Here is a 211,814-nt window from a genome sequence, read left to right as displayed (position 1 = left end):
TTTCTCCTCGATCCCGTCTTTTCATTAAAATGGAACTGGAATCAGGATTTACTACGATATATTGTGAGAAATACGTAGAATACAGCAAAGTTTTAAGTAGAAAATTTCTACAGTTTTTATTCGGTTTAACTGTAAAGAACAATATTTTTTCACGGTATATAGCTCACATTTTATTTATAAATAAATTACAGAAAGAAAGATTTCACACTGGAAATGCAATATTCGGGACAATCTGTTAAAATCTGAAGAGTATAAATTTTACTTATTTGTAAGAAGTAATTGTCTATTTTTTTATTTTTCTTGAAATGTTGCATTATGATATATGTATAGACCATAATAAAATAGAACAATTTTTGTATGTAAAGTTTTGCTCTTTGTATACCTACACAAATATCTAAGAAATGAAGAACCTAATAACTACAGGGGTAGATTTTGTGTATAATTTACACAAAACTTACACACAAACTTACACACTACACTTACACACAAATTCATTTAACGAATTAAAATTTTTGTTAGCGTGACTCAAATGTCGAATAATTTCTTATTTACGAACGCGTAACAACATAAATAACACAATAAATGTGCAAGAGCACGAGCTTCATTAATCAGTTTAACACCGAACTCAAATCTAAACCATCTTATTAATGGTTGATTTTATTATTTGCAGGAAAATGTTATGTAAATCATACTTCAGACCTCAATTGAAGTTCTATTGTATTTACATAATTAGTCCACCGAATGACATTAATACCGAATAAAAGAGACAGTACATAATATGACTATTTGTTTTACGTCGATGCTGAACTCCTGCAAACTGACCACATTCGGTGCCAATATATAATAAATTTTTTCGTTTTAGTATTGAATTTTCGCTATGAATGAATTTGCTTCTCTCGTGTTACAAAATTTTAGTATAAACTAAAAAAATTTTAATAACCAATTCGAGTACGCTCTATCGAATGGTGGTAGTTGCAATTTCCGGTGCTAACCGAAAATAGAATTTTCAGACCGGAAGTCGGTTTTTTTTAATGGGACCTGGTATTTTTTATTACATATTCAGATTGTAGGCAAAAGAATATAAAAGTTTTGTCTCAGACGTTTTTCTCGAAAATGCCTCCATTGGACAGAAAACGAACTGCAATTTATGAATTTACATTTTTTAAATTAAAGATGTAATATTTAATAATGAATTCGCACGAGTTACAGGACAAGCAGTAAAGAACAATATCTTCTCTTAAATAAATTAATAAACAACTTAACAGAAATAAACTATAAAAATAAACAAAAGAGTGACAAGGATTAATTTTGGAAATAAACAGAAAATAATTAGGTATGTCAATATTGGTTCACGTAACTTGGAAAAACGAGTGTAAATGGAAAAGTGTTTAACGTTGGTGTTCAAATGGGCCACCATGCTGCGTAGTACAGAGGTTTATTCTGTTTTGGAAGGAATCGACAGCACGAAGAGTTTCATCAGCATTTAACAATCGAATTGCTTCTTTTATTCTTTCTATCATATTCTCTCTTGTCGTTGGACGTTCTCGATACACCAGGTCTTTTATTCCTCCCCACAAATACTAATCAAGCACGGTGAGGTCAGGTGACTGAGGAGGATATGTAACTGGACCATATTTGCCTATCCACTTATTGCGAAACATTGGATTCAATTTTGTACGAGCAGCTTTCGATGTATGTGTGGGACATGTGTCTTGCTGGAACCACATGTCCACGCGCAATTGCAGTGGTATATTTTCTAGTAAATCTGGAAGATCTGTTTCTAATAAAGCACAGTATTTAGCACTGTTGAGATTCCCCTCAAGAAAAAGAGGACCTACAATCTGACCTTCCAAACATGTTGTTGTTGTTTATTAATTTATTTAAGAGAAGATATTGTCCTCCACTGTTTGTCCTGTAACTTTAACAATTACATCTTTAATTTAAAAAATGTGAATTCATACATTTTAGTTTCTTTCCTGTCCAATGGAGGCATTTTCGAGAAAAACGTCTGAGACAAAACTTTTATATACTTTTGCGTGTAATCTGAATATGTAATAAAAAATACAAGGTCCCTTTTAAAAAAAACCGATTTCCGGTGTGAAAATCCTATTTTCAGTTAGCACCGGAAATTGCAACTACCACCATTCCATAAAGCGTACTCGAATTAGTTATTAAAAGTTTTTTTAGTTTTCAATAAAAATCACTCCCTTTATTTTAATAGGGGTGGACTGGTGGTCTAGGACACCCTCTACACAAGATCAATGCTTACTATTAGTATCAGTGACTGACATACTGTTAATACAGTTTTGCATGTAAAACTTAGTGTTATTTTTCAGCCTCACCAGCTTAGAAAAAGGAACTTAGCTTTAGAAGAATATTTTCATTCACACTTTTACTCTCTGATTCACTCCTCTTGTAAAACGACACATTTATTCTATTTTTCTATATTCTACTTCCATATCTATATTTCTGTTTTATAAATTTTATTCTATCTATTATATACGTATTTTATTCTATGTAATTCTAAAAGAATTTTTTCTGTTATTGCTATAGTCCATTTTTTATCCATTGCATTTCTTTCCACTTTTCTTTACCATTTCATAATTCTTTCGTTTATTCTCCTCTCTAGTGCCTTTTTTATCCCATATTCCAGTGTTTCAATCTCTGTGCAATTCTGTCCTAGGTATGTTAGGGTTCCCTGCTCTAGCTCAGATAATCTACATCTCCTCTGTTCATCCTTTCTCCAATACTTGTTATTCTCTTCCATGTTACCACATCTAACTCTAGTTACTAACTTTTGACTCTTATTCCCCCCTTTACATAAATATGTTGGCATTCCTGTACACCTAATTGACTTTTAATATTCATTGCACGTACTTTGAATCTCTAATATTATTATATTGCACTTGTTGTCGAATTTCCTTATCTCTTTCTTCTAGTGCTACATATGCTTACTTTCCTGTTTTCTCGTTTGAATTATATTGTACCATCTTGGCTGTACGCATTTCTCTTTACATAGTCTAACCTCTCTAACCATTCTAGTGCCCTCTACTAACTTCCTTTTTTTTCATGCAAACATTTGACCCATTTCCTTTCTTGCTTTCATACATCTCTCTTCAAATTTATCGCGGTACAGCAATAAAGTAAAAATTATACATTCCACGATAAAAAGGTATAATATTTAAGTCAGTGTTGAATTTGGCAAAACATATGGAGACTCCTTAGGATTTCATTCGACTTCAATTTGTTAAAGATGGTCTTCAGCTATCGTATTTTTCAAAACATTTCTTTTTTCCTTCACGTGCTGTGGAATAATGCAGCCAAAAATCCTTCCTGTTAAAAGACTTTCACGACTTCAACATAGGAAAAATAAACTTGTTTTCCTCCCATAGAGCTGAACCAATCAGAACTATTTTTTCCAGATCACCTTTAACGTTTTTAATCTCCAATGACTGGAAAATTCAGGTCTAAGAATTTTTGTAGATTTTCACTCAGCGATAGATATTTTCGAACATTCGAACGAGTAATTATGCTTTTCCACAATCTAATCTTAGAAAAAATCCACAGTATCATGTTCAACATCAAATGAGAAAAGGTGAAATTTATGGTTTGAGGAATAATTGGTTTAAAAAAAAGCAAGTATTTCATTTATTAATATAAAAATGATAAGCAGGTACGAGGAAAAAAACAATGCAAAGCAAATAAATGAAAAAATAATGTTCGTATTTTATCAAAATAATGCAACTGTGTGTCGACAACATTGTAAAAAATTATTTTTATACAAGTAATATTAGCCTTACAATGAACAATCCATCTTTTGTAAAACGCATGGGCTACTTTGGACTCCTTTTTAATTCTTTAAAGCAGTGCTGTTCAGTCTAGGGGCCCCTCATGGGTCTGCTACCCTCTCCAACGACTTCTTCGTTGAGGTACTTCGTTCACTGGGAGAACGCAGTTGTCGGTTGACGAGTTTTCGTACCCTTTGCGCAGTTCACGCCTACGCTCATTAGTTATTGGCTCTGTCACTCCCGAGCACATCCCTACCCATGAACCCCTTGTTGGGCCTTTGGAGGTCCTACCATTTCTAAAGAAAGTCACTTCTTCAAGTGTTAGCGCATAAACGGTGTGAAAGAAATTTTGAGCAAGCAAACGAGATTCTTTTAGATTTTAATTTTCTCCGAAAGTATTAATGCGGCTCTGTTAGCAAATAAAAATCTTCTTGAATATCGTCTCTGTCGACCGAAAACGTACTGGTACTAGTCAGAATTCTTACTGCGTTGCAGTACCATAAACGACCCTAGATTTCCCGTGTCATAAACTACCTGGTCGCATCGAACATTTTGTAGGAAATCCAGGAAACAGTTCTACCGTTGCTGTTTCTTTATAATCAAATAAGCTGTGGATTCTTATACATTGATATCTCAATAAATATTGTTTCTTAATAGATAGAAACATTTGTTTCATTTGGACACTAGGTATACAGAGTAGAAAGAAGCAAGGCGTGTCCTTTTAGGCTCTTGAATCCTTCACCAATCTCAGTGGAAAAGTCAGTCGGGGCAATGGAAGCCATCTGCGTGAAACGACTGCGTTCTCTCAGTGAACGCAGTATATGTATGTTGTCATGAAGATGTGCAACGCTGAAAAGGCGGCCATGGCAGACTATGAAGTATCTCCACTCCGTTCTTCTCCATCACGATGTGAACGAAAGTGGAGGAACCAATGAAGACACGTATGGCTTGACTTGGACAGCTCTGCTTTAGACGGATGATGCTCAAAGTTTCAGAGTTGTGGGTGAAGCAGTTTGCGTAGTTTGAACAGTACCTGTAACGCCAGCCTGACAAACTTCCTTAAGGTTGTAGGCCGCACGAACCCTACTCCTCTCCCACCATGAGCATCTTTCCTGTAGAGGGGGGTTGGCGGATCGCACAGAAGATGAAAACGAGTTCATTGGCGATAATCCACTTTAATGGATGACTAAACGTAGCGTTGAGTCACAAGTTTCACCATCCAAGATGAAACAAATGATGCATAACGTTGAGCACAACATATCGAAATGGTGTCGTGACAAAAGGTTGGACAATGTTCGGGCATACGTCACAGAATATTTGTGTATTAAATTCTGGTAATATTATGTTCCTTAAATGCATGCAAAGCACTATGCATGTGAATCCAGAGACGGTTCTGCCACTTCGATCCTGAACAGATTAGTGACTACATTATCTTTTCCAGATATATGCTGAATGTCTGTACTGAGTTGACTAACAAAATTTAAATATCTAAATTATCTGGATGAATATTTTTTCGGTTTTTGTTGAAAGGCATTTACATAGTACCTAAGTGGCCTTTCTTCAACCACTGTTTTCTCTGAGTAGGCCAATAAAGTGGCCTGCGCCAAACTCTGCTTACTCTAATCAACTTTACAGGTGCGCAGCCCTTGGTATTGTCTGGGAGCAGGTCATTGAGTGGTGCTTGAACCTGTTCATGCACAGAAGCCTATAGAAATTTAACATACCTAAGAACAGTTCTTTCGTTTTTCCATGCTTTCGTACATTTATTTTCTAAGAATTTTCTGTGTGCGCTATTATGTCACTTTTTTTAAAAAAGACTTCCATGCTAACTTTGAACTTTCACACCGTTCAATTTTTCAATATTTCCGCAATCTTTCATAGTTTCCTCTATTTATGACGTTTGTTTTTAATTCACTTTTACCTGGATAAAAAAATTTTCCACTTTTCCTTTTCCCACCCTTCCGATTTCATTTTCTGAACTATTGTTAGCAGAGAACGACCAGTCTGTTCAGTGGACGCATAACCCGTTGTAATTTCTTTATTAAATGCGTGACAAGCACGACCAACAAAACAGTACTTTATTAATGCAACAGAATGAAATTAACCCTCATAATAAAAACTGGTAATAAATTCTTTAAGTGAAAATACTTTCGTTATAACGTTCTCGCCTGGGCTTTTTTCTGTGGACTAACGCACTCTTCAGAAGTAACGAGAACGCCCAATTCATGCATGCTCATACGTATCGACATCTCGCTGTCGATAATGCAGGATGTGTTTGTCTTCAACACAACGCACCATTGCAAGTATTGTTTTATCATTTAACATAATATTTCTGTTCGTTTTTTCCAAGAACTTTTACCTGTGAGACAGAACCCCAATGGGGTTGACATTTATGTAACCAGTAATTTAATTGATATAAATTTGGTGAAACAGTAAAGCATCGTTACGCTAGCGTTTCCTCATGAGCCAAGTTCATATTACATTAAAAAAATACAATTATGCAGTGCGTGCTAGAGTCCTACTTTATTCACTCAATACCCTGTTTAAGTCACGAACTGCCGCGCCCAAATTTTCACTTACCCGATGATACCCCACATGAAGCAGTCGAGCATTTGGCTAACTCCTATCCATGACTACCTGCGCTTCACCCAATGTTTTGACACACACACAGAAGATAAACAATAAAACCTACGCAATCAGATAACAATCAAAACAGATACTCAATTATGATTCAGAGTCAACTAAAGAATCAAACCTACGCAACTTATCATTTTTTGCGTATACTACAGTTATCAAGTATAGAGAAACAAAACTTAAGATTCAATAAATAAATACAAATTATAAAATTTTAGGAAGCAGGATTATTTCACAAAATGATTTTATTCACTATATGAATATACGGTAAAAAAGAAAACCAGAAAAAATGGAATCATTTAAGCAAATATAACAAACTATAAGCTACAGATACAAAAATATTTTACAAATTAATTTTATTTAACTGTGAAGATATTTACAGGTTTGTTTATTATCTTTTGACACATAGCAGTTTCAAAGTTTTCTATTATTTCTCAAAGAATTATCTCAATGTCTATGGCTGATATGATTCCAGTCATAGTTCAGTGATATAAGACCAGTGCAGTGGTTATAGTGTGAACAAAAGTGTTCAAAAAATCTTAATTATAATGTTTTTAAAGTGCTGAAGGAGAAAAAGTGTCTAAAAAGCTTGAAATTCACACTTTAATAGGCTGACATTTTTTAATTTTCAAAATTTTTAGTTCATTTTGGTTTTTACCAGAACCACATGTATACTAATGAAGATTCCTGTTTACTCGTTTGTTTCAAATTAATAAAACCGCTGAAATCATGCCAGCCAATAAAATACGGGAATATTGTACAAAAACACGTAGCTCGTACAATTATAATAATTTTTGCTTGAAAATAATAAATTTATGTACTTTAAATATTAGTAAATACGGTACATAGAAGTTCACAATTTCTTTCAAAGAATTTTCAAAAAAGTTTTAAAAATGAGTGTCTAGACCAGAATGCTAACTTAAGGGATAATGTTTATGTCAGAAGACAAGCAAAAATATAGCAGAATAAACTAATTGTAAACTTAAAGATGTGCACACTTCTATAGTATAGATGGAAGTGAAAAATAAACGATGAGGTAGTGATCAGCTGCTTGTCTCGCTTCAATGACATACCTGAACTGGCCTTGCTGTATCTGAAATAGTATGTAGGGTAAAGTGTATATAGTTCAAAATTCAAAGTTAACCGCGGCATTGTACTTGCATTGTTTGCTTTAGAATAGTGTCAACTGTGATATATTGCAGTAAGTCATGATCAAATTCGAGCATTGGCCATCCTTTACTTACAGTCAGGTGATAGTTAAGTGCCGTGTACGCGTTCGACGGATATTTGTTGCCAGGATCTTTTGCTGATCGTTTGATCGAGCCTTCTGACGATATTAGCCACACTTTGGACAAATTTTTCGCATTGCTAGACTTTTTGTGGTAAGTAAGAGGAAATCTGTTATCCTTCTTATAATTTCCATAAAAGTGTTAGATCTTGCATGCAAATAATTTTTCGCAAGATAGTACAATTCAGGAGAAAAGTTTTATTTGAAATTTAATAAAAAAGAATTTAACATGAATGCATAATAGGAAGGGTTGATAACGAATATATTACTATGTTATACAAATATAAATTCCAATGTAAATAAATTCACTGTGAAATCCATTATTTATATCATTTGTAATTAAAATCAGCTTTCCAAACAAATAATAAGTTGTAGTCAGAAAATTTTAATAGCAGGAAGAATAATTTAAGTCGTTATGCAATTTGTATGTTACCATAGTATAACAAATTCATTTTTTAATACTAAGACATAGTCAACTTATTGTTATTTTTTAATACTAATTTTACATAGAAAAATAGAGGAATATTTACTATTTTTGTTCAAAAATAACCTTTTCGCTATAATCTAATATTTTATTAATAACTGCACTAAATTTCTCTTATAACTATGTTAGTAAAGTCCTCTTTCAATCATTAATTTACAGCTATTATATTACATGTACTAAATCATTCTTTGCACTACTAATGGCATGCGGTATGAATGATTAATTTTAATGCAGTTACACACACACGTACATACACGAACATTTAATTCTTTCTACACCCGTCTTTTTTATTTTTTGAACTGTTGATGATTATTACGACGTGTTTATGGTAATTTGAAGGTATATTTATTTATTGCAATAAGAGGTTTCATGAAATTGTTCGTCTATGAATATGTGCTAAAATTTAAAACATTAGTTTATTGTTAATATTAAACCCCATTCCATTACGTCTAGTTCATATTAATTGAATAAATAAGTTTTTTACTTTTTCATGTATATTTAACCTGTTAACTGGGTATGACGAAATATTTCGTCATACACGAACTACTACTGCAATGGGCATGACGACATTTTTCGTCATAATATAACTATGAAAACAAAAGTCCCCATTATGAAACGAGTTGAACAAAAGTTTATTCTCCGGTTAACAGGTTACATATGTCTCAAAGCGTCCTATTATCTTCAATAAAACGTAAAAGATCATGGGCTACAAATTGTACGTTTAGAGTCCTGCTAGCAATAACAGCAAAAAGATAGGTCCAAATAAAGCAGTCGAATTGTTTTCTGTACCCAAAACCATATTGCAAAGATTTGCAAACAATAATATATCATAATGACTGTGTCTTCCACTGAAGCAAACTAGGGTTCCATATTACCCACATAAAAGTTCTTGAGTGTAAAAGGACACTTTATCAAATAAAGTTAAAATTTCCTAAGTAAAAGTTAAGATTCTTATATATGAGAGACTGATGTATGGGAATTAAATTAAAGCCAAATTTAAATCATTTAATACATTAGTTTGTGGAAAATCGTTAAAAAACAACCTGAGGTTCCATATTACCACCTTCTCCTCTAATAATAAATTTCAAGTCTTCGGGTAGATTTATCTGAAAGTATTCTACGAGAAGTTATCATTCTACACACAGTCTAGAAAAGAATAATCTTATTGTCATTACATTCATGAATTTCGACACAAACGAAGAATTTTAATGCATTCTTGTTATATACATATGTAGGTACGCCTGTAAAGATATTTTGTTGCGATTCGGAAGGATTTATGTTTAGAGGTATTTGCATGTGCACACCTACTCTACTCAATCATTTTGAACACTCCACCACACACGTTGATGTCTTCGACAACATTCGACATTTAGATAACATTACAAATTTGATGATTATCATTATCCTGCTGTTCTTCTTTCAAGCAGAGTTCAACAAGTTTTACGGTCCATTTATGAAATTCACTAACGATTTGACAGACTCTCTCACAGTTTAATTCCTACCACAAGCTTTATGCTGATAATGGTGTCAGTTGATTGACAAAGTTTCAAGTGCATTTTACTAATTTTTAAAGGCTTATAACTGACAAGTTATAACTCAACCACAATTTCGTGGTTCTTAAATAACATTTATTGCCTTTTTCCAACATTTGGAAAGAATTTACTTTCATTATCGAAAACCTTTTCCTTAATAAACAAATTGTCAATATTTTTCGTTAAAATATTTACATATGGTAGAAGAAAAAATTAACATAAATTTTGATAATACTTTTTTTTATTTCTAAGAAGGACCTTTTTTCTTAACCAATAAAAGCATGTTTCATTTAGGAGACAATAGAACTTGACGATGTAATATTCAACTTTTAGAGAAGAATAGGTACATATTTGATGTAATTAATTGTTAAACTTTATGTTTTTGATTTCAGCATCCTTTCTGTGACTACGCAAATTTTAAGATGGACGTTGACATAAAACTTCCAAAAAGTGGCAATCAACCATGGGGCATGCGTCTATCTGGTGGGGTTGATTTTTGCTTTCCTTTGACCGTGGTCAGGGTAACGTATCTATCTTTCTATATATCATACGTATACAATTTCTATTTCTAAACATGTGAGACATTTCTGGATATAGTGTATAAATAAAAAAGTAGGCGTTTCGATGCATAGGTGTATTTGAATATTTTTCACTGTCTTTGTATCTAAAATCTACCCCACAAAAAGTCTCACATGTTTGGGAACACTCAATAAATGTATATACACATATCTATATTACCTCAATAGAAAAATAAAATATATAAAAATAGACACACTCAAAACCAAACCAGACTAAACGTTTAATATTCTATAAATCCGTATGAAAAATTGCCAAAACTCCTGAAATTCGACATACTAATTTTGTTTTGAAAACTGAAATTTTAAAAAAATGTTTACACAAATCTTTATTAACATTATTAGACAAAACACAAATAAGAATAATTATTATACCTGCACGGAAATATTTCATCCAGATTCATGTTTCAGGAACACTAACATTCGAAATTTTTTTGAAACTAATTTCCTTTTTTTTATTAAACATAGTGTCGAATCAAGATACTAATAAATGTTTCAGAGTGATAAGATGTATTGTTTGATAATTTCTTTAAATATAGACACTTTTATCTTACTTATATTTCAAGAATTTCGAATATGAAAAATGTGCAAAGTTTTGAATTCTCAAGAATCAGAAGTTTCTTAAATTTTGATGTATTGAAAAATCTATCCCTCCTTAGAACATACTTTGTTATTCGCATATATTTATATATATTTATTATTCGCAGTTATTCTACAGTCGTTGCAAAGTGTTGAATATATCTGTATAATTTGAATGCATATGAACATTGTTACGTAACATTGCAAGCATGACTTGGATTCGCTTTAAAAGTAATTTTTACTTTCGTCTTATGATATAAAAACTAGTAACTCAAGATGTGAAAATTAATTAAATAAACAATTAATTAAAATCATGTCTTCTTTTTAAGGTTGCTCTTGGAGGTTTGGCCGATCAAGCTGGTATAAAAGCAGGTGATCTCGTCACCAAAATAAACGGAGAGACAATACAACACTTACGACACGCCGAAGTTCACGATCGACTTGCCAAGGCTGAGAACGAAGTTTTATTGACTGTCGTACGAAATCTGAAAATCGAACGAACCACTCCGCAATCAGAAGAATAAAACATTTTACGATTTGTTCTTTTTATTTTATTCTTGAACGAATGTACTTTAACGACATATTGGCCGAACTTTTTTGTATAAACAATAATATATCATAAAATAAATTCCTTCATTATTACATCCACGAATATTAATGGAAATAAAAGAGCAAAGTGAAATTGTTAGGACAAAGAAACTTTTAAAAATTTTAAAGATATTTACCAATCTACCTTATATTATTTTTTATGTGTTAAATCAACTTATAGTCTAATACAACAGTTTTTATTAACTTAATAACCTAGTATTTCACTTTTTAATAAACATACACTTATTTAGGAATAAGTGTTACGAGTGTTACGTATAAACAGTATACTTAAGTCTCGTGCTCTGTTTCGGTTAATTTAACCTATAATTTTAATTTTTAATGCTTACGCAATAAAAATGCTGTTTAAACAAAGTTCGTTAACTTTAAACGATAGTATGTATTTAAAATGTGCTTTGAAATTCTAAATATATAAGAGAAGAATCTTTAGAATGTATAAAGACAAAAAATGTTCCACTATTATGTAAAAAGTATTAATGTACGAGTACACTCAATTCTATTCAGGAAACTATAAAGGTATGTAAATAATAACTTCCCCAGTAGACACAAGGCATCCTAATAACGTTTTAAAGACATTCGTCCTAACATTGAAGACGTTCAGACGACATCGACAATATTCTGCAAACGTTGTAGACAGATCATGTGTACGTCTGTTGTTACAAAATATGACATTTCTATGACATCTTCAGAACGTCATACGGATGTCTTAAGAACGACTTAAAGATGTTTGTTCCAGACATTTCATACGTCTTATAAATACCGGTGACGTCCCAGTAACATCACAACATGTAAATACGGATCTGACAATAAATTTTGTTTCTGGTTAATTAATTCATCTCCGTAAACGAGATCTGCCCCTCGAAGATCTGAAACTGTAATAGATTTGCTTGAATTCGATGGATCTTAAGTCAATTTTTTTAAGAATGAAGCCTCAATGAAAACATTTCTTTCTAACGGGTTGTCTCTTCATGTAGAATCACAAGACTTCCCTCTCGTAACACTCGATCGAGAAGCTTTGTCTATAAAGGTATTGTTGGCAAGAATGTATGACCAACTTGAATATGGCGGCATGTGGAGAGTTTTTCATGTTATAGGTTGTAAGAATGTTTTTTTTTTTTTTTTCCTTTGAGATTACTGTGACTATGGCGTACGGCCATGCGCTGAGATATTATACTTATATTATTACTGCATTATATTTTAATTTATAATAATAATATACGAGTGCTAAATGTATTAGAAATGTGTCTTAATCACCAATCCACGCAACAGGTATAAACAATATATTTATGTAATATATATTTTAAGGGGTGTTAATGACATAATAGGATCATAGGACATTTCGTGCTACTGGTACGTTTAGAACAGGAATTTTCCGAAATTTTTACTGCTTTCGGCTATTAAGTCAGCCGAGGTGTGTCACGACAATGCTTTGTCATTGTGGAATTTCCTAGTATGGCATATTCTGGCCTCTGACGTCCAAAATTCTAAATTATAATTATTGTATTATACTATATGCTCTCTCCTTGTAATCGTCGTCGACTTTCGACGACGCGAATGTGTGTGAGATTTGTGAGGATGTATGTGAGTGTGTGTGTGTTTTTTCTGAAGCCTCGAGAAGGTGAGCGCAACACCTTAGCCGTAGCAACTATCGTTACATTTCGATGTTTGAAATTGTGGGTTCTCGTGCGCTTGAATGAGTGTGGTCTGAGTGTGTAATCAATACCTTGTATTACGAATCTAACATCTTGTTGTCCACGATGCTTGTTAGAACTAATTGCAAATTATTCATAGGGCTCCAATGTACCCATATCTTGCATGAATTGGGACGGTTGCGAGTGATTGCGGGAAAAGCTTGTAATGTAACGGCGTTTCGAAAATTTAAAATGAGAACCTTTCGCGCTTGGGCTTGGAATTCGCATAAAAACTGTACACAGCGCGTGACACGACGCGACACGACGCGACGCGCGAGCGCCGATACCACGTGACGAAAACGCCGAGCGTTTCCCGCAAGAGTGTGAAAAACTTTTACGAATTGTTACAGCGAGTTTAATAATTGACCGTCGTTAATTGTAAGGAGCAATGGAGAATGTTGTACGTGCATAGCATTGCGCAAAATATTGAGCAATTGGTAAATTGTGGAAGAAACCGGAAGAAAAGCACGTGTGATATGTTGAAATGCGAGTTGACGAATCGCGCGACGGCTCCAGTACGCTGCCTCACCTGATTCGTTAGGACCTCTCATGCATAGGGCAGAAGATCAATGTATTCGTGATCCACGAAGGATCCTGCCTATCTTGTTTTCCGTGATCGATCACTCTTCGTCGACAAGTCGTGAGGTGCGTGACGGGAGACCGTGGGTTAATTTATTCTCTTTCTTTCTTTCTTTGTTCTGTTACTAATTTTCATTAATTTCACAATAGTTTTCGAGCGTAGATTCACTCAAAAGTGTGGTATGCCGGGAGTGAATAGACTCATAGCCGCATGTAAAATTCTGTAACCAGTTCGCGTAAATTCATAGTTCAATTTGAAATTTAAACCTCTAAACATTCCGCGTGTGCTCTCTTTTCTCTTTCTCAGTACTATCAGCATTTTACAGTTTATAGCATTCTACAAACCATGGAACGACCAGGCATATCTCGAGAATTTTGATTTGATTTCTGGAGAAAGATTGAGTGTGTTGATTTCTTCAATTGCGTGAGTCTTTTGAGTATTATCTGATTTTTATTTATAATTTGATTGTTCTGAATTTGATTTTCATATTGTTTTGTATTATTATATATTAGTTTCTTTTAACTTATTGTACATGAAGGGCAAATTATTTTACCAAACACGATTATTTAACATTCCCAATAGATTCGGAGAAAGATGTAGAAATGTTGAATGATATTTTAAAAAACGAAGACGATTTTAAACATACTATAAGTAAAATATTGATGCAGTAAATAAACAAAATTACATTTAACTTGGACTTACGTAACTGACCTTTCATTTTCATTCACTTAGCAAAATATTGGTAAGTCCCCTTACTATATGTATACAGTTACTATATATGTTACTATATACAGTATTTATAAGAGGTTTAGACTATGTTTGCCTTCCTCGGGATCGTGGGAATGTTCGGGAACCGGGAATTGGTCAGGCTGTTGTCACTTAACCCTTTACGTATATGTGTACCAATAGTTTAATTTATTATATCTCGTTTCGTAGATAAGATGAGATGTTATTGCAAGTATGATTTACAATAATTGATTTACCTTATAACTATGATGGTAGTGAGTAACGAAGACCTAATGGCTCGGTTTTAGGAGACATACAAAGGTTTTCACTCGCGGATTTACGTCGCGTGACACTGACTACGGACGGGCGAAATATTCCTTACTTGAATTTGGGTAAAGGATTCGGCTTGAGACAAAGGTTACGGTAGGTTTTAAAGGAGTTGATTGGAATTTTGTTCGAATGGTTCGAATGGTAATTTTATAATTTTAGGTTAATGAATTTTCCCATTTTGGCAGAAGCAATAATTCCAACTTCGTAAAATGGGTGTTAATTTCTCTGATCTCCAATGAATCAGCGTTAAAATATAGTTGGCTAGGCAAGAAAGGCAAAAAAGAATTTTATACGTCAAATGTGGCCAACCTTTTATAATATGTAAGTATGAATCTGATGTTTGTTACTGTTATTAGGATTGCCAATGGAGTATTAAACTGAAATTTTTATTGAAGGTGATACAACAAAGGCGTGCCTGGCAAGGAATAAAAAAGAGACAGAGGTTTCTTCCTTAAATTCTTCCGCTACTTTTTGACCTGAAGGAGATACTTCCACCTCCACCAAAAAAGGCTGACCGAGGAGGGCCCTCCCCTCATTGTTGTCAATTAACAAATCAATTTTGAATATTTCGACGAAGCTACAGCCCGAGAAGTCATGCTGGAGGAATGCGAGGGCAGAAAGAAAGAGATTTTAGGAAAAATCGTTATTTTCAAACATGCTTTCCGCCGCAGAAGCTTTCAATCTGTTTCTCTTCTTCGCTGCAGAGTGCCGAGGAAACGCGAAAGCCACGGAACGGTTGTACCGCGAGAGGTACCCGCACCGACCGCCTCGAAGTGCAGATTTTTTCCTCTGTATGGCGAATCGGTTTTACCATACCGGCAGCGCTTTGCCTCCAGCAAACCGAGAACATACTAGAAGGACGCGATCGCGCCATACGGAGGAAATCGTGGAGGCCATTGAAGAAGATGCCATTGTCAGTATACGTGATCTCAGCCGACCATTTTGGTAAGTATAATTAAGAAATTAATAATTATAATAAATAAATAAAGAAATAACTTTTAGTGGTGCTAATTGAAGGTGACTTTTTACTTTGTTTTAGTATGAGCAAATCGACGTACGCCGGGTATTAAAAGATCATAAGTTGCACCTGTAGAAATACGCACGGGTGCATAATTTACGCCCCACAGACTTCGTCTGACGGATGGATTATTCGATGTGGCTGTTGGGGGAAATTCGTCGGGATCCGTCGATCCACACAGGCATATTGTGGACAGACGAAGCACTCTTCACCAAAGAAGGGAGCTTCAATGCCTACAATACCCACGTGTGGAGCGACGTGAATCCACACGCGACTCGCGTATGCGACACACAGGTCCGGTGGTCCGCTAATGTATGGGCCGGGATTTGTGGTGATAGAATCATCGGGCCTTATCTTTTTCTTGATAGGCTAGACGAGGGCGCGTATTTGGCGTTCCTACAACACGTTCTTATACTATAAAAATCAATCGGCCCTTTTCAGGGCCACATGAATTTAAAGTGATAATATGATTAGGTATATTTCGTGTGAACTAGCATTACTGCCAATGTATTTTTTCGATTTGTTGGGCAAAATCTGTTGTGGCAGCTAGGATGTGTTGGATATCCGTGTTTTATGCGCGCTCAATAATTAATTCATCCCTTCATTAGCAGATGCAATAACAAGGTAATGTTATAATTCTCTCGAAGTATGCCTAAAGAAAGTAGGTTTGGGTCTGCGTTACACGGGTTCCTTTACATACATTCCTTTGACATATTTTAATTAGTTTAATATAAATTTGTACTTTATTGTTTGAAGAAAAAATAAGAAATTGTATGTAAAGAATTACGTGAACACACAGGAATTGAATAAAAATAATACTTTTATTATATCTTTTGTTTATTTTTAGATGCAAAACAGTGTGAGAAATATAATCTCTGCACCGACACCAGCACTAGTGCCGACGCCGACTTCGACGCTGACGCCACGCTGGCACCGACGCAGACGCCAACGCTGACACCTGACTCGATGCAGGCTTTAGAGGAGACCTGGCAAAAACAGGTACATAGATCATAGGCGATCTTATGCTAAACCGTTAAGTAATTTATCTATTTATTTTTTGTTCAAAAACGAAGTAAACCTTGTGAATAACATGTATCTATTTTTCATCTTACAGTTCCGGGATTTAAAAAAAAAATATCGACAGGCCAGGTATGGGAGAAGCCACGGTCGTCGGGGTCGCGGCGGCAACCGTGGTCCTGGCCGGAGTGGAAGAGGGGGAACGGCGGAAAAAATTTAATTATAAATTATTACAATTAAAAAATAAATATATTAAATTAATGTATTTTCAGCAATGTTTCCTTTTATTTTGTATATACCCAGACCTAACCCAGACCTAAGAACATAAATATTATAAACAATTTATATTCTTTATTTTTGATTTATTATTGCATGTAGAATCGCTCCTTCTCGATTGTATCACCTTGTACATAAACTTGTTTTAATTTAATTTTTCGTGCAAAATACACAGAGAATGTCATCGTTTGATCTTTAAACTCATCCCTCAAAATTTCATAAAAATTTTTGGAGATCTCACTGAAGAATCTCCTTCCGAGTCGAAACGTGGAAATATCTATATCAAAAAGACTGCGCGTGCTTCGTTGCGCTTGCCGGTGACTTGGACCTAAGCGTTTCTAGCTTCTTTCCGAATCTTTCCAAAGCCGTCCGAAGCGGTCCGAACCGCCGAACTCACTTTCTGTTCCAACCTTACAATGTCATTCGGAATGACTTTTCATGGGACTTCTTGTGGGACATGAACGAACATGCAGCTCGTATAGTTGCATGTGTAGTGGTGCGTCAAATTCTCGAAACTCGCGTGCCAACTCAGGGCATCACGGGCCTCCTGATTAGGCGCTGCCTGGTGTGTTCAAGCGGAACTAAACTTGTCAGTTTTTTCCTCTGTTTTATCTCTAACCTAGCAAAAAGCACTGCCAAATCGCGCCGACGGTATACGTCCTTATATTGAAAGGTTTTGAGCTGGAAAAGGGCTCATTCGATAGAGGAAGATTCAATCTAGCCCGCGCTGGTCATTATTTCGCTTAGAACAATGTCTAAATTAGCTAAAAATGCTTACATTTTATGGCTGTGAATTTGTCGATGTTTGCTTTACTTTGAACATTCATATTATTACTGAACATCAGCAGAATCTGATTAAATGATGACTAGAGCAGGCTAGATTGAACCTTGCTCTATCGAATCAGCCCTTTCCCAGCTCAAAATCTTTCAATATAAGGACGTAAAGCGTCAAAGCGTAAACCTCTGTTTTTGCCAAATTTAATTAATGTCACCGCCGTGACATATCCGATCCTAGGCCCTTAAGACTCCGGAGAGGGGAGACGAGGTATTTCCATATATCTCTCGCTCCAAGGGAAGCACCGACACCTCACAGATTGCCGGCACCAACGAAATTAGGTCGGATCGCAGCGGTTTGACGATCATATTAGTTAGCAAATCATGGCCAACGATAAAGCCATCACTGCAATGTTCAACCACTGCCTGCGTATTGGGGAACAGGCCCTTATCGCCTCAACCCAAGAGCAACGTGACGGACACGCTCTGCTACCCCAAGCCTGTGACCAGTCTCAGCCTCCTCAGTGGGAATACTGGGTCCTCTAAGTGAGCGGCGGTAATTCTTATCAACCAAAAATTTACTGTATATACTGACCGTTAATATTGCACAGGTATGACGGAATATATGTAAATGACGTCATAATTCCAATCGTCGTGAAAGATATCTACGATTCAACGATGATACAATACACAAATAGATAAAATAATCTTGAGAACATTAGTAAAGGAAGCACAAATGGAGAGAGATAGAAAGAACAGGAATATGGAAGTACATGGAAATTCAGAAAAATATATTAACGAAGTAATACAGAAAATTTAAGGAAAAAATAACGAAATAGTGTACGAAATTTAATTATAAAGTAATTAAAACAAACAAATACAAACCTATGGTAGTAAGAAATCACTATACCACCTGACCTATCATTACTGTTTATATAGCTCAGTTTGCTAATTTTATTTGCGAGAATCATGAACGCCGCGCAGCCCTCTGTTGACGACGAATGGTAACATAGCAACTCTTGAGCGGGGCGAGGCGTCCAGGACGCCAGGACTATACATACAACACACTAGACTGCTAGTTTCTGTGTTAGTCATCCCAATTTTTATGTATTTACAAATTTGGTATATAGACTAAACGCATGCGCGAGGAGAAGGTACAAGAAAAGAACTAAAATTTAAAATTTTTTAAAAAGTACGTATTTATGCTGAGTCAATTTTGTATAACCTGGTAAAATATTGAATCTAAATAATACTTATTATAAACAATAAGATGTTTTATAGTAAAAGAAATAAGCTGCTTTTAAGTCAGAGAAAAGGTCCTGTTGCGAAGTTTGGTGAATAATATTACTATTTTCCTTCCGCTTTTTTAAAATATCGTTATGATTTATGATATATTGAGTAGAAAAATATAGGACTCAATTGTAAAAAAGTTTTAACTTTTCTTGTGCAAAGGTTATGTGTATAACATATATTTTAAGGATACATAGCTTTCCATATGAAGTTTTTAAGAATAAACTTCTTTCAACATATCAAAGATGCTCGAAATTATGAAACATTAAGAGGCTCGAAATTTCACCAACTTTGAAGATTTATATATCACTATAGTTTAAAATTTTAAGTGGTATTTGTTACTCTGCTATGTATACAACAAATGTGCAACAGTTGCAGACAGCTACTGCAAAAATTTCATTTTGGCCCGCTTTTCCGCGATCTCTACCACTGTGCATGGCGGCGAATAACCGTCATTGTTGTCATAGACGAGTAGCTGTTAGCCACATAATATAATGACTGTGTCTCCTTCTTATTGTAACATGTGGCAATGAAAACTGTAGAAAGTATCAATATATATATAATATTAATATTATAATAGTAGTATTGTATTAATGAATTATTCTAATTTTTTCTTCTGCAAGTAGATTCCATAAACACATTGTAATATTTAATATTGTGTAGTTTAATTATATTAAATCTATATTACAGTTTAATATTATAGACTACATTTTACTTTATTGTTAAAATACTGGCTGATCTATAAAAGAATGAATGTTTTTAAATTGTTAGAGTTTCTATACTATAGTTGACTTATAAAATGGGATTTTTTACCTCAATAGCTTTTAATCTATATAGTGTAGCTTCATCATTTCTACATTTTACTGAAGTTACAGTGGATAAACAATAGTATTATGTACATGTGTGCTATATTATTTTTATTAACACGAATTATAGCTATAATTACTCAACAAAAAATTGTTTTATATTGATATAAATATGTATAATAATGGTTTACTAGTACAAAAAGAAAATATCAAATATATTTTGAAAATACTTTTATATTATTTTCTATTCTAAATTAATTTATTTTCTATACTCAATGTTATCTTAAAATATATTAAATTTTTCTGGTAGATCATTGTATGAGATATGTAGATTATAAAAAATTAATACATTAAATAATTTTTAAAGTAGTCATACAATGAAACCAATTATATTTTTATAAATATAAGGTAAAAAGAGAGTGGTAAAAATAAAGGACACAACAAGCTATGCATATATCACATAATTTAGTCTCGCTTTAATATATTAGATATTGTTCAGTATAATATATAACTTTCGTACTATATGTTAATTATAACGATAAACAACATACACGCTAAACATTTCTGTTTTGACGTATCAATAATTTACACGGGAACTGATTTTCTTTACTTACACACACCCAACAGCACACAAACACGCACATACATATAGACATATGTACATAGACTTTTTATCACACGTCTTACATTTCCTTTTCTATAAAAAAAACGTCAATAAAATTGACAATAGACGCTCAGTAACTACAAAAGAAAACATTTCAGGGATAAAAAAGGAACATATGAGATACGGACTATCGTAAGTAACAATCACGCGTAAACGAATGTCTTCTTAGTGTCTTCATCTTCGCAAAGGTATGTCTCTACTTTTTAATTATTCGAAAATTGATTTATAGTTCAGCAACAATTGTTATAAATTACTTAACGAAAACGCATTCGTTTAAAAACATCAAACAGTGCTTCATGAATATTGATGATTTTGAGTACTTCTGTAGAAATATTTAAATGATATAAACTACTTCATATACATGTATCACAAATACGATTACAATATTTCATTAAAATTCTGGCGGGCTCCGTTTCTACGCGTTAAATAACCAATGTATACATTGAAACTATTAATTGTAACTGTATTACAATCTTATATGTACAAAATTAATCGAACGTGACATTTTATGACATTAAAAAAATCTGAATTATATGTTTATAAAAAAATTTTAAATAACCATTAATATTATTGTATCACATAAAAATAACATGTACTGTTATTCAAAACTGTACAAGAAATAAAATCTTTCTTTAACTTTTTTTCTGGTAAGACTACACTGTGCGAAGAGGAAAATAATCAATTTAAGCTTAACCGACGTTATCAAATTTTTAAAATAACAGAAAGCAAGGTAAACGCAGGTATACTAATACAAATGTCCATTTATTTCCATTGTGTGTAACTAGTAATTAGCATGCACAATAGAAAATTTAAATCATTGCCATATTTCGTAATAAAGATCACAAATTATTTTTATGTATAAATATACACTTTGGTTTACGAATACATTATCTAATTACACGTACGACTTGATTCTAAATAGAACAAATCCTTATAAAGGAGAGAAGTTTTGTGCACATATTATTCCTGGACACGGCGAGAAAATTTTTCCGTACATGGTACCATTCAGGATTCACTCATTTTATTAACTGAAGACCTAAACTTAATGTTTAGTACTCTTTTTATAGTAGGAGAATATATATAATAAATGCATTTAGATATTTATTATTTATTTTAATTATTGTAAGCTCTAAGTAAATTATTCTTGAAACAATCACTGCCTGTAGTTATTGAGATTAAAACAATTGAAACAGAACCAGTAACAGATTATTATATTATATTGATTACCTCATTCGTAAATATATTAGTACATTTCTTAATATGATCAGATTTATCTTCATGTCTTTATTGAAGACTGTCAATGCATCTCAAAATAGAATTAATGTACAAACATTATAAATAGGTCTTCAATTTACAATAAGGACCAGATGCATAAACATTGGACCTTTAGCGGTTCCTCACCAGTTTTTCCACACTCCAGTATCTTTCTTCTTCGTCCTCTCTCAATACCAAATTTTTGCCACAGTAAGTATACGTACAATACAATCAGGTACAAGAGTAGCATCTCTGGTTTGATCTGGTTTATTTCCAAAGAGAGGACGAAGTTTTGCAATCTTCTTAAGTTAACCACCTTCAGCCTCCTTGGGTTTCTTATTTCAATGCCGAATCTAAGGTTTGCAGGATAATCTCACTAGAAACATTACATTTTTTCAAGACGTTCGAGTAGTTAAACAATAATTCATTCATATTAAATTTGAATTTCGAATTCTAAGAAAAAAGCTCATAAATAAGTGATTTCTTGAAATTTCTAGTATTAAAAAAAAAATGAAGGAATCTTTCTTCTTACAATTGCAATTGTGAATTATTTATATCGTCCATATTCCGTAGTAATTAATATAAATGAATAAATTAACTCACAATGTATCGAGACGAAGGTGCAGAATTTTCCAAATTTCTTAGAGCAGCAATCAACCTTGCTCTTTTCTCTATCCGGAAATTCCGCTTTCCACATTCCGTGCTATTCTCTCCATTCCAAAAACAGATAGAAGCTACCTGTCTATATATACTTTACGCATCAAAAGAATGACTATTGGTCCGACTGTTCGTTGGTTTCTTCATTATCGGACATCGACGACGTCCTATCGTGATTTGTGCAATTGTCTGTCTTGCATTTGGATTCTGCGATCATAAGCCAATGTTGTTTATTCTTTCTGACGCCATCAACCAATGGTTCCAATTTATCCGACAATAAAGCAAATGCCTATCAAAAGAAACGTCATCAAATTTATTTCATGCCTAAGATTATTTCATATTTTTATTTTTTTCTGTCTCTATCCTTTTACCAATTACCCTGCATACTATTCTATTTCTCAAGCATGATCTCTTTGCAAAACTTTTAAATCACATTAACCGTATAGTATGCAATGATAAAATAATTGAATAAATTGTAAGAAATTGTTTTAATAATCACATATTGACGTCTTAAAGACTTACCTCGTAAATAGGAAGGCAAATCGAATCGATGAAGCCAACTTGCATCATCGGTAATTGATCTTCCTTTTCTCTGTTCATAATATCCTGCAAAACCATCAAAGAAATGGTATCATATTTGGGTTTCATAACTCTACATTGGCATAGTTATAATTTTATATGAAAGAGTAAATGGAAAATATAGATAAACCATGTATGATCTATAAACCTTATAGATCTTTTACTTTTCTAGAAACCTAAACTTTTGCTGGATACGAGTATGTCGAAATAGTTTTAAGAGTTTAATGAAATAAATTTTTCTGAAAATATTATCACGTTCAAGAGGCTGTAACCTACTGATAGTTCATCGTGTTATGTTATTATTTACTATTGTGATCCACCGATAGGCAGGGATGCCATAGAGATTCTGCCATAGGGATTCTGTCCCATCTACAACACTACGAACTTTGGGAGATGTGAGTCGTATCATCATGTAGGAGATTCGCTTTGTCCTCTCAACTGCGAATTCTCTGACAACCTTGCTTATCGCACGTTGGTGGGTTACGCCAGTAAATAAGAGAATCATTCGATGACCCATGAGTAGGCTATGGCATCTTGAACATGTTAACCTCTTCACTTATTTAAAGGTGTCCGACTCGTGTACTTTTTATAATATCTTCGCTGCCGATTACGCGGTAACGCGTAAGGAGGATGTTTTGCTAGTAACCAATCACGCACTTTCGCGTTAGAGGTCTATGTTTGCTTACTGGAAGCCCTGTAATTGGCAGTTTGGAGATAGTCGCCCGTTTCAGATCGGCAGTGAAAGTGATTACATTAAGAAAGAAAATTGTAGATTAAGAGGTTAATACGTTGTCCCTAATTTATAATATTAAACAACCACTATTTGTAATACTTACAATAGGTGTAATATTAAGTGTCCGTCTTTCGATATCTCCTTGCTCAAAGAACTCGCTGCTGACTAATTCTGCTACTCTCTTTTCCACCTCCCAAGGTTTTGTTATAGCCGCTAAATCACAGACGGTCATTAACATTCCTCTTAAAAGTTCTCGATGCTCGCTATAAGCCCAATTATAACCACCGCCTCGCGCTAAAGTAAGAAACGCTCCTCTTTTTCTGAAGTAAACCGCTAAGTCTGTAGAAAGGATCGCCTCTTCGAGAACTTTTACAACGCGGGAATATTCTTCAGGCGATAAATTCGATAAGATCTGATTTCCGTGACTGCTCAAAATCATAAGACACTGATCAAAGTGATGATGTTCCATCGTTGATGTTGAATACAACTGGGCAAGTGGTGAAGATGCTCTGCAAGTCATAAAATCATGTATTTCTACCGAGTATGAATACAATCTCTATAAGCTATTGTATTTGCGAAAAATTAATAAATATATACAGTGTGTTATTTTTGACGAAGTTCTCTAGTTTTCAATTTTGAAATAATGGCTGAATCTCTCTTTAGAATAGTTGCATATTTGAGTCAAAATGTGGGACAAATAATCACACTTATACCTTCAGATGTGTAATCCAAAAATTACAAAATTTTAATAAGAAGCACAATCTATTATCGAGAAAAGACATTTAGAAGATTCAGTTGCATAATGCTTTTCTACTTACTTAATTTGGAAGGAATTATTTGTACCTCGATGATCTAAATCATGACATAAGCAAGCAATTATCAAAGCAAGGCACTCGATTTCTCCAAAAATTTTCCACCATTGTGTGGCCTAAAAGTTAGTGAACTTTTAATTATGCATAATTTACAGTGTAATTTGTTAATCATTAAATATACTTACGGTTAAAATTGCGAACATCATTTGAGCGACATTAAATGCGTGACGCCAATTGTGGTACGTGACGTTCCTATAATTCTTTTTCACGCTGAGAAGCCACCGGCAAAGGACGTCATAATCAATATGGAAACGTTCAACAAAATCAAGATCCAAAAACATTCGAAGACATGCTGTTAATGTTTCATTATCTTCCATGTGAATGTCATCGAACTTAAAATCATGTAAGTGAAAATATGCTGCTGAAGGCACTCTTAGACTCTGAAATCGAAATTTAAAAAAAATGAAAACATTAATCTCCTAAAGGAATAGAATTAAGTTTGTTTTATGTGTACACTAAAAAGATGAACAAGGTGAAGAGACAGTTAGTTGATTTGATTCTGGTCATATATAATTACAAAAGCATATTAATAAAAATGTTAGGATTAATTTTAGATATTTTTTTATATAAGATTCATGAGATTAGTAATACATTTATAATCGTATGGATAGAATCAAATGAGGAGACTGTACCGAATCTTCTCATCTCCAACTACTATGTAAACACGATGTTGATAGCGAATTTATTAAAGACTACAATTTTAAATTTTACTTTTATAAAATATTACGTTATGCTATTCAAGATAAAGTTCCTAAATATACTACACAATAGTAATGCAACAGTATACCGATTTTAAAGATAGAAACCAACCCTTAATCTTTGCGCATCCTCTAAGGATGCAGATGCGTGGTAACTCAACACTTCTAACGTGACGCTTTGCTTAGCCATTGCTATCACAGCTTTCTCGTACCTAATTGGAAGCAAGAAACGCAGAAATTAGTATACTTTTATCAATAAATGTACTAAGAAATTATAAAATCACTTACATGTGTGTATTATGAATACCCATACCGCAAAAAATAGCAAATGCTTCGACAAAATTCTCGTCGTTCTTTGTGAACGCGAGGTCATCGAACTTGTTGATCAATTGAATGACGCCAATGATCTGACCCGACGAGTTCTTGATGGGCATGCAAAGAATGGTACGGTGTTTGAAACCGGTACCATCATCTACTGAAGGGTCAAACCTTGAATCCTCATAGGCGTTTGGTATATTTACCGTCTAAGGAAATTTAGTATAGTATTATTAAGTGGTAGTCTAAAGAAGGCGTTATGTCGTTCTATAAATTGAAAGATGAGAAATCCAAAAGAAATCACTGTTGCTCACCTCACCAGTTGTAGCAACGTAACCGGTAATGCCAACATTTATAGGAAATCTACTCTCAAACGGACTGCATGAACAAAACGGAATACATGTAAGGTTTCTGACGAAAGTAAATTATAGTTGGTAATTAAATAAAATAAAATGAGAACATAATTACAAACTTTATTCACCTAGTGCGAGAATCTGAATCCTCGCCGGCGAGGTCATTCGCCTCGAAGTCGAAGACTCGCGAGAAACTGCCCTTTGATGCCTTGTGCACGAGTAGAACCTACGCAAAATATTTCATATTGCATTATTGTCACCTGCAACAGGTGCGCCAAGTTTTTTCGATCTACGTGTAAGTTTTTTACGTTTTCGTGCAAGTTCCATATAAGTTTTAATTAAAGAAAACGTGTATGTACCTGTACACGCTGGCATTGAATTAAGGATTGTGTATGTGTCAAAATTCTCAACACCATGTGCTCTATTGTGCTCTGTTCTTCAAAAATCATCCTGGCCAAATCCAGTAGAACCTGTTAAAATAAGTACATGGTTATATTTATACCTACGATTGTAACTTGATTAAAGCTAGTGAAGTTGACTAGGCACAATATAAATAAAAATCGAAAATAAATTTTTCACTATTTAAATCTTTAAAAATTAGATGTGTATAGTCTCACTAAAAATGTATGAATTCGATTCCAATTTTTATAAAATTTGCTAACGTAAAATCAAAGTCTGAAAAAATATGCCATCTCTAGTGATTAGAGATTCCTTCTGAATTCCGATTTCCGACTCAACAGCCCTGAACTTGATTAAATGCTTATTATTAGATCGTAGATACTTGTGTAACTAAAATATATTCGCAAGAAATATACATATTTATCGAAAATTTCAATTGAAGAAAATCATTGTTCAAATTGCTCTAGAATGTCCTCTGGTTCTTTTATAAATGTGCTATTTAAAATTTTTGCAATTTTTAGTACTGAATCACAACTACCATTTTTTGGTATGACGCGATTAAATTCCTCTTCAATTTTTTTTCTAAAAATACCAGCTTGTTTTCCTTGTTTTCAGCAATTTCATTAATTATTTCTTTCGCAATCTGCACCTGCACCTTTGTTTTCTTTTTTTGTTTTTTATGCCAACGAATCAAATTTTGATTTAAATTTTCCTTCCCTAAAATTCCTTTTTAAATATATAACATATTCATTCGTCCATCGTTAATTTAAAATATGCAGAATACGTGCAATATAAAAAATATGGTTCTGCATAAATATTCGCAATCTACTAACTATATTTTTTAGCATTATTTTTCTAGAACGTATTTTGAGGACATTGCAATTTGAAGTCATGTAAAAGCTGCTACAATAGTGTAATTTCTGAAACGTTGTTTACATACTGACCTGATTTCTTTTCACCTCCAACTGACTTTTTTCATAAAGTTGCGCATTTCTGAGACCAATCCCACAGAACTGCAAATATCCGGCAAAAACTTTCTCATCCTGTGCCGTGAATTGACCTTCGCCACCAAGTTTGTTGATCACTTGTGCAACGCCGATGACATCCCCGTTGCAATCCTTTATTGGCATGCACAGAAGAGCTCTAGTTCTGTACCCCGTTAATGCATCGATTTCACGATTGAACCTTGCATCCTGTAAACGAAACATTTTTTCGAATACTTCTTCAACAGTCAGCGTCGACATTTGTCATAATATAAGAGGCTTATGAAGTGGAGAACAAATATTTAAAAAAATGAATAAATTGAAGTTTGAAAATATTACACGAAAATTACATGTACTGTCAATTAATAGAAATATATTCTAAATATATGTATTTATTATAACTTTGTAAATCGGTAAATTTGATAAATACGTATGACAAGCTTGTAGAAAGTAAAAGACAGGTACTGTTTCGACTCATTCGTAGCATAAGCGAAGAAAAAGGACATATCGATTACAAGAGATACGAGAAAGTGATGAGATTATAACGAGAAATTGTTTTCTCTTTGATTTTTATACTTATTTAATAAGTTTATTAGTGTTCCGTAAGTATTATCAGATTTGTTAAATACTTTAATATAGTTTCGAATGAAGATCAATTATATAACTAAAATTTACTCCATAAATTATCTGGAATTTACAATGAATTTCCAATATTGTTAGCTAAATTTGATGGGATCTACAATTCCCACTGAGAATACCAGCACTCCCGATAGGAAACACTTATTCTAATTTATAGACGAGAAAATACGGATGTGCATATTTGAAACACTATCGAGTAAACCTCATTTCCTCTTCATATTATGTATGCTTATTTTAATTTTATAGACTGTTTTTTGGGTAACAAATTAGAATATTCAAGACACGAATATTCGTAAAGCCAAGAAGCCGTAAGAATAGATGCTATAAAAAATACATATTTTAATTTTATGTTTATTATACTTTTGATTTTTATTCGAATTTCTACCATAGATTCAAGGAAGTGAGCGATTTAACTCTGATTTTTACTTGAATTACGGTTATAATATAGGCTGGGCCAAAAGTTTTTGTTAAACTAATGAATTCTATACTTTAGAGGAATGGAAAACTTTTATTCTCACGAGGATATCGCGGAGGTAGTCGCGAGAGAAACAAAAGAATTTAATTGCATATCGCTTGGGCATAACAAACTGCTCCATTCTTAAACTGCTGCCAACCAAAATATAACATCTTTTGCTACATTCACATGCGTACGACCAAGTCAAACGATGCTGGTCGCATTAACACTCTCTATCTCTTTCGCTCTCTCTTATTCAATGACTCCTGTGTAAGAAAGAGATACAGGAGTCAGTATGGTCAGATTCGTTTGAGCTTGTACACGTATGTATCTACATGGTCTTGCATTCACATGGATTACTATAGTAGCGAATATCAGTCTTTTTGGTATTTTCCCAATACTTTTTCTTTAAGCACACTCACGTGGTCTGTTGCTCACATAGATCCACTCAGTTATTATAGAATACATATATAATTGCAATAAGCTTCACCCTCGCGAAAAAGAAGCAGAGAAAAAGGTTCCCCTCAAATAATCTAGACTAGCAATAAGTTCAAGTGATACGTAAGAAAAATGCAGGAAAGGTCATTATTTCCTTATTATGACATATGTAGTTGTTCGACGATAGGTGTCAGAAGTTTTAAAGGATGATTTTACAAACTAAACTAAGACGAAAATGAAGAGCGATAAAATTGTACCTTAGGTTTCGTTTCCAAGTTATTAACTGTTAAAGATACATTTAGTATGTGCGTGAAGTGTGTTTGATTTGACTTATTCTACTGACATCGCTACGTCTGACCTGGCTAGTGGTTAATGCACGCTGCAGTAGAATAAGTCTCGAGTCAGACAGGCTTCACGCGAATCATGGTTTAGGCGTTGTCCTAACAATGTAATAACTCTAAAATGAACTCTCAAACACAATTAAGTCATTCTTGATTTCTGTTCTGTTTTAGCATACAGAATTACCCTTTAAAATTGTTGACATGTCTTGTCGAATACCCTGTATATTTGTAACCAGACTGCAGATTTTTATGCAATTTGATATTTTCATAAATACAATTGAAGAGACAGAACTAAAATAAAAATTTATTTCATGTTTCAAATACTATAATTTGCACTCTAGTTTTCATATATTACTATATTTTTTAATATTATATACGTTCTATAGCTTTTCATATATTTCAAATTTGCGTAAATGTATTAAACCCCGCTGTTTAATTGTAACTTATAATCGTAGTAAATGATGAACGAAACGTTCAGTAAGTTCACATAAGTATGATACTATTGATGCTACCACTATATATATTTGTTGCTTAATTGCAGCCAGTGATATCTATTCTGTACGTGCTACGAATCAGTTATCGAACATATCTGAATACAAATTTTCTTCATTATTTTCATATTTGTAGCCTACAGTATCACATTTTCGTTAATGTATCAGCACATAGATAGTAAATCATTATAAAAAAATTGAAATAGATATTTTTAAATGTTCGATAAAATAGTATTAGTTTGAAAATGAAGTTAATTAAGGAAACTGTTATTATTTTCTTTAGTCATATCTTTTGGTAGCTTTTAACATTCCTTTTCGAAGAAGAAGTATAACTTTAGAAACTTAAGAGGAAGGTCTATATTATACAACACTACAAACGCAGTATGAAAAAAAATTGACAAGCGCGCGCGAAGTCAATAAATATTCATCAATTTCATTTAATGTTAACAGTAAATCAAGAAACAGAATTTGGAAATCGAGTGATAGTAAAAGATGGAATATATGTTGAGGATATAAGAGTAAATTTTCTATTAACCCACAAAGAAATAGTGACTAGATTGCAGATGTTTATGCAAATTCCTGTTTTCATAATCTCAACTAGAAAAGTGGAGCCTAATTAAAAATTTATTACATCCTCCAGATATTATAATCTAGTAGAGTAGTATAAAATATTTTATACAGTTTTACATAGTATAAGAATACTGTTACGTTTTCATATATTGAAATTTCCCATGCCTAAAGATCCGCAGTCTAGTAATAATAAAATAGGATTTTATTTTCGGAGTTTACGTGAAACATTAAAATTGACAGGAAATCCTTGCCTTGTAAGCATCTGGTATGTTCACAGGCTCTCCGCTTTCAGCAACGTATCCAACGATTCCCGTGCCCCAGGGAATTTTTATCTCATCCTTTTTCTCCATCTCAAGCAATGTCGATCTCGAACACACGTCGAACAGCTTCGACACGAGACATCTGCTTCTCGAATATCCCATTTCGCGTTGTTCAGTGTTCCCGTTGCCTGTTTTCCCTGGGCTCGCGTTGTCAGTGGAATTGTTCAATGGTGTGTCGTGATTTTGCGAGGACGGCATGCAACCGCCACCTCTCTCTCCTTGAACGAGAAAAAGAGAACCACGATCGGCGTGTAAAAGGGTGCTCACATTCTGCAAGATCTTGTGACACAAGGACCTCACATCCAGCTCGTTACAGATATCCTTGACCTGCGATGCAATCAACGATCAAGTGTTACTTCAAATCATTTTCATTCAGTCCTGGAATAAACGTCATAACTAGTGCAGAATAGAAACAATATTCTTTTAATTACAGGTTGTGAAAGTATATACACAGTTTTTAGGGTGCTCTCTATGGAAGCCTTACTTAACGAAAAATATTATATCGACAAGTATGCAAACATGGTTGCAATCTGAAAGATTTCAGTTGTGGGTACTGGTAACAATTAAAAGTGAGCCAATAACAAAACATGGACATGTAACTTTTAAGATAATTGTTTATGGAAAACAAAAGAAAGAAAAGAACTGAAAAAATGAAAATTCTTAGGATTTCTTAATTGATTACCCTACTATGGCTCTAACATTCGTTGAAGTTATGTAACCTCACAATTTCAACTTCAAACTTTTATATAAAATAGACTCTTTGTTGTGGCGTGACTTTATATTTACATAATATAAGCAATAATAGTGCAAATTTGTAAAATAGAATCGGGAAAAAAATTTAAACATTTTTTTCATCAATTAAACCAGATACCAAAAGACGCATGGTCATGCCATAGCAAATACAATTTAATTTATAAAACAGTTTGAAGTTGAAATTGTGAAGTTACGTAACTTCAACAAATATTAATACTTCTTTATAAAATTTTCAATATATATTTTATTGATTTATTAATTATATTAATTATTTATTAATTAATTATATTTATTGAGATGCATATTAATAAATAAAATCGTATCTGTAATTTTTCTGGAATTAATTTCTAAAGTTTTCATAGTAGGGTAACTCAACTTCTGAGTTAATAGCGCATGTTTTGCAATACTTTTAACTAAAATACCATTTCATTTACTGTCTGTTTTCATGTTCTTCTTCAAATATTTCTGAATTAGGTAAAAATAATACAAATATTACAAAGATAAAAATAATACAAATATTTCTGAATTAGGTAAAAATAATACAAATATTAAATACTCTCACATCTTAAATGGCACATGAAAGTTGCCATGTTGACAATGCTTTAAGGGATGTTCTACCAAGAATAAATGTAACTGAGATAATCAAGAAACGAATATATCGTACCAATTCAAAAATAAGATCTTTCTCGTCCAAATGCCTCAGTTCATGCCTGGATCGTCTCTGTGGTCTACCCGAATTCCCTGAACCGACTTGCTGACTTCCTGGCTGACCTGGATCGCCGGGTGAAACACTTAGGAAGGTTGGCGTTCCATCGATAGTGTTAACGATCGGTTTCAATAAACCACCACGTTCAAACTCATGGGCCGAAATTTTACGAACAGGCGTCGTGGCACCAGATCCCCCGGAACCACCTCGACCAGAAGCTGATGTACCACCCGCGTGAATTGGGCTCGACAACTCCACGCAACTACTCGACGAAGATGTTGGTGTTGCATGCGAGACGAGCCACATATCTACGGTTTGCCTCGTCACTTTCCTGTCGATGAACAATCATTTGTTTAAAATTTTCTTATTATTGTAGTCATTAACGCATTTTCATGGATCTTCCAAATAAGCATGATGATGAAAGGATGAAAGGAGAGTTTAAAGAGCGTCTTTAAGATCGAAGGTTTATAGAGATGCGGCTTATCTATGAATTAGAAGTGGGATTAATAATACGCGGTTAGGAAATGAATTTCACAAACTCTGATTTCTCTTTCATTACGATTTTATTAAAAAGGGGTAATAATATTAACAATTAATTTAACTTGAAGCTTAAATGTTAATGTTAATAGAATGTTATTGTTAAATTTGAATACCGAAGATATTTAAGCACTGCATACTGCAGTGAAAATGTCTCGAATTGTGGAAGTTGGTAGTTATAATAAAAGAATTTTGGAGGCAGAGTCATCCAGAGTATTCATTTAACGGGTAAAAGGATTTTTCTAGTTTCTGATAATTAAACAATCATTAGATTGTAAAACCACCACTGTAAAATAGATAAATCTAATTTGTAGAAAGATATGTATATATAAAAATTAGACTTATGTAAAATAAAAATTGAAAAACAGTATACGAAATGCCTAGAAAATTCGAATTCGAGACCTTCAGGTCACCAGTTAACCGCCCTCCACATTTCATTTACTTGACTTCCCTAATAACGCTTTTGACTAAACCATTTCCCTGGAAAAACCTGAATTGTTTCACCTTAAAGAAAGTGCGCTTAGGGTTTTCCTGTCTAAATAGGAAGATATATCAATATACCAAGGACTCTGGTTGGTTATTATTCTAAAAAGGAACGGCTAATCAGAGATTCTATAGAAAAGCTATTGTTTTCTAGTATAGCAAGTTTTCTAGTATTACTTGGATCGAGAGCATAGGTGCCAGGGAATTCCTCGTTAAAAGAGGACAGTGAATCTGCCCCACATTCCACATCCCTCAAATTACCCTATGGTAGCCGAGTGAGGACCTACTACAGCTTATTTCGAGGATATGAAACGTGCGAATGGTTCATTTTCCCCTCTCGGTGAGGAATTCCCTGGTAACCCTGATCGAGAATCGAAAAAACTTAAAGCACACCACTGCAAACAACTGAATCCCCTCAAAAACCTATTATGATTAAATGTTGCATGTAATAAATTGTTTTTCCCACACTATCCTGAATCAACGAACAGTCAAACACACCCAAATAGAATGTCGAACCTCATAAGCGATTCGGGGAAGTTCGTTTCACAAAACTGAAAGGTGCATTACAGTTTACATGTATACCTATTATATGCTGGTTGTAAAATGGACCAGAGCAACAGATGTGACTCGAGGGCAATATTGTTTTGTACGTAACAGAATAATTTGAAATTCAAAAGGATATGCAATAAGGTCAGATGTATATTGGATTGCAATTATGCAACATCTGAAAAACTAACATGTGTAGAATAATAGTATACTTATTGCAGTTCGTAGCAATACTGTCATGTTTTGTTTGTGTGAAAATGTACAGATTTACTGAATAAATAATAGATACACCCAGCTCAGTCGAATCTGACTACATCAATACTCTCTATTTCTTTTTTACGCGGGAGCCATTGAATGAGAGAGAGAGAGAGAGAGAGAGATGTCGTTTTAGTTAGCCGTGAACATGTCCAAATAACTTGTACAGATAATAAGCAAATTCGACTGAAAAACTTATCTGCGTAACACGATTGCAATGGTGAAACTCTACCTTACTTTAAATATATTTTTCACTAATAATTATTATTGGTGATAGTAACCTTAGAAAGTAATCGTTGACAAAGTCAGGATGTTCGTCCAGCCAAGCTTCCATTCGGGCATATTCCGGGTCGTAGATAGCCGAAGTTGAGGAGTAATAGCCGCCAGTGGATTTTCCATCTGGCATCTGTTGCAATGCGCCCTGCCCTGCCGTAACGTTCTGCACTCCTTGCACCCCCTGTACACAAGGAGTTACCGTCTCCGCCGTCATCCTCGGCTCCTCGATACTCCGCAAGTGCAGGCCTACTTGACAAACAAATATTTCGTCGTTATACATTGCTTCATATTTCTACGTTTGTTGTATCTTAAATGTAAATTATAAACTGTGGTACGACAGTGTAATCACTAGGCTGTGGATTTATATGCATTTGTGGAAATTTTGAATGTGTAAAAAATTACGAAATTATGGAAAAATAAAAATATCAAAAATAAAGAATCAATAGTATTTGAAATACAAAATTATCTTTTCTTTAGATTCCATTTTTTAAGTTATGTTTTATAAAAATATGAAATTGCATAAAAATTAGTAGTAGATGAAGCTACTCATTAATTAAAAAACATCGCATGTTGTAGTTAACAGGCATTGTACCTGTTTCAGTTAGTTACTCTATTTTCTTTAATTTGTAAGCTTTACATTTGAAAATGAATTATTGTATAAGGTCTGTAAAAATATGTTTAATATTATAATATTACATAGATAAATAGTATGTTAATGGAAACTGTATCATTTAATAGTGTTAGGTCTTATGGAACCGAAAAATAACACGTATGAGAATGAATAGCGTAAAAATATGTGCATAAGTATGCTGGGCGTATTCTTATTAAATCCCTTTATCCAATTCAATTACATTCTCATACATGAATAATGCGCATAAATTTCGGACGTAAAATCTGCAAGTACAAATTATTCTTTATTTCACGCAGTTTACAACAAAACCTTGTAAATAAATGGCAAAAGAAAACACAATTATATTGACACAACCTGTGCAGTCAAATTTCGAAGCACGCATTATAAATACTTTCTACCGATTTGTAAGCACACTTGTCTATGACTCACCCGTAATAAATCAAAAGTATAGATACGTGAGTGAATTTTTAACTGCGCACGAGTTGTGACTGTCAAGAGCCATTTAAACTTGAAAAGTAAAACAATTTCATATTATGACCAATTATTAATTAACTAGATACCAGATTATTTATAGTAAGGTAGTAGGCCTAGATGAGTGTGTTAATATTAAAAATAAATGTTCAAAGTGTTTCTTTAAAGAACCTAAGTTAATAAAGATTATGTTTAGAACAAAAATTGATTTTATAGAACTGTTTGTATTCGACAAATTCTAATAGATTATAACTGAGTCCCTCTCTTAGGGCTACTGATCCTATTAATTATATTATTTCAAGTTTAAATAAAAAGAGCCAATGTGTGAAAAGGAAATTGTTAAGCTTGGAGTACGCTCCTGATAACCAATTTTATTATAATCGATAGAGTATTATTAAATCATTATTCAAATCTTAATCAATATTCTACTGTATTGCACTCTTATTGTCGTTACATCGAATAGCTGTAACTCTGAATAAGCGAGCCTGCGTATAATTGAGATCTGGTTAATCCAGGTCCTACTGTACTATGGTCCAGTAGAGGTAAAGAGAATACATTGTTGTTAATCGCATATACTATAGCATGTATGCATAAGCATCTAGACATTTAAAAATACTACAATATAGTGCTCATATACATGTAACCCATTTGGTGTGGGTGAAATAGAATAGCGGAAGAAATGTAACTATAATTTCCGGCAGTAATAGGTTGATTGCAAGGATTAAAAAAGCTCCACTACGGGTGGAAAGTTATAGGAACACATAAAATCTTTTACTACCACCAGAACCTGTTTTAATAAGGCGGGAAACGCGGATGGAAGCAATATTTTTTCATATAATGCACTTGGAAGAGGTTAAAGAACTTATTGAATCTTTCACCGAGGTGTTTGGGAATCAGGTATGCTTAACTTCCAAATCGGTTGATAAAATAATGCAACTTGTTTCGCGTTCGGCATCGCTTTTATTAGAGAAAATAACAGCAGCTTATTTACAGTACTATTAAGAAGATTTAATGAAGCATGTAAAAATCTTTACATACAGTAGTGGATATTTTATACTTTGCCGCGCAATACCAAATATATTGCACTTGCTTATTTTTAACAAAATGATCTTTAAATTATGCAATTCAATTTTACATGTATTACCAATTCAAAATCTTGCCTCGTATCACTGATGAGTGACCAGATTCTTTCAATCCAACCCGATTAAGGGAATAAGGAATTAACGTTCAACATTTCCATTTAGAGAACAGACATGAGTCTACCTTTTCAATTTATTTACGTTCTGTTATAAGCGAAAGAACACGCGAATATTCGAATAACTGGGAATCTTCTATGAGCATCGAACTGGCGTTTCACAGCGTACTAGTGACGATTGAAACTTCTTTTGAAAACTCCTAGGAAAATTCGCGGAAGAGCTTTACGCCAATGGCAATGCAGGCGAACGACAGGATCTTCGTGAACAGGAATTACCAATGGTAATGTACTACTCTAGTTCAACTCTGATAACATTATATGTATTAACTAGATAGACCTTTTATGGATTCCTTACGCTGAGTCCTTTGTCAAACATGATCGTGTAGTTTCGGATGTATTACATTGCTACACCTCTTCCTTAGACTACGTATAATTCATTAAACGTTAGCAGTGAACAAATTTGCAAACGTTTCTATCATTACGAAACAAATGGTTTTAATAAAAAGGGTGAAACATACTCGTAAACGTGGTAGAGATGAAAGCTTTCAGTTACAAATCATAGCCAGTCAATATTATTCAAGTATTCCATCAACAAAGTGGATAGATTTGGTGGGCCTCCCGTTTTCGTAGCGTCCATTTGCCCCGAATAATTTTATTATTTTGCGCAACATAATTCTAATAAAAATTGTCGCCAAGTTATACAAAAACCTCCCACTTTTTTTTAGAAAATGGTTAATGTTAACTCGAAGGTATATATCTATTTTGTGTCGATTTGAAAGTCCTCTTCAAAGGACTATGCTTTTATTTCGAACGCCCTATACACAGAGATATGTGAGACATTTTTAGAGATTAAGGTCTAGACTGCGATAAAAGTGACAGAACTCAAAAAAGTACGTTTACCATAATATATTTTGTATTAAACTTCTTTATGGTCGTAATTTGTAAACTTCGTTTCTTAAGTTGTGTCTCTGTTATCGCAAGTAAGCGATATGTGTGTCTGCAGACACACAGTTTTTTCAGTTAAGTACACACTATTCTATATTACGTGTAACGCTGTTCTAATATTTCCTTGTATGGTGTGCTACCTCTTTAACACGTTGGCTGCCATGTGACCCGCCCGTAGGTCACACTGTGCTTGCCCCACTGTGCCTCGTGACACGTTGGTGGATCACGGTGAGCCCTATTTTATATTTTAATTTGTATCTTAGCATACGAGGAAAGAAATGCGAAAACCGGTGTGACAGCGAACATGTTAATGTTTTGCTAGGCCCAGAGATATTCCAGCCTTTTAAATGAGTGGAGCATGGTCATGAATCTTAAAGGAAGTATCACACTGTACGCAATGCTAAATAGTGTATGAATAATAAACTAAGTATTTTTGGACAATGTGCATGTACATAGATATATTTGAATCCCAAAATTAGAGTGTATTAAGTCCACCTGTTTTCTGTTTGACTTACTATACTTTGGCTCTGGGGTTCAGATATATTTTTTATTATCTTTGTATCTAGAACTCTACAAAAATGCTTCACATGATTGGAAGCATTCTTTATACTTCGGTTATACGTACTCTAATAAGATAAATAATATGCGCTGTGTATAAATGAATCAGTAATTTGAAGAACCGTATAAGTCTAATCTTAGCTATTTCCAGATAACCTCAAAACTATATTAATTTGAATCCTATAACCAAAGTGTATTTCATGTTTTTCAGATGAAAGAAGATGCACTTAATACACTTTGGTTTTGGCTCTGGATATGTAAAATACATAGAATTACTTATATGTTGGAGTCAAATATCACAAAATGTGGGGTTTGAACTCGTAGATATACAGAGTGTATCGACTATACGCCTCAATATTTTAAAGGGTGGTAAGGTACCTCAATCGGGTCACAAAATGTCCTGTGTCATATATAATGCAAACAATTGTTACCAAAAATTTGATTCAAGTATCGATAACAATCTTAGGCCAGCCCTACACAGGTGTTTTATACGTCGCGTGTTGCACACTGCGTTTTCTCTGCTGAAATAGCAATTACATGTTATAACGCCTCTGATTATATGAAAAAGGCAAAGAAGACGTGACGTGCAACGCACGAAGTAAAACAAAACTGTCTTTTATCAACAATTCTACTACGCATATTCAGTTATTGTTACGCTTAAAAAGTAACCAATGTTGTTTGACTACCGTTTGTTTCGCAGTAACGATTGCCATCATTGTGAATCGAATTCATTCCTTTCAGTCACATGGCATAAACACGTCGAGGAATTGAAGTCTCGCTAAAGTCGATGATAATTTCTATTGTTTCTCCGAATTCGATCATAATCATTAATATTATTTCCTTCGTGGCGGTCAACCGGAAACGCTTATGAAAGTAAGATTTGAGTTACAGGAATCACAATCAGACATATCATACGTATGGTTATTGTGTTTGATTATTACAGTACAATTAAGCGTTTATAAGCGATTCTTCGCTATTCAAGGCACGTTTATATTCGAAATTCTGCCGTATAAAGTTTCGAAGCCATAATTTATATACCTACATCACTGCGATTAAATGAAAAGGTATGAAAATATCTGAGAGTCAATTGACCCAAGTCCTTTTTTGTTATTTTTCTAAAAAGCAGAAAAACAAATGCGATCACCTATTTGGTAATATAGTATTTCAAGTGATTTTTATTTCTACTATTACATTTCCTCGTAACTTAAATAAATCCTTACTATTCCAATAAAATTGAGAGCAAACAATAAGATGCTGTATAAAGCGTAATTTTGGAGAAAGGGGACTTGGGTTAGTCTGACTCTGTTAGAATTTTATAGTACAAAAGCTATCTAACTTATTAATATAAAACTAAATATTAATTATATCTACATGTAGTATAGATACTTGCTCAAATTACATCTATAGAGTTGCAGTGAAACGAAAGTTTACAGACTGAACACTAATAACTGCATGGATACCTTCGTCACCAAGGCTGAAACAATCCATTAGAATAGATTTTCCTGCTACTACTTAATACGGTAAATAAATCAATGTGAATCTAACTAATGTATCTATCTACATTCATAAAATGACTACCAATTATATTAAGTCTTACTTTTGCTTACAACTGCGCTAAAAGAAACTGTGAACGGAAGCTAAAATAATGCAAATCACTTCAATTACATTGATAAAGTTGCAGTTTTAAAACATAAAGAAAACAAATGGAAAATTTACATCTGCATTTTCCTTGTTCGATAAAGAGTGTGAAAGTTTATTACTGTGACGATATTTCTCTTTCAATATATTCAGAACCCGAAGCTTGACATTGCAAAGAACCATGGAGCGTGTAAACTCATCCGTGATAAATCTGATCGTCGTACGCTGTATTAACATGGGATATTTTTTCAGCGGGAGTAAACCAGCAACATAGGAATTTTACCCGACAAGTAAAGTCCGTCAGTGTTTTTCCACAGTTCCCACTGCTTCCGGCTGACCATGCAACGAACAACGATATTAACAGTTAACAAAAATTAACCCTCAACTGCTGACATAGAGTCTGGTAAACTCCACGTACTGTAATTTTTATTATTGCTTTCATTTACATATAAAATACCTTGTAATGAAAATTGCGAATAAGTTTCATATCTCATTTCTACATTACAATTAGCATCATATTAATTTTATAAATATTTAGTGTTAATAGATTTTAATCAGTCTTTGTAAAACTTCAAATTGAGCGTCTGTAGTTGCGGGTCAAAATCGATAATTTAATTAAACTGTAAGCAAACGTACATATCGGATATTCTGACAATAATTAAATGGACGATCAATTATCCAAACACTATCGCTTCAATACTGGGAAACAAATATATACTAATTTCTGCATGCAAACTTGATTTGTATATACTGTGTGCTTCTCAATAATCTCATCATCTGAAAGTACACGGAACGAAACTATTTAGACTGTAATTGTAAGAATGTTGAGAAAAAAGTTTTTACCAGATGTTACAACGATTAGAAGGGAAGATAAAACAAACTAGAGAAAAGATCTGCCTCCACATAATGCAAGGGCAGGACGTGTAACATTGTTACTGATTTTTCGGAAACAAAGGTGAGACCTGGGCTAAAAGTCCAGGATCTGCCCAATTAACGATTGTGACAGGAAGGCACTCGGCCCTGATCCCTTTCAAGGCTTCACTTGACAGAACTTTACCGATTTTTAATTAAATTATGGGATCCTCGAAGTGGCGAATTATGCATGGTTCTTTTCTTTAAAATACTGAAATTCTAGCACAGAAAAGATAATATTAGTCTGGTCTACAAATCAGATGAAATTTAGTGGTCTAAGTACGAATTGATGGTATGTAGGCCATTGATGGTTCAGGAGTTTCATTGTTTCCTGCCATAGAGTGACAAAACAGATACCTTCTTCTGTTGCAATACATCTGATTTAATGATGATAAACTCATGTTAAAGTGGAAAATAATTTGACAAACTTGCATCCATAAAAACTGTTTTCTTAGGCATTTTAAAAAAGAATATTCAAAATTGTTTAATTAGCGAAGTCAGTAGTGAAGTATAGAGTAATCACCATTTGTCGAGGTGCTGACCAGGACGAATTAAGGTTCATTTATGCAACCGACGAGCCGAGGAGAAGTCGAGCAAATATTATACATACTAGTGAAAAATCACAAATACACAATTACAAATGATAGAACACTATCAATATGTGTTTCTTCGGTGTAATCGTTCGGCTCAGCTCCTGCTCAGCTCGTCTTTTGCATAAATGGACCTTCAACCGTTGTTTTTGAAAGGAATCATCGGATTGAGTCCGAATGACATCACTTGACTAGGTGTCCGCAAGGAATTTTATTCTGAACTGAGTTCCAAAGGGATAGACCATGCACAATTCACCCCTGGAGAGCCACCTCCATTCATTAGTGACAATTAGTGTTACAGAGGGGCACGTGGCAATTCCTATTAAGGTAACTGCGAGAGCTATCCACCCCCGAGCAGCTACCATCATCAAGCGTTCAAGCAAGGACGAGTTAGCCTTCATCCTATATCAAAGTCATTGGGATGAATGTGGAAAATTTGATTTGACCCTCATGGATGTAAAGATTTTTGCTCTGGACTGGACAACACCAAATCCACCCTAACGTGACGAAGCTCCGAGTTTTTAATGATAATTATAATAGGATTAATATTTAAATTCATTTGTGAACTATTTCAATTAAGTTTTATATGAAATTTTATTAGTGTTATATAACGACTCATTTAACATCTCCTGCTATCTCGACGTAACTTGCTTATTAATTGGAGAAAACCAACGTCACGTTCACATCATAACGAAATATATTTGGAATATGCGACCTCGAAAAATTTGACAATACGAATTATTGTGTCTAGGACATAACACAATGTACGAAACTTACCCTAACCTTATTCTACATCGTCCTCAAAATCAGCTGAATTTAACTTCGATTTCTGCTGTTCTTTTTCTTTTGCTTCATGCAACAAAACAGTATTTTCATTACAAATTCATCTCCATTTTTACTATTTTTATATTATTTCTTGGAAGTATTCTCAATTTTCTAGTCTCCAACAAAATGAAAACGCATCTCTTTTTCTAAAATATTTTTATTGATTATAAAATAGAAAAATTTTATTTTGCAAACACAGATATTGTGCGCATATTTGTCATTTTCAGTTGCAGATTATGAGCTTTAGTGTCTTTGGCCATTCCCGAGTAAAGCCAAACATAACAAGAAAAGATTCCATTTTTCAGTCACAGACAATCGGTGTTGCATGTGTATTTGGCATTCTCAGTTACTGAGTATGAGCAATAGTGTCTTCAGTCATTCACAAATGGAACTAAAAGCAACATCTAGACCAAGTAACGTCGCGACGTTTGGATATCTCCTTTATTTGTTACATTTTCTCTTTGAACAATAAAAACTACTTGTATCAATGGACTTGTATTAATAGAAACTATTTGTACCATGCTAAACTACATCTAAAGTAGATTAAGGCTGCTAATAACCTAGACAGATGAAACAACTTCAAATATATAGTAAAAGAGGGGATGGAGGAGCAAGGACCAGGATTGTCCCTGGTCGATTACAATTAATTTATAAGGATAGATTTTCTCCATCAAATTTGAAGTACATGAAAAAAATTTACTGCAGCACTGTCCTAAATGATCATAGGGGGAATTCTCCTAACCCTAAAGGATATCTAATACCGGAAATTAGCTATGTCTAAAATTATTAAAAATGTAATGTGACAAAGCGATTAAACTACAAAAGTAAAGAGGAGATTCCCTTCTCTCACTTTTGTGGTTTGCAGCATGATCGCATTCCATTTTTTAAAGATTTCGCTAATGTCTGGATTTAGATTGTTCAGTTGAAAATTGTCGTTGACTAATTAAATTGTTACTAATAAGTAAATTATGTGCACAGCAATTCATTTATTAGTACCTACTTTTGAAACATGTAATCCTTCGTATTAACCATCTTAAAGATAATGCTCAAGTGCCATAAATATGTATGTCCATCTTTCAATCGCATCAATCAGTCTTACTGTAATTTTACAATAAATTAAAGTAAAAATAAACGAGACAAAGGCTTATAATGAAAATCATGTTAAGGAGGCAACTTATTTCACCGCCGAATCGCGAAAATGAGTCGTAATTTCGTCATCAGCTGGTGCGTATCAAATAAATGGAAACCAGAAGAATACCGGTAATTATTTCGATTTTAGTACTATCTACTTTGATGTCGATATAAGTAGATTTGTCGATATAATACTGATACCAAAAAAATACCGATTTTCAGATTTTGCATATACATACTGTCACACGTAAAAAATCTAATATCTACATTTACCATCTGGATTCATTTTAAACAATAAAATTTGTTAGTAAATTATACGTATATTTTGTAATGAAGTAATTGTGCAAATAGAAATTTACTTTTCACTTTTTCAGAACATTGTATTTTTGATTTGCGACAATTATCTGGCAAAACAAGATCACTAATATAATGGCAACTACAAAGAATCATTATTGAGGAAATAAAATACATAACTTGCTATAAATTCAAGTGACTTGCTATGAAAAATATATTGCGATCAATAAGAACTTTCACGTAGAGCTCCAGAGTATCTCATGATCGACGACTGTGTTTTATGGTGGCTTTCTCTTTTAGTGATCGAACCAATGACAGCTTTAACGAATTTACGCACATCCGTAATTCCATAGACACACCGAGTAATTATGCCTGTATCCATTATTAGGTGAAAACTTTTGAATAAAATATTTTCATTTTAATTTGAAACCTTTATTATCTTTTTTTTCATTTACTGAAGTTACTTGCGTACAATTTATATGACTTCTTGAACTTGAGTAGTGCTTAATTAACGATGATACTCTGAGTAATTTATTTTTCTTTTAAAATAAAAAACGTTGCATGATCATGGAATCATAATTCAATAGTTCAAAAGATATGTATTAATAAAAATTGCTATCTTTGACCGGTTTGTCGTATCTTAATTCTTTAGATAAATTTTTATTTTATATAGATACTATTAATCAGATTGATAGGCATAATTACTGCTTTTGTTTTGTTAAGACGTCAGCAGTCAAGGCTTACGATAAGCACGAATGGAACTCGCTAATATTCGTTAATGGCAGTTATTTAGTTAAACACCCTAGATTAGGTACCCTAGAAATTGCTTTATTGTCCAGTCTGGTGAACACGTGTGCTTTTAGACCCCTGAGCCCAGTATTAATTGTGTCCCGTGAAAGGTTCCTTAAAAAGCATTGCCCCTAATGTTTTTAAGGGGATTTGTTACGGGGAACATATAGTACTCAATACCGATCAGAGACGCTATGAAACCTGCTACTCGGTGGCATCGTAGGATAGAAAGGGAATGTTTCGATTGGGGAGGAAATTGCCCCACCAATCAGTGGTTGCTAGGAACCAACTAGTGATTGCTAGGGGCAATTCCCACCCCAATCGAAAAGTTCCCCTTCTATCTTGTGACATCCATGAGCAGCAGGTTTCATAGCATCCCTGATACTGATATTCGTATTGCAAACCTAAAGACCAAGTACTGCCCTCAGTCGAGCGACCCTCTCAGTCGCGGTCAGCTAGTTGCGAGACCCTCGCGGTCTGTCACCCTCTTGGACCTTCCCGTATAGGCATCACCTCATGGGCTTTCGCTGTCACCAGAGTTGCTGAAGGAATTCCCTTTTTACGCTGGTAGAACTTCTACCGCTTCTTTGGTTCCAGTGATCCACATAATCTGTTCTGTCTTCTCACATTCCTCCCAAATAAGGAAAAGGAAATTTTTCTGATAACCCTGGCGGCCTGGCAGTCACCCACACGGGCTTCTGAAGTAGCACCACCCCTAAATATTGTAGTAGTGAAACACAGGCCTACACTGCCCAAAAAGATCTTGCACGAAGGAACATCGCAAATTCGAAAGGCTTGTCTCTGTTCTTTGAAAACGTTTTTGTATAAGACGAGACACCTGAAACGTCGATGGTTAGATGATGACAGGTACCTTTAATAGATAGTCAGAGGTGGTGTTGATAGGTCGTACAGATAGATCAGTATCTGGGAGTTCGAGAGTTAAATGGTCATACTTGAGATATGAATTTAGAACCATATGACAAATAAATATTCCTTCTAGTAATATGCTCGCAAATGCTTCGTTCGAATGATATTGATTTCCAAAGTTACAAGAATACAGAATGAATAATATCGAAATAATATAGGGTTATCCCATTTGTTGTTGAAGAAAAATATTATTACATATTTTGTTCAAAATGACTGACTCCAGCCCCGAGACAATCATTGCAGCTATCGATGAGAGAACAAATAGCCATGTACCATGTTGGCATATTCATTGCCAGAATACGTACGAAGCACGATTATAAATAGTTTACTCTTCTACAGCATTCAGTGTACTAATAATTGGTTAATATAAATCAAAAAAGTTTTATATGCAATGTAAACACTTCGATCTTCAAAACAGAAATATTTCGCTATTAGTTATTCCTAAGTCTTTAAAAGTCTATATATATTGAATGAGACGTTTCCGAGCATACTTCTAAAAGAAAAAGTTATTTGTTTCATAATCTTAAATTCATATCCCAAGTCTAACTATTTAATCCTGGAACACCCTCTGTAACACGTAACCAATTTTTGTGTAATACTTGTTTTCAAGTTAATAAACTCATTGTGGAACTATATTCTTTTCATTGAAAAGTGGTCCTCCGTAGAATATTTATTTAGTAATTGTATTTTCCAATTTGAAATCTAATTTCATTGAATTTGAGGTAAAATCATATTTATTCGTATTTTCTCAGGATAAGTTACGAAATGTCCATTCACGCTAGATTTATGAGATTTTCAAGAACTAATAAACATAAAAAATATAAATCGTAAAAAGAATTCATATTCATTAAACGTTTACATCTGAAACATATACCTACAATTCATCGATTAAGATTACATAATTCTTTCGAACATCTATCGTTACATGACTCCAACGTACCCAGTCAAAAAATGTGTGTTTCTGACGTCAGAGACAGTGGCATTCTTCTCGTCATATACTTTATTCTAAACAGTGGTCAAACCCACCCATTGAAGAAATGTATAATATATTAAAGAGAAGTTTAGATACAGTAGTAATACTACTACTACGTTCAAAATTAGATTTTCAGTATATTCGTAGTTCCTTCACCATACCTATCCATATTCACCCAATATGCATAGTCGAATAGTTACCCTTAGAGTCATTTTAATGTGCAACTTTTTTCGGATACAGCGTTCACTAATTCCTTTACATGTCTTTGTCATCTAAGTTACAAATACATAGAACCTATCACATTAACATAATTTTTTAACTCATTTCTTTTCAATGCTGTAAAGTCCAGGAAAATACTTTGTCTAATTACGAGTATATCTAATAAATCTAGGAAAAAGTCCCCGCATAGTAATTTTTCCTTATGTTGGGTAGAAATGGGTTAGCCCATTCCAATTACGTAAAATAACTTTAAATTTCTAAATTTCTTTGAAGTGGAAAACTAAGCAGCGATAATAAAAGACTTAATACCTTTCCCTCAAACCTACATTTTGGAGGTTACGGAATCATTCGTCATTTTTATCGTTCGAGACACAATTAATGTACCAATAACTTTTTTAAAAGATCCGTTAAAGTGTTTTCTTTAAATGTTTTAGAGCACGCATGCAACTTCCTTCGAGTTTTGTCTTTTTAACACTGTTTCCCCTATGTGTGTATGTTTACACACATTTTTTGTGCCACTGTTCCTTTTCACGTGTACACATAGTATATGCATATGTATGCATATGAATACGAACGGGCATCGCATATCAGAAAAAACCGTATAACGTCATCGTTAATACAGTCGTATTGACAATAGAGAGTCAGTGTCGTTTTCTAAGCAAATACAAAAAGCAACATCTTATATGTTGAAACAATCGATCAAAGTATACTTTAAAATTGATGTTGAATAAGTTAATCATTTTAAGTCAGAAATAAGGTAATTAATAATTATTTTCTAAAAATTAATAGTTAAGGCTTTGGTAATTATTCGGTCTTTTTCCGTCTATCTAACATTATTATGGACAATAACAATAATAAAACAATAATAAAATTTATATTGATACGTTAATAACATAATATAAAAAATGTAGGATTGATATGTCACACTGACAACAATCGTTACGATCACGATCTTTTTTTATTAATCATAAACAAATATTATAGAAGAGTAAAAATTAATTATGTTTGCGTTGTATAAAGTTTTAAGCAAAATTAATACTAGAATTACCAAAGTTAACGCATGTCTACTTTTATCGAAGTGCCAAGATTGCAGATTGTTTGGAAAAGTAAATGGCAATAACAAAATATATTTGTCAAAAAATAAACTTATTGTGTAGGCAAGTAACCATCTACAAATCCTAAAATAAGATTTCTATAGCTGAATGAGAAAAGCTTACGAGAGAATGTGGTTCATTCAAACTATTGTGTCATACTACAGTAGAAAATGTTATTAAGATTTTCTGGTTTCCGGGGTTGGACAATTCACTACTTTCTGAGAGAATGTTATAAAGAACAATTATTTACATTTTTTGGGCCAAAATAAACTACAAAGCTCCACAGCAAATGTGATTTTTCAAGAAAATCATTGATAATTGTTTCTTATCTATCTACGGAAATCTATTTTAGTATATGACAAAATGAAATCCTTTAAAAGGTGAGGCCTAGGGTTAATCCCCCCCATTCAGGTATATATATTAGAATATACGAAAAAGGAAAAGTGAATATATGCAGAAAATTGGCTAGATCTAACATATAATTCATACGTTGAATTAAACGTATATTATGGTTTGCTACTGCTTGGCTACATAGAATATCTTAAATGCTTATGGTATGCTATAAAAGGACGTAACATTTTCCTAACTATGACGAGGCAGCTGGTTTATATAAAGACGTGTAGAGTAATTCCTCGATTTTTATGATTTAGCAATTGAGAAACTAAAAATCGGAATAAAATAAGTTCGAACTCATTAGAGGCCATAAAAAAATGGGTGAAAGTATTACTTATATCATATGTATAACCCACACGTACAGGTCACAGTCGATGAGCAACAGGTGGCACTTAGAGGTAAATGTCCATTCCGACAGTATACGCCGTCAAAATTAGCAAAAAATGGACTGAACTTTTAAATGCTATGTAATACTAGTTCTAATTATGGATACAATACGTAGTCATATAAGAGAAAATGACCCAGAAGTATTCTGGCAAGTAACGTCTCTACAAGTTGGTGTCGACTTAGCTTCTGATTTGAAAGATTATACATGTGCAGAGTCACGTGTGATAACTTCCTTACAACTTATAAATAGGATTAAGAATTATTCCAACAAGAAGTCAGAATGATTTATATCATCAGAAAACATAACTGGATTGTTAATTTCAAAAGATTAACTAATTCTTCAAAAGTTGCATTTTCAGAAGCTATCACACTTACTTCATTTTTTACATTTCCGCAATTTTTGATTTTTTCTTTAGTAATTATTTATGCCTTTACTGTATTTATGTATTTGTTATATAAAAGTGTATGCAAATGAAAAACATACATAGAAAATGTAAAATGGAAATCAATATATAACAAACTCTGTTTTATGACTGAGTTTTAATTAATAGCTTAATAAGCTGTCTATAATAGCAGAAAAGAGATACAAAAAATATTATTTATAGAAGTTAGATGGCATAAGACAGGCATTAACACATTGTTGGCCGGGGAATTTATATAAAAATTACTGCCTGCAGTTGGCTATTTTTCATACAACTTAATATCTCTATATGTTAATCTCCAATCTTTAACCTATAATAACTTTCCTCGTGATTGTAATTATATATTTAGTCCTAAAAACGTCTAAATACATCCCTGGTTTACAATGTTCAAGTAACAAAAGTTATGTTGACACGTGTTCAGTAAACGATGTGCTAAATGCTTTAATAGAACAAAAATGATCAGTTGGTACAATTAGAAAGTGTGTAATGTCCCTATCCAATAACGAAGTCTCTAGAGGCCTGCCTACTTTATCGACAGTGACGGAGCTACTTATGTTAAGTGAGGTTACGAAATACTTCGTTACCGACAGTGAACGTTCTCCGAGGGTTAACCAAATCGTACTGTGTTACGTCATTGACATATCTCATCAGTGGTCACGTTTCGGAGTAGATGCGTCGATAAGGACGTACGTACTAGATCCAAAGGCGTGTAACTAATGCCTAACGATCTTTCGAACCAAACATTACCTGAAGTGCATGTCTACTGAGGCAACACTAAGCGATTTGTAGCATGCCACATGGCGGCCTATGCCATATATAATTTCGCGTATGCAAATTACAATGCGAATTGTTTCATTAAAAAAACTTCTACTTTTTACATTAAATCGTATATATATATATATATATATATATATTTTCGAGTAACTGAAGAATTGTTTCGAAAAACTCTCCTAAACAGAGCCATAACACGATGTCTGTCGCATGGTACATGTTCCTTAAATGTTGCCTCAATAGAATTGCGTCTTTATGTACATAAGTATAGTCAATGGCGAAATACGGCGATTCTAGTAAAACAATAGGTTACTGATCCTTCACACTTCTACTAATTAGCGTTGCTCTTTTTGCCACCTTTGGGGCTCCAAATGAACAGGAAGCAGGGGAAACATGTTGTTTCGTTCCTGAGTTTCCAATTGATCTCTGCAATGCTGATTGCCAGAAGTGTGAAGGACAAATACCCTCAGGGTTGCCGGAGGAATTCTCTTTTTCCCATTTGGAAGGAGTGGGAAAAGGTAGCACGGTGGGGCAAAAGGAGCGGAAGAGTACTCGCCAACCCATCATATTACCTTCTCCTACTCTTCCCATATAGAAAAAAGGGAATTCCTTCGACAACCCTGAACAACCTACTGTTTTACTGAAACCGCTATATCTCGGCGTCGACTATACGTGACTGTTGAATTCTTCTGGTTAATGCGTTCGCAGTTTTGTAGTCCTAAAGGTAGCGAATACTTCAGTGCTCACGCTGCTTCATATATCTCATATTTATGGACAAAAATCCTTTATTCTATGGGTAATAGAAAAACAGTCAGAGGTTTTGCCTGTGAATAGAGAATAACTGTTATGCCAATGATAGCTTTTTAGTCTGGCGTGTAGAAGGCCTCACTGTCAGACAGTTAGCAGTAAATGCGTGCGAAGAACCTCACTCCGTTAATACTTTAGCAATAGTACTGTTCTGTCCGCGTAGTTCTCTTGCTCGAGGGCTGTTCGCGTGACTCCTCGCACATCGACTTAACTTGCGCGAGGTGGTTAGGAAATAATTGAATCGGCGGGTTGAAGAACAGTACAAGGCTAAAAACCACATTTTGAGGTATTTAGTCTTAACGTGGACTTCTGTGCATTTTACGTATCTGGACTCCAAAGCCAGAATGTTTAATTAGGTCTGCACTATGTAACTTAATATACTTAAACTCTGGGGTCCAGATTCAGTTTTGAGATTATTTGGAAGTGAATAATGTTGGACTTGTAGTGTCCTTCAACTCAGCGATTCAATTTTATATAAACTTTAACAATAATAACTGTATTTAAATATTTAATTATACCAGAAATATTTGTGTGGCTGATTCTTTTTACGTTTCAATGTGTACGTACTGAATTTATGGACCTTCAACTGTTAATTCCAATGCACTGGGAAGTTCAGGTCTCCCAGGAATGGAAAAAGTACCATCTCAACTTCATTGAACCCTTTTTTGGGTGAAACTTGTACAGTTCCCGGCTCATCTTGATTCGGGTTAGGGGATACATCTGGCGAGCAGCTATTTGAACCCAAGAAATCTTGTATCTGAAGGCCCACGGTAATAATATCCGCGGTTTTTTAATTCATACCTTCACGACACATCGAGTAAAGTAACAAAATAGAAACTACGAGTACTAAATGAATGTATTGATAACATTTGTAATACAAACATTTTGCTAGAAACGAACTATAAAGAGTATGCAATAGAAACGCTAAATAAAATGAGAAACCCAGATAGCACATAACAAATGTATAAACGCATCCTTTTCATAGTTCTTACAGTTAGTGGTAATGTGGGAAATAATTATTCGTGGCGAAGAACACTTTTCGTTCAATTTGATGAAAAGGTGTAATACTCGTCTTAACTTCGCGTGCAACATCATGAGCGTTACACAGCTGTGCTCCTATGACTCTCACGATATCTTTAACTGTAACGCCAGCGGTTAACGTCACAACTGATAGACCTCGTGTGATCTTCGATGCTATTCATGAGACGAAGACGCCAAACATTTTGCAAAACACTAAGGTGTAAAGTACATATAGGCAACCCCCAGCCCTTCGTTGCTTTTGATTCGGCCCTAATCTATTTCAGTGAAGTATGTCTGATCCATGAGGCTAGAAAACATGAAGTAGCAACTTGTTTTAACTGATTTAATATTAGGTTGTTTTATTTAATAATTTGGTCTGGCCTTTGACTTGGAGACAGAATGATAATTTGGACTTCAAACTAGAAAAGATTACCCATACTTGGTATAAAGCCGTGGCAACCCATTTTTTATAACAACAATCGGCTATTTCAGGATCAATAATTTTTTTAATAATGGAAGTACTTTTATACATTCGAACATATTTAAATAAACATTTTAAAAAAACCGAAGTCAAATATTCAAAATTGGTGAAAGTTATTAAATTGCATAATTACCTTATACTATAAGTTAATAAATTATATTTTCATATTCGCTTTCAATTAAATTCCGATTAACATTTGATCTTCAACAAAATTCAAATGTTAATCTAATAACTTAAAAAAAAGTGCTTTAGCTGCCTTAGTCAATCAAAAACTAGATCTGTTTTCGATAAATATAGACTATTTATACAGGGTATCTGCCCATAAATACCCGAGCAAATATCTTGTAAATGATTGAAATTACAAAAAAGTTCAATTAGAGAAATTTACGTAACCTTAAATCAGTTACTAGATCTATGGAAATTATTTTTTTTTTTATTCGTGACTTTTCCGAGTTATAAAGGTTAACTTAGATTTTTCAAATGAATATGTATAATTTTTTTGCATACGCAGTTAGTAGAGGTCATTTGCAATCAAAATAATGCCTTGTTAAAAGTTACTACTATGCATGTTTTTAAAGATAATCAGAATTTTAAATAATAGAGTAATAGTTGGTATTGTATCCTCGAATTAAGTTTGAAACGTTAAAGAATACCTAGTTATACACATTTTATTATTGCATACATTGTTCGAAATTTTGACCAATGTGGTCAATGCAGCATTCAATACGTTTTATAATATTTCTCATTGGTTCCTATAACATTTCACTTGTAATGCCTTCAACAGCTCTAGTAATCTTATGTCGTAAATCTTCTTCATTTTCGGGTGCAGTTGTATACAGATTGTCTTTAATGTGAACAATAAGATATTGTTTGATTACTTTCTTAAGCTCATTAACGTTTCAAACTTAATTCGAGAATACAGTACCAATTACTTCACTATTTAAGATGTCGATTATCTTCTAAACCTAAACGATGCATAGGAGCAATTTTTAACAAGACACCATTTTGGTTGCAGATGACCTCTACTATGTATGCAAAAAAAAAATTATATATATATCCATTTGGAAAATTTAAGTTGACCTTCATACCTTAGAAAGATTAAGAGTAAAAAAAATTATTTTCATACATCTTGTAGCTGACTTAAAGCCATTTGTTTTATTGAGTTTTTTTGTAACTTCAACTATCTACGAAATATTTGTTTGCACATTTATGGATGGACACTCTGTATACATATAATTGTCACGAATGAACACGAGTAAAACGTCTTATATCATTTCGACGTGAAAAAGTACGTTTTTTTATAAGTTATGTCAGTAAGTATCTACAATCTTGTCTAAATTCAAATCGCTGGCTAAATTATACTTTAACTATATCTAAGGTATAATCAGTAGTTAAATTGTACCTATAGTTTAATTGTACCCGCGGACAAGGTCACAAATTCCTAACAAAGTGGAAGCACTTGAGTTTAACATGGATAAGCTTCTTTGATACCAATTCTGTTCTTTATGAATTCAGTCGCTGTCGTCCGGAACTCGTCTGCTTTGGAATGGTCTAAAACTTGGAAGTCGAACTGCTTCTTCGAGTTTGCTATTTCTCGTATTTCAAACTCAAAAGAAACATCCACTTCCTTTTATCCTTTGGAAAAGTGGTGGCTGCAACCGAAATCAGATCGGTGCAGTTTAGAAGTTTCACTAAGGGCCAATGCACACAAGCGATATTTTGATACACGATCGTATGTTTTTCTTTGTTTTTTTAATTACAAACAACGAATGCAGACATATGAAAATATCGCTCCTGTGCATCAGGCCTAAAAGTACATATATCAGTTGCCTCTAGCTAGTCAACGCATATTTCTTAACGTTCAGATTGAATCTGTTTAAGGCTGCACATACACACACGTTCTTTTACATCTCAAAATTCGAGAATATGCATGGGAACTTATCTAATTCTTATCTAATATTATCTACTTGCTGCCTAATGTGCATAAATTAAACTATAAACATGTGCGCTTCAATAGACAATACGGAATACGAATATTAACTTTAGCATTATTTTGCATGCAAAATGAAAATGTATGTACAATTGTTGTCACGTACATATGACTATAATTAATTTAACATATAACGCTCATGAGCATCTAATCAAATAAACACAAGATAAAGGTTTCCTGGAAAGCTTTCTCCTTTAAAGAAATAGAAGTAAATTTCAGAAAGGAGTTACTAGTTGCCATCAAAATCGTTTTTAGACAGTACAGAGATAACTAGGATAGGTGAATAACCGAATAAGACATTTTTACCATATTCGAAATTAAGAAAAATAGCATTATTCTATCGACAGAAGTTCCACTAAGAAACTGTATAATAGAGATCGAACATATTCGATTATTACCAGTGTCAATGCGTGAGCAATATCGGTCACTGTCTAGTAGACAAGATGCAAAACGTACAAAATTGTGTCAAATGTTTTAGCACACGACCTACTCGTACTGAATATCTAATGGATGAGCAATATCTGCTGAGCGTGTAACAACAACGTGGCTCTTCATTATCTCTAGAATGTATTACACAGATACCTTCTTAACAAACGCCTAACGCAGAAGCAATATTTCAGCCGAAGCATATTTTCGTATTTATTTCATATTCCATATTTATTCTGTAATAAACATAGTACATTTCGAATTGAGTACTGAGATTTGAGAAGCTAGTTCAGCTTATTCTGTGCTGTTGTCATCTTTCTATTCAACAGGAATCTCATTCCTTGATCTTCCTCATCCAATTGTTTTACTAGATTTGCTATCGTTTGTTTTTTATTTACTATCGAAAGATTTTCATACACAGTTTAGTTGAGGATTTCCCTTTTTTGAAGTCATATTGGACATTTTAGAGTAGAGATTTGGCAACAACGCACGTAGCATGCCGTGTCGAGACATTTTTGATCTGGCTTTGTCTAGGCGATGGTTAAGTTAGGACGCGAATTCAATCTTCTTTTATTCGAATTTTATTACTTTAATAATTCGTTATTGCACTTTTGAATGCTATATTCTTCGCTCATGTGAAGGAGGATAGAATTTCTTCTTAATTCTTTGCACTCACTGTGTCTGTTTCCTTTTTACCCATATCTGTGTAAAATTCATTAATCGGAGAAGAAAGAAGAGAATTTTTCCCTTTTTTATTTATGTAATGAAGTCGACTAGGCTGTACGTGTGTTTGCACAAGACAGTACGCTATATTAATCCATTGGGTTTTTATGACAAGTCTGACTCGTCTTATGTACATGGTATTGCGAACTAAGCAAAAACCCAAGGTGTTGAGGAAAACGTCATGCTGTCCATGGTACATCTGACACTTGTGACAGTTTAGAGACAACTAACCATCAGTCGCCAATCTCGAAAAAGGAACCACTGCCTCTTACAGAAACATGTTCTATATTACGTACCCATTTACTTCAAGAGGAAATTACATAATACATAATTATAAAAAGAAAAGTAACCTCAATCGCAAGCTATTTATCTTTCGAGATTTTTCACACTACATGCAGTCATTTTACGAGATTATTCAAGGTATTGAACCCTCTCGGGCTTTCATCACTGGAACATAAATCAAAGCTAAACCAAAATCAAATTCAAGTCTAATCCGAAACTAAGCAGAGCTGAAGCTTAAACTCTAAAAAAAATAGAATATGTGGTATTAAAAGTCCTTTTTTGCATATCCCAAGAATTAGAGCTGAGCAACGATTGTACGTGAGGTAAAATTATTTAGCTTCATATTAAGTTTCACATTATATAGGTATGTATTGTATGAAACGAGTGATGTCTAGACATAAAAACGAGAATATATGAAACAAAGCCGCTGTAACAGATCGCTAATCGTTGTTCATAGCGGGGATGTGCATTAGTTGCAATTAATGGTACATGCTGTTTGCCAAGTTCTATGGGACATACATGTTTTGTACACAGCCGCAGTAGTGATGATGTGCTACAAGCGCACGAACATGTTCACTTTAATGAAGAGGAATAGGGTGACTGCGACTTCGACAATAGCTGTTAACGATACGACTATATCAATAAACAATATTCAATGATATACGAGGACTAAACATTGTACCTGTATCTTGTTCTTTAAAAGTACTGCTTTCGACCTCTGTACTCGATTTTCATGAAAAATATAATAATGCGATACTCATTAACTAGACTACAAATGTTTAATCTGTTTTAATTTAATCTAATTTGTGAAAATATAAAAACATCTAAAGTACACATTATAATGTTATTTTTTGAAAGTGAAAAGAATTTGTGTTTAAGTTCCATTTCTTTAGTCACATTCATGAGATTGTGAATTTATTAAATTTTATTAACTGTAAAACTTAAAACCAGAAAGAATGAAAAATTACTAAAGTATCGACTACAAAGTTACAAGCTACTTATTTCTCTTTGAATAAACACTGTTATCATGCATTCTTTTTCGTTCCCAGATAATGCCTGCGGAAATTAGTCTACGCGATAGCTCTGCTTCTGGGTGGAACACTTTTATTCTTGCAAATGTTCCGTGGACTCCTGCCAGAATTGCGAGATTCCTAGATCAGTTGCATGAAGCTTAAGCGTCAGTCGTTACTATTACTGATTACAAAACCATTAAGTCATAGGGCCACTAGAATTGAGCGGCAAAGGATAGCGCGGTAGCAGCAAAAGCATACGACCAAGCGGCCTTCATTCGCCGTGACTCGGCTTGGTGGCGCCAAGCTGACCTATCTGTTCTATCGGCGCGGTTGCCTGGCCTGATTGCCAGACTTCCTCGAGAGCAACGTTACTCGTTTATTTTGTACGTTCTTTAATAATGTAATTATTGAATAGAGATCAACTTAACCTAGCGAGAAATTTCGACGAAAACTCATAATTTGGCTTAGGACGCTTTGCACGACAACGTCTTCTTCTTTGGCCGATTGGTCCTCTTCTTCAACTGCGATCACGGAATAAAGTAGTTACATTATGTGAACTTAAGGGAAGTAAATTATGTTGAGTGAAAAAGAAATATTTGACAGTTTATAGGAAAATGTTGAAACAATACTATCGAACATACAATTTCTTTCTTTTACCTTTATACTTTATTAGCTTTTAAAATCATATTCTGTCCTCTAACCTCAAATGGGAATTGCCAGAATATAGAATTAATTTAGTTACTCTTAGAAAAGATTACAAACATCTGTACGAATTTAGAAATATTTCAAAATCTTTAATAATTTTCTGAACATTTATGTTAATGCAAAAATTACGAATGCCAAGATAAATATAAAAATAACAAAACAAGAAATTTAATTATAAATATTACAGAAATATTTTATAATTCACATGAAATGTTAAAATTTTGGAACCCTTAAGTAAACCCAAATGTTTTTCTAAGAAAGTTATTCTTTATAATTGCTAGTGACTGAAACTACAAAAACATGAAATGGTAATGGTTTGTGAATACTTTTTGAAACTATATTTCACATATAAAACGATATAAACTTCCTGCTCACTGAATATTAGTTTAGCTATTAGTTTCTAATTATCTATGTTTCTTTTAAAATAAATAATACTTTTAAGGTGCCTAACAAAGTTTATTAACAAACCTGGATACTTTGTATTCTATAAAGCACGTAATATCGAATAGCATGCACGCAAGCATTGGTATCTAATGCTGTCAGCTAAAACTGCCCGATTTCTGTGGACGCTAAAATAACAGCATTCGCTAGCAAAAATCCTATTAATAGGCATGTAATCATCCAAATGATCATGTTGGCCGAATAGGAGCTGACGCTCCCTTACAAAGTTCAGATTTTTTGAGAGAAATGGAATATCTGTGAAGAATAATGAATTTTTTCGCCTTTTTTCCCTTTTAAAATCCTCGAAACTTGAGCTTTGCTACCCTCTCCGACTATAGGACTGTTCATAGACAGGCAACTCTTTACGACCACCTATCGATAGATACTTCAAAGGGATAATATACAATTAAAATATTAAAGTCAAAAGATTTCAACTGTATTTGTGGGATGCATCATTTATCATATAAATGAGACCAAACGTGTCATTGTTTGGACAGTTTTAACGTCTGATTAGGATATACATTGTAGACTTTCAGTATTTCTTTTACTACTTGGTAATGCATTTTCTTTATACAAAAAAATACAATCACATAGTAACATATAATGTTACATTCGTAAATTGCATTATGCGTGCTGCTATACATGTAAATTAAATTTTTAAAATAAGGTTTCCAAAATTAATTCACCTTCATCCAATGCTTATATCACTGGGAGGATTTCAGAAAATGTATTAGTATTTTGTTTTTTACTAATTTAATAGTAGAGACAGCGTTAAATTGTATCTATATCTTTGGAAAAGCATCCTGTACGATTTAAAATGGCTAGAAAACACAAAATACATAGTACTTCAAACTAGAGCGACAATATTCGAAGCAAAAGAATAGTATTATTTATGTCTTTATGGGACGCTATTGTTTATAATGTATAACCTAACAAAATGAGTTTTAAAAAATCTGGTAACTAATCTAATTTAAACTTAAACAAAAAAGAAAGCAAAAAAGAGTTAGCAATCAATGGATATATACAATCCATTAAAATTCATATCCTACACTACACAGTTTATTTCACATAATAATTTTCAGGATTATGGTACACCCAGAAAGTTGGAGAGCAAAGTTCAAAAGTGAATTGATTACCACAAGGCTAATCATAATAAAAAGATAAACGGAAACCGACTCATTATCGCCAGTAAGCCTCACTAATCCTTGATAAATGTTTCTAAGAAATTCACATAGCTTTTACGAGAACGGTGATAGTTTTTTGCCGACAAAGAACGATATCTTGTTTTTCAGGACATGTTCGAGGGAACAATTGTGTTATCGATTTATTCAAGTGCGACAATAACGGAAGAGCGATACGGATCAAAGATCAGATTGCTGTATCGTTTCAAACACTCGTTATCTGATTAGTTAATCAAATGCACCGGTTTCTGAAAGCACTGCGTTTCATAACGATGTATGACACAACATAGTTTAGCTGCAAAAATGATTGGTTAGCAGCGATTAGCGTTAAGGTCAGACGATACTATCAATCACATTTTCCTTATCATATCGCCAAGGATTTTTCAAAAATATCTGCTTCTGCTGCTTCGCTGTACTTGAATTTTTCAAAAATTTCATTTTTTGTCTATTTACTTCCTGCCATTCTGTGATGCCATTGATAAAATTATTGCTGGGATTTGTATTTTCCTGTGTTGATGCAACTACCCTACGTTGGGCTAGGTATGAAGAAGTTTAAAATTTTAAGTAATTTATGATTCTTATTTCGTCTTTTTTATAATTGCAGAAGGCGTAGTAACAGATATGTGTAAGCATAAGTAAATGTTAACAAATAATTTAATGGTATTAGTCTACTGTCTAACATTAATTACTTGTTGTCTAACTCAGATTTCCTTTATAAAATTAATTTACTGCCTCCAATCGTTTTTGAAGTATAAAAATAGTACATAGCAGTATAAATTCGCTAAATATATCCCACTTTATAAAACTGTCATTAGACTTAACCTTATAAAGAGTAAATGTTATAACTTGTATATATATTTAGGCTATTATTACAAATATGGACCATTTCGGTGGTCTAAAGGTTAATATCCATGTACACTATATGTGCATAAACAAAGGGAAAGGAAGAATAATTGCATAATAGTTAAATTAATTAACTGTATTTAAATATATATTATACAAGCACTAAAATTTGTATGTAGGAATGGCGAAAAAGAGACAAGTTATATCTGAACTTAATTAACTGTAGTACTGCAGCTGTAGTATTGTTCACCTGAGAGTTTCCTATCTTGCTCTCCAGAATATTTCCAAATTATATATCAATTAATGCATAGTTCTGCATGACAATTTCTCTCTACGAGGATTCTCAAATTGTTGAATTTGATTTTCAGAAGCAATTCCTGATCGTTACATTCTTAGGCAAATACATAATCTAGAATTTAAAAAACATTAAATTTCATTAATCATTCACTCATCATAATAGCCCAAAGTAAAAACTACTCATTGTTCAGTTTTGTCTCATTAACTTTAGAAGAATATTTGATATTCTGTTCTCTATTCAAATGCTTACCAATCAGCTAGGTACCTTATGCTAAGATTATTAAAGGACAAAGCTAACATGTTACTCCAAAATTTACTGTGACACATCAAATTTAAGTATGCGCCTCACCCTATCCCTTCACCTAACTCATCCAGACACATATTTTGCTAATATAACACTCATTTATCGAGTAATCTTTTCGTCGTCAAGTCTCTTCAAACAATCTTCACATTCTACTCCTATGTCAGGAATTTACTCAAGAAATATTCCACGTTCTTTCTCAAATCATTAAACAATAAAAGGTGATGGCAAAACGAGTAGCTAATGAGCTTTGCTTTCTTTGTCACAAGGCTCTTACTTGGAGTGATTCTGCATTAGGGATTCAATTTCGCGGGACAAACGGCTCGGTCAATGGTTATTAGACTAAACTGTGATCCAAGTTGTGGTTTATTTTGCTGACAGTGACAATGCACGGTTCGACTGACACTGGTAGTCGAATATCGAAGAATAGTAAGGCAATAATAAGAGCATGCAACCGACCGGCCTTCACTCGGCTTGCCTCGGCCTGGTGGCGCCAAGCTGACCTATCTGTTCTACCAACACAACTCACCTCCTATCGGCTTGCCTTGCTCGACTGGCTGCTTCGCAGGAAAGTGCGGACGTGCTCGCGCAACCATGTTTTTCTTCATGTATCGCGTACGTTTCTCTCTTGTACGGTCTCTCACGTGTGCATGCCTTTCTTGCGAGCCATTCGAGTACGATGCGCCACGTAATCGCGCCAACCTCGCTATCACCGACTTCTTTTTCTCATTTCTGCGCACAGCATCCATCAATTACCTCGTACACACGCACTCTTTCGTTGATCGAACGCATTCTTTCGCGGATTTTTACCTCCCAGTCTCCTAGCTTATCCAGGAGATCGTAAAGGTTAGTTTGTTGGCGCTGGTCAGGAAATCTTTGCGGATATTCCTTTCTGATATTTAGCTTCGAAGGTCCATTTAACCCAGTGAAAGTGTCGCTACTACTAGTAATCTCAGTACTTGTTACACCATGTCTAGGTTTTCAGAATTGATCAGTTTAACGCTGTCTAACTATATGAAGTAGTTCCTATATGGATCTTGCTATAAGAGGCTAGACTTAATTGCTGTAGCTGCATCTCGACTTTGTACAGGAATTCCTGCGCATTGTTCTTGTTTCTTTCCCACAAGTTTCGTGGCTAATAAGAACAGTATAAGACAATAATTGCAAAGAATTCTAAAGAATTCTAAGGAAGTATATACATGTATAATTATGAGAAATCGTTTAAAGGTACAGAGGGCACTTTCCCTCAATGAAGGAAGAATCCATGTTTACGTTCATAAACGCAGAAGTTCATGTGTACCTATTATTCAAAGCTCAGAAGATGGTCCCTTGGACCAATTAGATCTGCATTACTTCCAAGGATTATCTCCTGAGCTCTAAACAGTACCTAATCCATAATATTCTATTAAATTGGCAACTGATAGCCTTTTTTTATGCTTTATATTTACTTTTCTTGAGTATGAACAATTTTCACAGCAGTATTCCTATAATAAGTACTCTAACTGTGTATATTTTTCATATTCATTAGTTGTGACAAATAATGCTTTCAGTTTTGAAACGAAACTAATAAGACCCAAAGACTTAAAAGAATGTGATGGTTAAATGTGGCCGTTCTTAAAGAAAAATATAGATATCGAATAAATAATTCATTCCTTTTTTAAATATGTGTACCCTAGTAGAAATTAACATCTATATTTTTTCCATGAAACTTTAGAAAGTATTTCCTCCTAAATTCGAATAGAAAATAGATAAAGAATTAATTTCTCTGTATAAAGAAACAAAAGACGGTGATGTATTTAACACTTTCGAAATCATAGGTCCAAAATCATGCGAATAAGTTAATTAAGAATGTCGTTTATTTCTATATTGATATTAAGCTATTTTGTAAATGATTAAACATTTTATTAAGAACCGTATCACCGTAGGCGTTATGCTAAAGAATTTATGCGTTTTTAGATCAGTACTGCAAGAAATTACCATGTATAATACATCTTTCAATTCGTCTCAAAAAATATAAGGTTCCATTAAAAAAAGTTGGTTTTAAAATCTTCCCCACTACTCTATCTACTAAAAAGTCATTTACACCATATAATGTCCCCCTTTATACAAAACAATGTTTGTAACAACAAGGTACTGCACTATTTCCAGTTAAAAGAAACACCCTGTATATGTATATTATATTCAAGCACACATTGAAAGGAGTAAAAAAATGTAAAATCTATGTAAATTCGATGTACATTCTATATAAAACCAACTTTTGTTATTTACCTACTGGCGTTTTATATCACAAGTAAATTCTCTTCGCAACACATTAAATATAAACAGAAGAATTCATTTAGAAGTAGGTACATTAGTTTCAGATTGTATACCGATGCAAGATTACTATTAATATCAAAATATCAATAAAGATTACTTGGTAGACTCAATATCAATGACCTCTTCCATCACCCGAGTTGAATGTGTTGAATTGCTCTTTTTGGGTATGCAAAGACTTCAGTCTACTTGTCACTGATAAGTAAAATGCTGAAATTATGGCATGGAATAGAAAATGCATGTCATATAGTTCAAGACCTGAGAGAAAATAATGTACACTAAAAATGTATCAAATATATCAAATATATATTAAATGTGAAGATACACTTTTGTAGTCCTTGCTACAAGGATTTATTCTAAAACGTGCATTGCTTAGACACTGTTTATTCCTCTCTGTAATTAGGTGCTGTAGGTCTTCAAATTTTCGAACCCTTTTTTAACACCCTGTATGGCCATATCACGTACTAAATTTGTTACTATTTCGTCATAGAAAAGTAAATACCAACTGAATCTACCTTATCACTAAAACTACCAGACCGACATAGTTACTCCTTATAAGTATTTTCTTCTGTAAGTACATAACAATTTTTGTCCACTTTTGAATAAAAGTACATAAGCATATGTGCCTGTTGAGTATATTAAATAAGACAACGTCTGTATGGTTCTAATTACTCTTTTTATAATATTGCCTTTTCGTGACTACACGACTTTATCATACAGATCACAGCATTCTGATCTCGTCTTGTTCCCTTGCCTCCATTGAACTTCACGCTCGATAACATTAAAAACAATAACATCTAGTTCTTATATATGGTGTCCTGATTGAATAACATCAAGCGCCGACATGCCCATAATTATGAAAGTGGTCTAAGTCATATATTTCTTGTTTCGAGATATTTAATGAATTGCATTTGCATGAATTAAAATATATTTTTACATTATGTGACCTTTTTATTTAGAATCTTAATAGTCTTGATTGATAGAAATTTATTATGAATATGAAATTTTGTGTGAATTTCGTACGAAAATGTTGTTTTTAAAGTTTAAATTGACTTAGACCATTTTCAAAATGAACTGAATGTTTTATAAATGACTTAAAGCAATAAAGAACTATGAGTTTTATTTGAAACAATAACTTTAATGAAATAATTCATGCACATTTATTAATTATTTTTAAAAAGTAATCCACTTTTATCATTTCGAGTTTTTAAGATTCTTAAAATGTTCCTGAAAAACTGGAGAAATGTATGGTAGTAAACACATAATATCTTTATGTTTTTCTTCCGTCACTAGTCTAGTGGTGGTGTATAATGGAAGTAATTTGATATTTCCGTATATTTTTGGTCTTCCTCTTTTAGGTGAAAGATCCAAAACGTGGAACTTAGAATCATCTAAAGAAGGTTTATAGAACATTTTATAAGGTTTATTTTTCAAGAATCTCATCCATTGAAGCTCCTGCAAACCGACACTTCTAACTTATTATTTCTTGACAGAAAATACTTGTAGCTGCATTTTCTCATATGTAGGTCTTTCAAAAGTTCTGGGACGCCTTTGTTTTATTAATCGTTGACGAACTGTAGTACACAGATATAGATTCTGGGTTTCAAAATCCTTTAGTTTCCAGAAATTATCAAAATTAGATTTTCTTTCATTATATTCTACGCGATTTAAACATTTTTTAAATGACCACGCGCCATTTTCAAGTTATGTTTATATAATTTCTTTAAATTTTTGACTTAGACCACTTTCATAATTAACACTAAATGAATTCCATATAATGTTGAAATTACAACCACTATCTAATGATTCTTTTTTGACGATATCGTAAAAATTACCTTGAATAAATTTAGTTTAAAATAATGTGGTGTGAAATAACTGATAAACTCATTTTTTTTTCAATTTTGACTCGGACCACTTTCATAATTATGGGCACATATAATTGATAGTTGTTCGTACGAATTATATATTTTACCAAATTTCTATAATTTCAACACTTTAATAAAAACAGATACATGTTACCCTCGGTAGTTTTAGTGTTATTGTTACGAAATTCATAAATGACAACATGGAATTACATTATATATTACGTTTAGTATGATACATCGTTTACTGGCTGGCATCCCTTTGAACCAGTTCCCTAGCACCCGGAAGAGGCTGCCACCGAACATCGCTAATCCCGACGTTTATCTTGTAACTGCGATCACGCCAAGGTCGAAGGGACTCGAAAGGACAGAAAAGCAGACCGAGCGAACGAAGAAGGATTTATCGTTACTCGTATGTACTCGCGTCGATCTCTATTCGTGTCCGTTGGGGGGCCCCTCACCCCAGCATTGAATTTATACCAACAGGCCACCGAAACCTGCTTTTCGACCGGTCGCCCTCATCGTCTTCCCCTCTCCGAATCCCAGTAGCACCGGTCCTCTACTTCGCCCGCAAAGGCCACGGTACTTCGTCGTCGTGTCAAGTTCAATGCTACTGTTTTTCGTATCTTACTCTCTTGTCTGTTTCTTTAACTCTTTGCCTCCTTCTTTCATCCGGTATTACGTCTCGATTAAGCTCAGCCACGTTCTTCCTTGCGCCACTTTACTTCTTCCTATGTTGTTGAATAGGTCTTCGGTGACCATGGATATCTTCTTTTATCGTCATCACTATCTTTTTCTCTTTATTCCATGCAAATATTGCTGAGTTGCGCGTTGTAGTTTGAATTTCGTTGACTTCTCCCCAATTTCATCATCCCTTATCGTTGGGTACTCAAATATGCTCATTGTCTGCTGACAGTTTCTTCTGATTATTCATTTCTACATTCGCTTTTTGTATATGTCTTAATCTAGTATTCTATCAAGCAAATATGGTGGAACCTCAATACCTCGAACCTCTATGATTTGAAAACTTTTATAAGGTTATAGTTTTGTTCACTTCCTTCTGCTCGGCTGTGAAAACTTTTACAAGTTGAAATATGAACTTACTTTACCTCGAATTATTTGCCACATGAGCATGCACAGATGTAACTCTCTGTAAATTGAAATATAGCATAAATCAAACTTTGTCACTGCTGAATGTCCTAATATGTATAGACAGGTACATGTCGAATTTTCATTTATGGAACTTCTCTTATTCTTATTCTCTTATAACTTAAAGATCTTAGCTATTCCCTCAAGATTCGAGTTACCAAGGTTCGATTGTGTTTTATTATATTTCTCGAGTTCATTTTGCTTTTTCTATGACAGCTCCACTCTCTCTCCCTTTCTCGCGGAACGCTTAAATTCAATTTTCAATTTTCAGTGTCAGTTACAGTCTCCACGTTTGTCTACTTCGATCACATGTTCCGTTTCTTTTTTTTCTTCTCTGTTCTGTTTACATCGGCACCGTCTTCTTTCCCTCGGGCTCTTGGCCGCCTTCCTGTCTGCACGTCGCACGTCTTCTCTTAGCCGAGCCTCTGTTTTTGTCAGTTCTACGCTCACCTCCTCTTTCGGGAGATTACATGTGTCTTTGTTCCTCCCTGCCTGTGTTTCTTCTTCCAACTGGCTACCGTTCGTGAAAGACTGCTTTCGTACGTCATTGGTAGCCAGCTGAGCAACTGCCAAGATATCGGCTACCATAATCGTTCTTCGTCCCCAACTCGTTCCCCAGATTCGTTCATCTATGTTTACGACATGCGGCCAAATGCGACGACAGCCACGTTTTCGATTGAACTGTTGACCAAAATTTGTAAAATTGTGTTTCTTTTTTTAAAGAGTATTTTCAAATTACAAGAAGATTCCTTTTTTAAATTAGGACAAATATGGTTTTGAAATTGTTCATGTAGGTTTGTTTTTGTAATTAAAATGTATTTGCATCTTGGTTTTTTGAAATTGAAATATTTAAACTTTCTTTTTTATGAATTCTCGTAGGAAAAAACTAATCTAAATTATAGTCAAATGAAAATAATAAAATTTTTTATTATTTGGCAGATGATAGTTTTCAAAGACACGAAGATACTGATTTCATCTTTTAAAACGTTACCATTTCTTTTACATTCAAGTTCAGGTTCAGGTGACAGGTATACTTATGCGTATGAGTGTCGGTTTATTTAAATTTTTCAAAACCGTGGTAAAATAGTGAAGAGATTATTAGGGACAATAAGAAGAAGATCAATGTCGAAGTTTGAATCTTTTTTTTTCCTACACACTACCTATTGAAATGAGGTAATTAAAAGAACATTTATCATTTTGTTTTGCCAAACGAGAACTTACAACGAATCATAATTTCATAATTTTACGTTTAAATTAGCCAGATTTGATCATATTTATTAATAAAAGTTACTTCACTCACAACAACGTAAATGGTTAACTAAAGTTAATTTCATTCTGGACAGTTACTACTGTTAAAGATTATACTATACAGATTTCTAAGACTCTGAGCATATGACTTGGTAATATTCAAATCATGATGATACGTAATCTACTACATGTTGTATTTTTAAACGAGGTGAACATTATAAAATATGTAAGAGTTATATACAATTTCTTGAAAAGTTGTAACATTATGAAAATAAGTTCTCCATAGTACATGAAACGCGATATCAGTTTCTAGCGAAATGTTATAAATTTAAAAATAAATCAGTTTATACAGTTCCAACTGTTGAGACTTTCGGGTGTAAGCTGTGTCCTTCTGGAATTATATTCCCAACGTTTCGCCAGCATTGCAACTAGCTTCATCAGGGGTTCAAGAGACACACTGATACTGGTGCCTTGTGGTGTTCTGTTCCTATACCAGAGTGTGTTCATGTTTCGAATCACTGCTCAGCAATCGGAAGGTACTTTTTAATTGGTCAGCTGAACAATTAAAATCTTAAATCGGTTTATCACAAAATGTATAGATCTAAATTACTTACTAATATAACCGTGTGCTCTAAAAACCATGAATGGCAATAAATTTAAATAAATGAGAAAGTTAAAAAAATGGCACAAAAGTTACTTTAAACGTTAAGGTAATACGTAAATGTAGATTCAACCTGAAGAAATAAAACACTTAATGTAAATTAGAGCCTACTGACTGCATAGAATTGTATCTTACAAGTTGCGTATACACAGGGTGTTTGGCTACAGGTGGAAGAAATTTTAAGATGTGATTCTAGAGGTCAAAATAAGACGAAAATCACACATGATGATTTGGTGTTTAGGGCTTCGTTAATTATTTATATACAATGAAGAATTTGGTAAAATCCGTCTGTAAGCAGGCAAACTGTCTTACAACATGGCAAATGATAGCTCATCGAATCGCAGTGGTGATCATCGCCATTGAAACAACTAATGACTTATCTGATAGAAAGGCAGCAAAATTCGACGATATTTGTCTTGACTAAATGATTCTTCGACGCGCTTTGTAGAAAATCGAAGGGTATTGTTGAATAACAATAAACCTGCATACTCCCAACAATCTATAAGGCAAATCAAAACATTCTCTATGAGATTTTGGAATAGAAAGGATTAATGCATTCATCTTCCCATTCATTTTCTGTCAAATTCACACGCGCTAGAATTTTAGAAGAGATCTACAGGAAGCACACAAATATTTCGGAAGAATCACACACAATAATAAGACGTTAATTCCATATTTGTGACACTCATATTCTTAATGACTCTGCACAAAAACATAATTTCACCAACCACTAGCACTCACAAACATGTTTGTCGAATATTTCAATATTTATAACTACAAAAAATAATTAGAGAATACTGTTTAATTATTCACGTATTCCACGCTGAATGCGAACTACTTCCCTTGGCATTCGCCTTCACGCGTCGCATCGTTCTCACAAAGTTCTTCTTTTCTCGAAAATCGGAATCGAGTCAGCCGACTCATCGTTTGTGTCTCTGAATGAATCGGAACACGTGTCGTTTGTAACAGCTGTACGCACATTGTAACATCATATTTGTTTAAAGTTTAACATTGTCTTATGAAAATGTGAGTTTAGCTGTCCCGATTCTTTCAAACCATGATGCGTCAGGCAACTCGATTCCGATTTTCAAGAAAAGAAGATCGACGCGACGAAACGCGTGAAGGTGAAAAATGAAGGAAGCAGTTCGCGTCGAGCATGGAATACGTGAATAACCAAACTGTATTCTCGAATTATTTATTGTAATTATAAATATTCGAATATTCGACGAGCAGTCTGTGAATACTGATTGGTGAAATTGTGTTTTTGTGCACAGTGATTAAGAATATGAGTGTCACAAATATAGAATTAACGTGTTGTCGTTATGTGTGATTCTTCCGAAATATTTGTGTGAACTTCTTGTAGTTCTCTTTTAGAATTCTATAGCGTCCGAATTTGACAGAAAATGAATGGGAAGATGAATGCATTAATCCTTTCTATTCCAAAATCTCATAGAGAATGTTTCGATTTGCCTTGTAGATTGTTGGGAGTAAGCAGGTTTATTGTTATTCAACAATACCCTTTGATTTTCTGCAAAGCGCGTCGCAGAATCATTTAGTCAAGACAAGTATCGTCGAATTTTGCTGCCTCTCTATCAGATAAGTCATTGATTGTTTCAATGGCAAGGATCACCACTGCGATTCGATGAGCTAACATTTGCCATGTTGTAAGACAGTTTGCCTGCTTACAGACGGATTTTACCAAGTTTTTAATTGTTTATAAATAATTAACGAAGCCCTAAACATCAAATCAACACGTATGATTTTCATCTTATTTTGACCTCTAGAACTGGATCTTAAAAGTTCTTCCACCTGTAGTTGAACACTCTGTATATGTTTAATTGATACGAATATTCCATGTTCTTTCATCTATTATTTATGTATCAATCCTTTACTCTGTGATAATTAGTGAACATGTTGCAGAGGTACAACCATTATATAAAATTTCTTAATAAAATATAAAAAAGTAAACTAATGTCATAACTATACTGTGATTGTTTATGCAAATTTCTACTTTCATACATAAAATTGGAGAAACGAAATCTAGTGAAAGACTTGCTTCAGCCTTAAAATATTATGAAGTGTATTTATTTTTTAATAATTTCTACTTTCGTCCATATGGATTCTGTACCTCTTTGTATTTAAAAATTTCCCATATACACACAGAGATTTGTAGTCTAGCCACAACTATTATGAAAAAAAAAAGGTTTTGGCAAATATCAACTCTTGTTATGATTTTACACCATTTCTCCATCAGTTTCTGATCTGTTAGCACTGCGTTTGGAATCGATTTCATAAAAAATTAAAATTGGTAGGACTATATGTAGTTATTACAAAATAAACGTTTTTTAAGGTATCTTAAATAAAATCTTTACAAATGGTGTTGTAGTGTTTCTCTTTTCATCTCGATTTCCAAAGTTATCATAATAGCCTCCTACGTCTTTCACCAATACGTAATGGACGTGAATAAACTGTTACTAGTAACGATAACAATTTAGAGACTTTGAAACAGAGCCGCTGTTCGTAGTATCTCAAAGTCTAGTCGTTTTCCCGAGATACGTAATGAAAGAGTTATTTCTGATCTGCTCGACGCAAGAAATACAAGTCTCACTCTGGTCACCATACCTAGAATACAGATGTGTTTCACTGCATACAGTGTTTCCTCGTTATAAACTCATCGCTACATTTACCCATATCTTGCAATTATTTAGGACAAGCGAATTTTAGTTTTAAATAATTTTATTATGGAATATCTGTTATAAGACAAAAGTGAGCCATCAGTACAAGGTTTAACCTAGACGTGATTCTCGTTATAAGCTCGTCACTAATGCGTCGCGATCCTACAGTGAGGTTAAACATTATTTCTTTCTACAAGTTTTAGAAGTTCATAATTATTAAACTGTAGATATCTATGCAAATGCCTATTTTATAGTGTATGTAGTGTATGTAATATATTATATAGTGTGTATAGCTTTCAATATTTTATACATTTCTGCCTACTGAAAATTTCCAAAAATAAAAATCAACAGTCTAATATAATTACAAAATAATATATTGATTTTTTAGTATTATATCACGAAAAAATTATCGAAATTTCGTTTAAATCGTATTTTTACGAAACAAATATTATTTCTTAAAAATATTGTCATATAGAAAAATTAGAAGATTCATACTATATTATAATATAACATTTTAACCGGAATTTTAATATTTCTGAACACAATGTTAACAATTAAGTAAATTTTTAGCGAACACATTGGTGAATAAAGATGCATTTTACTGTAATCTATTGATAAGATTTCTGATAATACGCAAACAACGATATGTATTGATCGCTAGGTCCAGTCACATATCTGGCCTGCACTTACGTATCTATACTAAATTATTATCAGTAATAACGAAACCGCAAAATATACGTGCAACAGAAGTTTAGCAACGATATTGTTTTATATCTTCAAAATAATTGTATTAATATTTGACTTTATATATTATTTGAATTCTCTAATACAACAAGACCAGTAAATATAAAGCTGTTCACAAGTCCAACTGATTACCTCCACGTTTGAATTTTTAAAAATTTTAATGCTAAAGCATTTGTTTTATGCTTCATATTTAAAACAAATATAAATATTTTTGTTTTTTGAAGCTAATTGACTTCTCAAATAAGAAGCTCATATATAACTTCCGCTAAAGAGAGGGAAATGTAAAACTTTCGAAAAGAATCCCTCACCAAAATAAGCAATAAATATATTAAAATACGTTCCATGCATCAGTATTTTTAATTTTCATTAATCTCTTTCTCTCGCCATAACACTATATAAGTGACGTAACAATCAGTGTTAATGGGCCCCCACCAAAAACTCTGAGGGAAACCTGTTACGCTTTCAAAGCAATGCTAATTTTAAACAAGAAAAACTTTAGCACTTTTACATTTCGAAACATTTACTGTTTATGGGATGCTGAAGCCTGTAGAATTTGATTCACTTTGTCGACTGACCGTATGCAGTAGTTAGGATCTTGCACAATGATACTGTCATCGTTCCCTCAGCCCGTTCGAATCACTGGGCGGGTGTCGTCGACAAGGCGGTGCCGTTATGTTTCTTGTAGCGAGCGTAGATTTTTTTTATTCGCGTGATTGCGAGCTGTCTGACACGAGAGTTATCGCAACGGCCTACCGGTGATCCGCAGCGGCGTCGTCGCGAGGTTACGGAAATGTGGCGCCAAGATAATTTGTCCAATACACAATTGCAGTACGTGGGCATGTACGCACTTACATCAAACACTACGTATCTCAGATTTCACTCTCAATTCTACATTCGTTCTAGGCTCTTCCTATTTACCTAACTTCGATAAGTGCACGCGCGCTGAGAACTTTTCTGCAACGCGTGGCGTGCCTGTGAACCATTTCAGTGATACTTAGCGAATAATTTGGTGGCATGTATGTTGGAGATATTGGCGTTTGGAGGTTTCAGCTTTAATACTGTTTTATGGACTTGTGGTTCAATTGTGTTCTTGAATCCTTATTTTTCATCCTCAACTGGTATGGCTCATGGCTTTTGTACTAGCTTACTTTTAGTATTAGTTATGTAAAATTTCAGTGAATTACTTGTAGCTCGTGTAAAGTTGTTTACAATTATTAGTGAATAACTGGAAAGTTGTGAATTCTCTGCTCGCTATGATTAATCAATTTTTATAATGGAAGAGCAACAGTTGCATCACATTATGTTATAATACCATTCCAGTTAATGCGTAAATGAAAAAATTCTTTTGTTACCCTTTTTCTTTTTAAAAATAAATATAATTTCTGTATTATAAATCTCAATTGAGGACTTAATTCGAAGTTATTGAAAATGGGACACAGATTTTTTTGCCTTTTAATCGTAGATATGTTCGTAAATTTCTGCGATATTGGATGCATGTACCATATTTCTCCAATTTTTACTCGTTTATTGTTCTAGGCAAGTTGTGTAATCAATTTTTTGATCACCAGAGTCTTTAATTAACGATCTTGTTAAGGAGAACATATTATATATATTATATTATTTATATTCTAAAATCTATGAATATGATTTTCCCTAGACTTGCTATAATTGTAATTTTCTGTTTAAAGAAAAGTCGAAAAGTTTCATTTCTAAAAGTGATTCAGTTTGTTCTATTCAAGGGAAGAGGAAGAAAATAAGTTTAAACATGATGGAGGCAGTGACATGAGATAACAAGATAATATTGTATTACGATAACATTACGCAGAGGAAACATTAGACCAAGAAAAATGTAAAGAAGTGATTAATTTTGAGAGAAAGACAATTTTGGAGACACAAATCACAATTAAATAAAAAACCAATATAGCAAAAGAGGTGGTACTGACTACTACCATTTGAAATGATAAAGTATTAAATCTCGCAGTACGGATGCCTGCTCTGGAATCACTACAAACATCACAGAAACAATTATTATTTATTACTAGTATGAATACAGGCGTTGATTCAAACTTCAAAAAGAACTGAAATCAAATGTTTTTTATTGTCTAGAATGAAGACTTGAATGGATCAATGCAGAAAACAAAATTTGGCATACAAAAACCTATTAATGAAAATGCACTACTAATAGAAATGACGTAATTTTTATAATTAAAAATATTTATCTCTTACTTAAGGATAAAAGTTTAAGAACACAGTAGCTTTCACAGATTTACTGCAAAAAGGAAGAAACTTATTAGACTACAAGTAGACCAATTCAAAACTCCTTCCTTTGAAACCTTAATTAATTAACTTTCATAATATGATAGTGATGTTCTTAGCTTATCAGAAAGCGACTGCAAATACTATTTTAATTTGTGACGCTAGAGATTATACAGTAGTAAATCTTAAAAGGTTTCTACCAAAGTTTGGAAAATCTACACCATCTCGCCATAAACTTTTGTTTACAATTAGACAACTCAGTATGTGCTCAGGCAAGAAGTTTCAGTCGTCATAGTTATGAAAAAATCAGAGATTACACAATTCATGTACAAAATTAAGTAAATTAACGTGTAATAAGAAATAACATAATAAAAGATAACATCATTAATTAAATACAGTTACGGACTGTAAAGCTAGAATAACGAGTAACCAAGTAGGTAGAGTACTCTTAATCCTATTCACCATGTTGTGTATTTGCAATGTGATGTAGAGAATGTGAACATTCAAGAACTGGAGGGATTAAAAAGTTGGCAAACAAAATGGCAAAAAAAAGTACCTACTTGGCCAGAACACTGCATCAGCTACTTCTAATGCAAAGTAACTCGGTCTATTTTTTAAATCTGAAAACATACAGTCTCGGCCAAAAGTGTAGAATTACACCTTAGTAAAAAGGTATATATTACTGAATATTTAATACGTTATAAAAAAGTCACCACATTACATTTCGATAAACACTAAATTGTTATACAATTACTACACATTGGTATACAAGGAAATAAAAATAAGAAGTCGGGTGATCTCATACTTTTGGCCTCTAGTGTACATTTATGAAATAAAGAACGAACTCCTATACCAGTTATAAAAGACGATTTTTATCAAAAAAATTCCCTAAATAAGGACATGACCAAATTGCAAGCTGAAAAATTAGGTTTGGTCATACAAAATTTGGTCGTATCTCGCGAAGAAAAATAATGCTATGTCACGCGACGTGTATAACTTCAAAATTACTATAGATCATGTAACCTTTCATTGCCACAAGTTTTCAGCTGGCAAATTGCATTTCAACATTAATACCTCTTTAACCTTTGTGCACTGTTCGAGTCACCCTCATCTGACGCAAACTTCATTTCAATCTTTGAAATGAACTAACTTTCTTAATAAAAATTAAATTTACCTAATAAAATCCATTCATTCTTAATAATAGTACTTAAGGTACACATTCATATTTGAAAATACAATTAACATTATTTTATGTACAAGGGTGCATCATAAAGAAATTTGCAGAGTAATCATATTATACGTAAGTTCCTAAAACTTAAATGGCTTAAAGTTTTCATAACTTATAACATAAAAGATTGTATTAATACGTAGTATTAATTAAGTAGCTAATAATCCACTCTAGTAGCTAATGCGATTATAAATAATTGAATCAAAAATATAAACAAACAATTTTTCAAAAATACGGAAGCTTTATAGTATCAGTACAAAAAATAGATAACGCTGCATCAGTAACTACAACAAAAAATGCTCAGCATTTTTTATTTTCGTCACAGAGTAACCACACAGAAACATATTAAGAGAGTAACAGTCTAATACTTGTAAAATTGCACGTCTTTTTCCATTTCTGTTTCCACTTTGAAATCTCAAAAATACTTGTTTCTAAAAAATGTCTAAAAGGTAAAATTCTAGATTGTAAAAGAAATGAAATCTATATACCTATGTACATACATTATATGGAACTTTAACATTTGAAGACACACTTCCTTGAAAATTACTATAGAACATAGTTACATCATACGTTCACAGATGTAGAAAAATGCATAGCAATGTTTGCGATGGAATTTCCATTCAAGCCGGGAATTAGTATTTTAAACATTCTTACAGTAGCATTCCTCCAGGTGTCTTTAAACTTCCTGCTTTAAATTTATCGATACATGGCACTGTGAAGAAGTGATTCTGCAGACTGCAATTAACTTGACAGAAATAATACAAATGAGAAACATGTTTCGGCACTAGTTTTCTCTATTTCCAAACATTTTTTATTTTACTCTTGCAAATCAGCCTACTAACACGTTAATTTGAATTGCATTGACCCAGTACCTTTTTCCCTAAATTGTCAATCACTGAGACATTTACATTGATACAAAGAAAGATGTAAATTTTACATTTTAAATTTTTATTATAATATAATAAATTCTGGACATAGACGTATTTAAAATTATTATTTTTATAAAAGACATTACATGTGTGTAGCTATACATATGCCATTGATTCCAATTAAAAGTGAGACACTAAATAGTAAATATATGTATGTATATATCTATATGTGTCTATGTTTATACATAGATTATAGCAAACAGAACTTTCAACAATTCAAATCCTCCTAGACAAGTATTCGCAACTCCATAATTCAGAAGATATTAAATTTTTTCAAACTGTATATTTTAACGAAAACTTGATGAGGTTTAAGATACCTTCTTGAATGTTACGTATAGTACTAACAACCTTACTGCGAAAGATATGCAGATAGGTAATACGAAGACGATATATGTCTCGTAATTTGGGTGACTTCTCTGAAACTCGAGAGTTTAACCAGCAGTAAGTTTAGTACCAAATCTGGCGTTCTAAGATAGGTGGGAATTTACGCCAGGCTTCGAGCTAAACCTTGAAGGCTGGTCACTAATAGGATATTCTCATACACAGAAGATGCAATTCTACCAATTTTGTTTGCATAAATAGTGTCTTGTAGTAGGTAAATTCTAATTAAGGAATAAAGAAATGCTTTAACATATTAAGAAATTATTCATTACTTCGCGTTTTAAAATATCAATAAATTTTAAAAATTGTAAAATTTCTAAACGATTTTAAGATAGAGTCATCTTGGTTCGCTTCATAAGAAAAAATAACATCGTGCAAAAGCAGAGGATATCTTCATGGAATGTATAAGGGCAAGGTTGATGGTGGGAGTTTCGTCGTCAGGATCCTCTTGTCTTTCAGCTCCTATAGTCTATTAATCCATTGACTGCCATTGACATAATTCTATGTTATTTTACATTCATTTACAGATTTTGGAAATTTTACGTAGCATTCAACTGATGCTTTCGCGTCAGAACCATCGACTACAAAGAAGCTAGTTTCAGTTTCGTTTATAGAAGGATATTCTGAGACCTTTAAAATTAAGGTTTATATTGTAATTGACACCAGTTTTCAGAATCCAATAATTCAACTACAAAGGAGATACGAAAGGAAGCAGACACAAGTCAGTCTTTCTTTGGATTTGGGAATGTATCCTCGGTCTCCTACATAGTTTATTTCCTTAGAACCTGGGAGAAGCAAATTCAGCAACACCCTCAGATAAAGTAGTGTAAGAAGATACTCAATTAAAAAACATAAAAATGCTGTCTCCATCCATGAAAAGTCCACGAGCTAGTTGAACTTTCCAAAATGAAGCAGACTTTAGTCAGCAATCACAGAGTAACCTCATCATCTTTTGTATTGATTCCTTCACAATTTGAGTACGTAGTGCAAAAGTTAACCAGACCATGTTTTATGTAATATCAAGCTTTCTTCAATGGCTTGAAGACTGGAGGCATAGTTTTTGGGACCCATAAGAGTGCTAGCTACGAACATGTGATCATTTTTTTATCTAAACGTCACAACTAAACATTAAATAAATAGTAGAGAATTTTCTCGTTATAGGATCACTCCCACCATTTCTTTTAAATTTTTTGTTCCTCCACTTTTTTATAGCAAGATAGAACGAGAAGTTGCCACTGTAAGGAGTGGACTTACAACCAGAAATATGACTTTTGAACTACATCTCCACTGAAATAATAACGAGGAACTTTGTATCATCTGTTGTTTTTACATATTCTAGAAAATGTCCAATAAATATCAATTGTAGAAATATTTTGTCCGTACCAATGTTTTCAAAAAACATAGGAATACAAAAACAGGTCCCCGCTGTTATTTCAGCGCGGATGCAGCTTTACATTCTATAATTTCATCACTTGTCATACTGGGTCGCAAGCTTATATTTAGTATAAACTATAAGCATGCGTCGTCTATACACATGTGTACACGGTGCTTTCGAATATTATCATTGTGAAACACAGGCAAATCGAGTATATCATTTTTTAGTTTATGTCTTTGCTCCTTTTAGGATCTTTTGATGCTGTGAATGTTTGGATATTTAAGAAGACAATACCATGTGCCTAAAGGCGATCGGGTTAAGCGTTTAAGTAAGCTTTATCATAAGATAATGAAATATTACATAATAAGTAATTGTAGATAATAAACATAATAAAGCTTTGAGCGATAGTACAGATTACTAAACATAAAATGAATGAATTCTGCACGTAAACAACTCTTTACGTTTTAACAATAAAACGATAACATCGCTTCACATGCTTCGATTAGTAGCTATGTACATAAATATTATATATATTATGTTATTAACTTTATTGATGCAGTTTAAAAGTGGTTGATGAAACTGAGGAAAAGAACTTATTTTAGTTGTCAATTGAACAGCTTGTACATGTACCTGTACGTGCATTAACCTGCAATTGGCGTGTGAATCATCTTTTTCCAAAAAATATTCGAACATGTAGGCAACATGCAATTATATTTGTTATTGCATTTTGTTATTAAGGAGAAAATACCTACAAGCATAAGTGCTTCATAGAAATCGATAACGATTCACTTGACGCTCAAGCAGTAACTCTTTCGTGATAATACAGTGTTGTTAATTAAATGTCTGATGATGCTTCGTGATTTGCGTGATGAGACAGACATGATTAACGAATATGTATGAACAAAGAAATAAGCATAGATACCTATACACCTATGTAACCTGTACAGGAATAGAAACATCATAGTGAACATACAGGGTCGTCCATGTACCTTATATTTCAAACAACTGAATGCCATATTTATAATTCAATTTAACCCTCTATGGACCGAATTTCTTTTTTAAATATAAACAGTTTGCACAGCCTTTGTTTTGGTATTTCTTTATTTTAGTCCTAGCAACCGTCATGAATATTGGTATTAGTTGTCTCAGAGAAATTATAGAATTTTTCCGAAATTCTCAATTTTCATTCTCACAAAAAAAACTCAAATTATTTGATAAAACATTGATAAGTTAACATGTGACCTGAAAGTTACACGGGCCCATAGAGGGTTAATTAATACTAAACAAATTCGTGGTTATTAGGTATATGTATATCCATAAGATTATCCAATTATAACATTTGGAGATTAAACTGATCTAAATTGGTTTATATAATACATTACATCATTTACCAATAATAATATCCCACACTTAGAAGAAAATAAACCTTAACTTATGATATATCACCGAACATATTAGTGATGCTGAACGCATCTTGTTTTTAGTTCAATGTCAATGTATCGTGAGAAGCTAAATCTATCAGACTCGTTAAAGTATTCGAACATTAGGCCGAAACATTGTCAAGTTTTTACTATATCTTCGTGGAAAGAAGTTATTTAATCTTGAAGTCATTCTAAGAATAAAGGGCGAACCTTCTACTTTTACAACCCTAAATTAAATACCAGCCAAGACCTTAACCTAAAAAAAAGATGGGAGACATAAAATAGTATTCCTATAAAAAATTGTAAAAATTCATGTGACTCGATTTTTCTTAAAAGTTTCTTTTTCGTGATCGAAACTGTCATGTACTTCAAAACTAAATCTCAAATTTACAAGAACTTTCAAAAAAAACATATGAGATTTTTGTTACCATATTGTTCTATTTCGAAAAAAAGAACATATATTATTGACATAGTAATATTCAAAGTACTTTGTGAATAGTATATGTGTATAGTCGAACCGTTTGTTATTTGTAGTTATATTTCGATACTAATGGCACATCTCATTCAAAATGGGATAACTTGGCTATAAAGAAGCATACATCATCTTTTATGGAGGTGTTTGTAAATGCAAGAAGTAAGGTAAATGTCCCAATACCTGGACGCTTAAGATGTCAAATGTCCCAATACATGAGCAATCCGAAAATGCATGTCCCGATACTTGAATTATGACGCTCCAGTAGCTGAATATATTACATTATAATATCCTTTTCTGTTTTTAGTTCCATTAGGATTTAAGTTTAAAATTAAATCAAATTAGCGTTAGAGTTCCAGTACTGAGACATGACCAACCACTGGAACATTTACCTCATACCACTTCAAAGGAAGAAAACCAAAATTTTATTAATAACAAAAGTGTCAAAACAATTCCAAATAGGTTAGTGTACCTCTTTTCACAAACTCACAATAACTCCAAAAGTGCTATATTTTGGTTTACTGTTGGAATACTCTCCTGAGCCAGTGTGCATGAATGAAACTGAAGAGCATGGAAAAACCACATAGCACGATGAATCACAAGATTTTATTCCATTGCACTGAAAAAGTTCATAAACGTGTGCAGAGGTAGTGCACAATAAAATTTCTTTTCCCGTTTAGCTAACATGTGAACATGCAATATGTCCTCGTAATGCTTAATTACGCTCGCCTCAAAGCGTTCGAGCAAATGAAACTGTTGAAAGGAAGAAGAAAATAGGATCCACAGACACGAGACATCCCCCGTTTTAAATCTATGCCGACGTACCGTCTGGTCCGACGAAATCAACAGGAAAAAAAGAACAAATCCGTGCATAGCGCAGCGAAGCAGGTAGGAGTGGCAGTGGCTCGTCGTCGAGGTCCACTTTCGGTATGCAAGAGGAGAACGCGTCACGGCACGCGGCTATATTAAACTTAAGTAGCCGACAGCCGCGTGTGCGTGCGTAAGCTGTTCGTAAGCTTGCAAGCATCGGCAAGCTTTCTCGTTTAATCCGGATTAACCAAACTTACCCTCACTCTCCATCCCTCGGCCCCTCTGTCTATCATTATCTCCATCTCTATCTCTTCTTTTATCTCTCTCGTTCTACAAGTATACTTGTTTCGATGTACAAAGCTTGCACTTTGTCCGAATCTCTCGATTCAAGAAAATTCCATTACGCAGGGTATGTATACTTAGGAATGATGAATCCTGAAGTCGTCGCGAAGGGGTTAGAATCAGGGCAAAAAAGTTCACAGATTCTTGTGAGGACTCCTAGGCAAGTTTTTCGACTGTTTCGACAGACTAAATCGTCGGTTTAGTTTTCGCAGAGAATGCAAATGTAGCTCCAAGTTGAAAGAGTTGGAAGCTGTTTTCGCGCGCGAGAAACTTTGGAAAGACAGAATCTGAAACGTGTCGAGAAAATAATAAGTTTGTGGCAACTTCAGTCATCTGTGAATTAGAGATTCAATGTTTCTGCCATTGTTTGAATACCTTTGGGTGGTTTCCAAATCGTGGAACTAGACCACTAGACCACAGAGAAAAACAAAATCGATGATAAGAGAGAACTGAGTTGCAGAAATGATGGCAGCTTCAAACGTAATTGGATTTCGCTTTTCTTTATTTGTCACCTTACGTTTACTATTTTTCAGTATCGTGGTATCAACTGTGGAACATGAATTGACTTACGTGTACGGAATTTTTAGCCAATAACTTTCGAGGATGATTCAGGTTTTGGATCACAAGCTAGTTGGAGGATTGCCAATTCATTAGGGAGAATTGCTTATAAAAATAAATATATGACGAGTAAGATTTATAGGTTACAACAGTGCAAATTGAAGTTTGTAATGAGGGAAATATGTGTTAAGCAAACATATTTTTTGACTAATATTTATTTATTATAAAATAAGAGTACTTAGATTGAAAAATATAACTGAGTCGTCATTAATGGCAAGGAGATATGTCTTACACTTTAGATTTGTATTTTGAAAATAAAAAATGCAACAAGGAAGTTCGTTCATCATAAAACATAACATTGAACAAGTTATTAAAAATCTTGATTTCTGATATCACAATAATAAAAACCTTCTAACGATTTTAAATTACAGTTTTAGGTATCTATAGGATCCAAGGGTGCAGAATCCATCTAGCATAGTCATGACGTATATTTTTTCACACTCTGTACCTACATTTCTCACTTTTTAGGCTTTTGGGTGTAAATTGTCCTAAAAAAATTCCCCAATGTTTCGGAATCGTTGCAGCTAGATATATCAAGGATTTGAGTGACATAATGATGCTTGCATCCTGGCATATGCCTTGTGGTGATTCACTATTTAAGTATACCTGGTAACATTCATTGATTATCAATTAAAACTTTTTTTCAAGATTCACTCACACACCGACAGAATCAAATACTGGTTCCATCTCGTCTGTCATTCGTGAAACATTTGTTGACAACGATTTTCTGACGAGCTCATTCAGTCCTTGGCCAGCATTCATGCTCTGCCAGAGAAACGAAGAGTCACATTTTATTTCAAAAAATGGAAAACGAAAGATTAATGGAATTAGTGATCAATTCTTATGGGTTTTACACATCTTAATGAACAATTGGAAACTGTCAACTATACAGTCGTTTCTGACTCGGCAAGTACTTAATCTTGTCGATATAAAGAAAACTTTGATTGATCAGCCGACCAATTAAACACCTGATGAAACTACCTGTAATGCGTATAAAACGTTGGAAAAATTCTTCCAGAAGAACATGGCTTGCACTTGAAAGCCTCAACAATGAGAACTGTATGATGGCAGGTCGAAAAAGCCTCAAAGCTCTGATTTTAAACGTTAGTATTCTACCTAATACTCTAACTACCGTGAATATTGCAAATATGTCAAATTTTGTTTATAAGAACATTCAACTAATAAATAGACAATTGTGGTGGTTCAGAAATATGGTCAAAAAAAAATTAACTCTGAAATTAATAATTTTAACTATTGAATTAATCCATAATATTACTATAACTTATTTAAACATTGAGGAATGTATAGCAACTTTCAAATTTTATAAATACAGAATTAAATAAAAATTAACCAGGGTGAATATTCATCAATATTACAATAAAGCTAAAATATGTCAATCTAATTATGAAAAATTATGTCATTTGCTCAGAGAAATGTGCAAATATTGGAAGGACAATGTGTAGTACAAAATTACTGATGTTAATTTATGTGAATGATTCTCATTTTGCCTTGGTAAATAAAACAGTGGCTGAGAATAAGAGAATAATTCCAAACAATTATGGAAAAATACAACGAATTTATAATTAGAAATGCTATCTCGCTAATTTACAAGTAATTTATTAATAGAAGAATATTTCAAAAGGGCAACCATTTATTTTACACTCATGTTTTAAACATCTTTTAAATACTCCGTGTGTTGTCTAAATTCATTTGAATCATTACTGAGCATGGAATAAACCAAGTGTTCGATCTCAGGAAAAATTTAACTCATTAACACAAGCATACATAAAATATGTATTAATTATCCTTTTATTTCGATATTTTCATAAAGAAATTTTAATCACTGGATTGCACAATATTTAGGTAGATCATTCCAGGCAAAAAGATGATAACTTTATAATCGCTTACTGACAATGTCTACACCTTCAAGCAGATTATGTTGATATCGAGATTAATAATTACACACTATCATAGCCATCAGTTATTCTCAAAAGATAATACATATTATACGGCATTCGATCTACACAAATAATTTTACTTATTATATTAAAAGCAAAGTAACACTAATATTATTAGTATTCAGAGTTATTTTAATTAATAACTTTTTGCTTACTTTTATGTGTTTGGTTTAACTAGACATTCCATACTAACTATTTTACCAATTTTATCATAAAGATTGTCTCTTGTCTAACACTAAGCATGAATTAATGTATATGTACATAATACATGCGACATGTACAATTATTAAAAAATATGATATCAAATATGATTAAAGACTTTTACTTATATGTTAAATAAACTCTGTTAAACAAACGTTATGTGACCACAGTTTCTATCACAGCCTCAGGAACCAAAATGGTATTTTTGTCAATAATACTGATTAATAAGACCATGATAAGGCTACCCAACACCAGAAATGGTAGGTACTTATTGCAGCGAAGATGTTAAAAGCAAAGCCAACGTATGCTGACCATGCGTTATTGACAGAATATACATCTGCAAACATTTGCCATCCTATTACTATTCGAAAATTTTGAGAAATGTAGAAAGTGGCATTCGTGTCATTTTCATATGCTTATAAAATTAAAAGTATCTACATTAGAATAAATCAGTTCTAGGTAAAAGTCTTACAGTAGAATGTTTAAACAAAAATGTCTGAGGCTTTTGGGCATAAGCCATCCTTTTGGACATTGTCGAACGTTTCACAAATATTGCAGCTAGCTTCATCAGGGGTTCAAATGACACACTGACCTAAAAGGATACAGCTTATACTCGAAAGACTTAACATTGAATACTGAATGATACCAAGCTGCAAAAGCCTCAAGTCTGACCTTTCAGCAACTCTACTAGCTTATGTTTAGGCTGCATTATCAGTAGAAGGGGGCAAAGAAAAACCTGATGGCATTATTAATAAAGAAGTGTAACATGCCACGTGTGTAACGTTTGAAAATTTACGTTTGCAGTTACGCGTGATTAGTTGTCGTGATTGCAAGCGTTTTAAACGAATAACGACGTGTATTTGCACTCGCCAAGGTAACCGCCACTATGTACCATTGCATAACCACGTCGATTATGCGAACCACCGAGTATCCATCTCTGTACTTTGTACAATTTTGACTGGGGATCTTTCATGTGTCAATATTCTTTCGACATGTTCTCGATGCTTCTCCACACTTCCAGCAATAGAATTTTTTATATTCTATTTGTTGTAATTTTACTTTATCATGAAATTGATTATCGAACATTTGAATAAAAACGAACGATCCCTTGAGAGGTCGTGTTTATGAACAATCAGTTTTATTAATGCGATATCAGCTTGCAGATTTGCGAAACGCAGGTGTTATATCTAGATTACAGATTTATATGTAATTTCATGTCTTTCTAAATACAGATAAAGAAACAGAACGTATATAAAAATTTGCTTCATCTTTCAAATATTATAATTTATATTCTATATTTCATATTTTCTATGTTTTTGAATATTACATGCATTCTGCAACTTTTTATACATTTCAAATTTTCATAAATGCATAAAATCCCACAGTTTAGTTATAATATAAATATAAGTACAGACGATCGCATTTTATTAATTTCCTCAGTTCAAGCTGGTTATTTTATTCTAAGATCTAAGAATTTTAAATTGATTTTAGTGGAGTTAAAAAATGTTTTGAAAATAAAAAACTAACATTTCTTGTAATATGACTTCGGGCTCAAAAACTACTACGTCGCAAAAATATACTACTCTTAAATGATAAGTATGTTCTTATATCTTTTATAATATATTTAGTATCTTGATTCTTGTACTGATAAAGATATTTATATTGATAATAGTGTGTAATGAAATGTATGGTATGATTGCATGTTAGGAAAATATGCTTTTATATCTCACATGAGTTACTTAGTACATACGTATATTTTTATACTAATTTTAGGCTGATAGTTTTATGCTGATATATCTACACAGGGCGCCCAAGGTAAATCAGGCAACCTAAATATTGCCTTTGCTTGTAATAATACAAAAGAAATAAAACTAAACAGAAATGATCCCACAAAAAATTGTTCTTCTATGATATTCCTTCTTCGAAACCATTAAAATTATGCCATGAAAAAGTTTCGTGTCATTAAAAACAAAGGACATTTAGGTGTTCTGCTCTATAGCTTGGACACACTGTATATTAATTAAGTACCTGCACCCTATAAAAGCATACCACAATTCAGACATTATAAGCACAATCTGCTGAAATTTTCGAATGAGAATAATTTACAGTAATATGATTTTATGATTTGCAAAATCCGTAATTCACATCAAGCTGATTTATACAACGATACATTTTCTGCAAGCAACCAAAACTACAATTTTATAAATGACTTTCATATAATAGGTGTTACTTTTCCAAACTATTCTTAATCTTGATTTCCATCTTCATAAATGTTCAGAGCTTTGTTCCTGACTAACATATTTACAGTTTATATACACAATTGCCAGAAGTAGATTTCATAAACTCGAATCTATTATCTAGGGACATATACTTGTGTCTGCAAACTTGGAACGTTTCCTTTTTATGTGTTGTAAAAGCAATTGTTCAGAATACTGTCTGGCTTTCGTAATATTTTCAATTTCGACCGAAAGACACTTCAATGCGCGCCTGTATGCACTGAAAGTTGAATTTTATTAAATTTTACAACATAGAAAAGTTTTGAAATACTATTATACTATATTATACAATATAATAGTACTTACTATATTATATTGTAGTATATTATAGAATACAGTATATGTTTTCAAATTTAACTTTCAATGCATATACATGTTTTAAATTATGTCCATAATTAAATTCTCAGTGAAAAGTGACATATTTTTAAAATTTAGGTAAAAGATAGGAAGACTTCTCCCATAGCAGCTCCATTCCTAAAATTCTTTAAGAGCCGATAACCTGCCATACCCGACTCATAAGATAAATGGAAAATTGATGAAATTGCTATTGTGCGTCGGCCAAAGCGAATATTCGCTGTCGGCCCATCTCACCAGTTTTGTTGCATGAAAGCAAATATTTTGCTTCTCGTCGGAAGATGACAAATGACAGCGCGCCTTTCGGGGCGTTATCTGCAAAAAGTGGCGACTTTTCCTGCGAGTAGAGTCGCGAGTAAAAATCCTACTGCTTCCGGGAAAGTCGCTTCCAAGCAAAAACAAAAACTGATGGCTTCTATTTAGGATGTGCATTCTAGGACAACGTACGAAGGAAAACTAGCAAGTGTTGAAATAATTGCAGTGATGGAGTATCCAATTACGATCACTTGCTTACATCTAATTCCGTTATATCGAACGCTACTGTTTAAACTATGTCTTGTAATAAAAGAAATGTTATTGATAGTAATCGATCAGTAATACATCGTTCGAATTTTTGAAGTGTACCAGACTGATTGTTTCATCTATTGTAATTAAAACATTTAATGGACATGAAGACAATAAACTTTAATAAATTCATAAATATTCATTTTAAGTACCTGATTGAGGAATGATAATAAAAAATAATAATTGTTACAGTTTAAGTATAAGAATTAATATCTGTTTAAAAGATTTTGTGATAATTAATATCTCTGCTTAAATGATGTTACATACGTTGATTACGAATAATCATTATTTACATTTGGAATTTTTTTTGGTTATCGATAATGGAAATTTTTTTTGGTTAGAAGTAATCACTGTCTAACTTTTTTCAGAAACTGGGATAACTTCAAATTTTTATCTGGAAGACCTGAGATATTTTGTAAAAAAACGGGGCACGTTAAAAATTGTGGAAACCAGAAACAATACCTTACTAATATAAAAATACACATATTAACTAACATAAACTTCACTATAACAAAGAATTATATATCACATGCGTAATTAGAAAAGTTGTCGAGTTTATATTTTAAATTCATCAGAATATTTATCATATTTACGAACCCATTCAAAACACTTTTTTCTTCTAATATTTGCATATAGAAATCATAAGTATTGCCAACATTGTAATAAAAATTGATTAACAATGTCTCGTTAATTAGCCACCTGAAACATACTACATGTTTACACTAAAAAACCGAAAAAATTCTTTACCCGCCGATTTTGACAAAAAAGTGAAATATTTCAAACACATTTCGGACATCGGGACATTTCATTAAAAAAAGGGGACCATTCTGGGCAAAACGGAAACCCTAGTGTATTATATAATTTAGTAATCATCAGGGAGCCTTTCATATAACACAAAGTACGAAAACTTTATTTCGTCCACTTGGTCCAACAGCCGTTCCCAAATAACAGGAAAGAAGATACTATACGTGTCTCCTAAGAAGTCCCCTGGAAAGCATTAGGGACAATTCTTTCAAGGGAGTTCCTATGGGACACGAATAGTATTTAGGAGGAATATGGTCCTTCGTTTGAATCCAACATGAGCATTTGTATTCGCGTGGCCAACCTGGTCCGCGTGGAAAGCAATTTCTGCGCGGTTTATTATAAAAATTGAACGTTTCGAATGGTCCATAAGTTCATGCCCGCTGCGCAGTTACATCAGTGGGACCCTACCTTTAGAGCGGTCTTTCCGTAGCTCAGAGTCGTTTCAGCTGTCAGGAGCCAGAAAGTAAACCTTCAGAGCCACGCAGTGGGGCAATCCATGCATACGTGGTGCATGTAGAGACCTCAGGGCCCCTAATGGATAGCATGGAGCTTGGCAGACTATAATTCTTTCCAACCGCGATTAACTATCGCGTAGTAGGCTCTTACTTTACTCTGGGAGCCAAAGAGCATTACAGCTCTCAAATCGCTTGTTTGAACATCTCTGCTTTAAATGGCACCGAAGAATTCAGTTTTCCTATGCGGTTTGTTGAACTTGAAACTTCTAACGTCTCTATTTTTTTGTCTGTATCTATAACTTAGAAAAAAGACACGACATTGATCCAAGCTTCAATTACTGTTAATGCCTTCTCACATTTTAAAATCGTGTGACTTCTTCTAAGTGATGCGATACGATATATGACACAAGAATTACGTATCAGTGATTGTAAACTAACCTCTTTATCGCACCGTGTATGGAAAATCCAGCTCATATATTCTTTCGTTATCTGTGTCAATTTTCGTGTAATGTAATAAAAAGGAATATTAAGATGTATTGTAATCGTAATCCTTTTCAAAGATAACAAAAAGATTGTTACCTTTTTCATTGTACTACACGAGCCTCGATCATTCCGAGTGATAATGTCACTGGAAGATACGTAGGTCAAGTAGCTGCGTAGTGACAACTCATTGCAGTGAAATATCGTTTGGAAACGTCAGCTTTTACTATGACGAGCGCTGCAGCATTGTACTGTGAAGATACTAACGAAGGAGAAAAGACATTGCAATTGGATAAAATGCAATCGCCACTTCAAAATTTTGATGTATCTAGATTAAGACTGCTCTTTAACAAACAATGACTAATTTAAATTTAGATTCTTTCTTTTACGTGTTTCTACTGTGGCAAACAGGAAAGATCAATTTCGGTGCTGTAATTTATTATATGTGTAAAATAACATTAATATCGGATCGCGTTTATTATGCTGGTACATATTACTGATCTGTTTTAAATAATGGAAAATATAATATTTCCTCATAATATCATATTTCCACTGTTTCCACTGTTATTTTGCTTTCAATGTTTCTTTCATTTTTATTAAAACTACAGATTGCTTTCGTTTTAGTATCTTACTCTTTAGCAAGTATGTATGTATTTAGGTATTTGCAACTGAGAAAAAAATTGGAGTTCTTATATTTATAACAATTATAGCTTATGAGTGTAAAACTGTTTTATATCAAATTCAACGATTGCCCTTTTCACGAATGGTCTAAGAAACCTTTCAATAGACCTTTTAATAGATTTTTCACGAAATGAAACAAGTGTAACAATTCAAGTGTTTCTCATTGTTAGCCAATTTGTCCTAGACCATTACATTGACAACATTAAGGAAGTACATACGTACATAGAGTTTCAGTTTTTAATATTATTAAAAAATACACCACATATCTTTTTATAAACCTTCTTAGAAATTGCATTGCAATTGACGTATAAAATATAAAAAAAAAGGATTATAATCACTTATTACTATAATTCGTAATAACACGAATGAATTAACGGTTCTCGCATGAACTTCGATCTGTTTTCATTTTGTTTGATGATTGTATGTCGTGACGGTACTAGGAAACGCTTATCACTCAAAATATATATTTAGGGTAGCTCCAAGGGCGCTTCAAGCCTATTATTACAGTCAGATGAAACTCTATCGCCAATTTAAATATCAATTTAGCAATAATTAACAACTTGCAGTACATGTAATTCGAATACAATTTGAAGACACATTCGGTTTGTGTTTATGAAGTGCCACATTCACGATTATTTTCTTAACATTGTAAGAAAGTGCAATTGAGTATTTTAGAAATAATTTCAGTATATTCGTTTGAATAGGCACGAGATATATACTTCGAGCTACTACTCACTTTTGTTTTTGCAAATGGAAAAATTGTTTTCAAATCATTTTTTTACTTGAAAAATTAGTGTGCATCTATATGCATAAAAAGGTGTTACTATTTAGTACTATGTATACTATAAGTTTTTAAAATTATCCTAAATACAGTTAGAAGAAAAACAGTAGATTTAGTTGTTTCAAATAGCTCGATTGTTATTCAGCAAATTTAAAGGGACAAGGTTAGTTAAGGACTTCAAGATGACGCATGATGGCTGGTGTCGTTTCCTACCAATTTGCATATCTCCTATTTGGTTTTCAGCGCATACCGTGCACAGTACTGCCTCACAATGTTACTAGGAAATCAAAATAATTTAATCTGGTCACACTGAAGTCGCAACACGAAATTCAATGGCATGAAAACGCAATTTTTAGTTTTCACAATGACAAGAATCATAACATTTCATATCCAGACTAAAAGTCACGATATACTGCCACATGAAAACAGCTTCACACACCAGCCTGAATCAACTAGCGAGATCCTTGGTGCTGTGTAATCCTCCACCACAGGTAGTAAAGCTAAGGATCGCTTACTATCCTTAATAATCCTTAACTGGTATGGCGACCTTATTACATGTAACGTAATATAATAGGATTATCATTAGCCAAAATGATTTATGATAGTGTACAAAAAATTCACGAGCTGAATAGTTAGTTGTAGTGTTGTAAACGCATTATACTAGCTGAAGATTAAAACAAACGAACACTCAATAATTTTTAAGCAGACACTTCATCGGCATCAGTTACGTTTTACTCATTACGCATGCGTAAATCGGATGAACATCGTCAATAAGTTGTTACTTGATCACTGATGAGAAAAAGGTCTAAGAAGTTACAGTAACAATAAACAAATTATGTCTCCAGTTTCCACGATTGGAGAAAATAAGAATTTTGCAAAGAAGCAAAAAGTCATGCTGCCAAATTTATTTTCATTTTACTCCTCGTGTCGTATATTTCAATAGTGTTACAAGACAAGCATATTGGACTGTTAAAAAACAAACGTCATACATATACAACGACATGCATATCTTTACGTAGGTATATTCATGTCTTCTTAGAGTTTCTCTAGTTACCATTCATTTATTCGCTCTATTCACGAATCAAATGCATTTTTAAATACAGCTTATATGTATATTTCTCACATGTACTCATACACTTTCTACAACGAACAGTGTCCACCCAGGAGACGCTACACACATCACAGGTATTGTTCGCGAATGTAGAAAGTATGTGACGGATTGTGACACGTTCTTGGCGAGTTCGTCAATTACTTTTCCAATACTTGTGATCCAATAATGTTCAGTAATTTCTTAGTCTTCACACGGCGCCCTAGTTAAGTTCTTCAGCTCACTTTTGTTTTTTAATAAATCGTTCGCTAAACTTGTTCTACTAGAAATGGTTCTTCTTTTGAAAAGTTTTCTTTGCCAATACCGATGTAATGCTCCCTTCTTCGTTTAGTACTATTCTCTTTTATTATTAAGTGTACCACTGATGTGAGCAGCACAATCATGTTCAGACATTTTTTTAATCTACTCGTACACGTGAATAGTTGATACTTAAAATAAGTTCCTTGTTTATGTACATAAAGCATCATTTGAGAAACAATAGGAAATTCAGAATATTAAATGAAAAATAAGAACTTCGCGTGTTTTTAAAATACAAAGATACCAAAGATAATGAATCACGTATTTTGTATACAACGATTATATATACTAATAACAATGACTCAACAAAACTAGATACGATTAAAGGTGATTATAACAAAATACTTCCAAACAACTTGTTACATCGTACTTCACGAAATCTTGAGTCGGTAGAAGCTCAACCAATGCAACTATCGCGCTCGAAATCAAAGATACATATCACGATACCGAACAATTTATCGGCGTAATTTTCTGGAGAGTACAATAAGCTCTTCCAGCGCACGATCATTCGTCGCGGTGAGTGATCCTCGATATATTTGCTGGTCGTAAATTCACGCAGGGATTTATTTGACGATACAGATCACAATAAAAAAGGTAATTGTACAGTTTAGTAGCTTTTCCCACTTTTGATTTTTAACTCCGATGTGTCTGTAGAAGTTTCAACGCTAAAAGAAGGAATCAATCGAAGGACAATGAAAAACAATTGTATTTTTTGTTATTCTCTTAAACATCCCTTGGTGCACGAAATTACAATGATGGAAACTGATTGTCTCAACCTCTGTAATTCCTACTTCGCTTGGACTACTGAAATTACAAGTTGAGCTAGAAATATATCGTGGCAAATTGAAACAGTCAGTGGAAGTACCACCTAGTATAAACGGATAATAACAAATAGTGGTCCTGCAAGAAGCTACAATCCTCATCCTCCAATATTCCTGTCACTTCACTTGCTTAGTGCCCCAAACATATTCATTTTGCCATTTGATTAACACTACGTGGCAATACTTGATTTTCGCACCTTTCATGGGCACATTGAGTTCATTTTGTCCGAAAAAATTCTGGGATATTTCTTGAAGTCTATTTTAATGTACTATTCCCACTTGAGTCAAATATTTGTAAGACTAATGGAGAGAAATAACAATTCAGAAAATGTTTACAGAAAAATTGGAACTGACTGTGGATAAAATGGACCGAATGTATATTTCTAATTTAACTAACACCTGTTCCACCACACTCCACCTAATGTGAACCATGCACCCAGATTGGCTGGGTTTCGACAACAATGGGACCTGGGGATAAAGCTTTTCGAAAAACTGCTAGAGTGAAATACCTAAGATTGCAAAAAGTTGCTAAACTGTACATTTACCTGTTACCTGCTAGCATTGAGTGTCAGAGGCATTCTACGCACAGTCTTCTGGCGAAAATGTAGATGTATTTGAGGAAAAGTTGTGCGTAAAGAATCACCCGAATTCGATGAAGACATGTCCACTTAACCCTCTATTGGCCCGTGTAACTTTCAGGCCACGTGTTAACTTATCAACATTTTATCAAATAATTGTAGTTTTTTTTATGAGAATTTTGGAAAAATTCTATAATTTCTCCGAGACAACCAATACCAATATTCATGACGGTTGCTAGGACTAAAATAAAGAAATGCTAAAACAAAGGCTGTGCAAACTGTCTATATTTAAGACAAAACTTCGGCCCATAGAGGGTTAATTGCGCAGCTCTCCCTTTTTTCCAAGAAATTTTCTTCGGGCGAATGCACTATGAGAAAAGCAAGTCTCTTCGCTACTCTGTCCAGCTTCTCAAAGACAACAGATCGAATACAGGGTGATTCTCTCGCCAGTGAATCCAAAGGCAATACCATCGCTTAAACACTGTAACGATACATAGCTCCATGCTCTATACGTGATGTGTCAAGAGGTCTTTCATGGGTACATTCCTATGGAAATAGTTATGTGTGTGTATGCTTGCAATGAAAATGGAAGTTTGTTGATAGATTACATTAAATAATTATGGTACTATTTGCCATAGTGTTTGAGCAACGACATTGCTTCTGCAGCCACTGTGTCAAGAGGTCTTTCATGGGTACATTCCTTAATGGGTACATTCCCTAATCATTAATTATGATGCTGTTGCCACAGTGTTTGAGCGACGACATTACTTTTGCAGCCACTGGCGAGAGAATCACCTGGTATACTTTCTTCCAATCCCACAATTATTCATTCTTTTTTGGTAAAACTCTAAAAATCGGCCGTTAGTCATCCTATATAGCCAAGGAAGTGATTGAAAAAAAGGGATCATGATTTTCCACGATACCTTCTAGTAACCTGTCAGGCTATTACACTATTACGATCTTGGGCTCACGCTGTGCATGAAGGAGTCACGTTACGCACGCATGCAGCCAAGTCAGCCGTGTGCTCGCGCCTCTGCACGGGACGCGCAGCCATGCATCGCGCGTTTATTACACACAAGGAGACTGTCCTGCCTCCGAAGCGGCACCGGGGTTCGCGAGCGCGCCGCGAACACGAGGAAGAGCAAAAGGGAAGGAGAAACGATTACACGAAATACAATACCTTCGTACGTGACATTCAAGCGGGTTGTTGCATTTTCAGCAGACCGTGATACGTCCCCGTCTCTACTAAACGCGCGGAACTTTTCCATCGCGACGATGGGAAGCCCGACACGCTGACTTCATCTTCTTTTTCTAGTAGAAACGCTCGCTACTCTTTTATGAGCGACTCTGATTTACTGCTCGCGCGATTGCACCGAGCTGCTGATAACGAAGCCATGACAACCGCGTGCGTAGAGCGAAATACGCTCGTTCACAGTGTTTATCGCGCCTCCGTTTCGCGGAGAGGATTTTCCGACATCTTTCGGTCGAAAGTCAGTTCAGAATGCGACGCACGTTCGCGATACGTTCTACTGACTCAGCTAGATTTCGTTTTTCGAAGAAAGAAAATCTAGGAAGCAAGGGAGACACTTAGAGTTACGTCTTATCGTTAGTATCGTTTTGCGATTTACATGTAAAGTACTGCCTACGTGTAGAAAATTAAGTATGTTTCTCTGCGTGTTAGAAGTGGAAAATTTGACGTATTCGCGAGATAAACATGAACTTCTTTCTAATATCTTGGAAATGGACTCTGTGTACGTGTACCTATTTTATTCCACATATTCCTAAATGACTATTTATAAATAATTCTCTGCATTCTTTGTGCTCTTCGTAATATCTGTATTTTTAAATAATTGCCTAATAAGTTTTCCTTGCAACTTGGCACAAGGGCAATCTTATACCGCATAATTTACATAACTATAATACTGTGCTTCAAGACCTAGGTCTTCAGACCTTAAGCAGCAGAAGAATGATATTTGATATTGTGTTTGTTAGTAAGATATTAAGTGGACTTATACCTTGTCCTGATATTATTGAACTCTGCTTTAAATGTACCTGCTAGGCCCCTTAGAGGCTTTCCTTTATTACATGAAGAGCTGCATCGAACCGAGTATGGTCGTTCGAATTGTATTAATAGAACGATGCATTATGTTAACCATCTTCATTCGAAAATCGACATATGTAGTCAATCTGTTCATTTTCTGAAGTTCTCTTTCATCTGAATTTTAGATTAATTTATCTTCATTATATCTTTGTGTGTACACTCTTATCTGTTTGTATAATAATTTTGTATTTTTCACTATTTCTCCTACTTTTATATTCTTTTATATGTACCAAAAGATGTATACCCAGGAAATAAATTAAATAGACTAAATCGAACTAAATTCAATACAAGAATACTTATGTACTCTTAGAAAGCACAGGCGTCCCACTGATATGATTTTCGTTTCCATTTGCATAATAATGCTGCAGATGGAACTGCCCCGTCCCTGAAGAGTTAAAATATGGTTTTCGAAATCGCATGAAATTTGTAATTTGCTTTTTATCATAGAGTTTGAAATATGAACAACATTCAGTGCATAAAATTATCTAAATATTTCGTTAATTTAACAAGATCAAAATGATAAGTGCAACAATTGAATCTTTCATCAGTATCTTTCAATTGCTTCATGAAAATAGAAATATGTGTGTCAAATTTACATATATTGTCGCCTTTTTTAGCGATGTCTATTATGAAAGATTTTATAACTAACGATAAGCGGAATGGCTCTAGCCCCTCATAAATTCAATCTGATAGGGAAAATTTCCCATTTGATAAAGATAGCGATGTTGTGTACATACAATGCGCAACTCGTGTATTTGTCACTTGACTGTTACCCGAGGACAACAAACAGTCCACGAAATACATGTACGTTGATGTTTTTAATACATACAGTATCTGTGAATGTGTAAAAGTTTTTGATATGAATATAGATACTATCTTTACCTACGTAATTATACTCAAAGCTACTACACACAATCGAGCATACTCGCTGACATATCAAAACTGTTTACATAGCTTAACCTTTTGTAAATGAGTAGATAAAGGGCATAGTAGTCAACATGGATTAGACTAGTTTTGGTGTTAATAGTAAACTTCCTATTCTGAAAATTTCTTAACACACTCACGAGCAGAGAAACTTCGATTTTTGAAAAATCAATACCAACTGGAATGCTAAAATTTCAATACCACATATATTTCGAGGCCATTTTCGAAGCATTAATGGTAAAAGACACGCTGTATCAATAAACTTCAATACTTCAATACAATGTCTCAATTTGTCAGTGTAAAACCTAAAACAGGTCCTTTTGAGTACCTATTTGTTATAAAAAATGAACTAATATTTCATATTTATACTATTTTGCCTAAATTTCTCAAGATCCTCTGTGTAAGGTAAATGTCCCAATACCCAGACGACTAAGATGTCAAACGTCCCAGAAAATGGACTATCTAAAAATACATGAAGCGGTAGTTAACTTGTGGTAAATCAGTGATAAAAGGTACTCTCACATTTTGTATATCCCTGGTATTTACCGGAAGTGGTAGAAATAAGACAGAAAAAATAAATTATAAAGTTCCTGATTATATTATTATAAAATACTATATAGAGTTATAAGACTTATACTACGATTATATTTCATAATTATAAAACTACAAAGAATTTAATATAACTTTCAATGTTGTAGTTTTTATCTCTGCCCTAGCATAGAATAAATGACCAAACGATATCGAAAAATTAAGAACAATACAACTGCAAAATTTTCAATAACTTTTCATTTTTGACTTTTATTTCATTGCCATTCATTTTATGCTCTGAATAAAATTTCCAATCCTGAAAATTGAGAAACTTTTCTAGTGAAATAGGATTTATACCTTAAACCTAAAGCATCCTTTGGATAGGTAGCTTTGTTTTCTTCAGCGAGCTACTATTACTTCACTGTTTATGCTTACTCGATGCTCTACTGTATTCTCATCGTTATTACACTAAATATGTGTAACCCTAAATAACAGAGATGTTGAATATCGGAAATTCGATTGATCGAGGTTCTACTGTATCTCTCCTTTCCTAGTTGTTCCTGTCGTTCATAAAAAAAGGAAACGCAAGAAGAAATTCACCACTGCATCAGCAGTAATGAAACTCGTCGTGGTTTTAACACCAGCTGCCATGCGTGGCGCCTGAAAAATTCCCCATGAAATTTCCACCGATTCGCCGAAGCACGTGGAAAACATTTCTTCGCGTCCGTGCAACGGATGCCGGCGCGGCGGACGAAAAAATGAGCAAGCGAAACGTAAACTGAAGGAACTTTCACTCGTCAGAGATCGTGGTGAACGAGGCCAGACAGGAAACAATAATCCGCGAGTGGAAAGGAAAAAAGGCGAAGCAGAAGAAAAAGGTGCACGAGTAAAATTGGCAACTCACATTGATCGAATATCTTAAGCATCGCTTTCTTCAGCTGCATAATCGTGCGCTGACCGTGGCGAGGCGCCTCGACGAAGTGGAACAATCGCGTTCATAACCAACGTCGTGGCCGTGTAAGAACCGAGCGGTGCTCGTCTAGTGTGCGGCTCGCTCATTCGAGAGCAGTCCATCCTCGAGACACGAAAACCGCGGTGTCCTTCAAGGACTGACCGTGCGTCTCACAGGACGCTTGGTTGTCTGGCGAGCCACGGTGTTCCATGCCACGACCGCATCCTTCTTCCCCTCGCTAGGCCCTCTCGTTTCCTCTTCTCCTTTGCCACGCTCCCCACCTCGGGGCCGCTGCTGTACTCGAGCTTCGTGCGTGCTTCACGTGCGACGCAACACGCGCTCTCCACGAGAAAAGTTGAGGCGCGCGCGCGCGACACCGAGTTCCGAGGAAGCGGTCGTCCGTCCTCCTCACTTCCGCCGCGCTGGAATTCGTACAATGAATGAACTCGTTCGTATAATCGCTCCCACGTACAGGGCCGATTTCTCCGGATAAATTCGCCTCGATAACACCCACGTGGCTGCGGCTGGACTCGCCGAGGAACTGCCAGAAAACTTCGCGATAGAGATCCTAGGGAATTAGAGATGATCAATTCTGCTCCAGAATAGGCTACTGGCACCTTTGGAAACTGGTGAACCGGTTGGTCACTACATATTATTTATTTTAGAGATGATCTTTAGACGTAAAGGATACTCAACGATCGAACGAAGTGTCCTATCGAAGACGTAGCACTAATTATTAGCGCCGTATGGGAAATGGACTAGCAACCGGTTCTAGAGTGCAACGTTAAACGGATCCAATGCTAGTGGATTCCTCTTAGGAGCGAGCGGCGTTCGTCGAAAACTTAAGCGGCCAATTATCGAGAGTCATCGATGTCCACGCGATTTAACGATCTATGCCGTTTCGAGCCGCGCTAATCGGAAAATCGTTTCGGGGAATAACGCTCGACTATTTTTCAAGTGGCGCGTAGCTTCGCGATCGTTCCACGAATCGCTGAATGGGCGTGCGCTCGAAACGCAACGATCGAGCGATCGAACGGTTGATTGGCCAAGTGGAATTAGCCTGGCAACGTGTTCGATCAACAGACAGCTGATTTTGAAATGTATCGCCGCGAGCACCCGTGCCCTGGTCTCGCGCTGTTTTCCCAAATCGAACCGCTCCGAACAGCTATCCGCCATTCAAATGATTTCTGCGCCCAACAAAGAATACGGGCGAGACGCTCTGATTTACGAGCGACCTGCTTCCTCTTCGTTTTTTTACCGCGAGTGAAAAAAGGGGGTCGTACGCCGTATCTTCGATGACGCGCTCTTCCAGTTACTCCAACTCTTCTTTTTCCGCTATCCGATGAATTGTGATACTCTTATCACCTCGATGAACATATTGTTCAATACAGAAGACGTTTTCACCTCCGACTCGCTCAATTTCTATACTCTATCCGATCTTCCTTTCACATTTCTATTTCGCACGTTCGCGCGGCTAGTTCCAGGAACTCGATGCCACCGATGCTCGAAGCACTCTGTGTCTTCACTTCGCCACTTTTTCGTCACTTTTCCGTTCAACCTCGCAGGAAGAGGCAATCGGAGGAAAGATACACAAACGGGACGGCTCTTTATTGCGGGCACCAACTCGGCCACCTTTTATCGCGCGAATTCCAGCGTTTGCTCCGCCACGCACTGTGATGTTTCACGAATTGATGCGTCGCGATTCAGCTCGATGCTTCTTTTCGAACTTCGAACCCGCGAAAATCACCGTCCCGACACACGCCGCGGCGCGGTGGTCTCCGTTTCGCGATAACCGATCCACGGACGTGCAGGCGAAAGAAAAAGTCGACCGTTACGACGGAGGACACTTTTTTTCTCTCGTTGCGTATGAATAATGCGCGTGACGCGCGAATCGCACGCATAACGCCTCCCGTACCAGTTTAACCGCGACTGCCGCGCTGAGTCGAGTCGAATCGAGTTACTCTCCGCGGACTTGAACCGAACTACCTAGAGGGGGAGTGCGAGACAGAGAGAGGGAGACAGCGAACGAAGGCAGCTGCGACTGACTGAGCGGAAAGGGAGCAACAGTCGGCCAGTGAGAAAGGAAAGGGGGAGGGAAGAGATTTTATGGCGAGGAATTTTCAAAAAGTAAGAACTCGAGGAATAGTAGGAGGATGGTCGATTTGAAGATAGAGTTCATTCATTTGTGCTGGTAATTATAAAAGTGATCTAAGTTACAAATCTGAAGAAGTTGAATTCGTCGCTCATTTTGTAACATCAGTCAAGGTTATGCTAAGTAAATGATGAATTCAATTCTTTTAGAGTTTTGACTTAAACCACTTTCATCATTAACGACACATGTGAACTTGGAGCATTTAAGTAGAGCAGAACGTCGATTATCCGAAACAAAACATAACACAGCTGTTCGAATAATCAAACTTTTCGGACAACCGAATCGTTCTATTTTTATATGCGAGAAAGCCATTTATTGTGTAATATGTTATAGATATCCATATTGAATACATAAATAAAATATTTGAACCAAAGTTTGACAATTGTCTTCAACATTTATTTTTGTCATTATCACACACACACACATATTTTGTGTAATATACTAATATTATATAATATTTTGTGTAATATACTAATATTATATAATATATTATATACTAACATTCACTAATATAGTATATTATATATTATACGATACTATGTACTAATATACTAATATATTATACTGTATCATATTAATATTATAATATTATAATTGATGTTATAGTTTCACTATGTTTTAATGTAGAGAGAGAAAGACAGAAGAAAAAAGAGAAGATGTAGTCAACAAGAAAACATTGAACACTTCGTTCATCGAAGTTCCAGTAATTCTATAATCTTATTGCTAGTAATGAATCGAAAGATTAAATCAAGTAAGAATTACATTTTCATGGTAATTTTCTGCTCCAAGTCGTTTTAACATATTTCATCGTGACAACTTAAAAGTATTTGTCAGTAAGAGAAATCCAGCTTATTATGAATGTAAATTTTGTACATTTGTTTATTTGATTAAATCAGTTCTTTTAGAACAGTGTATGTAAATCTATATCTCTTGTTAAGATACATTATTTCCTCAAGAAGTGTTTGGTTTTCCGCGTCATCACGTTCGTCACTATCCCTACTCTTTATTGGAAATGCGTGGAACAAATAAATAGGCAAATAAGAATGATATCCACATTGCGCTGAGATATCGTCACCGATCGCGAGCCGAGGTGTGATTTTATTGACCACAAGTAAATTTATCATATTTTTAAAGGGAGAGAATCTTCAAAAGCGGGACTTATATTAAATTTATGCTCGTATTTAGATTTAATACTAGACCTAAGAAAACGGTCAAAGTGATCGATACGAGTATTACTATTACTTATACACATTTTATTCTTTATGAACGTTTTTACTATGCAAAATATATAAATACACTTTATGTCTACAGGTTATGTGTTTCTTCAAAAACTTGTAGTTTTAACGTATAAAATAAAAATAGATATACGTTAATCTCCATAGTCCTAGTGCTAATTGCATTCAATTATGCTTCTATACAGATCTTTTTATATGATCTTCATTTAACAAGGTTTAAACAAAAATTCAATACACTTTGTTTGACCAAAGAAAGTTGAAGTGACACCTCTTCAAATATCTCCATTTGAATTTATTCTTGGCAGAATATCCTTGTTTGAGAAAGAATTGCTTAAATTTATATTTATAAGAAAAACACTAATGTTTCGAAGTAATGTTAAATTTGAAAATGTATTATAAATATCCACCTTACACTCTAAAATCTCCAAAATAAAAATTACACTAATATAATGACACAAATTTCTTCTATTTTATGAAAAAATTGTATAAAAGAAAAGAAGAATAAAATAACAACGAAAAAAATTTAATTGATAAATATTTTTAATAATCATATATACTTAAGTATATTATTTTACATCTTTGCATTCTTCATTTTAATGACATTATTTTCGAGTATAAATTTGTAAAATATAAAATATGTTTAAGTGAATTAAAATCAAATAGATAAATACTTATTTAGTTTTTGAAACATTTGTTTGAAAAAAATTTATTATTTATACTAGATTTTAACATTTGCTGCTAAACCTTCATTTTTTCATATATACTGGATTCTTTTACACGATTTTATTAAAAACCTATTTACTGTGTTAAAACAAAACTGGGGATATTTACATTATCCTAAGATATAAGTAATGACAGTAAATTGTATTTTTTAAAATTGCATTAATCAATATTCAAAAGAATAATTAATAACCTGCACTCATATTTTGTTGTTTGTTTCGTTCCTTAGTGAATAGAAGGTACAATATCAGGCAATAAATCCTGTACATTGTCATATTTCAGTAACTGGAACAATAGATCCAGAATTTGTATATACCAGAGATAATTTATCGATGTTATTATGTGTTTCTTGTTTTGAACATAAATCTAGAACCCTAAATTCTACATCCACTTCTATCATTTTATAAAATATTTGATATGGCAAATTCTTTTAAATTTCATTCAATAGACCTCTCCTCAATATATATGTATATAAGTATTTTACAACTTCTTCGCCAGTACTTTTCTCTCCTTTTGAAATTTTATTTTCTGCTTTAGTAGAGTCTTTAATGGATTTATATAATTTTCAGAGAAAGCATTTATACAGTTCCATTCAACAGGTCAATTCCATTCTATTCATTGAATTCCATTTTTCGGTATTTCCCAGTTAAGCCGCGGTTTCAGTTCACGTGATCTCGCGTAAATTCCTGCGATTTCAAAGTTTAAAATGCAAATGTGTAATGTATGTGTGACGCAATGTCCATCAATTCGTGCGAAATCTTATCCACTTTAATCACAATCTAAATAATCATTTCTGCATCACAATAAACACTCTCTACTAGTTTCTCCATTTTTTTAAATACGCAAAACAAATAACGATAATTGAATACATTATGGGTTCAATAGATACAAAACCAGTATTTTCCTAAATAAAAAACGAGAAACGAAATGATTAGCAATTGATCAATTAGGAAATAAGGTTTAAACCTAATTTCAACTGCAAAGTGATAATAATCATTGCCACACAGTGGAACAGACGCACGTTAAATGCGGTGTAAAACATGTTATGACTTATATCATGTATCTATCTCTTACTGTTTTATTTTATGTAGTTCGATCATATATTTAATTCGTTTTTCCTCTTTCGTAATGCAATTCCATCAATAAAATTGCTCCCTTTGCATACTTTCATACATATTTAAGTTAACCTTGTGAATATCAAATATTAAACTTTATTTTTCTAGCATTAAGGTAAATTAAAGCTGAGCCTTTACTCTTTCCAATGAAAGTAGACAGAATATCGTATCGCATTGCATTCGTTTTAAAATAAAGAATGAAAATTAAATGTATTTAATCAGCTGTAACTCAGAAAAATTCAATAAAATCAAAATTCAGTTTGGTACATTTTAAGTATGTACGTAGCTTCGTTAATTCCATCGCCTGTCGTTTCATTTAAAAAAACTACGTAGCTATAAAGAATGATTTCAATTTCCAATGGAGGTTAACTACTTCAAACGCACGTAGCCATACTATAAATTAACAAAAGTTAAAAAAAGTAATCTGAAATGATAGCTTAAATATCGAGTTAATTACCAGTCTGCATTTTTTTGATAGTGGAAATACTTTTCTAAAATGACTCTTTTCCGCGTTTAGCTTGCGTTTGCCCCACTGTGCGCTGATTCCAAGTTTCGAGTGTTTTTCAAACTTAGCACTGCATTGGTTAATTCACAAAGGTTCACCCTATATTATGACTAATGAAACAGGAATCTCTGAATGGAGCCAACTTCAGCTCATTCTCTCCATAATTGGGTTTATATAGGTTGAAACAGAAAGAAACAATTCAATTATTAATCGAATTACATCCGATCGGCTGTTTCGTAATTAACGATTTAAAGCACAATAGGAACAAAGCGCGACGCAGAGCTGTTGCTCTTTTTCTTCCGCGAACACGTGAGAGGCGCGGAAGCGCAATCCGAGCGGACTGATTACGGCATGCAGCGAACAAAAGAAACGAGATTAACGAAGCTGAAGTTCTTAATCCTCCAATCTTGCGAAACGGATACCAAACGACAAAAAACAGCGGAAAAAGTTGCACAGCTCTCAAAGAAGGAATCAAGCTGCGAGGTAAACGTAACGTTTTACGTAAACGTTCTCTCGTTCAGGCTCATGTTTAATTTGAGAAAATGACAAGTTTTCACGTGGGAAATTTACCAATCACGTGGGAGCTTTCACTCACGTGGACTTTCGCGTTGCGTCGGGCGAGGAGCCGAAAATTCATTCGCCGGAAAAATGGCAAAGTGCATTGGCGTCAACTGAGGCAAAAGAGAATGATGGTTTCGAAGACGAGAGGCCAGATAAAAATTGTTATCTGCTCCGTTCGCCAACGTGTATGTGCTTACATCGACTTTTGTGTGATAACCACACGCCCGTTCCTCTATTTACATAAGCATACGAACGTCTTGCGAAAGACGGAGCTAGAGGTAGAAACGAAACGAAATGTAGATTGTGCTTCTTCATTCTCATTTTACCAAGGACATTTGATTCGAAGTGGTGAAACTTTCGGGGTTTAGACAATTTTAGGGCTCTTTACGTGCACCCCATTATCGCATTATTGGATAATGCAACAAACTTCGGTATTAATGAAATTTTTTAAAAATATAAAACTATAATAAAATGGACAAAAGGTTATGGTATTTTGAAACTTACTTTTTTATAATTGTAGTGTTATTTATAAATTATTAATCACTATTTTTTTTTCATGTTGGTATGAGGATTTGTATATAAGCAGCACAAAATATTATAAATATAAAGATTGTTTAGTTTTATATGGTCTAGTGGAAAAAATGTTTTCCACAATGTATCATTTATTTATTGTTCCACATTTGTGTTTAAAGAACAAAAAGATTAAATGTACATTTATTAATATTCATGTTCAAGTTCTTCTTTTATCAAGTACAGACATTACATATAGTCAAAAACTATGTATTTTTATTTTATGGACTACAAAAATGATATTTGTAATGTACTTTATTGTTGTCAACGTATTTCTGGCAACGAATTTTCCACTAATTTAATATTCTTAATAATATCGAAGCTACTGTTTTCCCCTAAAATGTTAAGCTTTTAGATAACTATATATATATTTGTAAAAATGAATTTTATAAAATTCAATGCATCAATGGTTTGTTTGTATAAATTCAGAGTAATGAATGAATTCAGATCTAATTCATTATAGACATTTGTTACTATCTTCTTAAAGGCGAGTTTATTCTAACATTTTTAAAAGTCTTGCATGTATCTGGTAAATGATATAGCATTTAAATTACGAGAAACTTTTCCATCTTTTGAAATATATGGGTATTACATATAACAGAGTTTCACAGTTCCACTCTATTGGGTTATCCGGAAAAATTGTATTGATATCCTGTAGATACGTAGTTTGAATTCTTAGGAATAAATGCAAGTCAATGAAGGTATATAATGTTTATACAGTATATTAGAAAAGGTTATCGTACAGCGTATATATCTTGTCAAATAAATAATTCGAGTTAAAGTGAGTATGTACATGTACGTACATATTTCAAGTTGCAGCGGTTTTCACATCGAAGCAGGAAAATGTGAACAAAACTGTAGGTACCTACTCTTATACATCTCTCTTATTTATCTACTCTCTGTTTATCCACTAGATATTAATATTTAATGTTTTAAAAATGATGCATTTGATATAGTATCGAAAATTTGTATGAACCTAAACAATCTCAACTGTTTGTCCCTGTTTACTTTAGTTTCGCATACTATGATGCAGAATTGAAGCATTTTCAGGAAGCAAACTCTTTCTATTGTTCCTGTTTAGTGTCCTATAGATAATGTTTCTGGTTCCTGGAGGGGCTAGAAAAACTAAGGCTAGCGATGCTGTGAATAGGTGATGCCTTTCTCTTGACAATAATTAAATTTTATACCTCATATCAGTTTTATTGTTGCAAAAGTGATCATGAATTTATCATATAATTGCGGGAATTTGGTTAGTCATGTAGCGGAAACCTTTAGTTAGTACTAGTTGGTAGCTCACAGGTCTCCGCCTTAGAATCTCTCCAGATGAGACACTTTGGTGACTCAGAACTGTTATCTAGGACGTATTCATACATTTTTCATTTTTTATTTCTCGTTTGCTTCTCATACTCTCTTATTCTCGCGTTTCGCACAAGCGGTAAAGTTACAGTTGTCAATGTCTTGGTCACTGGAACGAAAAATCACTGGTCGTACGGTGTAGCCTACTTCAGATCGAAATAGTTTGCTATTAAGGATAGTACGTAGTAATCAATGGAAACATTTATGGAATAATGAACTAAATGATGGGTTAATTCTGCACGCAAGTTCTCATGTTTCCTTGTGGTGTTTCTAATTTTGTTCTGATATTCTAATTATTATGCCTCTTTCCTGTCCTTCCTCGAACATGTACATACGTATGTGGCAATTGACTAGAAAATATTTTGACTATGTCCTGTTTGACTATGTCCTCCTTTGACTGGTCCTACACATTTTTCAAAATGTTTACTAAGGTAAATGTTCCAGTAGCCAGCCATATCCTGGTACTCAAACACTAAGGTTAATTTTATTTAATTTTAAGCTTAAATTCTAATGTAATTAAAAATAAAGAATAACATGATAAAATAGTATACTCAGCTACTAGGACGTCATAATTTATTAACAGAATATGCATTTTTAGTTTGATCACTTAATAGGTCATTTGACATTTTAATCGTTGAGGTATTGGAACTTTTAACTGATTGGTCAAAATAGCAATGAGTTTGTGTTAGAGCGCAAGACATTTTTTATCGTATATACAGTTTGATCCAAACTAAGGTATTGATCTCTATTAGTCTGCTTTTATAAGTAAATCATTACTATAAGAAAATTTGAGAAAGTACTTGAAAACAAGAACTAAACTATTACGGTGTAGAATTAAAAGAAAGTTTTCTATTTTTCATTCGTTAAAATATAATAATACTTTTTTAAAGATGCACATAACAATTCTCGAGGAATTTACTCAACTATCTTATCAAAAATTATGAGTTGTTACTTAGCCGAAATGAATAAACTGGTAAATAATATAATTTAATTTATGTCAATTATCGGCTACTAAGGTACTCTTTTTTCTCATATTCTTTAAATGGCGAAAGTTTTGGCTATTGACATAAAAGTTAAGGAAGAATTTTATTCAAATCAGTAAAATAAATTAGTAAATAAATAAATGAGTAAAATAAGTACTTTTAACGCAATTTTATATTTTTTAAAGGTAGACCTACAATATTACGAGACTTTGTCAATAAATTAAGGTGCCCTTATTTTCCCATGTGTAGCAAACCTAACATTGTTTTTCATCCGGAGTGCATGAGAGCAACATTACGAAAAACTCTTATGGTACCATTTAGTAATACAAAACAGCATTGCAGTAGAAATTAATAAAGATTTATGTGAGTTTACATAAATCATTAGTCAAGTTGTTTACTAACTTATTTCATAAGCACATTAACTGGGGCACACAGGTATCGACAAGGACATTAACTGGGTATACATTAATGTATTCAAAACATTCCTACAGGCACACTAACTGAGACAGGAGTTCCTTTTTTATTCTTCTTAAAACATTACGAAATATTAATTTATTTAAATTCAGCCACTTTTGTCCAAGAAGTAGGAAAGGTTGAAAAATCAACAGCTCAGAATTTATTGCGCTTTAAATTATAATTCATGAATCAATATTTCCTCTTTATCAATAGTTTCTAGTTTCTAGTTTCTAATATTTAGTTTCCCTTCTCTCCGAAGTCCCCAGTTTCGGGAAAAGAATTTTCGCATTGCTATTCAAGCTTAACAAGCATCTTGCACTACCCTGTAGTGTACTCTGCATACGAAGGTTGTCCAGATTGTGTTCGTGGAACTGAGGGTGGGTGGAGACCAAATTGTGTAAGACATTTGTGGTCAGCACGGCTTTAGTCAATTTCTCTTCAGAAATGTAAAAGCAGAATGTGGAACTATCAAACCACAGAGTTTAAAATACTATTGCATTAATAATTGATGAAATTTACTACCAACTATCAAGGATCTACTTTATGTTATTAATAAATATAGTTGTAATTATAATAGAAGACAAAGTTTGAAAAAACCATATTCGTTTTATCTAAAACATTATTATTATTTCGATTCGATTCCTTATCATTTTTATTACATTTAAGTAATAGCTATTTAATAACAGCTAGTAATACAACTTTTTTCATTATAAAAGAAACTATACCTAACTTATAGTTTAAAAACATTTTCTCCTGCGTGTTACTTAAACGCATTAGTTAATAAAAGTAAGACTTTCCTTATCATTAACGCACTTAACTGAAGATGGAATACAAAGGCAGTTCCTTATGATCAAGTAAGTAAGTGACATTCCGACAGCTTCCCTTAATATATTGTATATTAATAGACTGCCGAATGTAGTTGTCATATTTTGTGTAAATTTGTTCGAAGTCAGGAAACTACCATTTTCTATATGAAATAAGTCAGATATTGCAGAAACAAATGATCATCACTAAGTTTTATGAGTAGTATAAAGAAAAATGCTATAAGCACTCCTCAGATATACATTAGTTATTGAAAATTCTCAATAAATTAGCAAGAAACAAAGCAATTTAAGAAACAAAGTTCCTTTCGATTTGTGGAGACATATCTTCAATACTTCGCTACTAGATGGATTGTCACCTATACACGATTTCCCAAAGTAGTCGCTTTGGCATTCATTTATACAAACATAACCTCTGATTTGACCTGACAATTCTCGCCTCTAACAATAAGTTACGGATCTGGTAGATAGCCTTATTGATGAGTCCACTAATTAGCCTAAAAGAAAATGCTGTCCTCTCTTCCTTTTTCCTTTCTCTTTACCTTTGCTAGTTTCACCTGTATCATCTTTAGCAAGTGTCACAGACATTGAATACTTATGCTTTTACCAATTGTAATATTTAATTAGTTAGAACTAAACAATAAAAACATTCTCTAATCTAAACACACTGAGAAATATATTGAAAAAGAAATATTTTTCAGAGAATTAGTACTGAAACGATACAGTTTGCAAAATACGATATGATATGATTCATACACCATGGACAGCACCGAAGTTACTTGGAAAATCACCAAGAATGAAATTGACGAATACTATGAGCAACGAAAAGTCGTGAAAGAATCGTGATATTGGCTATGGACTGAGGCTTTCATAAATTTTTATCGGAATAGCATAATGTATAAATGAAAATAACGGTGAAATGTTTGAAAAGAAAGAACTGAAGTCGTAACGTAGACACCGAGAAGAGACTCAAATAAGGAAAAAGACATTTGTTGGCTGGTGTTAGTCACAATTTCGCATGGCAAGCACTCGATATATGCGCTTGCTCGTTTAATACCTGTCAAGGGGTCCCTGTTATGTACCTATACAAGTTTATTCGATTATGCAACTGATAAACTAACGGTCAAAATGTCATACCTGAAAAAAAACTGTTACTCCATGCTCTATACTGCTTTAACCATCTCTGGAATGGCACATTGGGGTCTTTCATGACTCCAGCAGAATATTGATTTCTATTACCACACTGCAAAATAATTGCAAATAAAAATGTTCTGTGATTTTTTAATTACTTTAATGTCTTAAACTATACACTTCAAAGTATTTCAGGGATTTTTACAGAATTTTTTACATATTCAAAATGTGTGAGAAATCACGCTAAACCTGGAAAACCTAGAGTGCCGTGTGATAGTCCGAAAAAAGTGTGCCATTGCAGGGTTAGCTATGTTGTTTTTAATCAAATTTTTTCGCGATAGTTGTGGACAGTCTTCTCATGAAAGGTCGTTAAAGTGTTGTACTGCGAAATTTACAATGAGTACTGTAAGTATTATAAGTACATGCACTAAAGTTCGCTGTAGAGTCCTCCTAGGACCTAGGCGTCCATAATTCTTGACCCAATATATTAAATTACCCCGTTGTGCACGACACTTTACTTATACTATTTGCAATGGTGCATATAGGCGCTGTCGATTGCTGACTGGCTGACTGACAGCTTGACAGGTCGAATCGATCTTCCTCGTTTCTCTTATTTCATCTTTTCCTGCGAGCAACCAGTAGGCCATGGGGATATACTCGGTGCTCGCAACAGATCTTTACACAACATCCGATTGAATGTATGTATCTTGATAAATACATAATACATATTTCTTGGAAGTATTTGTGAAAATGAATAAATAGCTATTATTAATAGTGTTTGAATTTGCAAGTATCTAATCTATAGAATTCTTAATACTTTATATATGGGTGAATTCAAGTGCAAATTGGATGAAAACCGAGATGGTTTCAGACTAAGCCAATTAATAGGCTTTCTATACATAAAGTGTTAATAAGAAAACTCTTAACTTTTCAAATACGAAGTTCATACAAACATATATGGTTTCAACTCATTGTACATACATATGTCTCTGTTCATATACAGGGTGGAAATTATAAAGCATTACAGACGAATATCTACAAAAATACTGATTATACGCAAAAATGTTTCAGATGAAAGTTGTTCAGCACGGAGAGAAGTATTATGTGGTGGAATATTTAATTTTCTCGGTGGACGCGCAAACATGAAGTGAAGGTCACGACCATTTTTCCAAATGGAACCATACTTTTATTTTTTGCTAGTATTGTAGCTTATTTTAAGAAGAATTTGAAAACTATCTACAGAAGGTCAATCGAGGTCAAACTTGCAGAGAAATGCTGAAAAGGTGAATGAAATAAATATATTGATAATTTAACGTAATTGCGTTTTATTTGTACTTTAAAATGATTACCTTGTATTTCAATGCACTTAACAATGCATTGTTCAATTTATCTCCGAAAAATAATTTGATTTTCGCTTTACAAATTTATTGTGTATTCATTTCATTCACTCGTTTCGTGCCTTCGAACTTCCACAATAAAACAATAACATGTGTTCAATATCAGCAATACTAAGGACAACATCAAAGTCATTATCAATGAAATGAAAACAAACATATTTATGTATTATTGTGTTCTTCTGCAAGATAGTAAATTTACTTTCATCACTATTCGTGCTAAGATATCTTCGATGAATGGTAGTATTTTTTAAATTTACTGTAAAAATGGAAAATATTCAAAATTCTTTTATGATATGTTTATGGTACTAGGAGAATGCACGAAAAATTACTAGCAAAATATAAAAGTATGGTTCCATTTGAAAGAATGGTCGTGACCTTCACCTAACCTTTGCGTGTCCAGGAGGAAAAATAAAAGCCCCACCACATGATATTCCCCTGGTGCTGATCAACTTTCATCTGGAACATTTTTGCGTATAATCAATATTTTTGGTGATATTCGTCTGTAACGCTTTATAATTTCCACCCTGTATAGTACTTTAATGTTATCACATTCTCACGTTTATCAACCTGTTCACACACAATTAATCCAAGTCGTTTTTTGCTATTTGTTAGCAGAACAGAAGCACAACTAAGATCACACGCATATTTCTTGTAAAATAATATAAATAGATTCCTATACCTTCAATAAAATACAGAAAAAGTAGTAAAAATATATCTTAATTTTGAAAATAACTAGATTTGAATTAACTCTTAACAGTTCTGGTGAAACACAACAACGATAGCATTCCAGCGGGGTTCTGTAAAACCCCAGTAACGAAATAAGAACTATCGTTTACGAAGAATATTTTTCACAAACTTTATTATTAATACACTTCACGAATAACGATTGATAATACCAGTCGCAAAGTGACACACAAAACAATGTGACTCAATTGAAGATTACTGGGACTCTAAAAGAGCTATCTGTCAGTAGATAAAAAAACTAAGAACAAATATATAATTCCTGGGACTTTGCAGGACCCCAACAGAGCAGTTGAGGGTTAATTTGGCTGTCAGATACAGATTCCTTGAAAAAACCTTGCTCACAATGAGATGATAAAACTTGAGAGAATATTATTAGGCGAAATTCGACGTGAAGGAATATTGCTTAAAGATACAATTTTCATGTGAATAACTGTTACTTGGTAGAGGTGTTCGGAAGATACGAGGACCAACTGGGGAACCTTAATTATATAATTTATTACATTATCGCGGATGTGGTCGGTTTGATGACAGGAATAATGAAAAGCGGCTGGAAGCGCAGGCGTTGTCCGGTCGTATGACAGACGCCGGCTGCAGATCGAGAATTACCTCATGTTTCAGGAAACATTACATTAACCTCTTGTCTGTCTTTCGTCGAGAGTTATCAAAAGCGAGAAAAAAAGAAATGGAATATGTATTTTACCATTTACACATAATCTATCAAGATTAATTTTTTAGTAGGTGTTTAATAGGTATATTGTACATGTATACGAGATGTTCCTCAAAGTATTAGGTCATTCCATTAGTAATGCAACGTCCTGTTTTGTTTCAAAAAATTAAGAATCCATTGAAGAAGAAAGAATGTAAAATTCGACGAAGCTGTGACTAAAAATACACGTATACATTAATTTCTTTATAAATAACATAATTTGTGGGAACATTATTTCTGGGATGACCCAATAAATTGTCTTCTTACAGTAAAAAGTTTAGGAGGTGAAATAAAGTGAATAGTAATTTATCAACACAGTATCGAAAATACGTAGTTAATCGTTATAATAAATAATTTTTTTTAACTAATTTTTCTATATCTTCCCCTGTACAGAGCTACATACGAATTATTTACAAACTAGTTTACACAGAAACATTTAAGAATAAAGACAAACTTTATGTCAACATCAAAGAGTTCAACCAAGTATAAATTGATAGCAGGTTAATTGTTATTAATAAAATAAATATAATATTCCAGTCTTACTTAATTTTGTACGTTCCTCTCTTATTATATTCGTCTTTTCTTGGCTAGATAGCTAATTAATAAAAAAAATATGCTAGTGGTAATTTCCAGTTTTGCCTAATGCAAATCTTTACTATCATTACCATAACTAATATCAATATTCACGTGACAACGTGTACTTCCATCGCGTCCCTTTTGATACCCATTTTTAATACTCATTTCATCTAAAATTAGTACGCATCTCAATTGTTTACTGTCTCTTTTGCTTTACCTTTGGCTTTGTACTATCATATTATTAAACATTTTTTAGTAATATGTTCCTCTGCATTTACACTAAAATACTGTTGCTTACGCCCAAGCATGTCGTTGTACGCCGAATTAATATTATATAAGAGGTTGTTTAGAAAACTGTATTTATTTTATTAGCGATACAAACATCTCTATGGATATCACAAGTGTTTGGTTCAAAAGTTGAACGAAGTCTGACAGTTGCGCAAGAAGATGTGCAAAAGTGGAGTATGACTACATTCTATTGGTTAATTCAGTGTGAAAGAGGATAGGTTAAAAATCGACTATTGGTGGAGTTACAAGGGGTAGGCGATGACATTATTATGCTTCAAAATCTTTGCGTGAAACAGGAATGGGAAAGTTTCTGGAAATGTTCACAGAAACTGCTTTCTACTAAACACGTAGCCTCAACATCTGAAGTGCAGTCTTTCAGAACCTGCACTCAGGACTTGCACTCTTACCTACATGTATGACCCTCTGACTAGTCGACGAGAAAATCTGTACAATAGAATGCAATACGCGACAAATATTGTGCCCTTATTACGCACTAGTATAACTATAACTCATGCATTACGAGTCACAAAAATACTACATATAAACCATGTGCAATGTTACTTCGCACGAAATGGCACGAAGCTACCAACGAATAGCATAACAAACATGTATGTGAAACAGAAAACATTAATACCAATAATTCCATCCCGATGTTGAATATTACTCTCAAGAATGGTGCAGTTTAAATAGTCATAGAGACTTTTTGCACTCAAAAACCGCATATATCTAGCATACAGGATGTTCCAGAACTAATAGTACGATGGGAAAGCCAGTAGATCCACATGAAAAAAATAAGTTGAAAATATAGAATAAGTTTTTTGAATATCGAGCATCGTTTTCGAGAAAAAACTTACATTATGATCAGGTACAAGCATATAGAACTGCAGTTTTAGGTACTAGAAGCTTACTGTTGAGAACTCAGAACTTGTCGTTAGATTCGATTGACCCCGCAAAAAACCATATAAAGATGGCATATACGTATTTCCCTTATTGGCCGAATTGGTCACACCTATTACTACAATTTGCAGCAAACCGAGCTTCCCTCTTGCCCCTATGCCATTTCACTGACAACTTCTGAGGAACACTGACCCTGGGTCTGATCACTATCTCTACCTATGGTAAGCTAGAAGCATTTCGCTTTCCGTTTACTCCTCAAATGTCTAAACCTGTACTTCAGTACACTTGCACAGAAAAAAAGGTTAAGCTGAACTTATTGAAGTCTCTTATAGAATTTACAAAAGTATTCTAAGAGACCTAAGTTTAACAGTATCAGTAGGAGACGAATTTGTAGATTTAACAATGCTCCTTTTACTGTAGCCAAGCTATCTTCGTTAATTTCACAAAGGGCTATAACAGATCTTACAAAAGTCTGCCCTGCTTAAGTCTACTTAGGAGACTTTTGGAAGATCTCTATGCTCCTTTTTTCCTCATATACTCGGTTAAAAATCGAAGTTAATTTTCTCAAAAATGAAGCATGATATCAAAAACTTTTATTCTGCATTTTCGTCTTGTTTTTTCATGTAGAATCATCCCCCCTCCCTTGTTTGTACCACTGGCTCTGAGACACCCTCTATGTATACAAATCAGTGCATTCACGAATACTGGTCGCCTGACCTCGGGTACCTATTAAGGCGAACACAAATAGAAATTTGGGGTAGAAACTTTGTCAAGGATATGAACATTGGCAAACATATGTCCATTGATTTTTTATGTTTGTATAGTAGTTTTCTAGTGTTTCTCCATTGAAACTTGGTAATCCGAATTCTTCTCCTGATAGGACTGCTATAAGTAAATGATCCTTTAGTTAGAGATCCTTACCATTTTATTATCTTCAAATTATTATGCGTTTGAAGACATGACTAAAATGTGCTTAAACTGTATCTGTAATCATTAACTTTGAATTCAAATAACTGTATTTGTAACATTTATACGATAGTAAGGAAAATTGTCCATTTGCGTTCATACATTTGTAGATTTTTATATCTGTTGTAACTATTTATTCAACATTTAAAAAGTTATTAATTCATATGTATGTTTATAATTGCGTATCCTGTTAATTGCATTTTGAAATGCATAATAAAACAGGTAAGGGGAGTTACTCTATAAAAGAAATATAACTCCATTTAAAGAAATAAATATGTAAACTTTTCTCTAAATTTCACCCTAAGAACTAGATTCAATTTTCATAAAAAGTTACTTCATATTTTGAAAATCTCGAGCTATAATTAAATGCATGCACTTAGAAGGATGGTATTATACACGTTCACATATACACGTATGCTTCGAATTGTCTGCCATTGGTTCGGTGCATCGCGTGCCTTCCACAATCCTCAATAACAATAATATATTATGACACTCTGTTCAATCACTATAACTCCAATATTGTTTTGACCCCTTTAAACAGGATAGCTTTAAATGACACACAGGGACAGGAAATAGGTGAAACGCATCAATTGAGCAGAAGAAAATAATTCGTCAAAATATGGAAAATAGGCTACGTGTCGCTACAAATTACGAACTGCTAGTCACAAATGTTTTCTGCCAAAAATTAAAGAATCTATAACTCCCACCTTGCGGATTATCTCTTTCGAGCCCCCCTAGCAAATATGTTAAGTCCTAAGGTAAATGTCCCAATACCTAAACACTTAAAATGTCAAATGCTCAGCAGTGGACAATCGAAAAATGCATGTCTTGCCACTTGAATTGCATCCCAGTAGTTGAGTATACTATTTTATTATACTACTTTTTATTTTTCATTTCTAGATACATTAGAATTTAATCTGAACCCTAGAATACCTTTTTATTTTTCAGCGTAAGTATCAATGGGGTTGCAAGAGTCCCCAAAAAATCTTAATATTTAAAATAGTATTTCTTATTTTCGAAACATTTTTTATCTATCCTTCTTTGCACATATTATCAAAACACAGTGGCACGTTCGGATTCCTGATTACAGAAAAAAAACAAAATTTTCAAGTTGAGATTTTGTGGAGTGATTTTAGTGTTAAAATTGAATAAAATTGGCATTAATGTTGAGATACTGAAACATGGTTGGCTACTGGAACATTTACCTTTGCAGTTTCCGAACACATACTCTAAATTAATTTTGTGTGACTAGCGTCAGCGAATTGATAGGTAGGAAGACTATTCTTGAATTTTCCATCTTCTCTGCACAATATGAAGCTCCTTCATGAACTGTGCTTTTCAGCCATTCTCTAGGTTCGTCAACTGAGCCATTCTGTGTCGCAAAATTTAAGTAAAAGTAATGGAAAAATTGGCATGGTAAAAAAAATCTCGACTTAAAATAAACATGCGTAAAATGACCTTTGCATGTGGGTCAAAATTCAACTTGACCCCATTGGGTACAAGCGCCCTGGCTATACGCTTTATTGTTTTATGGATCCAAGAGTAAGCGGCAGTTATCTGTCAGTAGGAAGGTATATTCTAGAATGGTCGTCAGAATATTGGGCTTTTCAAAAGTTTATAATTTTACGACGAAACAAAATGGTCGTAAGGGGCCGCTCTATTTTCGAGCAGTTTCAGGAATGCAGTGGGTGTGAGTCGTTATGCCTCAATAGAAAGAGAATGAATCAGCATGAGGAAGTAACAATAATATCTGTAGTCAGATGGCAAAACCTGATACGTTACTTTTTTCAAAATTGAAATGTGTACTTTTCCATGCGTACTTAGATGAGATCTATCAATTTACAAAAGGTAATATGTGTACACCGTGTAGTTTAAGAAAAAAACAAGATAGCAATCGTTCATAACATGTGAGTCTACCTATTGCTTCATCCAACGTTAAACAGCTGTACTGAAAAATTAAAAATTTTTGACATATCAGATTTTGCTATCTGACTACAGACATGTTCAGTTGCAGAGTGTCCTTATTGTGTACACACTATGAAGCATAACTATAGTACAATTTCATTTTTTAAGAGTAGGTTCTGGTTATTCAAAGAATGGTTTCGAGATGTCAATATTAATAACTGAAAGAGTATAAATAAAAATCTTATTTACGAAGAGGAGTGGCAAAATAGTACATATTTATGGAAATCTAATATAAACACGAAAAGTATCAATGTTATTATATACTTCAATGTAGTGTCAAGATATTAAATGCCATTACAGTTCAAAAGACTCCCTGTTTCTTTCTTAAATTCGAGATCGTAGAATTGGATACAACACTCTTAAAACCCTGCAACTATTGTTATGCTTGACAATGACAAACTAATGACAATTGGCCATAAACATCTTGTTTGAAAGATAAATTTCATTGCGGCAAAGTTTCACGAATACGCAATTTCGAGATTTATCTGGCATGACTGAAGAGAAAGAACGAAAGGAAGATTTCTCTTCCAAAGCCGCGCATTTCACGACCGTTACCTCACGACCGACAGTTGAAGCTCTCTAATCGGCCAGGTACTCGCTAAGAAATTCTCTTAGCAACGATCTCGTAATTAACCTATGCATTCTTTTCTCACAATCTTAGGGCTAAGTTGGTATTCGTGCTTTTGTAAGTCAGATCGCGTTTTTGCAACTCACGCGAGTTATAACTAGTATCTAGGATGGTATTTCAACGTAAAGCTTTAACAGCAAAGACTCTTTATTTCGTGCATCTTTATAAACGCTTTGTTTGTGTTGTACTCATAAATTATGTTCACTATTGTAACTTAAAAATTTAATTTATGTTTTTGGAATTCACTGATGCCACTCTGGTCGAACTCTGCTGACTTCTTGCAAGGAACAAACGCGAACTGTCTCTTTTCGAGACAAAACTTCGCAGGTGTATACAGGAGGGAAAAATAAAAACACGTAATTTCTTTTAGCTGTGGTAACTTAAATTTAAGAAGTGAAACTATTCTTCAAAATTGAAGGTATAAAACCTATTTTGACAAATAACTGGAAAACTGGAAAACAACGTAGATAGACCAAAATAGTATGTCACAAAGTTGCGTGGCTGTTAAAGAGGAATAATATGGCATAAATAAAAAGTTCTTTTACGAGTAACGTTAACTCATATTTAAAAAGAATTAATATCATATACAAAATAAATGTGGCAAATTTATAACTGAATATGTATATATCCAACTCTAAAAAAATATATATTCACTTCTAAACTTGTAGGAGCAGTTTTTAAAATATGTCTTTGATTTATGGAAAAAACAAAAATTAATGTTTTGAGCATGTTATACGAAAATGTTAAACAATCAATGTTTAGTCAAATTGAAATCATTTATTATTTTATGAAATTTCAAAGTTTAAGTATATTTTAGGTTCAGTACTTATTCTGCACTTTTGTTAATGTATTTATATCTACTATATCATTGCGAGGAAATTTATTTCTCGCAACAGATGAGCGTAAAAATAATTTACAATAATTATAAATTGTATGGTACATAATGTATTCCACCTTTGTTACTGTTATGTGATTTATTAAAATCGGTTTACTTTCATTTTAAATGTCTCTCAGAAGTTAAATTTAAGTCATTGAGTAAGACTACAAGATAAAGATAAATGAAATATCGAATCTACCGAAGTAAATTATGTTCACATAATTCAATGTTGGCAGCCACACAACACGCGACAGCCAGAGATATGACTCTCGTGACTGAAGATTACTTGCAGCAACAAAATGAGGGATTAAACAAAGTTAAGGCAAAGCGGCTTAACGTTCATAGTTAGTGACGCGATTAATGCCTTTCTACGAAACTTTACACTGAAAATAATCTAAATGATGCAGTTTTTTATTATTTTACCCACTTCATGATGGTACACGGAAATGATACAGAGAAATTGATTAAATTACCTATCAACACGGTGTGATTCAATATTGAATGTGGAATGTTTCATAAGAAAAGCATAAGGAAAAATAAATTTCTCAGAAAATCAAGTAGGAATACTTCATGGTACGAAATAATTATTTAACCATTTAGCAATGAATAAGTTTTTCTCTTTTATAAGTTAGCTGATTGTTTTTGACTTTGAAATGTCTTTCATTGAGTGTCCTCTATGTGCATTCCTTGTTATTAAAATAATAATAATAATTAAATTCATACGTCTAATTAAAATATTAAAGCATGTAATATGAACGAGTAAGTAGATATAGTTTAGAAGTGACACTGTTTTAGATAAAAATTACTCATGTCCAAAGTTAATCGTTGCAAATATATCAAATTTGACGACTTTGGAAATATGGTACTTTTTTACCAAATTGACATTATTGATTTTTTTCAAGCTAAAATATGTTTATATTTGAGTACGTAAATGTCTCATATTCTATATCTTATATTTGAGTGTACAAATGATCTTATATTACTGATACTGTATGTTTCCAATAAATTAAAGTTAATGGTAGAAAGTACTAATTTCTAACATTAACTGAAATATTAACTGCAGAGAAGACTTTTAAGTAATGCAATGAAAATGGAATCAATTAACAGATTACAATTGATTAATCTCGGTAAAGAATTAGTCTGCGAATTACGAGCACTTAAAATAAATAAGCAATGCAATTGGAGATAATGATAAGATATAACCAGTTAAAACAATTACAGGCCTATTATTATAATTATAAGGAATTATAGATAATTGATAAAAGCTGATTTACAAATACTTAACAATACTTCTTTTAGTAGTACAATATAGATACATATACAATCATAAACGAGAAGTAACTAATGCATTCGATGTTACAAAAACTGAGGGACTTTCAGAAAGATTAGTAATAGATATTAAAATAATGAAACAAGTGCATGTACAAATACATATTCGTATAACACTTGCTTTCTCAGATATAAAATATTTCTATTTCCTGGAAGTGACCTAAGATTCCAATTAAAAACTACTTATAAATATTAACCTAGTATGCCAAAAACTAACTATCGAACGAAACGATTTGTTGTTTCGTGTTATTAACTAAGTAAAAGATGGCTGTTTCGCCAAAATTCAGAAATTAAAGATTTAAACTTTTGTGACGTTACATCCAACACATGTCAAAGTTCAAATCTCTGATCATTGAATTTTCATAAGGCCATTATTTGTTGGTAAGGTATTAATGACACGAAACGACAAACCGCTAACTATTGGTTGGTGTTTTAGATTATTGTTTTAGACATGAAATAGTTTATATCTAAAGAACATATTGACATTAAGCTGTGGATATACATTTATTCGATTACGAACGAGAGAAAATTTGAGGCGCAATTCTAGACATTAAAATGAAAAATAATGAAATTGCGATGAATTCTTCGTTTGTTAATTATAAGTGTTTAAAAATTGCTAAAATTCAAGTACAACTCGGTAAACTGAATGACACCATTGTCAGCGTGAAGCTCGTAACAGGGGTCAGGTCATGGAGAACAGTGATTACCATAGCCATAGCCCAGACCGAGAGTAGTCGTGGAATCCCACCATAATTGTGTGAGATGAGTGCCTCCTACGCAACTGTTTATAACAGTCACTACATTTTTAAAACGCTTATAATTTATAAATGAAGGTTCAAACGCAATTCTGTTGCTCTTGATTTTCGTTTATATACACACAAGTCAAAATTTGTATCAACTTATAGTTCAAACATAACAAATTTGTAAATTCTTTCATTCGATGGCTATATGAAATTGTATAGTAAAAAGAAGAATGGTTACAATTATTTCAACATCTACTTAAGAAGATAGATATATGTATAGTTCTAAAATATAGACTCAACCCATACAATTTATTTAGCTTAAATATATCACTAACAGGAGGATCATTGGATACACATAATTGAATGAAAACTAGTTTATATCCATCATATTTTATTTTTATGACTCTTTCTTACCCCAAGTCTACTAAATCACCCTCACTTTCTCACACCATCATTTCCTTGCTCGTCTTTTATCTGATATGGAAATAACTTCAATGATTATGATAAATAATGTTCTTTCTTCGCACGGTGTACCTACACATAAACATGTATGTATATATGAGCCCCTTAGTTGATAAGTGAATTAGGTTCATTTTCTTAATATTGTAAAAATTGGACTTTCGTGTAATATCGTACAAAAAATTCAATACAAAATGTAACTTTATTGTAACAAGATAAAGCGAAAGAATAGTAATTACGTCATTATAACCTCAAATAAAATTCATATTTTTTTAAATAGTAAACAACCAGTAAGGTAACGAATAATGAAGTGCCATTATGGCACTGAATTATTATACCACTTCTTTGTGAGAAAGTGACTTGCGCCATATGACTATTAATGTATTAATAATCATAAGTTACACAAATGTCATTTTTAATACATTACAAGTTTACTATATACTATATATTAGAGAAACTTATTCGTTGCTGAATTCTTCACCACTTTCTTCAGCTGTACTGGTCTTCAATGCTTGAAAAAATGCATGATGAATTGGAGGAATAAATTTCAGCAAATCTAACATGTCCTTCTTTTTGGCCGCAAAGACAGGACGCACGGATGGATATAAATTTTCCTGTAGTATATTTTTCAACTGCAATGCCCTGCCACACCAAGCATGTTGAATATTTAATATCGCAAACTCAACATCTGCAGAAATGATAGTTTTATAAAAATTACAAACTATTTTTCACGTTCATAGTGTAGCCACTGAATGGTGAGCCAATTTACAGTTTGCATTACTGTATTTTTCTTAGGCTTTGTTATTGACCGTTCTAGCTGTTTAATTGAAAAAAATTCGTCCCTTTTCATTCCATAAACCACAAATTTGTTGGAATGTCCAGCAGTTTTCATATAGCAGTACCAATCTTCAGGGACATAAAGAGATTAATGGCGTCCTGCAGATTCTACACATCCAAAAGATGAATCATGTGGTAAAAACGAATGTCCTGATATTAAAAACATCTGTTTAACAACCTTCGCTGCAATATCATCACTTTCAACTGACTTTAACAGAGACAAAGCTATTTTTATATTATAATTTTGTCCAGTATAAGAGTCTCTATAAATAATAATCTTTTTTTTATCACCAGCAACAGATTTGATATATTTAATTAAACATGGTGCTATTTCTTGCGATTCTGTGGATGCGGATGTTTCATCCCAAATATAAAAGTATCCTTTATTTTCACTTAAGTCGTGAATACTGAGATTATAATAGTACATATTTCTCTTATAATACGCATCAGAAACTGTTAATATTGAAAATGGTAATGCTTTCTGTAAATCGATACTACACACATAAATATTATTTGAACGCTTTGCATTTTCTACATCCTCTTTCATAGAATTACGTGCTATTTCAGCTTTTCGTAAATGTAACTCATGTTCATCTTCGAATATATCAGTGCAGTAAGTCCATATGTTCCATAGAATAATGGAGGAAGTCCAAGAAATTGGACTTAGGTCATATTCAAGATATTTTTACAGTCACTCCATTTCTGATGTAAAATTGACTCTCATTTTTTATTAACCTTAAACAAAGTATACACAAGTTGATGTGTTAAATAGAACATGCATTCTTAATACTTATTATTTCTGTAAAAAATTCATTTTTCGTATTTTGGATTTATACCACTTGTCAACTAAAGGACTCACATATATACCCATAAACTATGTACATTATTTATCATAATCATGTATATAATCATTAAAATAGAAGTTGATGCCAAGAACTTGTTGACTAAACTCTACAAATTCGTCACTGGTAATGACTCATGGACTCATATCAGATAACGATTGCATGTGTAACATATTTTCCCATGTTTTATGTAAGTGTTATTAACTTGTACGTGCACGTATATAAACGTAATCTGTAAGTGCACCTATGAGACCTAAGTAGAATTTAATAGTTTTGTGCTTCAGTCACATACAAGATACTATTCCCTTATATACGCAACATCGACTTCAATAATGAAACAATATCTTGCTCGCTAGATGCGCATAACTTTTCGTTCAGACTCCAGCTTGAATTTAGTTCCTTGCTTCGTGACTGGTTCAACGAGATCCTTCCTTTATCAAGCTTGATCCTCATAGCCACTTCTTCAAACTGGAAACGCTCGAACGGATACATCAATTAGGACGTCGCTAATTAACGGAGGTTGAGACCTTCCGTTCCCCACCCACGTCCAGGCCGAAGAAATAATAAATAATGTGGAACACAAGGTATGTACTGTGTGTTACTGATAGGAAGTTGGTAAATGGAAAGAATGCTGATTTGGTCGGCTAGAGCAAATTCTCCTTCCTGTAGAAGTTGGGTCTTTTATTTTAATAAGTACTCGAGCATTAGTGTGTGCACATGAGATTAAGGATTCATTAGTAATTTCTTTTTCGCCATTATTTTCCTTTTCACTTCCTAATGCTTTAGTTCTGTCATTGGTATTTCCGTTTTTCCTTGTATTTTTATCGTCGTAGCTCTTTTTATCTCTGCTTCCATCTTTATCTCTTCTTTTATAAGCCTCTTTACCTCCTTCTTTATGTCTTTTATTCTTCACCTTATTCGTCTTATCACTATGTTTCACTTCCTTTTCTTCCTCCTTCTTCTTTCCTCTTTCCTCTCTAGTTCCGTTATTCTCGTTTCTAGTTCCTTCTTTTCTTTCTTCTGTCTTTCTCTTTTCTTTACTTCTTTCCATTTCCGCCTTTCTCCACTATATCCTCTCTTAAATTCATTATTTCTTGACAAATTTTTTTAAATAATTCCATTTCTGTCATACAGTCAATATTTTTACTTTCTCTTTTTCTCTCCCTCTCCTTTTTCTGTTCATCTTCTTTTCAGATCTCCCTGACCTCTTATCTCAACTTTTGCTTTCCCTTCTTCCCATCTTCCGTTTTTCTTTTCTGTTTCCCAATATCTTTCCTCTTTTTCTATCTTTCTTCCTACTTTTATATTTCGGTATTTCGTACAGAAAACAATACAAACAGAGTCACCTGAAAACTGTAACGTACTCTGCAAAGCTGAAAAGAAGTTTTGCAAGAAAGTACAGGGACAAAAGGAGCCCATCAGTCAAGTTAACATGTATCTGAACGTTTCAGCCAATAATATTTTAAAGCTGAAAATGTATCTAAGAAGAAGTACGACCTATTTTACTTTGAACAAATGGCCTACATTCCTTTCAGAAACTTCCTTCTAGCTCTGTTTAGTTTCAGTGCTAGATATAACCAGATTGTAGCGATTTCTTGGTATTTAGTTTCACAATTGATAAGTTATCTGTTACTTCTCGTTAACATAGTTTTAGCTGACTTTCGGAACTGGCTTTGTTCCGCAGCATTTAATCACATTGAGGGATATGGCACTTGTGCACTCGTTGTACTCTTCGTAATCCTTTCCATTTCTAGTATAATGGATGTACTGTGCAGAGATGAGGAACAGCGGAAGGAATACGATTTAATTGGTCAGAATGGAAGGAGCCATGCTTTACTGAATAAAGAGGCTTCGCTTACCTTTATACTCTTCCGTTGTACTTCTCATCTCTGAACTGTAGATATATTTTCTTGCACTCGTTAATGTGGTTTCAAGGAGCCAGAAAAATTTGTTTAATACTTTAAGAGCGATTTCACTAAATTCATGAAGTTATGCCAAAATGATTGTTTAGAGAAATAGGTTAGGTAAGTATCAGATCATTGGATCACCTAGCGTTAGAAAATAATATGTTATAATCTGTAGTAGTATTAATAGTTCGCTTTTCATTTGTTGAGTTTTGATAACAATTTAAAGATAAATATTTTCATTAACATCTTATGGTCATAATTTGGATGAAAATATGCGAGCTTAACAATAAGAATGTTCATAGGTTATAGATCTTCCTTTTTCTTATTTTAAATAATTTAATGGTTAAATATTTATTTACTTACGTGAAATTCAACACAATTTTTATTTGAACGTTAAAATTGAACATCAACGAGTCAAATCAGTAAAGATTTCTAATAACATTTTGTAGAACTAAAGGAGTGTTAGGAATTGAGTAAACTAATTGGTTTAAAAATCGCAGGTCTTTCAGCAATCATTAAAACATTGAAATACTAGAGTATTGTGTATGCTTCAATCTCAGGAGGCCTTCAAGAGGTTCTGAACCGTCTGACCAGTGACGATGAGTACAGGTCAAACGAGCTCAACTCATATCAAATTAGACGGTCACGAAGGAATTAACCCCTTGGACCAATTGGCTGCTCCGCGTTCGCAACCCTGTCACACAAGTAAAAAGAGTAAAGAGGTAATGTTGATTTACACGCATTCACCCTTATGTGATTCTTCTTCGAAGTATAACTTTGAGATCACGTATCAGTTTCAAGAAAATATTCCCATAAACTTAATGAAAATTTGTGATGACATATTTGTGACAGTAAAGCATTTAATGCTTTGTGGACTTTCAGGAGTGGCATTTGTCAAATAAAACAAGTAAAACTATTATATAACTTGAAGTTAGAATAGTATGAACAAAATTTAAATTATTAAGATCTAAACACAAACATTACTTAAGAATAACCATTGATTCTTATAATAAATTTCACAAAAGTTGGAAATAGTCAATTTCACGCAGTTGGTAACTTTATGCATTGCCTGCTAGAGAGGACAGGCGTAAAACGTGATGTTATTTCGTACGAACCATTTACGTACGTGCACCTTGCTGTGCACCTCTGGTTCGAGAGTTACGAAATAGTCGTCGATGGCAGAAAACAGTTGCTTATTTAGTATTGGAAAGGAACTTCGTTGTCACAACTAAAAAGTTACCAGTGCCCGTTTTCCCATAAGAAACAAAGTGACCTGTCCTGTCCTAACTAAAAATCACCCAGCTAAAGTTCTTATTATATACCTAACCTTAAAACACATCTAGTATGCAGTTGTCCAAGAATCCTTGGTTCGAGCGTCTGCAGCAGTAAACTGCCTTAAGAGTTTCTGCGACTCGTCAAATTCTGCAATTTGCGACGTGACAGGTTTAAACGCATGGAAAGGGAAACAGCATAAGAGGACCCAAACATAAATAACATTGATTTACTATTATATGTATGTACCTTAAAAGGAATTATGAAACTTGAATGTTCTTTTATCTCCAAGAATTTCTTATTTGACTAGCATTCTTTTCCCTTTCCCGAAAGCAACTAGTTCGAAAGAGTAGAAATTTCCTTAAAAAGAAGGTAAAAAATGCTCTTAAAGATGAAGATTTGCCAGAAAGTATGCCCTACTCCGTATGTTGGTATTTCAGTATAACTGTAAACACTCTTCTTATAAATAAAGTATGTTCCAATGACATTATTGATACGCTGCTCTAATATGTTTGATTATCTTAATATAACCTGAAATAACTTTTAAGATAGAAAATAATCTCTAGAATGTAATTCGACTTACCCGGCTTCCTGCGCGAGCTCCAAAGCACAGGAGGATGCGCGGAGGCGGCGACTGCAGCGGAGGGGTTACCGGCGGAGGCAGCCAGTTTGACTGCGTTCCGCGTATCTGAAACAAAATTCAATTCAGTATTGCATTGTTCATGGACAATTTAATCGTGCTGAATTACATCTTGATAAAATATGTACTTTTATGTACAAGCTTCGCTTGTTTGCCCATATTTCTATGCTGTATGTATATTTCAATATGATCAATCATGTGATTGGCTATATCATCACTATGAAAATACTAGAGGTACCCGAATATTTATGCGAGTATAGGGGGTGGTCCACTTAAATAAGGACACTTAAATATTTCTTTCAATTCTTTTGATAAGAAAAACATTTTATATGCAATTTGAATGGTATCCAGGGGTGAATGAGCTGTGAAGAATATTTGTCTTTGAAGTCATTATTTTCGGGGTTATCAAGATCACCGGTATTTTTTAGGACATAAATGTACTTTTCTTTTACTGCAAAATATATTATTTATTTAATCTCGATTGATAAGAAGTTGTGTTGATATCAAACTTAAAATAATTAGAAATACATTACAGTCCTTTAGAGAAGATATTTAAGTGGACCACTCTGTATACTTGGTACAACTTCACTAGGCGTCATCTGCAAATGAATAAAATCTATTATCATCATCGTGTTTGATTATTGAAAATTTTACAACTGTTTGAATGACGAGTGATATCGACACCTAATTGCAAACCACAAAATGAATTTCATTGATATGGTCAGTAGTGCATATGCTTACAATAAAGAGTGTGGTGAAAGCTAGATCCAATATGCAGAACTCGCAATGTTTTTATTTCGCCAACAATATGATCGTAACAGCAGTATTAATTGCACCTTTGCTTACGAAAAAAGTTTTCTTTGAACTTGAAATATCACGAAATATTATAACTTTATAAATCACCTATATAATATCTCTTTTCATTGTTTGAATGTCAGTTTTAAAATACTGTTCCTCATTTTTGATAAACCTGTCAATAAAGAGGTTCAGAAAATTAGGTATCGAATCGACAATCTGACCAATCTTATAAATGCTTCCTAGATATAAATAATATTGGTCATTAATGTACCAAGACAAGAATAATGACGACAATATCAAAACATGAAAAGTATAAACTACTGCTGTGATCGGTGAAGAATGATAGAGAAAACTTTAACGCAATCTCTGGGTGCAACAGCTGTGACCGTTCCCTCGAAGAAGTTCCTGTGTATATGCAGTTCAGCATGATGCACGTGCAGTTGTACATACAAGTAATAAGTACAATGCGAAGAGAAAAGCTGTTGTGATTACACACAAAGCATAAATCGACCTAAAACCAGCCGTGTAATTAATGGCAATTGCAATTAGAATGTGCGGAATTATAACAGAAAGATGATACGTGACTATTAAAATAATGAAAATTAAATAATTGTTTTAATTTCCGTCTGAACGTATTGTATTAAATTATTGCTATCTCTAACGTTACATTTTAATTAAGCTTTTAGATTCAACGATAAAGTTCAACACGTAATAAGAAATTTTTATAAATAATACATTATTATGGTTTTAAAAGTTATTGTTATAATTCTACCTTTTGATTAATTTTACCTTGATTCATAAAGTTTCGATATATTTATTCTAAGGAATAAAACACATGATGTGAAAGTTCGAACTAATGAATTTTATGGATTACGATAACTTCTAATTGAAACGAAGCTAGTATAATTACAGTATTTCCTCACTGTAAATTTGTATTTGGTACAAGCAAGGGGCTTATACAGAATTAAGGAACCTTCCTTTCAATTTAATTGACGCTTCACTGTCTCCTTCTTGTTTCACCAAGAGGGAAAAGAAATGACAGAAACATCTTAAGAAATATGTAGAAGGGAACGAAGAAGAGTAGCTGGGATCGGGGGATAAAGGAATAACAAATTTATAACAAGAAAATAATACATAGAAAATTTTCTATTCTGTTGAAACAACGTACTAAAGTATAGTTTAATTACAGTAATAGCACACCTACTCTTATCCAGATTATAACAACACTCCTTTCTAAATTGCAATGCATACAACTGCATTAAATGAGAATAGCTAGGATCTCTAATTCTGAAGCACCTTTCCCTGCTATTTTATACACCAAAGTGAAACTCATGTTGGTCAAGTGACAGATGTTGCAAAACACTTACGTGAAGTATCAAGCTCCGTTAAACACACCAAAATGCACAGAAATCAAGTAAATATGCAGTTGGTGGTAGGAACACTTACGAAAACAGTGACCACTGTCGTCGTTGTCAGTGCTCAATGCAGGTGTAAATACAGAAAAGTGTCCCCTTACAATTAGCACTGCGACTGATCTAGCGACAACCCTGCCAACCAACTGCCATTGTAGCCAGCGGCACAGCGACATGTTCGCTAGATCGAGTCGATTCGATTCAAGTTAAGTGAAGTCGAGGGAAGAAGGGTTGATGGAAGCTGGCTGGCAAGGAGCGAGACGGAAACATCAGGTGAATTCACTTTGCCAACTCGGCGACGAGTATTAAGTGGAAACGGAGAGCGGATGTGCGTGCTTCGATACGATTTCTCATCCTGCCATCCACCTACGTTTGCCAACTTGCTATCCCTAGGCACGATATGGATGCCGAGATCTCGGTGGTGCTCTCCGAGGATTCTATTTACGCGGCAGAAGTGCGCTCAGTCAATCGTATGTAACACAATCGTTAAGACCCGTGAATGTTAGCTAAACGTTTTACGATTCTGGATTCGAGTTTCTGAGCCCATCAGGCTAATAGCTGTTATCATAATTACCGGAATGGTATTTTCGGTCTGGCTAGCGCATGCACTTTATATTTGCTATTAAAGATAGGAGAGCCAAGCTGACAAATCACTTTTTACTGCGAGCAAGTTTAAGCAGCATTAAGTGGATTCTTTTACTGTCGTTTTTGCATCCTATTGAAACGAACAGGAAGTAGAAAGCTACAAACTACGTTTTATGTACAGGGTGGAGCAAGTAAAGCATGCAGTAGTAGGATACATGTATCTTGAAATATATTGATAATAATATTGGAAGTGTAATTATGCAGAGGCTTCCATTTTAGTGGGCTGAATATCATGGGAATCATCAGTGTAAACAAAGGTCATGTAGGATATTAACCTCTTAACGCTCAGGTTTTTTGATATTTACCATTCAGAAATTACTAACATGTTATTTTGCATAAATTTACATTCTGTGAGTATTGTAACACCTTTTTCGCACTTCTCGTGATCTAGGAGATAGTATTACTATACCTGTCGCTGTGTCCTTGATTGTCACAGGCTTGCCCAAATTGGACGTTTTGGCAAGCCTGTATATGTTACAGACGTGAGCGTTAAGAGGTTAAATACGTCACTGAGTTACAAAATTTTATTATTCTTTATTTAAATAAATGAGAGAGCAAGAAGAACGTAGGAAAATCACGCAGTATTCACTGTGTTAGTGTAACAATGCAAATTGTACTTGAGAAAGTACATTGGGTAGAAGAAAATGCTATTTGAGAGTTTTAAGAGATCGAACGAGTTCATTAAGGTTAATAAAAAATTATGTTTATCCTACAGAAATGTAGAAAGTAAAATTCAATATCTGTTATTTATAAAAATTTCAATTCAACATTCACATCTTTTAATAGAGCACGATACCGTAATTACGAGTTTTTGTCTGTGATTTGAAACTTAATGGGACAATTGTCCTGGGAAATATGTGGAGTTCCAGGAATTCCCAAATACTTATTTTCTCCGGCTCACTTGATTCGAAATGGATGGTAGAATAGTGTAAGATATATTGTATGTAATTGAGGCATTGGTACTCAACACCTGACAGGAGAAGTCCATTGGAAGAAATGTAGCTTTGATTTGTCCTACATAGTATGATCTTATAGTATAATCTCTTCCCTATGACCTACCTCTACTCTACACTATAGACACGATAATCAGTAGTATCCCCCTGTCTTCTCATATCACCAAAAGCTTACTTCACAATATTGCATGTACCAAAAACTGGTGGAGATAGCTATGGACAGGTAATCTGGTAAAATTCCGAACACATAACCCAGAATTAATGTACAATCTTTACTATATTTATCTAGAACATTTTAATGTATATTTACTGAACAATTAAACGTAGATTTTTAGTAGAGTCTTTACAAATTCTAATTTTCTTTGTTGATCATCGAAATGTACAATTTCTCTAACCTGCATTGAAATCAGTATATTTACTGAACAATTAAATGTAGATTTTTAGTAGAATCTTTACAAATTCAAATTTTCTTTGTTGATCACCGAAATGTACAACTATTCTAACCTGTATTGAAATCAGCATATTTAGTTTGAAATTAAAGCATGCAAAAATTAGTACATATATTAAGATTTTATTTAAAATTTGTAAGAATATTTGATAGTAGTAGATTTCAGTCAAAATTCAATAATATCTGTATTTTACAATGATAATGAAAATAATATCTAACATTTTATTGAATATTCATTGAACTACTCTTTAATTATACTGGTCTACAAAATTTGACTCATTTTTTTATATAATGTTAAATACCTGATCTTAATAGTATTTTTTTACTCTGAATTCAGATCCAGAACCTGTTTTCTCCTATCACGTACAGTTTTCATGTAATTCCGCTTTGAATCACTGAAACACGCCATTTCGCTTGTACGTTGTTCACTCTCTGACGCAGCGATCTTCACTCAAGTGCACCGCGTATTTCTAGTTTCATTTCAGGCCGAACTGTTTATATTCTACTCTTCCTTTGCTTACTTCGTATCACAAATTAGAAAATTACCGTTTCTGCTATTCTTGAGATCTGCTCTGCATTTAATACAGGGATAAATCATAATTTCTTTTAACTGCAGAGGAGATCTCAAGAATAGCAAAAATGGTAATTTTCTAATCTAAGTGAGCAAAGAAAGAGTAGAATATAAACAGCTTGGATCGAAATAAAGCAAGAGGTACGCAGCACGCTTGAGCAGGGACTGTGGTGCTGCCAGAACACATAAAAATTATGTAATTAAATAAAAAATTACATAAAAATTATACATAATAGTAAAAAAGGGGTTCCGAATTGGGATTCAGCGACAAAAATACATAAGAATTAGTTTAAACATTTTCTGTAATAAAAATCGTGTTAACCAGTGTTATTTATAACTAAAGTGTCTATCTTCCAGACCTAAACATTTTTCATTCACAAAAGAAATATTATTACTCCACAAAAGAAATTTTATTATTTTATAGAAAGTATTCAAATTTGGATTTTGATTTCAACTTCGGATTAAATTGAATACTTTAAAGAGAAGAGGTCTAATACAAACGTATCCAAATATCTGAATACAAATGAGGCGAATATTCGAATGCTGGGTTACACAGAATAATTGAATAGTCGAATAGTGAAGCTTTTGATATCCATAAATCCGAGTATTAATAACATCCTTAATTTATAAATCTACAGTTACAATTTTTTGTTACTAAATTAGATGACCTATACGAGGATGAAGAATTTATTGATGAGAACTCACATTTATGTAACATGTGTTGTAGTGTTTGCAAATGTGTCAACAATAATAATACAATAATACATGTACATACATTGTTATCCCATACAGTGTTAGTCGCGTTTTACATCTTCAGGTATAAAATATTAGCACTGGCGTGGTAATGAGGACAGAAATGAAAGAGTACCGGCATGATTTATCGTCGGTATTTTTCATTGCCACTAGCTTTAAGAAATAAGAGCAACGCCTATCGTGTTTCTGGAGTTCTTGAAAATTATACTGAATTACTTCATAAATCATAATCACTTTTAAGTAAGTCGACGAAAGGTACGTACCTTGAAATGTGTTCGATTTTAATAATTGCAAGAATAGTAGTAACTTAAAAATGCATGTCATAATTGATCTCATTACAGATTTGCTACACTGGAAATTGTTGTGATAACACATATCGCGAAGAATAAATAACGAGGAATAAAATTTCGATTCCGCGAAAAATCCTGACAAAAGGTCCCAACGTGACGCTTACAGTTAATTCTTCGAAAGATACTTATGACATCTGAATGCGCGTTTCTCAAGTGTCAGTGGATTGTTGGGTTTTCCAAGAAAATAATCATGCTTGAGGATACGTCAACAACTTTTGCATTGACAACTCGTCGAGGCTTCTCGAAAAGAAAGGATGCATGCCGTATCTGCGTGCCAACGTATCAGTCGTCATCTGACGAATTCAAAAGGCTTGAGAAGCTCACAATGGAAGACAAGCTTGGGCCATTACCATTGCCATTACCATACTCAACGATTGGCACCGCGACGTAAAGCGATTCACCGCCAGACGAGACCTTGACACTAGTTTATTCAAGAATTTACTCGCCACGCTGCCATTGTCGGGGTCACCAGATTCGGCCGGTCAGGGTCACTCTTCCGCCCTGGGATTTTACCAGACGAGGTCCCCATTTCCGGTTTATCATCTAGTGTACCACTTGGCACGCGAGATGCAAACAGGTTTTATTCAATACACGTTGAAATAATCATGGAAGCGACAGAGGAACTCAAATGGAACAAACGTCTTATTACAGAATAATCTGCTTTCGTTTTTTTGTAAATAGTCCACAAAAATTCGAGGTGTTTGTAGAAAATGATCTAGGGTTAAACAAGAAATATGTATATCCATTAAAAGAGCACAGAAAAGGTTTTTCTTGATTAAGTATTGCTACAATATTTGCTAATTACTGCTGTTGTTTTTGAAAGAAAGAATTTCAGTAAATTATAAATACAGTTTATCGTCATAAAACTAAATTATTCTGAAGAGTAAGGTTTCCGGGTGTAAGCCATGTCCTTTTGAAAGAATTATCCCAACATTTTGCTAAGGACGTGGCTTATACCCGGAAATCTCAACCGTAAGAAATTTATGAAGCAGTCTCAAATCTCTGGTTATTTTACGTTCCATTTAATACTTGAAACAACGTTTTATTTCGACAGTTACTGAACAAAAGTAATAAAGTAAACAGTATAATATATAGTATTGTGTCATTGAATATATTGTTTTTATAATTGCATTTGTATTCGTGCCTGCAGCTTCTGACAATTGTTTAAGTTATTCATCGTTTCTTTTGTTATACGTCTGTTTCATAGGGTGCATTTGGACTGGAGATAAAAAGGGGCGAAAGAGATGCCGAAATGGAGCGAGTCTACATGGAAAAGTAAGTCGAGAATATAGAGTGACACTTTTCCATACCGAGCTCCATTTTGGAATAAATCGATGTTGAAGATTTCTTAAATACACGTACACTTGGTTACATTGTAGACTAGATTTTCTTTCTAGATTATCAATTCTTGACATAAAATAATTTTATTTTAATATTCGTCCCGTATTATATAACATAATAAATCCAAACAGCAATACGAGCCCCGCGTGATCGAGTGTCCACGTGTACAGGTCTTCTTCTTTAAAGTCCAAACCTATTCTGCTACCCACAAGATTTAATAAAATGGAAATAACGACACGCGAATAGTTTAAGCAGCTGCAATGGAAAAGGAAGCTACCAACTTCGGATAAGAGCAGTCGTAGTCAGACAGTTTATTATAAAAGTTTTGTCCACGGATGCGAGAATACGGTAGATCGAGTTTGAAAGCGCAGTTACCTAAGTTGAAGTTACAAATGTTTCCTACAACCTCAGAAAAATAAACTAGATAAACTTCGTTCGAACACCTTTGACGAAAAGTTCTTGAAACTGAACGAAATTGCGCTCCTCCATGTAATGCATAAAGTGATTCCAGAGCGCAAAATTGCAGATACGTATGTGCATATATTCTAAGTCTCCAGGTTAGTGAAAATCCTTTGACAATCAAAGTTTACAGAATGTTTGATCCTACGTTGTATTATTTTTAACTTAAAGCAAAATAATTAAGAAATAGCGTAGTAATCAATCATAACTATTGGACTACAAGATAGAAATTATTTTTTTCTATTGAATATAGAATGTGTACAAGAAAATAATAATGCAAATTTGTTAGGTTCTGTTTATCTTAATGATGACTCTACGTGGTAAATAAATTATACATACTGAATCAATTGCATAGTCATTCTGAGTCATTCGTTACAGTTTCTTGCAGTTTTGAATTGCATACAGTAATCTTTGATATTTTCGAAAGAAGTGACAGGTTCTTTATAGATCGTTTTTCATTAACGAGACTTCAATTATGAATTGCTAATATATTCATACTTATGAAATACTTATGAATTGCAAAATATATTTGAATATTATCCCAGCAATAATGGCAGTTAAGGTTTAAAGGGAAGTCATCTCCTATCTTCTAAGCTTGCGCATATACGAACTGTATTAGAAGCATACGGCATATCAATTTGCATATCATCTCTGTTGCTGTATATCACCCTTACGGCTAGACCTTCAGGCTCAGAGAGTTAAGATCGAAATATGACAGAAATTCGTCATATTTTAGTTGCTTTATATGCAAGAACTATTGGAGTCTTACAATGATCATCAGTAGATTATCAATTTTCTTTTAAAATTCTCAGTACTGAGATATTTTGTGTCTACCTGTATTTTTTGGAAATTATTCTCGATCATATTTTGTACAGATTCCTGCTGGAGATTGTTTAATTCTTAATATTGCAGAGCACTGTATAAAAAACTTGTGTCTTTTCATTTTTCATATTTTCAAACTGTTTTCTCTTTCTTTGAGGTGCACTCTCTAATATAAATATTAACATTTTTTAGATATTTTTTTATACATTTTAGGCTTTTGATCCTTTTACAAAAGTCATAGTATTTGTAAAAATATTTACAGTACTGGCATTTGGTTGCTCCAAAAAGAAAGAAATGAATAGAAAAATTTAAAAAGAGAAACAAAATGGAAAATATTCGTAAGGACAGACTCCCTAATGGATGTGAAATAAACAACAGTGTTATTTGAAAAGAAGCTTACTGTCGTCTTCGTTCGCTGTTTTCGGATCTAAAATTTTTAGTACTATATTGTCGACGTACTCATTTATACAAAGGAAAACCCATTGGGGCGTTAAAAAGTTTAGCTATCTCCTTTAATTATACTGACTCAGTGAAGTCTAAAATTACAGTTAATAAGGAGAAACAGTAGCATGAACTTAAAATGTAAATACTTCAGGTAAGGTATTTATAGTAGGAATAATTACTATTTCCTAAACATAAATATAAAAATGCATAGAAGAGATTTAGAATTCTTGGTACATTTTGTTTTTTTGGTGATGAACTTGAACACACATTTAAGTTGTTTTTAATTACTACATATTTGTCGTAATATTATATTAAAGAATTCAACGTCTAATTAAATGTAAACTGTCTAATTGTAACAGATTTATGTTTATGATTATTATATAAAATTGAAAAATTAGAGAGAAAGTAATGAGAAATTAATTTTTAAGAATTAATTATTTAACTTGGGGATTACCTATGTTCTACTCACTAGACGTATAGTTATGGAATGTAAATAATTTTTTAATAATTTCTGTATTTACAGCTCACAAATAGCTCATAATTATACATATATACTGTAACAGTTTTGTGACTCAAATATTTCAGTAAACAAATATTATCTTTACAAGTTTATAAAATTACATCATTTGAAATGAAATATTTTCTATTAATATTTCTTAATTTTAAATTATATGTACATTGCATCTCACACGTATGATTTGTGAAAACAGTGCTTCTGAATTTTCAATATAATGGATCTAAACTGTCTTCGAAATTTAATCCCGCGAACTGCACTCGGGAAATGAAAATATAGATTGGCTATGTTCCAAAACAGGATGAGTTCCAGAATTTCTAATTTACATACAAGCTGTTCTTCTCAAACTGTAACTATAAATTTAAATTACCAATTTTTTCAGACTTCAAATAATATCCAAATTATTCAAAAGATACTCCAAAACGATTCATCGAGAAACGTTTTATCCATACCATGAAATATTTTCGTTGTTATTGTTTCAGAAATTAATTCTACAGCCGAATCTCGATAACCCAAATGTTAAAGGCAGGCCTAAAGTCTTTGAATTGTAGAAATTTCGACTTATCGAAGTTTTCGAGTAAGAGATATTTAACATACGAAAATTGGACTTACAGAGGGTTTGTAGTAGAGTTAATAATTTCCTGATTGTAATAACTTAGAAAAAAATTTAATTTCAACTTAGAAAGTCTTAGGTTTCTAAGACTAGAAGGTAGGTTAGGTTTCTAGAGTCTTAGGTTTTTGACTTTAAGTCAACTTTAAAGTCTTAGGTTTCTTCCTAGAGTTAATTCTACTGACTTTACTCAGTATTTGACTCAAGGTAAACGCGAAAGCGACAATTTAAGAGAATGATGGGAATTATGCGTTTGATCTGTGACAAACGACCAGCTTGCATGAATATGCATGGATGCAGGGATAGAGACACGGCACGTGTCATCTTATATTTAGCAGCTTATATTTGTTTGACAAATTAGGACACACAGGTATAAGTTCGAGTTATAGTAGCAACGACGATAAAAGTTTCACTTGTAGAGGTCTAGTTATTCTAAGATTGAGTTATAGGGGTAAAAAATACACCTAATATGTGGTAAATAATTCAAGTTACAGTAAGTTTTATTTCGATTTATAGAGGTATTCGCATCTGAACGGAAGAGAATGAACAAAATTTTTATCTTATAGAGTTTTTCGAGTTATGGAGGTTTAACTGTGTTACCTGTGATTTTCTTCAGATTTATTAAAGTATTTCAAAAAAACAAAATAACAAGCAAAATGTTTCAAAAGTGAGAGAAGTTACACAAAACGAAAACTGAAGCATAACCACGAATAAGAATTTTTAAACGAGAATGCATTTGTAGAGAATGCTTCCGAGTTAAATGGTCGAATTTGAAATATAAATTTTGAACCTTAAATAAAAAAAGAAATTTCTGTGGAAGTATGCTCGCAAATGCTTTATTTAAAGGATATTGTTTTTTAAAGTTATCCAAGTATAAGAGTGAATAACTGAGAAATAATTTAGGTTTATGCCCTCTATTGCTTTACAGAAATGAAAATGGAATTATTAAAAATTTTGTTCAAAATAATGGGCTCCAGCCCAGAGAAAGTATTACCCCTAGTACTACTCTCCATTTTAATGATTGAATGTCACTAACAGACGCTTGATACACTTTTTGTTCAACAGCAGCTCATACAGAAAAGTCCCATGATGATTAGTACGGTTTTTAAAAACAAACAAAACTTTTGAGGTTATTGGAAATTTCTAAAAGATTTTAACTTCAGAAGTCAATAAGGTAAATGTCCCAGTAGTCGATCATGTCCCAATACTTGAAAACTGTACATTTTATTTAATTTTAAATTTAAACTTTAATGTAGATAATACAAAAGAAGAAGCGAAAAGTAGTAGGTATATTCAGCCACTGAGTCGCAATACAAGTATTGAGACGTGTATGTTTAAATTGTCCATTTAGTGGGACATTTGGTATCATGTGCATCCAGGTATCAAAACATTTATCTTATCTATTAAAAAAGAAGCATTTGTGACTGTACTTCCAGAGGAAAATTTGTTTTTTTTTAGGCCCTAGATTTATATTTTATGCTTAGCCATTTAATTCAAAAACACCCTATAGGTCTGAAGCTTTTACATGTTAGCATCACGTAGTTCTGACTGTTAACACGTTTTCTGCTGTGTGTCGTTTTCGATTAAGGTTCACTAAAAGATTTTCGAAAATTCAGTGATAGCTAATTTACTGCCTATCGATGTCTAATCACTTCATAATCTTCACTTCTTATTTGTCTTTCACTGTTTCTCAAAATGAGCATCACAACGCCTTAGAGGTGTTTCATTGTCTAAATTTCGAAATTTAAAGATAGGATTCATTAATACATGGCGAGTCGTGCAACTGTATCGCCTGAATTTTCTTGTAAAAAGGTTAAAAAGGCTTGGAAAAAAGGTTCAAACGAAAGTTGTTTGGTATCGAGAGGAGCATATTAAAAGGAAGCATACTCTAGATACCAAACAACTTTCATCTGAAACATTTTTTCAGACAACAAATAGTTTACAAAAAGATTCTGATGATACAGTTGCGTGATTCACACTATATGATGGACATAGCGATCAACGTGTAAGCAACACTTTTACAAATCTATGGTTATGGGGATTCTCCTGAATCCCCTGACCACCATGATTTCCTGATTTAAACCTACATATTAGACGTTCAATCGTAAGGTCATTTGAAATCTATTGTGTACGCAATGTCTCCATGTCTCCATGTCTCCATCCTTATTCTGTCGACATAAGTTCTCGGTTTTGAATGAGTTGGAAGGTTATTTATTAGATAAGAACTTGAATTTACCTTTTCAAAGATAAGGATTAAGTGAAAGAATAATTCCAAGCAAAGTCGAATGTACTACCGAACTTGTATCGAGACAACACTGTACAACACAGGTTCGACAACGAAACTATTCGAGGACACCTGTAGCTAAACAGGAGGAATACAGTGTAGTCTCCATACAAGTTCAATGAAGACAAGTTCTCTTGGAACTATTCTTTCAATTTACTTTGTCCTCGACTTCAGAAAGGCAAAAAGCTGCTAAGGTGTAACCTAATCTTAGCAACGACTTTCTTACACATTTCTTGTGCATGTAAGTGATTGCAAGTGACGAACTTGTATCGAGACAATACTGTACCAAGTTACTTATGCTACTGTTACTTATATTTTTTAATTTCTAAAATTAAATCTCTTAGTCGGCTTGAGCTAACTCTTTTTCTCTCGCAACGCCACTAAATACAAAAAGTTAATAACTTACGACTCTCTTTTCTTTACCACTCGATAGTGTCAGATTTCCTGCTTCAGTAATAGGTGCTTCGATTTTCTCCCATGTTTTCACCGCTAAGTTTCACGCGAGTGGTACGTGATACGTTTTTATGAAAGGGGTTACACACAAATTCTTATCGAGGTAGTCAAATTACTAGCAGATTAAAATCTTCGTTACGTAGGAACTCAAGTATGGAGTCATACACACAGAGAGAAAGATTGCTGTAAAAGATAGCCGTAATTGTCTCAAATTGATAGGCAAGTTGTCCAGAAATAAAGCAATAGAACTATCAATAAAGTTACTCATTTAACCAAAACTTGACTACATGCAGCTATTGACAGTTAATTTAATATCAATTACTGTCTTTAAGTACATGTTGGCGTAAACCGAACTCGAGTGTAAAATTTAACGACAAAGATAGGAACAACCCACTGCTTTCACCGATGATAAAAGCGTCTAAGGTTTGTCGCTACTCAGGTGAAAGGAACGTTACTTAGCGACGTTTAATTGCAGTGTATCAAAACTTGTTCTGCTAACACTTATAATTATCGACTCCGTAAAATCAATCTTTAGTTTAATTCGTTTCGATCGTTAATCAAAATCGCTGTTAAAAAATAAATGTACAGAGAGAATCACTCATTAAAAGGTAGCATCTACAGACGTTCACATTTGAATATGTTGAGATTAACCCTAGAACTACTGAGCTTCTAACGCGTAGAATGTTTTCTTCTTCTTGTACACAGTGTTTCTAGCACATAGCAACGGGGACTTTAGAGTCTAGCACTCGAAATAAGTACACGACAATAAATAATTTTTAGAGAATTGTTGGCACAAGGGAAATAAGTCTAGTTCAAAGCTTTTCGATGTGTGAGTTGGTTTTAGTTCTAAGCTGAGAGTTGGTGTAATTCAATTCATAAAACCGAACAAATATTTTGAAAATAGAGTCTCTGCAAAGAAAACTGTTGAATTTTGTGAAATGAAAATATTTGCAGAAAACTGTTGAATACTATGAAAATAAAATCTCTGCAAGCGCATATATAAGGTGTCCTAGAACTGGTGGTACAAGCAGAGAGGGGTGATTCTATACAAAAATATAAGATGAAAGCGTAAAATCAAATTTTTTGATACAAGCATTGAATCCGAAAAAATTGACTTTGAATTTTAACCAAAATTAGTTTTAGGCGTTCGAGGAGTAAACAGGGAAAGGGGAATGCTTCAAGTACTCTAAACTGTACTTCCATACATTTGTTCTCCATCATAATTCAAATTCATTTTTCTCGAAAACGAAGCAAGATATTAAAATAAAATTCTATACTATCGTCTTATTTTTTTATGTGTCGAATCACCTCCGTTTGTACATACCACCAGTTCTGGGACACTTTGTATAATTAAAAAGATATATTTTCATTTCGTGCTTTTTCTAGAATTATCTATTTATAATATGTATACTCTTGTAAAAATAATCATCACATTTATCAATGAAAACATAAAAATGAAATAATTTACTTTATAAATGAACAATCTTAAAATCGTGAAATTAGGTTTCTTCAACCTGCAGGTGCAACAACTCATGCAAGTTATTGAGTTTTCCATTTTGTCACGCCGAAGATAAAGATTGCTAATCATTGGAACAGAGTGATATCGAACTGTTATCAAATTTTATCTTACGAGAATTTTTATTTTGTATAAATCTTACAACTCTGCAATCTCATATTAACAAAGAAAATAATGTCTAGCAATAGGTAAGCATAAATGAATAATTTCGAGAACTGCTTTAACGTCATTCCTATTAAATTATGGTCCCATGTTTCTTTAATCTGCGTTTACATTGCATATGAATGATTTCGTATGTTTTATGCAGAATCTACGAGAATAATGATTTATTGCGAGACACATGGCTACAAATAGATATCATATTATCTTGCTGATGGTGGTTACATTGTTGCGACTTGCATAATGAAGTCAACGTCGGAAAGATATATATACCGATGCTGTTATGAACCCAGGAGATTAACATCAAGATGCACATGTTAGGTCTGATTTACATGTTCATACCATAGCGTGGCGAAACTTGACATGTTCATGTTGTTTACGTCACCTGGTATGAATATGCCAGTAAAACGTTTTGTGTGGGCGGAAATTTGAAATTTACAAAAATTTAGTTCAAGTGAAGTCTTTCATATACTAAAGTAAATGTCCTAGTAGTCAACCATGTCCAATGCCTGAACTAATTCTAGGCCAATGAACCAATTTTAGGCTTAAATTCTAATGTATTAGGTAAGCTAATTAAAAATAGAAGCTATTGTTATAAAATAGTATCCACAGTTGCTGGAACCTTATAGTTAAAATATCAGGATGTACAGTTTTAGGTTGTTTACTTACTGGGACATTTGACATTTTAAGCGTTTAAATATTGGGACTTATACATTACCTATCATATATACATAAGCTACTTTACACGAGCAATCCTGAGAACTAGGTGAATAGCATAAATATTTAAATAAAAGATCAGTAAGTTCAGTTTGCATGTGCTACTTAGGTTTTTGCATCCTCTTTTTAATGTTTCTTATTACACTATTTAATTGTTCAGTATTGAGGCTGCAAAGAAATTGTACGTTTTAAAAGACTCTAGAAAAACCAAAGAATTTAAATCGAGTGTACGAAGTGGCTAAGGTGTGGGGCTGTGCGTGCCAAACCAATTTCCTCCATACGGTTCCATTAAACAATAAGTATGATGTACTATAAGTATGGTGTTAGTAAGCACGATAGCGATGCAGCAATTTAACTTCAAGATGTAGACTGTCGAAGGAAATTATTGTATCGAGCACAGCGTGAATTACACATAATGAGACTGTGGATTATTATGCATTTATGGAAATTTCAAACGTGTAAAAAATTACAGAATTTGTATAATATTACAAAATATACAAAATATGAAAAATAAAGTGCAATTTATAATATTCGAAAAATGAAGCAAACTTTTCTTTTAGTTCTACTTCCTCCACAGTTTTCATGAAAATAAAAAGTCTAAACATAACTCACATAACATTCAGTGTGTTAATATAATAGATAACTTTTTAAGTATCAGTTATACTCATAACTAAATTTTTCTCTACATTCTTTTTTCAAATTTCAATTAAAATAGAATTATAGTCCATCTCAGTTACTAGAATTATTCTGGATACTATAAATGACATACACATATCTGTATTCTGTATAATTAGAATGAAAAACATATTTTTATAAAATATTTTTAATATTTTATATTCAATTTATATTTATTTTAAATATTTTATATTCAATTTATATTTATTTTAAATATTTTATAAAATATTTTATTTTAAAAAAATAGAAATATGGCGATATATGAACAAATGAAAATTCGTGTGACGAACAAAAGCTATTGATGAAGGGTTAAGAACTAAAAGACTTTCTGAAGAGAATAAGAGTTTTCGCTGCAACTTTTTGAGAAAAGTCAGAGATAGATATATTGCAATGCTCGTTTTTGTGGATGAAACGTGGGTAGATATGGACCATACTGTTGATAGAAATTGGTTCAATAATAGAGTAACATCATCGCGGAAGCAATCAACGAGCGAGAGTGGTAGACTCATACGAGAACGATAGGTATCTTACTCCTGCTATTTCTATTTCGATCCCAAATAACAGAGGGCTATCATATAAACGTGAATACGGAAATATACAGAAACTAGTTATCAAATTTTGTTTGACAATATTAATTCAAATTTACTATTAATAATGGACTATAGTATCTATATATCGTTTAATAATAGTATATAGATATAGTTTGCATGTCTTTTAAGAAAGAACAAATTAGAAAGTAGACAATTGAAAGAGAAAAGATTAAATTCTAAAAATAGTCTAAAGATAATTGAACTTTTGTAAAACTAATAGGAGTGTCTACTAGTCCCATTTCACAAACTCTAATCTTTGAAGATTACATGAATATTTCTTGTAAGAACATGTAACTTGCCTTTAAACATCCATCGTTAGTAATTGTGGACATTTAAAAAGACAATTATACATTTTAGAACTTCATATACCAGTTGTATGCATGTACGTCAAAGTATTAACAATATGACTGAGAAATGTCATAGTCTTGCAATAAGATGTATTTTGGGAATAGTTCTATAAAACAACCCCAGTTACCATTAAATATTGCGTTATTTTAATTTGACGAGTTTTCAATTATTGTCGAAGTATAATTGAAGCAATTACTACACTAAATATTTTGCAAAAATGAAGTGGATATATGGAAAGCAGCTTGAAAAATGTAAAAATTCGGACTGATGTTAATTTTTAGATAGAGTAATCGATTAGTGCAGACAGAATGTCCAGAATTTCTGTATAAGTTTCATTTTGGACGACGTTCTGCAAACACTCTATGCATACTACACAAGAGGTATTTAATGCTATAATTAACACAAAGCTAATTTTCAGCAACTGTTTCAAAAACACGAATTTAAATTTTCTAAATAATTCATAATTTCGTTTACAGATTTCTCACACAAACTTGGTAAAACAATTGCATTTATGCAATCAAAATTTTACTGCATGGAAAGACCAATGTCTCCTTGCTCTTATGTTTAGAAGATTTCTCTTTAGCAGGAATATTTATGATCAACTTTTAAATTAATAAAGTATAATTTCTTAGGTATATAAACATTGTCTCTGAAATTTAAAGTTGAAGGAACGCTTAGACACTAATATATTAATATTATAATAATTTCCATCCAGCTAGGATGTAATTAGGTTAGTCTACCACAACATGAGAAATTTATACTCGAATAAAGCAAATTATCTTGTAAAAATATTTATTATTCCTCGTATTAATATTCAAGCTGCATTTGAAGATACAAAGACGACTAATTATAGCGGTATAATATAAGATTAATTATACAACATCTCGCTATATTTTTACGTATAGCGCTCATTCTTAGCATACTCTTAAGTGTAATACAACAGTCCAGAACAGAAGTATCTAACCCAAGCTTGGAAGCTCACAGAGCTTCTCTCTCTTTGTCTCTTGCTACATACTATACGGACACATGTACATACATATGTCTACCCTAGTAATAGTAACGTGTTATGTGCAGAAGACCACACAATGCATGACATAGAAAGGGAATTAACCCTCATAAGGGACTTCATTCGTGAATATCACCAGCTTAGATTCCTCCATGTCAAACAGTGCCATAATGTAGGTCTTACCCTTGCTAATTATATTCTGCATAAAAGAAGTCTATACTATACTATTCATAAGGAAAAACAATTTCTTCTTTTTCTATATATTATTAGCCCAAAAGTATAGTTCAGCTTCCTAAAACGTTTCAGTGAAGCATAAAGTAATACTTCTGCAATGTACAAATTGTCGAAAATTTTTTATTACTCATTATAGTCTTTGAGCATTATTTGAAGAAAAGCTATTTTTACAAGGTGTTAAACTACAAGGGGAGGAGACTTTAAAGGACGATTCTAGATATGAATATAAAACGAAAATCAGGTGTAACTAAAGTGCGATTGAACCTTCGTCTGTTAATTAAACGTTCAAAAATTGGTGAAACCTACTTAAATTCAGGCAAATTGAAGGACATCAGTATGAGCATGAAGCCTATGATAGGGAGCAGTCTATGGAGAGCAGTTGCCATTGCTGTCATTGTTTGGGTCGAGAGCGTAGAATCCCTTGCAATTGAATGAGACGAGTGCCTTCTTACGTCAGTAACTACGATAGTCATTGCTATCTTTAAATGCATATCATTAACAAACGGGGATTCAATCGCACTTTTGTTCTCTTTAATTTTCGTTTTATTGTAATATCTGCAATCATCCCTTAAAATTTCCCTCAGCTATAGTTGTGCACTGTATATCATTGAAGTAATAAATTACTTTATATAATCAATGATCATTTTTAAATAATTACACGCTAATTTGTTTGAATACGTTTGAACACAAATAATTTTACGATAGTTTTCCATTTAACCATAATAAAATATAACAAAATTATCCGTAGTTGTGAATTTTCTACCTATATACGTACACTTTGCTCAGACGAATCTGGCCATATTGATACTCTCTATCTTTTTCTTACACAGGAGCCATTGAATAAGAGAGAAAGAGATAGAAAATGTCGATGGAACCAGAATAGTTTGATTTGGCCGTGTGTATTTTACATTTTGCCTAACCCTCACGAGAAAACTGTCACAAGTTGGAAACGAAATTTTTGTAAAGAAGAATTTTGCTGTTTGCAAAATAACTGAATTTCAGTAATAATAGTGTATTCATAAGAATGCATAAGGAATAAATATCATTTTCATTCATTTTTAAATATTAAATTCATAAAAATAAATATAACAGGAAGATATATGTGACTTATGATCCTTAAGAGACATGCTAGATTAACTAAAATTTACTTAAAAGTCTATTGTGTGTAATGCAAAATGATACGTATGATAATATACATCTTTCAGACACAATCATATAAACTGATAAGTATCACCTTTTATTTTGTTACACTCTATAATTAAAATTGAAAGATTAATTTAATTTGATACATTTCAACTACGAAATTAAATTACACTTTTAACGTATCTGTAAAATGATATGATAAATCAAATAGTTCATTATTTTCCATGTTACATATCTTTCGAGTAAATTCTATTTAGGTGTAGGTGCAAGACACTACTAAATCCAAAAGTGTTTAACATTTCCATATATTATTTCTGGGTATTTGATCTTTAGTACAAAAATGTGTAACAATATTTCCAATCTATGATTTTACCTGCTTACCATAGTGAGAAAATATTACATATGTATTGTTTTTGAATTCAGGTTTGGTGTTTTAGAAATGTGGTTTATATGGTGCCTTAGAAACAATAAAACTATCGCCAACACTACCTACTTTGTTAATAAAAATAAAAACAAGCGCGTAAAATTAAATTTAATGAAAGTTTTTTAAACTTAAACTAAAGCTTAAGTCAGCATAATATTAGTAGCTATGAGAAAATAATATACTTAAGTGATGCACTTTATTTTGTATTTCACGAGCCTTATATCTTATCGTGTTTGTCCCTTTATATTTTTTCTTTACTAATTGTTGTTAAGTCCCTACTCTGAAGATAGTAACAAAATTGTGCGATGCAAAGGCACTTTAAAGCTCACAGCTACAGTGTCTTAGTTTGTCTTCCTTCGTTTACATAGTATGATCAGAATGAATATCGAGTAAAAAACCAATTTGAATTCCAAATTGAAGAAATCTGCATTACCAACGACAGTTTGCTAGATCAATTTTTGGTTCTTCAGCCAACACATAACGCTCCCAAGCGGAGTTCTCCGAAACTTCAATACATTATCGTCTTAGTGTTTATCAGGAGTGTAAATCTACTTACCATAGCAGTAACGATTTGAAATTAAATTACGGGAATTTTATTACTGTTGAAATGTAAGAATCTCATATCATTTTAATAACATCTTAATTACTATCTCTAAGTAATAACTTCTGTACACAAAGAATTTAACTGTCTCTTCTCAAAGCTACTTAAGTTTATCTATTTTTTAAAATCAATAGAAATCAATTTCTGTAATTGAAAATTATGGAACTCGCATAATAAAAAAAGTTATTTTTCTGTGTACTGTCTGTCATACAAATTTATAGACAGATATGAAATTAAATTTAATAAAATGGAGTCTGTATAATGTCACAGTAAATACTGTTCAAATTTGTTAAGCTTAAGCTAAAACTTAAGTTAGCACAGTAATGGCAACTATGAAAAAATCTTATGTTTAAAATAAAATTAGATAAATATCTATAAAGTATGTACGTTCCTCTGTTGTTTCTGTCAAGCTAATCAGGTTTAAATATAAAACTGGAACAAATAAAAAAAGAAATAGAAGAATAAGAGATTATAAAAAGAAATAGAAGAATAAGAGATTATAAAAAGAAATAGAAGAAACGAAAGAAAAAGAAGCACTCATCCTTTGGATCCTTGAGGAACAGAAAAACCAGAAGAACAAAGTAGACCAACATAGTTCCTTATTGACATTACCATATCGATCCATTTCCTGACAAATAACGCTTCCGTTTCGCAAATAACTCGCAGTTGAAGTACGCGAATATATCGTAAGAATAGTGGCAGCCAGTGCGCAATACACGTGGGACATATTGGTAATCGTTAAGGCTGTCTACTTATTGAAAGATAAAGGTAATTGGCAATGCTGCTAACGCTAACATTCAGAGATAACGATTGTTCGTTGCGTTCATGCGGTCCAAAGTATACGCACGTGTGCACCTGTGTACAGGATTCATTCGCACATCGGAACTTCTTCGGTATAAATTGCATTGTGCGCTATGCAACCGCATGCATTGTTCAGAATTTATGGTACTGCGACGAACTTCTCATAAGGCCTCGTTTCAGTGAAATTCTGACGCGTGTTCTATGGCCAAACGATGACACATTCCATTCATTTCCTAAATTTCATCGATTGTGATGGTGATACAGTTTTGTAGCCGTTAGGCATCCAATTTGGGAAACTACCTATGGTGCATGTGGCACATAGGTGGCGTTGTCATTATTAGATATACAGGTTATTCCATTTGAGGTTACGCACGCAACTACGTATCTCCTAACCTGTAACTCGTTTAACAAAGTGTTTGAAATAAAACTTCTACTTATAGAAGCGTCTTTTGATGATCATGGATCTGCTCTAGGTGGACATGCTACCAGGATTTTAAGAGATTGCTGAAATTCAGTGCGAAACTTTAAATGAAACACCCTGTATAGTGTGTTTGGCTACACGTAGTTGGTAGAAAATTGAAGAAATGATTCTAGACGTTGAAATAAGACGAAAAAGAAGAATAACGAAATTGTAGTTTAGTCTTCGTTCGTTAGTTATAAGCATTGATAGCATACGGTGTCTGGCAGCCACTGATGTTAGGTCACTCGCCTCACTGCTGCGATGGGAATTTTACGTAGAATCTATGACACATAACCCAAGCATTGACTGAACAGTAGCTATGATAATAACTGCTCTTCCATAGTCTGATCCCTTTTACCATGAGTTTAGTGTCGAAAATGATGCCGTTCGATTTGTCAAGTTTCAGACGAATCTTGCTAGAGCCTAGGTGCTTATAAATATCAAACAAGGGCAAGGCAGCAATTTCGTTATTTCTGATTTTCCTTTTGCTTTGATCTCTACAATTATTTCTTAAATTTCTTTCTCCTTTGTAGCTGAACACTCTGTAAGTTTGGAGGAATAGGGTTGGCGATCAGCCTAGATAACTAGATAATGGTTAGAGCAATCGCCCTAAAAGCGGCAGATCCGAGTCCGCAACCCGCGTTAAGACAATTTGATCGGCCCAGATATCCTTCTTTCTTTTCTTCTAGCATTTTCTATACCATCTTTCTCCAAATTTCAATATTATTTATAAATAATAATGCAAACATCTAAGGGAGCATCTAATTAAAATTTCAACTTTATTAATATTGTTTAAAATTCAATTTTATAAAAATCTTTATTTTTTTAGCATTCTGATTATGTGGTAAGTTAAACATTCGTTTATATTTCTAATTTTGTCTATTTATATTTAATAAACTCCGTCAAATTTTAATATCTTCAAACTACAATTTATTTGAAATTTAAAGTTAAAAGTATATTTATTGAATTAAATTCTACCATCATGTCATTTTTACAATTTATGTAGTTAAGAATTGTTTCGTTACTTTTAGTTAATAGTTTTGGAATGGATTAGTAAAATCAAAATTAAATTCCTAAAATAATGAATCCAAATGCATTCTAAATCTGCATACATATTTATAGAACAGTAGTAATAGCTATATGCAAGGAGTACGACTATAGGTAAAGGAAAAGTGAAGGAATGTTTCTTAAGAGCAGAATACGATGAAAACCAATAATAATGCAACTGTGTTTGAGCTTTAATTTGTTAGCTATAAGTATTTAAAAGTTGATAAAATCTGAAATTTGGCAAACTACCTTACGCAAATTTTAGTACGAGAATCGTGACAGGAAACCAAAAACGAGAAGCACCGATTGCCATACCCACGGTTTGCAACGAATACTATAGCATTTCTCACTTCGCAGCTGGCTCCTTACATCAGTGATTATGGCAACCACAGTTTTCTTTAGATGTCTGTAAGTAATAAACGTGGACTCAAACGCCATATCGTTATTCCTGATTTTTGTTCCCATTTGATGTCTAGACTCAGCTCCTCAAATTTTCTTTCATTTGTGTAACACTCTATATCATTCAGCTTTCTCCATGTTAGGAACATAATACAGTTCCTATTACCTGCTGTCACTGCCTCTTATTTACTAAAGTCATGAACTTTTGCTGATCTACTGGTCAAAAACAATGGAACCATAAAAAGTGAGTATATAGACATCCACTATAACCATACTGTTAAATATACATACATATACAGAGAGTTTGCATCATTACTAGGCAGCGTTTGTCTTGTAAATGGTAAGTACATGAAAAGTATGAAAATGGGAAAAGTTTTATTGTTTTTTATAACTAACTTATATGATATCAGAAAATATGTACCATTTTATTAAAAAAAAGTTAAAAACCGCTTTCGTTTCTTGAATATTATTGCAAATATAAAAAATTGACATAGACTATGACATTGATTATAAAACAGGCAAAACTTTTTTATTTTTTGCGCACACTTACCTACCATTTATGATAAAAATGCAGGCTAATAACATAGTAATAGGAACACTGTATATTGTTGACTGAAACGGTCTTTTCCTATAATTTGGTTGTCAATTTGTTGTAATTTTGTTGTCAGGTTCGTACGAGATCAAAAAAGAAGTAGTACTGGTGTTTCACGAGAAGTCCTCTGATCTATATTAGGAGCAATGCTTTTCAGGGGACTTCTCGTGGGATGCGAATAGTGCTTATGTTGACGAATCGAGTCTCGTATGTACGGACAAGTCAAACAATTCTAGCTACAACTACTCTCTCTATCTCTCTCTTATTCAGTGGCTCTTGCGTAAGAACGAGATAGAGAGTGTCAGTGTGGGTGAGAATCGTTAGAGCCGAGTATACATTCACTTGCCCAAATATCAAAACAAAAGAACATGCCATCAGATATCAGAGAATGTTGTCGCGTACAGTTTTACGAGAGACACTAAAGACACAAAACAGGTCAACCGTTAAAGAGTACGTGACCCTTCAATAGAAGTAGAGGATAATGACCCCTATGCTTTTTCATAAATTATGCAACTTAATCCAACATCTCAATCAAGGGACCATTATTTTATTTCGACTTTGTCCAGTGCAATCACTTTTACGCTTCCACTCTCGAGTCCATTTTCACTTTCCCACTAGTGCATTTTTCTACTTCATAAACATCCCCATTTATGCTTGACCGAAGCCAACGTTCACCCAATCAGCAAAATATTCATCTTTTACATTCTATAATTCCTGCAGTGATTTTTTCAATTTCGAAATCTAATTCCACCAGTCACAGAAAATCTGAGTTGAGAAGAACACAAAATTACACAATTCAAAATAACTTTGGGATCCAAACTCTGTACTAACAAAATATACATTCATACCTGTTCATACCGAAAGGGAATAAATTATAACCAATCAGAAACACATATTCTTTTCGGGTACCAACCTCTCAGATCCTCACAGTATGTGCCCCGTGCAAACATCAAATGGCTTGTAAGACACATTACTACTTTTAACTAGGACTATACATATAATAATGTAAACACTATCTTGCCTTTACTAATACTAAGTCGTTCATAGGATTTCAGCTTTCTTGAAAATAGAGACGCTAATCTATTATAGTGGCCCTTATAACATTGCGTGATTTCCCTGACGATGGAAATGAGAGGGAGGAAACCCTAAAGCTCGTGAGTCCCCTGTTGAACAGCGCTGATATAAGCCTTCTTTGCATTTCAAACATCCCATTGTTTCCCTATATTAATTTTTAATTAATTAAGTTCTTCACGAACAAAGTCCAAATACATATATACAATAAAATATTTAAACAGAAACCGACGAACAACCTATTTTAGTTTAATTTTATATAACTTGTAATATTTTCCCTGAAACATAGAAAACCATTTAGGAAATGAGATATTCTGTTTCATAGTAAAAAAATTACGATTGCTTTAAATTTTCCATAGTTTTAGCTCTTTAATTTTCTATCCTGTTTCAACTTCACATTACAAACTGTGCTTATACATGTGATACAAGTTCCACTGACGAGACATATCGTAGGCCACCGAAAGCCCATGCCGTATTCAAGGTACTAATTTACTTGGCAATTAAAGTGAGACTAATTGGTGCGATTGAAAGGCCAACATATTTATAGCGCCTGGAAGTTATCTTTGAGGTAATTAATGACCTGCAAGGGTTAAATGTTTCAAAAAAGGTAGTAATCACTTAATTGCTACATATATACATATAATTAGTTACCTATTTAGTAATAATTTGCGCAGTCAAAGACAATTGGTTATTGATAACATATAACCTTTGGCAAACAGTTTTCGATCAAACGTAACAATACGTGGTTCAATGAAGATATTGTAGTTTTTGGAATGGAAATTGCTATTGCACGAACATAAGTGGCAGGCAAAGGACAGTTTAAAAAGCAAGCTAAATGAAGAAACACATTAATTTTACGAAACAAAATTATTGACTATTTATGTTGCACAAGTACAGAATGTGAAGTAACCCAGAATGAATAAATCCTATTAATATAAAGTAAAATATTTGTATTATAGAAGTTATTGATAATCATGTATACAAATACCAATGTTAAACTTTTTCTTGTCTGCCACTGTAAATCGTATGAAAATATTAGATGAGTTTGATACGATAGCATTTTACATTTCAAATACTACAAAATTTTTAAATAACTTCGTAGTGTTGTGTTTGGTCAGAAACTCTTCGCCAAAGGTAGTACTGTTCCAGTTAGAGAAATGAAATTTCTGCATATGGTTCTATTCCAGTGACTATGGACTGCAGAAAGAGAACAAACAGTGTAAAATATCCAACTAGTTGGTAGCGCTACAGAAAATCCCGAACCCAATGTTAATCTCAAGCAAAATGATGTGGTTACATAAACAACATCCTGTGCATCGTAATTTTCTTATTAATTTATCGTTTATCGTAAGGCTGTCACGAGACTGTGTTATGTCTTGTACTTTCCTGGAACAAATGTCGCACAAAGGGCACGCGACACGTTGCAATCCTGTTTGACGACAAATATTCCGTGACTTGTTACCAGGCATATGCAGATGTTCCTTCACTCGTTACATGGAACATGGATATTTTACGTCTTTAAGACTACTAACTACCTAATACTTTTTAACAGAAGATAAATACATATGATGTTAATGTATTGTATATAATGTATTCTTTACGAAGCTGTAAAGTTGGGTATTTATTTTGAGAAGGAGCCTCAGCACTGATTTCAATTATCTGGAAATATGCTTTTGAAGATTACATTTTTAACAACTGTTCCATCTAGGTATATGTATATATATTGATATATAATTATATAATATAATACAATTATATTATATATAATTAATATAATATAATATAATATAATATAATATAATATAATATAATATAATATAATATAATATAATATAATATAATATAATATAATATAATATAATATAATATAATACAATTATATTATATATAATTAATATAATATAATATAATATAATACAATTATATTATATATAATTAGTATAATATAATACAATTATATTATATATAATTAGTATAATATAATACAATTATATTATATATAATTACTATAATATAATTTAATACAATTATATTATACATAATTAATATAATATAATACAATTATATTATATATTATAACCACTAGATAGTGAAATTTAACCAACTTGTGAATAGGTATACAGGGCATACTGTAAAAGATAAACTAGTGGGTACATGCATGCTTTATCTATGATTTTATAAATCTAAATGGCGCAAAGTTTTTGGAAAGTTCATTTCTTTTTATGGCAATCTTTAAAAGAAAACAAATAGAGTGACAATATTGATTACAAACTTATTGAGAGTCTATTAAGGACTTGTGAACATTGAGAACGTTAAGAAGCTCAAGAAGTGTTAGAAGTTTCAGAACCTATTAAGAACACTGTAGGAATTCAAGTGAGAGACAGACACCAATTGTACTTTAACAACGCAATACAGTGTAGCAAGCGCACCTTAATACAGAGTGGAATGAAAACAAAAGTCCGAACAAAGGAGCTTTGCACGCTTTATTTCGAGTGCGATGTAACATCATGAGTTACTTCTCTCAACAGAAATTTCAGAACAAACATAATATATCTCGCTTATAATGAACATCTATATTATTTTCACTGTTACTGAAACTAGGAGAATATGATACAGCTCTTACTGTTGTCTCCTTTTGGAAGACATTTCCCAAACCAACGTTTCGTGAACATTGTAGCTGACTTCATCAAAAGTTAAAATGGCACTCTGATATTGGTGTGTGCCTCATAGTAATGCCATATTTAAGTGTACCTCCTCACGTTCCCATTAATGGCTTATTGATCAAAATAAGCTTAACATATTAAAATAAAGATTTAATAGTCTGATTAATTAATGGTATTGATAGACCATTTATTGTCTTTTGGTTGGTTATGTGCAGAACATTTGTCCAGTTGACGTTTGTCAAGTAGAAACACTTTTGGACGAGTACACTAATGTCTACGACAGAACAATTTTCTACGTTAAAGAAAACTTGAAAACTAGTGTTCAAAGAACAGCAGCACCTTTAAGAACGAGCTTTTCACACATGTATGAAGAATTTTGCGAGATCATCAATTCTATTCTTATCACGTTCAACGAGTATAAGAATTTCCTTCGTATTTGTGGACTTCAAATGTATGAAAAGGATCAAAATGTTTCATAGATGAAGCTGAATTCACCAGTGATGGGCTATTCAACATTCATAATGAATATCGTCTGCAATCAGTAAATCTGACCTAAATACATAAATTGTAATATCCAGATATCGGCACCATGTTTATGTAAGCGTCTGCTACATTTTAAATAAGTAGCAAGGCAAGTTTTAAACAAACTCCTAAAACGATCAATTAGTCGTGGGGTTCCTATTGCGTGACTGAAATACTCATCTCATTTAAATCCATCGAATTCTTATCTGTAAGGATATTTGGAATCCATTTGTGGACACAATGCTTGTAGAAAATGTTAAAATACACTGATATAAAATTGAACAAAGGGCTCAATTATAAGAACATCAGGGTGTATTGGAAAATTAGCCAATAGTCGATGATGAGGTGCCTCCAGGTACGAGTTAAAATGCAAAGTACTTAGTCATTTTGAGTATTTCTTGTAGTTAAATACAAAATAGCAGAATACAAAATTTCTTATATCCCATACACAAGGTCAAATAGGGCTTATGTTCTTATGACTTTTATATTGCCTTTAGGTGCTGAATCATTTCCTGAAATATTACCCACGTAATACGGGACACTATGCAAACAGTGTCATATATAGTGAATTGTATTTATTTTGTAAGGGGTCAAAACTCTGGCATGGATAACTAATAAAGTAGTAAAACAGAAGAACGCTGTTTCTTAAAAAGTTGAATAAACATGTGACTTCTAAAAATAAAATGTACGAATATACGAACTCGAAATATCGAATTTCAAAATAGTAGTATTATTCATGGTAGGACAATAGTGAGTGGAGTAAGAACCACAGGAGCGAAATAAAATTATAATCCTGTAATAAATCGTAAAAAGGACATGACATTCATGTGTTGGCACACGTAATAAATATATAATATTAGGTGATAACTGTCAGACACGTAGCTATGCAATACCTATACATACAACCAACAAAAATAGTATTCTGCACGTAGAGTTTGTAAAGAGGAATAAATACTATACGTTATATATATTAATACATGTATTAATATTTGTTTAATATTAGAGGATACATGTTACATATTAATGTAACAGAAAAAAGTGGATTTGAAAAAAGAAATACACATATAATTTGTATGGTACATATACCATAAAAAATTGTACTATTTACTATTCATATTGTATTTTTATCGTTCATAATATTATCATATTTATGCAACATGTTCTACTGATCGAGAGGATAAAAAATGTGAAAGAGACCATATGTCAGAACTCAACTGTTCTGTTTAAAAATGATGTTAAAATTTCAATTATCCTTACAGTCACTTTATTTATAATCTTTTTTCAGTCGAGTATAGAATAAATAACGTGCTATCGACGAATGAGCAAAAAGTTAGAGCTTAACTCGGGAGAAATATATCGTAATAATGGGAGATTACTGCGTCCAGCAGAAGTGTTAAATAGACGGAATTTTCAGCGGCTAGATAAGCGGTTCAGCGATCAAGAAATAATAATATTACGTCATCTTTCTACACATCGAAGAACAGACCGCTGCTGCATCCATTGACCTAAAGAAGAACCAGGTTATTGGACTCGTTTATTCTTATCCATTAATGGGTTTATCTGGAATAGCTTGTCGAGTAGGAATCAATGATATTAAAATGCAACGAATAATTCGCAAACAAAGCCTACGAACTTACAGAAGATTTTACTGATGGATGATAAACAAGTTACAACCAGATCCATATGTTTTCGGAATATGTGTTATTTACAGATGAAAATAGATTATCAAATAGTAGCATTCTAAACGAAGAAAATCCCAGGATTCGGGCTTACAGAGGTCCTCATACAAAAATTGAAAGATTTAGTTTAAAGATCAATCTATGAGCTGGAATTATTGGGCAACATGCTACTGGTCTAAATTATTTCCCACGTAAACATCGTTAATAGGTGCAACATGTCTGTAATTCTTATGGGCTCGTCTCTTGAGTGATCTATGTTAAGTTATAGTACGACACATAGTACTCCTTTTACTTTATACGTTATGGGACTGCTTTGATCGATTCGTCAGTTTTTGGACGAAATGTTTGGACCGCGATGATCAAACTTGCTGCACACTTGTGAGTTTCTCGTTCCAGATTTGAGATCATTGGACTTCTTTCTTTGGGCAGCAGTGAAAGAAATCGTTTATCGTTTAGATTAAGAGCTTCGAAACGGGTAATAGTTGAAATACAGGATTGAACGACGTTTTCAGCACCTCCGATCAATAAAACATTGCTCAGGAAGGGAGGAGAAGTGTAGTAATGAGGTTGAGAAACTTTCTGAACCAAAATCACTGTAAGAAGAAGCTGGAACTTTAACATCGCTTTTTAAGAGAACGGTCGAGTTCTGATGCGTGATTTCTTTCACACTATTCTCTAGATGAGTAGAACACCCCAATTAAAAAATTTTACCTTCACAAACAAGGACAATTTCACGATCCATTATTTTAACAAAGTTACAACAACCCAGAGGTGTAGAGTCCTTCCTGTGGTGACCATAACATACAATTTTTATATTTATTACAATATTCAAATTACAACTATAATGTTCTATGCACTGTATGTTATTTTGTTCCTTGGTTTCCTTGCACAAAGCACAAAATCGCTTAAAGTTTCTTTTAACTTTTAAAATAATATTGATAGCTATTGCATTAACTAACATAGTATACATATACATATGTAAGCAACACATACTGCCTATCAGGTGGCACAATTCTTTTTGTACATGACAAGTTACAGTTGTGGTCAAACTTAGGCAGTGGCCCAAATTAGGTAATTTTCCTTTACTACATTTAAATGAATTTAAGTACTCGCACAATTGTCTCCTATCCAAGACTTAAAAATTCAAGTGAAAACCACCTAAATGTTAATAGCCTACTGATCATTTCTCCGCGTGCAACGTTTTACGCAGTGAAGAAAGTATGACAAGGAGGATTCAGAACATAAGATTTATGTTGTATGTACTGTCGGCAACTGAGATGTCAGTGGGTCTGATTGGTTCGGTGGAAAACACAAAGACAGCACACACGCAATTCCCTTTGGTCGAATTGATTATACCTGTTACTACAACTTGTCGCTGAGATCTTCTGCGCTTCTAACAGTATGTATACAAGGGTGATCCTCTTGCTAGGAGACTCAAAGACAGTGCCGCCGTGGAGACATCGCAGTAGGACACTATTGTGAGCTAAAAGGTCTAGAGTGCTCTTATGCACTTCTTAACAGAAAATCGACAGATGTTACACACACACACGATGCTCTCGCTGCGATGTTTTTGTGGCAGTATCTTTGAGTTTCGAAGCGAGAGGATTACTCTGTATAAATCTCACACTTCACACGCTGAATGCTTTTTGACTAGTAGCCGTGTAAGATAAATGCTCCAGTAGCCAATCATGTATCCTATATCTGAACACTAACGTTGATTTTATTTGATTTCACGTTCAAATTCTAATAAAATAGGAAAAAATTGTACCACAAAATAGTATATTTAGCTACTAGGGCGCAATTCAAGTGTTGGAAAATACTTTTTAAAGTTGTCCACTTACTGGAACATTCAACACCTTAAGAGTCCAAGTATTGAGACATTTACCTTACGTAGTCTATATAGTCTCCTAACCAACTGAATGCAATAATGTCCTCTGATAAAAATTGAGGGACTGATAGAATTTATGATGCAGACGTGTCTTATTCGCTACTTTTGAGTTTAAGAGTTTCGTCTCTGCATAATTATTACAACTGTTTAGTATTTAACGTCTTAAACAAGAGAACCCCAAATCCCGAACAGGACACGGAACCCTTGGCTTATTTCCTGAGACTCTACTGACGTGTCGCAAATCCTCTGGGTAGGCACAGGTGAAGATCTTAGCGACTCTTGGAGTCCTGGAGTAAAGCCCAGGTCATATACACATTGGTTTGCATTTCCCCTAATGCTCAATGTACTGAATGGTGGGCGACATTTTTATTTCGCTTTTATTTTATTTCGCCACTGATCCTGTGTTCTCCCTTCCATTAAAATTCACTTGTAAGAAGGAGAAACGGAAGTTTCGTTGAAAGAAGGCACAAAATAAAAAGGGAGAATGAAATGAATTTTAGAAAACGCACTTTTCTCTTGCTTTTTTTTGGCTTTTGACCAGTCCTCCTTTATGACCATCAGTAATCTCTTAAATATTTGTTATTCAAGATCTTTAAGTGTTTTTTACAATAAACTTGTGTTAGAATCGACTGTGTTAATTGAACCAGTATACTTCTTAATAATAGATTCAAAACACCCTCTTAATAGTCATGAAATCAAATCCGTATCGGAACCATTCACCTCAATAATCGCAATTATTTAGGGAAATATCCTTCTAGAAATTACCGAATGAATTGAGGCTTGATTAAAAACACTTAGCGAGCGTGGAAGAGAAATAATATGTAGAATAATAGATCGTCGAGTATGGAACTAAAATTAGTTCTGAAAATGTGCAAGGACAGCATACAATTATTAACTGTCCGAACGTTGCAATCACCACATTCGGGAACAAGTGATGAGCTATCAGTCGATCAAATATTTTCCTTCGTTCCATCAGCAATTCTAGGTACTAGGCAATGTTTTCTAGCCCAGTTCATTAATGTAAGAGAGCAAATGTACTATTATATATGTGATTAGATGTGATATGAGTATTATATATGATAAATGAATTATTATATTCAATTCTAATTGTAAGATTAACTTTATGGTACGACCTCGATTTCCTAGTTATTTGGAAATTATGTTTTTTACACTCATTTAGTGTTCATTTCGTAGATATTTGTTTATTGCCGAAGAGTTCCGAATCTTCCAATTAAACGACTGAGAATTTAGAGATTATCTTGGCTTCTGATTTTAATAAGATATATTGTAAATCCACTCCACTTGAGTCACAGTTTTGAGTGACCAGTATAAGTATCCTGAGTTTTCCTCAAACGTGGAAACGCGTGCATCACACTCTCACCGTATTTTCCTAGACCTTGAAGACGGTCAATTTGCATTGGGCGTCGCCTAATTGTAAGAAATTAAGGTAACCGTCCATTGATTGACTCTTTGCTCATTCTAACAAATCAGGAAACACAAAAATTTGTTATTCAACATTTACATGAAAAGAACGAAGCCAAATGTGAGGCAGTATGATTTTAGAATTCTATTAAAACAACTCCAAAAAAGTTCGAATACTTCATTTTACGAAATTACAGTAATTCAAAAATTGATACTGTTTCAGCCTAGTGAATACATATTTTCTTGAGCCATTTTATATATACCAATATATCTATGTATACACACATCTATGCATCAAGCATTCCGAATGCCTTAGCACTTAAAATGCTGCCATAACAGTTTTAAGCTACAATTTCCCTCATAATTCTAATCTGAAGATAAAACCTTTCAAGCTAAATTGTAGGTCTTCGACTAATGAGTAATAGCAATCGATGTCAGTTGACACAACAAACAAACCCTTGAAGGCAAAGCGCGAGCAGGAAGGCCAACGATGATCAATAACTAATCGACCGTAAGAATGTATTAAAGTAGATACACATCAAACATGTATCTATACAGTTCGGAAAGAGTTTGGAAGTATCATGTTATCTCCTTCATGTAATACAGGAGGTGCAAAAATTCCACAAATTGTTTTCGTACAGAAATGAACGAACTCGATTCATAACCTACATTTTATAGATTCAATGAAATGTGTACCTACTGAATCATCTGTGTTAAAAAATGGGATTGCAATAAAAAATGAAACTTAACTTTCGGTGGAGAAAATCCTCTTTACTATATTGTTATTTTACTAATCTTTAATTTTTAGTACTTTATATATCTAACTTTAATGTATTAATCAGCTATGGATGTTTTCTACAAGCTTTTTTAATTGGTGCTGGAATAATATTAATTTGCTAACGAACTTAACAAGAATGCGATCTAATAAAATAAGGAAGGTAAATAATAAAGTGAAAGTAATAATAAATTTTAATAATAAATTTCTTTTGTTTAAAATTGGAGACCACACTGTGAAGTTTAGAAGAATTATTCTATTAAAATTTTCCAATGTTATACTGCAAAGGGTTTACAGAAGATTATAGGAAAATCAAATTACTCTAGTCAATCATGCAATTACTTGACAATCGTGTCAATTTTGCCTTAGTGGAAAGTTCTGTCCTATATATTTCGCAGATCACGGATTGTCACAAATTACACAATTCTATCTTGATACCCATTCATAAAGAACTGAATTAAAACGAAATATAATTTTATATTATGCTTGCACTCTCTTTTGTCTAACATTCAGTAAACAACAAGCATGTATTTCAGTGAATCTTAATCAACGAATAAATTAGCTGAATAAATTAGCAATGCCACTTTGCCTTGAAAAAAAAATAAATTTAAAAGCTCTATGAATGCATGCGTATGAGATAACATAGTATCTACTGAATGTGTTTATTTAATGATATCTTTGAGAATTTGACTAAATACCCCCAAAATGTTCATTTAACTAAAATGATAGATACATGTACAAGTATTATATGAAACACTTGCAAATTCATGAATTCATCAATATTTCTTAGGTGATATTATGTGGACTTTTTCAAAATGCTAATTTTTTGTGTTTTATTTATTTAAACTATAATTGAAAAGCTCTAAATTTCAACAGTTTCAACCTACCGTAGGTGAAATACAAGTGACTGTTTTTTCATCTAAAATTAATAACATAACAATCCTATTTGAAGTTGATTCTTAGTAAAAAATCTCGTAAATTAATATTTAGTTTGTTGTAATGAGTATAGTACTTTTTTGTGCAAAATGACGAACTGCAATGATTGGTTTATTAAAAAATATACCATTCGATTTAAAAAAAACGAAGTTGATCTGTACATTTCTTCCATGCTTTTCCTCATAAACAAATTAGTAATATCAAACTATATCCTCCACCTAAATAGAACAAGTTTAGTTTAATCATTTTTTTTATCATTAAAGTAACCAAGTTATCAAGATAACCTATTTCAATTATTCTATCCTGTATAGGATGTAGAAGACGATTCAATCAACTTTATTTCCAAATAATCGAATGTTAGGAAAGGTATGATGACTGATACTATTTTGAAACTGTGTTCTGTTTAAAAATTATTTAAACATTGTATGACAGGTATGACACATTGCTCAGGCAACAGACTAAAAAATAATTACAATAACATTTTTTTATTTAATTATTTTTGTCACTACTGGAACGAATTACGAAGAAGTTGAAATGCAAGAAACATTTCTGCTTCAAAGGAAACTGAGCGTTTCCGTGTTGATTTTATCCTCGTATTTCTTCCTCCTTTGTGAATTCCCTTCCCTGAACTTTCGTCTTATTTCTCTAGGGAGTTTTATCCGTGAATCTGGTTTTCTCGCTGAAAGGGACACTAACGATCCGACAAATTCCCATTTAACAGCTTTACTATCGATTTATTTTGTTGTCTTATTCAGTAAATTTGTTCCTGCTTCTCTCGTGAAATACGACACTGAAATTGCTACAACGTTTACTTAAATTACAATATTATATTATGTATTGGTATGAAGCATTCTCAAGAGCTACAAGAAAACTATTTGTTATAAATATCAAGAATCCAATGCAGGATAGCAGAGTTGTCATAAGGATATAAGAAGAGAGGGAGCTTACAAGGGACTTATAAGAATTTATCAAAGTTAACAGTTTCATTTGATCTGTGTTCAAAACACCTTATGTTCTCAGCATCGTACGACACAATGTGAAGGAACCAAATTTCCATAAATGTTGGAAAAGGTTTCTAAACAGCGATAGAGATATTTTTTTTGCATACAAACAAGAGGCTACGAAAAGTACTCCCATTCGCAAGGCCATCCACAAAATGCATATTTGCCATTTCCACGTTAAAATAATAGGCATTATTAACGACGCGATAATAATGCTAGTCGTATTATAGTGGCGCAATATAAATATTTCTGCTTAGTTCCTGTCTATCAAGTAATTCTTTAAAACATTAATAATAGTAATTCTTTAACATAACAAAAAAGAAGGTGAAATTAAAATGATTTGACGCTTAAGTACCAAAGCCAAAAATAAATAAGTAATAACTAATTTAATACACTGTCATGTAAATATTTAACTAGATGAAGATGTATCTATGTTAACGAAAAATCTCTGTAGTGCATTAGCTACATATTCATTTAATTTTGTCACTTGAAAAGTGTTTCCCATTTTCAGTATTTTAACGAAGTCTTCCTTGAAACATTATATACATAGTAGACATAATAGACGACGTCTTGAAGACGTCTATTTTATGTCCATTCTATGCCTGAACGTCTTACAATATATGTAATTTGAACATCTTAAAAACGTTCGACAGGGCACATCTCAAAGACTTCTGAAATTTACGTCAATGGACGTCTTAAAAACTTATGCTTTTGGACGTTTTAAAGATGTCTATTTTTAGACAGATTTCTGGACGACTTTAAAATGTCTTACGAATGTCATTTAAAACGTCTTATGAATGTCATTTTAAACGTTCTAAAGATACACTGATTTCTAACTTGAAACGTTTCAAAGACGTCTTTTGGACATTTTTAGGACTTTACTAGATGTCTTTAAGACGTTTTCAAGTCGTCTCTATGCTATATTGGCACTGCCATATAATGTTTATGTTTATTAATAACTTTAATACATAACAGCTTCAGATTAATTTCACTTATACATGACACTCGTTGATGTTTAATAATATTATTTAATTGTAACTTCATCTAAACAACTCTAGAAGCTAAATATTGTTTAAAAAATTGTACTATTAAAATCTATATTAATCCTTATCTACTGCTTATCTACTTCTAAAAAAAATTTATTAATTTCTGTTATGGAAATTAATTTTGTTTCTATATAAGATGTTTCATAACATGTGAGATCCACTTCGAAAGTTGATTGTATGCTTAAAAACAATGAAAAAGTGTTACATAAACACGTCCTATCTATCTTCCTTTATGAGATATAATGATATGCGTGTCCCACATGTTATGGAACACCCTGTATAACGTTTCTACACAAGATTTAAGTATATTCTGCAAATGCCTGACGTATTTTTCATATGTACATCATTTGAAACTATAATTCAACTCATTAGAATGCTAGCTATTAAGTCATATATCTATCAGCGTTTTGCCTTCGTACAATCAAATTAACGAGTATGCAAATTGAGATGCCATCTTATATATCCTTCACTAAGGAAGTAGAATTGATCACTTTAACTTTGAATGATTTCTCTTCATAAAAACTTTTATAAATCATGTTCTGTTCTTTCGATGGGCCAACTGTACTGAAATATGTGATACTTTTCTATTCTTGTGACTATTTGACCTATTTGTACTATATTTTCAAATAAACCCTTCTTTAAAGTATGTTATTTTTTACCTTCGTTTTTAGAGGTAGAGCATGCGATAACATGAGGTAGAGACAATGGTAACATCCTATTTAAGTTTAAAAATTAGATAAAGTAATAAAAAAAAAAAAATACTTTTGAAAAGTATTTCTGCTTATTCTGAAGGTAAAAATAAGTATAGATATGGACATGAACTTGGCATACACTTTTAAGAAACCAGTCCTCGATATGTTTTTCTTTTAAGAATGTTGGACAATCTTTAAATATTAATCCAGGATTTGAAGGTCTCGTTTAAAAACTTAATAAGTGCATTTTTGTCGATTTTCTGCCTTTTTTATGTCTTATGGTAGTCTAAAGGGAATACTGTAATTGTATATCAAAGTTGAAAAACTGAAAACCTTGATAAATCCCAAGATATGAATAATTATTTTCATAATGGGTATACAGGGAAATAATTTAACATGTCCACGTGAAACGAGAGAATAATTTGATAAATCAACGGAAAACTCAAAGTTATGAAATAGTTTTTAATTATTGAATTTTAATTATATTGAAAAATATTAATTATATTGAACATCGTTGACTACTCTGATTGCATAATTCATTTTTGTTATTTTATAGTATCCTGTTTCAAATTTCAAAATCGCTCGTCTGTAAAGTTTAGAAAATGTGACTTAACAAGTTCTTTTTTAAATGCATTTTTTAAAATAACATATCCAGTAAAACAAAAAGCATAGAAAAAAGTTGCAAATTAAAATCGGGACAAAAGTAACAATTTGTTACTTTTATTCCCACTAGTGGTATTTTTCCTACACGTGTTCTACATATTAATCTAATTTATAAGCATAACAATTTTTATATCTACCTATAAATTCAATATTTACTCAATACAACACAAAAAGGTTAAAGGATTTTATGAAACCAGAACAAGAAGATACGTAATTGAAACAGACCCTACAAGTTTACTCTTAATATATTATTTCGATAAAACATCAAAATATGAAGAACTGCTTATTATCATGCATTGCCAAAAACTAAACTGGAGGAGCGATAAAAATGACATACAAAGATGGAAGCAGAAGATTATTGATCGATCGGTATTTATTTTATAACGTTTCGTATATTTGTCCCATGTTACATTTGTCCCTGGTCTCCCCTACATATTTCTTTAGATTTATCGTAATTCATATTTAGGGTCAGGTTAAATCATTCATTCATGTTAAATAGCCTTCAGGGTTAGGGGCAAAAAATAGATATATATTTGCAGTTTTCAAAAACTGTGGGAATTAAAAGAAATATAAATGTAAAAGTAATTGTTTTTTATAAAGTATAAAAACGTCAAGACTAATATGATTCGAAAGGCCACATTTTTTTAAAAAATATTTTTGTAATTAAAAAAGGACTATTTGAGTTTTAAGAATATCGCTTACAACTATGTTAAGATTTTACTTACAACATTCTCTTTAAAATACAGTTACTTGGGTTATATTAATGCGTATAATTTACAATTAGTTAAAATTCGATTGATGTCACATTATTCATTATAATAAAAGTGAACTATCTGTATACTCAATATTCTTCTATAACTTGATTAATTTCCAATAAATTTGACAAAATGGAGTTTATATTGCAAAGTAGAAAAGTTTTTACACTTATTGGTATTAATATTTGCATTACAATTTCACGTAATTGATACAATTTTATAAAAGTAAACCATGTTTTATATATTTCTAAAGTCAATGAAACAGGTCAATTAAAAGCATGAAATGGTCGATAATCATTTGGCTTGAGGTATTAAGATAAACCCTTTATTATCAGTACACGACAGGACTGATTGTGGGATTAAATAGCTGCTGTTCAAACAAAGCACGATGTACATTTTTCCGCTTTATCGAAATTACTCGCTCATTGTTCGTCTGGTAGAATTGAACTTGTGAATTTATCAAGGCGCTGCAGTCAATTTAAAGCAGATGCTAAAAGGTTATAATGCGAAAATAATTTGTACAAGCATTACTCTTGATTTTAAATTCCTTTTTCCCTTGTTCCATGACTAAAATTTTTAAGATAACAATACGAGGTGTATTATACTATACAAAAATTGTTTGCTAAAGCTTTTTACAAGGGAAACAGATCAAACAAAATCTCCTTATCAAGGGAACAGTGCACAAATATTAGCAATTTTCGCTGAAAAATATCTCTTTGTGCTGAAATTTTACGAACTCACTAGAAACTATATTATTCTGTACCTAAAAGTGCAATCTGTTCAAATTGCATCACATTTAGAAAACTTTTGTGAAACCAATATGATCAGTAAATCTCGAAAACGACACTCACTGAAACTTCAGCTTCTGAGTTGCATTAACATAATGTCTCTTCTATCGATAAAATCGATGCGACGTTCCAAGTGGGCATAGACAGAAGTTTGTGGAAGGAAAATCAGTATGTTTCACGTGACTCGATTCTGGCCACGTAACCACAACTGAATTTGCATACACCTGTCGAGGCAAGAATGCTGTGACTGCATTAACACCAACAAAATTATTTGCACCATACACTGGCCGTCAGTGTAGAACGTTTTCTGTTGTCTCATATCGAGAAAAACTACATTCGATCAGATTTATTGTCAGCAGAAAAAGCTGCTACTGTAGATACTCTACGGTGAATAAATTTATCATGCGAGATAAGAATTTACGTACAAGATAAAAAGTATGTAGGAGAAATAAAAATTGTTACACAACTCAGGATAGACAAATTGTCAGGATCAGTATAGGTATTTAAATTCTGATCTTTTAAATTTCGATATCATTCCCATGAAAAGTATGGTAATTATTGCAAATACAGTACATTTCATCGATTTCAATGACCTTGAGATATTTTGTGAAGGTCAATGCCCTGAGCAACTTTGTTTTATATATCTATAGCTATAAGACAAAACGATGTAGGGTAAAGGTGCCAAACATCGCCCCTGCGCCTAGTTTCACCTTGAGTCTATCTTACTGTATTAAGTGCCAACGTCTGGTGGCAATCGTGAAAATTTATTCTAGATAAGATTTTAGTAAGCTGGCAAGAAAAACAAATCCCTACGTTAGTTTCAATATAAATAGCAACCTTTTTATGTTATGTGCACACAGAGGTAGATTTCAGTGTTTAATATAACTGATTTTGTTATGTATTTTCCCTTAGATATAGTTCATTGCCTTTGCTCTCATATCTCAAAGTGACAATTTTGCTTTGCCACTTCTAAGTTCTTAGAATACATCTTAGTAATATGTGCTTCTTATCTTTGAAATTGTAAAAGTTTGGAAAGAAAGATGCTGAACATAGATATAATATTTATTTCAAATTACTGAAAGTTATTTTTATTTCTAAAAGTAAAGAGGGCAGAATTGGAAACACATTTTTTGAAAAATGAATTCCACATTCTTGCGTTTTTATTTCTTAGTTTGGTTGTATAAAGTTTTATAAAAAAAAATGATAAAGGTGACAGATTTTTTTCAGTCTTTAATGCAGATTAGTTTTCGCACAAAAATCAGAAACCTTTGAGATACGAAATGTTCAAATGTGGCATCCATACCTTAAAGATCGGAGCACATTAATATCACATTCTACCACGTTGCATATTATAGCAAATTTCTTTCATGTTGTAGCAGAATAGATTCAAACCAAGGGAAAAATCTCAGCTTACATTATGGATTTGTTATAGTATGTAACGTGAGTTCACGTTATGTGACACTTATGTGTTCGTACCCTCAGACACAGCTTTACAAAATTGAATTTATTAACTTAAATACAGTCCACACGATAGAATTGATGTTTTTCACCGAAACATATTCAATTGGAGAAGGTTTTTCCTTAGAGAATGAGATTGCTGTAATATGTAAGTTCATGATACGAAATCAAGATTGTAACATGCAGATAAATACATAGCTTTCCTAGAAGTGTAATACACATACAGGATGTTTCTAAAAATGTGGGACATTTTTGGAGACATTTTTCTAGACACGAAGCAATTGGAACAAGTTCATGTGCACATGTGCCCAGAAACGCTTAGTTTTTTAATTATATACTATTTTATATTGCGTACGGTGTGATACTTTCTTTAAGACTCATCATTGTGTGTCACTCATTCAAGGGGCCGAAATATTCCTGAGCCTAGAGTACCTTAAAAAGGATAGAACACCGTGCAAACAAAAAATGGGCCAGCATTTTACGCTTTATAAAATAGCATGTAACTAAAGAACTATGTGTTTTCGAGCATATGTACAGTTGAACTTTTTCCATTGTCTTTGTATCTAGAATCTATCATCCAAAAGTGTCTCTTTTTCTTACTTTTCAAAAGATTTGCTACAGTGTTGTACGTAACACAAGATAGCGTATAATCGAAACATTAAATATTTCCAGGCATGTGTTCATATGAATCTTTTTCATTGTCTAAGTATGTAGAAACTACCTCCAAAAATGTCCCACATGTTTGGAAGCACCCTGTATAGTGTAAACAGGGCATAGAATGTAGTTACAAAATGTGAAACAGAGCTGCGACATAAAGACGTACACGTTACCCCATACCCCAGTAATACAATAAAGTTCGGAGGCTCGAAACAGAACCTGTACTTATTGCTTGAACCTAACTACGAGAAATGGTATAAAAAGGAACCTTTTCCTTCTCTTCAGACTCCAATCCACGGATGAAGGAATACGCACTTACGTGGAACGGTACTTTCAGATTCCTTTTAACCCTTTTAATGCCGAATAACGATATATGATTGTTCGCTCAGGTTTAATTTTTTCGATGGGTGCTAAAAGGGTTAAAATCTTCTGACAAGTTTCTCGAGCCTTCGTGTACGCGTTTAGTATCTCGCTACCGAGTTAAATAAATTGTGACACAGATTAAAAAATTTGAGCGTCAATATCTTGAAAGTAGAAATACAGAACTGACGTTTAGGTTATGTATATGCATAACCGTCAACCGATTTTAATAGCATTGGTGGGTTGAACAGTACAAGCTGGAAAAGCATATTTTGAGATATTTGATGCTAACGTGTACTCTAGGTATTCTACATTTTACTTGAATTTTTATAAATGTGTCGTACACTTTCTTTCTGTGTATAACATTGTTATAGTGAAAAACAATTGACACGGAGATTGCGTATTGAATAGTCGCATTACATAAAAATCGAGATGAATGATGAAAAATAGATTGAATGTGTATGGAAGTACAATTTCTTCTGTAATTTATGACATAAAAGGTATATGGATACAAAATACAAAGTAAATCGTCTATAAAGGTTAAATTCTCCAATGGCTCCTATGATCTACGGTTTTGGATGTGTACCTACTCTATTGATTTTTCTTCCTTCAAAGATATCTCCTCTAAAAAGTATTGCTATTAATGCTAATTCTTCATCTGAAAATGGCATTTTGTTGTTCAATCCACATGTAGCGTCTGACTTCAAAATAACGGTCACTAATAAATAATAAAAAGTAGAACTGAGGCGAATTGGAGCACTTTCTGTTCGAAGGTAAAAAAAAAAATGATAGTCAAATATTAAAAACTTGATTTTGTGTTTTTTCATAATAGAATTTGAGGAATCAATTTAAAAATGTACAAAACTACTTGGCATATAGATCACAAGTATACTATCCTTTCTAGCTACCTCTATCAACATAATTCTCGGAGCACCACATATCGCAGAGTGAATCCAATCATCCCAAATGACCTGATCCGATTAGCTCCAAATTAAAGGGTTCAAAGTGAGTAGGTTACTTAAATATGTTATGATATAATAGTTCAAAATATATCAAATACTAAATGTCGACATCATTTAAACCAATAACAATAGGCACAACTGAATTTTTAAGCTTATTTCTTTTTTAAACACGAAATTACAGATTACATATCATAGAGTCCCACTAAAATTGTAGCATTCGCATGCATCCGTTTCAGTTGCAACGTGTGGCGATTCTAAATAACGATTTAATCCCTTAATGCCCACACTCCTGATGTCACGAGCACATCTTGTAATTATTCACTGCCAACCACACGTCAGCGCGTGTTAAGATTCTCAGCAAACTGCTAGCCACGCACTATCGCGTGAGACTTCTGTGTTCAGCTAATGGCAAGCTACGTGGATGGCAGTTTAGAAAAATCTATCGTTTCTGATCGTCGAAAAAAATAAGCATCAAGGGGTTGAAACAATTAACGTGGTACTGTAGTAAATATGGGGGATAGAGATGAAGTACAGTGTAATCTCGTAAGAGTAATAGTACAGTAGCACATCCTCTAAGATTTGGGGAATTATCTAATAATAGACGTTGAAAGATAACAAAATTAGTTATAAAAAGAGTGCTGCAGGTTGGAATCTTGAAGTATTTCGGATAATCGAGGTCCTACTGTAATATGAACAATCGGAATGCTTGTTTCTATGGCGATGTAATAAATATGGACTGAATTTCTATTTTAATTCAATTCGCCCCGGTCTAATCTAAATATTATCGCAAAACGCTCAGGCAATGTTCGGACTTGACATGAGCACAGGCTTGCACGATTATGTATAAATAGACCTTAATTTGTCAGAGTCGTTGTATTTCGAGGGTTCTGAGATAAGTGCCGTACCTTTATAGTCCCCTTAGCAGAAGCCACCCTCATCTTCCTCACCCCATTGCCAAGTTCTCTGAGAATATTTTCTTCATTGAGCAATATCTTTCTCTAAACGTTCCAAAACCTATAAACTATGTACAACTAGTGTTGAAACATCACATTGTAATTATTTGCACCCCGAAATAAAATAAACCACCCTGACCATATTAGTCATGAAAAACGTCATCCTTTCTCCAAGACAGAGAAAATAGACGTTAAAGATAATAGTACTTTCATGAAAAACAATTATTTAAAGCATATTGCGCACGATACGAGAATGTGAACCTTGCACATATATGTTACATCAGCGTATTTAGAAACACTTCCACAATATCTGGGAATTAATTCCATAGAGCACTTACATGATTACTTCACACAATACATTTGAAAGCATGAAATTGCGTCTGTAGAAGATTTAGAAAATATTCTTATGAAGAAATAACACAAAATCCTGCTGCAGTGAATTCAATTAATTCAATGAATAAAAGATCTTAGATTATTATAAAATCACATGAAAATTCCATAAAATATTTGTTAATTCATACATTTAACTTAGACTCCTGTAAAATTACTAAAATAAAATTACTTTCCTTTTGTTAAAATTTCAAACATTTTTTAAGCAAACAAATATCATTAAACTTGCTTATGTAATATGTAAGTAGTTGCATTCAGATTTATCGTTCAAAGATGCGCAATCAATCAATCTTAACTTTTTTTCTATACAAAATAATTTCAAAGATATTAATTCAAAGAGGTTGTTCAATCTCAACTTTGGGAAGAGCTTTTACCTATTCAACATGAATAATTGCTAATCAAAAATATTTTCTGTATATTTTCGGCTACTCTATCATTTGGTAAAGTTTCATTAACATCTGTAACTGACACTCTGACATGAACCCTTATCAAAGATACTTATTTAGGTTAACCATAATGACATTGGGAGCAGAATACATGATGCTGAAGTAATACGAAAGCACCAATACATTTGTTCTGGCTACCATTCTCCTGATGCGACGTGGCGAGTAAAAACCAATATTGCCACAGATCAGCTCAAGCATTCCAGGAAGCAATTGCGGAGGGCTGACTGTTGAGGGAGCCCTTTCGGAGTATTATACATCCCTATTGTTGGTTTGCTCTACCTTATACAGTTACATTCGACACTCGCATTTTGGCTGCATACTGTAGCAGAATTCCACTATTGTAGCGAAAGTAAGTAAAAAAGCGTATACAATGTGTTTCATACCTAAAAGTTTAACATTATCTTCTTTACATTATTCAAGATAATTGTTTTCTAATAGAGAGAAAACGTTTTGAATATTATCATAAAGATTTTAAATGAAAACCTTTTTCGAAACTGTGATTGTAATTTTAAAGAAGCCCTTTGTTAGTTAACCCTTATATCAATAACTAAAATTGTTGATCTTTAAAGAAGATGTGTAAAAGGATACCTAGGTACCCGGTTATTGACATAGAGGTTAAATTAAATTTAATTACAAACTGACTAATTACAACTGAACTGGATACACCTATCGCAAAGAAACCTAGCCCAAACCTAATCCAAACTGAAATTTCAAATTTCAACCAACTTCAGCTCAATTAAACAAAACATGTGTGGTATTTACGAGAGCTTAAACAACCATCACCCACGTGCATTTGTTTGTAACCACCCTAAGAACACTAACAATGGAACTACCCTAAGTGATAATTTCCATTTTCTTTTTGTTTGGCTCTTACGCATGGAGCAGATATGTCATTAAGACCTGCTTCAGACGAACAGGATTTTGCTGTGTGTTCGTATGTCTTCCCTTTTTTTCCTAATTGAAAGTAACAATAAAAGACATACGGACGTGGGATAAAAAGCTACTCCTCTGAAGCCGACCTAGAGGACTGAAAACCGACTCCCAAAGTTAGAAGCGAGAAACACATTTCGCTTGATATATTGGAAACTATTGGAAGTAAACAAAAAGTCTAAATTGGACGATTATGGATTTTTGAACATCGAATAAACCTGTGTAGATATGTTATGTCTGTGACTATGTACCTGTTGTTTCCAACTGTGATATAAATATTATATAGGTCATAGTGGACCAAGACCTCACCAGACAGGGTTAACCCTTCACTACTACAGACATTGAAACACTTAATTATTATAGGCGACTTCACAGATCGCCAATGTTTATTGTCACATATTTTATCTTATTGTGTAGATTTTCACATCGAAGAGTCAAAGGGTCATAACTTTCGGTAAAAGCGCACAGTCCTAGACGACTGTACTATAGATGTTGAGGCTACACGTTTACATGTAGAAAGCAATTTTTATGACGATTGTCCCTTTCTCGTTTTACGTTAAGATTTCTGAAGCAGGGTAATGCCATCATCTACCCTTTGATGTAATTCCACCAGTAGTAAAATTTTAGTCTATCCTCCTACACACTGAACTAGCTTATATAATTTAGCCATAACCTACCTTTGTATATCTTGCGTAATTTCGTTAGATTTTGTTCAACTCTTGCACTGTATATTTCGATATCCATAAAGATATTTTTACTGACATAAATAAATACAGGTTTTAAACAAATAAATGTGCAATATTAATGTGATGCAGAACCACGTACTTCAACGTTCGCAACACTTATTAGCTACATTATTACGCACATACAGTTACCGAATTCAAAGGTACATTAGATGAATAGCTCATAGTCATGCAGGAAGGGAAATAAGGATGAATAAAAAATTAGGAATGATCTTACAAACATACTATAGTAACTGAGGGTTAATCTAGGGGTGATGAATTTCTGTTCCATCGAGAGCCACAGGACCCTACTATCACACCCTTCTTTCACCTATTTAATCACTCACTTTCCCATGTGTCTATTTATTTTCCTCATTGCTGGACGGGTCCCTAAAGACGAATAGCGAAGGGAGGCACAACAAAATGTTCCTTCTGTCCCTATGTCCCTTTGCGAATCAGTTTTCCAACATTGTGCAATGGACATGAAGCGAACTACCCACAGTTATACGATGTGGTTTACAATTTCGACCAATAATTAACTACTCCCATTTCTTCTTATCGTTTTAAAGGTAGCTAGCTAATAAATAAGAGCTTATACATGTATTTAGGTGTCCCAATATCTTCATTGAGGTTCAAGTTTGGAAAATTAATTAGTGCCAAGAAAATGTTTGTCACTGTGACCTCTATACAGAATAATTCTTTTCAATTTGTAGACTTTAATTGATGTCCCTGTGAGTGCCCTAGTAGAACTGCTGTAACTACAGTTCTACAGTTATGCTACAGTTTTAAAGACTTGAAGAATCGTAGAAGCAATTAAACAATCGTATTACGACTGAGAGTCGTAAATCAGCAATGTAATTGTTTTTCACATCCCTTGTACATGCGATCATTATTAAATTTGAATTTTCTAAGTTACATTTAGAATTTAAATACAATTTTATCAAGAAATTTATGATACCTTGCACGTGTTTACTGCTTCAGATAATTATTAGTTATCAATGTAATTACTTCACTGTACCATGTAATTAGCAGAAGAAAAAGTGTTTACGTCTAGGAGAGGAAGTAGCTTGAACCATTTTGTCGTATGTCGTACTATTAGCTATGTATATTTTGTACTAGTTTGCTCGCAGTATGAATATGTAGAATAAACTACGAAAGTTTAATTCGTTTTTTTATGAAATCTCTTTTAGACAAATAACTATGTCTATATATTTAAGCATACTAAGAATCACACAAACTAATTCAACTTGAAATTGACTTAGACAACAGCATTTTAATTGACAATGAATACCTATCGATAAGAAAGTACTTATTCCAAATTAAACTGTTTTAGAACTTAATTACTTTCATAGCTAACTTAATGGTAATTGAATACCTGGGTCCTTATTTCCTAGGAGTGTGGAATATAAATGTTGTTAGTTAACAAATAAAAGCTGGTTGATTGCTGTTTGCTAATTCATAGATTGTGCTCATCTAATTAATGCAAAGAATTCTAAATTCTCTTAGATTCATCGTTAATTACTTTGACTAACAACTTAAGAAATTAGAGGATAGATACTCTTGCGTCCCTTGTTTTTTATCTTTAACATGTTCAGTCTAATGAAAGACGCTGAGACTACTTAGTTAACTCTTCAGACGAAACGCTGTTGAATTTGGACACTTTAGAAACTTCAGAGCTTATAACATGTAGTTTGCTGCCGGAGGCAAGAGAGTTTATAACATGTAGTTTGCTACTCTTACCTAATGAAAATGCTAATTGTAAATTTACACGTTCAGTGCAGGGTGGAGATGAAACACAGCCTTTTCGTCAATACATGTATCAACCCATCACTGAATATGTTAAGAAATGCTAGTACTACTGACAAAAACTAACACATATTTCGTAGTTGTTCCATTAATCATAGTAACTGCTAGGACTAACAAATTTAGTTCTGTTTAAATAATTTCTTTTTAATAAAGCTAATATAAATCAATCAAGTAATTTTGTTTCTAAAGTGTGTTTTTGTAAAAATGAAAAAGTATGTATTAGATTTGCATTGTTTACACTATAGGAGTTACACTTTGGACTTGAATGGACTTCGAATTCAAGAGAATTATAATTACACTTTTTATGATAAATCTACATAAACGGTAAAGTCGTAATAAAATAATAAATATGCATTAATATAATAGTATATAATAAATATACATTAATATAATAGTATATAATAAATATACATTAATATAATAGTATATAATATATATAATATATATACTATTAGAATAGTATTATAATAGTATTATAATATACTATTATAATATACTATTATAATAGTATTATAATATACTATTATAATATACTATTATAATAGTATTATAATATACTATTATAGTATATACTATATACTATTATAATAGTATTATAATAGTATACTGTACTATTATAATAGTATATTATAATAGTATATAATATACTGTTATAATAGTATTATAATAGTATTATAATATACTATTATAATATATAATATAATATACTATAATAGTATATAATATATATAATATATATATACTATTATAATATAATATATATACTATTATAATATTATATATATATATATATATATATATATATATATATATATATACTATTATAATATAATATATATACTATTATAATATTATATATATATATATATATATATATATATATATATATATACTATTATAATATAATATATATAATATATATACTATTATAATATAATATATATAATATATATACTATTATAATATAATATATATACTATTATAATAGCAAATATAATAGCAGTAATATCATAATGTAGTACCAAAGAATTATACTTCTGTTTTCTGATACATGAAATTAAAATATTTTTCAGAAAAAATTGTCAATGTATATTTAATAATGTTTCTACACACGTAATGCAATGTTAGTGTTACTACACTTGAGAGATTGTGAAAAGTATAGCATCTACAGTTGTCCATGAAGATATTAATGCGCATCATTTTTGCATCTCAAGACACAACTGTGTCGCCTCCTCAGGTCATATTTTATCGCGGATACGCAACCATTTGCCAGGGACTGATCGATCTTGTCGCCGATTGATTTATCGGCTTGAGACACTTGTACAATCAAAAGAAAAGGGAAAAACAATGCCTAAGGAAGAAAAATGTCATCATACATAATGAATAAAACTCATTGGCGCCGCAGTCAATCGCCTTTCATTCCTCTCCCTTTTTGTTTGTTTACCGCATGTGGAAGTTAAAAGCAAACATTCGAGTACAATATTCTCCATTAGCATCGTTCTATTCACAGATAATACTTTCGAAAATATTTGCACAGTAATTCGTAAATGATTGTTTTGAAATACACTGTCGAAAAATGAGAAAGTACGAGACCACCACTTCTCATTGTTTCTTATGCTGATGGCCAGTGTGATTTGATCCTACAAGAATTTGGTCTTTATCTACATTTAATGTGGTGGCTACTTCATCATTACGTTCTCTATTAGATAATAAACATTCAATAACTAATGTTTACATTGTCACCATAAGGTATGGTCCCATATTTTTGGCTGGCTATATCACACAGAAGTTTCAAAATCTTTTCATTGTGACTAGAGACTAAATTAAAAAGCAAATGACAATCTTCAATCGAAGACAAGAAACACTAATAGAACAATCTATTTGCATTTTCTGATAAAATTAACTTTCCCTTTTCATCGGGAAACATATTTTTTTATTTGGTAATAGTATAGTTTCTGTAAGAAAACAATATTGTAGACAAGTTATGAATAAATAATTTACAATTTTGCGAGCAAAGAAACACGTGTAAAGTGTATGAACGAATTTTTTTAGAAAATTTAAATTTTAACTATGTTAAGTAAAGGGTAAAATTAGAGTGAAGAAAATTTTGTAGAAAATCTCATATAGAAATGTTTACTATATTATATGCATAAATAAATACGATGCATAATATGAAAAATGATAATGAAAAAAACTAAATTGTACTAAAATATATTTTTTTGAAATGTACTGTTATCTTGTTCTCAATAAATTTTTGTCTTTGGATAATCTTTTTGAACTATAAATTATACCTGCCTACCTCAAAATTTTATGTATTTCGTATAATTGAAGAGGTATACCAAAGAATAATTTATGTAATTTTATTAATGTGGTATAAAACTACAAATCAACCCCCTTGTGTCAATCCCCAAGTCGCGCTAAAATAAAATTAACGATGTGCGCCCTGAAAACATGTATCAATAGAGTGGACGTCGATCTTATCTCGATTATTAATGCGATTATTGCGTCCTTATTGTGCTGTTATATTATCATATGTATTTGTGCATGTATCTTGTAAGTACAAATTAATATGAATGCTTTTTGATATCAAAAAATAAATTAATTAAAAAGAATTTAAAGCTTCTAGTTTCAGTGTCAAAGCAACACTTGTCGTTTGATTAAAAATCAATCCTTTTCATTGTAACTCTCCAAAAACTGAAGCATGTCAAAACGTAATACTGGAGCACACATGTAACCGCTGTAAAGGAACAGAAAAACGAGTTTTGTGAAAGTGTATGTCTCATTTTGTAAAATTTTGAAAAGACGTTTACAAATAAATATTTTACACTTCGATATTAATGTTAAGATATTATAAACAGCCATTTTTTTCTGAAATGCCGCAATGAAATTTGTTTTCGAACGAAATTCAAAATGTTTGAAAAGGTTGTTGAATTTCATTACATTTTTAAAAATTGCCTATCCCTTTCTAAAAGTATTCTACGATTATCCAGTCAATTCTCCAGAATTACCGAATTTTGAAATATTCTTTAAATTTCTCACAAGTATAATTATTTTTAACAAGCCTGGTTACTGAAACTGAATTCAAGCTTCTAAAAAACGAATCGCTTAATCAATTAATTTTGACGATTTAACAAGTCAATTTGCTAAAGTGAAATTAAGGAAAAAAATCTTTTAATTAAACTTAATTTTATGTACACTTGAATAGCACGTTTTTATTTTTATTTATATCACTCGCAAATTCTTACAAAATCCTCCCAAGAAGTATAGAATATTCTAGTATAGTATCATCAGCCTTACTTTACCCTTCCTCCTCCCCCCAAGAAGTCTTATCAAAAAAGCTTCTAATCATAGGATTCATACAATCTTAATCGTCCCTGTACAGAGAATCGTTATATAAAAAGCTGAAGAAATCTTCAATTAAATGCTTCTATCTATTAAACCTGATCGATATCGGAGTACCAACTAACTTCTCTTCAAAAACGACCGTTCATTAATCACTATTCTATAGCTGTAAATCGCGAGAGATAATGTGTAAACAATTGTAATTTATGAACGAGGAACACAACAAATTTGCCCTCCCTCTCTCTGTGCTACGCCATTATGCTACGCCTATCCTGTCCACATACCTACTGTCCATAGTGACTAATGTTGCATCTGGAAAAATGTGGATCCACATGGTTAGAGTAGACACAATTGTCTGATTTCACACGCACTTTCAGATGTAGCATTTTATTGGCCAAACTATTAATAACTACTAACTGAATCGACGTGTCACCTATGTAGGGAAAATTACCACCATGTCAAAATGTGTCCCAAGTGCAGTCTTATCAGCTCTGTACAGTATAGGATCATCATTGGAGACATTTTTGAAGGAAAAATGCTTAGTTTTTAGATATAAGCTAATTTGTATCGCGTAAAGCACTGACTCAGGCCGCGTGAAGAATGATTAAAACTATACTTCGTTCACTGGGAGAACGCAGTTGTCGGTTGACGAGTTTTCGTACCCTTTGCGCAGTTCACGCCTACGCTCATTAGTTATTGGCTCTGTCACTCCCGAGCACATCCCTACCCATGAACCCCTTGTTGGGCCCTTGGAGGTCCTACCATTTCTAAAGAAAGTCACTTCTTCAAGTGTTAGCGCATAAACGGTGTGAAAGAAATTTTGAGCAAGCAAACGATATTCTTTTAGATTTTAGTTTTCTCCGAAAGTATTAATGCGGCTCTGTTAGCAAATAAAAATCTTCTTGAATATCGTCTCTGTCAACCGAAAACGTACTGGTACTAGTCAGAATTCTTACTGCGTTGCAATACCATAAACGACCCTAGATTTCCCGTGTCATAAACTACCTGGTCGCATCGAACATTTTGTAGGAAATCCAGGAAACAGTTCTACCGTTGCTGTTTCTTTATAATCAAATAAGCTGTGGATTCTTATACATTGATATCTCAATAAATATTGTTTCTTAATAGATAGAAACATTTGTTTCATTTGGACACTAGGTATACAGAGTAGAAAGAAGCAAGGCGTGTCTTTTTAGGCTCTTGAATCCTTCACCAATCTCAGTGGAAAAGTCAGTCGGGGCAATGGAAGCCATCTGCGTGAAACGACTGCGTTCTCTCAGTGAACGCAGTATAGAGACAGTTTTGGAGGATAGATTCTAGGTAGACACAAAAAACGAAAAAGATTTAAATACATATACGCCTGGAAACAGTTTTTCAGTTATACAATGAAGACACGTATATGAACCTCCATTATCCTCATATTCTAATATCCGACCACTTTATTATTCGGATATTATCGTTTCATATCGATGTTTACATATAATATAATACACATTTTCCTGTGTTCGGCCAATGAAACCTTAATCTCCAATCTATGAAGATGAAATCTATAATCTCAGGCATTCAAAAACAGAAACGTAATAATGAAAACTACATGTTTATGCAACATAACAACTAAAAAGATATGGGATCCTTAAACAGCGAAATAAATTATCGATTTTATTTACTATTAATTTTTACTTAAGCAAATGAAGTTTAATATAAAAGAAAGTGATTGCTATATTATCTGGCTACTTTTGTGCTTACATTAGTTCGAACACTAGAGTCTCTATTATACTTACTTTTAGTTGTATTACAAAGTTTTGAATTGTATAGAAGAACTTAGATAATTCTATCTAAAAAAATAAGTTGAAAATATAGAATAAAATTGATTGATACCGCGCTTTGTTTTTAAAATAAATGACCTGGAAGGTCAGGTGAGTACCCTTGAACTAAAGTACAGCTTCCAGCGCTTGAAAGACACGTACAAGGAAACGCTTCTAGTTTATAATAGATACAGTCAGTAGTCAGACTACGAGTATTCCCTTAACATCGTATACTTCTCAAGCTCCTGAGACTTACTTCCGTACACTCGTATTCGAACAAAATTGAAGCTCAATTTCAAAACAAGGCGCGATATCAAAAAATTTTATTCTATATTTTGAATTCATCTTTTTATGTAGACTTACCATTCCCAAACTAATATTATTTTTTCTGGGATACCCTACATACGAAACACCTTGTCGGTGTTATTGTTCTCAAATTCTCTCTTTTTTTTTTTTGCAATTTACATTGCGATTTGTACTCGATTTTTGGATTAAAATTAATTAATATTAATAGCTTTTCAATTATATCTACTTCCACTATCTCTGTTATTTTAATTCTAAAATGTTGCTATTTTTATCGACCCAATATTAATATCTCATTTCTATCAAAAATTATCTTAATTTAGGGAAGAACATAAACAAAGTACTGTTAATATCTAGATATGTCTCTAATTACTTAAAGAAGACCCACTATTAGACGTTTAGCAGAGATAATTGTTTAAAATATCCGAGAAAAATCAGTTTGCTCCTACATGTTTAAATTTGACATTTTAAGAATATCTCAAAAAAGTTTCGTGATAAAATTCAGAGAATTAACGAAGTTCTACAATTTTGGACAAAACGATGCACATAATCCAGCAACTTATACAGAAGATTTAAATGCGTTTTTCTCAGGTCTATATTTTTCAATACAGTGACCCTAATAATTAGGATTACGTTCAACTAATCGACTTCAAATATTGTGTGTAGGTTCATTATAAAATTCCGCACGTAGCAACTACAACTTTTTTCGATATAATTCCTCCTTTTGAATTATGAAGAAAGAAAGTTGATTTTTCTTCCGAAATATCACATGACACTACTTTACTTTTTACTTTTTAAATTTTTGGAAACCCTCTTGGGTATCAGATAGCTATTAACATATTTTCATTTTCTCTCTTCAAATATAATCTACAGGCGTTCTCTGAGCAACCATCCAGGAAAAGGAGCGCCAGGAAGCCTGTATACCTTTTAATAATATACATTTTCAACCTACATCTTTTTCAGAGTTGTTTAAATTCTTTCAAACAGCGAGAATAAAGTAAAGACGAAAGAAAATACGTCAAACCATAAAATTGTAATAAAATGAAGATAGTGCATGTATTCTACGTGTTATCTTCCCTTAGGATAATACCATTACGTTGCCTACTACATCTTAAAGTTTTCATACCTGCTAACAGATACTATATACCTGGCTACGTAACTTGAAATCGTCAGCCATCACCAAACATACAGATTCTGCAGTTACATGTTTACTGGCTAGTTTCTTATTCATTCTAAGTCCCAACCATAAAACTATTGAAAGTGAAATATGTAGTGATGGATTATCTGCCATCGTTTTCACTTCAAGATGCATCATCGTTACGTAAAACAATGCTTGCAAAACATAAGAATATTTTCTCAAAGAAATTTCAAGAGAATCTTGAATATCAAATGTGAAGACACAGGTAATATTGAAGATATAAAATGTAGCAAACGTGTGCAGTTTTCTGTAAATGCACTTTGTAGCACACGCTTTAGTAGCAACGAGTGGATATAGAATTTTATAAGCACTTACGATGGCAAACAAAGGAAAGCTTTAAAGGTTAGGGAAACCGAAAGACACCGTGAGTTTACATAAAGAAATTATGAAACATGTTTCCTATACGAAAGAAGGACATATTCCAGAAAAGATTAACGTTACCAGTATGATGTAATATCTATTATAAAATTTATTAACCCTCAACTACGGACACCCAATTTTAAGATGCTAAGACATTGGTTAAAACCTATGGATATTAAATATTTATACAATTAATATGATAATAATTAGAATGTAGAGACAAAGTATAATATATTGTATACGCAACTTTTATTATAAACTTTTCGATATTTAAATGAGAGTATTAAAAAGTGTATTGCGTGGACTACATTAAACTTCGTGCCAATAGTTAACCTTTAAGTGTTAACCTTTAACACTTAGATACATGACAAAAACAAATTTTAAACTTGCTTTTATCTGAACATGCATTTTTATACATTTTGACAAGAAGATGTTTATAGCATAGTTTTTTAGAGAAATACATAAAGATTAAACTTCACTATGTTTAAAACTATTTATACCTTTAAAAATACACTAATGTAAATGATATGAGTCACATGAAGTATGTAGTTATGTAGTCTTACTATCTGTTGCCAAAGTTTGTATTTTTTACCGCTGCTATACATACATTAGATAGAAAGAGTAACAGACTTCAGATTGGATATTAAAATATATGTATATAGCAGTACATAAAATATGAACGTGGAATACTTTTCCAGAACTACAATGTTCTTATGCTGTAAAGAAACTCTTTCCTATACAAATTCTCCATAACTTGAAATTAATAAAGTAGATGGATTTTGCTTTCATAAACTTCCGTCTTGACTAGACGCAAAGTAGATATAATCGAAATTGCAGAGACTTAACCTACATACTTCCTCATATTATACAAATTATGAATCGATGTGTAGTTTCCAAACCCTCTTTGGTCGTAGTTCAGACACAATTTGACATGGCAAAGAATTCAATTTCTATATATTTAACTGAGTTTCAGTAACAGAAGTATGCTATGTTACTTTTAAATAACGTTTAAAAAACATGGACAGAAACTGAGTGATTCAAGACGATAAGTCTTGAGGCTGTAGGTCGGAATACATAAATAATAACTATCAATAAAAATTATTTGTGTCCGTATAAAATTCTATATGACGAATTAGAAAATCAATTTTACCATTAAATTTTTGAGTGCTTACTATTCTTCAATAATGCATTTTACGACATGAGTTTGTATGAGCTTTTTACATTTACTTGGTCTTATTAACACGCAGTATAAGATTGGTCTCGATCTTTTTAGGCACCCTATACATACGTATGTATTTGCAAACCCATCAACTATCAGTAAATTTCATTTACTGAAGTGAGCCGCTAAAATGTCATACTGATAAAGACTATAAACGAAAAAGTAGAGAAAAGTGACGGTACGATGAATAATGTATTTTAAAATGTAGCTTAAAGTAAATACTCAAAATAATCTATATAGTGAATTTTTAAAAAAATAATTGGTTTTGTGCATGAGGTATCGAGTTTCTAACAAAGAACTCAAAATTTGTTGAAATGGCTTCAAAAATTCGTTAAATGTTATTTACCAACCCTACATAGCTTTATTATTTTACAATAATAGATGCAATTATGCAGATAAATTTTTCAATTTTTAAGAAACTGACTATTATTCATCTGTTTTGGTGATAAAAATAAAACTTACACAAAAAAGGGACTCGATCTCAGTTTGGCATCTGAGCAGCTCAAGTATGTACCGACATCTGTAGCGTTTACCGATAAGATTCAATTAAAAATTATAACATGACGTTGCTAAACGATATATGGATTTCCCGCAAGAAGCAGAACGCAAAGATAATCAGGTACGACAGGAAACTCGATAATTAATGTGCAGAGATGACTCACCGATCGATCTCCGAAGGAAAGCGCACCTTGGCGTACACCAATTTTACCACCGACGAACGTCTGCGATCCTTGATCGAAATGAGGAACGAATGCAGTTAATGTATTCATTTATACCGCGCATTGGAGGCGAATTTCCTGTGTGACAAACAGACCACCGTTTCCGGCGGGGAAGGTAAGTCGTATTTAGAAGTGGATGTGGCTTTCGCAGATGTTTTCGACCTGTCTATACGCGCGGTTTTACGGAACTTCTGACCCGAATCCATCCGATAACGCCGCAGCACACCGTGATAACGATACGCGTCCTATCCAGTATTATCTAAAGTGCTTTTGCAGGTAGATCGTTGCACTGGTTGACTCACCTACGCCGCCAATGTTTAGGTATTACTGAGACTGTTGCCAGATATTAATCCCTCAAGCGGTTATGTCGTATATGCATGTACCTGCATACATCGTGGTCAAAGTCACTTTGTAGAGGGAATGAGAGTGTGCAGGGTATTCGATAACAGCTGTTAGAAACTTTGAGGGGTGATTCTGCATACTAAAATAAGATGAAAATTGTGTTTAAGGCTTTATTTGAGTTATTATTTGTGAAAAATGAGAATTGTGTTTGACATAAGTCTTATTCTACTGTCAGCATGCATTGGCCAGGTCAGATGTAATATCAGTAGAATGGATCCTCCAGCCAGGCATATTTCACGTGTCTTTTATACGTTTTCCCGACAACTAATATCTTGGAAACGAAACCTCAAACACAAATTACTTGAACAAGTAATAGTTCCTTGAACAAATACGGTTCTGATAAATCAGGTCAATTCAGGTGTGTTAAATTATTTATTAAAATAAGATTTTCATCTGTTAAAAAAGCTTGCAATACTTTTTGTTTCTATTGGTATATGTATACATTGTATAACAATAAAATATACATACATTTTATTGGCTCATTCAAGCTTTTTCATTCGAGAAATATCTCAACAAATAGTAGAAGTTAATTGAAAATACTCTATATGTTTCAATTATTCTTAATATAATTAATATAATTAATAATTATAATTATAATAATTATGTATTATACTTATGTATTATACTACAATATAATTATAATTATAATTAATTAAGAATTTGACTATGTTACAAATTTGACTTCGTTTTCCCTTTTCGTTTAATCATATATCAAAGCAATTTCGGAAACAAAAAATTAACTTTACATAAAACAAGTTTAACTGGTAACTCTCTAATCTGTGATGACAGTACTTACAATGTTAAGAGCATTTTCAGTTCAACCGATCACCCTATATACTTCGTCTTACGTAACATAATATGCAAGCGTTTGATTTATAATTGACTTTTTTTACTACACACATGTATAATGACGGCCATTTAACACGTTTAATGTTCAGTCATTTAATGACAACCTTCAGGATGCTTCGTTCTAATTTATGCTACTTTGTTCTCCCCCTGTCTGCCATATCACAGTACAGGAAACACAGTGGAGAAAGTTGTTTACACTTGTAAGTACAGTTTGAACAGAAGCATTTTAGAGCTTTCGAAGCTGCACGATGCCATTAAAAAAGATAAAAGTGATCTTCCATTGTCAGATGTGACTAAATGGTTACGTTGACAACGCAAAAAGGTTATGCTGACCAAAAGGAGACCCCTTAAGGCAAACTTGAACACAAATACACTGAAGTATTAACTAACACAGTTGTAGAATCACATGGAAAGATTAAAATGCAACACCCAGTAGCTATCGAATACTTAAGATAAAAGTAACTCGAAAATACATGTAATCATGTAAAAAAATGCAGTAAAAATGAACACTTTGATTCCGCATGTATGTATTACTAACAGAAAAATAACTACATTTATAAAAATTTAGTTAAATATTTCAAGTTAAAAATACAGGTCACGAATTATTGAAAGTCATACGTCGAAGGAAATTATCTACAAGAAGTATAAATATGTACTTACAAACTTCAAGAAATCGTGTCTTACCATTTGCATTTCTTTCACTTGTATGTACATTGCATGACATAGCTTTACTCTTTTTCTGATTCAGTTTAATCTGGTTCAATTATGTCAATACTTGAAAATCGCTTTCATTACCTTTGAAGAATTATATAATAATTGCACAAATTTTATTCACATGTAAGTATTTAGATTAAAATTTTAGTGAATTACTAAATTTCCACTAGTAAATTAATAGAAAATTTTTATTATAATTATATGTATATATATATATACATAACCAAATATTTCAGTATAAAATACAAAATTTCATATACATATAAGTATATATTGAAATTTTTTGCTATAATACGATTATATACAATATGTATATACGTTTAATGAACTATTATAAGTTAAATACAAACTTGAATACAAAAATTTTGTAAGTAGATAGATTATATTATTATTCAAAAATGTAATGAAATAATTACGCACGAGTACGAAGAAATTCATGAATGTTAAATTTATGTGAAACGAATGTTTCATAAAATACTTATACATACATATGTATATTGTATACATGTACAGTGTTCACCCATTGGACAGAGTTACATTTTTACAACTATTAAGTACAAGTAGAATACAATGACATAGATACGTCAAAGTTAACTGGCGTTATATGTTCTTTATTTCTACATTACTATTATGCATTCTTGTGCATAATGTACTTGCAAAGTGCAACTGCATTCTTGCAGTTCAATTCTTCAAGTGCAAATATATGTATCATAAACTTTTATATCATAAACTTTTTTATCTATACATCTCGTTTATCTGATTCCTCCCCTAATTATAACATGTATGTATGTATTGTATGATATATACATATATTATGTTTGTATGTGTATATTATGTATAGATATATGATTGTGTTATATATACTATTTATGTGTCTGTGAAAAATTATAGAACATGAAAAAACGTAGAAAACGTTCTTTAACAAATTCAAAACATTTAATATATTTTTATGTTGTAATACATTTTTGTATTTTAATTTAATTAATTTATTTAATTTCTTTGTCAGAAACGTACTCAAGTGGAGGTACTTCGAATTTTATTTCAGAAAATATTCGAGCTTTTGCCTGTGCAAGAGTAATCCCTATAAAATCATTGATTTATTATCCAATGACATTATGTTTTATGGCACAGTTTAAATGCTGCAGAATTTCTGCAATTAATTTCGCTCATTTTACTTTTCAAGTAATCCTTGTCTGTGTTTCAACTTTTCTATCTTACTGACAACATTTCTTTAATGATATTCATAAATAAAAATTTCTCTTTGAATTATTAATTTTCGCAACGATTTTTAAAACTCATAACCGTATATTTCTCTCAAAACATTTTAAAACTTGTAAAAGTTCATTGCATTGCAATTGCATAAAATAAGATTTATTAAATTTACTTTTTACAATTCTTTATGGAGATAAATTTTTAGTCCATTAATTAACGAGTTCTCGATTACATATTTGAGTTTAATATACAGCTATTTAAACCTGCTAAAAATTTTCATTTTTAGAAGCACAATCGAATATACCTAGTACTCTCCTAAATTCATCATTATATATCCAAAAAACTGGTAAATATAGGTACGTATAGTGATGATGATGTAATGCAAGTGTAGGTATGTAAAGTTGATAATTGCACAACAATGCAAAACAATTTTTATAATTGGAAACGAAAGCATTAAATATCTAGATAAATATCATACATACATTACCGATCAAAAGCTTAGAATCGTTTTGTAAATTAAGAATAATAGATTACTGAATTAAATATATATATAATTCAAGTGTATTAGATGCAAACAATAAACAATTGCATGAACTTTTTCCACTGTACTAAAATACAGAACATCGTAAACATTATTGAACGTACTATGTACCTTTAAATCATAAATACTTTGCTGTATGTTACAACGTTAATAAGTATTAGCAAGGGGTTCCAAACTTTTGGCCTACAGTACAGTCACTGTCAGATGCATCTTATATTTTCTTTACTAAAATAGTCAGCTCCTCCTTGTTCCCTAGAAGCCATTATTTCCGATTATAACACATACTTCAGATTACAGGGTACCAAAATATTCATAGACGCCACTGGTTTTTTGCCAAACACGCGCTACTGCCGCAAGTGTCAGGTTTCCTGTTTGGTAAGCATCGCGCGTGCGCACACGTATTAGAAATTTCACGGTGGTATCGTAAATCAAATCGTCCGACTTTCGTTTCTGACGGCTTTGTGGCCATCGCGGCTAAGTTAACGACGTCACTGCTTAACGATTTGTCGAATCTTTGACAAATCATGGTAAATTTATCTCTCTTTATTATTTTATGTATTTCTCGTTTATTTTACAGATAGAAAATTTGGGCCAGAAGAGACTCGACCTAAAACTGAATTCTTATTTCTTCCTTTGATATAAGGCACAAGGTAAAACTGAAAAACAAACCAACCCGAAATAGCTTCGTGGAAAGGTGATTGATCGGTTAAACAATATTTCAGTGCCCGTCGTTTCAAATACCGTTGCTTTATCGTTATCAAACATTATTTTATCGTCTTGACAGCGGATATATAGGGTGTCCTATAATTTCTTCTACATACAAACTTGGCCAGCGTGCTTTGTGAGTAAAAATAAGATTGAAACGTCATGTAAGAGAAAAGTTTATAAATGGTTTACTAAGAAGTTAATGCAATAATATAAAACGTGATGTTTGCACAGTATCTATACTTTCATTTTCAAATTTCACCTGTTTTTATTGATGTGACCTTCTGTTTTAGAGTGTCTCAAAAATTAAAATTTGAAGATGCAATCAGATGAACTAGGTCAGGAGACTGGTCCCCTTCGACCAATTCATTGTTGGAAATAGTGTTCATTAAGCCAATTTTTTACCTGACATACATAATGTGCTGACCATCCACGTAGCCAAGCAAATCAACAGTGTACCAACAAATAATATGAACATTATGTATCTCATCTCACCCTTATTGCTCTAGGAATACTAATACTATCATATTCTTCACGTTTCATGATCATAACTTCTTCGTAACTTGTTAATAAAATATCTATCAACTTTTTGTTATATAAATTTCTGTGGTTATCAGGCAAAATGATTTAAGACAAATGTTTTTCTTTTCGAAATATTGGCATTTAAAGTTTTCAATTTCAATACTGTCTCAAGGTCTTGAGTCTTCTTGAATCCTTATTTTTGAACGAAAAAGTTCTTTTAATGTCCTTTCTTTATGAAAATATAAATTCTACATTATAGATCTCAAGACCGTAACTCGAATTTTTTGAAAATGTGACATACTTATGTCATTTTACCTTGCAGACACAGATCTTACGAGAGAATTTTACGAAGTGTACACCCAGTTCTTTGTTCAATTTTTATTTAGATGTAAGGGAGAACAAACAAAGTACTTTTACAAAGTAGGAAGGAGCACATTTGCCTTGTTTTCGGGAAATTAATTATTGAAAGTGTGAAAATTTCTGTAGGGGTGTATAATGTAATGGCATCCACGATTTTCAACGTTTCCAATGACTTAACAAGAGAAATTAATATATAAAATTAATTGATATTTTATCACTAATAAATTGCAATAATTTAGATTCCCGAAACATTCTTCTTTATTCAAAAAAAATGTGTCATATTAATCTTTTTTAGTGGAATCATATATTTTGTATTGCATCTGGTTGTTCCTTACAAGAAAGTGTAAAACTATTTTCCCGAAAAGCGAGTAGATTAATTAAAAAAGTTATTTTCATTTCAATTTCAAATAATTAATTCCCCAAAAACGGGGAAAAAAGTTTCTACTTTGTGAAAGTGTTTTATTTGTTTTTCCCTACGTCTCAAAAAAATTGAACAACTCGGTGCATACATCATAAAGTTTCCTTGTTAGTCTTGCATTCATTCATAGAATTCATTAGCAAAATTTGTACAGAACACTCCGTATATGATACATATTGCTACTGTATCAAGTTTCAATGTTCTTTTTCTTCACCATAGACAAAGCCAATAAGCTAGATTTTCAATACCAACAATTTTAGTAGTCCATTTAATGTAAAAATGAATACAACTGATATCAGGATCATGTGAACGCGGGTTTCATGTTCAGAGTGTAATTCTGTATGGTTCATCGCTCGATTAATTTTCCCACCGACGAATTTCATGGCTACTGCTCGAGAAAGTTCACGTGGGTGGTATGAAGGTACGTTCATACTTGAATTCATGATTGGATTACCAAGTGATATCGTGAATTATCACTGTCGCGATGTAATATAAATTCCGGTAGCAAATGTTGTTATTAAGGCAGAATGGCTTCCTCAATCCCTCGTACATGGTAACTAGAAAACTTTAATTTTCTAATCAGTTACCAATATTAATTCATATTCTGTAAATAAGGGTCATTTTTGCCTAGACTGGTTCCAAAAGCGAGGTAAATGTTCTAACAACTGATGGTATCTCAATTTCTTAACACTAATGCTAGCTTTATTCAATTTTAGCTTTAAATTCTAATATATATACCTAATAGAAAACAAAAAATAATACATATATTCAGATGTCAGAACACAATTGAAAAATCGAGACGTTTATATTATAAGTATTAGGTTGTTCACTTATTGAAGTGATGTTCACTTGTACTTCACTTGATGTTCACTTATAGGTTTTTTGAAAACTTATGACTAAAAAATGTTCATTTCGTCCAACTAAAAAATATCTTTTATTACAGATCTTTATGTAAAACGTTTAGAAAAGTTATACATGGAGACAACATTTATAAAGCTTTGCAAGTCCGAGAGGTTGCTAGGAAATGGAACTCGTATATTTAAAACTGTATAAAAGTTAAACCGTAAAACATACAACAAAATGTATTCAGACTGTTTTGCTCTATTTTTGCCTCTTAATTTATCCACAAATTTACGAAATTCGCCGATTGTTAGCTTAGAATATAAGTATGTTGACTTTAAGGCATTGTTATTACAAAACGAAGATAGATCAGACATTTTATGTTTAATCTATTATATTTATATTATTATATGATCTATACTTGATTTATTATATTTAACATTTTATTTCATTCGAGCTCCCTTACCACCCTTTATAATATTACCATATATACTGTTTACACCCTGTATAATATTATATGAAAAAGTTGTATCTTCTGTTTTCAACTCCTTATATTTACCTAAATGCGTTTTTAATAAGATATTACATACATGCAATACTTCCAATGAGTAATGTAATGAGAAAATCTAATACAGATTTTGAAAAAGGGTCTCCAAAATTATTTTAAAGCTCCGTTATTTTTTACTAAAAGCAAAATAATCGATTTTTTTGGTGCCATTTTACCATACTCACTCCTAATTACCAGATGAGTAAAATGGAGTTAATTTGCTAATGGTATTTTCTGTAAAAGCATGAAATTATTATCTGGTAAAAAACATCTGTCACATAACTTATGTATACTTAAATGACGGGAGTCCACAGGAAACGTGTCATTCATATATGTACATATGTATGACGCAGCACGCGATAGGTTAAAACAACACAAACCCATAAAAAGGCAGTAAGTATGGACTTAATACTATAAAAGTAGTCGTTTCAGAAACAGTAAACGATTCGTTGACCCAAAATGACTAAAATCAGATTGCACGAAACGAAAGAAATTTTTCGTTTACGTTTATAGGCGTTGTGTTACATAATCGATCACTATTTTGTATATTAAAAGGTTTAATATAAATTGAATTATTCGGGCATTATATATTTCCATTTTTTAAATAATCCATATTTTACGATACATTCGTATAAAATATGCTTCAAAACCAATATTTATGTTTAATACTTTTTACTTTTTAAATACTTGCATTTTTATCGTAACATTTTCTGATAAATTTGGATACTTCCTAAATTACTACTTTCGTCACTTCAGTTTCATTTAAATTTATACAGAGTTAAGATATGCAAGTAAAAGGCTCTTGTGCTTATTTCCAGAAATTTAAAATACGAAGTTATTAACAGTCATCAAAAGCAAAAATAACAAAATGTTTTCAGTTTTGTCTTTCTTCTACTCATAGTTTTCTATTCGTTGTTTCTCTAACCTTGTAAAGTGTCTCAAATCTGAAGAATTTGAAGATAATTTACAAACTGAAGTATAATTTTTATGAAAATTAACTAACAACTTCATATTTTTCAATTACTTTACTGGAAACAATGAAAAGTGAATTTTAAATGAAATCAGTCATAAGTACATTATAATTTTAAATATATCATTTTTATATCTTTTTGTATGCTGTATTAATTTCTTCCAAAATGTACCAGAAACAGAAAAGTCTATGGAACAATTTTTAAGAATCTATTCTATATTCCGTGTACGTGATCAAACTCGTGAAAAATTGATACACTGTCCGAAGAAAACAATAACCCACTTCAGAAACCTGCTTATCACAAACATAATTACCTTACAACTAATCTAAAGATAACGATAATACTGTAATACACAGCAATATGTGCTTGTTACGTTACATTATAAAAAATACAATTTCGAATAAGATGAGAGTGAAAAGATTCCACCTGAATCGTTAGAGGACTCGAGAATGCAAACGTACACACTGGAATGCCGCCTGTGCAGAGAATTACGGGCGTTAGAACGATAAAGTTATTCTTTGAATGATTTAGACGGTACTCGTGATAAGAAACCGAACGGCGACAGCCTGGAAAGAACCGTTCATATTGTGCAAACAGCGAATCGACGGTCGTTTACAGTGAGAAAATAATCGTCCAGATACACAATGCACGTTGCATGTAACCTTGCACTTGTAACAATGGTGCACGTACACCAGAAAAACTCGCTCTTCGCCGTCACATCGGCACGTTTCAGGTAGCAGTGGCTACAACTATTTCTATCTTGTAAATTCTCCTTTTAGATATTTGTTAACCACAAGAAGATGTAACAATGTTTGTTACAGTAACTTAGGTTCGATGTGTTCGAGGTTATTGGTAGTAGTGAATAAAACTCATTTATAGGAATAACATAATCAGTCATTTTCAAATCACTATTTAAAGTTGTGGAAATTAATTCAGAGTTTAGTTGTTACCCGAACGAAATGATTTTGTAATCAAAAAAATTATATTTTAGAAAAGTCATTGTATTAAATGGGGATGTTATAGTGAGGATATCTCCGAAGTCAACTCTGTGCTGACAGTTTAGTTTGGTTACATTAAAAATACACGTGACAGTATGTAACAAGTAAATTTGTTTGCTTTAAGCAATTTCCAGAATCTCGTAGTAAATACAAAGTAAATTCATACTTTAGAATTTAAAAGTGTTTACGCTTCGCATTGAAATTCAATGAACACGTGGTTGATCGTTATCGTACGATTTGCAAAATAAGAAGTTCTAATTAAGTGCATGCTGTGTAATTTCTTACGGTCTGTACTTTCAGGAAATTATTCAGAAGAAAATTGTACAACGCAATTATACATTATTTACCATCCACTTCTGTAATTAATGTTCATACAAGCGCAATTTTATAAGGCAAAGAAAAAGTTTAAGATGAAGATAGAAAAGCGTTGAGGTTTCAGTGATTTTCATAAGCTTCAAATACTAGCAAATCTGCAAGTGGAAGCGTTGTTATATTTAGAAGAGGTATATTTTAAAGCGCACACCTTTAGGGGAGATATACCTATTTCATAGCGAACTAATAACAGATATGCTAGAAATTTGAGGGAAATCGCTAGGGTTCCAAAGAAGTTTCTCGCTCCGAGGTTCTGGGGTAAATACTGTAAGAATCATCGCACTTCTCTTACCAAAAGACATTGTTTTTCCCATTCTATGATTAAATCCTTCAAAACAATATTCTTATTCTTTAAGAATATGGTGTCGAATCGTTTGGGAATCACCAAACACTTCCTCTTCCTCTAAACAATTAACCATACGTCACTCGATATCTAAAAGACTCAACGTGGTCACCAGCCATCGCCAGTCAATATGACTGTATAGTCTCAGTCACTTCCACTCGAGTTTAACATAAATCCATAAAAAATAAATCGTTGCTAATAACTAGTAAGATACATGAATCCTAACATTTACCCTGGAACCTTGGAATAAAAAGATCTTGAAAATCGTGGTGATTTCTTTCAAATTACTAGCATTAGACGTGGAATCCTGACGTGCGAAACTATGAGACTTAAACACTATATCACTTAACTTTGAGAGCAAGTGATGCCACGTTCCTACGTGTTAGATATAAATGTTCCATTTTTTATTTTTATTTTACGTGATTTATTACTGTATATATATGTATAGACAAACATATGCTTGGACGCACACGACTGATAATTTTATGAGTCTAACTAAAGGCTTACAGACTGAACAGTCCTTTTTCTATTTAATGATCAAGAAAGTAATCGATATATAAAATTTATTAAGCCTGTAATCGACCTTTAGACCAATGAAATTGTCGGCCATGTGTGTCTAGGTTTTTAGTATGGGAAATAGCAGATACCGTGTGTCAAGCTACTATTGGAAAATTCAGGAACAAAATTACATCCAGGAATAATGTCCAGAATTCATTAATTCGGGGATTAGCCATGATGCACGAATATGATACAGTATAATAAGGTCGAGGAACTAAGCTAAGCATGTGCCACATCAACGATTGAAACTCGCAACCCATATGCCACGTGGGAAGTTCACCCTTGCACCTGGAAAAAGTCTGCGAGGACGTACATAGTTTTTGTATCTGAGAAAAAACTGCACCATCAGACACTTCGAGCTCTCTAGCATATGTATTAATGAATTAGCTATGTCTTACGCACGATCTGCTCGCACAAAGCTGACGTCTTTGAAGCAAATACGCGCGGTGTTTACACCGTCAGAATTAGTGGAGTTAATCATGAATACTATTATGGATCCCAATCTACGTCAAGCGATCTTAGGCACCAGATACGAGGCGATATTCGAGTTGCTCATAAGCATCGCAGGAAATAAGAAGCTTGATGATAAGGAGAAGACGGATGTAAGACGAGAATATAAAATTCTAGCGGGGAAGAATGTTTTAGCGAATGCAGAGATGCAAATAATCACTAACACGAATGGGACAGGTTGCAACGATGTGTTCAAGGGGTGTCGGAGAATGGAACAGATCCACGTTGTTACGTGACCGACAACCTGGATAACAACACGCGACATACGTTGGAGGAGCTTCTAAAGCGATAGGAACATGTAATAGCGACAAGCGCTAAATTATGGTATGTAAGTACTGGCCAGATGAAGATAGTTATTAAGGAAGCTTAAGTGGTGAGTTGCTATTACTACAATTATCTTGTATTAGGAGAGAAAGGGTACACAAAATAATTACCGATTTGATAATTAATGACGTGAAAGTATCTCTCCATTTGTGACCCTAATGATCCTTGCAAAAGAAAGAAGAGTGGTTAAGATCGCATGTATGTAAGCTACCAGACATCAAACAAAGTAACTGTAAAATGTCGTTATTTTCCAAGTTTTCCCAAATACCAGTCTCAGGAGATTCGATAGCAAAGAAAGCTTTGTTTCGAATGAAAATAGACTTGGATTGTTACGTCTTTATCGCGATGAGAATGGTCACATGGGTTATGATAAGACATTCGATCGGATAGCTCAGAAATATTAGTTTCCAAGAATGCGAGTATTCATAAAGGAATACATAGACCATTATATTCCATACATTGTTTTCAAGCGACACATCGGACCTAAACAGAGTTATTCGCATTCAATTCCGAAAAAATGATATTATTTGAAACGGTACATTTTTATTGTACAAGATCTTTTGAATTTTCTAAAGATGATTCTTAACATATTTTATTAATAGCTTATGTTTTCGCAAAATATGTACAATTCATTTCATTGATAACTGTAACAGCTTGCTCACACGGTACGGTTTCTTAAACAATTCAGAAAAATGTAGAATGGCTCAACAGGTTGGAAAATTAGAACATAATTATACAAAAATCAACTAGGTTTTCACCCCATTCTATTCATTATTTTGACTGCTGCAACGAACAAATAATACAACACTTGCGGAGGTGGAGCTACCGGATATACGTAAATAAAAAGGCAAACCTGAATCATGATAGGGACATAGCTGCTAAAAAGTTAGTCAACAACATTGTTTATCAAGAAACTAAATTTAATAAAAAACATCGAGAGGATCTTCTTTAAAAAGACGATACCACTTTTCTAAGATCGATTGATGGTAGACGATAAAAATTATATAATAAATATGGACAATGGATCCTTTACTACGACGGAACTTTTAACGAATTATGTATTGTTATGACATTGTAGATAAATCCAGTAAACAGTAGACGGTGCCCAGACCGATGAAGAATGAGCGGGCGACTGTAACATGAGTGACGAGAACGCAATGGCTGCCTTGTGTTGGCGTATATTATTATATTATACTACATCTTTTTTTATATTACGATACTAGTTCTTGTTTTTTTTTTATATATCATATTTGTTATTAGTTCGTATTTAATTACTTTTGTTATTAATTTGTATTTTGCGCTTAGTTTCTATAATTTTCAACTCCTTAGTGACTAATTACGTTTATCTGTCCTTTGAGTATTTTTTTAAGTAATGCTAAGTGCCTGCTTAGAATAAATAAATTATTTTCTTACAAAACAATGGTGCTGAGTATTGCACATGAGTGTTGTTTGTAGCAGTTCTATTTAGTACGTTATAAACAAGCATATTTGATAGTTAAGGCAATGAAGCGAAGGTAATGTATAAGTCGAAGTTGAGTTTTTAAGAGCTAAACTGATCGATTTCACTTTTTACAAAAATTTCATTTTTATCGTAAAAGCACGTAACTAATGGTCAATGTTTTAAAAACTGAAAAATTTACCTGCATAATTATGTTTACTGTCATGAAATAATAAAATTATGTATGGTTGGTAAATAACATTTATTATATCTTCGAAGTCATTCTGGCAGATTTCAAGATCTAAGTCACGAATTCAATATTTTAGGAACAAAACCAATTATCTCTGAAACAATTTACTATAGTAGATAACTCTAATTCTTTACTTCAAGGTAAATCTTAGAATAAATTGTTTCTCGTATCGTCACTTTCCTCTGCTTTCTGTTTTATGGAGTTAATCAGTTTGGCATCTGGGTGGCTCATATATTCAATAAAACGCAGGAAAACAAGATGCTTAGGAAGGGTAGTATAAATATGCCCATTATATGACATGGCCATAAAAAGACATCCATAAAATATTCTGTATCAGAAGGTGGCATGCGGGACGATTATGGGCTCTGTAAAACACGATTCAATGGGTCATGTACCAGAGAATTACGCTCAAGAATTTTAGAATTTAAGCATAACTAGTAACTGTGACGAGATACCGTGAAGAGGTAAGTACAGAGTTGTGGAGATCACGACGCCGAGGAGCATTATAGTATAAGGTATCTGTGGCGATAATCGCTGTTGTAATTACCTAATTGCGTTTAGCGTAACGCTGTTGTCTTAGTATGAATGATTTTATTCGCTGAATAAATCTGAATTTGATTTTCTGGTTGTCGTAATTAAATATCGAAGACTACCAATGTGTAAAGCAAGTCAGATTGACCCTGATAGTGATGGCTTATTTTCGATGGATTTATAACAGGGTCTTAGAACGTGAGTGGCTTAAAAAGGAAGTAAGTGAGACTGAACAGTTCTGCCGGCAGGTGATGGCTGGTAACCACGTTGGGTCTTCCGGCTATCGAGTGTCGTAGAATTGATTGTTTACAAGAAAGGGGAGTGTTTGGTGATAACAAGTGACTCGAGACCATTACTAAAGAATAAAAATAGTGTTCCTAAAGGATTTAGCTACGGAGTGGTGAAAATAATGCCTTTTGTGGCGAACCTCGCAGCCTTTCTTTCAGATCCTCAGAATGAGAAAGTTCTTGTAGAAATTTCCTTCGAATTTCTAACAGATACTAATATATGTATATGATACTATATATGTATAACATGCAAGTGGTAAACGTGTGTCTCTAAAAGTAGCCATCACTTTCCCATGAACACCTTTCAAGCAAGAAAAATTTCAGATTCAACAAAACTTGTTCTCTCTAAGGAAACATCCAATATTTCCTCGTAGAATGAGCTAGACAACCTTCACCGTTCTTTTTAAACGATGTAGTGAAAATAGTTTGCAACAAGAACACGAAAGCGTACGCGGAATGTGATTATACCGACGAAACCAGTAGAAATAAAAACAAACTGGCTCCTTGGAGATAGCGTTACTCTCCACGCTCTCGATGTAACACCAAGCCACGTGCATTGCGAGAAATATGCAAGAGGAGGTGAAACTTTATAAGTAATTTTTCAAAAACACCTATTCTCAGCGTTACATTACACGGCCACCTGCCCTATCGTAGTCCCCAGAGATTCAGGATTATCACGGCCTACTCCAATCGATTGGACGTCCGTAAAACATCGTGTAAAGCGATTAAAAGATACGGCTGTTCAACGTACAGATATAAATAGCAGCACTGAAATCACTTTGCAAACGATTAAACATTATTTCTAGCGTATCTCGCAGAGAGGCAAAAATTGCGAAGAATTGGAGTTAACGGTTGTTCCGAGTTACTCGCGAGCGCAAGATCGGCTCGAGGCATCCTCTGTAGTAACGACATCCCCCGCTTAAAACGCTTTTAATACGACACCGCGTGAACTGGAGGTTCCAGGGAAGCGCGAAAAAGCGGGCTCGCGATTCGAATACGAACAAATAAACAGGAGTCGCCGGTAACGAAACAGTTGCATAGGATCGACGTACCTTTTGGAGAAACGAAAACGAGGAAAGCGACAAGGAGGCTGCTCCTCGCCGATAGGGTTCCGCGGCTGGAAGACCGGATCGACTTTCACGATCAACGCGGAATCCTTTCCTCCTCGGCTCCTTGGCGGTTTTTCTCGCGTCGAAGGTGTCCGAGTTAGGTCGACCATGCACCACGCGCACGGGTTCGTCCTCGCGGTTCCACGAACTTTGAAATTCAAGAGGCGCCAGTTCTCACGCGGCGAAAAGGTGATTGAACAAATCGAACGAGAACGCATCGACGCCAATCACGGCGAAACGACACAATCCCGCAGTGAGCTGCCGGCTGACTGACGAGCCGTATCGCGCCTATAGCCAGCACTGAAGCTGCGACACCTGGCGCCTCGAACTTCCAAACACTCCTAATTCCGAGCATGTCTTCCAACTTCCGAACGAAATACTTGCCGAGGGTCATCAAAATGCCGTAATTTTCTGGGGATGTGTTGAACTGCGGAATAAGTTGGAGCTTCTTTACTTAGATGCCTCTCGAGAGTCACGTGACGAAAGAAAGTATACATAAAATGCACATAGAATGACCTAAACTAATTTGAAAATCATATTTTTTAAATTTCGATGCCATGAGCGATTTTTACTTCTCAATTACGGGCTTAAATTAATAAAATATGCTATTCTATTGAAATAATTGAAACGTTCTTGGGCAAAGTAGCGTGAGTGCTAAAATTGAAAAATTGTATCTTTTGTTAAAAAACTTTTCTATGTAGCACATATAACAGTTTTTTAGTAAATAACATTTTCCAATTGTGGCAGTTACATTACTTTCCACAAGAATGTTTCGATTGTATAAAAATAATGTTTTTAATTTAAATATAAGCCAAGTATATGACTCGACATACGAACATATCACTAAAAGTGTACGAGGAATACAAGAAAAGGTCGAACTGAATGCTGAAGATTTTTTAATACATTTTGCGATACAAAATATGCTGCGGAACGATGACATAAGTTTGCACTTTGCTTCACAACGAAATATGTTACAAACGCTTATGTAACAGACGACATAAGTGTTAGTGTGAGAATTAAGTTACCTAAACAACTTTGCGAATAACTTGCTTCAAACATTAAATATTTTACTTGCAATTCAATGACTGGAGTATAATTTTGCTTAGTATTGTCTTATATTAAAAAAGTCTAGATAATTTATTCTTGTAATGACTATTTGATGTTCAAAAATATGTAATAAGCATTAATAATCAATAAATTATATAGTAAAGAAATTTAAAAATGTAAATGGTATTCATACCCAAATTACGCAATAATTTATTATCTTCGGTATTGGAATCATAAAATTAAATAATTGCACATCATTTCGAACGAAACATTATCTTCAGATGTAACAACTGATCGATTCATCAAGAATTTTCTGCAGATATTAGATATGCACGTATTAAGATATGTAATATACGTGCACGTATAATTTTGTATTGGAATATTAATCATTGTTGTTTATTCTGTACAGTTTCAATTTTTTATTAAAATTTCATTTAGAAAATATACAAATTATTTGCAGTATATTTAATACTAACATAAATGCATATGTATATTTAAATACGTTTTTAAGATCTTCAATAACAGAGTAAAACGAACTTTAGATTTTGTCTTTTAGATATATATCAATATTTGTTTACTAGAGATATATGAATTAGAGATATACATATGTATTAATGTAAATACTGTGGTCAGTAACGAGAAAACTTATTACATACCGTAATTTGTCTAACAAGTTCCGTGTGTTGAAAAAAGTTGTCTGTTTTTCCAGCATCATGGCTAACTGCTGCACTTAAAAGTAATTATTGATGATAAGCCTTATACACAAAATCACAAATATTACAAATTTAAAGAGACAATACAGTACCTAAAATAACCTGTAGATGTCGACAGCGGCGTGTGTTTTCTTTCAGGAAGGCAGATAGAAGCAGTAAATAACGTTTGGCGATTTAATGAGAGAGAAACTTGATGTAGGACTTGTGTACGTCGTTACAATATTATTGTTAACGTTTATGCAGTTTGTAGATACGGAACTTTGACTTCGCATTTTATGCAGAAAATATCAGACAGGGTCTATCTCACTGCAACATAACGACGCATCAAAATAGACAGCGTAAAGTCGGTAGCGTCGTTTTCGTTTCTTTCGCTCAGCTGATGTCGATAGTGAAATGATGTCTGTATAAGCGAATAAGTTCGGATTCATTTTGTATCAATATTATAAAACTGTATTAAAACGTGTTATACCGGCTTTGTGGAAGGCTTTCTTGAACAGCTGAAATGGAGTCGGCGGGACAAGGTCAGGTGCAAAATACTTCCAATAATACAGACAACTCCGAAAACAAGGGAAGGTGAGATTCGAGTTCTGTCAAACTTATTTCAAATTGTTTAATTCTTCTTTGTTCGTTGCGTAGTTTATGTGCTTTAACAGTACAATGTACACAGTAATATATTAAATATTTTCATATGATAATATATATTTTGTTTATAACATTACTTATTACACGAACAAAATTTGTTCTTCTTTCTAGTTGTCTGTTACTTCGATATGCTAGTCAGAATTCTTTGGACGAGAGTTCGCAAAAACACATACCTCGTGAAAGTGGAAAAGATAAGCCACCGTATAGGAATCATCATCATACAAATCGAGCTTTTGATGTCATCAATGAGATGCGAAAGTATGTCATGTGATGTGAAATATGTTTTTTTATGATAAGTTTGTTATATTTTAGAATAAGAACTTATTTAACTATAAGGTTACTTGTATCCTGAACAGAAAAAATGATTTCAGAGTCTGTTTCGGAGTTACCCATATTATTATTTTACTTTTGTTTCTCTATTAAAATTGAGGTGTAAAATGAAAAATTGTTTACTAGGAAAAATTTATTATGTGACGTGATTTTGGTGGCAGACGGTGGTATGGAAGTACCTGCACATAAAATGGTCCTTGCTGCCTGTAGTCCTTATTTCTATGCTATGTTCACAAGTTTCGAGGAACGAGATCAAGAGAGAATAACACTTCAAGGAGTAGATTATTCTGCACTTGAGTTATTAGTAGACTATGTATATTCTGCGGAGGTACATGTAACTGAAGATAATGTACAAGTGTTATTACCAGCTGCAAATCTTTTACAATTGACTGATGTACGTGATGCTTGTTGTGACTTCTTACAAGCTCAATTGCATCCATCGAATTGTTTGGGAATTCGAGCATTTGCTGATCTTCATGGTTGTTTAGAATTATTATCACATGCAGATAGCTACATTGAACAACATTTTTCGTAAGATAACTATTAGTTTCTTTCGTGGTATTTGTATTTTTACATATTAAAGCATTTTTTGTCCTAACAACAAATTATTTACTTACAGAGAAGTAGTAGATGGTGAAGAATTTTTAACATTGGCACCACAGCAAGTTGCTAAATTAATTTGTAGTGATCGTTTAATGGTACCTTCAGAAGAAAAAGTTTTTGAATGTGTGATATCTTGGGTACATCATGATTTGGATAAAAGACAAACTCATTTAGCTCAATTAATGGAACATGTACGCTTACCTTTATTATCACAAGAGTATTTAGTACAACGTGTGGAAGAAGAACCTCTTCTTAAAGCAAATTTACAATGTAAATAACGAAATATGTGTTTTGTAAATCACACTTACTGTAATTTAATATAGACCAATTTTAAATTATATTTCTTTTCATGTATTCAGGTAAGGATTTCTTGATTGAAGCTTTGAAGTATCATTTACTTAAAGGAGAACAAAAGTCGTTATTCAAAACACCTCGCACAAAACCGAGACAACCCAGAGGATTACCTAAAGTGTTATTAGTGGTTGGTGGACAAGCACCAAAAGCAATTAGGAGCGTAGAATGTTATGATTTTAAGGAAGAACGATGGTATCAAGTATCTGAATTACCCACGCGTCGTTGTCGAGCTGGTAAAAATACTTATACGTTTGAAATTTATTTAAGTAATTTAATCTTTCTAAGCATTTCCATGAAATGATTTATAATATACAGGTTTATCTGTCCTTGGTGGTCGTGTGTATGCTGTTGGTGGATTTAATGGGTCTCTTAGAGTGCGAACAGTTGATATTTATGATGCAGCTACAGATCAGTGGTCTCCTTGCCCAGAAATGGAAGCAAGACGATCAACACTTGGTGTAGCTGTCCTTGGAAACTGCATTTATGCTGTACATATTTCTTATTCCATACACTTAAATATTTATACTATTATAGAGTTTCTCTTATTTCACCATAATTATATCACTGACGCTTATTTTCATAAAATATATGTGCACACTACTTTCGTGTTTTTGTTTTATCTTTAAATTGAAATTAATTATTTGCGATCATTCCGTGTTCGACTAAACATAACCAATCTTGGCATACTAACTGCTTCTTATAAATAAAATAACAGCCTACTTAGAGAATAAAGCAAACGGTGTGACGTGTTTAATCTCGTTGCCTAAACAAGTAATGAAAAAAGTAGGCTGCTAACTTCGTTGAGCTCGCGATACGTGTACTGACATAAATTTTTTTTTTTAAAAATAGGTGGGTGGATTTGATGGTTCAACTGGCTTAAATTCCGCTGAAGTGTATGACCCAAGAACTCATGAATGGAGATTAATCGCACCTATGTCAACTCGAAGAAGTAGTGTTGGCGTAGGCGTCGTTAAAGGATTACTATATGCTGTAAGTTTAGTTGTAAAACATTTTAAAAAGTTAATTTCTAATTTTTAATATAAAATTACATTACTGCAGGTTGGTGGTTACGATGGAGCATCTCGGCAGTGCTTATCTACTGTTGAATGTTACAATCCCGAAAAAGATCAGTGGAAACCAGTACCTGATATGTCTGCACGTCGTAGTGGCGCCGGTGTTGGTGTTTTAGAAGGAATTCTCTACGCCGTAGGAGGTCACGATGGTCCTTTGGTTAGAAAAAGTGTAGAAGCTTTCAATCCAGATACTAATCAGTGGACTCCAGTTAGTGATATGGCTCTTTGTCGCAGAAATGCTGGTAATTAATTTTATTTCTGAGTTTGAAGAAAACTAAATGAAAAGTGCTGTTAATAATAATCAGAAACAGTAATGATGATGTATAGTGTATTGCATTTATTAAAATCGAAAACGGAATATTGTCTTTTTTTATAGGTGTTGTCGCTCTAAACGGCCTTTTGTACGTTGTGGGAGGTGATGACGGTTCATCGAGTTTAGCATCTGTAGAAGTATATTCTCCAAGAACTGATACGTGGACAACTCTTCCAACTTGTATGGGAATCGGCCGTAGCTATGCAGGAGTTGCAATAATCGACAAACCAATACCTTCTACAACATCGATGTGAGGGTTGCAATCCGCTGGGCATACGACAGAGCAGAACACAGATCCGAGTGTTGAAACGTCGGATCATTTACGGGAAGCCGGGCCCAGCGGTGTGCAAGTTCAGAATGCAGACCAAAATGTACTTCAGCATTATCGCGGCGCTGGCCATAACTGTCAAGGCCCACATTGCGTGTGTCAAAGGTACGAAAACGGAGAGTTGGCTGCTGTAGTTATGAATCAGAACAGAAATAGTCAAGAAAGAGACGACAACCATCAGGATGCAGGCCGTGGTCCGCGCAATTTCCAAAACCGACCCAGTGGTTCGGTTCAATTATACCCAAACCTTAATCCGAATTATCAAAATCCAGTGGATTTAGTGCATCATTATAATAATAACCGACAACTACACGAACCAGAGGAAAATATTTACGAAAGACTAGATGATGATGACGATGAAAATGTTGAAAACAACGTCGAAGTTGGTCGTAACGAAGTGCAAAATAACCAGAATAACGCGGATCACACATACGAAAGAATAGATGACCGATATTCTTGCAGTGGTAGAACGTATTCTCGTTGTTATAGATATCATATTCTGAATCATATTGCTATACCGAATTTCTTAAATGACGCGGAATCTAGAAATTTAAGCCACTACGATCAACCTAGACAAATTTATTTAGATTCGTCACGATTATCTAGCCAGTTTTGTCAAACTCGCTTAGGTAGATTGGGTCGCAATTGTTTTTCTACCGAAAATATTGCGTATGCATCAACTGGACGTACAATTTATCCACTTGGTTACAATTGCATGTGCTGGTTTTGTAGACATTTAGATACAAAGTATTGTCATTATTGTCACAATATTCATAACAGATTACGTTATCAAGATGGACTTGCAAGTAATTCTAGGCACTACATATATCAACTGCAAAGGAACTGCAAGTGTCCATTCTGTCGTGGTGAATATTCATACGTGAAACTGCCCATTACATCTTGTCGGCATACAGAATCGTTGAGAATGGAATGTCACTGTAGAAGTCCGAATAATTCTTCTTGCAGGTGTAAAATTCTCTCTAACTGTAATTCGGCCACTCAAATTGGTAGATATCTCGATTGGATTAATAGAGCTGGTCCATCAGTTAATAATCCACTTTACGCTACGATTCATGTTGGTAGACCTTGTCCTTCGGCTCTTGGCAACGTAGCAGCCGGAGGAAATTTACCTAATAGTATAGATCCTGGCCCTTCAACCTCAAATGTTTCGGCGTCGACAATTAATGAATCCAATACATCCTCGAATTCCAGGCCAATGTTTTCTCCAAGTAATCCTTCTACTTCGCACGCTTCCCTTTGTTCTACTAATCGTTCAGCGGAACGTCAACATACATGTGACGATTCTTGCATTAGAAATCACAGTGGAAATATTACTGGTATCTCTCAATTCCTTGGTAGATGTGAAAGAGCAGAATGTAATCATGGAAGATTATCTGTACATTGGTGGTTTATAAATAAATGGCTTCCACCATGGAATCCGCACCATTTTGACAGAAACATGGACACCGTTCCTCCAATGGAAGAAGAGCCTCAAGATCAGCATGAGAGTGATAGCGATGATGCTTGAACTTGAAAGTTCATCTATAGTATTGAAATGTGAAGGTTTTCTTAAAATCATGAAATATCGATTTACTTATTACGATACCAATGATATTTTCGAATCAGGAATATTGAAATACCACAAAAATCAATATGTGTTCTTTTACATTTCATTAGAAGAAATTGTAATGTGTGATATTTGATAGAATAACGCGTTAGATTGTTCTTTTTTAATAGAGATATTCACTTTATTGAAACGTAATTGAATAATATTTTATAACCATACCAATAGTTGTTGAGTTGTATAATTTACATTAAGATCTCTATTTGAAAAATGTTATAAATATTTGAAGCGAGCTCGCGCATGTATTGACAATAAGATTGCTTCATATGTGCTTTAATATCCTTAGCTAGTTATATTTACAAATTTAATAAATGAAACCCTTGGCCGTATAGTTCGAATAAGTATTATGCAATCGATTGAATGTAAAAGTAATCAAAGTTCTTAGTTAGCATTGTTATTGTAATTATAAACAAATTTAGAAATTGTTTACTGTAATAACTTTACATTCTTTTATAATAGTTTTTAATTAACTTAACCTATGATAGAAAGAAAAAATTGCCAATTTCATTATATGCAGTTTTCCTATAGGAAACTCTATGTGTTATAAATTAATGATAGATATTACGTATTTTAATCTATATTGATATATAATGTACAGAAACTATAACTTTTATAAATTAGTTTCATATTTTTCTTTACAAATGAGCTGCATGATAAATACTGAAGATATTATTTATCAATCTCAGACTGCATTTCAATTTGTTAATCATGTTTGTACTGCAATTAAATACGTCAAGTAAGAGACAGTTTTAAATTTAATTAATTTAAAAGAAATCTGTAGTTGTTACTATTTGTTAAGGATGATATTAAAGATTAATTATTAAACTCCTTTCATACATGTGATTTATATTAATTAGTATTAAATCTACCATATAAAGTGGCTTTTTGAAAAACTTTAATTTTTATATGATTTTATTTATTATTATCACTGACTTTTGAGTAAGTTTAAAAGTCCGACTTAATGTGAGGACATATACATATAGTTTTAAGAATACGTACATAGTTGTGTGAGCTTTACTGCAATTATGACAGATGCAAACATATCTTTAAATATATTATAACTTAGGATGTAGGATCCACTACAGAATAAAATATTTGTAAGCCTATGGTAGAATAATTAAAAAGATGTCTATTGGATCAGTTTCATGAACTATAACATATTGAAACTGTATGGATTTACCAAATGTACATTTATTTTTTGTATCTACTAGATGGTATTATACACTATGCAAAATGGTTCAACCAAATAAAAGAACGTTATTCTAGAGAATACTACAGAAAATATGTCTAAATTGACAGTGTTTATTTATGCACCTTTTGTTAAGATTTCCATGGGAATTTTTAAGTTAAGTACAGTTACTAAAAATTGAACGTACATCTACGCTGGTAATGGAAAATGAAGGGAAAATGAATATAAACAGACATATTTAAAAATAAAAACATAATACATATATTATTCGTATATTTTAACAGATGATTCGTGAACAAAATTTTAAATAAAATGTACTATTTATCTGCATTTAATAAGAAAAGAAAAAATTCACTTATTTAACTGTCACACAATTGAGCGTACACAGAATAAAATTACATAGAAACTGGTAAAATTCATTCTAATATTTTGTCGCAAATTCATATACATCTTTAACTGCTTTTAAGCGTCTCGGCATAGATTCGATTAATTTTTAAATCGTCAAACACGGAATATTTTTCCATATTTTAGTAATTTTCCGTTTCACATCTTCTTTATCAGTAATTGTACAATTACTTAACATTGACTTTAATTCCTGCCACAAGTGCTCGATTGAATTAATATCTGGTGACTATGGTAGAGTATTTAATAATTTTTATGTATTATACAGTAACCATTCCTTAACAACGTACATTGAATGTTCAGGATCGTCGTCCTGTTAAACGTAATACGTGGATGGAATTTGTAATTTTTCAACTGAAGATTAAATTTTTTTTTTTTTCAAAATATCTAAATACTTTATTTTGTCCATGGTAGTTTCAATAAATTTGATATTTCTCACTCCGATTGCTGTCATACATTCTCATAACATTGTCGAACCCCCACTGTATTTTACTGTTGGAACCGTATTATATTTTTTAAATTTCGTATTTAGTTTCCGTTATACAACTATTTTTAAAAATTAATTTTAACCTTATCGAAAAATATTACGTTATTCCAAACATTTTGGTCACAATTTATATGTTTTCTTGCAAATTTGATCCGCTTAATTCTATTGATTTTAAAAATATACGACTTTGTTTTTGCTATCCTATCATGATAGGTATTGTTACGCTATGCTCTGCGTACAGTTTCTGCGTACAGTTCATCAGTTTCAGTTAAAATTTGTTCTCCTTCCACGTCCTGCCTTACAATGCAGTGTACTGTTGTATTTATAATTATTAATAATTTTCTGTACATTAGAAAGGATACTTTTCAGTGATTACTAAGAATCCCTACATCATTCGAAAAGTTCACCCTCTACCTCGTGGCATCAGTGGACAGCAGGTTTCATACCATTCCTGCTAATAAAATATTATATTTCATTTCTGTGTTTCTATATTAGTTATAATATATTCACAGAGAAATATTAACAAAATATGTACATTATATTTGCGAAATTGGTCAAATAACAATAGGTTAGTATAATAAAACAAATACTCTTTAAGAGATTTGTATATAGTGACTCATTCTCATTTTATGGATGTTAAATAAAACGAGTGAGAGGGAATGAAAATGAGAAACGACACGAGGTGGAGGGGATTGCGGCAAGATTACAACGCATAGCGCAAATCATGTTTATAAGAAGAACTCACTATATCGACTTACGTGATCCATTGATAATTTTACAAAATATTACAAGCATTTAAATTCAAAGACGTAAACTTGGAACTCTAAATTGTCATAAGTCTTCTTAAAAGCAGACTGTCTTACAAACGGTACTATTGGATTTGTTTTTTATTCTTTCGTGATGCTAATCAAATCGATAATATTTTATTAAAAGCACAACAAGTTGAATTGACCTTATGAGACTTAGAAATAGATTATGTTATTTATGTCATCAAATTATATGTATATAAAAAATAATAAAGGCAAATACTTGCAATATTGTCTACCATTTAACCCTTTTAGGATATTTTCGAGCTGTGAGAGATAATTTTTTTACCATTTATTTAACAATAATTGTCTAAATTAGAAGCTTTATATAAAATTTGATGGTTGTAAATCTTTAAATTTAGTATTATTCGAGGACCAATATTGTATATACGCAACTTCACCAAAAACAAACATACCCTTTAATTATTGATATGGATTTGGATAGACTTCACGTGAGATATCTTAAAGACATCCAGTAAAGTGCTAAAAATCTCCAAAAGATATCTGAGACATCTGAAGTTACAAATTAGTATGTCTTTAAAACGTCTTAAAGATGTTCAAATGAACTTCTATAAGAAGTTCAGACAAAAATAAACGTCTTCAAGACGTCGTGTGCTATCTAGGATACGTTAATTTTATAAATATTTAATATCAACAGATTTTAATCAAAGTCTCCGTATCTGAAAATTGGGTGTCCGTAGTTGAGGGATATTAATTGCTTAGTGTTTGTGAGCTTCAATACAATATTGCAACATCGAGTGTGAAAGGGTTAATATTGTTTTGATACAGTATTTACCCGAAGTCACTTTATAGGTAACATCAGAATGTGTGAATGGCAAATGTTGAACTGTGCATTGTGTTTTGAGTCACAAATACAATTAATGTATTCCGGAATGCTTTTGTAAGAACAAGTGGTTCTACTATCGATACACATATACCCACTTTGAGAAAAGTTGATCACTCCCCCATGACTGAAGGCCAACAGCTATCACTTTGGTGCTATAACGGCCCTCATATCACGGCGTTGTGAAATATAACAATACATGGATATATATGTACTTATACATGTACATACTTATGTCTCTTTTAGACTTCTTCACTGCCCTTCTGTTTAACTTAGTAATTATGTTTGAGTTTCTTTACAACGATATTATTTAGTGTACTGCTTATTAATTGTAATTGATAAATTGGTTTGATAAACTTTTCGGGTTTATTAGTTATTACTTAATATAGATGCATATGATAAATAAAATAAATATCTATTTAATATTTGCACGAAGTTCGTGCACAATTTAATGCCTTTTAATTTGCTATTAATTAATGCTTATATGCAACAATGTCTCTTGGATTTTCACTATAAAAATATTTCTTCATTTATTAAGAAATGTTTTATGTAAAGTATGAAAAAGTATTTAATATTTGATATTTTTGATTGTAGGTAATTAAGAAGTATCTCTTGCTGCATGCAAAATTGAAATAGATAAATACGATGTAACATATTGCGAATGTATTCTGTCATTATCAAATAATATCAAAAAATACTTTACTCTTTTACTTTATTAAATGAAATCAAATGTTATGTTACAAAAATTAAAGTTTAACTGTGCTCGTAACGATTTTTTGAAGTGATCATAAAAGAAACTGTTTCTTTTAAATACTAGATTTTTCGATAATTAAAAAATATCTCATAAAGTACATCAGTCTGCAAAATTATAGTTTCACATAATACAATCAGATACAGCATCAAGTATATTATAAACATAATCACTAAACAATTATCGAACCAAAATCCAACACCTATAATCAAAATAAATCTTCACATTTGTCTCTAAGTCCTAGACAACATCATTTGTGGAATCGTATTTCGATTCGTGTAATCCAAATTATTTCACTGATAAAAATAATGTGTCCCAGTGTTGACATTAAAACATCAAGCGGAAGTAATATTTCCGGAGCATTGAACTAAACATTGTTTGAAGTGTAACCGCCAGGATATTTCGTCTTACGACTCGTCATAAATTCGCACGTAACTATCGTAAACGAAGTTTGTGTGCAGAGTTCGCTGAAATTGCCTGAAAAAAAAAAAACACGCCACTTCACGGTGACCGTATTTATGTCTACGCTGCGATGGTCGTTCTTTCGTGCATCGGCAACGAGCGTGAACCTTAAAAACGACGAATATATCGCGTTGCCACACAAGCAATGGATATGCTCGAAAGGCGATAAACGCTATTGTGTTTCTGCCGTTGCGTTGCAGAGTACTAGTACACGTTTACGGAGTCTTATCTTGGCACCGCTGGTATTCTAGTACTACGGGTGTGGTTCTCATGCCCGGATACACTAAGATATGGCAATATTTTCTTCAAATAATGGCTTAATCCTTTCTGTCCCGCGAAACTGCCAGCCACATCTGTTTATGTATCATTTTTCATTTGGTTAAGTTTTGAGTGTCCTACACTGCGAGCCCAAGTCATATTCATAAATAATGTGGATTTTTTATGTATTTCAGGGGAAATTTCAATGTGGGATGAATATAGAGTCTATATAATATGGAAAGATGTAGGAATGATCTAAAGATGAATACGATTTATAATATTTGAAGCATGAAACAAGTCTTTAAGTAGGTTCCACTTCTCCAATTTTGTGTATAAAAATAGGAATTTGCAGAAACATTCGCTGTCTATTCATGACCATTGGTAATTTAGAATGTTTTCTGATGCAGGCTGTGGTTACAGTGAATGCGCTGTCTGATGAACTGATCTTCTCACGACGAGTGAATTTGTCGTTCGAACAGTAAATAGTTCAGGTATATTCGTCAGAATATCAGTTCGCCAGAAAACCCATCCCCTATAACAATCGTAGTCTCATTTAAGGAGGTTATGCTGTCTAGATTATCATTTTAGTGATCCTCTTTGTGATTCTTTTATGATGGTGGATATGTTGCTTTGTATTGGATTTTCCAGATATATTTATTCATTTTCTAAGTATATACTGTATTTTTTTCAACCAAAAGTATTAAAAATTGTGGGTGTTTTAAATTTCTGTTTAATAGCTCTTTTAAAAGAGGTGTTCCACTGGATTCCATGATTCCAGCCGATTGGCTAATCTGAAACAGAAGGGGAAAAGTATCTTTATAAGAAAGAGCATAATTATAGCAGGAACTAGGGAGAAATCAAAATTTCGATAATTAAAAAAATGACAGCACTTTAAATTTAAAATTAGTATTTTTTAGTTCCGTTTTTGGCTATAAAATATTTTAAAAAATAGTAAAACACTATATTTTATCAAATCTCTAGTCCTGGCGATAAAGGAATGTCTGCTGAAGATTCTTTCCAAATTTGAAGACAATCAGTCAACTAGGTCTTGAGATATCATGGAAGCCAGTGGAGCACCCTTTTTAAATGAGTCATTAAAAAAATTATAACATCCACGATTTTTAATATTTTTGGGTGAAAAGAATACAGTATATACTTATAAGATGAAAACATATATCTGCAAAATCTCAGTACAAAACAGTCTAGTCGCCATTATAAAAAAAATCACAAAGAAGGTCACAAACATGATAATCTAGACAGCAATACCTCCTTAAGTTATTCTAATCAGAGGTATTCTGTTACTGAAGTTGTACAAAATTTACTATATGTATAATTAGTATCAGTTTTGCACTATCATCATAAAATCTACTACATTTACAAGAATCTTCACTGAATCTACTTATTCTACCTTAGTATTGTTTGATACCGTACACTGGGGCAATTTTACCTTCTATCTACGATCATCAGACAAATCATCTGTAATATTTTCAAAGAATTTCAATTTATACCTTAATTAGAATGCAGGAAATAGAATTTGTAGTTTTTAACTGATAAAATGTAAAATAAAGTAACTGTTTTCTTTTTTAACAAGAATACAGTAAGATACGAACATATAACACAGAATTGACATTTAGAAAGGCTAATAGTTTTAAAATAAAAATGTGTCTTATGCTTTTTTGGGCCACAAGTACATATGTCAAGAATCACGAAAGTAGTTAAAATAAAAATTCAGGAAAACTATATTAATCACTTACTTTGTGTTAATTAGTCTATACTACAATGTATCTGAGTCTTTTGTTACATCGTATACCCTGTAAAAAACTCATGTAAAAATTGATTTGCAATAAAGTATTCGATTATCCGAAAAGTTTTTGCTGATTTTTAAGTAAAATAAGAAGTTTTATATTTTCTAATACATTTATGTTTTATTCAGTTTGACATGCACCATTTTTTCTAAACTTCCATTTTCCAAAAGACGTCAGCGTTTTTAGTAACATATTAAAATATTATATGAGGCTTCTTATTTTACTTAAAAATCAACACGACTTTTTTAGATAACTCAGTATAAAACTTGTGTTAAATTTATACAAACCAGACAAAAAATGTTTAATATGAAAATGCATATTCGCTAAAGCGTTCTACTTAATTAACACATAAGAGAAAAGTTAACTTGTTGAGGAAACTGAGGAAAATAATTTTTTTTAATTGATACTGGAACAGAATGTTTTATAATTTTGTGTCAATTTTGATGACGTCTGTCTTACTTAAAGTATGTACGTAAAAATAAGTATAACGTGTAAACAAATCTGTATAAATGTTAATCATCTAAATAAGTGCTGTGTAAAAAGAGATCGAAATGTATTCATTTTATGTTTATTGCAATAGTGATTTAAATTACTTACACTTTAACAATCTTCTCGCAAAATTCTTGTAAATATAGAACGTAGTTATAGCTGTAAAATATAAATTACTGTGTGTATATTTATTAATTATTGTGTTATGAGATGTCGACATCCTTTTGTTTGAAGCTGTTTTTATTTATTCATCATTAACTTTGTAACTGTTCGAACAATTACTTATGGTACCAAAAAGTAAACATTTAAAAACTATTCGTGAAATTCTATGATCTCTTAAAAGACATAGATTATAAGGATATGTATTGTTAATAATGATTCGT

At 32.9% G+C, this 211,814-nt stretch overlaps 4 protein-coding genes across 6 annotated transcripts; 3 read left to right on the top strand and 1 right to left on the bottom strand.

Moving 5' to 3' along the window:
* Positions 1 to 7,643: 7,643 nt before the first annotated feature.
* LOC143186973 (PDZ and LIM domain protein 3) lies at positions 7,644 to 11,522 on the top strand. The gene is made up of 3 exons (XM_076390876.1): positions 7,644 to 7,804; positions 10,119 to 10,247; positions 11,210 to 11,522. Exons 2-3 carry the CDS (start codon positions 10,149 to 10,151, stop codon positions 11,402 to 11,404), a joined length of 294 nt encoding a protein of 97 aa, XP_076246991.1. The 5' UTR covers positions 7,644 to 7,804; positions 10,119 to 10,148; the 3' UTR covers positions 11,405 to 11,522.
* Positions 11,523 to 21,196: 9,674 nt separating this feature from the next.
* On the bottom strand, positions 21,197 to 197,031 carry LOC143186909 (dual 3',5'-cyclic-AMP and -GMP phosphodiesterase 11). 3 transcript variants are annotated; one of them, XM_076390764.1, is made up of 17 exons: positions 196,855 to 197,031; positions 124,954 to 125,058; positions 34,316 to 34,556; positions 32,172 to 32,544; positions 30,686 to 31,081; positions 27,463 to 27,711; positions 26,479 to 26,589; positions 26,248 to 26,345; positions 26,081 to 26,144; positions 25,740 to 25,975; positions 25,564 to 25,663; positions 24,879 to 25,133; positions 24,700 to 24,809; positions 23,985 to 24,390; positions 23,092 to 23,175; positions 22,516 to 22,858; positions 21,197 to 22,288 (listed from the first exon to the last, which is right to left on the bottom strand). In XM_076390764.1, exons 3-16 carry the CDS (start codon positions 34,522 to 34,524, stop codon positions 22,685 to 22,687), a joined length of 2,865 nt encoding a protein of 954 aa, XP_076246879.1. In that variant the 5' UTR covers positions 34,525 to 34,556; positions 124,954 to 125,058; positions 196,855 to 197,031; the 3' UTR covers positions 21,197 to 22,288; positions 22,516 to 22,684. The 3 variants fall into 3 exon arrangements, with proteins under 3 accessions (XP_076246879.1, XP_076246877.1, XP_076246878.1); XM_076390762.1 differs by lacking the exons at positions 124,954 to 125,058; positions 196,855 to 197,031 and adding an exon at positions 96,285 to 98,244; XM_076390763.1 differs by lacking the exons at positions 124,954 to 125,058; positions 196,855 to 197,031 and adding an exon at positions 96,285 to 98,244 and having other exon boundaries at positions 21,197 to 22,265.
* Positions 197,032 to 199,076: 2,045 nt separating this feature from the next.
* Positions 199,077 to 202,318, top strand: Kel (kelch protein). Its single transcript, XM_076391069.1, has 9 exons — positions 199,077 to 199,244; positions 199,425 to 199,571; positions 199,770 to 200,174; positions 200,263 to 200,516; positions 200,606 to 200,833; positions 200,916 to 201,088; positions 201,450 to 201,590; positions 201,660 to 201,915; positions 202,050 to 202,318. Exons 1-9 carry the CDS (start codon positions 199,174 to 199,176, stop codon positions 202,238 to 202,240), a joined length of 1,866 nt encoding a protein of 621 aa, XP_076247184.1. The 5' UTR covers positions 199,077 to 199,173; the 3' UTR covers positions 202,241 to 202,318.
* Positions 202,319 to 202,412: 94 nt separating this feature from the next.
* Positions 202,413 to 205,451, top strand: LOC143187093 (uncharacterized). Its single transcript, XM_076391068.1, has one exon. It carries the CDS (start codon positions 202,451 to 202,453, stop codon positions 203,840 to 203,842), a length of 1,392 nt encoding a protein of 463 aa, XP_076247183.1. The 5' UTR covers positions 202,413 to 202,450; the 3' UTR covers positions 203,843 to 205,451.
* Positions 205,452 to 211,814: the final 6,363 nt, after the last annotated feature.

This window comes from Calliopsis andreniformis, unplaced genomic scaffold (genome assembly GCF_051401765.1).
Source record: "Calliopsis andreniformis isolate RMS-2024a unplaced genomic scaffold, iyCalAndr_principal scaffold0022, whole genome shotgun sequence".
In the NCBI taxonomy this organism is placed as follows: Eukaryota; Metazoa; Arthropoda; class Insecta; order Hymenoptera; family Andrenidae; genus Calliopsis; species Calliopsis andreniformis.
This window is presented reverse-complemented; position numbering and strand designations above follow the sequence as displayed.

Bases quoted from the DNA above. Each gene is read 5' to 3' on its own strand.
- LOC143186973 (XM_076390876.1), top strand. From the start codon at position 10,149: ATGGACGTTGACATAAAACTTCCAAAAAGTGGCAATCAACCATGGGGC. The intron at 10,248-11,209 runs GTAACGTATCTA...CTTCTTTTTAAG, and splicing joins TTCCTTTGACCGTGGTCAGG to GTTGCTCTTGGAGGTTTGGC.
- LOC143186909 (XM_076390762.1), bottom strand. From the start codon at position 96,324: ATGCAGCTGAAGAAAGCGATGCTTAAGATATTCGATCAAT. The intron at 25,664-25,739 runs GTAAGTGATTTT...GCTTCCAATTAG, and splicing joins GGTATTCATAATACACACAT to GTACGAGAAAGCTGTGATAG. The intron at 24,391-24,699 runs GTAAGTAGAAAA...TATGACTTGCAG, and splicing joins AATAATTCCTTCCAAATTAA to AGCATCTTCACCACTTGCCC.
- Kel (XM_076391069.1), top strand. From the start codon at position 199,174: ATGGAGTCGGCGGGACAAGGTCAGGTGCAAAATACTTCCAATAATACA. The intron at 200,517-200,605 runs GTAAATAACGAA...TCATGTATTCAG, and splicing joins TCTTAAAGCAAATTTACAAT to GTAAGGATTTCTTGATTGAA. The intron at 201,089-201,449 runs GTACATATTTCT...TTTTAAAAATAG, and splicing joins TTGGAAACTGCATTTATGCT to GTGGGTGGATTTGATGGTTC.
- LOC143187093 (XM_076391068.1), top strand. From the start codon at position 202,451: ATGAATCAGAACAGAAATAGTCAAGAAAGAGACGACAACCATCAGGAT.